Source organism: Buteo buteo, chromosome 23 (genome assembly GCF_964188355.1).
Source record: "Buteo buteo chromosome 23, bButBut1.hap1.1, whole genome shotgun sequence".
Taxonomy (NCBI): domain Eukaryota; kingdom Metazoa; phylum Chordata; class Aves; order Accipitriformes; family Accipitridae; genus Buteo; species Buteo buteo.
Window position 1 is genome coordinate 4,864,050 of NC_134193.1, and position 243,793 is coordinate 5,107,842.

The 243,793-nt window shown below is 47.5% G+C and overlaps 8 protein-coding genes across 20 annotated transcripts in view; 4 read left to right on the forward strand and 4 right to left on the reverse strand.

Annotated features, from left to right (window-relative positions):
* PACSIN1 (protein kinase C and casein kinase substrate in neurons 1) overlaps positions 1 to 2,019 on the forward strand; it is a 3,452-nt gene extending 1,433 nt beyond the window's left edge. Inside the window, exons 5-9 of the mRNA XM_075054850.1 lie at positions 217 to 392; positions 717 to 837; positions 921 to 1,045; positions 1,361 to 1,554; positions 1,910 to 2,019. Coding sequence (XP_074910951.1) covers positions 217 to 392; positions 717 to 837; positions 921 to 1,045; positions 1,361 to 1,554; positions 1,910 to 2,019 — 726 coding nt within the window. The remainder of the gene's footprint in view (positions 1 to 216; positions 393 to 716; positions 838 to 920; positions 1,046 to 1,360; positions 1,555 to 1,909) is intronic.
* Positions 2,020 to 5,955: 3,936 nt separating this feature from the next.
* Positions 5,956 to 9,382, reverse strand: SPDEF (SAM pointed domain containing ETS transcription factor). 2 transcript variants are annotated; one of them, XM_075054989.1, is made up of 5 exons: positions 8,935 to 9,382; positions 7,737 to 7,934; positions 7,585 to 7,632; positions 6,985 to 7,125; positions 5,956 to 6,888 (listed from the first exon to the last, which is right to left on the reverse strand). In XM_075054989.1, exons 1-5 carry the CDS (start codon positions 9,380 to 9,382, stop codon positions 6,710 to 6,712), a joined length of 1,014 nt encoding a protein of 337 aa, XP_074911090.1. In that variant the 3' UTR covers positions 5,956 to 6,709. The 2 variants fall into 2 exon arrangements, with proteins under 2 accessions (XP_074911090.1, XP_074911091.1); XM_075054990.1 differs by having other exon boundaries at positions 6,985 to 7,122; positions 7,576 to 7,632.
* A 24,905-nt stretch (positions 9,383 to 34,287) lies between these two features.
* Positions 34,288 to 65,219, reverse strand: ILRUN (inflammation and lipid regulator with UBA-like and NBR1-like domains). 2 transcript variants are annotated; one of them, XM_075055379.1, is made up of 5 exons: positions 64,916 to 65,212; positions 50,053 to 50,207; positions 46,150 to 46,347; positions 43,388 to 43,716; positions 34,288 to 34,582 (listed from the first exon to the last, which is right to left on the reverse strand). In XM_075055379.1, exons 1-5 carry the CDS (start codon positions 65,071 to 65,073, stop codon positions 34,547 to 34,549), a joined length of 876 nt encoding a protein of 291 aa, XP_074911480.1. In that variant the 5' UTR covers positions 65,074 to 65,212; the 3' UTR covers positions 34,288 to 34,546. The 2 variants fall into 2 exon arrangements, with proteins under 2 accessions (XP_074911480.1, XP_074911479.1); XM_075055378.1 differs by lacking the exon at positions 34,288 to 34,582 and adding an exon at positions 37,923 to 38,161 and having other exon boundaries at positions 64,916 to 65,219.
* A 789-nt stretch (positions 65,220 to 66,008) lies between these two features.
* On the forward strand, positions 66,009 to 71,677 carry SNRPC (small nuclear ribonucleoprotein polypeptide C). Of its 2 annotated transcripts, none has more exons than XM_075055194.1 (6): positions 66,009 to 66,213; positions 66,586 to 66,628; positions 67,620 to 67,728; positions 69,128 to 69,220; positions 69,861 to 69,965; positions 71,279 to 71,677. In XM_075055194.1, the coding sequence occupies exons 1-6, from the start codon at positions 66,206 to 66,208 to the stop codon at positions 71,401 to 71,403; spliced, it is 483 nt and encodes a 160-aa protein (XP_074911295.1). In that variant the 5' UTR covers positions 66,009 to 66,205; the 3' UTR covers positions 71,404 to 71,677. The 2 variants fall into 2 exon arrangements, with proteins under 2 accessions (XP_074911295.1, XP_074911296.1); XM_075055195.1 differs by having other exon boundaries at positions 66,021 to 66,213; positions 69,131 to 69,220.
* A 2,175-nt stretch (positions 71,678 to 73,852) lies between these two features.
* BLTP3A (bridge-like lipid transfer protein family member 3A) lies at positions 73,853 to 109,362 on the forward strand. The gene is made up of 21 exons (XM_075055928.1): positions 73,853 to 73,974; positions 87,813 to 87,975; positions 89,590 to 89,628; positions 90,094 to 90,185; positions 90,397 to 90,586; positions 91,033 to 91,173; positions 91,730 to 91,900; positions 93,045 to 93,222; positions 94,244 to 94,330; positions 94,932 to 95,096; positions 95,602 to 95,744; positions 96,514 to 96,655; positions 97,177 to 97,370; positions 98,102 to 99,651; positions 99,898 to 100,094; positions 100,621 to 100,772; positions 100,881 to 101,028; positions 101,918 to 102,189; positions 103,064 to 103,172; positions 103,757 to 103,872; positions 105,300 to 109,362. Exons 1-21 carry the CDS (start codon positions 73,931 to 73,933, stop codon positions 105,423 to 105,425), a joined length of 4,419 nt encoding a protein of 1,472 aa, XP_074912029.1. The 5' UTR covers positions 73,853 to 73,930; the 3' UTR covers positions 105,426 to 109,362.
* A 293-nt stretch (positions 109,363 to 109,655) lies between these two features.
* TAF11 (TATA-box binding protein associated factor 11) lies at positions 109,656 to 112,803 on the reverse strand. The gene is made up of 5 exons (XM_075055929.1): positions 112,565 to 112,803; positions 112,330 to 112,469; positions 111,898 to 111,985; positions 111,307 to 111,403; positions 109,656 to 110,150 (listed from the first exon to the last, which is right to left on the reverse strand). The coding sequence occupies exons 1-5, from the start codon at positions 112,775 to 112,777 to the stop codon at positions 110,020 to 110,022; spliced, it is 669 nt and encodes a 222-aa protein (XP_074912030.1). The 5' UTR covers positions 112,778 to 112,803; the 3' UTR covers positions 109,656 to 110,019.
* A 2,246-nt stretch (positions 112,804 to 115,049) lies between these two features.
* ANKS1A (ankyrin repeat and sterile alpha motif domain containing 1A) lies at positions 115,050 to 227,227 on the forward strand. 10 transcript variants are annotated; one of them, XR_012654102.1, is made up of 26 exons: positions 115,050 to 115,277; positions 143,667 to 143,747; positions 144,555 to 144,711; positions 146,625 to 146,687; positions 152,489 to 152,785; positions 153,461 to 153,536; positions 153,829 to 153,930; positions 155,233 to 155,328; positions 155,437 to 155,633; positions 157,528 to 157,620; positions 161,481 to 161,598; positions 168,688 to 169,259; positions 186,995 to 187,061; positions 195,775 to 195,881; positions 211,646 to 211,744; positions 212,145 to 212,297; positions 212,467 to 212,574; positions 215,336 to 215,500; positions 215,880 to 216,005; positions 216,218 to 216,289; positions 216,734 to 216,820; positions 217,190 to 217,327; positions 218,045 to 218,215; positions 219,486 to 219,583; positions 219,690 to 219,816; positions 222,686 to 225,799. XR_012654102.1 is itself a non-coding variant. In XM_075055236.1 (25 exons), the coding sequence occupies exons 1-25, from the start codon at positions 115,069 to 115,071 to the stop codon at positions 227,066 to 227,068; spliced, it is 3,459 nt and encodes a 1,152-aa protein (XP_074911337.1). In that variant the 5' UTR covers positions 115,050 to 115,068; the 3' UTR covers positions 227,069 to 227,227. The 10 variants fall into 10 exon arrangements, 9 of the variants coding, with proteins under 9 accessions (XP_074911337.1, XP_074911336.1, XP_074911339.1 ...); XM_075055236.1 differs by lacking the exons at positions 219,690 to 219,816; positions 222,686 to 225,799 and adding an exon at positions 227,062 to 227,227; XM_075055235.1 differs by having other exon boundaries at positions 219,690 to 225,799.
* On the reverse strand, positions 225,795 to 233,992 carry TCP11 (t-complex 11). The gene is made up of 9 exons (XM_075055244.1): positions 233,836 to 233,992; positions 233,303 to 233,435; positions 232,476 to 232,596; positions 231,524 to 231,744; positions 231,006 to 231,142; positions 230,087 to 230,307; positions 229,591 to 229,775; positions 228,965 to 229,128; positions 225,795 to 227,358 (listed from the first exon to the last, which is right to left on the reverse strand). Exons 1-9 carry the CDS (start codon positions 233,936 to 233,938, stop codon positions 227,120 to 227,122), a joined length of 1,524 nt encoding a protein of 507 aa, XP_074911345.1. The 5' UTR covers positions 233,939 to 233,992; the 3' UTR covers positions 225,795 to 227,119.
* Positions 233,993 to 243,793: the final 9,801 nt, after the last annotated feature.

Here is a 243,793-nt window from a genome sequence, read left to right on the forward strand (position 1 = left end):
TTGCAGGCAGTGCTGAGGAGTGTGAGCAGGGCAGAGATTTACCCCTTTTACTGGGGCAAAATCTCTCTGGCAACCAGACTGGTTTCACCCATAGAGGCTCTTGCCTCAGCCTGGGCTCCCCAGCATGGTGACCCACAAACCATAACCTCTCAGCACCCACAAAGGGCCTCTGAGGTGCTCGAGGTATAACCAAGGTACCCTCCTGCACCTTCACAGACTCAGGAGAAGTACGAGAAGGTGCTGGACGAGCTGAACAAGTGCACCCCGCAGTACATCGAGAGCATGGAGCAGGTCTTTGAGCAGTGCCAGCAGTTTGAGGAGAAGAGGCTCAGCTTCCTCAAGGAAGTGCTCCTGGACATCAAGAGGCACCTGAACCTGGCCGAGAGCAGCAGGTAGGTGCCTCCTGCGCTGGCCGGGCAGAAAGTACCTATGCAAGGTCTCCTCGTGCTGCCTGGAAAGCAAACCAAGCCCTGGAGGGACCGAGTGCTTCCAGGACAACCCATCCCCTGCAATACGAGGCAGAGGGGTTTCTGGCCAACGTGATGGTCACTAAGAGGTACCAGAGCGGCCCGAGGGCTGTGCGGGAGTCTGGTGTCCCCCAGTGCCTTGTAGGAGGTGACACGACCTAGGCATGTCCCCATCCCACCCCGTCCCTGGGGCACCCCCCTGGGGTCCACCCCCGCCTGCAGCACCCTGACCCACGTCTCTCCTCGCAGCTACGCCAACGTCTACCGAGAGCTGGAGCAGACCATCCGCCTCTCAGATGCGCAGGAGGATCTCCGGTGGTTCCGCAGCACCAGTGGCCCCGGGATGCCCATGAACTGGCCCCAGTTCGAGGTGAGGCTGGGCATCCCAGTTGGGGTGCAGGCAGCCAAGCAGGGCAGCCGGGCGCTCAGGCGCCGGTTGTTCTGTGCTTGCAGGAGTGGAACCCAGACTTGACGCACACGATAACGCGGAAGGAGAAGCAGAAGAAGGGCGAGGGAGTGACCCTCACCAACGCCAGCAGCACGGGCGAGACGGGGGCACCGGCGGGCGAGCGTGGGAGGTGAGGGCCAGCGGGGAGGGGAGGTGCCGTGGGAAAGGCACGGCGTTTGCCCGTGCAAACATTGCCAGTGCTGTGGGGACACGCAAGGGGACGCGGGATGTCCTCGGTGACAGCCGCCACTCTTCTCTGTCCTCCCTCCGTGACTTGTTGGATATGTCATTAGCTGGGGGTCCTGCTCACTGCAGCCCCCAGTCCCCTGTAACCTCGGGGAAGCTGCAGCATCCTCCCAGACGCCGGCAGCACACGGTGCCTGCCCACCCCCCCATCCCCCTGCCCGCTCTGACGGCCCCTCTCCCCCTTTCTCCCCCACCCCAGTGTGAGCAGCCACGACCGTGGGCAGACCTACAGCGCCGAGTGGTCCGATGACGAAGGCAGCAACTCCTTCAACACCAGCGAGGCCAACGGCGGCACCAACCCCTTCGACGAGGAGTCGGCGGGGAAGGGCGTGCGGGTGCGGGCTCTGTATGATTACGACGGGCAGGAGCAGGATGAGCTCAGCTTCAAAGCAGGTACGGTCCATCACTGGTGCCAGGTCGGCTGGGGCTCGTCTGCCGGAGCTGCGGGTCCCCCACATTTTGGTGTGAAATCCCTCAAATAATTTCTGAGTTATCCCAGCCCTTCAAAAAGTTGAGCTGGCAGAAAGGGGAAGGCACAAGCTGAGCCCAGACCCAGCTGGGACCAGAGAGATGGTGGGACAGGGCACACGAGGTCTCATGGGTCACCCCTTGCCTTTCTACCCTACAAACCGGCATGCTCAGGATCAGTTCTAGAAAACCCCAGCAGCTCCAGCCAGGGGAGAAACAGGGTGGCAGAAGAAGCTCCAACAGCTGCAATGATATCTCCCCTTTCTGCCTTCCTCTCCAGGTGATGAACTAACCAAACTTGGTGAAGAAGACGAGCAAGGATGGTGCAAAGGGCGCTTGGACAACGGGCAGCTAGGTCTCTACCCCGCCAACTACGTGGAGGCAATCTAAGTCTTGTGGTGTGCTCCTCGTCGCCGTCAGCAGATAAATCCACCCTCCGCTGTCTCCATCTCTCCACCAGCCAACCAGCCATTTTGCCGTCTGGTCCTTCACTCCTCACAGTTAGAGATTCAGACATATTTTCCGACCAAGCTTTTATTTTTTTAAGAGTTGTCTCTGAAGAGTATTTTGCATAGTCGCTTTCTTCTTCTTCTAAGATAACGTGAAGCGAAAGATGACGTTGTCCGTTCGTCTACGTTAGTTGATTTTTTTTCCGAGCGAAAAGCTGATACCTCAAGATCTTAAAGCCCAACCAGTGAGAGCTCCTGATTGGTTGGTTTTTAAAGATACTGAAATCATGAGCCGCCTTCTGATTGGCTGGAACTGTTCCAAAATGCACGGCGCTGAAGCTCCTGGGACCAATCAAATTCACCCCCCAAAAAGCGAGAGGAATTGGAGTCTGACTCCATTTTTTTTTGGTGTTTCCGCATTGTTCTCCCCGGTTCATCCTCCCTCCCCGAAGGAAGGAGATGAACGTCCCCTCCTGCCCCGCAGCCACCTGGCCCCATCCGTGGGCATGTCCCTGCTCACGGGCAGGGCTGGTGGCAGATTGATGCCCAGGCAAGGTGGGACCAGCCCTACCATGGAGCTCCTCAGCTTCCTCCTCCTCCTCCTCACGACCGGGCTGTCAACATGTCTGGCGTGGGTGGAGGTTCCCGAGCCGATGGTCCTCATGCACTACAGGGAGCAGCATCGCCCTTGCAGTTATCCAGCGCACACCAGATCCAGGGTGAGATGGCCCTAAAATGCTGTTCGGAGAAGGACCCACCCCAGCCCGATGCTGCTGGAAGCACCTTCACGCCCAGCCTGGGGTAGCGGGGACCAGTTTGGATGCTGCTGGGGACGGTCCCCATCCAACTCCCTTCCTGAAGAGAGGCAGGAGCAGAGCAGGGGAGGGGGATAAGCAACTTCCAGCCTCGCACGTTGCCGGCAGGAGCTGCAGCCAGCCGGAGGATGAGGAGGGCTCGGTGCAAGCAGCAGACCCCAGCCTGGGTAGCAAAGCAGCTGCCTGGCAAAGACGGCGAAGAACAAGTTGCACCAAAGCAGGGGAACAGCCACAGGTTTTGCTCTCTGCGTTTCCCCAAGGGGCTCTACCCTTCCTGCATTTGGGGTCTGCAGCCAGCCACAGCGTGGACAGGACCCCCTCAGCACCCATGGGTGCTGTCACCCAACGTGGTGACCCCAACCCCTCTGCCCCGGGCACATTTGCCATCCCAAGCTCTTCCCTACAGGTCATCTCTCATTTTTTTCCATACCATCACCCTCAGCAGCATCGATGCCATCATCTTCCTGCACGCTCGTCCCGCTTGTCTCCTGCTCCCTCCGTGGGTTCGTGAATTTTTTGGCCCCAGGGCTCAAGTGTTCTCGCGGAGGCAGGAGATGCACCATGTGCCGGGCACGGTGGGCGAGTAGCACCCGGCCCCGCATCCCCTGCCAAGTACGCAAACAGGAAAAAAACCACAAAAAAGTCAGAAAAAACCCAACCAACCACCTGTCTCAGCAATGCACCCTGGTTTTTTGTACATTGATTGTGTAATTTAAGAAGTATATATATAATATATATATATATATCGTGATTGTATTACCGTGGATACAACAACAAAAAGCAGCAAGCGAAAATAACTGAGCTCTGTAAGCGTCCTTCGGGTCTGGGTCCTCGTTTGCCTCTGTGCGCCGGTCTCACCCCCCCGTGGAGGTGGCTGTTGGGGTTACGGACCCCCCTGCCCAGGGCGGGTGCTTGAGTCCCCCAACACCCTGGGGAGCCACAGTCGCAGCCGTTGCACCCCCAAAGTAGGGACGCCTCTACTCTGAGACTTTGGGGTGCAGTGGGATGGGGGGCTCGGCTGCATTGCTGGGGTCCTGGGGGACAAAGGGGCTGTGGGAGGAGGGGAGCAGCCACTGACTTTGGGGACCCCCGTGCCAACCTGCCAGGCAAAGCCTTGTGAAGCCCATGGGGGGATTCAAGATAAAGCAGTTTTGGGGGCCATTCCCAGTGCCAGCAAAAGCAGCAGCCCCCAACCCAGTGCTCCCCAGTACCCTGGGCAGGGGCAGATGGGGAAATCCCAATGGGGCGAGTTGATGCTGGCAGAGGGAATAGAGCCCCCCAGGCTGCCTACGAACCTTAAAACCTTAGGAAAACCAACACGCAGGTCACTCACCCATCTCCCCAGAGAGCTGGGGAAGCCCCAGGACAGGGCAGTGGCCGAGGGGTACGGGGCAGAGGGAATGGGACCCTCTGGGGCATGGGGGGGCACTCTCTGGGCTCCTGATGGAGAGGGGGCAGAGAAAAGGGATTTATTTCCCCTTATTTAAGCGCTGGAGCTGCAAGGGGTTTGGGGAGAAACCCTGGCTGTGAGTCCCATGGCACTGGCTGCCCGTCCTGCTGCGGTGGGCATCTGCTGGGTCAGGTCCCCTCGTCCCTGGGGACACAGTGTCCCTGGGTGCCCCCTCCCCAGCTGGCAGGAGCTTTCCTCGCCATTTAACCCCCTTCCTGCCCGCCTTCCCTGCAGGGACATGCCACCACCTGCCTTCACCCACCTTACCAAAGGACCTGTGAGAGGGACACAGGATTTGGGGCACCAGCATCCCCAGCCCATCCTCCTGGTGCTCCCCGCGCTGGCTGCGGGAGCAGTGGTCGCACACAGGAAAACAGAAGACACATTTTGCTTTTTTTTTTCCCACATGGTTTTTTTTTTCCCCTTTTCCAGAGGCCAAGGCAGTTTTCCTCCTTCCCCTGCTCCTCTCCTCCCTGCAGCCACCCTCCAGCTGGGATGCTTGCAAGGCTGGCCGAAGTGCATCTGCTCCTCTGCCATGTAAACAGTATGAAACAGGCAGAACAAAAAGAAAAAGGCAGGAGCCATCACAGGCAGCTATTTTAAGTTAAAAACAGAAGACCAAGAACCAGGTGGTTTTTTCCTTTTAAACTCCCACAAAGCATCTCGTGGGTACACGGGCCCGTCTACCCTCATCATTTGAACCTAAACCACAACTTGCCACCAGCAAAAACCAAAAAGCAAATAAACAAATACAAAAATTATAATATAAAAGATCAACATTGCCAGGTAACTTAGACTCTTGTGAAATGTGCAGTTTAAGCAATCCCCAGTTTTCCATCCCCGTCTGGGCTCGGCGGGTTGTGTTTTGGATTTACGGTCCAGAGGGAAATGGCAAAGCTGCCATCTCCCTTTTCCCAAACTCAGGAATCAGGCAGTCCAAATAAAATCCAAATCAAGGGAAGAGCCCTGTGCCAGGGCCAAGGACCTGGGGGCTTCAGGGGGCTCTGGGTGTCCCTGTGCCCAAGGGTGGGGGACCCCCCACTCCTGCCGGGATGCCCCAGCGCGCACAGCCCCACGCCCACATTTTCCAGCTGCTCCCTTTGCAAAACACCCGTTTTCAGCCCCGAATCGCTGTGGAGGGGAGAAGCCAAGCATATCCCAGAGCGGGAAGCGGGGATGGGGATGCTCTTATCCCAAGGGAATGCCCGTGGTACCCAGGGCACAGTTACCCCGCACCCAGCTCCCATGGCAGGCAGCATCCCTGGGTGCTGCGGTGCTGCTGGTGCCAGGCGGCTCCCGCATGGGTCGGGTCAGCGCGGACCCAGCCAAGGGCAGCTGCGGGTGCCCTTGTCCCTGCGGGTGCCATTGTCCCTATGGGTGCCATTGTCCCCGCTCATGCCCGGGCTTTGTCCTCCCTGAACAATGGCCGGGGTGAAGCCACCCACAGCCAGCACCCAGGAGGGAGGGGAGGAAGGAGGGACGAGCCTAGCCGCCACCCCCCCTAAAATTCAGGCAGCCTCTTTCTTTGCAGCTGAGGGTTGAGGTGCAGCAAAAGGCAGAGCCCCCCCACCACGCTGCCCCCCACCCCGAACGGGGCTGAGGGCCAGGAGCTGCTTGTTGGGGTAAATCCAGGGCAGCCCCGCTGCAGGGCATAGGGTCACTCCTGATGGGTGCTGGTCCCACAGCCGGGCTGGTGGTGGCATGGGGACAGGATCTGGGTGGAGGGGAGTGTGGCCCCGGTGGAGTCATGTCCCCCCCCCCAAAGCAGCCCTGGGGCATGATGCCATGGGGGTGTTGAGGTCTCCTGCTGGGACGTGCCCTTGGCCCCCGTGTCCTGATGATGCCCTGGGGCTGTGGGGTGGGAGGACAACGTGCCGGGGGGGCAAGAGACCTGGGGGATGGGACTTCTGTGTCCCCCAGCTCCTCCCCTGGGTGACCCCAGCCACTCTCCCACCTTCAATCCCTGCTAAAGGGCACTGAGGTTGCGGGGAGCCCCGCGACAGCCAGTTTCATCTGCCTTTATCTCACCCCGATCAACCCCACGTCTCCTCCGCTGGCCCCAAATTCCATGCCCACCTTCCCCTGGAAGCGCTCGCAGGAGATGAGGGCTCTGCACGGTCCTTGCCCCGCACCAGGGCATGTTGGTGGCGGTCCCTTAGCTGGGGGCTCATCCCTCCCCTCCAAGGCTTGGGGTTGAGGGAGGGGGTCCCCCGGTCCGTTGCCAGCAGGTCCTGGGTGGGGTGAGCCTCTCGGCACCCCAGCCGCCGTCCTTAGCGCTGGAAGATGGTTTCTGTGGTTGGGAGGCAGTGGGAGGTGGTGAAGGTCCCCTGCCCCTGCCAGGGCTCAGCCTGTCCCACCGCCACCGCTCAGACCGGGTGGACGAACTGGTAGACGAGGCGCTGGGAGATGTCGGGTTTGCGGATGATGCCTTTCTTGTAATACTGCCGGATGGAGCGGCTCAGCTTGTCGTAGTTCATGGCCGGGCGGTTCTTCCGAATGCCCCACAAACGGGCCACTTGTGCCGAGTCCTCGATCTTGAAGATGCCTGAGAGGGGACCGGGGCACGGGGGGGGTTACCGCCTCGCCTGCCCCCCCCCAGCACCCACCCCGGGACCGCAGGAGCACCCACCCACCCACCTACCTTTCTCCTTGTTGAGCCAGCGGATGAAGCGACCGTAGTTGTGGGGTTTCAGCAGCAGCTCTTTGAGGAATTGCCAAAGGTGGATGGGTTGGCCGGCGCAGGACGAGTCCACCTCGCTGTCCGCCCAGCTGGCATCGCCTCCTGTCACGGGAAGGGATGGGGATGGGTGGGGTGGGGTGGGGAGAGACCTCTCTGCTTTGCACCGCTCCGGGGAGAGCCGCACGAATTCTCATCCGGGAAATCCCGGCTCGATGCCTGTGGGTCTCTGGAACTCAGCCCAGGCACTGGCAGTGCTGCTTTCTCCTCCTCATCTGGGAGCAGGGAAAACAGCTCGGTCCTGCCCTTGTGCAGCCCCACGGGGATGCATGGGCTGCGGGATGGGGCCGGAGAGGGTCTTGCGGCCATTTCCCCTTTGCTGCACCTCGCAGAGAGCCCAGGGGCTGCTCCGGGGCAGAGGGAGTGCAACCATACGGATGCCGCTGCATCAGCCGCTCCAATGCACCAGATAATTGCAATTAAGCAGGGAGCCACCTCTCAAATACCCTGGACCTGTCTGAGGCAGAAGCAAGGCCAATGGAGCTGAGCCCGTGCAAAACTCACCGCAGTATCTCATATCTCCTGGGGCAGCTTTTTCCTTCATCCAGGCGGCTGGAAGGGAGGAGCAGGCGGTCAGAGGGGCATCTCCCGCTGTACAGCATCACCCACCCTCCCCAGCACCCTCCCTCCCGGTCCCCAACAGATTTCCAGACTACCAGACTTCCAGATGTCGAGGTGGGCGTGCAGGATGTCGCCGCCGGCAGGTGAGCGCTGGCAGAACTGCTCCTCAGACATGGCACACAGGTCCTTTCCCGACAGCTCCTGGAAGGACTTCCCGATCTGCGGCAGCCGGTACTGGTGCTCCGTCCACAGGATCCACTTCTGCACGTTGCCGGGGCTCCAGTCCGCTGGGTCTGGAGGCAGAGGGTGAGCGTGGCCGGCGACAGCCCAGGCAAAGCCCGGGAAAACTCATCTCACCCCACAGCAGCCCCGGGAACTGACCCCTCCTGCGCTGCTGCAGCATCACCCGCCAGCGTGGGAGCACCTAGCCTGCCCTGGTCCCCGGGGACAAGATGTCCCCTTGCCACCTCCTTCGCTTTGGGAAGCCTCATCCAGCCTTTCGGAGCCCTGCTTGCTCCCTGCACCATCCCAGGTGACACCAATGCTTTAAGGGAGCGGGTGGCAGAGCCTGCATAAACCGAAGCGCATCCCGAGGCTGCTTGTGTCACGGCAGCGATGCCCCGAGGAGAATACCCCAGCGATGCCCAGTGGCAGCAATACCCCGGGGAACTCAATCCTGGGCTGTCCTGCTCCCCTTGCACCCAACTCCATGCCCAGTTTGGGTAATGGCAGCTGGCTCCAGGCTGTCCCCAACCCTACACGCTCATCTGCCCAGTCCTAAAGTCCCAGGAAAACAGGATAGAGAAAAGGATAATCAAAGTCCTGCTGTCTGCTCTTTGCTACCGCACACCTTCCCCAAAATGCATGCAAGGCTGAAAGGCACCTCGATAACGCTGCCCTGGGAGGGAAAGGGACCCCCAGCTCAGGGCAGGGGATGGGCTCAGCGTCGGGGTCGCTGTGTCCCTGCACCTCTCTGGCCCTGTGGCACTGGCTGGGTCACACTGGCACCCCACATCCAGCACCGGGCTCTGCGTAAAGCTCTGCTGACCCCTGCCTCAGCTGAACTCCAAGCCGGCGAGGCCAGAGCGGTATTTTGCTGGCATCCCTGGGCATTAGCAAACAGCGATGCCCGGGGGAGCCAGGCAGCAGCCGTGCTCCCCCAGCACCTGATCGCAAACCCCCGAGCTGCCGCATGGCTTTAGTCCCCTCACCGGCACATCCTTCCCTCGCTGCACCCCGCGGCGGAGCTGACCCTGCCCGCAGCCCCCCGGGGAGGGCTGTGGGAGCACCCACCTGCGGTGATGTTGAGGAGCTTGCAGGCCGTCTCGATGTCCTTCAGCACTTCGCCCACCACCATGCTCTGTACCTGCTCCAGCGAGTGCTCCTCCAGGTGCAAGCTGGCCTGCAGGTCCCCCTCGGCCCCCAGCCCCAAACCCTGGCTATCGATGATGGGACATTGCTCCGGCTCCTTCTGTGCCTCCCCTCGCCCCTCCTGGGCACCGCTTTGGGATGGTTCCCCCATGCCCTTGGTGGCCCAGGCGATGTCCTCCGAGTAGAGCATGTCGAAGTAGTGCAGGCAAAAAGCAGGCAGGGGCTGCTCAGGGGTGGCGGGGGGGCTGGGGCTATCCAGGCAGCCCCAGCTCCGGGTGTCGGGGTCCTGGGGGGGGGGCAGCAGGGTAGCGTCCGGCTGGGCGAGGCGGCTGTGGGGCAGAGCGGTCAGCCCGGGACTGGCGCTGCCCATCCCTCCGCTCAGCGCCGGCTCCAAACCTGCCGGGAGAAGAGAGGAGGAGATGCTCACCCCAGCACCGATTCCTGCCTTCCCGCCCAGCAGCCAGGCACAAAGGGAGGAACTAAGCCTGTTAGAGGGGAAAAAAACCTCCAAAGAGACCCACAGTGCCCTATGAGCACCCGGATGAATGCAGGCTCGGGGTCAGCCATGGGGCTGGGGGGGGGCTGTCCTGATTTTGGGAGGACCAGCCACAGTAGCCGGCAGGGAGAAGGAGCCTGGGGGGCAAGCAGGTCCCGACCACCGTGGGCTTTTAGGGTCTTCCCACGAATTGCGCACCAGGTTGGCAACAGTTCAGTCCCAGCTGGTGCTGAACGCCCTTGCGGGAAGCAGCGGGGCACGCTGGAGGGGCTCCAAGGCACCTGCACTGGGCAGCCCGTGGGCACCAAAAGATGCCTAAACCACACGGGCACATTTCTGTGCGTGGAAAACATCACCTGCTGCTTTCACCCGAGGATGCCCCAGCACAACAGCACCCAAACCTGGCTCGCCCAGGTCAGGGACTGAGCCCAGCACCACAGTACCCAGCGCTTGGCCACTGCTGCCAACCCTCGGATGAGAACTTTCCTTTTACTCTCTTGCAAGAAAAACTACCTAAAATCAGCCCGTCCCCATCTGTCTACAGTATGCGGGGCGTCCTGGAGGCCGTGGAAAAGAGGATGAGCCTGCTGAATTTCCATGGCAACACCAGGGAACGGCTCCATCCGTGGAGAAACCTCCCCAAGAGCCATCCTGAGGCTTTGGGAAGAGAAAGTCCCTGCCAGGGGAGAGGCTGGTGATGGGCACGACCAGGGCACTGCCAAGCTCCTTGCTTGCCTTCAGCCTTGCTTTTTACAAGAAGAAAAAAACCAACCCACCCCAAATTGGTGATTTAAAAGCAGAAAAAGTAGCAGCTTTTGCAACGGAGCCTGCAATAAAAAAGGAGCGTGCAAAGCCCGAACCAACCCCAAACCCCGCTAAGGAAACCGGGCAGCCCCCGAAGGGGAACGGGAGACAGTGGTCAGGGAAAGAGGGTGCCCTGTTTGCTCTAAATCCCAGCTGGGAGGAAAAAAAGGTTTAAAAAATGAAAGAGGAAAAGACACTATCGGGTTCCTCTGGGCAGAATGAATCCCTCGAGCATTGGGAGCCGAGCAGCCGGCTGCTCGGCGTAGGAGGGACACTAGCGACTGAGCACCCAGGACGGTGTGTTACCATCCCCGCAGCTCTGCCGTGCCAAATGCTGCTCGGCTCCACGCTGCTGGCCCCAGCTCTGCTCCCGGAGGCGTGGTGGGTCATTAAACTTCATTAATAGCCACGCACCGCAGCCCCGTTAACCAGAGTGGTACCGATGGGCAGCACTTGCCATGTCCTGCTCTCAGGGATGAGTTAATGCAGTCGCTGAGTATTTTAATGCCCTCAGAAGTATGGTTTCTGAAACTCTGCATTACCTGCACCATGAGGAAGCTCTGCCCATCATTTCACCCTTGGAAAAGACCAAAAAGCTTGGAAAAACACCATGGAGGAACCATGGCCACCTTAACAGCACCCATGCCACCCTGACCCCACGGGGACTCAGGGAAGGGATGCGGGTTCAGGAGCCGAAGCCCCCACCCCTGAGGGGTTTTGGTGGCACCGCAGCGAGGAAGAGGAGGGAGAAGGGGTGCCCTCACCACTGAGCTGCCCCCACCACCCAAACAGTTTCCCTGAGAGATGGTGCCGGCTTCCAAACCTCTCCTTGATTTGCTCTGGATTAAAAGAAGAGCTTTAGGAGATCAGCCCTAAATCCAGCCTCACGCTGCTCCCGGCACAAAAGGGAAGCGGTAACAGCTTGTGCAGCTCCAGCCCGCTGCACAGTGCCGGCCGCAGGGGTTTTCTGGGGAGGGGATGGGGGTCTCATCCCCAATGGCTCCGGGGCCGTGGTACATCCTCTGCCCATCCCACCTCCGCCGGGCTTCACTCCCGCAGCCATAAACTGGACACATGGAGGGCTGTGGAGCCATCCCTGGGCACACGATAGGATGGATGGCCCCATCCCTATCCCCATCCCGTCCCCCTCCTCCCAGCTGGGACCAGAAGGGCCCGATCCCTTGGGCAAGTGGCCCCAAAAGCCAGAGCAATCACCCGCCAACCGGTGCTGTACTCTCAGGGCGGGGGCCTTTGTTTGACTTTCTCCCGCTTTGGCACGCAGGCGGCCGGGCTGGGTGGGGACCTGTTTGCTCTAAGAAGCTGCTTTGGGCAGCTGTTTCCCTCTTCTCTCCCTTTTCTGCATTTCCCTGGAAAAGAAGAGCTGGAGAGGCAGCCCCGGGTGCATGAGATGTTCACAGGGAGCACTGACGTACATGGCACTCCAAAAACCTTTATGTTCCCCACCCAAGCTAAACAAGGCTGCACTGGTAATTGCATCAGCCCTGGCAAACGCTCCCTGGCTTGTGCACGCTGCTGGCGGTGAGCACAGTCCCGGTGCCTTGGGCTTTGCACCGGAGCTCACCTGCGGCAAACCCACACCAACACAGCCTCGTGCTCATCCCACCGCTCCAGGCAAGAGGAGAAGCAGTCGGGGAATCGGCTCTTGCAACACTTGAAACAGCTGCCACCGAGTTATAAAAGCCCAGCAGACCCCCGAGGTTTTGCCTCCGTGGGCGCAGAGGGGCCAAGACGTGGTGCCAGGGGCTCAGCAGCCCGTGGGGAGGCTCCGAGTGACAGCGGTGCCGTCCCTGGGGTGCCAGGCAGAGTGGGGTGCTGCCTGCAGGACACCCGTCCCAGCACCGGCATCCTCACTGAGCCCTCCCCACGCACGGGTGCTGCCTGCAACCCCGACACGGGCAGGCAAGGCTCCGGCACAGAGGAGCAGATCCCAAACCAGGATGAAGCCGTCAAGTCCCCCAAGTGTTTCTCCGTGCCCACAATAAAGCTCTGCCACTGGGGCACAGCCAGGAGGTACCTGCCACCCCTGAGCCCAGAAGGAGGAGTGACCCTCCATTGCTCCCCGCTGTTACCCACGGATATGGAGGGGACCCCCCCAACCAGCTGGGATGGGCATAAGGTGCCCCTGCTCCTTGCTCTCACCGGCACCCCGGGGATGCTGCAGAAAAGGGCTGAGCTACCGGCACGAGGGCTCGTTCCCCACAGCAGCATGGAGCGGGGCGAGGAGGAAAAGGCAGCGGCTGCCACCGAAGGGCACCGCAACAGCCCGGCCCCAAACGGTTCCAACAGCGGCTGAGAAAATGAACCCACACATTCCCTTTGAGCAAAAAAGTCTGGGGCGGTGGGGCTGGGACAGGGCTCCCTGTGCTCCCCAAGGCATGGGGCCAGCGGCAAGCCCCCGGTTTTGGGTGGTGCTGGGTCACGGCTCAGCTCCACAGGGTTGCAGGGACTCAGCCCCATCCGGAGCCTGGGGAAGCAGCGGATGGTGCAGCCGAGGAGGATGAGGATGGGGACAAGGACCTCCCGTATCGCCCCGAGCTTTACTGGCAAACGCAACCCACTATTGCTTGGGGTAGCAACATAGTCACCAGTGCCGGCTGGAGAGCTGGGATCAGCCCTTGGGAGCAAGAAGAAAAAAAAAAAAGAAGAAATCCACCCAACCACCACCCTCAAACAATAGGTCCGTTAATTAAAATTAAATCTGCGGTTAAACAGGTTGTGCTGGAGCATGGCTCAGGAAGCCCTGTGGGACCAGTGGAGGTTGGCCCGCTGCGGGAGGAGGTGCTGCCCACGGCACCCAGGATATCTCCCAAGTCCCTGGGTGCTTCTAAAAGCCCTTCCTGGGGAGCCGGGCTTGGGAATGGCCAGGCCGGTGGGCCAGGACCAGGCTGCGGGGTCACCTCCAGCCCCCAGGCTGAGGATGGGGACAGGGACAGGGACAGGGATGGGGATGCGCTGTGCTGTCTGGGGAGGAGCTGGAGGCGTGCAGGATCCAGAGCTGTCCCAGACCGCCCGGAGCATCCCCACGGACAGCGGGATTTGTCTTTAACCGATCCTTTCAGCTTCACCCACCCCATGTGCCTCAGCAAGGCAGGACCCCAGGGGTGGTTGAGAATGGGGACTCCACAGACCCAGAAATCTCTTTGCCCGATCGCCCATCTGAGGCTGCGACCTGGGTGTTTTTTCCTGTTTTCTAGTCTGACTCAGCACCTCTTGCCCCAGCCACCTCCCTGGGCTCAGCTCTCCACCTCGGTCCCCAAGGAGGGGCCAGCCCATGGCACGATGCACACCCGGAGGTCAACCGCACCGGGGCACAGAGAGCCGATGGAGCCTGCTGGCTCTGCCGGACGGCCGCTGGCCAGGAGGAGAAACAAGCCATTTTATGGGGCCCAGATTAAGCAGGTGAAGGGACCTGGGGTCCCTGCATGAGCCAGGGCTGCAGCAGACACCCAGGTGCTCAGAGGCTGCAGGCAATTTGGGGTCCTGCCAGCATGTCCAACACCCCCCGCCAGCCTCACCTTGCTGGCCATGCCATGTCCCTCCCAGCTGCCAAAACCTGCCTGCCTGTGCCACACACCCCTTTTATCGAGGGAGGGAGGGAGGAGGGATTGGCCAAAATCTCCCTGCAGCCATGGTAGGGGCTTGGGATGACACTCGGGGGGCTGGGGATGTGACAACCCGGGGGTCTGGCTCTGGTACCTGCATGGTGATGGGGTTGGGGGGTTAGGGTTAGGGTTAGGGTTAGGGTTAGGCAAGCCCAGGGCTCACGTTGGATGTACGCCCAGGAGGGATGAACCCATCCCAGGGGTCCTGGACCCCCGGCTCCCACCCCCCAGCCTTCTCCAACACCACCGAGGTCCCTCCGGCTCCTCCTGCCATTACCTGCATGGGTGCTGGCGCGGGGACCAAGCGTCCCCACGGGTCCCCACGCCCCAGGTCAGGCTGCCCTCTCCGTCGGCGCAGGGAAGCGAACAGCAGCGGGGGGGACGGGGACGGGCACAACCCACCAGTGGCCTGAGTGAAGCCCCGGTGCTCGGTGTCCCCCAGGTGAGCAGCAGAGCTTGGTGTTCCCCGTGCATGGCCAGGGAGCCCCTATTTATAGCAGCACCTTCCTCCCCCGCGAGCTCCCTGCCCATGAGAAAGCCCGTATTGTGGGGGATTTGGCAGCCAAGCGACGTTTGTGTTTCACTAACCGAGCAGAACCATAAAAATCAAACCTAGAGCCAATGTGCCTCTAGCACTGACAAAAAAAAAAACAACCTAGCAGAAAAGCAGAGCAGCACTGAGACAGTGCAGGTCTGGTAAAGGGGTTCAAAATGCTCTATAGAGACACCCCTGAGCTGGCAGCTCCTCGACAGCTGCCCAGGACCTGGGATGCTCTGTAAAGGGCCCCGGCTGCTTATCGGTCACAAAATGCCCCAAAGCACATCGTCCCCTGCTGCTCACCAGGCACAGGGGGTTGTGAGACCCTCCGTGTCCCTGCTGGTACCGGGTGGGTTCACAAGGAGCCGTCCCCAGGAGCCCTGGCTCCCTTCCCACCCTCCTTGCCCGAGCAGGAAGGGGTTGCGAAGACACAAAGTTGGCAAATCCCATTTTATTTTGGGTGACATCATCCCGAGAAGTGCCAGGACCCTTGCGCCGGGGGACAACCTGTCCCTGTTTAGCACCCGGAGGTGCAAGGAGCCGTGGGACGGGATGCTCACATGGGAGGGCATCGTGTCTGCCCCGAATCGGCGCTGAAAGGGCTATAGGAGCCCCAGGAGGGAGGGAAGGTGGGTGCCGGTGGGTGTTGGTGGTGGAGCGTCGGGCAGCCGGGGAGGGTCGCGGCAGCAGCGTGGGGCTTACCTCGAGGGTGCGTGGGTGGCTCAGAAACCACATGGGTCCCAGCGTAGGGTGGGAAGAGCCATCCCCGTGGTGCTCGGCACGGCGGCCAGGGTGGGCATGGCCCGAAGCGGGGTGCCCCGGCACCGGCAGGGAGGGTGGTCAGCGGCACCCTGCCCGGCTCAACGCCGGCCCGGCGGCGGCAGGGCGGCCGGGCTGAGCCGCATCAGCTCTCGGCGGGCACCGGCAGGATGGGGACAGGGATGGGGACAGGGACGGGGACAGGGATGAGGATGGGGAACCCCGAGCGGCTCCGAGGGTGGCTGGAGGGATGAAGCCAGCCGGCGGCTGCGCCGAGGTATGCGAGGGGAAGCCGGCAGCCGGTGCAAGGCGCTCAGCGAATGCCTCCTTTGCCCATTATATCTAATTCCTTCCTTATTTACCTGAACAAACAAGCTGGCTGCTTACCTCAGCTGGAGGTGTTTGAATAGCCCAAGCCGGGGTTAACCCTTGACGGGTGCGTCAAGGCACCGGGCTCAGACCCAACTGGGCCCTGGGAGGGGAGTGGGACAAATCCGGGCACCGTTAACCCCTTCCCACCCTCATCTGGGACACCCACCCAAGAGACGGGGACACCGCAGGGGGCGAGACCGAAGGCTCCTCTTGGAGCCAGACCATGCAGCACAGAGACCTGTTGGATGCATGAGAGTCCCCGGCCAGACCCTGCAGCACGACATCGCTGCCCCAGTGCTGGCCGGGCCGTTTTGGGGCCAGGAGCATCCCCAACCGATAGCCCAGGAGCATCCCCTACGCAAGTGCTGCGGCCATGAGGGGTTTGCGATGGAGACCGCGAGCGAGGATGCTCAGGGTCGTCGGGGACAAACGGAGCCCCTCACACCAACCAAACCGTCCCTCACGCCAGGGATACGGCACTGTCACCTCCCCGAGGGTCTGCATTGCTGCTGCCTGCGGGCAGGATGGGGCACCGGGGGCACGGCAGGAACGTGCAGCGCTCTGGGCCTGGGTTGTCTCCACCGGCATAAGCAGGAAAAAGCTGTTTTGACCGAAGTAGACACCGACTTGGTATTTACTGTCTTTTTTTAACACATGAAGAACGCAGGGCAGTTCAGGCGGTTCTCCCACGCACGTAGTGTTCCTGAAACCAAACTCCCCCGTGCCCTAAAAAACTCACGTCAGACAAAACCCTGGCCACAAACACCCGCGGTGCAACCCGGGTCGGACCCACGTCACCGTGGCCGTCACACCTGGGCTTTGCATCCCCAGCCCATGGAAAGCGCCACGGCAGAGCCAGCATCCCTCGGCCACCCTGACCCCAGGGCCAGCGCACAGCGGTGGTGCGGCACAGCCGATAAGCCATCCCTCGGAACTGTTTGCCGGGAGGAAAACAAAACCCCATAGGAAGGCAACCCCTGCGTTACAGCTTCCCCAGCCTGCCCGGCGCGTTGGCAAAGGGCTTCGTCTTGTTATCGCCAGCGCCAGGAGTTTCTGCCTCCCTTGCGAAATGCCTCAATGTTATCTTATCGGCGGGGAAAATGCTCCCCACAGATTAGGGCTCCTGCCGTCTGAGGGGAGCTTTTCTCCCCCATTTTGGTAAACATGGCCAGGCCCGGATCACGCAGCGGCGGGTGGGGGGAGACGTGGGCTGGGGAGGACACGGGGGGGGCGAGCGGCTGCGGTGGGGAAGCCACCAGCCCCTGGCCGGGCTTTGCTGTGGGGTGGGCACACGGGATGGGGATGTGGCACAGCCAGGAGGGGGGTCCTGACCACCCAGTGCCTCCCCCCCAGTGCTGCCAGCTCATGGCAGCCACAGCACAGCCCCCGGCACCGCTCGGAGCATCTCCTCTCTGCTTCGGGCAAGGCATCACGTGCATGACCCAGCACTGCTGCCCCACAGCAGCAGGCCTGATCCTGCACCCCTCTAAGCCCATTGCAAAGCTCCAGAGAGCTGCAGCAGGTCAGGCTGCCAGGGTGCAGCCCCCACCCCGGCTCGCTCTTGCCTGTTTTTAACCTACAATGCCGGGTCCTGGCCAGAGCCACCGTGGGAAGCCGGGAGCAGCGGGCACTGTGCCGGGGTTCTGCCCGGCTCAGGGGCTGGTGCACAGCACCCAAACCTGCTCCCGTGTCCCACCTCAGCATCCCCCCATGGGAACCAGGAGCATCCCAGCACAGCCCCAGAGCAGAGGCTGTAGCCCTCCAAGCACAGACACCTTTATCATAGCACAGAAATGCAGACGTAGCAACTGCGGAAACTTAAGATACAGAGTAAAACCATGCATGAGCTCTACACCCGTGCACACACAAGCCGTGCTGGGAAATCACTGCGGCCATCCCGCACCTTCCTGCGGCAGCTCCACGCTGCTGCCCCGCGACCGGGCTGCCGGCTCGGGGGAAAGTTTGCCGAGCATGTTATGGTTTGCACAGGTTGTGCAAGCTGGATTTGCACCTTCTCGCTGTGACATCACCTGCGGGTCTCCCTGGTTTATTAGGTTTAATTACTACTTGTTACCAAAGCAAACATCAAAACAGTGCACCCGAAGGAGCGAGGAACAAAGTGGAGGAAAGCGCGATCGGGGACACCGGGCGAGGGCAGGATGGCACCAGGCAGAGGGGATGTGCTGGCAGTGCCCAGTGCTGGGTCCCTGCTCCAGAGCATCCCAGACGCGGGTCATCCCGGTCTGTCTGGAAACCTGTCGCCCAACTCACATCTGGGTCTGAAAAAACTTTCCCTGCTCCTCTTATCGGTAGCACCGGAGATTTCGATAAGCAAAAGAGATTAAAGGGAAAAACATTTGCTTTGCTGTGCTCGGGGAGAGCTGGCCAGCTGGGCAGCAAGACGCAGAGCTGTGAAAACAGGCAAAAGGCCCCAGAATGAGATCTCTGCTTTCCTCCCCAAAGCAGGTTTGGTGGCTGTAGCCGCCCAGCGTCACCAGCCATGCCGTGTTCTCGCTGCCGCCTTTCGCAATCCACGGACACAGCTCTGCTTGCATATGCAAACCAGGAAAAGAGGTTGCAACACCTGAGGAACAACAAAAAAGGGGAAATAAAGTCTGGCTTTTCTGCCCCATGTGCGCAGTTTTTAATGCTTTTTCCTTGTCCTCCCTGTCAACCCATCGGCTCCAATTCCAGTGCCTTTTGCCACAGCTGAAACTTCAAGGCTTGGGAACGCGGCCGGAGGGGAGGGATGGAGAAACGACTCATGAATCAGCCTGGAAGAATCTCTCTGCCGACCTGCCTGCAGCTAATCTCTGGCTCCATCACAAGAATAATAGATAAGCAGCCATATAATATATAATAAAACTATTGAAAGTACTTGATGTCATTGAAAAAACCACAGAGGCCATTGAGCCCGACTTGTCCCCGAGCTGAGCGATGTTTCCTGGTCTCCCGCAGCAGCGAGGTTTCCTCTGCTTCAGCTCCTGTGCAGCGTTTGGGGACAGCGGTGGTCCCCATGCAGAGCAAACCCGCAAGCTTGGGTCCCTCTGAGAGGCCTCATCCTGCATCCCGTGTCTGTGCCTTTGGGCGATGCTCAGAGAGGAGATGAATCCCCGGTCCCAGGCTGCAGGACGAGCTCTCTCAGGCTTTTCCGAGAGAGGAAACTGGAAATGGTTGAAATGCCTTTAATGCAGCCCCTGGCTCAGTCCTGCTCTGCAGGTGCAAACCCACAGGAGCCACGTCTGCAGTGATCAGCACCTCAGCCCACACCAGCCCCAAATCTGGAGGGTGTTTGTGTCCTGAGATGCACGCCATGGCTCCAGGCCGGCAGCGTGACGAGGAGGGATGCTCCCAGGCTGCCACCGCACCGAGCATCCTTTGGGCTTCCACCTCCCTAGCACCCTGGTACCCAGAGGGGCTCTGGGTGCAGGGGGATGCTCCCAATGCTGGGCTGAGACCAAGGCAGAAACCAGCCTCCAAATTAACCAGTAACCATCAGGAAAAGCAGCAGGACGTAAGGAATCCCTGCTGAGGGCGAGGGACAGCCCTGAGATCCTGGGGCTGAAGCCACCACAGGAGGAAGGTTCCAGCGGAAGCGGTGGCTGCTCACTCCCCTCCTGCCGCCTGTAATCTTAATTGCTCTTCGCTGGCTGTTTGCTAACAGCAATTCGTTTCCTCCCAGCCTGCACTGAGAGGGTTTATCGCCTTCATTCATGTGTTATTTCAAGCTAACGCATGTATGGAAGGTCAGAGCCTGAAGTGCTCCCTGCGATCCTAGAAAGAGTCTCGATGGCAGGAGCGGAGCAGGGAGAAGCAGGCAGAGGGCCTGGGAGCCAGCAGGCTGCAGACACGTCTCGCCCACTGCCTGCGAGCTCCTCTTTCCCCAAAAAGGGCAGCAGGCTTAGCAGAAGGTGGGGATACCGGCCATGTTTTCCATCCCAGCTCCTGTCTGCTTTGCAGTCCCAACTCAGTGCCCACTCAGGGAGAGATCCCCTTGCTTCTGCACAGCTCACCGGTTGAACTGCCTGCCCCGCTCTCCAGAAAGATGCTCCGGGCAGGCTGTTTTTTGCAGATGAGCTTTAGAGACGCTCTGGTGAGAGGTGCTGGTGCAAAGCAGCATCGTCTGGTCACAGTTCCTGCAGCCAGCACGTCTGCACAGCGTCCTCGTGCCACCAAAACAGCAGGAAGCACAACGTCGGCATCCAGCTGAGCTGTTGCTCATGTTGCCCTGGGATTCCTCCCAAAACCAGCCTGCAAGGGGTACGAACAACTGCCACCACGGGGAGATGGAGCGAGGTGCCGGCTCAGGCACCCGCCGGGACTGGCTGCTCCTGGTGTCCGGCTGCAAAGCGGGGCCGAGCACACCCTCCCCAGCTGGGGGTGAGCCAAGGTTTCCTTTACCCTTGGAGGGGACCTGGGAGGGGAAAAGGGCTTTGCAGCAAAGCTGCAACCCCCAGGTTAGCCAAAGGGCCAGAGAGTGCAAGAGAAATAGCTCACAGGTGCATATGGAGAGGCCAGCATGCTTTTTATTTGTGCAATGACCCTGTGCGGATCTACCAGGGAGTATCTTCAGAGCTCTTGAACCACTAAGATTGCTCCCAAGCAAAGACCAACTGAATCTCCTTAAATTCCTCCTCACCCCAGTCAAATACACCCATTTCCCGAGCAGCCCCAGGTCCGAGCAGGGCCGCTCCTCTTTATTACCTCCCCAGGTCACCTTTGCCGGGCTTCCCCATCTCCCAGATGCTGCCATAAACCCTATTTATGGGGAATGTGCGTGTGCTCGAGGCAAACAGCCACGGTTATTGCTGCTGGCACCTGCCTGCGTGGCCCACCCTGATAAAAGAGCCGGGGCTCCCGGCCGCTGCTCCGGTGCTCGGTCCCTGCTGCACGAGGCAGCTCCCGGCGTTGCAGGAGAGTTAATAGCCCCACAACCCAAACGGTGTCACCGGCATTTCAGGGCAGCCCTTGAGGACGCCAGTGGGGGGGTATTGGAGAACCCAGCTCCATCCAGGGGTGCAGGGGTGGGTGTCTGCTCTGCATTGGTGGCACGGGAAGCCCCAGAGCCATCCCTTGGCTGAGCACGGAGGTGTCGGTGCTCGCCCGGCCCCAGGCAAAGGTTCCTTCGCACCCCGAGGCGGCTGGAGGTGCTGAGGTTTGGCTCTGGGGTGCCATGACCCCGCTTCTTCACTCCGGCCATGCCCGGGAGGGGAGGACAAGCAGGTGGGGGATGAAGACACCAGGGTGATGCCAGCACGACCCTGGCCTCCCACCCTGAGCCCAGCCCCCGGACCACCACCTCCCCACCCAAACACACCACCCTGCCTGCTCCCAGCACCCTTCCCACACCGCTGCCTTCCCCATTCCCCCCTCCAAGCACCCCATGGGGACGGTTCTTCCATGCCAGGCTGCCAGCGCAAGCCTGGGGTGACACAGGCAGGGAGGTTGCAGGGTGCCCGGCCGGGCTGGGAGCAGCGGGATCCACCGGCATGTTTGCTGTTCCCTGCTCAAAGCCCTGCTCTTTTCTTCCTCCGGTCACATTAAACTCCTGCTTTTGTCTCTCAGGATTAAAAGCCTGGAAGTGGCTGCGGGTCACCCCGCGGTGCCAGGAAGAGAGGGCTCAGGGTAGTGTGGGTGCGCCCAGCTCGGCAGCAGGGTGAAGCCTGGCAGAGGGAAGATGAGGAAAGGTCACGGCCCCCCCCTACACTGTCACTGATGATTTGGGGTGCAGAGGCAGGGAAATCCACCTAGGGGGATGTCTCCTGGTCTGGGCTCTCTATGCACTGGCCCTGCAGCTGCTGCATCAGCATGCAAGCCCCAAATCCCATCCGGGATAAGAGAATCCGCCCAAAATAACCCCCCATAAGTGCCATACCCCCATTTCCTCAGTGTCACCCGTTCATCCCACTGGCGTGGCTGGGTGGCGGGGCCAGCACCCCCTCCCCGTGCCGTGGGCTCGGGGCTGTTTGGTGGCGGCGGTTCCCAGGCACACACAGGCAGCCAGGTGAGACGGACGGGGCCCCGTGCCAGCAGACGGGATGTTGTCTTTTCACACAGCACCGGTGCGGGGCCAAGCAGCAGCGAAACCCTTGGCGGCTTTGTTTCCCACACTGGTTGCCATTAAGAAATGCAAATTCATTCTTCTGCTGCTGCTGCTGTTTCTCCCCGCATGCAAAACGATCCTCGGGCATAACGGCCCCATGGAGCGGCAGCCCCAGAGAGCGTGGGAGCTGCTGGGGCAGGGAAACACCTCCCGGGTGGGAGCAAGCAGCACGAGCAGCTCCAATGGTCTCAAAGCCAAGGAGGGCAAGGGCAGTACGCAATGCCCCGGAGAGCAGGAGAGGCTCTTGGCTGCGGTTTCTCCTTCGGTCCTGCGCTATCCGTCCCAGGAGAGCCTGCAGAAGGTTTTGCCCCAGGAGGGAAATCCCTAAAAATAACCCTAAAACCCACACTCAGCCCTGTCTCATCTCAAAGTAGGAGCTGGCGGGATGGAGAAGGGAAGGCAGGGGGTCAGCAGGGACCAGAGCCACCCGCCCGCTCCTGTCACTCTTGGGCAGCTTTTGCCCTTTGGGGTCAGAAAGCCTCAACCCCACTGAGCCTGGTTTGAAGCTCCCAGGGGCGCAGAGGGGACGACGACTCCTCTGTGCCCCCCACATACAGGGGGCAGGGACCCCACGAGGGATAAGGCTGCTCCATGTCCCACAGCATCGCATGGAGCCGTGGGTCTGGGGCGAAGGTACCGCACTCCCCATCACCCGGTGGAGACAGGTTTTTACGTTTTTATGTGCAGGGCTGGAGGAAGGCTGGGGATGAAGACAGCACTGAGCTGTGGCAGAGCGAGCTGTGACTCAGCAGTGAGTCACCCGGCTTCGAAGGAAACGTGTCCTTCCCAGTGAGCATCGCCCAGGTCAGGCACCCTCGTCCTGGGGGTTCAGCAAGGAGCCAGGACCTGGGGGCTAAGGGAGGCAAAAAAGGGGTGCAGGAGTGCAGCAGGACCCCAAACGAGGTCCCGTGCTTGGGGACAAGGAGTGGCAGCAGTGGGTCTTGCCTTCACCCCCTCCCCAGGCACTGGGCTGACTTCAAAGCTTGGAATAATCTGCTTTTTCTTGGCAAACACAAATTCCTGGGGGCAGTTCATGGGCATTCTCGACCTCGTCAGCCTCCTCAACACCATGACGAGCCTCAGTTCCTGGAGCCTGGCTTGGGGAGAATGAAACTGTGATTGATAGTGGAAGATGGACAGGGGAGGCACAGAGCTCTCGGCAGACCCGGGCCATCGGCACACACCAAAGCCCCATCGGAGACAGACAGCATTCCTCCGTGGCATCCCTGGTTTCACAGGGATGGTTTCACAGGATGGGATATTAAAGCAGAAAGCGATTAATGCTCTGCAAGGGAGCAGAGAGCTGGAGCCAGGCTCCAGCCCCGGTGCAGGACGTGACCCGAAAGGGCTCCGCTCTCCCCTTGAAGGGCTGCCCCAGCCCCAAGCCTGGCTCTCCCCATGCCGGTGCTGGCTCAGGGCACCGGCAGAGCGAGGATGTCGCTTCTCTCCGCAGTGGTGGATTTTGAGGGCAGCAAAATGTTTGTTCTGTCAACACATGCCTAATCCCCAACCAAAAGCTGATGAAAAAAAGCCATGGTGGAGGAAGGATGGGAATAAGCTGCCCTTTGAAACAGCCCTGGTGGTGACAGCCGTGGCCCTGAAGGGAGGGATGGCATCTCTGGGGCGTGTGGTGCCGGTGCAGCTGGGGAGATGAGGGGAATGGGGATCCCCCACCGGCACCCTGGTCCCTGTGGGTGCCCTGCTGCCCCAGCACCCTGCAATGGGGCAAGGCAGGGGGAACGGCTCTCCCCATTAGAGTAGGCATTAGAGCAGCTGCAGCCTGGCCCTGCCACAAATCAATGCACCTTCTTAAACCCGAGCAGGACCCTGAGCACCACGTAGGAGGTGCAGGAAACACACCCTTGCTCTGAAGCGATTGCCTGGCATCAGCAGCAAGTGAAGGCTTCTTTCTCCCTTTAACCAACCTGAAGCCAGCGCGTGCAGGCAACAGACTGCAGCGTCCATGCAGCAAACCTCCCGCCTGGGACTTCCCTGTCCCATGTCCCCGCTGACCCAACACTTAGCTGTGACACCATGAGCCCATCATGAACAGGCTCACCTGAGGATTGGCATTTCCAGGTGACCCATCAAACCTTTTTCCTGGTGGGATGAAACAAAACTTTGCCATGGCAAGGCTTGTTTCCAGGTTGGCTGGGGCTGCAGGCTGAGCAAGCAGCACCTTCACCTCGCTTCCCACCTTGGGGCAGCTTCTCCAGCCCAGCCCAGCCCAGTCCGGCCACCAACCCTGGCCAGCACCAGCCATGAGATCCAGCCCCTGCAGGGACCCGCTCCCAGCACTCGATGGCATCAGCCCTGCACCCTTCACCCACACAAAAAAAATAAAAAAAAAAAAAAAAAAAGAAGTACTTTTAGCAGTTTCCATTTGTTTGCTCTTTAAATAATTGTTTCCTTATCGCTATTTATTTAGATCCTTTTAAAATTCTGACAAACCTGCTTCTCAGGCACTGTCACCCGCTTCCTCCCAGCTTGCTCCCTGCGGGCAAGGCAGAGCAGCCAGGCTCGTCCCGGGAGGAGGGTCCCCTGCTCGGGGAGGTACGTGCGGAGCCTCGAGCCCCCGCTCACCCCCTCCTTTCCAAGATGGGCAAACGGGGATGCTCCAAAGCTGTGGTTTGGAGAGCTCGTCCTCCTCTCCCCATCCCACCACGGACCACAGCAGCAGACACAGATGCTTTGGGGCTGCTGCTAGGTCCTGCCAAGCTTGGGAGAACAGCAGGGGCGATGCTAGCAAGGGGGTCGGGAAGGAAGATGACATTACACATTCACTGCCCACCACGGAGAGGTCTGAGTCACTGCACGAGGTGTTCACCAGGGACCAGAGGGAGCAAGGATGAGCCCAGCACTGCCCAAGGCCCCTTCTTCCACCCAACCTCCGCTTGCTGCCTGTGGTGCCCCGGGACGGGTAAAGCAACGGGTGCTTGCCCAGGTAGCCAGAAAGGCAGCGGCAGCAGCGGGCCACAATTGCGCAACTCTCCCCGCAAAGTGCAGCCAAGCACCACTCTCGGCTATTAACAGCATGAATTAGAGCAACACCCAGAGCTGCTGGAGGTGAGGGTGGGACGGGTTCAAGTGTCCCACAAGCATGGACAGGGGACATCCTTGCAGCCCCCCTGGCGAGAGAGACCCTCTCTGCTGTCAGACTCGGGAGTGTTGGTCCACGGGCAGCTCTCACTGTCACCTACCCAAGAGGTTCAACGTCCTGCCAGGCTCGGCTGGGGCATGAGGGGCTTGTCCCCAGGGTCACCTCCCGGGGTCCCATCCAACACCACCCTGGGGTTTTGGGCTTCGCCACCACAGGTTCACGTCACAGCCCAGCCTGCAGCTGTCAGAATTAATTGAGGAAACCCAGCCATGGTAAACAACGAGGAGGGAAAACAGGGTAGATTAGATAACAAGGAATGTGGGGTTCTTGCTGTATTTTTGCCCTGGATGGCAAGCCTCGCCTGCTCGCTCCGGCACAGACCCTGCCAAGCCTGGGCTGTTCCTCACCAGCAGTGCAGGGAGGTCAGCTCCAGGAGAGACAGAAATCCACCTTCTGCAGGATGGCTTTCCTAAAAAAGGGTCTGGCTTACCCCAGACCCGAGGTTTGGGTCTCCCGTCCCTCCTTCCCGCAGAGCCCTGGGGCAGGCAGCAAGGGCAGAGCACGGTCCCCCACTCCCCATCGCTGCCGGAGGAGACACCGGGGTAGGTGGGAACGACCGCTACGAGGGGACACGGGGGGACAGGACCTGCTGCTTCGTCCTGGTGGAGAGAGAGGCAGGGCGGGGTCCTAGCCAGCAGAATTACTGTCCCCACCGCACTGAAACAGGCACAGAGTCGCAACAAAGGGGAAACTCTCAGCCCTTCTTGGCTGGCTGCATCCGAGCCTCCCCATCAGAGCAACATTTGGCTCCAGGTTGTGTTACCCAGACCCTCTTTGTTCCCCAGCACCACATCACCCTCCAAACTTGGACACAACAGGGACCCACTGGCATTCAGACACCTTCCTCATCCCCACTGAGGGGACGTCTCTGCCTTCAGGGCATCTCAGCCCTGTGGAGGTCCTGCCTGTGCTGTCCCTGCCCAACACACGCTCCTGCCCCGCTCAGCAGCATCACCCCAGCCCCAGAGTGGCAGTGACAGGCTGGGTGACAACATGCCACCCCACTGCCTAATGGGACCGGTGCGGACCACACAACCCATGCACCCAGAAACGTGCAACCCCCTCCCCAGCCCGGCACTGCGCTCCGTGCAGAATGGCAGCCGCTCTCCAAGTGCGTGGGGACACGGCTCACGCCTGGCCGGCCACTGTCACCAGCAGGTCCCAAAGCCTGGAAAAGCCACGTCCAGCAGCTCTGGAGGGTTTTGCAAACGAGGAACAACCTCAGCTCCCTCTGGTGGCATCTGCTTCAGGCCAGGCCCTTCCCCAGCAAACTCTGGTTATAAATAACATTTCCAAGCGCCTTCCTGCAGCTCTCCCTGCCCGCAGGACGTGGTGCCAACCACCCAGCCCAAAGCTGCTCCCCAACTCCTGCCACACACCACAACCAAGCACAAGCAGCCTGGTAAGCAGAAGGACACACAGCCCATCTGTCCAGCCTGCTCAGGCTATTTATTCCTGTCTCACAGGTGAGGAAAACTGCTTGGCGAGGGTCAGCTGAGGCAGCAGGGATGAGCCACAGTCCAGGGGAGCAAAGAGAAGAAGCCCATGAGCTCTTTCTGGGATTAAATGAGTCCTGTGGGACAGTGGATGGTCCCACAGCTGGATGGGGACTCGGGACCTCCTGCCTCAGCCTCTCTCACCTATAAAACGCAGCGAGCGCTGACCTCGCTGGGAACAGACCCGGGAACGAAGCGGCCCAACCTCCCGGCCAGGCATCTTTCACCGGCTGCAGGGTAAAGCATCCCCAGCCATCACCATCCCACCGGCAACGCACGTCATCGCCCGTGCTTTAGTGGGGCGGAGGGGAAAGCGCACGGGCACGACGCTCAGCCCCTACAACGGCCACGCTCCAGAGCAGCAGCTGGGAAGCAGGAGCCTTGTTTTTAAGTCAATAAAGGGAGATTGCTATGGAGACACCGCAGCCGCCAGCGTGAGTGGCTCTACAAGAGATCCTATATGGCCTCCCCCATCCATGCACCTGCTCTCTTCTCGGCCGTCCAAATTTGGGGTTTGCTTGGAGTTTATGAACACTTTAACAGTGTTTTCAACAGCTGCCTGCAAGAGATCGGTGGCTCTGGAGAGTTTTACTGTGCCTTAGGAGGTGCATCAGCATCACTCAGCTCATTCCTGCAGGCGCGCAGCTCTCCCAGGACAGCATGCACACCTTAAGCAGCATTTGGAGTCAGCCAAGCAAGCTAGCACAGAGCTGAGCCCTGCCAGCAAGCGGGAAAGCTCTTGAGAAGGTTTTTATCCTTGTTTGTAGAGATTCTTAATGAATTCCCATGAACAGCCAATCTAGCACAGCCCCAGAGATGAAGAGCTGGCACTTGACTGCTGGAAAAAAAACACACCACTTGGTGGAGGGGAATAATTACACCCCATCTCCAGCCTCAGGCTTGTTCAAACACCCTTAACTTGAATGGTAACACACCTCAGCTGGGAGAAGAGCCCAAGCAGCCCATGGGAGTTTCTGGGAAGCTGGTTATATAACTGGTTTTATACAGAAGGTGTTCAAACATACAGCCCTGACTGGCAAGAGTCAGGACTGCTGCCTCCGGGAAACTCGTGAAGTGTAAAAGCCAAGAAGTGAGCTTTTCCTCTGTCTGGAGGATACTCTGTCCAGCTCAACCCCTCCACCCATCGCCCTTTTCCCAACACCATCCCCATGGCAGATGAAGCCATGATTTCTACAGCATCACCAGCTCACAGCACGGCCGAGTTGCTTTACAGGATGCTGCACCAGTTACTCTGTTTGTAAATAGGTGAAAAATGTACTTTTTTTCCGCCCACTCGAGCCCTTTAAGTTATTGTGAGGGTAATACTTCTGCGGGGAAGACATAATCAAAATAAGGAAATACTACAAGTGAGACAGCTCTTAAGCCAGCCCTGCTCCACGCTGCTCTGCCGAGCTGAGCCCACAGCATTCGGTGGGGCAAACAAAGCTGGTCCTTACCTGCGCGTGCCATCTGCTTCCTCGCTTGGTCTCTGCTGCGTGCTTTTACTACTCGGCTGTTTTATGAATGGGATAGGAAACATTTGAGATTAGATTTCCTTAAAAGATTTCTGTTTAACTGGGTATTTTCCAACTAACAAACAGGCGGAGCACACAAACAACAGACTACAGGTTATAGAAAGCTTCCAGAGAAAGCCTATACTAAAAGTTATTCCTGACCCCATGTACATATACGCAGATCTCGTATTCCTTCCCCACGGACTCCCTCATATCATCGCCTTTGCCGGCATGGCCTGGTTTCCCACTTGACCTGTTAATATTTCACTGCACATCCCCAAAGGCTTTGCAGAGAAGCAAGAGCAGAGGGAAGAGGTGAAGTGAGCACAAATCCCTCCCTTAGCATCTTACTGTGCACTGCAGGCTGCGTGCACATGATTTAATGGACATAGCAGGTAGGAGGCGGGGGGGAGGGGAGGGGGAAGTAAGAAAAATCACAAAAACCTGCCCTTTTCTTCTCTGCTGCAGTTACAGCTGCTGCTCCTGGAAGGCAGGGCGCTTGCTGGAGCCCTCGAGCCCATGCCTGCAGGTACAAGGACATGCAGCGATGCTCTGGAGGTTTTGGAGCACATCCTGCACTTTGCTCTGCGGTCAGCCAGGCGAGCAGGGCACCCTCCAGCCAGAGGCGTTGGCAAAGAGGAGCACGGGCACGCAGTGAGGTCCGGGGAACGGTGCTGTTCGGTCCTGGGCACCACTCAGTGCCGAGCACGCCTTCCTCGCTGTAATTCATCGCACACAGCCCATACAGCAGAGAACATCCTCCTGCCTACTGCAGAATCGCTTCAGGGACCAAAAAAAGCTGCTTAAAACCAGAATTATTTTTATAACTTTTAATGGACAATGACCTGGTTCCCCTAAAAAAAATAAATAAGCAGAAAAAGCAAACCCAGTTAGTTCATAGGTGACTGCGGCAGCCGTTTGACTTGGCCTCCTGCCTTGCCACGCTGCACCGCACCCAGCCTCGGCGCAGGGATCACAGTGGTAGGATGATCTCCGTTACAGCAATCCCTCGAGTTATTTGCCTGCTCAGGAGATAGTATTAGAAGGTGTGATGGTATTGTCCTGTACTGGCAAACTTCGACAGGTTGCAACCCTAAAGACAAACAGATTCTTTCAAGCAAATAACTAGTCAATGAAAAGTTGGGCAGAGAGAAGGGGAGGCAATCCTAACCTACCCAAACAGATCGGTCTTAAAGCCACCCATGAGCATCAAGAGCTCAAGGGGTGCATTCTTTTCAAGGCACAAAATAAATACCCGTAGGCACAGGTAGCAGGATGTCTGTTCCCAGTAAGGCTTTCAGTCAAGCTTAAACAGCACATGAAAGCTCCAGTCATTTATTCAAATGTTAAAAGGCAAACCCAGCGCACACATATTCAGGCTTCTTGCAAGGATTAGTAACAAAGTCACATGTAAGCAAAAGAATGGCTTCAGCTAAGCTGCTCTACAATATAGTTTATATAGGCAAACGTTTGGGCTGGGTGCCCTGAGTGATAAGGCCTTACTTGGGAAATAGGATCAGCCCGAGATGACCATGCAAGTGCCCACCAAAGCAGAGACCTTCACATGCCCCCATCCTGGCATACAGGAACACTAGATATTCCCTTAGTGATTGTAAGGCAAGAAAAGAAAACAAAGAAAGTTCCTTCATTCAAAATTCCTCTCCTGCCTCGCCAAGAGACCCATGAAACAGCAGGTCTGATCTGTCGCTGTTTGAAGTCAGAAGCATCGCTGCATGCTGCGCCGAGGCTCTGAGTAACGTGCCAGGATGTAAATAAGCCACGCAAGGAGCATGTAAGGACCCGGCTGTGGCTGCAGCATTGCTTTGTGCTGGTGACCCCTGGATGAAGATCGTTAATTTTCCACTCCTCCTCGCACCTGCACCCAGACCTCTCGGTGCCACCTCCCCTCCTGCTTCAGCCCTGATTAGAGCTGGAAGGTGCCGGCAGCACTGTGCTGAGCTGGTGCTTACCTCCATCCCCTCCATCCCCCAGCTGGGGCACCGGCACGGTGCTGAGCCCCAGCCATCCCCTCGCGCGCACCAGCTGAGGACTGGTGCAGGCAGGAGACATGGCATTATTGTGGAGAAGGGACATCCTGTGTAACGAGGGACATCCACTGCCGACATCAGTGAACAGGTATAATCACATGTGGTAATGGTCCATACCAGCACCATGCACCCATTGCAGCCCCGGTGGGAATACTCCAGAAAGAGGTGCTGTGGTGAGCCCGCTCCCTTCTTCACAGCCTGTCCTCCCCCATCACCCTTCACACAAAAAAATTTGTATGGGCCTCTCGGCCATCCTTGTACCTATCTGCCTGGACTGGAAAGGTTGTTTGATAAACTCAGTATGCACTAAATTAATTTCAGTTTGTTTTTAAAGTGATTTGGGGTGAAGACAGGGCTAGAACTGCGGTTAAGGATACTATTCCTTAGTGTCTGGAAACACCCTGGAGATGGAAGCAAGCTGGGTACATTTAACTACAAGATGACAGATTCAGAAGTTTTTGCAGCTTCAATAAAACTCTCAACAGCTACAGAACATTTTTTTTTCTGTGTTAATTTAATCATACAAATATTCATTTATACATTAAGGAAAAAGCTTCCTTTATTTTTACCCCCAATGTGCTATCATAGGACTTCTCCCAGACTCAATGAGGCAACACACCATCCTGTTCTACACATGCACTCCCCCTGGAGAGAATAGACAGGCTGCAGAACCACCCACGCACTCACACACGAAAAAAAATTAAACACACAACAGAAACCCAGACGTGGGACAGCGTGCATTTCCTAACCCTGCAGACTCCAGCTGCTCTCAATGCCCATGTGCTCTCTGACTGCAACGGCTTTGCCCCTTGGTCGGGGAGCTGCATCTTCCAAACCTCGGAGGGGTCTGAATCCAACACTCCTGAGATATGGGCAGCAGATTCCAGCTCTCCCCACCCCCTCATGTGGCATTGCCAGTTTTGGGGAAGCCCTAGGGATGTCGTGCTGCAGTTTGCCTAGGCTGACAGAGGGTGCCTGGGCTGCCATTGCTCAAGTTGTATTAGTGATATGGTTCCACATCCTAAGTGGCTCACTTGACGCAGGGATCCATTTTAGAGACTGTCAGAGATGTTCTGCATTATCTTTTTTCTTCTGGAGGGATGGGGGGGTAAGGAAGACCTCTCTTTCCCTCCTTCTCAGGACTTCAGGACAGACTGGAGCCAGTTGCAGCCTCTCTGTCACTGCATCCTCCTGTACCACTGGGTAGCAGCCCCATCCCTCCCCCAGTCAGGAACACCAGCCTCACTGGGGTAACAGCCTCTTTACTGGTTCACCAGTCTCAACCCAGTATGGATTTCCTGCCATTTCTAACAGGCCTGAGTTCTACATGCATAACTCAGGTGGATTGGGTTATCCGAGCCACCGCACACACTTCAGGCTCACCAAAGTATTTGGCATTCAGCACTTTTGAAAAATCAGGCCATTTGTTTCATGAATCTGATGTTAAGACTCCATGACTTTGAATGCATCAGTCCTACAGACACCAATACAATCACAGTGCCCTGAAGTCACCTGGAAAAAGCTTTGCTGAATACATCTCAAATCCCCCTATTTAAAAGCTGGAAACCTGACAGCAAGAGCAATTTGAGGGCTGGCTGCACCGCTAAGCTCCAAGGAACCAGAGGAGATAAAACCACCTCTGGCCTCAGTGAAACAGTTTTTACTCAAGGAAAAACCCAGAGGTAGAGCAACCACTAATTTAAACATGCTTCCACTATCACAGCCAGGGTTACAACCCCAAGCCTCAAAGCATCAGAGCACTGTACGATCGTTTGCAGAGAGATCATTCCTGCAGACAAGAGCGCTCACGCTCAGCTACCTGGGGAAGAACGGTGATGTGAGCAGCAAGAGGTTGCAGATTTCAGCAGCAACTCGGATCTGGACCTGCCTTTCTTCACACCCTGGAGTAAGTGACCCTTGTCACAAGGACACCATGGACTGAAAAGACTCAAGAGGAGAGAGAATTCAAGTCTGTGCAGAACAAGTATGCCTTCTGAGTCGGAAAGCACATGACTACTTGGGGTGCATGCAAGGTTTTGGGGTTTTTTTTTGTTTGGTTTTTTTTGTGGTTTTTTTCAAAGAGAGGAAAATTCAGTCTTAGGAGGAGCACAAGAACACAAATGTGGTGGCCATTATATAAGGGAGGAGCGCATGTGGCTGACAGCAGAAGCAAGCCAGCATGGGGGTATCCGACTTCAAGGGTCTCCCCGATGCCTCAGCTGACACAAGGCAAAGGTTGCAGCACCAGCTATAACATACGGACTCAGATCGTAATTTCCGCCACCCTTCCATTCATAGCTGATAAAAGGAGCTAATAAAGATAAGGAATCACCTTGTCACTTGGACAAACAGCAGTCTCCAGTGTTTTTGATACCTTCAGAAGGGAAGCAGCAGTATTTCAAGAGGTGTGATGGTCGGGTACATGTTCATGCCTTCAGACCTTGTCGCTCAAGCCACCTGCTTGGAAAGGAGGGAGCGAAGAAAGAATCTACTTGCCTACACTACACTACAGTGATGCAAATCATTCCCTAGACTGAATGCTAAGAGGAGATAACCAATCCAAGGCAAAATGATGTTACAGGACAAGAGCCAAACACTAGAGCTGCACTGAGCACCACTTTCCACAGGTTCACTCTGGTTCTTAAGTCACCCAGCTCTAGAAAGCTGCTGAGACAGACCCAGGTGCTCACCAAAATGCAAGTGCAAATGGTAAGCAGTCCAAAGCCTGCAGTGCCTCTTCTATGCAGATAATTTCTTACGTCATACTTGTTTCTCCCAGCAAACAGATTTTTGAAGGGAGAGTTCAGGTAACAGTAACCTTTAACAGCTGAACCTCTGAAATACGAACAAAATTTATCGCCCAATTCTTCCTCTGATGGATACAAGGAACTCCTACTGTCCTCCTGAAGATCTATCTGTATGCACTAAGATAAGACAGTCTTGGTAGCTGCAACAAAAATGAATCCCGCATTCAAAACCAACCAAGAAAATACAACTAGTCAAGAGCAATCAGTGTAAAGCCACGCACCATGCAACAAGCCCGTGCTCTGCTCTGACAAGAACAAGAGCCTTCACTGCAAAGATCTGGAAGAAGGTTGTGGGAGCTTTGAGTATTACTGTATCTTTGGCAGATGGCTGTTCCAGCCTTGTTCACGTTTCCAAGTAAAATGGTGTCCCCTCACCTCGCCACCTGGCTCCCCTTCAGCAGGATCTGTGGTGACACAGCACTTAGAAATCCACCGCAGCACTCGAGGCCGTTCTCCCTCCTCTCACACTGGACTTCCCAATCCATAATTGGGGGAAAATACATTGGAGGAACAGCAGAGCAACCTGAATCTCTAGACAAGCGATTCCCCCCTCTAATACCAAGCCCTGGAGAGCCCATTTAGAAGTAGGAGCCTCGATGAAGCTACAAGCCAGGACTATAAAGGCGAATGAATACAAGGCGACAGAGTGGAATCCAGCTGATGATGCTAACTCTTGCTCTGCATTCAAAAATGCAATTAGCCTCTAAGCTAATACTTTATCATAGGAGAAATGAATGCAAACTTATACTCTATGAGAGATAGGAGATTCAAAATTAAAAGCACATGACTTTTGTAAAGCTTTGCAACTACTACCAAGTGAATTATAGCTACAGAAAAAAAAAGTTTCCTCTTGGCACAAGACTGATACACTTGCTTGGTTGCTCTAGGCACAGCTACTGTACATCAAGAGTTAACAAAAAGGTACTTTAAAATGCTAATCACATAGGACAGCTCTGGAACTTTAATAAATCCATTTCTTATTAATATGGGTGTGTATTTGTGTGTACTTCATGTACAAGGGGAAGGGAAATGAGCCCTCCATGATATCCTAGAAGTCCCAGAGTCCTTCTCTCCAACTTTGATACTGAGACCTGGTCTTCAGCATGGTTTCCAATGACATGCAGGACAACTGACAGCAACACCCAAACCAAAAGGGAAAAAAAAAAAAAAGAAGATTAAAAAGTTGGTAACTAGAACAGCAGATGATATTAAAAATGCAGAGCTGGGTACAGACCCAACCTGTCATTAAAAAATGTCCAACAAAAAGAAGTCACTGCACAAACCCCAGAAGATGCTAAGCAAATTCCCATTCGGTAGCAAGCAAAACACGACAGTTCCATAAAAATGCACGCTGTCCCTTATTTAAAAAAAAAAAAAAAGAACAAGAAACAAACAGAAATTAAACATTTGCTCAAACTACAACCGCTCTGTAGGCAAAATATTTTTTTTAAAGATGGCTTTTTCATTTTCAGTTTTTAAACTTCTTTTTAAGCTACCTAATTATGTGCCAGAATAATTTCTAAAAAAAAAAAAAAAAACCCATGGTGTTGGTATATTTTCTTTCTCATAGCATTTAACAACACTCCTGAAATCCAGCATTCACACATGCATACTTAGATTTTGTATTTTCCTCCAGAAACAGCTAGTCTTAAGTTACTGGGCTTTTGTTTTTTCTTCTTTATCCAGAACACGGAGGCAGAGAAGTGGGGGTCCATGTTGTGTCTGTCTGCCACATGAATCCCCCTCCCTCCCCCCAAAAGTCAGTTCTTTGTTAAATTCTCCTCTTGTCGATACCCGTTTTGTGTTTTTGTGTTTTAAGACTGTCCGAAGGGATAAGGACCGTGGAAACCCTGAAAGAAAGTTGGAGACATAAACAATTTCAATAGGCAAGAAAAAAAATTGATCAGTGTACACCTACAAATACTGACCATGCCATCCCAGTACTTCTAAACCAAATGCAACCCTCTACCCACCAATGTGACCAGTGTCGTCCAGCCTCATGAAACACTCCTAAAACGCAGGTTTCAGTGCTTGTAGCTGGTTTCCCCAGAGATGTCAGATGCTATCCACTTACCTCTTCAGGTGTTATTTAGGCCAGGTAATAGCCAGGTGTTACTGGGCCACAAAGTAACTTGTATTTTCTACACCAGAACAAAAATCCCCTACAGATGCTATAATACCTGCGAGGCCAAGCAACTGCAGTTTCACAAGTCTATTCTAAAGATTACAGCAAACAGTTAGTAAGATGCTGTAATCGGTAGAAGAGTCTATTTAAGAAAAAAAAAATTTTTTTCAAGATTTTCCATGTTCCCACAACTACCACTTTTGCTCTAAGATAACAATGTACATTTTGCTCAAGTGAAAATCAATGCCAACATTTAACAAAAAAAAAATTTAAAAAAATCAAAATGCTTACTACAGAATCCATTTCCCTCTTTTACATCCTGAAGTGAGTCACCTAAATGACAGATCTAGTAACAGGTCTCAAATTAACAGGAACTCCTTTCTGTAATTTCTATTGTTCAAATCAGCTATCCAGGGTTTCATCAGGAAGCAAAAGGAAGTGACCAACAGGCAGGCAAGAGATCTCCCAAGTCACAGGGATATAAAGTTTGTCATAACGATGAAGGTACAAACCACACACAAAATCCTTCTGTAAAATCCAGACACATACTCAGGTTAGAAGTGAGATGAGGAAGAAAAGCTCATTATATTTAATTCTCAAAGTTGGAAGACCATTATGCAAATGCTTTTTTTAAACAGAGTCCAGCTTGTTTCCAGTATGCTGATGAGTAAGACAGCTGAGAGCCCAATTTGCACAAAGCCATTCTCGGTCTTTAAGTGAAGCTCTGACTTCAGTTTTCACCATTTTGCCTTTAACAGGGCAAATCTCAAAGGAAACACTGTTTCCTGCATTTTCTCCTACAACTCTATAACAACCTCACTGCATGAGCCACAGAGCCATGAAACAATGAGTCTTTAACATGACTCATATAAAGTAAGTAACAATTTCATTAGCTTAAGCCCAGTTACAAAAACCCAAGTTCAAGAGCTCTGTTTTACACCTATGTTAAAAAGGAAGTGCTCCAAGAAGCCTGTAATCTCACCACAGCTGGTGAGAAAAAGTTAATTCTTTAGGATATATTAGGTGGCAAAATACAAGACAATGGTAAAATGAAGCATCTATCAGCAGCTCTCAAAATTCAACCAAGAGAGGAAGATTAGCAGACAATTAAAGAGGACATCTCATGAACTGCATGGGAAGCATGGAAGACTGGAAACTTGCTGTTTGCAGACAGAAATACATGCGAGTGATGGAAAAACAAACACACTTCTACCCTAGGAATATGCTGCACTCCCAGTTTGTAAAGCAAGCTTTTCAAAAGATAACACCCAGCAGATTCCAGCACAATAGTTCACCTCAGAAAGGAAAAGCTCCCAGCAAAATCAAGAGACTGACATATTCAACATTTCCAAAAAATACAGTCACTGAAACAGGGGGAAAGGGAAGAGCAGAAGAGAAACATTAAAATAATGTGAATAGGTGCACAAAAAACCTCCAAAGGACACAGAAGGAAAACGATGTTATAAGCAACATCCTAAGCAGTCTCACCTCAAAGGGGTTAAGCTCTTGTACTTCTTGCTCTACAAACAAAAACCAGGATTTGTTGCTGATTACCTGTACAGACACATTTGCCAGAATTTGCTTCATCTTTTAGTTACCTGCACATAAGGCTTTGTTTGCAGATACTGACTGGCAAGCACTCACAAGCCTCATGAGAGTGGTTTAAACATCAACTGCTCCCAGCTGCCTGCTCCCTCTGCCGGGGGCTACCGACTGCACATACCATAAACAGTTGTACCGTTTATGTATTTTACAGTTTACGTCACAGGCAAAACCTCACTGATTTAATTTGTGCATGCCATAAGCCAAGACATCTGTATCACCCCATGACATAAAAGAATTAACACAGTTAATCAGTACACAGTCCAGAGTCTTCAGCTTAAGTCAGACATGAGAACAGTCCATTAGTCTTTCTGTATGCAGAGAGAGACCCCATGAAGAGGCTATCAACCTTGTTTTCAGGGAAACCCTCTGGATCTTCAGATACTGTTTTCTGTAGCATCCAGTTTAAAGCTACACAATTGTGCTAATCATGTCAATTAAAAGCAGAATTTTGTTCACCTTCAGAGTGTCAGATTACTAAGTATATACAGCTTTGTACTGCTTGCTACACTGCACTTAACAGGCTGACATCACTAGATGAGCTTCTCTCATGAGCAATTCCATGAACAGTCCCAGAATCTGTGACCAAGGTTAGCTTCTCCTGATGCAATGAATTTCACCAAGAAGAAAAAGCCCAAAATCTTTGCTTTTGGGATTGCCACTCTTCACTGCAGTTCACTTACCCGTGAGATTTATTAGTGTACGTGAGAACTTACAAAATTAAAACACACCTCTTTCTTTTCTTTAAGATCAAGTGTAGAGTTGGTTTGACATCAGACCCTGAGCAAGAAACTCTTACTCCCCTTTGTGAAATGAGAACACCTTCTTTCTTCTTCCTCAGTAACTAACATGCAAGCTCTCTGCAGAGCAGTTGTTTCTCATTACATTTATTCAACATGCACAGTGTAATAGTGTCTTGATACCTGAAAACTTCAGTTACTGCTGCAATCCAAATAGCAAACTCCATTATGTGACATTTTCAGGAATAATTATCCCTTGTATGCAATATTTTACATCATAAACATGCAAAAATAATTCTGCATACAATGGCAGTTTTCCCGAGTTATTTCAACTGAAGAATTATTCATGCTATTTTTGGTGAATTCCCTTCTATTCTCAAAATGAGATGACTGTCTTCATGAAAAGCTCAGCTGCAGCTTTGCAGATTTACTTTCAGTTCTTCCAGTATCTTCCACAGAAGTAATTGCTAACTTGCTAGTGAAAGCATACTGGCAATTTATACAGATAAGTATGTGAGAACAGCGGACCGTGTTTTTTCAAGAAAAGACTCTACACGAAACTTACTGGTAGAAATTATCATTTGACCGCTGTATCTAGAAGGGAATTGAGACGTTTTGGAAAGTTAAAGGCCTTTGTAAATACTGAGCTCTTTAAATGAAGGCACCTGTGCTAGAAATAAAATAAAGATTAAGTTAATCTTTCATAAACCATCACAACACAGGCTTTCAAATAGCTATCTTTATTTCACCTTTGTGACTGAGTCAAGATCAATAAAAGGTACACTTCAAGAGAGACAGGAGTTTCTGATGCACGGCTGCAAAGCAATACAGGAGTCTCCCAGTGTACACTGACAGTAGCATCAGACAACACTACAAGTCCCCGTTTTCTCGTCACCTCCTGGGCCGCTCCTAGTCAGTGCTTCTCCAAACTACGCAGAGTTCTCTTGACTAACTTACGTAAACTGAACACAAACAGAAGAACAAAGTATTGAGCACTTTTTTTTTATTATTTTTTTTTTTTATTCCATGCATGCTGTGCAAACATGGCGTGGCAGTTAAGACCACCAGGAAGTTAAGAATCTTCTCACAGTGCAGCCACTCGTAGGGCTGGTTTAGATGCACATAGCTGATGAAGTACATGAGGGCTCAAGTACATGATTAAGTTACCATGCAACAACTTAGCTCTTGTAACTTAATCAATGGCGTGCTTTTAGTCTGCAGAGATAAAACAACAGGGAAACTGTTGGCCTGCAATGGAGCAAAGTTAAGCTAAAATCAGATTATCTCACATTTCCCACAGTCCAAAAGCACATGGACTGTTGGTTTTCATGGATGAGCTAACATGCAGCATCCAAACACATTAGTCTTTCACCAGATAAGCAAACCAGCTCATGCAACATCAGTTTAGCCTGCAGATGCTATGCAGCAGAGTGGCTGTCAAAGAGTAGCTATGGTAGTTTTGAGTTCAATGTTCTCCCACTTTGTTCTAAATGAATTTAACTATGTGGTAACTAGCCCAATTTGAAGCCCAGATACCAAGATGGAAGGAGCTTCTCTTCTACATGGAAGCAAACATTTCTGGGGCATCTTCCTTACCCACAAATATAGTTTGGTAACCAAATACTTTCCAGTGGAAAAATTTCTGTCTAGAGTTTAGAGGTACTCAAAAAATATGCAAATTGGAGTGCCCTGGTTTGGAAGAAGCACGCATCTAGAAGCAGCAGCAACTTTTAAACTCAGAGAGGGGAAGCCAGTTAAAGGCTCTAAGGATAGAGAGAGGTTTGGTTTCCCCGTACATATAGAAAGCTGTCAAGTAGCATGGATCAGAGTTCAGCTCCACACAGAATGAAGTAAGATGGTGAGCAAAAATACAGCAGGAAAAAAGGTGTTAAGATTTTAATTTTGTGAACTCCAAATATGCTCATATTTCAATGGGCTTTTAAGAGTAGCACAAGTAACAAACAGAACAGGTTAATACCAGACAAGCTGTAGAACGCCCTTTGCTATGGCGGTAACTATGCAAATTGTTCTGTACGGGCAAATATTTGCAGAATCAGAACTTCTACATGCAGTTTTCTGTATTACACAGAAAGCAGCAATTCCTCAATTCATATGGGCAACAGATTTGGATATATATATGTATATTTTATATATATAGGTGACAAGTACAATCTGAATGTCAGTATATGGCTATCCACTTCAGATCTTTTTAGACATTTAAACCTGTACGTTTCTTTCCTTAGTTAAGAAATTTAACTCTAATTCCCCAGGCACTGTATGACTGCATCTTGAGCTTTTAATGTAAAAGACTGTCACAAGAAAGCAGCAGTGACCTCGACAGTGTTGCTATGAGACAGGAGCGAGTAAATAGAAGGAAGCTATATTAGCCTCATCTCTCTCGAGAATACAGAGAGAAAGCGATTGCCAAAGAGGAGAATAAAATACCCATGCATGGGTATATCTGGACTCTAATACAGCTCATCCCTATCCTGAGATAAGCATCCTATCCTGCACTTAAGCACATCTTTAATTCTAAGAACATGCAAAAACTCCACTGGGAATAGATATAACAACATGCTTAAAGCAATGCCCTGAACACAGACCCTGATCTACAACCTTCCAGCAGTTTATTTGATTAGGTGAGCAGGGTGGACCCAGGGAAGGCGTACACTACAGCAGCAATAAAGATCACACTCAGTTTGTTTCAACCATACCACAGGTTTGATCTTATCTGCTTATAGGGAATTCAGTGTCTTGTTTTGGTTTTTTGCTAGGAAAGTTTGCTTCACTGAGCAGAGCATCCAAACCATGTACTCTATGCTGCTGTATAAAAGCATTTTGAATGTTTCCACATGTGAAACTGATAGACTTGTCTAATCCAGCAGCAGATGGCACGTCAGTGTCACTGAGATCCTGACTCCAATGGGGAATTTTAGAGGACAAGTCACACCTGCTCAGTTGCACCAGAGGGAGAACTAATACAGACAAGGTCTGGCAACTTCTAGTATGTTTTACAGCTGCAGATGCCAGAAACTGCTAGCTTTATCTCAAAGATTTCATAGTCTCATCCAAGTGCATGACTGGGGTTCTCCACAATCTCTTGGCAGAGAGGAAGCCTCCACAGTAATCTGAGAAATATTTAAGCGCTTATATTACTTCTAAATACAGGACATAGGCCCTTCTGAACACCTTAATTAGACCTTACCCATCCCCTTTGCTGTGTCTCACCATATGGTGTGTCAAACATGACTAGGGATTTACTCCATTCTCTGGGTACATGAAAGCAGACAAAATTATTAGAGGTCCTGCCCAAGATAAATAAAATCCAGGAATCCTAAGTGCAACTGCATAACCAACCCACAGTACTCTTTTGTCTGCTCCTAGAACTTGAAATAAAGCCTTTCACATCAATATTGAATCACAAGACAACAGCTTGACATGTAATAGTTTTCTTTCCCCCTCTCAAGCAGCAGAGTACAGGTCAAGTCCCCAGGGAAGTGGGGAAGATGGGCCAGATATAGCTTTTCCTAACAGGTACTGGAACACCATCTGCTGATCGGGTGGTTTAATACTTCTGACATCACCTCCAGTAAGACCTTTTCCACTTAATCTGAGCCCCAGCTGGGGATACTGCTTACACATCTTCTTTTCCAGAAGGATTTCCAGATTGCAGGAAGAAAGCATGCAATAGCGCTAGACCTACACCAGGGAAGGTGAGCATGTTCACCTGGCGATTTTAAACAAGACCAAGTATCTAGGATGTCAAACCTACTCAGATTTGTTCACTATAGAAACAGTATTGTACCAATGTGAATATTCAGTCTGTGGCAGAACGCCTGCTGCCCTAGATGGGAAGGGCAAGGCTGGAACAGGACTCTGATCTTCAGACCTACCTTAATAACAGCTTCCAAAGGAAAAGCTAACTTGTTTTTTTGTTAATGTCACAAATAGAAACACTGTAGTAGAGACAAAAACCCCTCAAAACCCAATGAACTTTCGCATACCCCACCCCATCTCCAAAAAGGACCATAATGTTATCCCTTCTGAAGCAAGCAAGAAACAAGATTTCTGCTTTTATCTCGCATAATCTACCTCAAATCCACCAAGAATCTTCTGTAAATACAAAAAGAAACAAAAAACCCAAAACAAAACAAAACAAAAAACGGGGGGGCAGGGAAGGCCACCTACCCTGCATCTGAGGTTAGATTATAATGGCTTATATCTCATAAGAGTACTGATCGTGAACTTTGGGTTACTAGCTAAACCAGCTTACTTAAATTTAGTGAAATCCTCTCTGGTAGTGCTTCACTCTCCTTTTTGGCTTTTCTCTTCCACAGCATAGTTGACCTTTGCTATGTCCTCTGCACCTCCAACAGGTATCAGTTTCTTACACCTATGTTCTTAGAAAAGACAAAGCATCTACTCCTCAGCCAAGAGAGTCTGTTGGTATGCTTTACCTCCCGGTGCCCACACCACTCTCCTCTCACTGGGAAGGGTAAGGATATATACCACTGGGAGAGACCTAGCGAAAACTGAAGGCCACGTTACTGCCAAAACCCCACATCCAGAAATTCAACACAGGAACTTTCTCAGAAGTGCATATATTAGCAGTTCCACATCTATCCACCTGCAAGTGCAAATCAACTACAAAGCAATTGCCAAGCTCTGCACTCAGAAAATAGGCAAGGGAAAAAAAAGCCACCTCCAGCCTAAAGCTGACCACCAAAAGTGGAACTGAATTTTCCCACCTAAATTAAACCTAGTATTTTAGCTATGAAAGGCTTAGGTAAGTCCACTATCTCACCAAAGCTGTACTTGATAAACGATTTTTTTATTTTCCATCTATTGATACACAGAGCTGTTACCAATCTTTGCTGGGATACATACAACAGACAGCTGCAGAGTGGCACTCCCCACCTGAAGCACCTGAGAGAAAGTTTATGCAGAGAAGCTATATCAGTATATAGACAGCCTCTGCAGTCAGACAATGGCCTGTCTTGTCTCTTCAGGGAATACCACTATCCACCAAACAACCACTAAAAGGCAGTGACTTTCAGTCACTGCTAATTCAGGTTGTATTTGAACTGATAGGTGAAAGGCTTTATTTTTCAATCATTTTGTAAGCCATCCATTTCACTTTTAGTGAGTGAGAATCTTGAAGCAGGAGCCAATACAGCTTATAGCAATTTATGTTTGGGGTGCCAAACACAAAAAAGGTTGTTGGTAGTCTGTCAAACAGTTAATCCCGTGCATGCCATCAGTAAAAAAAATGCATAGCCCTGGTGCAAAGTAGGTCACTAAAATATGATCCACTGGTAGAGGACAGGCAGTTCATCCAGTTAGGAACTAAAGTGCTGTAGGTGAACTAACATTAGGGCTTTATTAAGTCATTCAGCAACCAAGTGTTATTGTCCTACACAGCCTGCTTAAAGTACAGTAAAGCATTTTTAAAAGATTTTAAAAATCAAACTAGTTTGACATACGACAGTACACACCTACACATACTGGCTGCATTAACAGGTGGATTCTGAATTGTAAATAATCCTGCAATTCATTTTTCACACACAAGCAAATAAAAACAGTCAAAATATCACTCAGACTCATATAGCATCCACCAAGCAAGCTTTTGAGAGAGAATTTAAAGTAAAGATAATTTAAAAGTCACCTACAATTATAAACAAGACAAGGACACAGACAGGAATAGTCATTTGATTGACTGTTCCTGACAGGTAGCTTCTGGGATCAAAATGTTGAGCTCTGTAGTCTCCCCACACCAGCTAAAAAGAAGTTATCTGGTTAATCTTAGGCTTTGGGGGTGTGGTTATTTTGTACATAATTTTGAAAAGAGAAAACTCAGGAGCACATCTAGAGAGATATTTTGACTTATTTGCACACGCAACTGGAGCAGGCTCCAGCCACTAATAGTTACAGCACCCAGACAAGATTATATAAATTTTAAGAAGGACTTGAAGCAAAAACAAAAAGGTGGATCTGGTAGAGTCTATCAGAGGCAAAAATATTTTAATATAACATGAGGAGTTGGCAGAGTCAGACAGTCAAATTCAAAACCTTCCTTAGCAGGTCTGGCAGAAGCAGAAGGGAAGGGCTTTGCAGTTTGTAACGAAGAACTATTACATACATCACAGTCTCATCACCTACCCATTCTCCTGTTCTCCCAGGGCACCTACCTTACTGTATGTCACTACCGACAAGTTGTTCGAGTGACTGCTGGGGGAGAGATTTACAGAGTTTTGTGACAGTCCATTCTGATCTTGTTCGATTTGGTCAGGAGCAGGCCCCCATGTGTTTTTGCTGATTGTGCCTAGCTCGGAACCCCCAGGGTCTTTTAGGTTGTTTTCATCTGGTTGCCTGTTCTTCTGTGGAGAGGCGAATGGGTTAAAGTTTCCTTCTACCTTGCGATGTGGTTGCGTGTTGAACTCTGTTTCAAAGGATGACAGCTGCTGTGTTACACCTAGAAGTCCTCCAACTTCCACACTGAGGATCACCCAGATGACATCTGTTGAAAAAGAAAGACACTCGGGTTGTCACTAGATGAAGTTTATGAAGAAGGGGGCAGAAGGAAAAAAACAGAACATGAATTCTATCCTTTACAACAGCAAGAAAAAAGACTTATTGTTTAAAATACATTTTTATGAAGCATCAGTAGTACTGGTTAAACCCTAATTTAGTGTCCAATCTTTCAAGAAAACCAGGCAAGTTCTACTCCTACTGAACTTACATGAACCAGCTAAGAACACACAAAAAACAAACTGACATGACAACTTGAAGCTCCATGCTTCAGATAACCAACAGGATGCACTGAATAAAATAAAACCTTAAATGACTTTATCTAAAGCTACGCAGCAAGACTGACATGAAAGCCAGAAGATATCACTGCCAATCTTCTACTCTGACAGTAAAGAAAAGGCAATGTTTTTTGTTTAGCTTTGAAAGGCTTGATTATTAAAATAAAACAACAAAAGGGTGACTTAGAAGGTAATTATGTTTATGACAATTCACTGCAAAATATCTCCATTCCAGTTCCAAAACACTCAGAGTAGGTGGATAAGATACCCAGGCCTGGCAGACTATTACACTAATTCGCAAACTATTGGTTAGAATAAGAAACATATTTACAGTTCTTTCTTAATGCGTGTCTGTCTCTTGTACATAGATAACATTGTTATTTTACTTACCATTTCATTTACACGTCATGCAAACATTCTGGTCTATTTACATAAATACATTTCTTGGTACATAGCCAAATTCAGTTTTATTGTCTTTTTTTTTTTTCCCCACCTCTCCATTAAATGTGCTCCAGTTTTGTTTTGCTGCACGGAGAGTGAGAATTAAAAAGAACAGCAACAATACCTTATCTCATCTCAGCAGATCTAATAACAGCACCTCATGTCACATGTAATTGTTTCCAGGTTTTCTGCAGTCAAGTGCTAACCTACAAGGGGCTCTTTCGTGCTACCACTGGTGGCCTGGGGGAAGAGACAGCAGGTACTTTTGCTGTTCGGTTTTACCACCATGGCTTCTCAAGCAGCATTAATTCACTGAAGCTCTGCTTCCAGTCCCTCCCCGGGTTTAACAGGGCTGGGCTCATTAGTTTGCATTTTACGACCCAATCAAAGACAGTGGGATTTTACCTTACAAAACTACGACTTGCTTAAGGACCCTCAGCACCCTGCCAGGGCTGTAACCCCCTTACAAATACCATTAAGGCTCCACAACAGCCCACCCCGACGCCCACCCGCTGCCCGCTGACCCCTCCCGCGGCCGGGCCGCGCCGCCCGCAGGCGGAGCGGCACCGCGGCGCCCCCTGCTGCCCGGCCGCGGTGCAACGCTCGGCCCGGCCGCTCGCCCCGGTGGCCCCGGTGCTACCAAAGCCGTGCCGGGATGAAAAACCACCGGGCGACAGCCCCGGCCACTTGCCAGGCCCTCACACAGCTGTTGGGCCTAACCTCCGGGGGACAGCTAGCATAAAAGCCATTAATTAAATCGCAGGGGAAGGGCACCTTTGACTCGAAGCTCGGTAGCCAAAGGGATTTTAATTTGTAGGTCAAAAATGTGCAACTTCAGGAGGTTTAGGAAGATCTTAAACTGTCGGCAGCTGGGAAAACCTCGGCTTTAGAAACACACAGGCCTGTGGCAGGCAGTGCAACCTGAACAGGCCTTTCAGCCTGTGCAGAGAAATTTATCCCCCTTCTTCAGGGACAAGCTACATCCACTTGCAACACCAGAGTCATACGTTTACTGACAATTCTGCCAAAAACCCTGTACTTCTTTCTGAGCAAAGAGTTATTTTTGATTGCGAGTGCTAACATCTCTCACTCAAACCCGTGTAACTTGGGATACTCCCAACTGCCAAAACAGACACAAAGATGTTCACAGTATAAACTAAAGCTGGCTAAAAATGACAAAGTCTCCAAATGAATGAAGATGTCGGTGGCTCAGGCTGAGGCACCAGGCAAAATATCAGAAAGTGATTTTTAAACACAGAAAAATGGTTCACAGTAGATGCACCAAATTACTGTATTAAAACCTGGGCCTTAACTTCTCAGATGAGGTTTTCACCACTTAAATAGATTTTATGCTCGTATGCAGTTCACGATGTTCAGAGCTGGAAAACTGGGAAAGAATCCCGACAAGGACCAACTGGGAAAGAGTCTCCAGGAGAACTGTGGAAGTCCCTTTGTTTTTCAGAGCTTTGTGTAATCTGCAATTTGTTCCAGTGTTTAGAAAACAGTTCTGTGCTGACCAAGACAACAAAGCAGCTCACTTGATGTTTTCTCTGTTTTCTATATTTAGTCTCAGAGCTGGCAGACCTCTACCTTCACCATGTGGTTATCAGGAGAGGATCTGCAAGGGGCCAGGAGTGTCCATTTTGTCTGCAGTGGGAACACCATGAAGAAGAGCCTGAAGTTCCGGAAAAGGGATCACTCACCTCCGTAATAGAGTCCCGTGGCGGTGCACATTCGCCACTGTCCCTGATACATTCCTGCTGTGCTGGGGCTGCACATCTGAACGCTGACGTCTGCAATCTCCTGGGGCTCCAGGGACCTGACCATCACCATGTTTACGTGGCCAAATTGGTCTCCCCCGACATACTTCAGACAAACCCCCGGGGGCCACGCCTCTGTCCCTGGGATTAAACAGAAGAAAGAATTACTGACAGTGCACCAGGAAAAGCTTTGTGTCTGTTTGTGTAAGACTGGATGAAACATGCTTATTAAAACAGTTGTGCAATTGTTGAACAGTCAAAGGAATACCAAGATACACATAACACAGCCAGCAATGGATGCTGAAGAAGAATACAGTTTTCAGACAAGGCTTAACTGGTCCATTCTGAGACCAGCAGGACAATTTGTATTTCTGTTTGAATAATCTCTAGGTCTTCTTTGCACAGAAAAATTCGCAAAGTCACAGTGTAACAGCTTCAAAAGCTTCAAAAAACCCCCAACATAACTGACACGCACATATATTTTACCAATGATAGACAAAGATGAGGTCAGACCTAGGGGTGGTTGTTACCCCCCCCCCCTTCTTTCTGCCTCCTTACATGCAGCTCCTGAGCCTTGCGACATCAAAATACATGTTATTAACACAAAGAGCTAGAAACATTTTCTTTCAGGGTTTCATTCTTTTTTAGGCCTGTTAGCAGTCTCAAGAGGAACTAATAGTTTGAACTATAATTGAAGAGCTAGTACTATTTTCTAAATGCATTTATTTCCCTTCTTGCACCAACCCTTCTCTCAGCCTTGTGCAAAGGTAGAAAAGATTGTGAACATGGGATTTATTTGTGGAGATCAATGTTTAGACTGCAGATACTGGGACTGACTGCATGACCTGGCAGTCTGTAGAGATACAGAAAACAGTTACTGCATGCAAGCACAGCCATCTTCGCCAAAGATAACAAGTACTGGGACTGACAAAAAGAAAAGTGCTTCTGAGACTTGTGAAAAATCAGCTTAGAGTAATTTTCTTCTGCTTCTTTCCCAATAATGTGACATGACTAAGCCAATGACTTTAAGAATACCTCCTGCTTGGTTAAGGACGATGGAAACAGCCAAGGAAAGCCTGAACCACCAAGAAGCTTGGAACCACTCTATATTTGGTCTGAGATGAGAATGGTGGATGCTGATCTGACCTTAGGTTAAGGTTACCCCAAAGAGCACCCTTTGCAACAGCTTGTCTTCTGATTTAATCCCTATGGATACTTCAGTGAAGACGTGGCAGGGACTGGTTTTCTAGTCTAGTCCTTATTTCTGGAATTCACAATCTAGCAGGGAAAGCATGACGTGAGCAGGTAAAGTGGGATATTCAGAGTGGGGGATGTATCACTACAGTTGGAAACAGTGCTGAGATAGGGAGGTCTCTGAAAGAGGAGCTGAGTGACTAGCTGACCTCAGACTATGGCATGTGGGAGTTGAGTATGAAGTCTCATCTGAAAAGGTTGGCAGCCGAGCAACATGGTTTAGTTTAAATAATTTATGTGATTTTTATCGGTTTTAATGGCTTTAGGCTTGCAAGGTGCCTAGAACACTGCAACTGATAAGCCCCATAAAATGAAATGATGATTATGTCATTCTATTTCAGTACACTCATCTCTCAGGAGATGGTAAATTGTAGTAACTGTCCTGCAGAGCCAGCAGCAGCTGGGGGTAGAGTGGGAAGAGGAAATAAGTCTGTTAAATCCTGCTGCTCTTTCAGCAATGGTTCTACTATACAAACTGGTCTTTTGGCAGAGAAGCCAAGCGCCGTCCTGGAAGGTATCAGAGCAGGGTATTAGTTTTTAATAACACATATGAAAACCTGACTGAACCTAGGTTACTGCTTGCCTGCTTAAAACTGACAATCTCTCAGAGCTCTGCTTGTCATACTCGTCAGACACTAAATGCTTCAATGACACATGCCTCAGGTATTTCGTGTTCTAGAACTGAAGTCATTTAATCAAGGGTTCCTGTAGAGCTGTTAAAAACCTTGGCTTTGCTTCAGTTATCTACTTAACAAGCAGATATTATCTGGAAACACTATAGTCCTTTGATATTATACCTTAATTAAACCATAAAATGGTTTTAAAATGCTACGGTCCTCCTTAAACTGCACAGTCATAACACTGTATGTGAAGTTGCATTTAACTAAAACATGCCTCAACAGCATGGTCTTAACAAGATCTGGCCTCCAGCACCACTGTCAGAGTACAGATGTACATTTTAAGAAGTGAGATTTTAACCCACACAGAAGCCAAAACAAATGTTGGCCTTGCCAGGAACTCATAAGTCAAGATTAACTCCCTTTCCTCATTTTAGAAGGCCCATGGATTTCAGAAGGTCAAACATTCCAAGAACAATGAAACATTGCTTGAACTATGGTGTTAAATTAAGGTTGAATTTGCATGCAGGAAAGAGTACATCAGAGGAACAAGAGAGGAAGGAGTCTGAAAGGAGCAAGATAGGGGTGTAGTCATAATACATGCAAATTAAGATACTAACAGTGGAGAAACAAGACGTGTCAAACTTATTACATTTGTAAGACCTGTATTTGAGACGGTTATAAAAAAATTGCCAGTCAATTTTTCACATTACTGGAGTTTAAGCAAGCTATACCTGTCACCTTTCCATTGAACTAAGTCAAACAAATGTAGGCAGAAAAAGTAAACTGAAATAATTAAGACCTTTCTCTAGAATACAGTCTCTATAAATTAGTGCTCTTAAACACCCCCCCCCTTCTCACCTCTCATGTCCTGATGAAATACTCCCAGATTTTTAGTATGGGTTTAGTCTCTGTTATACTTTGATATTCAGCACAAATCTGTACAGCACTCGAGTACTGCAGTTATCTACAAGTAGGAATACTAACACAGCTGAATTTTACTCATGATGATTCATGATATTATACCTTGTTGTGCCATCATTCTTCACAAAAGTGCAAGCAGGTCAATTAAATTCAGACACACAGCTTAAACATTCATGCAACATCCTGTCATTGCAACACTTGAAGACAAGGTATTCCACTTTACATCCATGGATCCTATTTTTCTCTCTGACTACATCCCAACAGATCAGGCTCTGAGAATGTATTTTGCCTAATCTCACTTCCTGGATTCCAGTCACTGTTTTGACTTATTTCATACTGGAATGTTGTCTCTCCAGCCTTGCATCCTCTCAGCACACAAAAAAGCAATTCTGTCAGAAGTGTATTAAAAAGTAAAGGGTACCTGCCACTTACCCTTGCATCGCTACCTGTTCTCAGATCATTGCATCACTGCCTCCACAGAGAACACAGTTGTATAGAAAGCTGAATGACCAAATGACAGGGATGGCCAGAGAAATGGTGTAATGAAGGGTAGTGGTAATATACAGGCTGGTCATGAGCTAAAAGGCTTTGAGATTAAAAGCAACCTCTTCGTTGACTTAAAAATGTATTCCATTTGTTTGCATCAAATTATCAGAAACATGACTAGCTAAGGATTCTTAATCTATTTTCACATCTAATTACTGCCATTAAAAAAAAAAACACAAAAAAACCAAACAAACAAAAACCCCAAACCAACTTGTACTTCAATTTCTTTTATCTAGAAGTTTCCTAGAGTTTTTGTTTGTGTGATGGCATGAGGAACAAGACTGGTGAACTGAGCTGTCCATCTTGCCACAAAATGTTTGTGCCAACGTAAGAAGGGGGAACATGCATAGGTTGGCAGCCTACCTCCTTCAGTAGCAGGGTGGCTCTATTCCAAGTTAAGCGCACAGGAACCTCCTGCCTTAAGCCAGCATCTCTTCCATGTAGATCTGCCATCCTATCGCATAATACACGCTACGTGGACTTTGCTACAGTCTAAAAGTCTTACCTGTGTTTTGTATCCTCCATGTTTTTGTAAACTGCGTATCAGGAGGGATGGACTCTCCTTCACCTATGGTGACATCTTCAACAAAGGACATGGAGGGTACATTGATATTTGGACTCTCAAAATCATAGTAGGCTCCAATGGCGGCTTGTAGATTCCTAGAAAGCAAAAAAGCAGATTACAACCTGAAGTACAGGTGGGTCGGGTCCTTTTCACAGGTTTACGTATGTCATCCTAAACACTTAAGCAAAAATATTAGCCAGTTTATTAGCTCTGCTGCTTATGTTTTTTTAAAGCTTTCATCTCTATCACACATGGATTCTCCAAGATAACAGAGCTCAAAATACAGCATTTTACTCACCAGGGACACTATTTTAGACCACTTTTCTACTCTGCTTCTTATTTTCACTAGAAATCTTGGAACTTAGAAGTCTTGGAGACCTCTACCACATTAGCTCTTTATGAAATTTGCAGAAAAGTTCAAGAGATACTGAGGGAAGTGCTATGCAGCAGCATGTAAACAACAGGGCAGTTTATTTGTACCAGCCTTGTTTCCTGAGCTAATTTCTAAAGGACTGAACCTCTCTGTTTCATTTTGGCACAAAAGGTCCAAAAGGAGCACGAGATGAACAAAACACGAAGAACATTCTTGTGATAACTCTTGGGGCCAAAGGACATCAGTAGCTACAGATAACAACTCAAGCCTTGCTGCTTTTGAAACATATGGTCATGCATGAACCACGAGTACTCCAAGACTATTTATTAATCATTAAAGTGCCTGCTCAGCTCTGGATAGTCACAACTCAAAGGAACTTATAAACCATCTGAGTCAAAAGTTCTTACTGAATAAAGAAAGGACAGTGGAAGTCTGCGATATATTAAGGATGTTCAGAAAGCCACAAATGCTATTGATTCCTGAGTCACAGCGTAGCTGAAACTCATATGATAATTAATTTGAAAAGAGGAACAGTCAAACAGGAAGAGGATTCGTGAGTCTTAGCTCCCGTTCCACGATATACTATTAACTTATTATATAAGCGTTTGGCAAGTCATGTAATTCTTCTGTTTACGCATGTCTGTGAGGTTGTGGCCCTAATTTACATGTTGTGAGTAGGTGCTGTGAAAATGGAGATGAGTAAAATCTCACCAAATGCAATGGGCATAACAACTACCTTCATGATTACAAAAATCTGTGTTGCTTATTTGAGCAGGATAGAAAAAAATCCCAAAACCTTCAAGAACTGGGAACCACCACCTAAAACAAAGCCATGCAGAAGGCTAGTCAGAAGCTGTGCTATATGGGTACAGCGATAAACTGAGGGTTTGTATTGTGTGGTGGAGTGTCATGTGTCTAAACCAAAGCCAGAAAGCCAAGGTGAAAGCAAGAGAAACATTTGCAGCATGACCCTGAGAAAGAGCAAACATAGGGCTTTTTGGACTGCTTGCCAGCTGGAAAGAGGCTCGAAACGGTGAGCAAAGAAACTGCCTCCTGTTCAATTCCTACAGCATTCAAGGGGGGGAAAAAAAAAAAACCCTAACAAAAAAACAGACATTCTGGATAAAATCAGAACTGCATGGGAGAAGTATCACTGCTTTCTCCTCACAAAAAACATAGGAGACCCCAAGCGTAGTAGCTAATAGCACTGGAGCTTGGGTCAGAGGGGGTAATAGCAGTATTAGGCAGATCTGCGAGCCACCCGCAATGGGGGCGGGTGGGAGAGGACCTAAACAACAGATGTATCAGTTTGGTAATCCATCACGAATGACAGAAGATAATCACGCTGTGTTAACCGCAGGAGTTACTGACATTCTGCTAAGTCTCCCAGCGAACAGCCAAAGTGTTAGGAGGCACTGGAGGAATCTTCTGCACAACACAGCCACAGTGATCGATTGGCAAATTCAGCAAACTGAGCCTTGCAGTGAGACCTTTCGCCATCAACACGGAATGCACTTTGATACGAAGGGGAGACAGAAGAGCTACCGTGTAAGATTTCCATGTTTAGAACAATGAATTTCAGACCAGAAACCATTATTCAGCTTGAGGCATTTTCTACTTAGGAGTGTCAGGGCTATATTTAATACAGCCAGCTCAGTCAAATGCTACAGGAAGGGTGCATGTCACATTAGCCAATAAATAGAGACAAATGCTCAGTTTTACGTCACCAACCGCCTGTTGCTTATACACTGCACAAGATTTACATAACTCACAACAGGGCTGTGCCAAGAGACTCCTGTTCGCTCAACCAGCTAACACAATGATCTAGAGTTTAGTTTTCACTAGGATTTCTTCCTGTATTACAGCAATCCAAGGCAAAAGATATTCTAAGAGCTACAAAAGACAGCAATACAGCTCCTTCTCTTCCTAATCCACTACTACATAAATACATGTTCAGATATACTCACAACTGTGAGTTATGATTCTGGAATCAGTAGTAATGACCTTTTATTGACATTGAGAGGAAAAATTAAAAGTTCCAAAGGGAAGATTTCTACTGTAATTCTTCGTAAGGCAGCCTGCACTGTTTTTTGTTTGCTTGGCTGTAAATAAGCTTCAAAAGGTAGTGGGCTATTTGTGCACATAGGCCCTCTGCCAACCCTCTTCCACTCCCTGTGTCATATTTCATTGCTTGCTTTGCCATTGGGAAACAACTCCAGTCCTCTGCAGCATTTAGTTAAAAACTAACTAAAGGGGAACACATGCTGAAAAACAGATTTGCCACCCTTTTGTGATCAGATATGCACAAACCCACCTTCCCGCTCCCACCATTTTGATCAATGTGCAGCAGGTTTTGTTTGGGGTGAGCCCTTTTGCATGTTTGGCTACATCTTGGCCTTCCCACTAGAAAATTAAAAAGAAGCTTCCAGAAACTAAAGAGAAATTGAAAGTGGTAAGAGCCAAAGTCAGGATGACAAAGCAAATCTGACTTAAGTTCTTTGACACAGACAACCAACCCTAAGAGATAGCCACTGAGAGGCTGTACGGCACCACTCTGCTACAAGAGATACCCACAGCGCTCACATTTTAGTCATGTTCTCTGCTTACACAACCAGCAAAGCCAGCGACGTATCACTGCTGAGCTTTGTTTCCACTCTTTCCAAGAGACAGCACTCCCCCTCCTTTGCTGCCCCCCCAAAACCCCCAAGTATCAGTTTGAATGCAGTACTTTGCTTGGGGAAAATGAGTGCCATCTGCAGAGGCCAACTATTAGCAACCTGATTATTTGCAGGTTTTTGAGACGAAGGAGTACATTCTGCTGCTCTGCCTTTCTACTATAGGGACAACATTAGTGGAGTTTACAAGCAAATGCAAGCATTAATGAGAGAGATGGCTTCAAGGTCAAACACACTCAAGGCCCTGAAGTTTGACTCTTTTTTTTTTTTATATATATATATAAAAAATTTTTTTTCTAGGTCTTCACTCTTGTGCCCCAGCTGTAATTGCATTGCATAAACTGCACATAGTTCAGGGACAGGAATGAAGACTTAGACCGCTGAGAGGAAGGGGTTATCATCTAAAGACTTCTGCTTACACATCCATGCCTGCTTTATTTTACTCCTCCTAGGTGTGCCTTGCACCACGCTACCCCTTTGCTCTCTGCCATATGAGATAAATTACTACTATAAACCAAACAACTTTGAAACGAAGATGAGCATGCCAAATCCAGCCAGTGTAATTTACATGACTGATCCCTCATAATTACAGGGATGGCCATACATCTCTTTCTTAACATAGGCCTTCAGGTGTCAGGCCCTCCTTAGCTTTCCTAAATTAAGCAATTTTACCATTTTTAGAGCAGTCCTGGACTGCAATAGTTTGTAGCTCCGCCATAGTTACTGAGCAGGTCTGACAGGATTTAGGCTCAAACTCCTGAAAAAAGCCTGCAATCAGAAGTCACCCCAGCGATGAGGTGAGTCTACTTAAAATCAACATAGTGCTCAATTTTAGTCCTAAGAGCAAGATTCTGGAAAGAGGGAGGGTAGAAGGCAGCAAATAAAGGTTATAGCTCCACATTATCAACCAAATCCATTCTAATTATCAGTATCCCACTCCTTCCGCTCCAAGGGCACCCATGACTCTTATGTGTCAAGTGCTTTTCCAACAAAATACTACCCGCAGAACCAGAGAAAATGTTCGTTTTCAGATCAATTCTTTTGCTCTGCTGCTTTGTTTCAAGCCTCAGGAGCTAAATTACAATAGTGAAGTTAAAATCTTCTCTGCTAATAGCTCTGGAGATGTCCCTTAACAACTCTTAAGTGTTTGCAAAGAGGTGGTTTATCTTGAGCCATTCCTTCCCTTTCCCATTTTCTTCCAGACAGCCTTTTGTTATGTTAAACCAATATATTTAGAGAGTAATTACTCCCAATTAACTAGGTCACCACGCAGTATTCAAAAATAAAAGAAACTCTTCCAAATCAATTCACAAACTAGAGGCCTCCTAACAAAAAGCAATATACAGGTAATTAGAAATATTTTGTTATTAATTGAATCAGATCCTTCTTTTAGCAGAATGAAGAAACCAAAGCACTGAGGCTTACTCACTGCAGCCTTATGCAAAGCAGGGCACACGCATAATACCTAATCCTTCACTTACCAATAAAACGTATGATTCTTTCAATACACAGAAGTTAAGCATCTTGGGAAGGAAAGCAACACAAACAGGTCGTCCTAACAGACGAGACAAGAGACATTAGAGTCCTGGCAAACAGATATTCTCAAAACAGGTAAAGTGAATTGGAAGAATCGTCCACCATCCAGCAGCTGTAACCTTCCCACACACCGCTCCCACCAGCCATCGTGCATGGCGGACACAAGGAATGGTATTGTGGTTTTGTTTTCAATCCATCAGCTTAAAGATCTGAACTCGAAAAAAAATCACTTATGTGCAGGTTGTCTAATGTATGTGGTGACACATAAGAATTCCACTCCAAAAAAACATTTACAGTAGAAAGCAACAACTTAAAAAATAAAATTTTAACTACAAATGTTATTGGAACCTGTAAGTTTTCATTTATTGTCAAATTCTTTTATGAAAGATCCAAATATTTTTTTTCTTTTTAAAGAAAGATAGATTGGGGGGGTGGTATAAAAATTCAAATAAAATCACAGCTTAAGCTCAAAATCCAGCATGCAAATTTTGTTGTTACTAGCTCCTGCCCATTCCTACAGCCACACCACCTATCACCAGCTAATGGGTGAAAGTTTCTAGTGCTCTGATTCTCCTGAGCTGTCAGAAAAAGCAAAGGCTAGAGTTCTCAGGGCAATACCAAGTTAGCCTTCAATTCAGAATTTCACACAGGATGTAGCCCTTAGATCATACACAGACAGTAAGTAGAGGACATTTATTAAGTCAAGTAGAAAGCACTTTGACAAATGGACTCGGTCACTTTGCTGTACAGAGCAACTGTAATAAAGTGAATGCCAAGTTACATTTCTCTCCCTCTGTGGAAGGAAGGAAAAGCCAGGCAAGTGCCCAAGCTGTAATATATGTTCGTTGTATGTCCTCAGCACTCACATATGGTGCAGTATTTTGTCATGAGAAAAGCAACATGGGTATTATTCTCCTGGAAACATGGAATGCAAAAACTGAGCAGCGATATAAAAGTACAATAAAATCTCAAGAACATAATATATTAGGTAGAACACCTTGTACTCTTTCCGTAACTGAATTCTCAACCTTTACAGACCTTTTTCTTGTTTTCCAAATGCAGTATGTAACCAGGCACTGTAATACCCCATAAGGTGTTAAAAACAGAAAGAAATGTGCAAAAGAAATAGTGCAGCAGATGGATAATTTCTCACTCCTAAATAATGGAACATCTCTACATGATACAGGTGGGAGAGACTAAAAATGTATATGGAGGACATCCAAATGAGGCAATCCTAAGTCCACTCTTTTTGTCTCTTAGTCTCTAGAATCTTATTTGGATTTTATTTGCCCCAGCTACTGGGGAATTGGACTGATAACACTACGGGCTAGGACATCTCAAACAGCTATCCTATTGCTCCTGACATACGAGATGCCTCACTCAAAGCCTTAGAGAAAACTGAAGGGGGTAGGGGGAAGAGATATGCTCATTACGCCACAGGGAAGCACTTTTACCTGGAGTTTTCAGTTCAAACATTTTCAATAGGGATGACACATGGCAATTAAGTGGAAAGTCTCAAGATGTTTTGAAGGACTGGAATTTTAATCAGCAAATAGCTTTCAGTAGACTTAATTTCAGAAATCAAAATTTACGTATCAGTTATCTTCATTCTTAACCTCTCTTACACTAAACCATGAGGCTGGGGAGCTACCTTAAAAGATGTTAGATGATCCAAAAGGACCACTGAGGGAAGCTGAACTTACACAGCTGAAGGAGCGGGAAAAAAAGAGCTGGCTAATTCGAAGCTTATGTATTTTCTCACATGAAGCCGCAGGAAAACATTTCATTGTCTTAGCTGAAAACAGCCAGTTCCAAATACAAGTGGGATGTTCCAGGAAGAAGACAGAAACCTGTGGTGACTAGAAGCAATACTGGGCTCTCTGCAGGGGCAGCACAAGGAAAGAAACCGAAGCGCTACAGAAGAGGCACACCATTTTCAGTGCACCCCAAACCACCAAAGGAAATCACTTTCCTTTAGCAGGCTTTTACATGCATACAAAGACATGCACATCGGCAGTTTAACCATTATTGTGGTGCCTGCGCTTGGCTGAGCACTGTACCTTGCCAAACAACGGCAAGTGGTCTCAATGACAGAATCAATACTACGATGCTGCTATAAGCACAACCCCACACAGCCATCCCCAGCAGCTGAACCCTCCTAAAGCAGGTGGTCAGGAGCTTTAACTGTAGGGTAAAATATTTTGAGAATGTCACAGCAGGAGCTGCTCTCTACTTGCTGCCATTGAAAACAGGCAACAGCTCTTCCCAGTGGAAAGTAATCAAGAGCTGCCAGTAGGCAAAAGATTCTGTAACTGCTAATTCCTCAGTATAAACTATGTCACCAATCTATAATTGTCTGCATTAAAGTGAAGGGGGATTAAGCTACAGAAACTGTCTGAGAACAAGTTCAGGCATGTAAGGCAGTCCAGCTGGACTAAAATTATATTGTACCCAATTCCTTCTGCTACAGTTGTCTGCTTACATTTCCATTTCACATGCGCCCAATTTTTAAATGTTTTGTAACTTGGAGAAAAGCACAATTATAGTATGTTCCATAGTTAAAAATACAATATATTTAAAGTCTAGATTTCATTCAAAATAATCAGGTCAAAATTTGAGTTATTCTGGAGAGGAGGTGTGTGTTTGGTTTTTTTAATGCACTAGATAAAAGCTGTCCAAGAAAATATTTTTAATTAATTCTATAATTTTGTTATTTTTAGTAGCTTCAGAGGACAGTTGTGGACACCAGAGATGCAACAGTCTACAATAGTTCACATGTACTAAGACGACATCCACTACGCTTTAAGTTAGCCGCAACAGAATAAACAGTTTACAAACTATTTTCTGCTCCCCAGCCATAGGGGCATGAATGACCCTATGGGCACACTGCTTAGCAGCAGCCACAGCTCAGAGATTGCCAGTCTGTTCTGACATTTTGGCGACAGTACATCAAGAACCACAAGCCCTGTTTCTATGGTGTCTTTTCTGCCTGTAAGGACAGCAGTTCATCAGTTGTTTCAGAGTAAGAATGCCATCAAGTTTAAATCCTCATCTTCCCTCTTCCCTACTACTTAACTTTATCAAAACGCAAACGATGTTTTAAACCAAGTGCTTTACTCTTCTCACTGGATTCAGTTCAAATGGTCACCACCTACAAATATTGATCGGACTAGAGTCGCATTAAGACCTAGATTACTTAAAAAACTTCCTACGTACCAAGACACATAAAGAACACAAGACTCTCTTGTTTTTATCAGCTGATACAGGGAGAAGCAAAGTAATATGACTTCCCACCCGCCGCTATCCCTTCCCTAATAGATGCCTGGATGAGTACTGAACAAACCCAAGAAGTTTCCAGGGAAGGAGGAGGAGGACTGAGTTGAAAGATCAGGTCTCAGGTTTCCTGCCTCCTCCAGACACGAGGATTCCCCCCACTGCCCTCTCAAAAGGAATGCAGTATCAAAACTAAGCTTGAGATTTACACAGAGCAGTGGGGAAGTTTTCCTCAGATTTATCTGAATGTAGATTAGCAAATGTAAAATCATAGCAGTCCCACAGACTGAGACAAAGAGCAGACAAAACGTGCACAGCAGGGACCCCTGAACTCTTCTTAAGTAAAGCACACACCACAACTCCCCACTCGCAATGGCATAATAATCTCTATGGCAAATCCAACAGTGCCAATATGAACATGAAAGAGGGGTTTATATTCATTAGTTCAGGGAAAGAGAAAATCCCACCGTGTGTTGTTTTATCCTACCTTCCCTTTGACTTCTCACATGTGGAGAAAAAGAGGAAAACTCAGTAAATGTAGCAAGACAGAACATATACTGAAAATCAGAGTTCTCTGGTAGCAGTTGATCAGTTTACTGGACATCAACAAAAATGTTGCCTTCAAACAGCTGAGGAAACCAAATTAATTTGTTTATACTTCAGTCAGGATTTCCAAATAAAAACTAGAGAAGAGATCTTGATATAAGACCAGATAAGAACAGACTTTTTCCCCACAACAAACGTACAACAACAACAAAAAAATCTAACCACCATATTAGGTCTATAATCAGAAGTATTTGATCAGTAATAGGAGAGATGCATACTTGCATCTAGAGAATGATATAAAACTAGTGCTTTCATCTAAGAGATCAACTAAATTCTTGCAGGGTTGCTGGTGTTTAAGTAAGGGTTGGAATAAAAATGCAGGTATTTTAATGGCAGCAGTTTGTTGCAGTGAACCCGTCTATACCAGACCAATCACATAGAGCCACACTATAATCGGTAAAATTGGCTTTTGATATAACCACACAATCAAAAGCTTCATGGCACAGCTAAGGCCCCACATTCCACCTCAATATTCATATTCTGACAGGCAATGCCTCAAATCTTTATGGCTGCACAGTCTGACTTTGCATGTCCTTACATTTGCCTTCTGTATATGCTTTTTCCATAGATCTTTGAAACATAGCACACAACTATTTGAAGACTGGAAAAATACCATACCGTAGGATGACTAGGTATATCATCCAACAAACAACAAACTCTTTAAATACAGTAAGTGCAGGAAAGCCAAGGACATTGAGATGAAGAGCCTGCCTGCACGCCAGTGCTATCCTTCAGCCAACACGTGGTAACCTGTCTGTGTCCAAGCTGAGAAGGAGCATTTCAAACCTGAGTGTTGCCTGACACAGACTTGGAAAGCTTCTTTAAAAAAGCAGTCCAAAAATATGTTAACTGAGGACATCTACAAGCTTTTTTTTTTTTTTAACGGCAGTTCTGCAAACACCTGCAAGGTTAAAAATCATGATAGACCAGGAGTACTAGTGTTACCCTTTGTGGGAAATGCAACATGTATGAATGAATCCTGTTGATTTGAGTCTGTTATGTTAAATTCTGTATGTCCTGATGTCTTACCTGAATACGCTTCAAGTATTTCTCTGAATAGTACCTATACTCCAGCACTAATATCAAGTGTAAATAAATATGCTTTCATCCACAGATCCAAGTTTTACTTAAAGTAGCATCGTGTCATCTTTGCTAGAAAGCAAAAATTAAACACTTACACAAAGTCAGTGTAAAAGCAATTAAAAAAACCTATTAGCTAAAACATGTCTTTAGACTCTCAATCAAGTACATCCCCTTCTGGGTAATATAGGTGGTTCATTTGATATAAAGAATTCAAACAGCCCACCCACAGGGATAAAACTGTGCACTTATAAGGCAATTTTAATTTTGTTAAAAGTAAAAATTCTGTCTGTTCTCCAAGACCAATAAAACACTTGCAAAAAAAAAAGTTAGATACATTTTCCTTGCTATGCTCGAAAATTTCAGATTTCTGATGTAAAAATTGGTATCACCACTAGCTAATCCCTACCTCACCTTGGCTCCCCTCACTCACACATACAGAAACGCCCTACATCTTACACAATACAGAAAGGTTTTTACAGCAGATATCTGTAGTCTTTTCAGAGATAAACTTATAAATATTTTCATGCAAAATGTCATCTTTAGAGTACTAGGTAAATCATGATACAGCCACAAATTCTTCTAAGCATATGAAAAAAACTGAGGACCTCCAGAAGAGATCTGACTACCTTACAAATAAAGACGTTAAAAAGACCTTTTTCACCAGAAAGCTAGATCAAAAAAGGCTAGCGTTAGCAACAATAAAACTTTTCCCCACACACACAATGGAAGGCATCATTATCTGACACATTTCAATTAAATATCACACCTACTACACTAATAAAAATTCAGCTTTCTAAACAAAAGCTAAAAAGAGAACATAAAGAAATATTACATGTAAATTACTGAAATATACATACATTAAGTCTTCCAAATTAGGAATCCCTTCACAGCCAACTGTGTTGAAATATGGATTTTTAAATCCAGCACCACTAGCTACTTCAAATCAAATTAATTCACTTTCTCACAGAATCGAAGAAGTTCCAAGCCTTACACTCCAGCCTCTCACCCTCAAAGTTGGTATACTGTCCAATTAAAAAAAATAATTCTTCTTCCTCATCACTATACAATTTCCATAGCAGCTTTGGAGGAATCTAATGACTTTCATGAAATTGGCCTTAAGTGAGTGTCAACAAAAAATAAAATGCATGTTCTGTGCAAAGTTTCCACTGCTTTTACATTTACGCTAATCCATATTGCTGGAAACCAGTCAGGGCTAGGCTGACACTTATGAAGTTTTGTTTTGCAAGTGCTTTCAAAAAGTCCAACCTGCCCTGGTACCATCTATCCTGTTCTTGTGTGAGGAAGGCTGTGAGTAGGTATTTCGGCACAGACTCATTCAGCATCAACTGTCTGACCTAAACAATCCCCATTTTTAAAACGTTAGCACAAAGGGTTTTCAGGAGTTTCTTATGTAGGTAGACTGAGTCCAGACAAGTTCAGACATGTTCCTGGCCATACTATCACATAACACTGAAGAGTTGTAGTCAACACCTGGAACTTAACTTTACCACAAAAATCACTCCTCACAGCCCCCTCCCTCAAACCTGCGGTGCTGGATGTGCTTCAGTGTGCAGGCAGCCGGGCTTCTGCATTGCATAACATCTGGAGGGGGGAAGGGAGCAGTGAGAGTTAAGCATGCCATTTAATGGAGGGTGGATTTTTATCCTAGATGCAATGGCAGCAAAATGCCCTCCCAACTACACTGCCTGGGTTTTCCTCCCAAGGAAGAAACCTTTTGGTGCCAAAACATCTTTTGGAGAAGTTCACTTTTGGCTCTAGGCCAAAAGCGAAAGCTCAACCTCTCACTCTAAAGCCTCACAACTTCTAATGAAAAATTAAATAAATAGTAAAACAGACAATGCGTGCTGCCATTAAAGAATGTACAGCCAGGACTCTCAGCAAGGGCAAAGTTGGATTTATGGAGCAGAAAGCTAAGAAGTTAGAACAGCCCACAAACAGAACTCAATGCGTAATTAAAAAAAGGCAGAACTCTAGGAAAGCGTTTAATAAATAACAGGGGAAAAGACAACTCACCAAAGTGTTTAACCTGTATTTCTTGAAGATCAAGGAACAGTCTCAGAAACTTAGGATGCATATGTTCTACCTGAAGCATTTTTGCAATATTGTTAATAAAACCAGCTGGCAGTTTCTTAGTACTGCCCCAAGTCTGCCAGAACTTTGAAAGCACATCGAGCAATTCCAGGTAAACTGGAGAAATGGACAGACTTTTAAAGGCTATTTACAAGTATCTATATTGCTCCACAATCAACCTCTAATTTTTTTCCCCATATTGGCTGAACAAGCTATTTTAAAATAATCCCTCTATTTCAGCAGAACTGCGAAGTCACTTTAAATATGTTAAATACAATTACTAATGATTCTATTGGGAATATTCTTTCAAAACACATTACAGCTCAGATTATTTGCTGCACAATACATGAAAGACATACAACAGGGAATTCACTTCAGGTCTGGAGACTACACAATTATCACCAAAGAGCAGCTTGCTACACTTGTGAAAAAAGTTCTAGTGAAAATTATTTACATCTTTGTTAAGTAACCTATACATGGGCATCACTAAAAAGAACCCAGTCTACCAAGTGAGTGCACTTCTCTCACCCCTGCTGTGAGCTCCCTCAACCATTTCCTGCAGATAAGCATTAATCCTGGTGCAGAATGAGAGGGAAGGAATCATCACTGCAGAAAAGTGCCATACCTTTAACAAAAGGAAAAGCGACTTGACAGTCTCATTGAGACAAATTATTTGCAGGACAGACTTGTGATAGAAGATTCTGACCTGAATTCTAGGCCACAAAAAACAAACCTAGTAGGCCACTGCCTAACATCAGCTGGGGCAGTGTGGATTACACAGGGTCCTTCAACATGACAAAGGAAAGGTGTTTCCAGAAAAGGAAAATGTGTCTCGATTGCAGTTTTTTATAATGACCGAGAGCAGGGTTAGTATATTCAGGCCAATAACCCGAAGGCCATACTAAGAAGAGGTGGGAGCTGGAGAATGGGACAGAAACACAGCGCCAGAACTGCAAACTGCACAAAACCAGGCACAACAAATGATACCGCAGGTCAGGAAAGCAGCGCCCTGGCAAGAACACACGAGAAAAATGAGCAGCACCTGTCAGCATACCTAACTCAACTCCCTGCTGTTGAAAGGTTAAACTCTCACAGGCTTTAAGCCCACTAAGAGTAATCACACTACAGCCTGTACTTATTTTCATCTACTCTTGTATACATTACACCAACTTAACAGATTTCCTTTTTACACGCCCCCATCCGTCTACATGGCTGATCAACTAATACTTCAAAAAAAATTTTGAAAACTTCTGTTTTCAGAACCAAGCTAGCCACTGGAATTGTGAAATGAAAGCTATTTTCAGCACATAAGATTTTCTTCAACTGTGATTAAAAGTTTTGGGTTTTTTTTAAAAAGCCATTGGTTCTAAGATTGTATTTGAGATACTGTTACTTCAAAAAGAAATCAAATACTCCTGGAAAAGAAAGAGCTTCTTCAACACAAACCAGGAATACTATGATTATACATAGTATCTTCATGAGTAACCTTCAGGTTCAGCTCTGCTAAGCTTTCTGCTCTCCCAAGGAACATCACAGGAAAAAAAAACAAAACAAACCAACAGCATTACGCTGCTGTGTCAGTAGTTTTATTCATATTATCAACACACGGATAAAGTGGGAAAGCATCTTCTGCCGTGAACCACTTCTCCAAAGCAAACTTCTGAACTCCTCGAGAGAAACCTTCTTTTGAATCGTATCAGCTTACAAAGCCCATGGTGTATTATTTGCTATTCCCTTACTCCCTCTGCAGATGCAGATTTGCCAATATAATTCAATATAGAGCTGTAGAAGGAGTGAAGGATGGAAGGAAAAAGGTGACAAAGTTGTCTTATTACTGTTTATTAGTTCAGCAATTCCGTGCAAGTTTTTTCCTAACTGTTGATATCAAGACCTTCACTTGGATTTCAAGTTTCAAACCTGAGGTTTCTGGATTTGGTGTTATACCCCTAAGAAAAAAACAGTAACTCCAGCTTAGCTAAGTAATCTCTGTTAGCAATATCTGAAACAGAAAACACTTTGCTCTCCTGCATCCATCACAGTGAAGAGATGCAAACCTAACAAGAGGCTCACTTTTTGGTTAGTGCTCCACACAACAGCAAAGCTGTTTGAGATGGCTTAAAAGATGCGAGTGGTAATAAAGAGTCAAACCTCACAATTCAGACAGCAGCAATTTCACAACATTCTTTCGCAGTCACTGGGCTCACTGCACCACTAACACTCCTGGTTTCTGTTTTTCACCATTATATTGCTTATTTCCCACGTTTTTCTCGAGCTGCAGCTTCCCTGGTAACCTGTACCTGCTTTTTTTCTAGGGCAGACACAGGGAGCCTTTGTAAAGCCAACACATACACCAAAAGCCAGAGTATTTAGAGAGACACCCCTAGTTTGCAAGCAGGTGCTAAGTTTTTGCCAAACACCTGGGTAACTTTCACACGGAGACCTCGGCAGCTTTAACACTTCCACAGCGCCTTTCCACCACAATTTCCCCTCTTTCGGAAGCCTGCTTTGGGGTCCAGGGCACCGTAATCCATCCCTGACTTCTGCTCATCCTCCGGGCTCCGCAGAGAAAGCGCCCTTTAAGAGCTCCTGGGTCCGCTGGATCACATGCCCCTCTTCCTATCAATTAGTCACTCTTTAACAGCTTTGCAGCCCTTTGACCGACGAGCTCCTCGAACTGGCAAAATCACAACCCCAAGCTGGAGACGGGAGGCGAACCCGAGTGCCTCCTCAGCCCCGTCCCGCTCCTCTCCTCCTCCGCGCTGCCATGATAGCTCCCGCTCCCTCCCCACACACACACACGAACACACCACCCCCCCGCCGGTTCGCCCCGCCATCGCCGACCCCGGAGAAGGGGAGGGGAAAGGGGGGGCCCGACACAAACACCGTCTCACCCCGGCGGGGCCCCGCGGGCGGCGGGACGGGCCTGCCGTCCCCTGAGGCGGATCGGGGCGGCGGGGAGGGGGGGGAGTAAGGCCGCCGGCCCGGCTCGGTGCGCGGCCCCCTCAGCGCCGGCGGCCTCCCGAGGTTCCCCTCAAGCGCTCGGCCTCCGCGGGGCGGGCGGGCGGCCTCCCGCCCTTCCCCTCAGCCGCCCCAGGGCCGGCGGCCTCTCGCCGCGTCCCGTCCCCCCCCCTCAGTACCGGCGGCCGCCCCCCCCGGTCCCCCGCACCAGTTGGTCATGTCGAGGAAGAAGGCGCAGCCGGCGGGGCTGAGCTGGAAGCCGAGGAGCCGCTGGAACTCGCCGATCAGCACGTCCTTGTCGGTGGTGCCCAGGCAGCTGAACTTCTGCATCAGCTCCGCGTCCAGGTCCACGTCCATGCCCTCCATGGCGCTCTGCGGTCCCCGCCGCCCCGGGGGCCGCCCCGCTGCCGCCGCCGCCGCCTCAGCGCCGCATGGGGGCGAGGGGGGGAGCGCGGGCACGGCGGGGGGGTGGGGGGGCGAAAAGGGGGGGGGAGGGGAGGGGGCGCGGGCGACGCCAGGCGCTGGCGGCACCGCGCAAGCGCCGCTCCGCCTCGCGCGAGGGGCACGCGGCCCTATGACGCCACGGCGCCTGGCGCGGTGGCGTCACCCCACGCGCGGCGTGGGAGAAGGGAGGAAGGGGAGGGTGTGGGCGGAGCGTCGGCGGCCCCGGTGCGCCCTCGGCGGGAAGGAGAGGCGCAAGGGCGAGGGGGGCGGGGGCGCGTATGCAAAGGAGTGTTTTGCATAGGCGGGAGGGCGGGGCCGGGGGCCGGTGCGTCACGGGGCGTGCGTTTGTGTGTAAATTTGCATAGCCCCCCAGCCGCGCGCTTCCATATATGGAGGCGGCGCGGGCGGCGAGCGCGCGTGTTTATGTATGCAAATTACCCGCGGGCGGGCTCTGTGACGTCACGTGGCGCTATGCAAACTGAGGCGGCGCAAGGCCTGATGGGGCGGGGCAGGGCGGGGGTGCTGGGGGCCTCGCTGAGTGGAGCCAGTGTCCGTGTGGGTCTCCCCCGCGTCCAAAAATGACGCTTCTCCTGTAATTTTGAGCCCCGGAGCGGGGGGAGAGAAGCTAACACGACACCTGTGATACGTTTACATCTTTTAACTTCAATAAACTCTCGCTGGTTTTTAACGCAAAGCAGCTGTGTTATGTGAATGTTTTGCCCCAGCAAACACCGCCACTGCCGGCCGCGAGCCCCGGGTGTTTGTGTGTCGTGATCACGGTGCCCAGTTCTGACGTAATTTGTAAGGGGATAAACTGGGGTGACTGGACAAGTGACTAAGGCGGGCGGCGGAGGCCCCGCCTGTGAGGCGGGAAAAGCGAAGCCCGCCCCGCCGCCTCTTTTGTCCCTCGCGGGCCGCCGTGGGAGCGCGGAGCCCGCCCTGTGCCGCCGTCGCCGTCGTTCTACGGAAGCCGCCGGAGGTCAAGCGGTGGAAGGCGTCGCTACGGGAGTGCGTCACTTCCTGGCGGCGCCGGTAGCGGGGCGCGGGGAGCACCATGCCCAAGTGAGCGCGGCTTCGGCGGGCTCCGGCGCTGATGAGGGGGCGGCTGCGGGAGGCAGGGCCTGGGACCGGGATGGGGGGTGAACCGGAGCGAGGGGCCGCCCGGGCCCGGCGGGGAGGGGGCCCGTTGGTCCCCGGGCAGGGGTCGGTGACACCCCCCACGGCGGCCCGGCGGGCGGTTCGTGTCTGTTCAGGCCTCGGGAAGCGTGGAAAGAGGAGAGGAGGGGGTGCGGGGCCGGCGGGGGGTGCTGGCAGGCCGAGCCCCGGGTGCCCGGTTCGGGCAGAGCCCGTGGAGCCGCCGTGAGGGGTTGTGTTGTGTTGTAACGCTCAGAGCGCAAAGTGGTTTCTTAATAACAAAGAGTTTTCCCTCCTAAGGTTTTATTGCGATTATTGTGACACGTACCTCACCCACGACTCGGTAAGTCTCAAATCTTCTGCATTAATTTCTCTGTTGTATCAAGAGCATTAAAATAAAACTTATGTAGGTGTCCTGGTTTTGGCCGTGATAGAGTTAACTTTCTTTCTGGTAGCTGGTATATCGTTGTGCTTTGGGTTTGGTATGAGAGGAATGTTGATAACACACTGACGTTTTCAGTTGTGGTTAAGCAGTGGTTATACTAAATCAAGGACTTTTCAGCTTCTCATGCCCAGCCAGCAAGAAGGCTGGAGGGGCACAAGAAGCCGGGAGGGGACACAGCCAGGACAGCTGGACCCAACTGGCCAAAAGGCTATTCCATACCATGGGATGTCATGCTCAGTATATAAACTGGGGGGGTTGGCCTGGGGGGATCACTGCTCGGGAACTAACTGGGCATCGATTTCCTCAGCAAGTGGTGAGCAATTGCATTGTGCATCACTTGTTTTTTATATTCCAATCCTTTGAGTAGTATTATTATCATTATTATTTTCTTCCTTTCAGTTCTATTAAACTGTTCTTATCTCAACCCACAAGTTTTACTTTTTTTTCCTGATTCTCTCCCCCATCCCACTGGGTGGGGAGAAGTGAACGAGTGGCTACGTGGTGCTTAGTTGCTGGTGGAGGTTAAACCACGACAATAGGCTAAAACCAGGTTATTTGAAATATTATGGTGTCCTACTTGTCCCCTCCTACTTCTTTGCAAAAAAGAACGAGAACATCTAGTGTCACTGGCATTCAACAGTCAAGGGCAGCCAACACTCATGGCTGCCTACGACTGTTGCGGTGAGTTGGTGGTAGACAGCTGGCTGGGTGTTATGGCAACCTCTTTTACTGAAATTGGAGTCTCAACACTTATAGTTTATATGTAAAGGTTTTACACGTCACCCATCCTGATTTAAATTGCATGCATTTAAAATTATACAGGAGTTCCCAGTAAACTTTGGTTTTATGTGATGTTATGTAAGCTTTGGGTTTATGTCATCTTTTTCAGCCTTCCGTGAGAAAAACCCACTGCAGTGGCCGAAAACACAAAGAGAATGTGAAAGACTACTATCAAAAATGGATGGAGGAACAAGCTCAGAGCCTGATTGATAAAACAAGTAAGGCTAATCCTTCTGTGACCCTGGATTGCTCTCCCGTTACTTCCCCTGTCTTTCCTCTAGTTGCTTTTCTTCCATTCTTCCATGTTGAGTCTTCCTCGCTTCCCTGGTGAGTCTTTGCTCTGTGAATCATGAGCAAAAACTTCACTTAGAATGTGAATCTTGAGCTCATCAGAGCATGGGCTTCCACGTAAGAGACCAAGGGCTCTGCCTGAGGGGTTGTTGCAAGCAGACATTTACTGCTTTGCTGTGATTGAGAAGGTTGTAGATACCAGCGCCTTTACTACTGATAGTAATGTCATACAAGGTCACATAATGCATTTTTGCTTTTTGGTAGTAGCACACTTACATAAAGAGCATGAATAAGATAGGAAAATGGACATTAAAAGGTATGGATTTTTGCATTTTTTAAAAAATGCGGTAGTTGCCCTCAATTCTCTAGGGATATTGGTTTGTTTTTTTTTTTTCTCTCGCTGTTAAAGGCTTGAATAAAGTGTGAAGTGTTTCCTCTGTCATTTATAGGGTTCTTTTCCTCTCGCTTGTCCTCTGAATAGTGGTGCTTTTCTCTCTGAAAAGAAATACGAATGCCAGATTAACTTTATGGCAACTTTCTTTAGATCACAGAATCATAGAATATCTCAAGTTGGAAGGGACCCATAAGGATCATCGAGGCCAACTCCCTGCTCCTTGCAGGACTACCTAAAACTAAACTATATGACCAAGAGCGTCGTCCAGACCCTTCTTGAACGCTGACAGGCTTGGTCCTGTGACCACTTCCCTGGGGAGTCTGTTCCAGGGACCGACCACCCTCTCAGTGATGAGCCTTTTCCCAACGTCCAGTTTGGACTTCCCCTGATGCAGCTTCGTTCCATTTCCTTGTGTCCATTTTCCTCGTGGATGCTTCCGACTTTCACATCTTTTGCCTTCCTTCCAGTCGATTCCAGTCTTTTGAATTTCTTCTCTTCCCTTTCACATAAAATGTTTTTCATGCTTTTTGTTGCCTACCTAAGTCATTGCCTTATTACCATTTTCAAGATAGCATGTCTTTACCTAATGATCCCAGGTGAAAGTTGCAGCTGCAAATCACGTGATGTATTTTTTTTCTGCCATCCGCCTTCCTGTTAGGTGTGTGAAATTCATCAAGGAGCTCTTTAGTCTCGGCTGGAGTAATTACTATAATAATTGTCTTCAAGAATATTAGGTGCTTCTGCCATGACAAGCAGCATAAACCAGGGATATGTTCCAGAGTTAGAACAACTGAGCACGCAGCATGACGTGAAGTATGCTCTGACCGCGTGGCATGAGAAGGAAGATTGATGCAGGAGCTTCCTCAGCCTAGTAACTGGTTTTTCTCCTGGGATTCTTTCTTTCCTTTTTTTTTTTCTTTTCCCCCCCAATGTAGCGGCTGCATTTCAGCAAGGGAAAATCCCACCTACACCGTTCTCGGCACCACCTCCCGCAGGAGCCATGATACCACCTCCTCCCAGCATCCGTAAGTCTGAACTGGACAGTTTTTGACTGGGATGGCAGCCCTCTTGAGCTGTGTTGCATGTTTCCTGGACTTGTAAAGAAAAGTCCTTTTAGCTTGAAATCAAACTGAGACATTTTGAGCTTGTGAATACCAAAATGTAAAAGAATGCTTTGTAAGAGTGTTTCAGCAACCGTCTTAATCTTTAGTTTGTCTTATTTTAGTAATGCTGAGCACATTAATAGAAATGTGTGCCTTCTCATTACTTGGTAGGTGCCTTATTGATAGCTTCATTAAAACTTCCATCATGGGGTTTGGTTTGGGTTTGGTTTTTTAAATAGAGTAGGATTGATAACCTTCTTTTACACTTCAGCTGGCAAACAGCTGAGATCCCTTTCTGCTTAGAGTCCTGCTGTTGCAAGTGGTAGTCATCTGCATTAGGATTGCAAAGGTGGAAATAATAGCTAGCATATTGTTCCTCCAGTTTGCTTTTTGGCACCTGAAGTCAGAGTTGAAACTGAAAATGAAGACAGGCAGTTGTAAAATAATCTAAGGCACCTTTGTTACTAAAATTTCCTATGAAGTTTAATAGCTATTTTGCATTGCATGTTGTTGATGAATGTGAAAGCAGCCAGATGTGTAACCAATCTGTATATGTGTTCAGCTGGCCCCCCGCGGCCTGGCATGATGCCGGCCCCTCACATGGGTGGACCGCCAATGATGCCAATGATGGGCCCACCCCCACCAGGGATGATGCCGGTTGGACCCGGTAAGTCTGGAAATAGGTAAATCTCTGGAACTGCAGTACTGCGTGGTCTGTTTTGCAGGATGTTTGAGTTATGTTTTCTGTCTCGCTGGGCAATAGAGAGTTGTCAAAGGATCTCAGCATAAAATGTGAAGCAGCTGCAGTACTTGGATGGTAGCTGTGGTGAGGCACTCTAGTTTATAGCTCTCATCACTTCAGACATCACATTAGATGCAGTGTGGATGGACAGCCCCAAGTGTAAAGCTGTGGAAGTATTTCAGTTTGCATATACTATGTATGCACTTCCTGATCCATTATCCTCTGCGTGGTGAGACATAAAACAGTCTTAGAACTGCTAATTAAAGTTCCTTTACTACTTGTTGAGAGTTACTAGTCCCCCTGTACAACTGAAATTAGTGCTCTGGTAGATTGTAGCTTTCCTACCTCTAGTCTTAGCAGTACGATCTATAATTGTTTAGGAATTCTGTGTTTGTAGTGCTTATGTGTTTGCACAAGGGGTACATTTCAGCACTAAATGAATTTTATTGTTTAAAATGTCTCAAGATAATGTGTTCTAGAGAAACCATATGCCTTAAGAAGTTTTTTTTCAGAACTGTAAAGGCAAACTGAAATGTCTTTGATCCATTTCACTTTTGAGCTTACTGGCATTTGAAGAATTCTCAGAAGACGCCTTATTGAAGCAGTTACTGGAACAAATCTAAAGGAATACACACAGGCGCACTAAAAGTAGTAAAGTGTCCTTGCAATTATTGTCTTGCTGGTAGAAACTGTTCTTTAAGTGTTTTTTAAAGGCACAAAATATGTGCATAATCTCTGATACTAAGCAGCATAGTGGCTGCCTGAAAATAAATTGAGAAGTTGAATGGAAACCATTATTTCAGTGCTTTTTTAGTAGAGCACCTGCTTTTCTTTGGTAATGCTGTTACCCAGCTGCAAGAAGTACACCAGTCTTTTTTTGGGTTTGGGGTTTGGTTTTTTTTTGAACACACTGGAGGATTTTGCAGCACTTTTTTCCAAATGAACTTTCCAATTCAGTAATTAACTAGTGTCTCTTTTGAGTGGTTGAAAATAATTTATCGGTGAATATTGTCAGAAGTGAGCATATAACCCAGGAACTTGGTTCTTTCTCTACTAATTCCTAACATCCTTCAGGGGAACGTAATGCATCTCGGCCAGCTTCCAGATCAAAGCTTACACACTTGTAAAATGGAAGTTCCCTGGAGGGTGGGGGAGAGAACCTGCATGCTGTATTGCTGTGACTCCGTGGTTGCTATTCCCGAGAGCTCTTCTCGAACTTCCCCTCTTTCCCCTTGTAGCTCCAGGGATGAGGCCACCAATGGGAGGACACATGCCGATGATGCCGGGGCCCCCGATGATGAGACCACCCTCCAGACCCATGATGGTGCCAACCAGGCCAGGAATGACCCGTCCAGACAGATAAAGGTGGAAATGGAGCTGCCTGTTCTTTTTCATATTACGATCTTCCATATGATAAAATACCATAGACCTATGTCCCTAGGATTTTGTATTAAAACAGTGTGCAGAGGAAATCTGCTGTTACTTCAGATTGCAGACGGTTTGACCTAGATGCACACTGGACTGATGCTTTTGTACCTGGTCTGGTTTTTTTGGTGTTTTTTTTTTGTTTGTTTCACCCCCCCATTGAATTGTAAAACACAACAATAAAACATTGATGCTGGTTTACATATGGAGAATCTGAATCTTACTCTGTGTGTGGTTTTTCTGCCTGGCAGAAAGAGGCATCAGTTTTCTTTGTTCCCTCTCTACCTGTCTTGCATGGATTTTTTTCAGTTGTTTTTTTTTTTTCTCCTTAGTCTGTAGGTAGTCTCTCTTTTTCATGTCATACCCCTCGAGAGATGTATTACTATCTGCATTTTGAATTCTTGTTTCAAAACAAGTTTTCGTGTTTCTAATTAAAAACCCCCTGAAAGTGACATCAGAAAAGACTGCAGGGAAATCTCTGACTGGGGAGACCGCACCATTAAGTGACTTTACTAGCACAAAATAGGATGAATTTAATAAAATGTTGATTCTCCACGGAGGGAAGCAAAGAGATGCTGTTAAAAGTCTACTTCTTACAGTAATTGTTTTGATGCTACTAAACATATTTCTGCTTTTCTATTGGTACCAGCGCGTTTGGACACATTTAATTACATTACTGGAGTTGAGTCAGTAGTTATTAATGCTCGGTTCTCTTAGCATAAAGGGATGTGTTGTTGAAGACATATCCCAGGCCCTTTAGTTTATTAAAAGGATTTTGCTTTTGATGAGCTGTATGTAATGCAGGTGCACAATTCCAATTGAATTAAAAGAATTCATTCTGTTTGTGTAACTGGCTGCTCTGTGCATGTCGGGTGACATCCATTTCAGTCTGCAGAACTGTCCAACTCATTCTAGACATGGTGCATCTAATACAAAAGTGTGGGAGTGATTTACATCTTACGAGAAAGTGTTTGGGTACCAGAACTTTTCCAAGTTGCACTCTGCTATGGGACAGGACAGTCCAATCATCTAGAGGAGATTATATGTTTAGGAGTTTGTGTGCTTTCAACAATCTGCAAAGAATGTGGTGTAGCTGAGACATCAAATATTTAATAGCTTGATATTTAATAGCAGTGTTCAACAAACGTTGAGATGAGGTAAAAGTTAGAGAATGTTTCTATAATAAACCATACTGGGGTAGACGCCTGCTGCCCACAGCACTCGGGCTGGACCAGCACCGAAGTGCAGGGGTCCTGCTGCTCTCCCGAGCTTCCTGGTCTGACAGCGAAGGGATCGTACTGCAGCTTCATCTCCCGCGTCAGACACCGCATAGATTGTGACGAGCTGAAATGATTGTACCAATGCATATCTCAGAAGGTGAATGTCTCTCTGTGATCAATAATCTGAGTGTTTTTCAGCTTTACGTTGAAGCCGGATTGCTGTTAGAGCAAACATACAACACTCATCTTCATCAATGCATATTGTTGACTTTCTCCTGGGGAAAACAGTAGGCAGGAATTAGCGATGGTCAGCATTGGGCTTTGACAAAGGTTCAAGGCTTGTATGCCACTTGAGTCCTCCCCCTGCCTATCATCAGATTAAAACAGAATGTACTCAGTAAAGTAGAAAGCACGTGGTTTTTCTTGTAGTGGAGCTGTTAGAGGCGTGACGAATGGGCGTAAGGCTCCGGGGGCTAGGTCTCTGCCTGCAGAACAGCATGACCGTTTATGCGGGTGCTCCCTTTGCTGCACCCAGCCTGGAAAGCAAAACGCTCCCTTGTAAGCCAAGCTGAAATCTCACGCGGCATCTGAAATAGTCTAACTCATTGTCATCCACCAAAGAATGACAATGCAAGCAAACTAAGTAGCACAGAAACTGCTCGAAACAAAGATTGATGGTTTTTTTTTCCTTCTGAGCTGGTTACATTGTTTTACGTTGAACATTTTATTTTTGTAGCGTGAGCGCCTCTTTTACAAAAACTTAGTTTTGGCTGACCCGCGATGCTCTCCGGAAGGGAGCTATCCAAAGCAGAGGTGTGAAACTCAGCTGCTTCTGTGTCTTGCGGATTTTCCCCCGCAGCTCCAACATTTTAACAGAGGTAAAAGCACGTAATTAAAACCGCTGGCACCCTCACTCACAGGCTTCCCCGGAGCACCGCGGGGGGAGGCACGATTTGGGCTCCAGCCCTGCCCGGGGGCAGGGCGGGTTGTGTGTCCCGGGGGTGTGTGTCCGTGTCCCGGTGCGTGTGCGTGTCCCGTGGGTCCGCCGGCTCCGCGCACACGCGTGGAGCGCGGCTGCGGCGCTGGCGGGTGCCGCTAGGGGGCGCGGCGCGGCGGGAGGCGGCGGCGGCGGCGCGCGGGGGCCGGCGGGAGGCGGCGGGGGCGGGGCGGGGCGGGGCGGGAGGCGGTGGCGGCGCCGGGATGGGGTCCCGCCGCCCGCGGCCCTGAGCCCCGCCGCCCCGCGGCATGGCCGGCATCATCAAGAAGCAGATCCTGAAGCACCTCTCCCGGTAAAGGCACCCGGTCCTTCCTCCTCCTCCTGTTCCTCTTCCTCCCGGGGACGGAGGGGGAGGATGCCGGTGAGGGAGGGCCCGGGCCTGAGGCGCGGCGATGGCTGAGGACCCGGGCCCCGGCCCCGAGGGGCTGCTGTGGGGCTTGGGGACCGCACGGCCCGGCTGGCAGCCCCGCTGGGGAGCTGCCGGGGGGAGGGGGGGCGCGGAGCGGTTTTGGGGCCCCGAGGGGGTCTGAGGCCCGGGGGGGCTGTGGGGCCCGGGGGGGTGTCTGAGGGCCCGGGGAGCTGGTGGCCCGGGGACGAGCGAGCCCAGCCCGCCGTGAGCAGGCCCCGCCGCCCTCCCCTCAGGGCCGCGTCCTGCGGGGGTCCGGCCCCTCAGAGCCCCGGTTCGGTGCCCCCGGTGTGCGGGAGCCGTGGCGGAGGTTTCCAGCCCGGCCCGGCTCCTACCGTTGCCGGTCTTGCCTCGGTACCGGCGGTGCGGGGAAACGGCCGGGCCGGGTGTGCGTGTCCCTGGGGGGCTGCGTTCGCTGACCGGACCCGCCGGGGTGGACAGCTGTAGGCCGGGGCTGCTGCCAACAGCAGCTCCTGTTCGGCTGGGAGCGGGTGAGGGTCAATAAAAGTTGGGGAGAGGAGAATATGAACGGCAAAAGGTTCCGAGGGTGAGAAGGAGTGCTGTAATAGCTGATACAGGTAGCGCACGCTCAGGCACTTGGTTGTCATTTTCGCTGATGTTTTGTCCTTTTCAGTGAAGTTCATTAAAGGTGCGAAAAGGTGTGTTGAGGGAGACCGTCAGCTGGAGCTTGGTGTGTAAGACTGCGAGTCAGTAAATACAGCTTCAGATGTGGCTCTGCCGGTAACTTGGGGGTTGACCTTGGGGAAATGGCGGTGCCTCTGTTTCCTTGCCGTTTGAAAGAAAAGAGCCGCGTGAGAGCTAGCGGTTCTTGTGTTATCTCATGGCCACGGGCACATCATCCCTCTGCACTCCTGAAAGGGTAGAATAATATGAAATATAAAGGTGGTGTGTCTCTGAGGATACTGGTGAAGGCACAGCATTGCACGTTGCTTTTCTTCTCTGTGCTTTATGAGCTGCAGATGTTCAAGTCCTTTCTGTTTTTACTGGTGGAGAAGCTCAGATAGAAAATGAAGGGCTTGAAGTGACTTGTGTGGGCTTACATGGTGTCAGTGCTGGAACAGGGAGTTAAGACCTGTGAATCTTGGCTCTCTGGGGCTGGTAGTAAATCCTGAGAGTTTCTGGAACCTCAGAAGAATCCCTGCAAACTTTAAGCGAGCAGTCTCCTCAATAAAGTGTCTGTCTGCGGCAGTTCTGAGTCACTAGTTGCTCAGTACTCCAGCTTTCTAGGCACTGTACCAAAAAGGAGTGTAATAGAGCCTGCTGCTTGATCTGTTCAGTGCGCTAATTTAAATGAATTTCTGCTAGACCTGACATCACAAATCTCCGAGCTTTCTGTCTCATTCCACCTCAAAGCGGCATGTTGTACTCGTTATGGATTCAGTCGCCTTGTCAGGAGGCACTGAAGTATTTATAACAAGGAGAGGTGGATGAGAGCAGTTATTAATGGAGGCTGAAATAGAGCTGGGCTTTATTCCTAGGTACCACTCCTCCTAGAATGAAAGAGTGCATGTGTTGTTCCTATGGATAATTCTCTTTAGATAAATACACTTTTCTTGCTGGTGCTTTTACTTAATTTTGCTTTTTGGTCTTCTTTACCACCTTGCACTGTTACAACATGTTCCTGCCCAAAGTGCCCCCTTTTTTCCCCTCTCATCAGGTTGGTTGTTAGTGTTCACCTGTGTCTCCTTTGTGCAGTTCCCAGGAGAACAGGGAATCACGAAAAATTCTGCAGCTCTACCTGTTTTCCTACTAGCTGGACTTACTCTGTCGTTCAGGGTCGTTGGTCTGATCCTGCCCCTCTCTTGCATAAGTATTGTGGCCGTTTCGCAGAAATGCATTTTGAATACAGTTTAATGTATAAAAAAGATGATGTTTTTCCATTGCGGTTTTGTTTCCTCCAAATACCTCCGCTTCACACTCCCTTTGGGTCTTTCTTTCAGCTATGCTCATTTGCCTGGAAGATTTTTGCTACTGAATTGTTAATCTGCCTTTATTTTCTGCTTTCAATTTGCATATGAAATAATTCCTTGTTCCTCTTGTTAGGTCTTCTGCATGGGGTGTGGTTTTTGTTCCTTTTCTATCTGGAAATTTGCAAGGAACGGTCATGAGAGACAGCAAGATCAGGGAAATAGGAAAGAGTTATTTCACACCAACTGTTCAGATTAAATGAATCACATGCCTAATAGGATGACAGTGGTCACTTGCGGTGATCTGTAAAGCTGGGCTTTGCCGTCGGTGTCAGAGCTGAGTTATGAATGTGTTTTAGAAGGCTTAGCCTGTGTTGTGCTTTAGCAGCTTAAATTCCTAGAGCAGAAGAGCCTAAAAACTTGCAGTGCTTTCACCATCTGTGCTTTTCACTCTTTTGTCCTATATTTAGCTTGGAAAAGAAAACAGATTAGGTGGTTTCACTTTTTGCTGCTTCTACACTGGCACATGGCTGCAGTACTGGGGTGGCAGATTCTGCAGGAGAATGTTTATAACCGAGCATCAAACTGTTACAGCTGGGACAAAAGCTTCTCCCTACAAGCTGTCTGAAGCATCAGCTGCTTGCTGTGTGTTTGAACTTGAATCTGGTTTGAACTCCTCCAAGGCTGTCCAACAAGAGCAGTATTTGGTTGTGTTTACCAGCCTGAAATTATTCATGCAAGTACATCTATTGCTTTAAAATAAAAACAGTGATTTGCCTTTACGTCTTTCTGGTTTTGTTTGAAAGTACCCTCTTTTTATTGTGGTTTTCTTTTTTTTGTTTTGTTGTTGTTGTTAAATAGTGCTCAGTGCAGATGTAGTACATACTTGATCTCGGAGTACTATAAAGGTAGTATTTATCCCCATGTGGTAAAAAGGAAAACCGAGGCAAGCCAAACTGCCCAGACTTACTTAATATAACACATGAGGGTTTGAGTTCTCAGCACTGCAGTGGAAACCCTTATCAAAATTATTTTTATTTAATTTCATTAGAAAGCTTTTATCCACTGCTGAATCTGACAACTGCTTTGTGAAATTTTCTTCTATTACACATGTTAAAACATGTGAGCTTGTGGAGTAATGGGCCCTAATAGACCATCAAATTGCACGTGTTACGTGGTTTCCCAAGGAAATGCAGTATGTAATCCTTCTGTTTGGAAGAAAAGAATAAAAGTTAGGTGGAGAAAATAATCAGGTAATAGCTTTGCTTGCCCCAGTTCCAAAGAGCCGATGTGAAAGAGCCGCTGAGTCAGAAGCCTCTGAAAGAAACAGAAGCTGGTGTCAGCAGAGGAGGTGGGGTGGGGTTCTGGGAGCAGGTTTGAATGCAGGGGAAGGAGACCACAAGTGTATTTGGCTTTGACAGGAGTCCTGGAGAACTGCAGCTGAGGAGGAACTTTAGGAATCTCTGAAAGTAGGGTGAGAAGGAAGCAGAGGAGAAATGAGAGAGAAGAGTTGGCTAAGGTAACACCAGCACTACCGCTGAGAAAATACAGAGGAAAACCAGCACAGGAAACGAGACCTGTTTGCAGAGGGAAGAGCGCGGTGCTTGAGGAACCAGTCCAGGCAGCTGGCCCAGTTGATAAGATGTGTGTGACAGAACTATAGCGGATACTGGGCTGGTGGCTTTGTCTTTGCTAGAGCCATGCTTGTAAGCAGGGCCTGACGCATGCAGAGGCCCTTCATTCCTGCATTTCCGAAGTACTAGAGTGCCGCTGGGGCTTTCATTCGGTTTTATTCCCAGTCTATTGCATGGGATTACCAGACACATAGGATCTCAGGTGCTGTTGCCTGTGTTAGTTGGGATAGTATCTGCAAGGCGCTATGTTGCTGTGGAGCAAGACTGGGAATTGTGGAAGGGATTAGGATGGTGTTTGTAGCAAGGTTTTCAGTGTTGTCTTATACTTTGCTTTGCTTTCGTTGGTTGGTTTGCTTCCTCCTTTCCTGGGTTTTGGAGGTTGCTGAATGATGGGCAACGTTTTGGACAGTACAACCTTTCCAATGGAGGCTGAAACCAAAGTATCTTTGGAAGGTGCAAGGCTGCGCAGCGAGGTTTATTGATCATGCCATCATTTGTCACTTTCTTCTATATCCCGATGTCATACAGAGGAAGATGAGGCATGGCGGAAGTTGGCAGAACTGTCTTTCATAGCACAGTATTGGAGCCACCTTTTAGATAAATAAGATAAGCCTTAGAAACAGAATTTTTAAAAATCCTAGAAAACAAAACAATTGAATAGCATGTGCAGGATGTAATACTTTGGTGCTTGTAGATGCAAGTCAAGGACACAGCCAGAAGAAATGGCATCATGTAACTCCTCATAAATTGTACTGTACCTTAGCAGTGCCTTTCTTCTCAGTTCCCAGTGGTTTAGGCCATATATCCCTTTTTCCAGATGAGATTGCCTCGTCTCCTCCCCTCTTTCATTTGCAATTGCATCTAGTCCTTGCAACAGATAAAACCACTGCTAGGAGATAAGTGGAAATATCAGGAAAGCCTGTAGTGTATCTTTAGTTTCTTCTAGATCAATTTAGCTGTTAGGAACACGTGGGTGTTGCAGAGTGCCCTGAGCTAGGAACACATAGGCTTCTGTGGGCTGTCGTTTCATAACTTGGATGTAAGAACCTCAGAATCTTCCTGGCCCTAAGAATGCATTTGGTATTACCCCTTCCAGGCAGTTGTGCTACTTCTGTGCCACATGCAAAGAATTCAGAGCTGGCTCCAAGACCCAGAGCTGCTCTCTGCCACGTGAGCCCTGCCTGTTCTGTAGCATTACTGGATTAGCTCTTCAGTTAGTCTTGGAGCGGTTTGTGCCTCCATGCTCAAAAGTATGTGATCTCCTTGTCTGTCCTCTATCTGCCTCCACCATCAAAGACATGCTTTCAGGCTAAGACAGGACAAAGAAAGGCCATTGTAGCTGGTGGTTATCCTACTGTTTGGTGGTACTAGACTCTCTGAGCTCAGGATGGCAGAAGTGAGATGTGTTGTCCTGAGGGGACCCATCCTTCTCCTCAGAAAAGATGGGGACAAGAGGCAGAAGCTGTGGTTCTTCAGCCAAGAAAATGGGATTCAGCCTCTGCCATTCAGGAATTGTTGAGATGGGCTCTGTGGCTTGCATGGGCAGAAGGTCAGATTGTGTTACAAGACATGCATCATTTGCCCAACACAGAGGGGTGGGGAATTCCCCAAGTCCAATGAGCGCTTTTTTTCTCCCCTCAATGCTTAGCTTTCTTGGCTAAATGCTGCAATCTGGAAATCACAAGAAAATACAGCCCGAATTCTCTGGCCTGTTTGCTTCTCACTTGTCCTGAAGTGTTTTGCAGCATCGCTGCGTGCTCAAACGCTGAGATGCAGCTGTGCCTTTGCAGTGACAGCCAAAATGATGGCACATTCAGTGAGTAAAAAGTGTTGGAAACCCTCTGATTTAGAAGGATCTGCCTTCACTATAAGGTGTGTGCTTACCACCTAACCCTTCAGGTTTCTCCCAGTTTCCTGACCTTGATTCTAAATTAACTGGAAGAAATTTAACGAGTGCGGTGGGTAGGGAGGAAAGTGGGGAAATTACATCTGGGCCTGATGAAGCTACAGAATCATGGAGTGATTTAGGCAGAAGGGACCTCTGGAGAACCTTTGCCTGGGACAGAGTCTCTTTGCTAGAATTGAGACCAACATTGCAATTTTGGCTTTAGCTGTTTTAATATCCTCCTTCAGTGATCAGGGAAACTTCTACTGCTGAAGATGATAATTTGCCTAAAATAGCTGTTGCAGCTATGGGAAATACATGAAACCACAAAGTTGCTAGCAGTTAAAAATTGATGATAAAAAAGCCATTACTTTTCCATCTGCAAAGCATTCTGTTCCTGATTTTCAGTGCATTCTGTTCAGCCAGGTAATAGTTTCTTTGGTACCCAAGTGCCACAAAGCACACAAGTTGGAATCCAAAGCTCATAAAACAAAACTGGTAGCCAAAGCCCAGAATAAACCCCCTCTGCAGCCAGCACTGGGACAAACAATGGCAGAGAATAGCAGAGGAGGAATGCGGTTTTGTTCTCACGCCTGCAAGGGGCTTGCATGCATTTTGGCATGGCTGAAGGGCACTTGAGCAACACAGGTATGTTATAGAGAGCAGGCAACTCAGGTGTGGATAACCTCCCTGAATTTTTTAAGTTCTACATCTTGGTCTTCATGTAGCTGAGAGCAGCAGGACACGTCTCAAAAGGTGGGAGGGTTTGGGGACAGATGGGAGATGCCTGCAGCTCACCTGCCGCGGGGCTGTGTTGGGTAGAGCGTGCAGTTGGGTCTGGAGGGCAGTCGGCAGTGTGGTGCTTCGTGTGGCTATGGGGAAGTTGCTTAATCATCGGGTGTCATCGTTTCCCCAGTGGTTAAGTAGAGATAATTCTAACGAGCCAGTTTGTACATTGCTCTGAAAATAGCCCTGGGAGCACTGGCAAATAGAAGCAGTTTTGGGAATGGGCTGGAAACAGTTCGTAGCAAGAAGCTCTGAAGCCAATTTATAAGAAAGAAGCTTTGTCAAGTCTCCTTCCCAGCAGTGACTGCTCTTTTGCAGGCCATCAGGCAGAGCTCCCAAGGTATCCAGCATTGAACCATCAGTAATAAGTTTGTCTCTTAAGTTCTTACATGCTGTGTCTAGCAAAGCATTTAAGGCTGGATGCAAACCCTTTAATGTAATTTGGAAATTTCTTGTTTTCCTAGTACATTTTGCTGGCTTTTTTACTTTCTAAAATTTTAATATTGAGGAATTCTTGATGGAAAAATGGAATCCCAGGCTATTATGGAATAAAGTAATAAACAGCTACCACTTCTTTGCTCAAGACTGGGTGGGAAAAGAGAGTGTGCGCATAACAGGATGTGGCATTGTCCTTTCACAGAGAGTAATCTCTAAAATCAGGATTGCTATGCTACAGTTTACCAGAAGAACCAAATTGTCATTTTTATGAAGCATGTGTCAGCTGCTGGATGCAAGGTTTTTTTCAACCACTTCAGCTCAGCTTGAGAGAGAAGTGTGTGCCATTTCTGGAATGCTAAATAGACTCTTATTGCAGCAAAAATAAGTTGCACTTCAGTAGCTCAGGAGGAAAATGTGCCTGGATATATCCTCGCATCAGCTGTTAGGTTTTGCAGAGCCTTGTGCTGGCCACATGGAACCTCTCCACACACCACTACTCTTCAGACTAAGTGATGGGTCAGGAAAAGGGGCTGTTAAACTTGACTCTTCTCTGCTTGTCTTACTTCTCTGAGACTCCTTGAGCTCTTACCTCCTCTGCAGCTGCTCAGTTGAGTCTGAATTATATAATAACCTGTTATTTTCTGCAGGTTGGAAACAAAAATGCAGGTTGGATTGCAGGGCGAATAATTTCTTAAAATTTAAGAAGTGAGGCTTTGACTAGTGCGTTTATTTATATGTTTCTTCCTAGTTTTCTTTTGTGTGTTATTATTTGCTTGAGGTTTAGTATTGGGAAATTCCCTGGCAGCTGACGAGGGTTTGCATTCCAGATTTCGGAGCATGGGGCAGCTGGCATTTAAACTTTACTGAGCTTCCAGCTGATGAGCCAAAAATAGTAAAACAGTTCCTCAGTGAGGTGGAGTTCAACCCCTGCCAAAACCCCAGTCTCTTTTCCTTTCAGATTGGTTTATGATTTGCTTTGCAGGTCTCCTAGTACCAAATTGGTTGACAGTTGGTGTGGTGGAAGAAGCACACCTAGACTGGAGGTCTGCAGTTTTCCAGTATTCAGAATGCTTAAGAGTCACTTCTGTTTGGGACAAGAAAGTGTCCTCAGGGGTCTGAGTACATGGGGAGGCAGACTTCAGGGAGGATTGAGCTGACATTCGTGCTTTGTGTAACAGTTCAGTCTTGTTCCTGATCTGTTCGGAAATGTGGATTTTTCCTCTGCAAGTTTAACTTTGAATTGAATTTCTAAGTCTTTTTACTTCAGCCATGTTGTATTGTAGTAGATAACTTGGAGCCAAGACAATTGATTACTTGGAGATGGTCTGTGGCCCATGTGAAACTGTGTTTGGCTTTGGGTAGTTGAATGGTCCAGCCTTTTCTTCAATGTAGCTGAAGCTTGGAAAAACAGAAAGCTGATAATTTAAAGCCAGCAGTGGTATGTGTATACAGGCACATTGATACACTTAAATCTACCCTGATAAGGAGCCTACCAGTATAGTGCTAAAGGCTGTTACAGGGTTACATGGTAACATGTACAGAGTTTGTTGTGTAACTTAAGTAGGGTGAAGTCATTAGGCTTATTGCATTGGGACCTCTTTGTCCGCAAAGGAAAATATTATTGACTACCAGTATATCTAGGGCACACCAGTACTGTACGCAGCGTAGCTGGAGTTACGGAGATGATTTTCAGTAATAAGATGTGGTGCTTTCCATCTTCTAAACAATTGGTTAGTTTGGTATTGATCAGATTCCATTCAATTCTAAATGGCTTTATACTAAGTTGGTATGATACCAACTAGATTAGTAATAGATGCCATCTAATACTGTGCATAAATTGGTCTCGTCTTCTGCTAATTCAGTATGTTTCTCTTCCTTGTCTGCATCTCTGAATCTCTCAATCTTGAGTAGTACTATGCATGCTTACCAGACAGATTGTTCCACAGTTATACCAAAAGCTTGTGTAAGTAAAATGGCTTTTCTTCCTGAAAGGGCTTTTACTTCTTCTTCCTATCTGTCTTTGAGGTGGCTGTTTTCTCCCTTTTTACAGAAGTTTTGATCACTTGCCCAGTTTTATTTCCTCCAAAATTATTTTTCAGTTCATTCTCAGACACATGTCTTGCAGTTAAAGCTTCTGCTGCTGTCTTCCTTGAAAGTTTTTCTGTATTTGGAAGTCACTGACCTTTTCTTTTATTAGTCATGAACCCTTTTTTCCAAGTAAAAATGCTCTTTGGCTGCTGAGATAAGAAGGTTTAATCTGAGGGGAAATGGCCTACCATGGGGATTTTTGGATTGTAGAAGACCTTCCCAAGGAAGATGGAAAACCCATTAAATGGTCTGTCCAAAACCTAACCAGACAAGACTCTGGGAAAGATTTTGGTTAAGGAGCAAATCTGCATTGGCCAGAATATAGGGTTTTTTCCATGTCTAATTTCTGTCCTTCTGCTATAGTTGCTTAGATTACCTATATGTATTACAAATTAAGGCAGAAAATCTTCCTCTCTTCCCTTGCTGTTACCCTTATGAAGGCAAGAACCTTGTCTGCAGCAATTTCCCTGGAGCCATTGATATTGCTTGTCTGTTTTCAGATTGCAGCTGAGAAGTTACCCCCCTTCCTGGCTGACTTGTGTTTTGAGTATTTTTCCATCTGCTGTCTGCAACTGTGGCTAGTACTGCAAGCCATACACTTACTTGCTTCTGCCAATAGATGATGCTTGTCATTAAGTAAAATCAAGGTCACTGGTGTACTGCTAATTAGTTCTCACATATAATAACCATAGTAACAACGATATTAATAGAAATAAATGTGTTTAGCTGTAGGTAGTGGTTACATACAATAGATGATGATTACTGAATAACTGCAGGAGAAGAAGCTGAGACAGAAAATCTAGTTTGAGTATATGAAGCTGCTGACGAGAGGGTTCCTGTACCACGTGGCAGCAAGGTAATGGGAGAGATGGATCTGAAGAGAAGTTTTATGATTTCAGACGTCTTCTCCTGACATTATCTGTCTATGTATTTGCTCAGTTGGAGACAGTGTGGCCAGACAGCTACAAATGTGAACATAAATTTATTATTTATGATTATAGCCTGGCTTTGGGCCAGCAATCAGATTTGGCCAAACTCCCTCTTGCAATCAATGAGTTTGTGGCCTCTGGATACGCAAGCTGATGAATCGGGCAGTCGTTCTTTTAGTAGTAACATCAGGTTTTGATACATATTCAAGCTGATGATTGAGCAAATAGACTGACACTCCTATGCCTTCCCCATCTAAAACCTGAAATGAAGCTTCAGAGTCAATCAAATCATGGTCTTGGAAACTGCCCAAGAAAGCTGAGGGTTTCTGTGAAGAACTACAGTCTTTAGGCCAAATCCCAAGAAGGTGTTGAGGTTTAAATCATCTGGGTGTTGTTAGCCTCTTAGGATGAGAGCATCAGTCTATGAAATTAGGGTAGCGCTGTTAATGACTGCATTTGTCTGCTTCTTGTGAACGTTGATTGAGAGCCCTAACACTCGTGTCATCTCAAGTGGAAAGAAATGGTGGGAAACAGACTGTAGGGAAAACTCTTCTCCGCACGCCACTGGACTAAGAGGTTTGACCTAGCAGGACTTGCCTAGCTGTAGCTGTTAATAAGCTTCCCATTGCCTTGATTGTGCATGCAGCAAGACCTTTTTAGTCACTTGAAGACTTTCTGTGGATGCTGGTGGCTGTGATGGTCCATTTGGCTATTGTGCAGCAGATCAGCTTCTGCCTGGCAGACACTTTCAGAGACAAATGTTGCTCACGGTATTGTTAGTGTGGATGCATGCGTGCTCATGTAAGTGTACACAGATGCAAAAAGCCCTTGTGACTCTGCAATGACAATTCCATAGAAGATAGAAAAAGGTTTTCTGGTTTGACTTTTGTCATGGTAATCCTGGCAAGCTCAAAAGGAGTGCTGTCCTTTGAGTTTACTGGCTTAACGCTATGTGACTTCTGTTAGAGTTGCAAAAAAAAAAAAAAAAAAGTGCAAATATCCCACACTGTCAGTTTTCCTAATAGCTGCCATTTTCATTCACTTTTCTCTAAGCCAGCAATCCATGCTGCCAAAAATGTTACTGTTGAAGAGTATGAATGGAGCAAGTCTGCCAACAAACATCTAAAATTGTCTGCTCTCACTGCTTTTTCCTTCCCCTGGCAGTGACCAAAGCAGTTCCTTTCAAGAAGTAATGAAGATTTGGCATCTATGAGCTCCCAAGTTCACAGGCACACTTCATCTGTTTTCCTCTTGTAAGCCCCATCTAACATGCATTACATGTATGAAAGTGTCTTAAATGTGAAGGTTATTCCTTTTGATGATCTCCGATTCCTTTACAGGAGGAGCAGATGAGAGCAGGAGACTTGGTAATAGGCATACCTTCAGGAATTTTGACTGTGTGGTTTAAAAGAGAGATTTGCTTCAGTTTTAGATTTTTGTTTACTAAACTTGCAGCTTCTGTTGTCCCATCATCGGTGGGGTCCATAACCTCTCCTTGGGGAGTGGGATGGCACATTTTGGTGCATCTAGAATGCCTCATGAAAAGGATTCTTCTGTAGAGTCTGGTAGTACTCATGGTGGTTTTCTTTCCTGCTCAGCAGGATCTCTGCAGCCTTTCCCTGTAGATGATTACAAATAGTTATTTGTTTTTAGCTAGATCATGTTTCATACCACTCTCTCCACCAGTGTCCTGTTTCACAGCTTTAGTGCCCTTTCACTATGTTACTCTTCTTTTGATACACATGCACACTAAATAAAAGTAGTGCCTTGGTTTAGACATGTCCTTATATTTTTCTTCTGCATTACCAGCTGAAAGCAGCTTCCTCATCTAAGCATGCTTAGCCTGGGATGAGGATTTGAGACACCAGGGTTTTGATCCTTGCTTTACAAGTGTGAGAAAGCTGGTCTGCGCCTCAGCCTCTCCCCACCTGTAAGCTGATCACTACCGATAGCAGCCTGTGAGCTTAATAGTGCCAAGTGCTTTTTATTACCTACCTGTTCGGGTTGTATTTGTTTTATTCTTAGTATCCAATCCCAAGTGGACGTGATTACAACAGCTTTCAACAGAGCTGGTTCTCTAATGCAAGATGAGGATGCTTCTGTATTGCCCCTGGAGGTATTTGGTCTAATTTTCAGCAGTGTCTGAGATTGTGGGTGCTCACAACAGGACTCCAAGCACAAATCTTGCAGATGCTCAGCATATCCCTGCATCTCCCTGTCAGTGGAGCAGCCGCTGTAGCACACTCTGGAATATGTTATTCCTTTGTACAGATGCTGGGAAGCAGTGTTGAACTTGGCCGCCTTCCTGGGTGTGTTTAAACAAGAGGGCCTGCAGTTAAAGGGAGTAACAAGTTTTAAGTGAACGTGTCAGGCTGAGATGCTGGCAGGTGTGTTATAACTTGGTCTTTAATCAGCTGTCAGTGTGTACCTTCGGCTCAGGGGAGGGAGGTGACAGCATGACACAATAAATGTCTGACTCAGGCTTCTGTGGCAGCAGAAGACTCTACTGTGGCAGGGGGATCAAGGTAAAAAGCAGTGGTAGGCAAACTCACAGCTGTTTGTGCCACCCTCCTTTTCCAGGAGTTGCTGCATCAGTAACATAGGGTTGACGTCAGTGGCTCTTCGCCATCCGTCAGACTTTCTCCTAACAAAACCTTTGCTTCGCAAAGGCACTTTTGACCCAGGAAGCCCTGAGTTGACTGACCAGCAGCTGCTCTGGTGCCTCAGCCAGTTTTGTGCTATACCTCGTGCTCCGACGGTGGCCACATCAGCTGCCATCCCCACAGTGTTGCTCTGGTTCCTCCTCCCCTTCCCTCTTTTAGTGATGACTTTGTTCAAGATGCCCTTTGTGCCTTTCACAGAGAAGTAGCTCACGCTGCTGGTGCAGGGAAAGGAGAGAGAATGGCAGCGTGTGACTAACTGTGAACCTAATCCTGCTTACGCTGACAATAGGGTCTTTCTTTCTCTTCGGCTTTCTGGACCACTGTACAGAATTAGAATTAGCATTAGTATGGAGGAATGTGTGGAATAAGCCCTGGCTTCAGTAGTGGGCAGGTTGTTTGGGAGGAAGTCTTCAACTTTGAATCCTGTGACTGCAGAGCGCAAGCTGCCTTGCTCCCTTGGTGGCAGCCCCTTCTGCACAGAAGGGTTGTTTGATGGAGACAGCCGTCCCGGAGAGGTGTTGCTGACACACATACAGCCTCTGTGGTCTAGTGCCCTCTAAACTAGCTCTTCTGGTTCCTTAGGGGCCACAGTGGTTTTAAGGAAGTCAGATGTTTTCAGATATACACCAGAATACACTGCTCTTGAGCAGTCCTGCTGAAATTGTTTCATCCATTGCATTTAAATCTCAGGCACATGAGGGATCTGAAGATACTAGGCTGCATACAAGGGAGGTGGAAACTACAGAAGCCCTTGGAAGGAGGAATTGTAACCAGAGAGAGCAGCAGCTGCTGGTTGCCAAAAGGAGAGGAGGACGGGAGCTTGGGCTGGTCACTAGGGAGGGAACTTAGGCTGCATGCTTGGACCTGCTGACCAAAGAGCAGGCTGGATTGCGAGACTGGTGTTTAAAGAGACAGTCATAAAACTAATCTATTAATGATCTTTTACTTTCCTGTGTCAAAAACTTCAAGAAGAATCTAGATAATTAAACTTTTTACTGCTGATATGGCACTTCTGGGGGGAATTAAATTGCTGACCTGTTGCAATTTGGCTTTGGTTTTCTTTGATTTTTGTCCTAGGGCAATTTTGCTGGTTTCCAGGTTCCCAGTGCTTTAGAAGGAATTTTCAGTTTCTCAAAATTGAATTTGACTTAAAATGAAAACCAAGCAAACAAAAAAGTACTTCAAATGTCAGAGCGTAAAGACATTTTTTTTTTCTGGAGCAACCAACATACCCTGGGTTTAAAAATGTCAGAAAGGGTTTAACAAAACAGAAAGTAGATTCTTATACTTAAAATAGCTCTTTTAAATGCTCCTCTAGTCTCCACAGCTTTGCTGGGGGTTGTTTTTAGAGTCTCCTCTTTCTTCTCTTGTAGGTTTACTAAGAATCTCTCTCCAGACAAAATCAACCTGAGCACGCTGAAAGGGCAGGGGCAGCTGACCAACCTGGAGCTGGATGAAGAGGTGCTGCAGAATGTGCTGGAGCTGCCCACCTGGCTTGCCATCACTCGGGTCTACTGTAACAAGGCATCTATCAGGGTGAGCAGAGGAGGCTGCGCTTGCGTCCCCAGACGCAGTTGAGGCCTTCCATTGGCAGCTTCTGTTTGTCACTTGGGAATTTCTGATGAAGAATCATGATGGGATTTGCCATCCCTGTGCTTTAGGTGTGATATTTGCTGATTGAATGCTATGAGATAGCCACAGCAGGTTTCACCAAAGGCTGCCTTTGCCAAGCACTCTGCTCCTGATGGTGGCTGGCAGCAGCTGGTAGAGGATGCTGAGAGAAGCATAGGAGAAGTGTGCTGTGGTCTTTCCTCGCCTTCAGGTGACTTGTCAAGCCAGCAGTGTGGTGTTTGTATTTAATAGCCATTGATGAATTTCCAGGAATTTGCCCAGATTCTTTCCGGACCCACTTATTTAACATCCAGAGTGTGCTATGGCAAAGAATTTCACAGCTTAACTACATCTGCTTTTGCTTCTATCAATCCTGTGTATGTTAGTTTTAGTTGATACCCTCCTGGTACTGTTATTGGAAGAAATAGTGAACAATTGTTCCCTGTTCATCACTTCCATGTCACTTAGGATTTTACAGACCTCTCTGGTCATTCCCTCCCATTTCCCTGCTATTTTGATAGCGGAGGAGTTATTCTGTGTCTTCCCTCATCCCCACTGAGTTTTTTTTTAATGCTAAAGAAGTAACATAGACCTCCAACAAGAATAGGAAGCAGAGAGAAATGGCGTGCCATTCTCTGAAAGCGTAATTGTGCTGTGAGGTATTGTAAAAATAAATTGAACTTAAGTCTTATTTGTTGAAAATGCAATTTGTAAGAAATGCGTGATTAGTGCATGTGAAAAGCTGCACTCTCTGCACTCAGCCTTTATGCCCACAGTTATCCATTTACATACATAATCGCTGAAATTGTGCATGCACTTGCACTTTTGCACACTGAACTCTTTTACAAATTCTTCTTCCTTGTGCTTTTTAGAGCAAAAAATTGATTTTTTTCAGTTCATATGAAATGCCCGATTGTTTAATCTCAGTTGGTACTAACCATAGTTGCATTAAATGAATGCAAAAGTTTTTAGTATATCAAAAAGACTTGCTATAAAAGAAATATGGTTCTACTCTGCCAAATGACAATAAGATGAGCCTGTCTTGCTCATCTGATCCACTCTGTTTTTAGAGTCGGATCTGCTTAATTTAGTAACAAACATTTGTTCTCCCTCCTACAAGAACTGCAGATAAGTGTTGCTGTAAGAAAATAAAATGGATCTTTTTGGTTTGTGCACAGTTTTTTAAAGAGTTACCTGACTTCCAGTAACAGCAGCAATTAACTATAAACTCTTTAAGGACAAGAACATTCCCCATAAAGGAATATGAAAAATGAGAATTTGACCTGCAGAATATCTATTACTTGTGATGATGTGTGAGATCCAAAAGCGAAGTTGGATTTATAGGTCTGGTGGCTGGAATGTCTTTTCACTTGTCTCTGTGAGCCTGTTCGACCTGGATTTGGTAAGATAGGATGGATTGTCACTGTGGTTGTTTCTCAGAGAAATGGGGCTCAAACTTTGGGCTCAGATGGTTTCCTGCAATTTTGCAAACTTTCCAATATGAAGATAACTCTTGTAACCTCAACTTTATTGTTTCAGATCCAGTGGACAAAGCTGAAAACACACCCTATCTGCCTGGTAATGTTTCTTCTCTTGTTCATTCCTTTTCTTCCTCAGTCTTTTTAATCTCTCCTACTTGAGAAAAATTCTGTAAAGGGAAACTGAAGTGCATACTCAAATTTTCATTTGACCTAAATCCTCTAGGCCCTTAGCACATGGGGGAAGGGGAGTTCTGAGAATAGTCCTGTTGGGCGATGAGTGACCTCCCATGAGACCCACATGGAGCTGGGCTGAGCTCTTGGTGAAGTCCAGGGCAACCTTGTGCCTGGTTGTTGTTGTTTGTTTTCCCCTCCACTTCTGAGGATTTGGATTACCCAATATTCCTGGCACTGATGGTATGGGAGCTTTAATACATGAGACTCTTGGAGAGTCAGGAGACTCCAGAGCTTGGTTATCCCTGCCCTAGAGTCTCAAATCTAAGGCTGGCAGACTGACTTTGAGTCTCGGTCTTGTATTTATCGCTCCCATGTTCTGTCTTTACAGTACCTGGATAAAGTGGAAGTAGAGATGCGAACATGTGAAGAGCCTCGGCCACCCAACGGACAGTCTCCCATTGCTCTTGCTGCAGGTCAGAGGTCAGTCCCTGAGCCCTGTGGTTTCTTTCTGACATGCTACTGGGGTATAGGTGGCTGTTGTTCTCTATGGTTAACCATTGGCCTCTCTGTACTCAGGTTTAAGTGGTTCTAATATTGCTTATAAACCTTGGGGTCTTTCTCTGTGTAGCCCTACCTCTGCTGGGCCTCTTGTGGTAACAGGTGATGACTTTGAGGGATCTTCTCTTTGCAGTGAATATGGCTTTGCTGAAAAGGTCGTGGAGGGGATGTTTATTGTTGTCAATTCCATCACCATCAAGATTCACTCCAAGGCCTTTCATGCTTCTTTTGAGCTATGGCAGCTTCAAGGCTACAGTGTCAACCCAAACTGGCAACAGAGTGACTTGCGACTCACCCGCATTACTGATCCACAGAGAGGAGAGGTAAGGAGTTGTCTTACGTTACCTGTCATAATGTGCACAGAAGAGTGGCACTCATGCTACCCCAGTCCTCTAGGGTAATCAGGCTGTTGTCTGAATTCTTGTACAGTGATGGTAGGGAACCTCCGTGAGCTTCCCTACTGTTTGCTGGAACAGGGTGGCTGAGAGCTGACTTGTGTTCAGAGCTTTCTCTGAGCTCCTCTGAGAGAATGAAACTGGAGAAGCTCTGAATGCCCTTGTGGTTTGGCTGGTTTTAAACTTGGTGTGAGAGAGGGGGTCAGATGTTACCTGGGGCAGGATTTTGTTTTTGTACTGGGATCAGTACAAAAAGAAAAGTGCATTGAATGACTTTCTGTGGCCTTGTTTCATTCCACATCTTTAAGCATTTAGTTTAATCCTTGAAGTTGTTGAAAATCTCAACAGTTTCCTATTTTTCTCCTTCTTGGTAGGTTTTGACGTTCAAAGAGCTCACCTGGCAGACACTTCGGATAGAAGCAGATGCCACTGACAATGGCGATCAGGATCCTGTTACTACTCCTCTGAGACTTATTACCAACCAGGGGAGGATCCAGATCTCTCTCAAGAGAAGGGTGAGAGTTTCCTCCATACTTTGCAGGATGCAGTCTCGCTGCCTGGTGCAGTATGATGCATATTTCTTCCCACGTTCCTCAGCAACCGTTCTTTTCCTTCACAAATGTTGAACCCAAGCTGCTATATCACTCTGTGTTGTCTATTGGAGACAGCTGTGTTCTTACCAAATGTCAAAGCAGTTTATTTCCCAGGGGAGGTTAACATGTATGGAGCAAGTTTTTAAATCTGTTGGAACATCCAAAGGAGAGCTGTCATCTCTTTAGTGGGAGATTAATGCCTGGTAACCTTATTTTTAGCTGTCAATGGAAATGTGATGATAAAAAAAACCAACCAAAACTAAACCTTTTTTTTTTTTTTTTTTCTGTAAACTAGCAAGCAATTTGTAGTTTTGACTACTTTCCTCTCAGAGGAGGTACTGTGGACATCCACCAGATAAGTTAACTTCTCAGTTTCAGAGCAGCATCTCTTGTTTCTGCTACCGCTTCTGTGTACTATGAGGAATGTATGTATGTGGTTGCAATTGTTAAAGTCCCTGACTCCTCCTTGCTGTTTCAGACCAAAGATTGCAATGTGATGGCATCTAAGCTGATGTTTCTCCTTGATGACCTGCTCTGGGTGCTCACAGACTCTCAGCTGAAAGCAATGATGAAATATGCAGAGTCTCTGAGTGAAGCCATGGAGAAGTCTGCCCAGCAGAGGAAAAGCTTGGCACCAGAGTCTGTACAGGTGAGTGAGTCGTGATTTGGATGTTGGTCTGCCAGGAAAAAGGAAAAGTCAAGGTGAAAGAGACTGCTTCTGTTTGTGTGGCATCTCACCCTTGCTCACAGAGCATCTCCTTGACAGGATCTGGTAGGCTTACCTGGTGTCAGGTCAGCATTGCGTCGATTGTGGGCTATTGTTGGGTAATGACATGACCAAAGGAGTTGGATTCATTGCCAATAAGTATTAGAAAACGTTCATACATAGTTACAGGCTAGATTCTGTCTGATGGCAGGGAAAAAGTGGTGTTAAGTTGCATGGCTTTCCAAATTTGGCTGGCACATGGAAAGTTGCAGAGGGTCCCACAAGGATTTGGTTTGGGAATAAGCAATAAATATGTTCTAGAAATAATCTTTTCTGCCTCTGAATGACAATCTGTGTAAGCCTGGGGAAGGGACTCTGGTTTAATAAATTATGACATAAAACCATAGCGAGCTGTGATGCCCAAGGGAAAACATTGGCATCCAATTTCACTGTTGTTTTGGGGGTTCTTTTTTTCTTCCTAATACTCTGGAGAGAGCTCTTGATTTTTGCAATTGTTCTTTGGTTTGCATATAGCTTAACAGTGTATGAAAACCTTAGAACAACTGCTTCTGCCAGTAACCTTCAACTTCCCTTACCACTTTCTTTGTTTTGAAAATACTGTGCTGAGTAATTCTTTGATGCATGTCACAGAGTAAATACGTGAGGGCAGAGGACAAAAGATGTTTTCTGGGACAAGGATGAGGGTAGAGGAATATTGCTGCTGGTGGTGGAAGCTCTGGGGAAGGAGGGTTATGCACGTAGTGCAGTGAGATTACATAGAAGGGGGAGTCAGGGATACTTAGCCCTTTTTGTCCAGGAGTCTTAAAGCGTATTTCAAGGTAAGTGACTGGTAGCTTGATGTAGAGGAGGCAGAACCACACACAAAGAGTTTTGCTCATGAGAACATAGGAAAGAATCCAGACTTCTGGACTCCCAATTAAATTTCTATAAGTTGGTGCCTTGCAGGCTTGGAAGATTGCATGAGTTGTTTTTAATTGTATTATAACATCTCTTTTTTTTTTTCTTTTCTTTTGATTTTTCTTTCTTTTTTCTATTAGTTCTTACTGAGCTTGTCTCTCTCTAATAGATCACACCGCCTGCTCCAAGTACTCAGCAGTCCTGGTCTCAGCCATTCGGAGTCAGCCCGAATGCAAGTAGCATTGGTCAATACTTTGATAAGTATGATATGAAAGAGTCATCGTACCACCTCCTCATCTCACACTTGGATCTGCATATCTGCGATGACAGCCACACTCGAGAGTCAGGTAACTGAGAGTAGCATCAGGAGGACACTGCAGGAGGAAAACATTAATCAAGTCATCAATTTTCTGTCTTGAAGGAGGATTTTCCTCTTGAAAAAAAGTATCTTTCATGTTACTGTTTCCCAGTGAGGCAACAGGCAGTTGTTCAGGCTGATGGAGAGATCAGTTCTGTCTGTCTGAACTAGGTATTGGAAAAATCTTTCTTGGCTCCATGGGACAAACATGGGGAAGTCCATCAGTGGTCGTGGTTGCCAGTGACCTGGTTGAAGTGGTAGAGGATATGCTCTAGGAACAATCTGGTATTGAGCAATGGGAATAAAGCATGATCACTCCACGTGTGAGAAAATGTTTTGACAGCATTCAGGACATTGACAGTAGCATAGCTACAAGGATTCTTTGCCACCTTGGACAGAACATTCCCCTGCCTACCATGTTCTTTTCAAGCAAGGTTGTGATAACTAGTATCTGTTTTACTTCTAGCTCCCCTCTACTGAGATATACTTCTAAGTACTTTTTTCTCTTTTGAGGCAAATGTCCCCCCTGCTCTGTAGAGCCATCTCTGATCCAAGTTGTTCTGTTTGTTTTTACACATCTACCCTTTAAAAAAAAAAAAATTCTCCTACCCACGTCCATCACTATTCCAGATATTTTTTTAATTGGTCTGTGTATCACTGTCTCTTGAGCTGCTGTTATCAACATCTTAGTGTTGGAAACACAAGCGCTGGTTGTTGTAGCGGGAAGTGTAATTGATAGGGCCCTGGGAAGCAATGAGATCTCGCATTTTGGTATTTGAGATTCTAGGTCTGGTTCTTACGATATAAGCTGTTGTCCTGTTACATTCAGTTACGTTCCTTTTCCTTGCCTAGGTCATTTTGATACAGCTTTCTAAAAGATGGTACCCTAATACTGGCCACAGTGACAATCAATCAGTGGTGGCAATCAAAGCAATGTTGTTCTGAATTCTCCTGGATCAGGACTTGGATTGCAGAGCCGATCATGGTTTTCTTTGTTCTGTTTTCCACAGGTGCTTTGAAGCATGGGATGCTGGGAGGTGCCATGCAGCTGACCTTCAGGAGGATGGCTTTTGACTATTATCCTTTCCACAGGGCAGGTAGGGGATCATGCAGCCTCCCAGCTTGAGCAGGGGGATAAAAAAGAATTTGAAGAACAGTGATGCTATATGGTTTCAGGCAGGACTGGAAGAGAAGCTACACAAAGGACTTGGGACTTAAATCCTCATGGGCAGGGTTAATCTGACTTATCTGCCGGTGGATGACTGACAAGTTGCTGGCAAAGTACAAAGAAAGAAATAAATTGTGGTCTGTTGTAAAGACGTAAAGTTGAAACTTCGGATTCCTTTTCAGTTGCTTAAGCTCTGGATCTGGTTCTTACATGTGCCTAATCAATTTGGAAGGGTTATAGGATGTATCCAAGGAGAAAATCTGTTTGTGGTCCACTGAAGAATCAAGGAAAAGTGACATTGGCGTTTTTCCCAACACTTGAATTTGGAACACTTGCTGGTAGGACAAGCTCTGTTGTGTGAAAGCCTGCACTTGTTTCACAAGCACTTGGTATGCTGCATACTGCATATTCCAGATCTGATATCAATAAAGAGGAATGCTGTACAGATTTGCATACATTTGAGGGGCACAGGAGGGTTGTGTGTATCCAGGAACCTCATTTTTAAAGCCAGGGTGTTTGCTTTCGTGCAGGAGATGCCTGCAAGCATTGGGTGAGGTACAGTGAAGCAATGGAAACACGGGGACAGTGGGCAAAGAAGTTGGTCAGTGAATTTCAAAGCAAGATCGAGAAGCTTTATGAAGAAATGGACCCTGCATTTGCCAGGACTCCACTTTCCCCCTTCAGAAGGAAACCAGGTAATGGTATTTGATAAAACTCGTACTAAAGCAGGAGATGATAACAATTTTGCTCCATCCAGCAACATCTCTAGTTACCTTTCCCCAATTTAGCAGGCTGATTTCTTGGTGCAGAAATCATAGCACACTAAAAATGATAAATATAATGGCAAAGGAAAGTGGCTATCATACTGAAATAACACTGCAACAAGAACGGACAGACTGCAGTGGTCACTTTCCTAGCTTATTTATTGAGTTGCTCTGTAAGTGAGTGTATAAGGAGTAAATTAAATACTTAAAGCCTGCCTGAAGAATGTGTTCTCTTGCTACAGCGCAGACTCATCTTTCACAGTGGTCTTCCTTCAAAAGTCCTAAGTTTGTTTTCCTGCCTAGCTCTGCCCATCTGTTCCTAATTTGGTGGCTTTTAATTCTCCTCTGTAAGCACATAAGTGTTGGTATTGATGGTTAAGTTTGCTGCAAAGGAGATGAGTAAAACCCTGCTGGTTCTGCTTTTCCATCCCCACAGATACTTCTTTGAGTCCTCATAAAAGTCCCTTAGAGAAAGGCCGTGTACCTCCCACAAGTTTGCCGCGACTCCGGCACCCTCCCTGGAACCGGCTTCGATCCAGCTGTATGGTAGTTCGAGTGGATGACTTGGATGTTCACCAGGTAGGGATTTGAGCAGTGTCTGGAGATGTTCATGTCGTTTTTAAAAAAGAAATTTAATCTGATATGATTGAAATAAATCATGCAAATACTATGTCATCCAAGACAACCAAAACTCTGGCCAGAGAACCCAAATGCCATTGTTATGTTGCATGTAAAACTTACAAACCAAGTATGAACTGCTGATAATTTTCATGTTCAGAGGAAATTGCATGCATAACCACAGAGTTTCTGCACTCCGTGTCTGTTCACATCTAAACTTCCATCAAGTGTTAGGCAGGCCCAGGGTAAAAGATTTCATGCATTTGAGAAGTTAGTGAGGATATGGATTTTTGGCAGAGAAGGAATAAGTCTTATGTCATGCTTTCTGACCCAGGACAGAAAGCATCACTAGACTGGATGAGGCCCTACATCCATATACCCTGTAACCATTGCAAGAGCATAGTTGGTACCAGATACTATGATGAACTCACCAGTATGCTGTTAATCTTGAAGAAAGCTATAACAGATTTCAGTTCTGTTTATTCACATTGCCTAATTCTGATTGTCATGGCTCTTACTAGCAGTGACAGGAGACATAAAGAACTAAATTTCCTCAAAGGAGAGGAGTTGGCAATATTAGCAGGTAGAAAAAAGTTTTATTTTTACTTGAAAGCACAGTATGTTTGATATGTAAATGAGATGGATTGAATATGGGAGACTGCAGGGTTACTGGGACACTTTGTTTTGCCAAATCTGAATTCTGCACAACTGCATGCCATTGTGTTTACAGGTTTCTACAGCTGGTCAACAAAGTAAGAAACCCTCCACCTTGCTTTCATGTAGTAGAAAATTGTTCAAACTTCCCGATCAGGTCTCTGCAATCCATATTGAATTCACAGAGTATTACTTCCCAGACAATCAGGACTTTCCAGGTAATACACCAAGGTTAGCACCTTCTTTCATAAGTTTCTTAAAGAATCAATCAACTCTTAATTCTTTAGGTGTGTTAACCCTGTTACTATTCTCTGGGTGTCCATTTTTGTTTAGTTTTCTGATGTTTGCCTTTCTAATTTTTTTTTTCCTGTGGGAAAGTGGGATAGAGTTTGCCTGGTGCAAAATGTGGAGGCAAAGTTGTGCTTGCAAAGTAACGTATCCAGGAATGTATTGAAGGAGCTAATATCTACCCAGCTCTTGGAGTTCTGCCCTATTGATTAGCAGTGGAGTCGGACTGTAGGGTGCTTTGGGTGCTCTGCAGTTGGCTTGATGTGAGACCTGGAACACCTTGTTTCTCTGGTGCACCACAGCTTCTCCCTTTCATCAAGAGATCCGTCTTCCAGTGGGTGTTGAAGCCCTCTGCATTGGCATTGTCAGTGCAGGTTATACACTGAGCTGCAGACCACCTGGAGTGCCTTTTCTACTATTATTAATCTGTCTCGATTCTGTTTCATTCTAGTTCCATGCCCAAACCTGTATGTACAGCTGAATGGCCTGATGCTTACGCTGGATACAGCAAGCGTGCTCTGGATAAACCTCTTCTGTCTGGATCTTTATCGCAGCTTGGAGCAGTTCAAAGCTATCTACAAGCTGGAGGACTCGGGCAAGCATGACGAGCATGTCGATGTTCGACTGGATGGCTTCCAACTGAAGGTACTATTCATTTTCTTCCTTTCCCAGTCTTCAGTGTTCCTTTCCTCCCTCTCTGTTGTGGAAGGAACATGAGACCAAGACATAGCTGGAATCCAGAATGAGAAAACAAAACCTCTGCCTTTCTCTAGCTTTCTTCTGTCCACCACTTGTGTTAGTTTTGTTTTGATCTATGGGCAGCAAAACAGGTGCTTGAGTTCTAGTCCTGAATAGGCAGGCAAGTCAGTATTTATGAAAACAGTTTCAAGGAGAAATTGATGGTTCAAGTAGTCAAAAGTTGTTTTCTGGCCTTTGGAAACCCCTATGACTCTCATAGCATTCCCAGTGGGTCTGCTGCACTGATGTCCTATAGTGTTTGTCATTGACTACCTTTGTTAGCAGTCTGTGAGGAGGCTTAAAGGTCTGAAAGTATAATAGGTCCTTGCAGAGAAAGATCAAAGTGGATGTTGTATGTTGAGCTGCTGCATAGTGATGGATGGCGAAAGAACCTAAAATAAAACTCAGTTCAAATTCGCTCGTGTCTGATTCCTCTTCCCTGGTTTCTAAATTTTATTTAATTTTTCAGATAGGGATAAATTGAGGGTCTAGTCCAGCTCTTGGGATTTTAGTAGAGACCAAGACTTCTCAATTGTTTATATATTCCACAGCTGACCTTCCATGTAAATGGCCAGGATAAGCCTCTGTTAATTTCCCTTTTCACCACTTTACTTGTAATGTCTTTCTCCTCTGTGTAGCTTAACATCCCTGTGGAGAAGAAAGTCACTGACCATCAAGATCGTCCACAGAGACTCTGCATTTGCACATCGGAGATGACTGCCACCAACACCCGCCACGCTCCCTTCTGCAGCTGTCAGGACCTCCAGAGCCTCTTCCGTAAATTTGCTGGTTCAGAATTCTTCCACTCCAGCTACACCAAGTTCCCAAGGTCTCAGGACAATTTCAGCCTCCTCCACACCCTTTTCTTGCGCCATGCATATGAGGTGGATGACAGGCCTCAGAAGCATCCAGGCTTTCCCCAGCTACTACACAAAACCTCTGCCTCTGAAGATCTATGGTCTGTGAATTTCACTGACCTTTGCCTGGACTTCGAGGGGGCTGAAAGCTCAAAGGGCAGAGCCCTTAACTTTATTGACCCTTTTCCCCTTTCCATTTGGGCCTGCCTTCCCAAGAGATGGGGGCAAGCTCAGATATCCAAGCGACAGGAATTGGCAGCTGCCGAGTTGAAAATCAAGCCTTCTGCCAGCTTTAGCAATCACTCCAAGAATGAGAACCTTTCCAGAGAACATGGGGTTTGTCAAAGATCAAAGACTGACCAGGATCTGAAGAACATCTACAAGGTCCCAGAAACAATGGATGTCTTGGGAGAATCTGACTGTGAAATTGATGATGGAGTAGATAATAGAGAGGTAGAAGCCTCTGCTGATATCCATCTGCTTGTGTCCTCATCTGTTCATGTCAAAGTTCGGCTCAACCACTACCAATACTTGGTGCTGCTCCGGATGAAAGAAGTGCTGCAAACGCTACAGGAGCAGTTGGCCCAAGATACCCAGGAAGTGACTGGGTCTCCTTTAGATCCCATGTCTGCTTGTGTAGGAGTTATGTTCCATAGTGCCGAAGTGGCCCTACTCATGAACCGCGCACCAGGGTCTGTCTTGGAACCCAGATCCCTTGACTCGGACACAACAAGCCTGATCGAGTCTGAACTCTCACCTTCAGACAGCAAGGAGGGGCTGGCGGCTGAAGAGAAGGAGCTGAAATCAGACACCAGTTCAGAGAAAGGAATATGCAGTACCTCAGAGGTCCCAGAGGACAGTGGGATTGAAAATACCAGTACCAGTGTAACCAGTGTACAGCTGGAGAGACTCCCAAGATCTGCAAGTGATGGAGCTCTGAGTACAGCTCCGCACAGTAAGAGTGTAGAGGAGAAAGTTTTGATAGAGGAAGCACATGAAGCTGTGGAAGCCCTGGTTGCAGAAAGACCAGCAGAGAGCAGAAGCCATCCTCAGAGCCCTCCTGCCCTCCCTTCTAGCCCAACCTCAGACACACAGCCCTTGGGGAGAGGACATGTCACTCTCAATGGCCAGGCAGAACTCATCCCTTTGAAGAACATAGAGGTGGAGCTGTCTAGTGCACTGCATATCACAAAGGATGCCACAAAAGAAGCTCTGCACGTGACTATGGACCTCACCAAAGAAGCCATGTCTATAACAAAAGATGCTCTGAGCCTGAGCCGGGAGAAGATGACCTCCACCATGCAGAAAATGCTTTCTCTCCCCCCAGCCAAGTGAGTGGGCCATCCTCCTGTGCTTCACAATAGCAGCAGCAAGGCTGCAGGGAAGGGGGGAAATGCAGGCTGACTGCTCCCTTTCTTTCCATATCATTTGGATTAGAGATAGGTTAGATCTTCATCTCTTGGGGTTGGTCTAAGTACACTGAAGTCTGACTTGCAAGTGTTCAGAGTCCAGCCCAGTATCTGTATAATCTGGAGGCTAAGCTGTTTACCTTTATCGCTTTTTTTTTTTTCCGGTAGGGATTCTGTGCCCAAAGCAGAAGAGGGAGCAGTGACTCCAGGCGGGGGTGGCAGCAGCCGAATGCGTTTCTTCTCCATGAAGAGGACAGCATCCCAACATTCCTTTGACACCACATCTGTGGATGGGAGCGGCCCCGAGGATGGGCTGTCTGTGGACAGCGATGGCAGTGATGGCTTTGTGATGCTCACAGACTCTGGTAACAAGCGCTTGGCTTTTCCCTCTCCCCAACTCTTATTCACACAAACGAACAATTTTCTGCCATGGGTAACTGAGTTGCTGTGTTTGTATGGAATTCACTTGTGCCACTCCTTCTTTTTGAAGGTCATGAGTAGTTCACCCACAATGGCTCTTTCTGCTTTTATAGGTGCCTTTTCTTTGAGATGAGGAGTATAAATGAGTGGGGAGGGTGACCCCTGCACATCACAGTGGTGTTCTAAGGCATTTGGCCATCCTAGAGCAAGGACTGTAAATGTGGGCAGGTGGGTGGATGGTACCTAGCATTTAGGAATGGTTTAGTAAGGGCTGGTTGGAAGTAGGGTACGCTGAGCATTTCATTGGACGTCTTTCACTTCACCTCTATTGCTTAAATTCATCTGAGGAGCTGGAGAGAGTTCCCTAGAGGATGGTATAGGCTGATAGGGAATGAGGTTCAGGCAGATACTGAGATCGAGACCTAAACCAGAAGAAGAAATAGGATCAAGTTGTTGTTCTTTCCATTTCAGAACCCAGCCTGGACCCTCTTCCTTCAGGGCATCTTCCTCAGGTCCACAATGACACAGGCAGTAGAGCAAGCCTGATGGCAGAGGATGAGGGTGGAGTGTCTCCTGAAATAAACAGCTCGACTTCGCAGAGTGAAGACCCCAGCCTTCAGCTGGTCAGAGTTCTGTTCCTTTTCACTGTAATATTGTGTCTAAGTGAATCTGGAAGTGAACCCTGTGGTTGTGTTTGTTTTAATAAGTGAACTTGTTACCTGCTGGTTTAGGTGTCTGTCCTCGTGTTGAAGATGAACGAGGTGAACTGTGGAATAGAGGCACGAGGTGATGATTTGTCTGTTGCTTTACAAGTAATGAACGTGGTTCCTGAGCAACTGAACAACGTCGGAATGTGGCAGTATCTCCGTGGCTATCTGGGTAAGTCACTGCTCTTGGAGCCTGCTGCTTTTATAGCTGCACTTTTATAAATGGCTTTTTATACCAGCCACCCTCAAGGAATATTGCATTTTAACTGGTACTTCAGTGTTAATGTTTACTGTATTTAGGATTGAACCTGACTTGTGTGTGAGGGAATGTGAATGCTAAGAATCTTTCTGTCAGTGGTTCAAATCTGGTATTTGAAAGATGTTTCCACAGTGCCTACACAGTCAAGCTGTATGGTGCCTAGTAATCATTGACTGGGATTTTTTTAATTGCTGTTAGGATGCATAAAATTAATTAAAAGAGTGAATAAAACTATCTAGGGAAACCCTGAAGTTACTCCTGCCCTGAGAATAATGCTTCTGGGCTAGGGTACTTTCCCAGGGATAAATTTGAATTAAAGAAAAAAGTAAAAACCAAACCAAAACCAACCGAAAAAACCCCACAAACCAACCCAGCTCCAAAAAAACCCGAAACCAAAAGCAACTACAACCCAAAACTTGAAGTGAAAGCATGAGCAGTTCTTGGGACTGTTGATCCTTCCCTTAACAGTACTACCTATGGCCACGAGGGGGCAAAGGGGAATACAAGATAGGTAGTATTGAGAACAGTGGAAAGATGATCAGCTCTGGAGAGCGGAGGGGTGAGTTTGGTGGGGGATGCGTCTGGGAGCTTAAACGGTCTAGTTCTGGTGTTAGTTCCTGTGATGCGGACTGTTGGCCGTTTGAAATTTGGATTCATTTCCTGTGAAGGATGATTTCAGACTGCTGTCATTGTGAACTTGACTCCATTTGGCATCTGACAGCAAAGGGTTTTCAAGATGCTTACTTTGATTTTATACCTTATTACTGATGCCATCTTCTGCAATGAGATCTTTCTGCCATAGCTCTAGGAGATCCAGGTGTAGAGAAGCCTTCAGTCCCTGAAGCTAATAAGACCCAGCCAGAAGTGTGCTTACGTCTTGAAGTAGGACCTAATGCTGCTGTGCATTCACCACTCGCTGTTCAGAATGGCTTCCTTCATATGCTGGTCCACAGTTACACAGCAGAGTTCTTCATGTCCTTCCTTACCAACCTTGGCCCCTTTCTTGAGGATGAAATAATTCCAGAGGTGATCCCCATGGAGATAGAAGTTGTGGATACCAAAATCACATTGAAGGTGAGTGTATGGGGAACCAGAGATTTCCCCCAGGATGGTTGTCTGGGCAGAGCTCACTCGCAAGATTCTGCTTGGGAAAGGATGCTGTGGAATTGCTATGGACTTCTGTAGAGGTCCTGTTTTCCTGATACTGTTTTATTTTGCTTCTAAAAAATGCCTTAGGGATGAACAAGTAACATGATGGAATTGTTGAGTGATCAGACTCTGGAGAAATGGGAGCCTGACATTCAGATTCTTTCCCCAGCTTTGTTGATGACCTGTTCTGCAGACTCAAGGGAAAGAATTAAATACCTCTTTCTCCAAGTGCTTCTGTGAAATGGGGAATATTTAACCTTTTCTGTAAACATTTAGCAAATTACAGATGAAAAACATTATGTAAGAGCTGGTTGATGTTAAGGAGGGGGGTACTGACAGAAGTTCTTGATTAAACCTTTTTGAAAACAATGCTTTGGCTCCACTGACAAACAGGAACCTGTGTTGCTGCACAGCAGCATGAAAATCTCCAGACTAAGGGATATTGGCTTTTTTTGGTTAAGGAATATTGGCTAGGGGTTTGGGTCAGGCATTTGTAGGATGATAACTCTGAGAGCAGCCTTCAGGGTGATGGTAATAGGCCTCCCCTCAATCTTTATTACGGTTATGACAGAACTTGGTTCTGATCTGTGGGAGTGCTTTCTACACAGATTAAGACTCACATGCAGCCTTGCATATATAAAGCTAGGCTTTTCCATATGGTGGGTGACCTTGGTGAGTTCTGGCAGTGCTGCCAATCAGTAATGCTACTCCTGTGAAGGCTGGGGGGAAGGGGAATCCTTTGCAGAGTTGCCAGAGCTCTCACAGCAGTTAATCTTTTCTCTGCTTTGTTTTTTTCCAGGATGACAGCCCCCGGGTATATCCTACCTCCCCCGGCCCTGTTCCTATCACCTTGGGAGTAGATCACGTAATTGTGAAGCGCAGAGATGATGGGGTGTTCTATCTAACAGGTCAGCAACATCAGGAAACTTGTTTTATTCTCCCCTGGCACTCCCCAGGCTGTGCTGGAGGTAGAGTGCTCTGCTGTGCCTGGTGCTGGAGGAGACTGGAATTGAAACGTGATGGTTGCTGCTGGGAAGGGTGGGCTCTGGTGTGTGAGCAGTCCCTACTTCTGTTCTCTGCAGTTACTTCTACCGTATAGTCTTCTGTCTTCGGTGCAAGCATCCAGGTCCTTTGGCTGCTCTGCCGTGTTAATCTCTGGATGTGTGCATTTGTGCCTCTCTGGTTCTTGCTGCTTTTGTTGTTTTGTTTGGACAGCAAATTTGATACCTCAGGCAGAACAGGTTAATACCTAAAACAATGAACTGGCAGTCTGAATTCATGCCTGATGTTTGCTTGAGCTCACACAGTCAGGACAGAGTACTGCTCTTCCCTTGCTTTAGTTTCTCCATTTTAAAATGGGAATGAGATTATTTTTTTCCCCTCTTTAAAAAGGGAAGAGAAAAAAAGGAAAAAAGTTAAAGTTATTCTTTTTGTCCTGAGAAGGCTGTTGTATAAATGTCCACACCTGAATGTTTTCCATGCTTCTTTCCAGCTCCGCAAGGGAAGGGCTCACCGAAACAGGAAAAACCTGTGTCAGTTCTTCAGGAACAGAAGGCCCCAGTGGAGTGTGTCTTGGCAGCCCCAGCAGCAGGAACACATGGGCTGCAGGTGAGTCACTGCTGCCTGTTGCTGTCTGGACACCTAGATAGCTGGCAGTAGGCTGGAAAATTAAGTCTTTTGTCTTCGTGTGTTTGCAGTTACTGGTAGGTGTGGTGTGTTGCAGATAGGGAGTGCACACAAAAAGCAGCCTGTAGCTGCTTTTACAGGCATTCTGAGAAGTAAGGATACTTTGCCCAGCATAAACTCTCTTGTTCCCTTTCAGAAATCTGGGTTTGGTGGTGGTTTTTTTCCCTGATTGCTCCATCTTCCTACTGTGTCCAGTTCTGTGTTAGAAAAACAGAAATTGGGAGGTTCCCACAAAGAGAGAGATGTTTTATCAGAGCAGAGTAAGTCTTACAGCCAGGGAGTTTCAGGTTGCTTAAAGCTGCTATTCAGTTTGAACTTTCTTTCCATTTTGATCCATAAGTCTGGAATTCAGGTGACTGGTTTATTTTGAAATATGTAGTGTTCTCTAATTATACTTCCTGTTTGATGCCAGGTCTACTTGATAAATTGATCACTTGCTATGGAAGAATACATAAGGGAGCAATGTGGCTGACTAGGTACAGAACTGGGCTGGGACTCTGGATTCTGTTCATTAGTTGGTGACACGTCACTTCATTTCTCATCCTTCTCTTTTCCATTTAGTGCAGAGACTTTCCCTTCTTCCCATTCATAGCATCTTGTGAAACAGGGCCCTGACCAGAACTGGAGCATATAAGCATCACAGTAGCTTAGCTTCAGTTTATTTTCTGATGTTAATAGGATGAACTTAAGAGGAACAAATGCAAAGGCTAAATTCTTTGGTAAAAATATTTCTGAGAGCCCAAGGAAAAAAACTGCCCTGTGCCGTGAAACTGCAGTGGGATCTCACTGGCATTGTTTGAGGACAGAATTAACTTTGATCATGGAGACAAGAAATAGGAATGCCAGGCATCTGCTTGTTCCAGCTATCATCTTAATTTTAACAAATCTTTATAGGTCTATCAGGACCCCTTGTAAAAGAGGGATGCAGCTTGGAGACCAATTTTTTTTTTTCTTTCCTGCTTTCTTTGTATAATCATCGGCAAGCCAGAATCAGCTAGCCGCTTTGCAGGGAAAAAAAAACCCTTGCCCACTGCAAGTTCTGTCCCTATGCCTAGAAATGTCAAGGGAATGTCTTGGGAGAAAATAGCTGTTACCCATCACTGGCAGTGTGAGCTGACTCTAATGACAGGTACAGAAGTCAGCAGGCATCAGTTGGCAAGGACTTACTCCTGCAAATCAAAGTGGGTCACGTTGTCAGTGAGCTTTGTGTGGTTGTGTCATGTAGTGTAATTAATCTCAAAAGCTCCTGCTTTGGTTTTCTTCTTTGAGCAGATTGGTGTAGTCAGATGTGCCCTGCTGCTTACCTTTGGAAACCCCTGGTTTGTTTTTTCTCTCTTTGTCTCTTATAGTTAAAGGAAGTGCCAGAGTTGCAAAGGGAGCTTCAGACCATGAAAATAGCCCTTGCAGAAGCCAACATGGACAAGGCTCGCCTTCTGCAGGAAATTAGGAAATACAATCCCCTCTTCCAGCTTTGACAGTGAAGGCACAGGCTGCAGCTGCTCAGGAGGAGTGGAGACCACCACCAGCACTAAGGCGGCTAGTTTGATTATATTGCTGCTAAACGGGTCAACCTCCTGGAGACTGATTGCCTCAAAGAATGGAAACCAACTGTGATTGCAAAATGAGCTTGAAAGAGGGGGAAAGGAAGGAAGGCCTGGCTGAGCAACAGGGAAGGAACAAGGAGGAGTTATCTGTTTGCAGCCACATTCCTCTGTCCTGGCAGTATGGTGCTGCCTCTGTCACTGAACCAGGGCAGTGGTCAGCCTACAAACAAAAGGTCAGAAGTTGAGGGGGACACCCCCATGTCCCTTCATCCATGGGTGGTAGTGACAGTGTGCTTTCAGCCTTCACCTTTCACGGTAACATCTGGGGATGGTCTATGTTGGGGTTTCTGCTTCTTTCCACCTTCCTTGTTGCGTTCTTGCCCAGTCATGCATGCCAAAGAACACAGAAAAAGAAGAGTAGTTACTTCACCACATCAGGAGTGGCAGAGAATAGGTATGGCAGAAAACATTGCTCAGAGCTCTGATGTGAAAGCATGTGTACTATCGCATGACAAACAAACATTGGAGGTTGGTGGGTGTGGGAGATGCAGAAGGGATTTTCCCCTCCCTCAAGAACAGGGTCAGGATAGTAAAGAAATTCCTTCAGACTCCTTTTTCCACCAATAATTTATTGTGTCAAGACAGAATTGGTAGTGTATTAGACTTAGTCTAGTTTATTCTTACTTAATCCTGCAATGTTTGGCTTTATTGATGCAGAAACACAAAGGCATTAATTTATTCCATTACAAAGCACTGTTTAAACTTTGTTAAATTTACTGTCAAAGAACAGGGGTGAAGGAAGTTGGTTAAAGTCACAGGGTGAGATGACCTGTGCATTTTCTTTGGGATGCACACTGTGCTCAAACCATTGTATGCCAGAGTTTCACCGGTGAAGAGAGGGAGGGCAGTACTGGCCACCCAAGGAAAAAGCTGTCTGTTCCTACACGGTCGTGGTTTTTTTTTTATTGGGACTAAGCTCTTGCACGGTCTTAACAGGGACGTTGGTATGTGGATCAGGAAAAGAGTGCTGACCAGGCCCCCTTGGGTGGAGGCTGACACTATTAACTGCTCACTGTGGGGTGGAGGTGAAACAGTAGCTGCTGGGTTGAGCATAGTTTGTATTCTCACCTTTTCTGAAGCTGGTTCCCTCAAGAGGAAGAAGTCTCTGTGGTCAGTGACTGACTTAATTTATAAAGAAATAGCATCTACAAGTGTGGAGGGAAAAAAGAAAATCCTGGTAAAATAAGAAGTAAACACTAATTTTAAGAAGTAAAAAAGGAAACATCATTTATGAACTGCAAGAATCAAATTCACTCTGGAAGACAAACTGGAAGGTGGTTTCTTTGCTCTACTAGTCTGGGTAATACACAGTCGATGTGCTGAAGAGAGAAGCTGCTGTAAGGGACAGTTCTGAAGGGAGAAGCTGTTCCAGCAGAGAAGTTGCTCTGATAGAGAAGGGTGTGACTTTCAGCCCCCTCTGTGTTACGAATGAACACCTGTTCCCTCCCCGTCATACATAGCATCTTTACTGTGTGCAGAGTTTGTTGGATTTTTATCTTATTTCAAACTTTGATTTGGATTTTTCCAGATGCATTTGGTATTTGTGTAAATGTACCATTTCTGATGCACAGGCTTCTTAGTGCATGTAAAACAGGTAGCGATTGCCACACACAAAGTGCTAGGAAAAGTGACAGATTATATGCGATGCTCTTTTATTATCAGCTGAAAACTTCACTTGTCTATAAAGGTTAGGTAACTCTTACTGTGTTTCTTAGCTGAACACACTCCCCAAAATGTTAATGGATTTTTTCTGGTTTTTTTCTATGTAAGCACTACTCCACTGAAATTAGTTTAGCTAAAGTAATACAAGATTTTAATCCTGCTCACTATGCAAGGAGCAGCCTCTGATTTACAAGCCATGATGAGTTGAGGCCTGGAAACTACACAAAAGAAAGTAATTAAGTTGCGAGTTAAGTTTGTTTTTCCTACTGTGCTCCTATATACTTGTCCCTTTGCCCAGGTCTAGAGCTGTCGAACACCTCCCCTTAACAGACACTCCTGAGATCATTTTAGTTCTTCTTTAGCTCTAGGGGAAATGGGGACATATTTACAGTGTTAGGCCGGAAGTGGAGGCACTGCTGTCTGTGGTTTGCAGGGAGCCAAGAGTGAATTCCTTGTGGTTGTTAGCTTTCACTTTGAAAAAAGAAGGTATGCAAGAGACGGACGGTGATTAAAACAACTGTCACTTTTAAGATCATCATCTTAATTCTGTGTTTGACTCTATTAGACTGAAGGTAGCTTTGAATAACATTTATTGGAATTAGTCCTTGTACACTAGGTTTGAACAGACAGCCTTGGGGCAGGCTGTACTTCCCGAGTCCAGTATTTCTGCCAAGATCTGACTGACCAGTGCCTACAACCAGGTATGACAGAGGCAGCGAGAGCCTGACCTTCCTTCTAGAACCTCTGGAAGCAGGCAGCCACAAATGAATTAAAAGGAGTACTTGCCTTTGGCAGAAGCATGGGAGCTAAGCTGCAGGTTTCACGCTCACCACCCACTTAGCCTGGGCTAGCTCTGATGGTTGGATGCTGTGACTTCTGCCAGTTGTTCTCCTTTCTCCATGGGAGAGGATTACTCCTCCTCATTCCTGTTAGACAACCTGGCTGTTTTCTCTGGAGCACATTCTGTGACCCATCTGCTGCTCGACACAGCCTTGACAGGACAGATTTGTGGTGCTGCCTGTGATGGAAAATGTACTAGAGCAGCCTGTCAGGCCTGTTCTTGAGAGGAAAATGCACTTTAACTTTTTAAGCGTCAGTGGGCATTTCCTTCACCAATACTGCCTCGTGCATAGAAGAATTCAGAAGTAAAAGCAGGGGTTCTGAAGTGCAAGTTACCTTCTGTAGTAAGTAGGACTCTTGCTATGAGCAGCTCTCATGGCAAGAGAGAAAGGAGGTAACAAAGCATCTACATTATCTAGGCTTGCTGTGAAACAAACCTATATGCGAACAGCTCACTGTAAGTACCATTACTAACTGCACAAAGTCTACACAAGCAAAAGTTGAACTTTGCTTTGTCAAACCTTTGTGCTTCTGTGCTTGCTCCCTCTTCCTGTGTGAAGCAAGAAATACAAGAATGCTTGCCTTAGGTGGAATGCAATGGTATTCTTTTTATTCACTAATTGCTTGAAAATGGGAGGTTTCTTTCTTCGCTTTCAAATTTTCATTACTTTTTGTTTGAGTATGTGTCCAGCTTCATGTACAGCCAGCCTGGGAAATGAGTAAGGTGTAAAGGGTTTTCTCAGAGGTGGTGCCTACTTGCTGTGTTACACAATTCCTTACTGTTCCCTCCCACATGTGCAGACTGAACAGAGCTGGGGCCAGGTTGTTTACAGCAAATTTCTTACTCCAGCCACTTAAGTCAACTGGTTTTGTTTAAGAATTAAAGCACTTCCATTGTTTGTTTTGAAGTACCAGGAAAAAGTACTGTAAAACAAAATCCATGTCCTTTCTATGAGGCATATGCGTGGGAGGACAAAAACTCCCCTATCTCCACTGATGATGATTAGCAAAGTTTACGTTTTAGAGCCTTTTATTTAAGGACTCTTTCTGTTTTATGATGAGAACCATCTTAATCCTTTGTGTAACTACAACACCATCACCCTAGGAAGAGCACACGGCCTCAGCATCTTTTATGTTTAGTTAGAAGTGTGCTCACAGGGGACTACTGTATGTACAGGTGGGTAATGTGCAAGTCTGAACTTGAATTTGAGTTTTAGGCAGTATTGGAACTTTGTTGCAGTATATTTCCACTCATGCATTTATTGGTTCTATGAACCATGAAAAGAAATTAAACTTGTTAACCTCCTTACAGGCTCATGCTTTTTTTTTTTTCCTCCTCTCCTTCCCTCCCCCTTCACTTTCCTAATTGCACTGTTTTCTAGACAGCTCCATCAACCTGGCTTTGGGAAGAACAGCTGAGTGATGACTTCAGAAGCATCAGCTTTCAGCATGCCTTCCCTGGCTTATGCTAATGGAACAATACCTGCCTGAGGCAAGGCAAAGCTTTAGGAACATGTCAGGGTTGGTTGAGACAGATCCCCCTACGTTGAATCACACAAACACCATTACACAATTAGTATTTCCCAGCAAGACTAAGAATACCATAACAAGTTTAATGTACAATAAAAAGACACACTTCTGTACAGAGACACCACTACATCTGTGCCAGCAGAAAGTATGACCCTGGTGGGTGAATACACTGAAGACCTTGAGCGTTCTTATCCCTGCTCTGTTGAAGCAGAGGGAGCCCAAGCCTCCAGGTCAGGGATTTGGCTCCTGCCCATTTCTGCACCACGCTCAGATGAATGCCAGACTCCAGCAGTGATGGCAGGAAGCCTGCCTGCAGTCACTTAAGTCTACAAACAATGCTCCCGAAGGAGCTTCAGTCTTGTAGCTCTGCTGTAGCTGTTGTGAGGTTCACAACCGGGAACTTGTTTTAACTTCTGTCTTCTCTTGGGACATTTCAGTGGAAGATGATCTTTTTATACTTGGAGTTGGGGATCTGTCCTCGTGACTTAAGCCTCCTGACCGCCTCTCGCATGTGTTTGGGCTGCAGAGGTGGCAGCTCTCCCCACTTCTCACAGACATCCAGTGCTAAACAATACAAATGAAAGAGTTCACAGGGCAGGGCACCTAAGCTTAGCCAGTCTCTTACTGTTGAAGCTTTATTTTAAAGGCAACAGGTAACACTTTTGTTTAGGGTTTACAGCTCGCATTTTGTTAATACACGAGAATGAAACTGCTTTGTGTGCATCTCCCAGACAACTCCCAGACAAAAAGTCAGTCCTAGGGTCATCAATACTGGACCAGAATAAACTGCTTTTTAAACCACTCAGCTACTATGGACTATGCTGGTTTGAGCCACATGAGAACTTATGATCTTAAACTGCCTGCCCTAAAGCCAGCCCTAGGCTAGGTGGGTGTTCTGAGGTGGTAGCACACAGCAGTGACAAAAAGGTACAGCCTACAGCGGACGTACAGGCCAGTTTCTTTTCTATCATTTACAGTAAGTATTATTCACACCTCCTGCCAAGGACCTGAAGCAATTAACAACATGAAACAATTAATGACAGCAGTGAAGCTGCTTACCCAAACCACCTCAGGCAAGACACAGCACTGCAGAGACAGCAGCAAAACTGCATCACCCCAGTAACGGTGATCCCCGCACATATAGGCCATGTTTTGTGCGGCAAGTCTATACGAACTGGTTGGCATCAAAACCAGTAGCACTTCCTCCTCCAGCCCAAGCAGAGCAGGGGCACAGCTGGGCCAGCCTCCCACCCCCTGTCCCAAAGAGATTGCTGCTCATCCCATAAAGGAAGAATCTTACTATTTAAGAGGCTTAAATAAGTCATTTCCCTCTGGACTGAGTTTGTCCATGGCAGTACTAACAAAAGACCCTTACTGCCCTCTTGCAGCCTGCGCACAGGCCGACTTACAGAGCAAGAATGTGTAAGTGATCCTCTTTAGAGAGGATAAAACAGGAGGTCGGTGGTCACCAACCTCTGCTGACTCATGGGCAGCGGTACTGATGGGATCAGAGGGGACTATAGGCAACACCACACTTCACCCGTCTCTTGACTTAGCTCTCAGCTGTAGCCGCCTGCTACTGCTGGAAGGTCCAAGCGCCCCATGGGACAGCAAGACTAGGAGCCCAGAGCATCCAGTCTTGTTCCACATCCTTCTGCTCTGCTGTAAGCAATGAGTTTGGCCTGTATTCTTAACTTTTTACTCAACATTTGCCACTCACCTTCTTCCACCACCTCCCCAACGAAGACCTTGGAAATGCCAGACATGGCGATAACCACGTTCTGAGAGACAGAGGTGCCGGTGATGGACTGGATCAGCTGGACAAGCAGAGAAGGACAGTCAGCTGAGCGAAGTACACACAGCAGCGGTCAAACATTTTAACTCACATTTAGTGCTTTGAGCCTGTCAAATACCAACCAAGGGCTACTGAAATGCACAGAACAGCAGTAACTGAGCCTTAGAAGTAGGTCCTACAGCTTTGGGCACAAGCTGGCTGTCAAGGTTTTAGCTTACCCTCATTCAGCTGCAGACTCTGTACCAGCAATTACATTTCCCTTACGGCCCCCCAGACCACCGTTATTTAAGACAGGCTCCTATTTAAACTGCGTAAGCCACACGAGGCCACTGAGGTAGACTATAATGGGATAACCTGATCTGAAGACAATGGTCTCAGCCACAGGGGCCGAGATGCAGCTGGAGGAGAGCACACTGCAGAGTCAGGCCCAGATACAACCACAGCCAGGCTTAGTAAGGCTCAGCCTGCTTACTCTGCTCAGACTCCATCTGTGGTGAAGCATTATTGAAGTCGTACCCGTTTAATAGCAGCTTTGGGGAAAGCAGACCGGCGATACATCTCGTAACGGTTCAGCTGTTCTTCAGAAAAGGAAGAGACCAGTATTCTGGGGTGGAAAGAATTGATCATTTACAGCAAAAGTAAAAACAAATGTCTTAAGCTCTTCAGGCCGCTGCAACAGTCCTGCAAAGCCCTTCTACCATTCCCAGCCTCCTGCAGTGCAAAACCGAGCCGTGAAGGGAAAAGCGGTGCCAAGTGGCCCCAGTGGTGCCAAGGTTTATAACACAAAGTGGCTGGGCCCGTTCGGGAGTGGGAGGATCTGGGACGGAGCTGCGAACATCGTCAACCGCGGGCTCACAAACAGATTCAACGATTATTGCCGTTTCCGGCGGCAAACCCTCCCGAGCACCAGCCTCCCCAGGTACTGCTGCCCGGCGCCCCGGCACTCACTGCATCTTCTGGATCTCGTCCTCGTCCACTTTGTGCTTCTTCTCCTTCCTCTCCTTCAGTTCCAGCTTCACCTTCTTGGCCGCGGACGGCTGCAAGCTGGGGTCCTCCCCGTCCACCGCCTCCCCCTCCGCGCTCCTCACCTGGGCGAGAGCGCAGGGCTCAACTCGGCGGCCCCACACCCCGGCCGGGCCCCGCTCCCCCCCCTCGCAGCCGGCCCAGCCCGGTCCGGCCTCACCTCCCCGGCCGGCGCCTCCGCCTTGGGCTCGCCGCCCCCGCCGGCATCTCCCGCCTCGCCCTCGCCCGCCACCTCCGCGGCCACCGGCTCCTCCTCCCCCGCCGCCGCCGCCGCTCCATCCCCCGAGGGGGACGAGGCCGCGGGCGGCGGCTCCTGATCGGCGGCGGCGGCGGCCCCGAGCTCCTCCCGGCCCGCTTCGCCGGGATCCGCCATCGCCTCACGTAGCGACGTCGCCTCCTGATGACGCAGCGCTACGGCTGCCGCGAAGGGACGCGCCTCGCCGGCGGCGGGGCGGGGCTTGTCGCCAGGGCAACGGGCCTGCGGCTGCGGGTGAGGCGGGGGGCACTGGGGGGACTGGGAGGGACTGGTGTGGGAAGGGCTGGGGGGATTGGGGAAACTGGGGTGGGAACGGCTGAGGGAACTGGGGGTACCGGGGTGGGAAGGACAGGGGAAACTAGGGGGACTGGGGGAACTGGGGTGGGAAGGGCTGAGGGAACTGGGGGAACTGGGGGGGACTGGAGTGACCGGGGTGCGAAGGGCTGGGGGGACTAGGGGGGCTGGGGGAACTGGGGGAACTGGGGGGGACTGGGGTGACCGGGGTGCAAAGGGCTGGGGGGACTAGGGGGACTGGGGGAACTGGGGTAGGGGGCACTGGGGGAACTGGGATGGGAAGGGCTGGGGCCACTGAGGGAACGGGGGGGGACTGGGGTGGGAAGGGCCGGGGGAGCTGGGGTGTTGGGCACTGGGGGAACTTGGGTGGGAAGGGCTGGGGGCACTGGAGGAACTGGGGTGGGAAGGGCTGGGGGAACTGGGGGAACTGGGGTGGCAAGGGCTGGGGGAACTGGGGTGGCAAGGGCTGGGGGAACTGGGGTAGCAAGGGCTGGGGGGACTGGGGTAGGGGGCACTGCAGGAACTGGGGTGGGAAGTGCTGGTGGCGGTGCAGGGGGACGTGGGTGGCCAGGGGTGAGGGGAGATCTGTGGTGAGCGGGGGGGGGAGGGAGGGCCCTGTGAGAAGCTGGGCTGGCAGCTGCAGCAGGGAAGGAGACTGAGGGCCGGGTGGGTCCCCTTCGGCTGTGGGGGTATTTTGTATAGAAAACAGAGAAAAAACTGAATATTAAAAAGGAGATGCGTTGCAGTGGGGCAGGTCGGGAGTCCACAGCTCAGTCCCTGGGCCCAGATTGAAGTAACCAACAAGCCAGACCTCCTCGAGGTATCACTGCAGGCTTCCCGCTGGTTCTGTGTCTTGGAAGCAGGGGTCAGTTTGGACAGGCTGACATGCGCTCCATCTTCTCCAATGTTTCCTTCTAACAGGGCCCTGCTCCAGCAGCAGGGAGCGAGGCTCAGGCTGGGGCACAGTGTGGGGAAGCCCTGGTGCCCACCTCCCCTCGTCCACCCCAGCCCCTCCTCAGCCTCTGGATCCTCACCCCACTGCTTTGTTTCTTTGTGGGATAATGTTAACATAGGCCTGCGGGATTCATTCTGGCACGCAAAGTCCTGGAGTGCCTTTGGCAAAAGGTGTTAAATATGTGAAATTTCCAGCCATGCCTTTACACATTCTCTTCCTCTGTGCAGTTCGGTGGCCCCAAGCCCCCTGGCAGGAAGGTAATGCTGCATGTGGAGGCCCAAACAAACGGTCCATGGCGTGAGGCTGGTGGTGCTTTAGATGGATGGCGAGGCCCCTGCGTGTCACCTTCTCAGTGTGTGGCACAACACGGGATCGGGACGAGCTCCCTTCACCTCCTTCAAGCACAAACCACCCCGTATCGGGCTTCCCTGAACAGGGGGATCGAAAACTGCCTGAGTCAACCTGCGCAAATCCCCTTTGAGGGAGAGAGCAGCTGTCTGCAGGGCTGATACAGTTAATATTATGTTCAAACGAACCATCTGGCCGCATTTGAATTATTTTTTATGCTAGCTTATAGCGTTATACAGTAGATAACTGCTTCTAACCATTTCACTTCCCGGTGTAGACTGATTCTCGGCGTGCAATGCAAAACACCGTGTTTCCCCGAAGACTTCCCTGTGGGAAAATAGCTGCGAAATTACCTGTGAATATTCATCCTCCCAATAAAGCCGAGGAGGAAAAAAACTAGCAGAGATATTCCTCCTTTATATACATTCCTCCTTTATATGCATCATGCTGTATATACACCCCTGAGCTAACCCCCGTGCATGTTTTACACCCAGCTCTTCCAGCGTATTAGAAATCTGGGAGATGGAATTTGACCAAAACCCGCTCCTTTCCCCCTGCAGCACGTGCTCGAATCCCACTTTTATATTACTCACGCGTTCAAAGGAATAAAAATTAAATAAAACGAGCCAAAAAATGAGGCGGAGTAAAGGGTTAATTGAAAGAGGAACACAGCTGGTGGGGCGGGGGCCTCCCCGCAGGCTCCGCCCCCCCCGCGGACCCCGCCTCCTCAGGCCCCGCCCCGGAAGGCCACTCGGGGGGGCGTGGCTTGGCGGGAGGCGGTGGCGGCGGGCGGCGGCGGCCGGGCCGGGCCATGGGGAAGGAGCAGGAGCTGCTGGAGGCCGCCCGTACCGGGAACCTGCCCGCCGTGGAGAAGCTGTTATCGGGGAAACGCCTCAGCTCCGGCTTCGGTGGCTCCGGGGGGGGAGGAGGAGGCGGAGGAGGCGGCTCCGGGGGGGGAGGCGGCGGCGGAGGAGGCAGCGGGAGCGGCGGTGTGGGGCACCCGCTGTCCAGTCTCCTCAGGTGAGCGCGGCCTGAGGGTGTGGGGTTGTGGGAGTGGGGCTCCGGGCTGGGGAGGGGCTGTAGGGCCGGGGAGGAGGAGGGAGGGGGTGTGGGGAGGGGGCTGTGGGCCTGTTGGGTGAGGGGGAGGCTGCATGGGCTTGGGGGGCTGGTGGGTTGTGGGGCAGGAGGGGCGTATATAGGGTGGGCGGACAGAGAAGGCTGGAGGGCTATGAGGCAGGAGGTGGGGAAGGTAGGGAGAATGTGGTTGGATCCCAGGAGGTGCGGTCTGTGGGGATTTAGAGTTTGGGGGGGGTGTATGGGGATGGGGTGCTGTGGTGCCATGGAGCTGCAATAAGGGTGTATGGAGTGGGGAGATTCAGGGACACAGGGTAGGGGGTGGTGCGTATGGGGCTGGGGGACCTGTAGGGCCATACAGCAGGAGATGGGGTCTGTGGGGCTTGGGGGGGCTGTAGGGCTGTTGGTGAGGTAGGAGGTGTGGGCTTTTGGGGTGTTGTAGGACTGTGGGGCGGATAGGGACACGGAGCTATGGGGGCTGGGGGTGGAGAAGGCAGGAGGTGTGGGGGTCTGTAGGGGTGTGGAGCTAGAAGGCGTGAGCTGGGTTGTGGGACAAGGGGCTAGGGATGTGGGCTGGGGGAAATGAGATAGGGGTTTTAGGGCAGGGAGGCAGCTGTAGGGGTTTGGATGCGCTCTTGGGGTGGAGCGTGTGGGTGAGAGGGCTGTGGGATAAGGGGATGTTAGAGGACTCTGGGGCTCAGCAGTGTGGGCTGGAGCCCTGGGGGACACGGATGTGGGCTGCAGCGCTGTGAGCATGGAGGGACTGAGGAGGCTAGTCCCCTGGGAGTGTGGGCTAGCGTGGGCCAAAGGAGGAGGCGCGTTGGATGGGAATTGAGGGCCAAGGGGATGGGATGAGATGTTACAGCAGACTGTGATGGATGTGGGCTCACATCCATCACACGTGTGGGGGTGAGGATGGGCTGGGAGAGCCCTGGAGGTTTGGTGCTGCCTGTGGGACCAGGGGTGTGAGAAGGCTGTGCTGGAGGGGGCTGGCGGCGGAGTCCCTCGGGCTCGCATGCTCCGAGGCGAGGAGCGGCAGGGGCCGGCAGGCTGGGAGAGGAGAGGAATCTGTCTGGAGCGGGTGCTTCCAGGGCTGGGTGCTCCCTCCCCGGTGGTGGCATGTCCCCCAGGGCTTGGACTGCTGCAGGCTGCCGGGTTGTGGATGCTGCTGGTTACTGTCGGTAGCTGCAGACTGGTGAAACTGGGAAAATGTGATGCGTTTGGAAGAGGACTCTGGGTCAGCAGAGACTGCTGACTCTGAAGCCAGGATGTGTTTAGGTTCTCACAGTGAGGATTGCTGCTGGATTAATTTACTGGGGCAGATGTGCAGCCAGGTGTTCGGCAAGGCATCCTCTCACTGCTCTGGCTCTGTGCATGCTTGGCCTTCCCCAGTAATTTTCATGGCTTGCAGGAATAGTCCTCTGCTCTGGTTCTCAAATCGGCAGTGGCTGGTGGGGTTTAGGGGTCAGACCTGCTGCACTGGGGGCTGCACAAGCAGATGGAGGGCTCAATCATTTGCTTCAGCATTTAAAGTACCATGCTATGTAATTTGTGCTGTTTTGAAGCTCTTAGACCTTTGTTATTTTTTTCTCCTCCCCTTTTTTTCGGCATCTCCCAAGGAAACCACTTGCTGGTGTGTTTCTTGAGTTGCAGCTTTTTGCCATTTCAGCTTATCTGCTGGAAATGCTGCTGTTCCTGTTCCCTGAGCAACTGGTTTATACTAGGACAGGGGGAGGAGATTTGAGTCCAGTGCTGAGTGACACTGTCACTGTGCAACCTGACTATTTAGAGGGATATGACTTGCCCATTTGTGCCCAAATTTGATCCGTTTTTCCTTCATATAACCTTACCAGAAATCTGCTGTTGCACATTGAGCTGAATGGCAGAGACCTGCTGGTGTGGAGAGCTTGTGCTTTCCTGGTGCATACATTTGCTCCTCTGAAATGTAAATCTGCTCTCGGGTCAAACTTTATTCTTCTCTTTTAATATATTAAATACTCTGAAACCTTGTTTTGAGTGGGAGATTGCTCTGACTACTTCAGGCTTGTCTACGTTAGAAGATGGATGTACTTGCAGGGTGTTTAGATAAAGTGGAGAGGGTCAGTTAAGTAAAATACACACCACGAGTGTTATCAGCCTCTTGTTCTAACAGCTCTGCCACACTTTCCGACAATGCGTGGTGATGACGGCGACCTTTTTTCCCTGGTAAGACAACTGCTTGTTATACCAGCTGATTTGTGGAGTGGGCAGGCTGTTTGACGTCTGATCAGCTAGCGTGATTTTTCACATGTAAATGTGGTTTTGTGTGTAGACACGTATCTGAAGGATGGTGAATGTCACAGCTGTCATTCGTAGCTTCTGTGTGCATTAACTTGACTGTCGTAAATGTCTGTCAGTTGACACTGTAATGATCCCTTTCTCCCAGCAAAATTCCCAATCCCTGAACCTTTTTCTCCCTGCTGCTGAGTTACAGTCAGGCTTTTTGCATGTTTATGATAATGGTTCTCATTCTGGAAGTGTGTTGGTGTTCCCAGCATGTTGGGAGTCATGGCAGTGCATTGTTAACTTGCTGTGTGAAATCTGCTGCAGCATCCCTGGATTTACAAGAGTTTGCATGCACACCCCGCGTGGATGCTCGCCCTGAACATGATCCTGTGTGGATCGTGACCTCTCTACCATGTTTGTACAAGCAGTGGCTGCAGTTTTCCTTGATCTCAGTGCTACAAATGCTGGACAGTGACCATGAGGATAGTCTGCTCTTCCCTGTAGTCACCTCTTCCAAACTGGCAGTGGGGTGGGAGTTCGGGGGGGCCATGGTGTGCGCGGTTGCAGCACTGGGAAGCAGGAGGTAGCTGGGGATTATTTGAGGGCTTGGGTACTGCAGTGAATGATGCGTGTTAGATATTGAAAATGGACTTTTAATGATTTAGAGGCTTTCTGATTGTTTCTGGTGCTCTGTCAACTTGTTGGACATTTACTTTGGGTTAAAAGACTTCATGGGAGGACACTTATGCTTATTTTATAGTGATGAGGTTTTTATGAGAAACAGCTGCTAAGTTTACCTGCAAGGAGAAGCCTGACAATTGTTTGGGGAGCAGCTGGGACAAGCTAGGTAATGTTCAAAAAATGTTGTTTTCTGTAGTGTGGGATCAATCTAAGTGATTGCTTAGCATCCTGGTGTGGCTGTGAGATGGCTCTGAGATGTACAAGCTCTGCTGAAAGGTTTTTTATAGTAGCAAACATACTCCTTCAAGTCCGCTTAGTACAGCAGCAAAACAATGGATTTGGGGGATTCAGCTTCTAAAAAAAGTAGCCAGACTGAGTTTCAAAGTGGCCTTAGTGTATCAGAGAAGAAATTTGGGCAGTTGTCTTCTGCCTGTGTGTCACCCTGTCTCTGTTGTGGTCTGTTTTCACTCTGCAAAGTGTGAAATTAACTCTTGCCCTTGGTGCCAAGCCTGATTACTGGCTTCTTTGCTCATCTGTTGAGGTGCGCAATTCCTCTGGAGCACCTTCGCTTGCGGTTTCCCTGCTTCCTGGGGGCAGGGAGGATGTTGCAATAAGTTCTCCACAGCAGGCATGGTATTTAATTATAGCTAACTTTGCCTTTCTGTACTCCTTTAAAAATAACTTCAAGGGTTTGGAAATAGGGAATATGAAATTTTGTTTTCCTGACACTTCATGGAAAGTTGAAGATTGGCAAATTAAAGGGACCTGATGCTGTGGGAGGAGGGTGGAAGGGCAGAGGTGACAGAAAAGAGTCTGCGTGGTGTCCACCCCACCAGCCCCTGCCTTCTCCAGAGTACAGCATCCGAAGGTGTGCAACACATCAAGAACAACTTTGGAATAACTTTAAAGTTGAAGGGTTTTCTCTTAGATCTTATTCCTATATCTTGATTTATTTTACTGATGATGATTAGATGCATTTTCTAAATGAAAAACAGTAAATATGGACTGGACATGTGCCCAGAGAAATTCACAATGCCAATTAAATGAAAGCATTAATGAAAGAAGTGAGTTGATGGTGAAGGCTAAGGTGCTTCAGTTGGTGGCTAGTTGTCAAGGCTCTGCAGTGCAGGAAAGCTGCTTAAACAATAGATGTCTTCAGTGCTGGTGGGTAAGGAAATCACAAAATAGGTATCTGGAGCAGGGATTTAGTTTCTTGCATGTATGATAAAGCTGTATCTGAGGGAATTTAGGTTACAAAGCTTTGTCATTGAGATTTGGAAGTATTTAGAAAAAGGGGTAGGACTGCTTTTATGCTTCCTCAGAAGGGGGTCCTGCTGGAAGCTTCTGGCAAAAATGGCCTTTTGCCTTTTATAACAGCCAAACACAGTTTATTAGTAGGACACCTGTGAAAAGCATCTCTGATACTCATGCAACTGCTTTGCAAGACCGCAGTCAGCCTGCAAGATGAGAGGGTGGCCAGAGTTGATGGGGTAGGGGTCTGGATCAGCTGTAAAGAAGACAGGTTAATTTTAGGGATGTGTGTGGTGTGGGAAACTTTACCAATGGTAGAACATGGGAATTTTTCTAATTAAGGGTTTCTTACCCCTCAGTTGTGGTGGAGAAACCTGTCCATGGTCAGTTCTATGCGTTTCATGTTTTCCCTTCCTCAAACAACTTTTGGCAGTCTTCCTCTTTTTGTGCAGTCATTTTGATTCCTGGTCCTGCTGAAGCTGCTCCCATATTTAAAGATATCTCCTGATAAGGGAGCTGCTAAGCTGTCCTCCGCCCCCTGAATCTCATTCCAAGAGCAGGGTTATAAACGCTCGGCTGCGCCAGCAAAACTCCCTTGTTCCTTCCTCCGTCTCATTTCGGGTCTCTTTGATGTCAGCATGGTATTTAGTTCCTTTTTTTTATAAGTCTTACTGCTTGGACTACCTGTTCTCAAAAGACCATCTCCCCTTCTGAAGTGTCGGGCCCAGCTTTTGCTGTGCAGTTCTGCAGTGTTTCAGACATCTCAAAAATAAAGTTTGAATTGGGTACAAAACAGGCATTTCCTGGAAGAAACGAGCACGTTTGTGGGCATGGTGCTGGAAGCTGCATTCCTACTATTACACCTGGTAAGCGTTTGTGTTTAGCTGGGGGACTGATCTGAGCTGGGACGCTAATTGTTTTGTGCCATTTTTTATGTGAACAGAGCAAATGCTGGTCCATAAAGTCATAGGAGATGCCCCTGGCAGTAAATTCTGTGGAACATGTTGTTTTATCACATAAACTTAACTGCCCACTGTGTTTATTACAATTTAAATGTGAACTTTGTCAGGGTCTGAGGCTTTCATACTTCCTGCTTACATCACTGAGCTGAGCCCTCTGGGTGTGAGACACGTGTGCAAACTCCAAACGAAATCACCAATTTCTGCAGGTAAGCAGGAAGCAAGATGTGATAGACCTTGATAAGCCAAACGAGAAGGAAATGCAAAGATAGAATTAAAGATAAGGTCTCTCCCTAGGGGGTGAATGTGCCACTGTGTGACACTAAAAATATTAGGCAGGAAAATAAACCCCAGTGGAAAGCTAATGTGAAGAAGGGGATGCAAACAGCAGGTTGAGGTAATGAGAAAGATATGGGGAGGACGAGAAGCAGTGGAGGAAAGGGAGATGGGTTTCTGGCTTTTGCCAAAGCAGATGGTGGGGCTTACAAAGAGGTGGTGGCTTGCCAGGGTTTGCGGGGAGGCTTGGCTTCGTGCTGCCGTCCATGCAGCCTACGGGATCTGATCACGTAACGTGATCGTTGGGATCCGTTCAGGGACTGGAAATCTGCTGAAAGCCAGGTCCAGGAGTCTTGGTGCAAATCGCTGCTCCTTGCTTGTACCCTGGCTGCTCCATTTTCAGAACATACCTCATAAAGCATGAGCAAAAGCATTTCTTGTAGATCAGTGAGCATCTAGAGATAAAATCATCTTAATGTAAATGCAGCTTAATGCTTATAAGCAAAAGCAAGTCCAGAAATTAGAAATGCTTTGTGAATCCATGAGGTTTCTTGGGTTTTTGGGGGCACTTCTGCACAGAGGCTGCAGAATTTGGATTATTTTTTTTTTATTGCTTTGCTGTGAAGTTAAAGGCAGGAAGGAACAAAACAATCTGTGGCCTGAAATATCAAGCTGTATTCAGTAGGTTTTGCCAATAGCAGTAAGAGATGAATTGTGTTAAAGCCAAATCTGCAGAAAAAGCTTTTTATTTTCATCTATTGATGTGAAAAGACTGGATCTTTGTTGACGAGAGGGGAAACTGAGGCTGCTGTTGAGCCCCAGATTGTATATGTAATCTTCTGTAAGTGTATCAAGGAGCAACTTCTGCTGCGAATTAGGACTTTTTGTATACATCTGTTGTGGGAAAGAATTTGGTTGTTGCTTCACAGAAGCCACAGCAAGTGGCAAGTCAATTTGCAGCAGTTATTACTGGTGAGTATTTTGTTTGGTTTAGGAAATGACATGGTGTAATGGCTGAACGCTTAAAGTAGCTTCAAATAGTCCAAATGTGGTTAGGAGTCAGAAAAATTATTTCTGTTCAAAAAAAAAAGTGGGGTTTCATATTTGTTCTTGTGTGGCTGGATGATTTAAAGAATTGATTTGTTAGTGCTACACATTCTCCTGGTGGTTTGAGAGTCTGGCTGCAACCTCTCTGCCTGCTGCGTTTCCGTTGGGAAGGGAGCAGCTGACTGGGGGAAAAGAGGAATTGCCCCATATGTAGTAAGGATAAGGCTGTTAGTGTGTCTGTCCATTCAAAGGTGTATCTTATCACATTATGTGTGGCCAGGTCTTGTGATTAAGTGGCAAGTCCTGCAGTGTGTGGCTGAGTGGCATGGAACAGCAGCCTAGGCTCCAAGGTCCAAGCTTCCAGGATTGTGTAAAGGTGCAAACAAAACATTTCCCTACCTTCCCCTTCCCCCGTAAAAAGGAAGTCACTCCTGGTGCGTTCGCATAAAACAGGGCTGTGTTAGAAATCACAACTGGGTCTTTCACTCTTCTTGGTGCTGTGATTAATAATCTCGCCCACTTTTAAATTGTCTTCTATTCCACACCCTACCGTGCAAACAGCAAAGCAGGATGGATCTCTCTTTAATTAGATACCTGAATGCTGGTATTGCTAAGAGTATTAGTGCCACAGGCGTTAGGTGTGCACCAGCTGTTTTTTGTGAATTGTTTTCTAAGCACTTTTTAAATAATTCAGGAAGGCTGCAGTTATTGGCAGTGACTCTTAAGGGTTTTATATCTGTGTGATCTTCTAATTCAGCTTTGGAACATTTTATTTGCTTGCTTTGGTCAGCATGATTCTGTGATTAGGGCTGTGTCTGGGAGGACTGGGTTTTTCTTGCTGTAAATTTGCTGTGGGACCTTGGACAAGCCACGTTAGCCATGACCTGCTTTGCTCACCGAAGCCATGGATGCTACCTGTTTTCCTCTGTCGAGGGGGACTTGGTTTTTATGTAGCACCCAGGGCTTGCTTGGAGTGCACAGGAAAATTGTTGTGTAGGTGGTTTCCCTTTCTGTGAAACTCCCTTGGGAGAGTTTTGTCCTGCTTCCTTCCAGACACGCTGCGTGCAGTCCGAGGTTTCCATGCCGTGTGTGCAGAGGGCAGCAACCTGGTGCTGCCTGGTATGGTTGGCAGAAAAGATGGTTAGAAGTTGAAGGGAGGTGCAGTGGTGCTGTGAAGGATGTGTAAGAACTGAATTAAATGGGTAAGGAGTTGGGAGAAGATGTGAATTGATTGAAGTGGTGCAGCCTTCGAGCAAAATGCTCCGAGCACAGCATGTCAGATAGGAATCTCTCTGTTAAGGCTGAGTAAAAGTGTCTTAACTGTGTAGGCAATGACTCAAAACCTTTGTGACTGATTAACATTGGGTCTATAATATAGGTGGGTGTCCAGGCTGGGGTGAATTCTTCTGGCTATTGACTTCCCATCAGTCTTTACCCACGTGCTGAGTCCTTCAGTGTCCTGGGACTTGCTCTCTTGGGAGTGCCAGTGTGTTTGTCAGACGGAGGGTGAGAACACATTAGCTTAATTTTTGCCTTGCTTCGAGAGTTTCTCAGCAGAGTGTTTTGAAGTGCCAAACAGGTTTTGGAAATATCCATATGCTCATACAGTTTACCTCAAATACTCCATGAGGGAGTTACTGTGGCCTAAGACGTGGTGTGAGGAGTGTTAAGTGGGTCAGGATGTTAGGTGAGGAGAGTGAGATGGGTCAGATTGTGTTGAGGATGCTGAGGATGTCAGAACCAAGCCAGTTATTGGCCACTGACAGATGCCAGGATTTAAGTAGTTGCAGCATCCCCATGCGTTGTGGGGGGCTGGGGACAGGAGCAGAGCTGAGGAGGCAGGGTTCCCAGGGTGTTTTTTTTCCGATTGCTAGGTTACACTCCTTCCCAGGAGCACAATTTTACAGCTCTTATGATTTGCAGGGCTCGCATAAGATTTGTGCTTTGCCCCATCACAGAAGGAACAGTGAAATGCATCTACGATGTGCAGTTTACTTATTTTTCCATGCCCTGAATGACAAGGCTGGCTCCAGAGCTGGCTGGAGTATCCTGAACAGCTGTAAGGAGCCTGAGGACTGAGAAGGTGGTTTGTTCAGGGTGCCCACAGGAGCGGTTTGAGCTAGGTACTGATGATTTGGTTAAAATGCCAGGTGCAGTCTTGAAATTTGCGTCTTGAAGACTTTAGGGCTTGCTTTATTGATGCTGGAATTAAGAGCTGCATTCAGCACATTGATGCAGGGGGATTTCTCTGTGTTTACCTTGGTGGCAGAGGGATGCTTGTGAGACTTCAGTGGACTGAGTGGATGGATGTTTGTGAGATTCTCTGCTGGCTTTTTGATCTGTATACCCCAACTTCTTATCCTACCATTAAGCTGTGTGTAGGAATTTCAGGACCAAAAACCACAGCTATGCGTGTAAACAAATATGGGATACTTGAGCAATGAGATACTGACATTTCCATAGTCTTGTTCCCCATTACTTTTGTCTGCAGTCCCAAAACTGAAGAAATGTCACTGCAGATTTGAGTACATCTAGAGTGCTGTGTTTTGGAGGCAGGAGCTACACAGAGTTCAGCTGGACACTGAATATTTAACAAACAGGTTTTGGCACTTAATAGTGAAATCTGAAGGTTACATTTAAGCTTGTCCAGCAGTTAGCTGCTGAGAGCGGTGGTCCTGTCCTCCCCCATCTTCTTTCCTTGATAGTCATTTGCGTTGTTGCGTGGCTGTGCCAGAGTGAATCACTCCAGCTGGCTGTTCTAACAGAAAACTTTTGTTTCGTGAGGCCGCACAGTTCCTAGATCCAGTAGGAGGGAAATGGCAGAAACCTGCAGGTGACGGTACAGAGGAGCAGGATCTCCCCTTCCCTTCTCTTCTGCTTGGAGAGCAGTTGTCCTGCTGCAGCTCTCTGCGTACAGTAATTTGTATCTGCATATGGACTGCCTAAATAGCATTTATTTCTGGAAGTGGAGCTGCTCAACTTTGTGACGTGGGTCCTACGCTACTCTGGCTGATTAAGGCTGTTTGGCAGAGAACTGAACTTTCTAAAGATGAATGTATGAAACAGTATTTGATATATTAGGAGCAACTGAGCCAAGAAACAGTGTTCATCCAGTGGGGTTTTTTTAATGTAATGCATTGTTCTAGTGAGATTGTAGGAAAAGCAAGCAGGATATAAAAGACATAAGTGAAAGATGTGATACAGAATAGAGGTAATGCATACAAATTACACCTGCATTCATCCCAGACCAAACAGGAAAGCCCCTCCCAGCTGCGCTTGGACAAGGATAAGAGAAGTTCCTGGAGGCTGAGCTCCTTCCATCCTAGCGCCTGGAGGGGCTGCTTCGCTGGCTCGCAGCAGCTAACGTGTTAATGCCTTGACTCCCATGTGAGCCCTTCGCCTTTCATGAGGAGCTTACCCTGAGCTGAATTCAGCCTGCGTGCAGCTCTTTGTGGGGACTCGATGAAGGTGATCCTTCTGCCCGCATAGAGAGCGCTCGACATCTGGTGGGTGCTCTGTGCTGAGGGTGGGTGAGCTTTCTGGTGGGTGCTCTGTGGAGCTTTCCCAGCATGTCCGTGGTATTCCAGGCTGTGCCATCCACTCCTCTGCTCTTTTCCGCTCCATGGATACAGCTGCATCTCAGTAATGCTATGGCAATCGTTTCAAGGTGAAGTGTCCTCTTGAAATGAAGAAGATGCCTTTGAATAAGGGTGAGGGCCATTTCCTTTTATCATTGATGCTGGGTACGAGGTCCTGACTGATGCTGAGATGGCACTGGCACTGTCCCAAAGAGCTCGCTCCGGAGTATGGCTTAGTCGTGGAAATGAGATAAACCCTATTTCACAGAAACTGGTGAAAATAAAACTGTTGAGGATTGATTTGTTTCTATAGCAACAGACTGAAGAAGCTAATACAGCTGCTCTCTGCAGAAGGGAGAAAAACATAAATTGAAATGTTAGTCCACCTGGGACTGTAGCTGTCAGCAAAAGAAAGATCTTCAATAGACTGATGAAGGGGTAAAAAGCTTAATTAAAGACGGAGGGCAGGACGATGTGAGCTGTGTTTGGAAAGAAATTGGTGCGGGAGTGTGTGAATGTGCCCTCTTTTCTGTGTACAACCTGGAGAGCCTGTATTATGTCTTCAGAGCTGTTTATATCTTATGTCCCAAAGGACTGCTTTCTGAACTTGTCTGCCACCCTGTCATGGATGGGGAGATGCCCCGCTTAAAGTAAGATGGTGCTTTAATGCCATTCAGTACCTGGGTGGTCATCATGTCAAATGCACATTTTAAAACCTGAATTTAAAATTGCTTTCTGTCCTGCAGTGAATCACCATGGCTCACTTGAGAATGTTCAAAGTTTATCAGGGAATCTCTTTATGTGAACTGGGAAATGACCTTTGAGAAGTTTGGATGAATCTCTGAGCTAAATTTTCTTGATTACCCTTTAACTCAAACTGAATATGGAGCTGGATGCTCCATAACAATGTGTGCCAGGGCAGAGTTTTCTCTAGATGTTTGTGTCCTGGAAGAAAATCCAGTAGAGCATACAGACTGCTGGATAAGGTGTTTGAGTGTAGAACTATTTTTATCTATACAGTGTGTGGATTTGTGTAGTGTTTGTGTAGTTTTTACTTTTTCTAAACCAAGAATTGTAGCAGACTAATACCTACAGTGGTGTTAAGGTGGCTGTTTTCGCCCATGGTTAGTAAAGGTGAACTTCTTAAGTGTTTGGGAGGCCCTAAGATGCCAAGTGCTGAGACCATGTGTGTGTGTACATTCTTGACTTGATGATGTATCCCACCTTGCATGGCTATTAAGTGTTTCAGATTAAAATCAGTATATACAGCTGAAACTAGCAGGATGTTAACAAAATTGCAGAAGTAGCAGCTTTTAAAACAGGAGTGTGTGTGCAAGGTTTTTACCAGGCTCTCTGAGAGAGAGCCTGTGTTATTTAGCTTAAGGAAAGTCGGAGCTTGAGTTCATGTTGTTTAGGTTTGGTAAACCCAGATTATATTAGCACTCTTCCCTTGTTATTTAAACACATGGTTTCTTTTAAAGGGAAATTAAATTTAAAAATAAACCTCCAGCTTTTTCCAGCTACAAGGAAGCGTGTGTAGTGCTGCATACTAAGGATGCAAGAACACAACCCTGTCTAAAAGTGAGTGCCATAAATATTATGTAAATACATTATCTCATTAGATTTATATCTGATCCTATTGCCTGCTGGTTTTCATACTCTTAGAGCAAACAAGGCTGAAGATGTCATAGGTGGTCTTTCAAATCTAATGCTGAAGTGGGTTGGAAATTAGGTGAAATGACTTTTGCCTCATCCTAATTAAGACACTACGAGAAATCCTTTCAAGTTTGGTATCACAAAGTAAATTGCCTGGTTTTAAAATGTAATCCGATTAAAGAAGCCTAGTGTCTGGTAAGGTTTGAAGCCTGCCCATGCAATGATACAGATGGGCTCCCCAGACCCTTCCTTACTGCTCTTAATTTCAGAAATCAGCACATTTTTTTTTTAGGAAGCAGGAACAGGATTATGATAAAGCCTTGGACTCTGGAGACTTCAAAGCTTTGCTTCCTGGTCTTGATTCTGTTGCAAGGATTGTGAAGTCCATCAGATGACTTAAATAAGGGACTATATGTCCTGTGGACTTGTTTGGGTTTTTGGGGGGTTTTTTTGCTAGTACTTTTTTCCAGTGTTTTTTCAAGGCATAGTTTCTTGCTGCACAGTGTTAAGTCTGATAAAGTGTTGGCTGTAAGAGACATTTAAATGACCTCGATTCATCCTGTGGTCCCCAGTGGATGGCTTCTGGTTGTCTTGGAGTGTCGTTAGTAACTACCTTTGCACGATTTAAAATTACTTGCGTTCCCCTTGTGACGTTGGGCTCTCTTTACAGCCTCATTTCAGCCTGGTGGAGTCTGAAGCCATATGTCTGAACTCCTATGGCTCATCTCCATTGAGTTAGAAACAGCTGAAAACACAGAGAACTTGGAGGACATGCGTAATTAGCGCTGGATTTGGCATTTCGGAAATATTTTCTTTAACCTCAACAGGAATTATTTCACAGAAAGAGTAAAACAGGATGTGTCCTTGACATTCCTTTTCACTGAAAATAAAGACCTAAAAAGAAGAGAATTGGTTAAAAAAAACCAAACTGCAGTCTTTCTGATCGTCTGACATGGAGGACGTCATTCAAGCACGGTGTTCAGTGTCTGTGCTGAGGTTAGTGTTGGAAACCACTCAGCTGCAGGGGAGCTGCTGTAAGGAGTCCAACTCTGCTTTCCTGTCAAGCCTAGAAATGAGAGCCCAAAGATGCTATAGATTGTACATACAAATTCAAAATGACTCAGAAAACAGGCGAGTTGCTGTTTCCCTTGGTCTTCTCATTCTTGCCACCATTATAGTGCCTGGAGTTTCATCCTTGCAAATGCGGCGTTTTTAACCCAAGCTACTCTCGTGAGGCTTTAATGATTTCCCGTGTCCAGAAGCGCCAGGCAGTGCAGCACAGGCTCTGCTGTATGCTTGTTGGTTGGCATCGTCTGGAACCAGTTTTTCAGATGCAAAGATAAATGGGGTGAATGTTGGCTGTTGAGGTGCGGTTAAGAAATATAAGAAATTTGAATCTTGAAGTAAAATTTTGGATGTTAAACATCGCATTTAAATTATGCGTGTATAAATATATAGTAAGCTATTTTTTTTTCTTGTGCTTTGACCTTAATTGCTTCACAATACTTGAGGTTTTGGTCTCTGACATTAACTGAGTTTGAGGTAATAAAAGATTCTGGGTTTCTCCACACCTCACTCATGCTTGACTTATGCTCTTTCTTCTAAATTCCTCAGGAAAGTTGGGTACAATTTAATGGTCTTCAGTGCTGCTCCAAGACAGCTATGCAGAGCTACTGTCTAAGAAAAGGAGCTTGTGCTTTCCATCTCAAAAGCTGTCACTGTCAGTGGTGGGTAAGCTTTTGAAGTCATCTGAAATGCCTTAGGATCCTGGTAGTTATATGGGTATAAGTTGTTACAGCTGAGATATAATTATTTGCTGGGGTAGAGTTGCAATGACCCTGAAACTGTTTGAAGTAATGGAGAGTTTTATCCCTGCATAAGTTTATGATTTAGTAGTCTGACTTGCCTATATACATTCCTCCTGTACATTAAAAATGTTAGGCTGGGAAAGGCTCTGCCACTAAAAGCAGCTCCTGGCTGGGAGAACTGTATTTAACAGAGAAAAAGCCCAGAACTGTTTTTGTATGCTTTCAGATAATTGGGCAGAAATATTTTAAGGGTTTTGGAACATATTATCTTATGTCACATATGTTCCCCAAAGAAAACGTGTTTTTTCCTGGTGAGGAAAAAAGCTGCTTGAGGCCAGCTTGTCATCCTGGGCAAAATCAAATCTGGCAGGTGGATAAAAACAGAGCTGGAAGCTTAAGGTGTACAGTGAAATGTGTGGGAAAGAGCTCTCTTTGCTGCCTGTTCCATTATTTATTCATTTTACCAGTGTTAGGGATGTCTACAGATGTCTCTGCCAGCTCTCCAAGGAGTGGTACCTGCCTTTTTGGCCTTCCCCACAGCTCTTCAGAAGCAGTTAGCAGGGGAAGGACCTTAGCATTTAATACATATCGTTTGGCTGGCTGACTTACACGCTCATATTTTTCAGCGCTAACCTTATCTCTGTTTTACAGATAGTGTAGACAAGTAATGACAACTTTTATAGGAGCTATCTCAAGATTCGGAAATAATTTACTGCCTTGACCATTCACTCTCGTGCCTGCTTTTTAACAGGCTGGATTTCACAGATGCTTGTAGAGTAAAAGGATGTCCTTTTTAATTTCCATCCTACTTTTCTTAAGCTTTCTTAAGAACTGTTGTCTTAAGTTGATGCTGTCTCCGTTTGCTTGACGCATGCCAAGCATAAGCAGGAGCTTATCACAGTGCTTTTTGAACGTGATCACTCAGGTGTGTCCTTAACGTTCCCATTCAAACCACTGTGGGGTCACTTTTCTGTTTGCCTTCTTGCCCGTACTGTCTTTGCTCTCTCCTTTCCCTGTTACTTGTTCTTTGGGCATCCAATTAAAAAGCTCATCAAGAAAGAATTTCATCTGGAGTCAGTGCAGTGGTATGTAGTTGCCTTGTTTGTGTCCCGCATTGTTGCCAGTTAATTCCTTGCTCGGCTGTGTCTTTCTTTAGCCTTCAGGGACTTCTGATTAAGCTGGAGCACTGGGATTTGATACATGCTTAAACTGAGCTGTGCGGGTGAAATGGCTTGACTGCTGATGTGGGTTGTGTTGAAGGGCAAAGTCTGCTCCAAATGCTGAAGTGGAAGCTTTGTCGTGGCTCTTAATTCTTCTTTGTTGTGGCTCTTAATTCTCCAGTCCCGTGCTCCCTTCCTTTAGGGCCTCTTCTCCCTTCCCATTGCATTTGGTCTTCAATATCAGAGCGACTAATTTCCTTTTTACTTACACTTAATGTTTCTCCCTGCTTGTCTCGATGTACTGGGATCCGTGCCCTGCAAATCTCCTGAAGGCGTGTGGGGTCTCTCCCTGCGTGTGCAGTGCCCTCTCCCTCTCTGTCTGAACAATTAAGCACTTCAATGCCAGCGTAAATTCAGAGCCCTCATGTCACTGATCTTGGCAATGTCACAAGGGAAATGGGATGTTGTGTGAGCTTCTGTCTCATTTTTTTAGTCTCCCTAAGGCAAAAGTGCACTCTAGATGCAGTTATTGGTACAAAACAATTGCATTTGCTTTTTAATTGATGTAGGGAAGGGGTGATTCAGTCTCTGAATCTTTGTTTCTCTGGCTCTACTTTACTTGGCCTATTTACCTGTTTCTCATCTATTCCAGGTCAGACACAAGCGCCACTGTTAAGTATTTTGGGCATCAGTTCTAGGCAGCAACCGGTCTGAAAAGGAAGAACCGGTTTGCTGTGGAAGTGAGCAAGCTGGCATGGTTTCATGATGATAAGGCATGAAGTGGAGATGGCCCTGCCTAGGCTGGAGGGCACAATGGCCAAATGGAGCATCTGAGCTTGGCTGTCAAGGGCCAGAGCGAGGAGAGGGCCGGTCTTTCGAGCAGTCTGTTTTACACTGAGAAATGGGGGAAAACATGGAGGTGTATTTATTTTCTCTGTATAGGGCATATCTAAGACTTAACCAGGAAGAGGGCGTCCATGTTTAAATAAAGTATCACAATTCCTATATGCTTCTAGGTGCAAGGTTCCCTGCTAGAAATCCCAAATTTCCACTGAGATGTGTATTGGATCAGATCACTATGGGTGCTGGAAAAAAAAAATAGTAACTTTGACTTGTTCTAATCCTATTTATTTCATCTGGCAATGAACACGTAGCTGTTTTGCAGAGTAGACAGCTAGCGGAGGGTGACACATTTTCTGCCATCCTGAAACACTTAATTGGTGCATCAATTCCCCCCATACAGGGGGAATGACAGGCGGTGGGAATGAAGTGCACTCTGCCAGAATTTTTTTTGCACAAGTTCCTTTTGGCAACTTTTTTACTCCAAACTCGGACCTTTTGTGTGTCTGTCAAAAGGGAACAGTGCAGATGGACATGTACAGTTCAAGACACGATGCTCTATTTCTGTTGGTTGATTGTCATGTCTCTTGGGATTCTGTAGCTTGTTAAATCATCTCACAAAAGAAAAAGGGGGAGGGAAGATACAGTGCGAGGTTGCCAGCTGTAGCCAGCTCAGCACTGCAGCATGAGCTGCTTGGTATTTTTTGATTAGGAATTTGTGGTTGCCCGGGCAGCTTGCTTCCACTTCTCTGGAAGTACTGGATGGAGGGAAGGCGAAGGGAGAATCTTGCAACTTTCTAAGGAATTGTGCTTCAGCAGAACCTGGGGGCCTGCACCATCTAGATGTGTCCTGCTAATTTTCTCTGCATCTATTTTTTTTCTTTTCTTTAAATACTGCGCTTTCTTCCACTTAGTTGCATCTTTTCCAGTACTGTGGAAACAGCAGAGCTTAGCTTCAAATGAAGAGTGAGGAATGCTTACCTTAGCAGTGCTGCTAGTTCCAGTTTGCAATTCTGTGATGTTGTCAGCTCCGGGCTGTTTTATATGACATTCATAATGCTGCTCAGTTTATTGAATTTCTGCAGGAATGTTTTGCTTCCTTTTGCTCATATTCCTCAAACCCCCATCTAGTCAGATGCAAAAGAGGAGAATGCACTGCAAAGTTAGTATTTAGTAAACCTCATTAAGAGGTTTATAAGCATTTTGCAAACGTTGTCAAATTTCTGTCCTCTCTTAGGGCTCAGTTTCTCCACCTAGAAGAAGCAAGGCAGCTTTTTCAACTTCAGTGCTTCATGTAAAATCCTACATCTGCATGTTGAGTGGTCAGGGTTTGCTCCCTGACAAATGTAGGCACTCCAGTTTGAGAATACTGTTAAGGTACTAGTGGAGACTGTATCTTACATTGTTATGTGTGTTAGAAGCTAAATGCAAACTTTTTTTTTAAACTACTCCAGTGAGCATTTTCCCTTCTCTTTCCTTCTGAAATCTCCTCATCTCTTCTGAGTCTTGTCTTCAGTTGAGCTAAGTGCCAAAGTCATCAGGCATGGTAAGTGTTTGTGAGCTGAAAATGGGAGGGACCTGTAGGTGATGCCATTTTGATGTTACCTTTCCATTTTCCCTTCTCTTCCCCTACCAACATGCTGCCTTTGGACTGTGTGTGGAGAGGAGGATGCTCCTGACACTGTATGCATCAGAAACAAAAGCTCCTGGCCACTGTCCCCTGGAGAAACTGCTTGGCTTTCCCTGTCTTGATGACTGAATTTTTTTGCACTTCTGTCAGAAAAGCATTGTTTAGATCTGGCCCCTGTAGTCAGTGCCAGCATGTAGAGCCCGTGTTGTATGTGAACTCTGCTCCATTGCATGTAATCAGCTGGAAGTGCTCCCGTAATGGGAGCAGATTGCAGAGCGAGTGTCTGTAATGCTTTTAAGAATAAAGGGCAGCATATGCACTCAAACCAGACCTGTTTTTCTCCTCTCCTGCAGCTATTTATTTTGCCTCCTGCTCAGAGGGATTCTTTGATGTAGCGTAACGTGCACGCGTGACCCATCCTTTCTGTCTCCCGTTGCATAATGCAGGAGGTGATAGAGCCCACTGTCACCCCCCACCATACATTAAGTTTAAAGAAATGCATTTCCACTGCCAGGAGCCATCTGTAAGTGTAGGGCTGCCCTCTTCCTAGTGGGTAATTTTAGCTTGGATGGATGTTTTTCTATTAGTGATGCCAGCCCTATCTTGTTCCTTTATAGTGTGAGCCTGCAAGCCCAGAGGTTAAATGTCTGGTTGTAGTTCTCGCACCAATGCGAAACAACCTCTTCCTGGAAATGAGGAGTGGGAGTTGGTAGGCTGGTTTTGAGAGAAATAGATGAGCTTACCTTTTGCTGCTTACAGTTCCTGAACAGATCCTTCATGGGGTTGCTGTCACTTTGAAAACTCATGCAGATTTCCTGCTGCCTGCTCTTAGCCAGTCGCTGCATCTGAGGAGCGAGTGGTTCTGCTCTATTCATAAAGAGAAGGAACAATTTGGCCATTAGAGAATCAGTTGCTGCATGGTATTGCTCTGGTTGAAATGCCAGCTTTTTCACAGCATGCTGTTAACCTTACCCTGGCTGAACTGTCTGTCAGTGTTGGGCAATGAGGCTAGAGCTGTTAGCAATCCTTGTTCCTAACTATTGCTTCACACTGAAATGAGCTGGCAAAGTGGAAGCACTTGAGGGGTGGGAGCTTGGGCTCTCATACCGTGCAGAGGGCCAGGCACAGTCTCTGACTGCTGCTGTGTGTCAGCCAGAAGGTCAGACTGAATCTGAGCATTTCTACCCGAATTCCTTGTCAGTCGCACTGCCTTTGCTGCTGGGTACCTTGAGAGCAAGTATCTGATTATGGACCCTGGTGCTCTGGCAGCTCTCGGGCTGGGCTGTGGTGTTGCGCAGTGTTGGCTGGGTTGTTTTCACATGTCCTGCCCTTATTAAGGTCCCCATTTTTCCCCATCCATTCTGGCATCATGTACTTGAGCTGGTGATCCTACAACTTTAAGGAAACTTTATATTGTTAAACTGTCTTAGGCTCTAATTTATCTGGTGGCATATAGGGAGGGGGGTGGGCTCTCTCCCCTTAATCTTTAACTCTAACTTGTGCCGCACACATCCAAAGTTGGCATTGCCAAATCATTGGCAAGTGCTAAAGAATAAGCCCTGAGGCTTTCAAGACAGAATGGCTTGAAGCTTCTCGTTCTGGTCCTGATGCCCTAGAGGAAAGGGAAGGTGTACTGGGAGGTGAAATGGCCAAAGGTTTGTCTTGTTGCTCAGACTTTACTGGGGGACATCAGTGTCCCCCCAGTAGCTGCTTTTTGAGTTGTGCTTACCGTCAGCTCTGTTTTGCTTGCAGGTATTAACATAACCCTTCCATGCGTATTTCATTCAGTGCAATAGGATTAAGTCTTTTAATCTGTCTGTCCTGTATACTTGGTCTCACAGTTCAGCATGCTTAGAAATATGCAAAGTACTCTACTACAAGGAGTGTGAGCCTGAAATGGGATGTTAGCCATAGCTATAAATTGTAAGTCCTGTAATTCCCACAGGTGAAAGCATGTGCCTTCATCCTTCTGGTGCATTGAAAAGACTGCCTTTGGATATTTTTTGCAGGGGGTTAGATGTGACTCAGGGCTGGAAATATCCAGGATTTCGGTGTGATGGTGGGCATTGAAGAGTCACTTGTTTGCTGGAGTTGCTTGTTTCACTTGGAGTAAAAAAAGCCCAGGAGAATTTCAGAAAAAATGCTTTTAAGACTCTCCTCCAAGTGGTTGGATGTTATTAGCAAGTTGATGTGTAGAATGTGTGTAGTAATTTGGGAGAGGTGCAGATACCAATTAAGTAGCAGCAGAACTGCCTTCTTGCTTGTGTGATGATTGAAGCGGTCTCTGGAGAGCAAAGGGAAAGGAACCAAGTGGGACGGTGGCCAAAATCCCATAATGGCCTCCGTGCAGATGGATGCTGCCGTGTATGTTTGGAGTTGAATGTCCGTGCTGGCTCCTCGAGGACTTGGTCAGTGATCACCCTGATGCTGTTGTTCTTGGTGTATGCACACAGAGGTGGTTTGTTTCCTCTGCTGTGTTTGTCAAAGACATGTTCCCACCATCACCCCTTCCAAACACATGGATTCTTCTCTCTTGGGAAACTTCAGCTCTGCGTCCCACTGTCGGAAGCTGGACGGTGTGACAGCTTCGCTCTGGAGGAAGTTATGTTTTTCTCATGTGCCAAACCTACATTTTTTGGCCAAAATTTTGAAAGGAAAGAAATCCAGATGCATGTGGGAGATCAGAAAGTCACTCTAGTAAAAACTCATCCTGAATTTTTCTTTTGTTATTCTACCATTACAGAGCTGTGCTGTGGTTTCTCCTTCCAGCCACACTCTCTTTCCTACTGGACAACTAGCTGAGATGGGAGATTTGCTCTCCTGCTCTCTTTGGTTTATGTAAATATCCATGAATTTTCATGTTTGATATGGAGATGAAATTTTAGTCACATACTCTCACTTAACTGTCCCTCCTCAAAACCTGGGTGCCAGGAAAGTTTACGTGGTAGTTTCCATTAAAATTTGCAGATGCGTAGTTAAGATTTGCTGAAGCTGTTGAGTGCTTCTTCACTGAGATCCTCATCTAAACTTGATCTAAAAATCTGTTGAAACAAAGTCCACTGGGAAGTGCGAGTTGATACTGCAGCTACTAGAAGAGATGAAAGCGTACCCTGCCATGGAGAGCTGTTCATTGTATGCAGACAGACCTATATGTGAGAATTAAAAGGAGTTTTGTGGATACAGCTGTTGAAAACACATTGCTCCCATAAAACTTGCTCGATACACAACTGCAGCTGCAAAATAAACAAATTCTCCGCTATGAATATGTCCATAAATCTGGAATTTGCTCTTGGATGAGGACACTACCTGTTCACGGAGATCTTTTTGTGCTGCAACATAATGCTTTCAGCATGCTTCCACCAAGTTTAGCTTTCAAGATTTGTTAGGTATTTGTGCAAAGAAATGCATGCACTGGGAAACTGTATTCTTTTTCATGGGCTTGAAAGGAATTTTCTGGAAAGAGCTGCCTGCAATTAGAGTGGGGAAAATCTCCTCCAGCAGGCACTGAATTCTTCTTTGCAATGTATATACTGCATGTCTTCACCTGTTCGCTCTAATTGGAAACACAATTGTTGTTCCTTGATAGATTGACTGCCTGACTCAGCTCTGTCTGGTGTAAGCCTACATTTCTGTAAGGAAAGAAGGTATGTTCCGACAATGTGGAAAAATAGAGACAGTAAGATCTCGTATTGCTGCCTTGTGAGTCTCTGAAAATAGCTTTGTTACCTCTACTGTTTAGTCCTGCTTTGCATGGGCTGACACAACATTAATCCCATAGCTGCAAGATCGAGACTTCCGCTGATTGCAAGAAGTGAGTCATCCCCACATTAACAGTGTCTGCTCTGCAGAGACGTTGGCATACTCCTCCTGTCCTGGAAGGAGCCTGGAGTTAACGTGCTTTGTCGGTTTAGGAGTGATGCTTACCAGTCTTCTGTGTCTAGGTTCAGCAGTCTACGTGGCTGCACGTTTAATGCATGTGCCCCTTAACTTTGACTTTAACCTATGCACCATGTCTCAAGTATCCAGATTTCCTGGAATGGTGCGTTCAACTCCCAGTAGGATCAATTTGTCTGCTCTGGCGGTTTTGTTCTTTTCACGTTTGAAAACTGGATGCTTTGCACAGATGTTTATGATCCCAATGTTCTTTCCTTATAGGTGTTGCTTTCCTGCTCCAGTGTGTTAATTGCCAGGAAAATTTCTGCTTTGCAGCCCAGAACTAATGGCATTTCAGTGGTGATTTTTCACATATCATAGGTGCTTTCTGGAAGGGAGAGGTATTAAAAGCAGTGTGTAAAACTATGCTGATGCCGTTGCAGCTGGGCAATGCTGTACTCTTCAGCGTGTTAATTCTTGTGCCTGAGGTCAGTGATCTCCCATTTCCTCTAATTTTAGATTTTTAAGCACAACAGTGAGGACCTGGTGAGTTCCAGCAGGAGGAAACATGGGCAGTAAGACCTCATAGCCAGTTTAATATGACGTACTCAGCACTGTACCTTTTGAGTTGTCTGTACGCGGTGTCTGTGGTCGGAGGGCTGACAGCCCTGTAAATCCAGATCTGCTTTTTAATTTACTGGTAATCATTCGAGCTATGTAATCCTTTTCCGATTCATTTTGCCATCAAGATTTATCAATGTAACTTACTGCTTGCAGTGTGAAGGATTTTTCCACACTTCTCCCGACAGCTTTGGGAATATGCTGTGCTTTAACTTCCCTCCTTCTTTCAGTGTGAAAAGCTAGTTGAGAGCTTCAGTTCTCCTGAGGTCTTGCAGGCTGTGTGATCTATGGATAGCATCCTTGCTGACAGTTGTTCTTGCGTGTGTTTTTCTCAAGTCTAGAGACACTTGAGAAGCACGTGTAGTATTAGCTCAGATCATTCAGCTTCTTCCCTTTCATTTAAGCATAAGAAGTATAGCCTTATCAGTCAAGAAGAAAATTTTGTTCTGAATTGTTGGGGGAAAAAAAAAATCAAACCCAACAACCAAACTCAAACAACAAATCCAACAAAAACAATTCGTGCCTCTCCCCTTGTGGCCTCTTGGCCCTTAATAGAGCTCTTCTACATCAGGTAGAAGGTAATTACTGTATGTGGTTGTAAAATACTTGGCAACATCACCATGCTTGAAGTGCTGAATGTGAATTACTGTATTTTATTTTTTCCAATAGAAAAATGGAGGCAGTATAATGTCATTGGGAGAATTTTATATACAGCAACTGCTTCCTGTGTAAGACTGGAATGTGAAGTGAGACTTCTGCATACGTTTAAAATGCCTGGACTCTCTGCAAAGCATTATATAATTATCCTCTATATTAAATGGCCACCCACATTTTCTACAGTATATCTGAATTTGTTTTTGTAACTGATAAGATGCTACAGCTGTAAAATGACAATGCCAGGCTCTTAAATATTGTGCTTTTAGAACTAACTCTGCTGCAGTTAGTGGAAAAATACTAACAAAGGCAGAAAGCACATTTTTTGGTCAGGTGTTCCACAATAAGCTGAAAGCAACGGTCAAAATTAAGCTCCTGTTAAGCTAGGTGCTCTACAAACTCTTTAGGCCTGAGCAGAACAGACCAGGCAGATGCATAGATTGTATGTTCCTCAGTTTGTTGGGTGGGGGACAGTCAAGTTTGAAAGGAATCTGCTGAACAGAGAAAAGGGGGATGTAAAAGGATAATAGTGCAGACAAGAATATAGGAGGAGGGCAGCCAAGGAGTTTTGGGTGGGAGCAATCATCCCAACTGACTGCTTTTTTTATAGTAAAGAAAAAAACTGGACAAAGAAGTTGAGGAGTATAGAATCCGAAGATCACCGCTTGGCTTCCTTTGCAGCCTCTCCAATAGCTGGAATCTAACCGGGTTACTCTCCAGTCTTTCCTGGAGCTTGCCAAGAGGGGCTGAGAAAGTATTGCTTGGGATCTAGCCACATTCTCCCCTGCCCCAGGAATACTCTGCTGTAATCTTCTCCAGCCTTGCATCAGCAGTTTATTTTTGGAAAGGCTATTGTATTATCTAGTGGTTGAGGCACGAAAGAAAAGGGGTCGCAGCTCTGTTGTGAGCCCTACCATGCTGTACCCCTTCCCGTCGCTGAGATGGGCATAGCGCTGCCTTTCTTGCTCTTCAGAAAAATTTAAGCATGCTTTCTAAACCTAAAGTCTTGCACAAAGCATTTGAGTTGTTTGTATTACCAGTCTATAAGCAGGAAATACCAAAAGAGGGTTGCGTTTGCATTGCAAGAATCTAGCAGTTGTATGGATATTAATAGCCGAGATGTGTGTATTGACTTGCTTGTGATGTCCTCCGGGCAATGGACTAGGAGTTAATCTGCCTCCAGCCTTAGCGGCCCTTGTGACACTTTGTCTCTAAGGCATTGAACTAAGTCTACAAACATCTGGGACCAGTTCTCAGCTACTTTAAACTTCCTTTGTGACCTTGGGCCAAGGCACTCATGTACGCTGGTTTCTCGAATCTAAAGCAGTGGTAGCACTAGTATTGTGCCTTTTGTCTTTAGTGTTGAGTACATAAATACACAGGGAGGGGGCGTAGCAGTGGCCTCTGCTATCTGCTCTGCACAGGTGAGAGTACTGGGCCCTGAAGTCTCTGGGCGCTTTTGTAATCCACCTAAGTGAGTCTATAAATCAACTCTGAAGACTCATCGTTTGACTTGAAAATAGTGACTTGTTCTTTAGGTGACTTGGCCTTTGCTCTAGCCCGATGCCTCAGATGATTTTGTGATTGAAATTACTACAGTCAGAAAGAAATAAATGGAAAAGCAAAAGGCAAAATATTGTCTTGTTTAAAGGAACTATTGGGTTTTATCGTGACCTAAAGCAATGTGCTTTATTCAGCAATTTTTACAAACAGGAAGCTTTTATTTAAAAGGCTACAGCGCTTGCTAAATCATGGAGCAAGAGAAAACCGAGTGCAAGAATTACTTTAAACAGAGCAGATTTTGTGATTTTCAGAGCTTTTCTTATGTCCTAAACGTTCAGTCTTAATTGCCTTAGATACATCAGAAACATTGTTTGAATACTACGCTGGTGCAGCAAAAGGGAAGTGAAATCTAGGTAATCATTTGAGAAGTTTGCTTTCATGACGGAGACTGCTAATATGAAAGCACACCCCCTCTTTGATCTGAAGGGGGTTTTGGGGCATTGGGGGAGAAAAGAAAGCAAACAGCAGTGGTAGTCGAATTGGCTCCAGACCTTCTCTGAGCTTTATTGGAGACTTGTATTTACAGCGTTCTCCTTCCTGTGCTGGGATCTGTTTTTCTGCTTAATCAGAAACAGCCCAAAATCACACTGTACATAGATAGTACTTGGCTTTGTACTCTGCTTCTCTCAGTACCATATTTCCATTTTACAGATGGGAAAACTGAGGTCTGGGAGTAGAGCTTTTCCCAAGGCTACATAGCATGGCAGGGAATAAAGCCCTCATGACTTCCAGAGTAGCCATCTACACCCCAGCTTGCAAGACTCGAAGAGTATGGTAATGGTCTGGCATTAGGATTTCCTGCATTTTGTTCTGTCTTGTCTATTTTTGCCAGAGGCAATGTTTATACTGCCCTGTTTTGAATTACTTCCCCTCTGCCTTGTAAAATCAGGTCAACAGGTCTGTAAGTAGGTATTTTCAAGATGAAATGATTCAGGCTTTACCACTGCATGATGTCACAGCACCATAAATAAGTGCTCATCTCTTTCTCATTTAATTTCTCATCTGCAAGCCATTGGAGGTAATATATTCTAGGTGGAGATGTGGACCCTGGCCTTGATGTGAGCATCTGTGCCTTAGCACAGCGGGAGGTTAGTGACTTGAAGGAGAAACCCCTCTGAAAGGGATTGAGCCTGCCCAGCTGCTGCAGACTCCTGATTTCCTGCAGTGATTTTTGTGTTTCCGTAAAACCTGCTTACTTGATTCTTAATGTATAATTTTTATTGTTCTCTGGGTTGTGAAATGTGCTCGCGCTGGGCTGAACCAAGACAAGTCAGACACTATTCCATATTTATTTGTCTGATAAGAGTTCCCAAAGTGGGGCTGACTGAATGGGGCTCCGTGTACCCATAAGCCTAACACCTCAAAGTCTGCTGAGTTGTTCCTGGTAACTTAAACCTCTTTAAATTTCCCTGTCTGGCCTGAAAAGACCTGACAAACACCTCACTTCAAAAGATCTAATTTTAATCCCAGAATACCCACCTTCTCCCCAAAGTGGTCTATGAGGGGGGAGGGTGTCCTAATATCTTAGAGCCTGGGCTTTGTTTCCAGTAGTTCTGCCACCATTCCCATGGATAATGCCTGAGATGTCATTCAAATCAGATGCACCAGGCACTGCAAATAGTGCTCTGAAGGAATTGCAGTGTCTTTCAGAGGTAAGATTCCCATGCTCGTGTCTTTCCAACTCCTACTTTCTGCAGACCATAATGGAGTTATTTTCCTGTGTTTAGATCTAACATGAGAAGCTTGGGATCTTATCGTAGTCTGTCACTTTAATGCTGTGTGTTGCATACATAAAAATGGGTTGAAAGATTTGGTTTCTGTTAACTTGGGAGAACTGTGTGGCCTTCCTAGCAAAGCTGGAGAGGAAAAGGAGGGAAGAGATTGATATACTTCACTGCAATCCTCACATCTAAATATAAATAGTTCTCTTCTTGGATCCTTTCAGTCTGAACTCTGGGTGATTTGACCTTTCTTTGATAAAAGCTTTCTTTATTTGCAAGAATAAAAGGGCAAGGGGGAGGAAAGGACACAGCAGATTTTTTTTTTATTTTTTTTTTTTTAAATATCTTAAAATCCTGGCAGTTGATTTCTGCAATAGCCAGCGCCTGTTGTTGAACCGGCTCCATCCTGGACTCCAACTTTTCTCCTCCTCTGAGTCCCTTGAGTGAACTTTGCATTTTACTCTAAAGCATTAAGCAGAAAATTTCTAAGAAAGTTTATGGAAGTGTGTTTTCTCACAGGGAGACCATGCTTTGATGGGGAGGGATATCCTGGGCTCCAGTCCTCACTCATGCTGCTGCCTGCACTTATCCCTTTGAGCAAGTGACTTGGTTTATGCCCATTACACCACCAACCTTGGTTTTCCTTACGTCATAACTTGAGCTGAAAGAAATATTTGTATTAAATGCTGCTGGTTTTTCGTTTGTACACGCTGTAGTTTTTTGACCTCGGCATCAAAACACAGCTCTGGTTAATATGTAAAACCACTGAACTCTCTGGCTTTGGTCCGGTTAGCAGCCTGTGCAAGGGGATGCACAGGTGCAGTATTTATAACCGCTCCAGACTACACGCAAGTCTTTCTGGCACTAGTTTTAACCATTAATTGCCACTTTAAATCCAGCAATAAATTATTTGGGCAACCACACTGCATGAGCCCACTGCCAAAAATAAATCAGAGCCTGAGAATTACTCAGGTCCCCTTCATACCTCAGGACTGTTGCAGCTGGATGGGGTAGGGCACCTCCTGGACTCAGTCTTGTTGGGTTTTGGTGTCTCGCATATCTTCTGGACGTAGTTTAAGGCATCATAGCACTTGAAATGCATTGCATGTATGTATTGGTTTGCTGTTTGCTTCTGAAGCGCAGGGTGGTGTGTGGTGGTGTGCGGGAATGCCTCTGGATAAGCCTTCTGATGCTTTGCAAATTGGATTTTGTGGCTCACTTCCCTGTCCTCTTGGATAAAGTTTCCCCTTGAGCTCCACTACAGGAGAGGCAGCTGTGTCTGTCTCAGGACTGCAAAGCCTTTTATAATGCTCTGCCGGATCAGGAGTCACTTGGAGGGGAGGGACTTTCCATTTCAGAGTGTGCTCCTGAATGCCACCTGAAACCTGCTTGAGAGTAAGCATGCTGCTTAGTTTACTTCTGAGTTTCCACTTGGTCTGCATGAGATTCCTGTTGGTTTGGTGCCTTTCCTGCTGCTTTTACACACCGTGGTATAGAGTTTTTGCTGGCTAGGAGCCCTCTAGTAATGACTGTTATTTTAGAAAACCTAGTTACTGCTCGGGCTGCCTCTGTATCATACGGTGAGTTGTAGTGATTACATGCTGGGGAGGAAATGAAATGATCAGGAAAGGCCTACTTCATAAAGAGCAACAGTTGACTTTATTTTAAACCAATTAAATTGGGGATTAGAGAGTGCTGTTAAGTTCTACCCCTAGATAAAGAAAACAATGCAGGAAAATGTACTGTATTAGCAAAAGCATGATTGTCTAGGCTTATAACAAATCCTGTATAATTCTTGAAAGTATTAAGTTTAAAGCAGGCCAGCATACAAGGAATGATGGGTTATAACGGAGAGGGCCATCTTCAGGAAAGGTGAACCATTTCAATTTGCTTATAAGAACATACTGATTCAAGTTCATATGCCCTTTCTGGGAGAGGGTGGTAGCACTTCTGACAGGTGGCAACAGAAACCAAACTCCTTTAACAGCAAGCTCAAGAGCAGTGCCAGCTTCTTACTCTTGTGTTTCTCTACTCTTTTAAATAGGACACCTTGCCAGGGTTAGAGGGAAGATTAATCCTCTACAGGGTTAATCCTTAAGTCCTTGGTGTTCGACTTTTGAACAAGGGAGGGAAGTTAATATTCTCAGAAGTGCTTGGAGACCACCTACTCTTTCATAGAGACTGCCAACAGCTGTCAGATGGAAATGATTTTTGGACAGTAAGAAGTCAGCATGGAATCACACTGGTGACCAAGAGCAGGCTCTGTATCCCACAGTCTTTGACTTACACCCCTAGTGACTCTTGCCATGGAGGGAAGAGGGTTTCCCAGAGCCATCAAAATTCTTCAGAAGGGTGTGAATTAGCAATGGGTTGATGGTTTACTGTCTCTTGTGGTTAACTTTAATAGACACATGTTCCTCTGAAGATGTTTTTTGGCAAGCACATGTATGGCTGAAAGATGTCTAGTAGCAGGAGAACGTGGGAGCTCTGATTTAAAACCAGGATGGTCTGATAAAGCATCAAGTAGTGAATCCCTGTACTGGCTGTGTGCTTTGTGACACTAACCCTTCTGCTCGACACAGTGCTGTGTGGTCTGTTCTCTGTATTACTGCTCTTAACCACAGCTGCCCAGCCACTGGTTTGCTTCCAGATAACCAGCTTGGTGTGAGAACACTGCTGAAACTTGTCCTTGCCAACTGTCCGTCTGTTTGGTGTATGCCTAAGTGTTCCCTGTACGTTTTCTGTCTTGCAGCATCTGGAGAGGGCCAAATGTGAACTGCGTTGACAGTACTGGATACACTCCACTGCACCATGCTGCTTTGAATGGTCATAAGTGAGTCATCTTATAATGCCTTTGATCATAGGGGATATAGTATGTGCTTTACAAGCTACAGTTTCTGTGTAATTCATTCACCAGTCTGATGCTGTTTCCACTGAAAATGTGGCGATGGTGCAGCACTACACCATCTTCAGGACAAGAAGTGAAGAACATCAGCGCAGTGAAGCTATAGAGGCATTGGCTGCTGCACAGTATGATCATACATCTCTTTAAAAATTTGGCGAAACATTGAGGTTTTCAACCACCCTTTTATTTATAAACAAATTGGATAAGATATAACAACATATTAAAGGTGGCTTCTCCAGTAACAGTCCTCTGCAGTCTGTCTGGTGTCCAATGTGTTGCTGTGCCTGCACCACTTAAAATTTGCTTTTGTGCATATTACATTTTTAAGTAACTGCAGTCTTCAGCATGGTAAATCTTGTATTGTTCATTGCTACTTAAGACATTGAGAAATTGAATAGTGTTAAAGTCTTTATTCATGTTCATTGTGCTGGTGCAATTCACTTTTCACCAGAGTGGCTTGTGGATGACTTCAGTCCCTATTCAGCTCTGTTAGTGTGAAGGTAACATAGATCTTTCCTGAGCTCATCTCAGCAGTTTGGGGGTTTTTTTTTTGTTTTTTTTGTTTTTTTGTTTTCCCTTGGGCAACATTTACTAGGAATGCTTTAAAATCACATTTCAAGAGGATCTCTGAAATACTCCTGTTCAGATTAACTTTTTGTAAAATACTTACTGCAGAATGTAAGCTGTGAAACAAGGACTGAATATCTTATGGACTCAAGTTTCCTTTTCTTGCAGGGATGTTGTGGAAGTTCTGCTGAGGAACGATGCACTAACCAATGTAGCAGACTGTAAAGGCTGTTACCCTCTTCACCTGGCAGCTTGGAAAGGGGATGCAGACATCGTGAAGCTCCTCATCCACCAGGGACCTTCGCATACGAAAGTGAATGAGCAGGTCTGCGTATTTTTCTCTAAAATATTGTTGAATTGCTTCCCTTGGATGGAGGGAGATTAATTCAGCTGACTCCTGACCCTTCCCAAACTAGTAGTAATTGTTATAAAGTCCTGTTTGCTAATGGGATAAGAAGGGCACTGCCTAAAGCAAATATCTCCAGTATTCTGAGTTAGTGGTTGAATGAGTAAGGTATATATGTTTATATAGAGATAATGAGAATCACTCCACATCTAGGAAGTGGTCTCCTGCTTTCATACTGGGCTTCTAAAACTAACCCATAGTTTTTCCTTTCAGTTGCTGGATAGTTGAAGGTTTCTAGTTCTGTCACAGGATATATTGGCTCCCTTCTTTGGGAACTAATCAAAGCAGCTTTGTTTAGTCTTTGTTTGGCCATGCTCTCTTAGCTACTCTCCTGGCTTGTCTCTAGCACTTGCTCCAGTTAACTAATTTGTAAGTTGTAAGATAACTTTAACTCTACTTGCCCCCAGATAAATCCCTAGCTTAATCGTAAAGAATTATTTTCTCAATCAGGCAAGAAAAATTTCTGGTGGATTTCTTCCCTTTGTCAAGCTGATAGTTTTTGGTAATGCAGAGGGGTTGATTTGTACAAGACAGCTATTCTGTACAGCGGCTGCTGTCTCCACTTTGGAGGGCTGGCTCCCATGTAACTTCTCTGTGGAGGTCAGCAGGTATCTTACAATTCCAGTGAACTTCTGAAATGCTACTGCTGGAAGACCCAAATATTTCTTTTGTCTAAGAGTTTTGGATAAGGGAACTGGTTTTCTGAGTGAGGCCAGCTGAGCAGTGTTACTGAACCACTTATGGCTGAGTGCTTGGGCAGACATGCAGTAACAGATCCAAATCAGATGGTTATAGCTACAATAGCCCTTGATTGTCTTGTCCCTAAGGCTGGAATATCTGATGTCCCTGTGAATCAACTCCTGAACCACTCAGGTTTTCATCCAGGAGGAGAGGAATACACCAGAATATGTTTGTCTGCCTTAGTACCACAAGGCTAAAAATGTGTATTCCTTGAAGTTAATTCACAAGTAGGTCAGATACTCATGGCTCAAGCTTAGCAAAATCTGTCAAAAGTCAAGATGAGCAGCTGGGAACTGTGAGTTTCTGCTGTTTAAGTTTGATCTGTGCATACTTTTCAGAAGCTGGGGAGCAAACTCCCTTTGGAATCAGGTTTAGGAGTCCTAATCCTGCTTCCAGCCATACTTTGTGGGGACCACAGCGTCATGCTTAAGTTTTCTATTCCTCTGTATCAGATGGCTAACTTCACGCATCAGGCTGCTCCAAGGCTAAATGGTTGCTTCTAAAGCATCATGAAATGAGATATATGGTGGTAATGCTATTCACTACCACTCCTCAATTGAGCAGAAATAACTGAGTGTGTGTTTTAATGTCTTTATTGATAGTTTTCCAGTTTGAGGCTGTGGTTAATGTCTTCAGGCACAGCTGCAGGCATTCAGTCTGTTTAAATAGATTTGAGAACTGTGGTTAGCTGTTTACAATCAATCTGATAAGAATTGACTGAGGGCCCTGAGTGTAAACTGTTCTGCTCCGAGTAGGACAGGTATAGGGGAAACCTTTGCAAAAGATTAAAAGCTTAGTGTAATCCTTCCAGGTAAGGTTTCATTAACGTCTGTTTAGTAGGAGCCTTTTTAAATGAGAAAAGTCAGCCGAATAGCCTGTGCTGCTTGTGTTTGGAGTCTTGTAAATGAAATGCACAGTGGTTCAAGTTACAGGAATCGGCAGCTGGAATGGCTTCTGCTGTTAATAGCTTTGACTGGAACAAGATGCTGTGTTCTATCATTTCCACCCCTTGGGAGTCACCCATTGCTTTGTTGCTATATCTCACCCATTTCATTATCACATTTTTTTCTTTTTCCTCTTCCTTTTTGTAGAATGCTCTTGAGATCAAAGAACTCAAAAAGTACGGCCCCTTTGACCCATATATCAATGCCAAGGTGTGTACTTTGCTGTCAGCATTTCACTGCATCATTACTCCAAGCTGCACTCGCGTGCTTCCAGGTGCAATGTCATCCAGTTGCAATAATACCTGTTCAGTTTGCAGCTGCTTGGGGAAAATTAAAATGCAACCATTTATTTACTGTGGGTTTCTTTCTTCAAAGCAGTTATAGAAACATAATTTAAGGGAAGCTTTTCCTTACTTTCCTGGGGGCTCCTTCATTGCTTAGCCTTGTAGGACTCACGGTGATGGTCAGTTTGCTTGATTTGGCTGGATGACTTCCGAAAGGTAATGTTACTTCAATTAAAACGCTTTAGGTTTTGTTTCATATGCTAATGTTGCTGATAAATGCAAAGAGAAGGATTTTTTGTTTCCTGCTTAAACGTGGATGCATTTTCTCTGTGGGCTGTTTGGAGTGAATTTTCACGCCTTTTCTCCTACAAAATGCATAATGCTGTATTTTGTCATTTGAATGGACAGTTAATTCTTTTGGTGGTGGTGGAGAGAAGGGAAGGCAGTAATGTTCATGCCTCCCTTCTCAAGTCCTTCATGTCCTGCTTATTGCATCAGTTCTCTTTTTGGATGTTAAGTCTGTTGTGTCGTCTGACCTTTCAGCCCTAGTCTTCTGTTCCTGTTTTCTTGCCTATTTTGCTCCTCTCTTACTTTTAGTTGTTGAGCTACAAAAAGGCATGACTTCAGCACTTACGATGCACTGAGGCTGAGCGATTGAGGAAGCAGATAAGAAAGTTCCTGGTGGTGTTTTCTCAGATGCCATTTTTCATTTTAATTTATAGTGGAGCTGCAGGCCAATGATGGCATAATAGTCTGCTGATTTATCATGAGATACTTCTGCTGTAAGCCACCATGCCATGGTTGCTTCCAGCCAATTATTTTGGATCCAGCCATCCATGGCAGATTTCTGTGTCTCAAAGTTTAGTTACAACTTCCACTCTGCTTGATCTGCAGTACCTTAAAAACACACATTCAAAGTTCCTGAGCTTGCTAACTGCTGGGAATTATGTTTGTTTTTGCAGACTTCTATTTCAGGAAATACTCTAGTGCATACCTCTTTAAGCACAAATATATTTAGATGAAACTCATCCATATTGGTGATTTTTACAAAAATCCAGATGGGAATTTTACAACAACAAATGTATTCTGTAGAAACATCATAGTTGAGCAGTTCTGTTGCCTGAACGGGGCTTTCTAAAACATTGTCAATAACAAACTAAAATCTTATGCATGCCAGCATTAAAATGTTGAATGAAGAAGGAATATAAAGATGAAATATACAGTGAGCTCACTTTCTTGGGAGTTTTTGTTTACAAGGTATTCTAATTTGGATTTTATATTTTTTGACAAGCGCTTTATTTTAAAATGTCAGTTCAGTTTTCAGGATGGCTGTAGTGCTCCTGAGAACAAGGCTAGTGTTTTTGAAATCTTTGCCTTGGTTTTAAGGAGAGAGATAAGATTTATACACAGTCTGTTAGGTTCATCACAAGTTCTGACCAGCTTTCCACCAGTTTCTGACCAGGTTTGACAAAGAGCATGTGGAATCATACCTGTCATGCAAACCTTGATGTTTTCTCAATAGCCTGGCTGCAGGTGGGAGAACCACAAAAAGTCCAGGTGCAAAGTGTAAAAGTCCTTGCTTAGTTGGTGCTTTCCAGCTTCTCAGCTCCCATGCAGGATGGGATGTCATACAGAAATGATTGAAGTGAGATGTTTCATCTTTCCAAACATTTTGACTTATTCAGAAGGGCGGGAAAGCATTTATATAAGGCTGGACTACATTTAATATCCTGTGGAGGAACAGAAGAAAGCCAGAAGCTTTTTGCTCTCCCTAAAAATTAAAGAAATAGTTAACAGCTTCTTTTTATGCCCCTTCCTTTTCAACATCTTTTGTTCACTACAAGGTTCCTGCAGTATGTCTGCTACAGGCCTGACAGACTTCTGAAAAGCAAATGATAGAAGCAAAGTTAAGAGATGGAGTAGCAACTTTGCTTCAGTAACTCCTGCTATCTTGAATTTGGTTCTTTACTTTGTATGAAGCAACCAACCAGTTGAGCAGAGCTGAAGTAGAAAAAGCTGTAACAGCTCAGGATTGTGCACTGCACAAACTACCTTTGTCTTTTTTAATTGGAAGCAAATGAATCATGCAGATTGGGTTTAAAGTGCTATAAATCTAAATGGGCTGCTGAGAAAAGTGGAAGCCTACCATCTGGAGTCTGCAAATGAAACCGGGCAATGAACCCACCCGCCGAGCTCCCGAAAGCTTGTTGGACGTATGGGGATAATTTTTTTTCTGAAATGTGTTTGGCATTGTTGGGCACCTGTAGGAATGAAGGAGGCCTGTTCATCCTTACTCTGCTCCTGGCAGTGCCGTGTGGGATACCGATGAAAATCGTGTGCTGCAAAAGGAGGGAAGGAGATGGTGCAACTGACTGGGCAGCTCCAGCCAGCTCTTCTGGCCTGCTTTGTGCCTGAGATTGTGATGTGCCTTGGCTGTCACCTCCTGGTGAAGTTTGGATTTTGCTTAATGGTTTTTTTCCTCTTTCATTTCGGCCTGCCTTTATCTGAAACTTTGTAGAGTGCATGCCAGTGGGACTTCCCTGTTCTGTGCGTTAGGATCAGATGTGTCACTGGAGCAGCAAAATAGCAGGTTTTTAATAGGGCAAGGCTCCATTAGCACACTGACAAAAGTCCTACAAAGGAATCTTAAAAATAGGTTGGATGGAACCAAAGGGTCAAGTAGCCTCTTTCCCCAGCCCTGAGGCAGGATCAGGTCTACCTAAACCATTTCTGACCAGTGTTTGTCTAGCAGCTTCTCAAAAACCTCGGAGAGGGACAGCTCTGTAGCCTCCCTTGGCAGTTTATTCAACCATTCAAATCTTTGCAGGTTAGAAACTTTCCCTTATTTAAACCAAGTCTCCCTTTCTTCAATCAAAGCCCTCTTATGGTGTCTTAGGAACAGGCGTGCAGGCAGATAAACTTTAAGGAGCTGTAGCTTCTCCATTTTAGCATCTGATGAGGAGCATAAGGGCTGTGGTATCTAGTTACCAGGGCTTGAAAACTTTGATGGAGCTCATGTTAAAGCAGAGGCATTTCTGCTTGTGTTCCCATTTTGTGGTCTGTAGGCAGGCATCATATGAGCCCAGCTTCTCACTCCCAACTGTGAATTGGGGGGGATGCTAGGATTCCTGCAAGAATGCAGCCCCTGGGCCCTGTTGAGTGTTCTATTTTTCTAAGAAGTTTTGAAATTTGAACCCATATGCCTTCTGGCTGCTGGAAAGGAATTTTCTTTTTCCATCTCCAATAAATATGTATGCCTGAGCACTCATGCTCATTGTTCAGGCTCCACTCTGGTTTGTGCTTGGAGAGGCGATGCAGGGAAGGGAGGCAAACTCCCTTGCCTGGAACGGCTCTAGTATTTCTGGCTGCTCAAAACTCTCCCAAAATGGAGGCAATAAAGACTTATGCAATCACAGCAGTTTCCAGTACGCAGTCTGTGATGGGGAAAGACTTGCTGCAAAGATTCAGGGGAGTTTACCACCTGGTGATCTCTGTTGCAGAAGGAAAGTCTGGGGATTTCACCCCGAGCGTCAGAGCCCTGACCTGCTTAAGGAAAATTGGACTAAATTGCAATGAAGATGGGGGAAAGTCTCCAACAATTATGTTATTAAAGGATGTTGTGTTCCCATTTCTGAGCCGTCAGGCAGGTGTTTGGAGTTGCTGTGTGCCTTTAAAGCACCCTTGAAATATACGGTCTCTATGCCAGGGAGGGATTGAGAGGGGTACAGTCCTAGCAGTGGAAATCCCTGGTAACCAGGGCTAGTGTGGCATGAGCAGTGCATACCCCTCATGGCTCTTTGGCAGAAGATACCTGCTGCTCTAGGGGGACTGGGGTTATCTACTCTTTCCGCAAAAATTGCTAGCGAGCCTCTCATTGCTCTGGGGCAGGTTGAGGGCCTTGGTCCAGCTGTGTCGTGGGCTCGCTGATACCTGAGTTCCCTTCCTTGTCAAATAAGAATAATGGGATTTGCCAACCTTTTAAATGCCTTGAGACCAGCAGCTTAAGCTGATTGATAAGTGTGATCTCTGTAGTTCTCTATTTTCTCCACTTCTCACTCCGTATGTATATTTTATGTGCAGACTTCTTTATTCTACAGTAACTTCTGTCCACTTGTATGTGCCTTGCTTCACCATGGCTGCCTCTGCCACTCCAAGTATAGAGCCTATTGTCTGGCTTTGAACTTCTGTGCTAACAGTGATGCCATGCTTTCCTTACCTTCTTAAATACCTCACTTCTGCATGTGGCTGTCACTGCTTCCTGCCTCCTTAGTCTTTGCTTTTATACAATTTGCAGCTGCAGAGAGCCTCTCCAGAACAACTTGCTTCCCTTATGCTTTTCACATGGCTGAAAAAGATGCAAATACCGGATAAAAACAAGTGGGAGTTTGCATGCATGACTCCTGTAATCCTCAGAATGACTTAACACGTTAATAAGATTAAAGTACTTGTACAACAGAGCAAGTTCTGCAGTGTGGTTATGAAACGGTGCAAAATACTGATTGCTCCTACAAGCTGGTATCCAAAAAAGTGCATGTGTTCTCAAAGCAAAAAGGAAGGTATTTTGATCAAATTCAGTTTCTAAAGTAGTACTTCTAGCTCTATTGAGACAAGTACGTTCTCTGAGTATTTTTAATGGGAACTGTTCTTAAAATGATGCATTCAACCACGATTCTTTCAGCTAAAGTTGAAGTGTGTAACAGTTTGTATTAAAGTTTTTATGGGTCAAATTGTTAGATAAGTATTTGTTTCTGAAGTCCTTAAACCGAAATCCCTCTGCGTATAACACACAGTAGTAAAACCAGAAACTTGAGCTGAATTTGATTTGAGAAAAGGCTCTCCTAAATCTGGCAAAGTTCCTATTTTGCACCTGCAAGTGAAATGTGTTAGGTTGCTTGTCTTTCAGTGCTTTATACTGCTGATTTTTAACCTGACAGATGCTGCATTCATTAATTGGATCTGGCTTTTACTGGGGAGGTGTTCTCTTGTTGCTTGGACATCTCTTCCTTCAGTTGACCTGAGACCTTGGCTTGTTAGTGGAATGATCTAATTGCACTGCTTTCTAATTCACAAACTGCATGTAACTTAATGCACCCTTTCTCTAAACGGCCAGCTTGCAAGCTTCAGAATTGCAAAGATGGAATGGTTGTTATAATCAGGATAAGTAGGATTTGAAACAATTGAAGTTTAAATCTGAAATGATGACAATTAAGCCACAGCAGATAGAATTAATGCTGCAGTTTGCGTATCATATATTGCAGCCTTTTATTTTTGTGGCACCTCAAAGTGTGGGATGCTGCGAACAAGTAAGACTGCCTTCCCCAAGTGCTAGCAGAATTAATGGGAATCCAGATACAGCTCGACAACCCCTTAAACCTTAGCATGGTCCCTTGATTTTGACCTCAGTGTTTTGAAAGCAAGCTATTCCATATATAGCACCTATTTCCCGTAGAGCAGATTTCCCATATCTGAGTAAAGCTTATTGTTCTGAATGTTTTTGAAGCTTTTACTGGGTGGGTCGGTTGATGAGTTCATGAGGGGATGTCTGTGCCTGGTAAATGGCTAGTGAGATGATGAAAACATTGCTCCAGGCTCTGTTTCAAACTGGGCTCTCTGCTTCCCGACTGCTTTTTTGTCTTGTTTTTGCATTTAAACTTCAACGGTTTGAGCGAGGCATGGAGTGGCTGTGTCCTCCCCGGTTCTGACACGCTGGCGTTTGTGACCCTGCAGAACAACGACAACGAGACGGCGCTGCACTGTGCCGCGCAGTACGGCCACACAGAGGTGGTGAAGGTCCTTCTGGAGGAGCTGACCGACCCCACCATGCGCAATAACAAGTTTGAGACTCCGCTGGACCTGGCCGCGCTCTATGGGAGGCTGGAAGTCGTGAAGATGCTCTTGAACGCTCACCCCAATCTTTTAAGCTGCAACACTAAGAAACACACTCCCCTGCACTTGGCAGCTAGGAATGGTCACAAAACTGTAGTCCATGTCCTCCTGGATGCTGGCATGGATAGCAACTACCAGGTATCTAGTGTGTCTGTGTCTGAAGGGCTGGTCTGATTGCTGGGGGATGCAGAACCCCTGTAGTCATGATAACGGAGAGCTCCACCTAACTCTCCTCCCAGAGGGATCGTTTATGAAAGATGAGTGATAGCTTTGTTTTTCTCTGGGCTGTTTGTTCAGCTCTTGGTTGCTCTGAGAAGCTGCTCAGAGGGATTCTGGTGCTGTGCATGCTTTGCTCCTGCTTGTTAGTTGGACAAAGAGCCCCAGACACATAGGAAGGGAGAAAAAAAACCCCTTTCACCTAAGCTGTTCTGCCCTGCAATACTGTGAGCTCTTGATAGCGATGGAGGCAAGCTGTCTCTTCCTATCAAGCCACTTGTGACTATGCTGTTTTCACAGCAATAGCTTGTATGTGGTGGTCTTGTCTTTCCTTTTCAGAACATGACCTCTTGCTAAGCTGTGGAAAGTCCTTTCTCGGTCTCTAACCTGGGCCCGCATGTCTCTCTGAAGAGACCATCCCCGTTTTCCATTCTCAGCATTGTAATAATATTGATAGTCTATCCTCAGTTGTAGTTACTGTTGCCTAGACTTTGTATATGATGCCATATATTTATTGCTTCTGTAACCTTCTAAAACATGCCTCCTTCACCATTCCCCACTGTCTAGCTTCATGCTATTTTTCCATTTAATTTGCAGACTGAAAAAGGCAGTGCTTTGCACGAAGCTGCTTTGTTTGGCAAGACAGATGTGGTACAAATATTGCTGGCTGCAGGTGAGAGAATGATCCTCTTTTGAAGCAATAACATGGTGATCCCTTCACCCAGAACTTGAGGAAGCACCTTTATAGTGGCAGCACGTTTCTCCAACCAGCTATCAAAAGTTCTTGGAGAGAGTTACAGGAGAGGTTACGTTTTGGTGTTTGGCTTTAGGTCTGTCTCTAGAGCATTTTTTAGCTCCCCCCCAGCGACGATCACAAATGTAAGATCTGACTTGATGAAAGACATGAATTTGCACATAGTTAGAAAATATTCTTGCTTTTGCCTTCTCTACATCTATTGCCATAGGTATTGATGTGAACATAAAGGATAACAGAGGCCTGACAGCTCTGGATATTGTGAGGGAACTTCCTTCTCAGAAAAGCCAACACATAGCAGCTCTTATTGAAGGTAAGTAGTGTGGCTCTGTGTGGGAGGGAGGGAAAGGTTTGGGGTGCTAATTGTGCCAGTGCAAGTACAGGGTTTTGTTCTCTAGTCCTGGAAAGTGCTGAAAGCAAAGCAGCTTCAGGTCAGGTCCCTCATTGCAAATCTTACAGGTGTTGGAAGGAATGATGCTTAAATGCTTGGGTGAACTGTCTCCAGACCAAATGTTTGTAGGGGAGCTTCTGGCAGAGCATTTAGGGGGATTAGCTCCTTTGCTTAAGGAGTGTGGCATGACTTTTACATTTCAAATGGGCTTAATTGAGCTTTGTTTAACTCACTTTAGAAGTTAATTAAAATTAAGGATAGCCTAAATCTGCTTGCAGAATGCAAAGTAATAGCTTTAGAAATGGTTTTGGATTAGCTATCCTTTATGTGTCTGCGTAGGCAAATAGTCATCCACAGATCTTACATCCTACTCCTCACTTCATTGTGAAGCTTGGGCATGGATTTTGCAGATGAGATTTACAGAAAAGGCCTTGATTACTTGTGGTTTATAAAGAAGCTTGGCCCATTGTGTCTGTCCAAGTTAGGGAATGAAATGTGGCATCTTAGCTAAATTCATACCTTGTAATTATGCTGTCTCAATTTCCTCTCAGCTGTGGGGAGAAAGATCAGAAGCATATGGAACTGGTGTGCATTATTCATGCTTAGCATTTGAGAGCTTTACAGGTTCAAAGCACTTTGCAGACTTTTAATTAAGCTTTGCCTGTGAGGCTGGTAGGTATTATCTCTATTCTGAAATTGAAGACAAAGATGGGCTTTAAAACTGAAGTTCTTGCAGGTAAATGCTGTCGGTTTGCTCCTGTGAGCAAGGTAGCTGCATGAAATGTTCCTGTCTGACTTTATTGATGTAAGCTTAGTGTTTCTGGCTTTGCCTGTGGTTAGGGGACCACAGCTAGAATTGGTTTCTCTGTCTTGTGACTCCAGAAGACCAGACTACATCTCTGTTTAGTGATGTAGCCTGTGTCTGCAACACAAAGTAATCTGCTCCATGACGTTGTGTCCGCACAGGAGCTTTGCAGCTTTCTGATTAAAGACTCTGTAAAAGTTCAAAGAACCATCCTTAACCTTGTGCATGTGATTAAAGAGGCCGCCTGCTTCTATTTTGGGATCTGAGCTGCAAGATTTAATAATGTACTTTGGTTATTTTTTGGAGACTTAATAAGCTGACAGTTGGCCTTCCATCCACAAGGGAGGAAGTACCATATGCTGAAGTGAACGTAAAACTAGATTGACATAAACTGACCCTGGTGCCCCACCTCATTGCAGATTACACAATTGGGAAGAAAAGTGCCAAAGCTGCAGAGAAGACTGTTCAAGCACCACTTGTTCCAGCCACTGATCCTGTGTGCCGGATATCTCAGGGTAGGCTTCCATGCAACACAGCGGCCACTAGCACTCTTCTTCCTGCAAGCGCTGACTTTCCAAGAGCAGAATCTGAGTGATGTACTTATGTCTCTCTCCCTCCCACAGGTGATGTGGAGAAAGCAGTGACAGAACTGATCATAGATTTTGATGTGAACCCAGAAGAGGAGAGCCCATATGAAGCTTTATATAACGCAACGTCCTGCCACTCCCTGGACAGCCTTGCCAGTGGGAGATCTTCAGATCGAGAGTCTGTGAATAAGGAAGTGGAATCAACTGCTCTCAAAGCAGCAGGAGTCAGGCCTGTATGTAGCTATGTGTGTTCATCTCTGCTTGCCTTAGAAGGATAGGTAACTTACCTCCATTTTCATGATTTTGCAGCAGGCTGCCAGTCCCCCAACTTAAGGAAATCTTTAAACCCATCCCTGACACTGATTAGAGCAGACAGGTTCCTCTCCTTTTTCACTAGCCTGTTCACATAACCTCTGTGGCGTGCCCACAGGTAACCAGTTCTACATGCCTGATTTTCACCTAGTGTTGTATCCTTCTGTTTTTTCTGGCAGTTGAATACTGGTGCCTGTGTTTTGGTTGTCAGGACATTGCAGTTAGCTGAAGGGCTAACTTATTGTCTAGAAGAAAGCTTTGGAAACTCTTGTGTGGAGCATTTTTCTCATCTCTCTTGTTCTCTGCTTTGCCCAAGAGAAGGCGCTCAAAAAATTATCTTTAAGAATATCTTGTGGGAAACTAGTTGACAGCGGAAACATTTTTTTGGTGTATTACTTGCAGAGATCTGTAGAGGGTACTCAAGGCTTTTCAAGGCAATGCAAAGCTCCTGGAACTGTCTCCAAAGAAGTCTTCCTCACCTTCTGTTAGTTGCATCTGCTGCCCCCTTAGCAATCGGTGACAATGCTGCTATGGGGCAGATGGGATGCTGGCCTTGCAGCATGCTGTGTCAGCTTCAGGGTTTGTTTTCTGGTCGGTTTTACAAAGCCTGCTCCATGGATGTATTTTTGGACAAAAGGCAAAGCAGCAACGAACAATTAAACTGCTGGTGGTACTGTAACTGTGCTTTCTCTCTCTGCAAAGAGCTTCATCCTTTTTCCTGTACTATTAGCAAATGTAGTAGAAATGAGACAAAAGCTTTAGAAGACTGACATTTCAGCCAGATCTCTTTTTTAGGGTATGCAGTACAAGATGCACTATCCTGTTATTAGCTAGATCTTGGTGGCTTATATCCATCTACATACAGTCCTGTATTGATAGTGTCTGTGAAATAAGCTCAGCTCTATCACAAATAAGAAAAGATGAGAGGCTGAACTGCAGTGAAAAGGGAGAAGAAAGAGGGATGTGCTCCAGCAGCTTGCTGGAGTTTCTCCCAAATCTTGCTTGCGTGGGTTTGGTGTTTTTTTTTGGTTTGGGTTTTGGGTTGGGGTTTTTTTTGAGTGAAGGGTTCACCTCTGCTGTCTTTCCCTTTGCCATTAGATGGGGCTGTTGCAGGGCAGGAGTTGACTTAGAGCTGTGTTCAGCTCTGCGTCGAGGCAGGGCAGCGCAGCTCATCCTGCCCGCGGGCAGTCTTGGGGTATTTGAGGAATGCAGTGCAGCATTGTCTCTTGATCTCTAGGGTTTTGCACTATAAAATGTGCCTCTGGAATCACTTATGTTACTGTTTCATTAAGACACAAGCGATGTGTCTTCCCTTTCTACCCATTAATGTGAGTTCATTGCTGACCTTCACTGTGAAATGCTGTGCCATTGAGATTACCAGTCTGGGTCTGAATGAACTGGTTTAAGTAATAAAGGAATAAACCTGTGTACACAGCACCTTCCACCTGAGCAATTTTATTCTCCTGAAAGCATAGTTGGTGCTCACGTGCATCTGAGCTGGCCGTGTGCAGTGTTACCGCTGCGGAGCAGGAGTGGGTGGTCTGTGTTATCAATAGCAGTCCATCCACAGGACTGCAGTACGGGAATCTGCAGAAAGGGTGCTCTGCCCGAATAGGTTCCTGCTGGAGAGGAGGAGGAAAGGCAGCAACCATTGCCAAGCTCTGTGCTGTTAGGACTGAACTTCTCCTCCAGCCAGATTAGTTTGAGGAGGTCCTTACCATGCTGCATTCACAGCAGTGTGGACGTAGTGTTGGTGGAGGCAGAAGGGGACATGCTTTAACACAATGCAGTTGACGGTGGTTTTCTAAACCACAGAGAGAACGTCCGCCCCCGCCTGCCAAGCCACCGCCTGATGAAGAGGAGGAGCAGCATGTGGAGAAGAAGATAGGCCACGGTGCTTCCTGTGAGGTATGTGGGACTTCATCTGGGGTGTTTTATAGCAGTGTGGTTTAAAGATCGGTTTTAATAATTTGGGAGGAGCCAATTATGAGATTAGCTCCCTTGGAAGTCAGGTTGTGAATATGAAGTACTCTTTCACTCCAGCATTGCTGCTGTCACTTGCCATGGGAACTTCCTTTGTGCAGTTCTTCCAGGGCACCTCTGTGTTGACCTTCAGCCTTACTTTCCTATTCTTGGCTGAGAATTCCCTTAGGAAGAGATTTTTCTGAATCACGTTGCGATGTGGACTGTTGCCCACTTGTAATGATCCCACCAAATGCATCTTCACTTGAGACTGAAACCCAGAGGGCCGTCGCCTCCTGCTTCCTCTGAGCTTCCAGCTGTGGAGGAGATGCGTGGGCTTTTGGGTCCCACTGACGTGAACAGGGATCGGGGGCTTGAATTCAGCTGAGAATCTGGCCCAGCATATGTTAAAGCTGTCTTCTGCAGAGGTCAATGCATGTGAGCTGCTTTTTTGATGAAACTAAAGCTCTCCTATTCTGCATTGTTGCTCCTGGGCTTCCTATTGCTCATTTTTATTTACCTGCCTGTGAACCTCAGATGTGAGGGCTCTCCAGGAGACCCATCTTATGGGGGTGTGTGAAACCACAAATCTGTCTTGGCAACTTCTGCTGACACACAGGAAAATCTTCAAAGCAAAAACAAATCTTGTGGACTGCCTTGCTTTTCCACATGCAGTAGGTTGTATGTAAACCAAGTAGAGTGTGTGCTGCCTCTAGCTGTCGGAACAGACTCCAGTTCACCAGACGCTTTGCTTTGAATGTGTTGATCTGCTGAAGTTCCTACAAGGCATAAATGTGATCTGTTTTCTGCAGTATGTCAAATCTACATGAGACATGAGTAAACATTATTTGCTTTAATAGAACTGACTTTATAGAGAGAGTAGAGCTCCAAAGAGTGCATAAACAGTAAAATTGAAATGTGAAATTGTGGACTGATCTCTCCGCTGCTGTTAAAATGGCTTTGCTGTGTGTGATAACCAGTCCCATGGCTGGCTCTGGGCAGAGGAGAGTTGGGTAGCAGGTCACGGTGTAATTGGAAAGCAGAACTTGTTTATGATGATAAACATGAGGGAGGGAAACGTGTTGACTGCTCCTACTGAGTTATCTTGCCATATTTAATTATAAAACACCTGCTGTGTTGTCCTGCCATTAACGGCTTTGGAAACATGATCCATTAAAGGAAATCTTGCTGGCAAATAGACTTGTACACCAAGTGATTCGCTGGGGAGATCTTGATTTGCAACCGATTTCATCGATATAACTTACAGGCAGTGTGTGGTTCTACCTGGAAATGACCTTCTAGATGTATTAAGGCAGTTTTGGGCCCGATTCTTTTTCTTTGCTTGCTACTTCCAGGGTGCTCTGCTTTTCTGATTCTTGCCCATTATTTATCATCTCAGTACGTGTTCTCTCTGGGTTGGGCACGCGTGAACAGGAATACACTTAAGGAATGCTGTAAACGTCTCGGAGCAGCATCCTGATCTGCCATCCTCCAGACCTCCTCTCACATTAGAGCCAGGACAGTTAGTCATTGAATATCCTGGGGTTGGGCCAAACTCTGGTTTCAAAAGTAGTCTTTTTATTCCATTGCCAAGATGGGGCTATCAGTCAAAACAGATGTGCATAAACAAGAAACTTAACTTTCATCATGGAAAAACATTAGTACAAACAGGCAAAAGCACTGATTGTTTTGAGGTGCTTGACTCCCTTCTTTCACTATCTGCAGAAACCTTCTGGGTTTGTAGCTGACTAAGAGTCTTGCGTTGTCAAATTAAACTTCAATTTCATTTGTTTACTACTCATCTCCGAAAAGGAAGTGCAGATAAAAGACGAGGCGCCATGATTGTTCTGCAGTTCTGGTGAGGGAGGATGCTGTGGATTAAGCACGCTTTAAAGAGCATGCTCATTAATAACAACATGTTATTTTTGGGCTTTGCTAATAGTGAATATTTATACATGCTAACCAACATGTATAAATAAATGAAATATTAATTGGAAGAAAGTTTTGTTTGATTTTGTTATTCCTGGTTGCAGAGCCTACAGAGCAAGCATGGTTCTCCAGCAAACAGTTGTCTTCATTTTCAGGTTCAAGTTCACTCAAACTCTATTTAAAGCTTGGAGGGATGAGAGACAGGGAACTTAAAGTGTAACCAGGCCTATAAATGCATGCCCAAAAGTTTACAAAGCAAAAGCTAGGAATTGTGTGCTGCTAGGGAACTACTGCCTTTGTGTTCAGTGCATTTGAAAGAGGACAGCACAATAATCGTCATCTGCAGGAGTCTTAGGAGTATACTAAAGCCTGGCTTGATGTCCAGGCTACAACTGTTATGACAGGCTGCTGCTGCGCGGTATTTTTCCAAGATCTCTGGCGAAAGCCTGTTACCTACTGTTATGGTCTGATGTTTTTGTGCCACCATCTGGTCAGAGGTTTTTTTCCTTAATTTGTTCATTATGAGCTCCTTCACCTGAAAAGGAGCAGGTCTGCCTGACAGCTCATGCTTGAAGCAGGTAGAATAAATACTTTCTTTGCTGGACATGGCCCATTTCCTCCCATTGAGAAAGTTGATTTAAAAGCCAGCTGGGCTTATGCAGAAACAGTACACGGATGTAGGAGTCCTGTCTGTGCTGTTGACTCCTGGGTGTCTTTCCAAGACTCCCTAAGCTTCCAGAGGTCCTGGCTAGATTGCAGTCGGGTAGGTACCTATTTGCCCTTGAAGCAACTCTGATGCTTTCAGTTTGGGGAAGAAATTCGAGGTGGTGCTTAGTCTGCTGTCTAGACAGCAGCAGTTCCAGGAGTCTGTGAGCAGTATGAGAGCCCTCCTTGGGGGGATGTTTTGTTCAGACCTGTTCTTCCCTGTCTAGGCAGCAGGTAGGGATCACTTGTTTTCTGGCTTGGGTTTGACCCCAACACAGTTGGCTGGGTTGCAGTAGGCACACATGGCTCCTGGGATAGGGTTGCATCAACCAGCCAGGGTCTGGCCAGGAGATGGTGCTGAAAGGCAGCTGACCATGCAGGCAGGGTGCCTTGAAGCCCAGTTTAGCCCCTGGGATGGCACACGTGGCTTTCAAAGGGTGTTGAATGCCTGTCATCCTTGGCGTTGAGGTAGACCAACATGTGCAAGTCTGCAGCAAGACTCATTTGGATCCTGCATCGAGACCCCATCCCTGCACATGGATGGTGGCTTTCCAGAGCAGCTTGCTGGAGGGTCTGCCAATATTACAAACAAGCTCTAATCAGAGGCTTTTGGGGATTTAAATGAGCACAATCGCTGCTGCACATCCTGAGGTTAAACTGAGTTTATACAGTGTTGCCTGAGGGCTCTTTAGTCCTAAATAAGCTGTGCATCCTGAGGTTAAAAATGCTAGATCTGAGACTTCTGAGAAGGTGGCAGGGATTTGGGCTTTTTTTTTTTTTTTTTTTTTGCCATGTCCTAATAGGGCCAGCAACTAAATAGTGAATGACGATGCAAATTCCAATAGCAACAGTAAGTCTGAGTTGGGATGAACAGGAATAACGGTCTCAGCTCTTTTCCCCCCTCCAGGCTGTCTGCAGACCTTGCGCAGTGAATCAGTTGGTCAGTGCTAGAAAGCTGTCAGCAACCTTAAATACTAGAAAATAAAAGGGGTTTGGGTGGGCTTTTTGAGGCAGGGGGGAAGGGCATATTACAGTTTGGATCATACTCCACAGTGAAGGTGTTGCCTCTGCCAATTCCTTGCTTAAACTATGGCATAAAGAGGCCTTGTGCCTTATTGCTGGGATAAATAGCATTGCTTTGTGGAGCACTGCATTATGCTCTTTTTCATTAGGCCTCTGTTGCACGAGGAAAGAGCAGGGGAAGTGGAGCTGAGGAAGAGGAACACCCTTACGAGCTGTTGCTTACAGCAGAAACTAAAAAGCCAGTTGCCGTGGATAGGAAAACAAAAGGTAAGTGACCATCCAAAAAGCAGAGCTGTTTGCTTAGATGCATTTAAGGAAAATATAGAGGGCAAAGAGTAACTGGAACAATTAAACTTTGTTGGGTGGGGCAGCTGGGGTCTGGATGGCAATTGTTTTGTTTCCTGGTAATCTTCACTTTTATAAAGGGGAGATCTAAACATTCCTGTGTAAAATGTACGTGGAGGAAGGGCAACTCTGCTATTTTGAGAACTAAGAGATTGCGAGGACCTACTCTGTTACCTTAGAAAATAAGCAAATCTTGTGCACAGTCAAGTAAATGCAGAGGGGTGGAAGGCTGTGCCATGTTGTTACAAGTGAGATGAACCAATGCAAGCATTTAAATGAGCCGTATTCTCCATCCAGCTGAATTTGAAGACCTGCTGGCGTTGCATGTTTATATCAGCAGATGATTGGCCCTGCTATCCTGGTCTTAAAATCAACATCCCGCTGTGTATTAAAGCTAATTCGAGATGTAAACTAACAAAGGAGGAAAACAAATGTGTAGAGCAAGTCCCTTTCTAGAACTGACTGAAAATCCACTATATAGCCAGGTTAAGTATCGAACTAGTCCCTCTTCTCCCAGAGGGACTTTTGTGCTTTACAAAGGATCTGGGAACACCTTGTCTCTTGTGTTTGGCTGTTGCTGGGCTTTTTGGCTTTCCTTCAACAACAACAACAAAAGATCTGTTTAGAGGAAAACCATCTCTTGCTTTATTCAAAAGTCCTGAGCAGGAATTTAGAAGGATTTAGTTTGGACTCTAAACCTGGAAACCATCTCACTTTGAGGATGAACAGAGGATAATGAGGACTTCATGTGATGCCTCATTGACTGCCCTGTAAGACCTGCAGCTTTTTTTTTTTTTTCCTTCTTCCAGCATGATAGCTTTCATGCCTTGAGTCCTGCTGCACTCCTAGCTTGTATAGGGTGGCACAAGAGGTCATTGTTTTCCCACCAGCATTTGCCAAAGCCACTTGCTGCCGGAGGCAAAGTTAGGATGCTTTTCAGGTTGGTGCTTTGTGGTCTCGGCCAGGAATAGTCCTTGGGCGACAGCCATTGAACCAGAAGCTTTCAGGCTATCTTTTCAGTGTGCAGCTATTGCTGGTTATTCAAGTGCAAGCTATTCCTGACTGCTTTGCTTCTTTCTCTGGCTACCGTGTCTAGGCTTGGTTAATACGAGTGAAGGTGTGTCGTAATTATGTGTCGGATTAAAATAAAATCTCAAAGTAATGCATCTGCTTGTTCTTGATGCAAATCTCTTCCCCTGAACGCCTGAAGACGTCAGTACTGCAGACCATCTAAGCCCCATTTCATGGAGAGGTTGCAGGAAGCATCTTTAGCGTATTAAGGATCCAGAGCAGAGAGTCCTGTCTTTTAATGTAACAGCTAGAAAGATAATATCTGTGACTTCAGGGTTTGCAGTCTCTGGAAAGTGTTACTGTGTTTGTTACAAACTAGGGCTTTTTCCACTGTTGTAATGGGAGAAATCCAAGGCTGCAGTTGAGTTTTCTTATCTTCCAGGGCTTGTCTGCTTTTTTAAATGCAATTAGCACTATGACTAATGCAGTGGAGGCTTCGATCTGGTGGAGGTGAAGAGCTGCTCCCGGGGGGAAGGGGCCCGGCCAATGTATTTCTCATCTCTTGCATTTCTTAAGCTTGTCAGAGCCATCTCCCGTTGCTCTTTGTGGTGGACCTGGAGAAAGGGACATGATTGTTTACCCCCCTTCTCTAGAGGGTACCAGCTGTTTTCCAAAACATCTCAGTGTGATCCCTGTGGCACAACTGCAGTGTGGCAGTGTCCCCAGCTGGCAGCTCTCCCTACGCTGCAGGAGCAGCTGAGCTTTGACAGGGCCCCATGTCATCTTTCACCTGCTGCTTGTCCTCTTGGGGACTTCAGGCTTCTCAACCCCAGTAAGAAATGAGGCGCTGACTATTTTTCTCTTTTGTCTTTAGCACGATTTTTCTGTTTTGTGTTGTTTGTCCTTGCTTTCTGTCACAGCATTACAGGTTGCTTCTTTCTGCACGTGAGTTGCATAACGGCTCTGGAAGGGTGGTTCAGCTTTGAGATCTGCTTTATTTCACTGGGAACAATAGGAAATGTTTCTGGTTTCTGCAGTAGTTGGGGTCAGATGCCAGAAGGGCATGTGGAAGCAGACGTAGCTAAGTATGAAATGCGATGTATATCCTGATGGGAGGGGGAGAAGATGCATTTAGGGAGTAGCATAGTCATTTTGGCAAAAAGTTAAACAAGGGCTGAGTGAGGGACTGAAGCCTTAATTGGGGTGTTGGACAATTTTTCCGCCTCTGGATCAGAAGGGTCCTGGAGCATCAAAGGCAGCAGCTCAATCCCAAGACAAGGACCAGGCTGAAGCATGGCTTTGAATTGCTGCTTGGACCTTGAGCTGAGAAACTGCGCTTCTAGTTGTTACTTGATGAGTTCTGGAGGAGCCTTTGGTCAGAAGAGAAGGACTTTGATTCTTGCAGGCTCTTGAGAAAGACTTTCAGGGCAGTAGAAAGGCTGGATTTCAGGCATGCTGTTTTTAATGGTGCCTTTCATATGTGATAGCCGCCTTTGTTCCTCTTGCTGCAAGTTGTCTTGTATCCAGTGACTAGATGAATGTGGTATTATCCGCCTGGCTTTGGTTGCCTTTTGTGTATGTTACAGCACTTTGCTGTCACATGCTGGAGCACTAGGAAAAGTTGGCCTAATGTTTTGGGCAGAGTATCAGAAGCTGTTTGAGCCAAATGCTTTCCCATCCCCTTTGGTAAGGAAACTACGTGCAATCGCATGCATGAAGTCAGGGCATTCAGACGTTGAACAGGACTTGTAAATAGGCCAAGAGTGCCAAACCGTGTGTGGACTGACCAGGAGGAGACTGTTCAACTCCTGTTGTGTTCAGAGAGACCTGGTGGAGGATGAATGCAGAAAATACTTCTGAGTTTTGATGTCTGTCTTGCTTCTCAGGAGAGTCATCCACAAGTGCTGTCAGCAGTAACCAGCTGCAGGTAGGACTGACTTGGTTCCTTCTGATAGTTATTAAAAACTGATATTTGTTAAGGTTCTGCTGTGCTGCTTCCATAGGGAGCCCAGCTTGAATCATAGAATAGTTTGGGTTGGAAGGGACCTTTAAAAGTCATCTAGTCCAACCCCCCTGCAATGAGCAGGGACATCATTGAAGTCCCTACTTTGCCCTACCTCCTGCTAGAGGTTTTCTTTATGGTTATACTGGTTCAACCAGATGTATGACGGTGCTCTAAACCAGAGATCTGAAATGAGCCAATGATAAAAGACAAAACATGCTGCAGAGAGATTTAAAGAAAATATCTTTTCAGAGAGCCAGAGTATGAATGCAGAAATGGTGGGATGGGTATCGCTATAGGGAATCTATGGGGACACATGGCTATTGCAAACAAAGGTTGGAAGGGACAGAAACCTCTTGGTTTGCCGTGAGATGAATGATAGTGTAGGACCACAGCCTACATGCCCTCACTTGGTTTTATCATGCCTAGAGGACAGACCCCTTTCCTATGTCTCAGGTCCAAGACTGCATTTCTGTTGTCATGATGTATTTAGAAGCTTCTGCGCAGAGTCATGTTAGTGATCTCTAAGCAACTAGAACAGTGTTTTATTGCCCTTTCTTAAAAGGGGAATAGGGAGGGAGTACAAAAGAGCACAAGTTCAGGTAGCTTTTGGAGGATAAACTCTGCCCAAAATGACTGAGCTTGATGAGACTAATACAGGAGCCTATTGTACACATCTGTGTAAATGAGCCTTTGTTTCAGTTTTACTGCAGTTGAAGGTATTTTTGCACCTCTAAGGTAGCACCTTAAAGGCCAGATTCCTTCTCTGGCCTTCTATGCCACAGGAGGTAGATTTGCATGCTCCTCACTTGACAAATTTTGGCATCATGTAGCATGGGGAGCCTTTTCTATATGAAAATTAGAGACTAGCATATGCCCTTGCTAGTTTTAAGGTTAGGGAGCTTGAGCAAAAAGCAGCTGCAATAACAGCTTCATTCTCCTAATCCAGGGGCATGAAACAAATCCTGCTGATGATATATAGGGAAAGAAATTTGATCGAGGCAGGGCGGTTGCAGCTTAGTGTTATGAGTTTAGGGAAGTGCTTTGTATCTGGAATCATCAGGCTGCTGGCAGGGAAGCTCTTAATTGAATCCTCCCTGGGAAGCAGACCATCTGTACCCAGAAAGGGGTTCCCATTCCCATTAGGTGTTGGAAGTTCCTCCTGTCAGTGAAACCTGCAGCAGGCGTTGGCTGAAGAAGTCAGGACCAGTCAGATGTCTGTGCTTGGATGTAAAATGAGCTAAGGGAGTTGGACAGAAGAGCCTGTCTTAAGGATGACTCTCTTTCTGAGTTAAAAGGTGTAACTTGAGGAGAATGCTTTCAAATCCCTTGAAGTGCAGCAGATGGATAGAACTGGGGTATCTCTGTTTTTCTAGCGCTTAAATATTATTTTCCCCTTCTCCAAATTCACTACACCCTTGAAAAATGAGTCCTGTTCATCTTTTTGACATGAGAAAAGTGATGAGCACATCAGCTGAATCATGTCAGTAACCTATCCCAAAAAGGTACACCTTCCCGAGATGGCCAGTGGTTGTTCTGGCCTCTCTGCTAGCCATCGTGAGGCACCTTTTAAGTTGAAACCCCCAAAGGATACCTTGAATCCCTGTGGAACTCTCTGTGTTCCTGCCTTGTGCACCTGTGATAAAAAGGAGTGAGATTGCTCTTGCCTGCCTATGTTTGTTCTTCTGTCTGCAGCTTTTGGCACACGCCTGTGTTACATGCTCTGAAATGTCTCCTTCAAGGTGTTCCTCCCATCTTCTGAGCAAGTGCTGTTGCCCTTGTTTCATCCCTTCCTTCATACCTTCTTTCCCTGGCAGCTGCCTCATATTTTGAAGTCCTTCATTGGCTCGAGGATGAATGGGCGGCTGTGGTTTCTGTTCAACAGGAGCCCTTTTGTGAGTCTCTGGAGCTGGATTTGGAGCACTTTGTTCGGGCTGGACCCAAGTATTCCAGCACGTGGCATAAACTTTCACTAGCCGCCTCTCTGCCTTCAGCAGAAATGTCAGTAAAGGTTAAGCTGGGGCATGGAAGAAATTATTTCCAAGGAAGGACAGAGGTTAAGAAGAAAGGCTGTTGATTTTGCATAAGTTTTTCCCTTCCCATCAGGTTAATGTGACTGTCCTATCAATGCTGTGTCCCTCTTACCAGGTCAGTAGCTTTTTCTTAATACCAGTCTGTCCTATGAACGCAGCATGTCTGATCTCTTCTAAGGTTTCTCTCCAGTATTACAGCTTCATAACTTTATGCAAAGTAACTGAACATAGTCTGGTCTGGAGATCTTCTGATGGGGTGCTGCTGTTGGCACTCCCCGGCCAGCGTTAGGAATGATGCTGGTGACACCACCTGCCTGCAGGGGATGTGCCTCCCCTTGGCAACTTCAGTTGCAGAACTTGTGGTGTATGTGCCCGTGCAAGATAATCAACAACTACTTCATTGTCCTGGAATCTTTAACTCACAGGATCCAGAATGAAATAAGCCCTTGCATCACTTGATCCCAGCGAGAAGCGAGATCCGCCGGCGCGCTGCCCTGGCAATTAACCTCCGTTCAGGCTTTTGCTGTTCCTGACTCAGCTGCCAACTGAGCAAGCTGCTTTTAGCATTTCTGTGGAGTAAACAAATGCCTGTGAGAGGGACTAGCTACGCTCATCAAACACAGGGCGCGTGAGACCCCAGGATCTGAAGCGGCTTGCAAAGACAAATGACTAATTCAGTCCTTTCCTGCCTCATTTCTGGTGTGAGGACAGACCACAAAACCAGACGGGTGTTAGTGTTTGAAAATGACCTGGTCAAGCTTAGTGCTGGAAAGGATGCTCGAGGGGAAGGAGTTGATCTCACTGTTGTTGCCAATAGCCTGCTTTTAATTAAAGATAAGTAAAATTCATTAGTGTATTTTGCCTCACTGAAATGAGGATTCCTTTGCCTTGGCTTCCGAGAGCTGCTGTCTTGCAAAGCAAGCAATTTCCTCTTCACATCTAAACATCCTCCTCTTATTTCAGAGCCACTTTATCAGGGTGCTCTGCTTTATTGTTCCTTTGCAGCGTCATTTTTTGGACCTCAGACTGAAGAGTGTTTCTTCAGCACTAAATGAAAGTGGTTAAAATTTGCAAGCAATTATGGGGAGGTATAGGAATCCTTGGTAAACAAAAGTTATACTACTTAGCTTTACAAAGTTTTGCTTTGCAGTTCAAATGCGCATTCAGATGTGGCCAAGGTGAGTACATATATGTCTGTGGACATGCTTGGCAATTGGGATCAGTCAATTATTCATGATTTATGCAGGTCCCTGGTACCTGATATTAAAGATGTTGGTGCAGGAATAGCTGAGTAACAGTGTCATATTTCTGGGACAGCCGGTACTCCACACAGCTCGCTGCGTTAGTAGATCAGACCATTCTGTGTTCAGTGGTTCACTTGCAAGAGAGAGACTTTTTTGATCAAGTTTTTTATTGCGTAAACTGTTTATTTCTCTCCCCTGAGTAAGGAGGAGAGGTTAAACTTGGAAACCACTAGGGAGGAAAGCAGTGGTTTTTTTGGGGAGCGGATTTTGGAACTCGCAGGTTGATTACAGTCCAGAAGTTTTCCCACCCTGCAGCTCGTGCCAAGAGCAGGGAGCGCTGCTCTAAATAACGCTTTGGCCTTTATGGAAATGTATCAGATGTTCCAGGAGCCTGTGTCTCTGCTTCTCCTACCTCACTTGCTCTCTCTGCAGGGTATAGTTAGCACTTCTCTTAGCCTTATATAGCAAGGCCTGATAGTTAGTGTTAACAGGAATAAAACAACAAGGAGAGCTGCCAGATTGCATAAATCAGGCCAGTGTTTGGAATTTCATAAATGCCATGACTTTGGGTACAAGTTGAGCATGCAGAACAATACTGAACTGTTCTCTCTTTATCTCTCCCTCCCTTGCTGAGGGAGGGCAGGGGGAGAGCTGGAATTTTGCTGCTTCTTCCATGTTTTTAATTTCCTGCCCCCCCCCTCCTATTTTCATCCCCTTGAAGACCACAGGAGGAGCAGTGGCAGCCGCAGCCAGGACTCTGCCGACGGCCAGGACATCCAGGTTCCAGAGCAGTTTTCAGGGTTGCTCCATGGTTCCTCCCCGATCTGTGAGATAAGCGAGGACCCTTTCAGGCTCGTTTCCTCCACGGAGAAAGGAGGCACGGAAGCTACAAGCCACCCACCTGCTATGCAGCTGGAGGATGCTGACTTACCTGCCCCTGGATCAGTACGGACCAGCTCTCCGGACCAAAACCAGAAAGTGGTCTACGCAACCGTCCAGCACGCACACGTCAACCGGGCGGATCCTGAAACTGTAGTCACGCCCCACGTGCTACAGCACCCCGGCGGTGCTGAGGAAGAGGGGGACAGAGCTGTGGGCAGAGCCCACCCGGGGAGCAAGCCCAAAGCCGAGCTCAAACTCAGCCGCAGCTTGTCTAAATCGGACTCTGATCTTCTGACCTGCTCTCCGACAGAGGACGATGCCATGGGGAGCCGGAGTGAATCGCTCTCGAACTGCAGCACTGGGAAGAAGAGGCTGGAGAAGTCCCCGTCCTTTGCTTCGGAGTGGGATGAGGTAAGGCTGACCTTGCTTAAGAGTTTCTGTGCCAGGAACGAATGTGAACAGCATGAGCTCCTCTCTACCACACTGGCCTTCAGAGGGGGTCCTGGGTGGTTTTCGTTACTTTTACTAACTCTCATTGCATTAACAGGCATATGCTCACGTGTAAGTCTTTAAGGTGTTAAAATGCCAAAAGATAGGCTTAACTGGTGTGGGGGAGAAGCGGAATTGCAAGAAGTGAGGGGCTTGTCAAAGTTTAAGTTGCTCAAATACAGGGCTCGATTTCGTTTAGGCAAGACAGACGTTTTTACATCCCCAGAATGAGGGAGAGTTGATAACAGTGCTCCTCACAAATCTTTACGTTGACCTCCTCTTTCCAATTCTTCCCCTGTGGACCCTCCCCGCATCTGGAGGAGATGTTTTGTTTCTGGGTCCCTGCTGCTGGGGGGGTAAGCAGTCTCCTGGGTTTATGGGGATGGAAGGAAGAAAGTAATTTGACTGTGCTGTGTGTATTTAATAGCTCCCGCTTTCCTCTTCACATATTTATTTCAGAGGCTTGTTAGAAGTTACTTTATTGTAGTGCAGGAGGCCCATGGATAGTTAAATATTTCATGCTCAGAAAGTTGGCCCTAGTGAACCACTCAGGCGAGATTAAGTGTCCCTCTGAAATTCAGCACCGCAGCATTACTGAAACATTCTTTGGAGATGATTCTCTGCTGGTATAGCAGCAGCGCTGCAGAAGCGATAAGCTCAGATGAACTATTCTTTGTACACTGAAAGGAAATAAAACCCCTGGCATGGTGCTGGGGGTGTGGAGCTGTGTGTGCTGGGTGTGTAAACTCGTGGGACGCTTGTGCCGCTGCTCACCTGTGCTCTGTGCACTGACTGATGCTCAGCTGCCTCTCTGATCCTGACTCAGAGATAAAATCATCTTTTGTGGAAGAGGGAGGTATTCAAAAATGCTAAAAGCAAATTGGGAATCCCTCCTCAGTACGAGTCCATCCTTCAGTTCATACTCTCACTCCCTCTCACTCCCTGCAGTGTTTCAGCGTTGCCAAATATATCTGTTTTCCCTCTGTAGCTGTTTCGGTTGTAGAGGCTTTGCTGTTAATTACCTGGGTCAGTTGTACCATGGCTGTTAGTGAAAGATTCTGCAGCAGAAGGCTTATTTGAAAGGAGTGGATAATTTTCACTGTGCTTTTCATGCCTAACTGAACTGTCCATAGCAAATGTTGAAAGGGAGAAGAAGCCTCTGGCTTTACAGTGCCGCACAACTTTACTAGTAGCAGAGGTCAAGTGTTAGTGTGCCTGTGCTTCCTCTGCTCAGAGAAATGAACCCACAGATCGGCTTCCCTGCTTGTAAACAAAAAGCATTGTTTCCACCCAGTGTCAGCCTAACAAGCCACAAGAGGAAAATCTGCTTTTCCTTCCCGTTACGTTTAGGTGAGGAAAGCAGAAAAAGAATGTGAAAAAATCACATCTGTCTACAATGGGGCAGGTCTAACTTAAAAAAATTTGTACTACCAAAACCGGATGGTTTTATTTGTCTTCCTGGTTTCTGGTGTAATTTAAACATTTTGGTTTTTTGACTTGCTTTAATCTGGTAGTAGCATCCTGTGGCTAGAGCACTGATTTGCCTTGGGGTCTCATGGCTGTCACAGACCAGCTTGAATGATTCTAGGCAAAGGTTTCTCCTCTCTGCCTCCGTTTCCCCATCTGTGAGATGGCAATAGCCTCCTTTTGCAGAATGTTTTTGTTCCCACTGAAATCTTCTCATAAGAAGGGGGACAAGCCAGCAGCTGGTGATTCACTGCCTTTAGCTTGAATTGCTCTTTAATTTCCAGAGACTGTGTAGAGAGGCATGTGGGGTCTCATTCTGACTCCTGGTGCAACAGTTGCACTCTTTGATGCTGTTGGCAGGAGGGGCACAGTTCACGGGGTAGAGCAATTTTCTATAGAAGCAGCATAAAATGGAGTTGCTGATAGTCAGTAGTTTATATGGTCAGGCTGGTTCTTGCTATAAAATATCCTGAAGCAAACTCCTACAATTGTGAAGAAATGGTAAAGATGCACCTGTGGGGAAGGTTTGGGTTTTTTTTGCAGTGATTTGTATGTGCAGAAAGGGGCTGATCTATCTGGTCATAATGGCAACAATGAGATTTAAACATAAATGTAGTGCTGTTGTTGGAGGTTTAATTAGTTCCTGAATGGGATAATGCAGCTGCTCTGAATTAGATGCAACTTGCTGCCTCTGAATTTACCAGGCTAATATAAAACCTTATTGAGCTGCCCCTGTTAGCAATGATTTGGCTCTTCCTCTGTGTTGAGGGGAAACAATGGCAGATTTATGTGCATTATTCTGTTAATTTTAATAGTCTTTATGCAGGCAACTGAGGAGGAAAGTGATCCATGTGCAGCTCTATGCAACACGCAGCTGTAGCAAACAAGCCGAGGATTTTGCCCAGTGGCCTCGCCAGCAGTAGGTGTGTCTGTTCAGGGTGCCGGGGACTTGGGGAGGGACCTGTTTATGTCTGTGGACAGATGGGATCCGTGGCAGAGGCTAAGCTAGCATCGCGCTGGGCCATGGGTGACTGTGCTCAGCTAGTCTCGCTGACCGGGGACAGCAGGAAAATCCGCTGCTTGGAGGCGAAGGGTCACGTCCCTTCCCCAGCCAAGCGCTGCCAATGCCCTTTGTTGGAAGTGGAAGGTGGTGCCGGCTTTGCCAAAAGGGTGGGATGGGGAAGAAATGATTCACTTGGCAAAGCTCGTCCTTGTTCCCAGTTGCAGCTCCCCTGCTCCAAGGACCTGGCCCGAATAACAGATGCCGACAGTGTTGCTTTGTGCTCTGTGCTGCAAAGGAGTTTGTTCAGCTTGTGTCCCGTCTGCCTCCTCACCCACCGGCTCTTTCATGGGAGCGTGAATGCACGCGTGATGTCCCCCTCAGCTGCTGTTGGATATAAACTCCTTGCAAGCAAGCCAGAGAAATTCTTAAAGCAAACAGCAATGTATTGCCCAGGGAGAAGGGTGAGGAGCGAAAATGTTCGATCCTCTGCATGAGTGGGAAGCAAGCTGGGGAGAGGAAGCATGCAAGGGGGTAGAGTTCCTGGTCAGCATAAATATTAGAATCCTTCCGAACTTGGCTGAGGGCTAAAGTGATAAATTTGTTTTTCATAATCGGCTCATAAATATTTAGCAGATCGGAGATGAGCACGTGGCAGTCGCAGCTCACTATCAATTTTATATGGAAGAATAAACTGCTTGCGCTCCTGAAGGAGGAGGGGGGCTCTCGGCGCCCGTCTCGGCTGCCAGCCCTCTTTCCGGGGCGGATTAACTCGCATCTGCTCTGCCTTCCTCCTCCACAGAGCAGCTCCAGCCCTGCACATCTGCCCGTGTTCATGCACGAGCCCTGCCATAGGCAGGCGAACCTTGCATCGTGCAAAGTGGTACTGGAGTCCCTTGGATTTTGTTCAGCAAACCCTCCCACCCGCAGGGTGTGATCCAGGAGGGGCTGAACTGATTTCTCTCTTGATAAGCTCTTTCAGATCCCTTTGAATGAAAGGCGACATATATGTGTCTAATATGAGTAGTAAGCTGTTTAACAAAGGCTAAGGGGTATGCAACAACTTTGCTTTATTCTGAGCCCATGCCATCTGCTCTTAGCCAGATTGAGGTGCTAGGAGCAGGAATCGTTCCTTCTCCCCCTGCCCCAGCTTCTGTTGTGGTTTTTTTTTTTCCAGGTCCTTTTATCCATTTGATAGATCAGCGTGTCTGTGCTAAAGAAGAGAGCCTGACCAAGATGAAGTAAAACTTTATCACAATCATTCACTGAGCTGCCGCAGCTCCGCTGGTGAAGGAGCTTCCTGACAGGGAGAGTAATTAGCGGGGATGTAATCTCCTGGGGGAAGTGGCAGAGGAAAGATGGCTGGGCTTGAGGATGTTGTAAAATAGGCCTCTAAAAACTGCGCCGACTTGAGAAGAAGTTGGGCTGTGACAAACGCTTTCTGTCCCTTAGATGCTGTCAGGTTGGTAGAAGCGATGCACAGGTATTTGGAAGTCACGTCCTGTGCAGCCTCGCTTCTCACAGGACCAAGCAAGGTGAAGTGAAAATGCCTAAATGCAAATAGCAGATAAATGGGCTCTGTTTGTAGAGGAGAAAGAGGAGGGGAGACATTTGGCTTCGGCAAAATGCAGACGTGTTGGGTAGTACCTTGGCTTCAGGAATTTAGGTTCAGTGCCTTTATAAAAGGTTTCTGATGCGCTGCTGCTTCTGCAGTTATCTCCGTTGTTCATTTCTGCTTTGTACCCTGTGCTCCTGCCTTTACAGCCAAGTCACCCTGCTCCTGGGGTTGGGTTTTGGGGTTGGTTGGTTTTTTTTTTGTTTTTTTTTTTGAGGATTGCAGGGTGCTTGTTCTTGATACATGTATGATCCAGGAGAAGCATCTGTGCAATCTGGTGTCACCAGCCTGTGTCTGCATCCACACTCTGAGCAGAGACATGTGGAGTTGAGGCACGGTGCTGTTTGAGTTAGCTGCTCTTCTGGGTTGTAGGTGTCGGTAAGAAAAATGATCTATTAAGTGTTCAGGAGCAAAGAATGAGGCAGGTTACTGAGAATTAGCCTCAGACCTGGCTCCTGACATCCCTTAATCCTCTACTTCCAGCTGTCTGCTATCAAGTAAGTGGGTCTGATGCTGAATTTGTAATGAATGCTGGGCTCAGAAGTTCCAGCATCAATTTCACAAAATGAGGTAGTTGCTTTGTGTTCTATCTTTAGCTCTTTTAGGATGAGATTAAACCTCCTTCAAAAGAAACTTAGGGAACTGAATAAAAAAATGCATTTTACTTTAGCTTTTTTTAGAAAAAAGGAGATGCACAGTCCACTACTTTGATGCATTTTTTTCCCCCAAGTGAATTCACTGAAGAATGAATGAATATTCTGTAGCTAATTATGGCACTGGACAACCATCATCTCCTATGAATAATTGCAGTGGTGCTCCATGTTTTGCTATCGCAGCAGAAGGAATTCTTTCCCATTTGCAGTAACTGTGGATGTGGTGGTTCACCTGTTGCTGACCCATTTGGGAGGTCTTAATGTCCCATAAGGATGGATGCCAGGAGAAAATGGCACAGCTCTTGTGCTTTCCATCACAGGTTTTGAAGAGCTGGGGAGCAAGTTCTTAGAGGTTGTGGCTGCTATGGGGTGCCTTCAAATACTTGAGCTCCATTAACCTTGTCAGGACTGCTTGGGTGCTTAAGTACCTAGTGAAATTAGTGCCTTAATTACAGGCTTACGGTTGAGGATTAAGAACACTTGCATTGAAATGTGAAACTTTCAGGAAGGCTCTTGATGCAAAACCTGCCACTGCCTTAAAAGGATACCCAGAAGTTGAAATTCAGAGCTGCGAGCTGGTGTTGAAAGAAAATGCAAATATTTCCCTTGTTATTCAGGGGGAGAGCTGCTATTTTTGTGCCTGGTGAAACTGCATCTTGTAATAAAGCTCAGTGGTTTTTGTTCTGACAAGCTGATGCAGCTTACCTGCTGGGTAACGGCTCCTGTATGGCCCAAGCTGTAGATCAAAATACTGGTGTTTCGAGTGAGAAACACAGTTGAGAAAACAGTATGTTCAGCTTCTCCATATTCATACCACCTGCAGCATCCAGGCTGGCCATCACATCTCTGGCTCGCATGGTCCAAGGACATCCCTGCTGTGTGGGTCACAAGGCTCCTTCCTTGCTTGCCAGCAGCCTGTGCCTCCTAAAATGTTTAATTTATTCTTTTGGTTCAGATGTTTAAATCTTAGCACTTCTCTTGCCCTGGGTTTGGCTTGTGGGACCAGGCAGAGCCTGTTTTCAAAGCGAGGTGTGCTTGGCATGCTTTTCGGCCGATGTCCCTTGCCTAGAGCTGGTCCTCATTTCTAAGCTCTCATTCCAGTTTTCCCTTTGCCTGTTTGAAATGTTTTCTAACTTGTTTTTTGTTTAGGGGAAAAGCAGTCATGTCAGTATTTTTGTTCTGATTCCTGCTATTCTCAACAAGCATGTCCATCAGGATCTTAATCAACTTAATTATTGGGCTGATTATTCTATTATCTCCAGATCCCAATGTTTCCTCTTGTTTTTCCTGTGCTAAGGTCAGGAATTCTTACATCATCCTTCATGTCAAATCTCTTTTCCCTTTGCCCCCAATGGCGAGATTTCCTCCCTTCTGATTAACTTTTTGAAGTGAAAGCTATTGTGTTTCCACGGTACAGGTTTGCTTTGTATCTATTGCAAATGGCCAGCCTGTTAAAATTATAAGCCGGTACTGAACTAAGCCAATCCAAGACAAATGAAGACAATTTACCAGTTTTATAGGTAAAATTGGTTGGTGTTCTGGTCTGAAAGGCAAGCATAAAGACCAAGCATACTTTATTCCTATCTTTAGCAGCAAGATTTAGACATAACAAGAATTATATTTGCCAGCTCTTTGGATTGTATCAATTCATCTGGAAATAGATAGGTATCCAGGGTGGCTCACCCTAAGGCAGGTTTGCAAAATACTGTGAGACATTGCAGCTTATCAGCTACCCTGTGCATGGAAGAAGCCTTCCATCCACACATTCAAAAGGATTTGTGAAAATGCCCTCAACGCAGATCTAAATGCACAATGACTTCTTTCTCCTCTTATTTATAGGTCACCAGTTACAGGCTGAACATGGATCTAAATTAGCCTGTGTGTATCCAGTGCATTAGAATAATATAACAATTTCAGTCCACTGCTGCTATGTGTTTCTGCTAACTTTTCAAGTGTATTAACTCAGTATTTCTGAATCAGAAGCTTTTGATTCTTCTATGTAAATCATTCGTGCTCTGACGGATATTTTGGTTATGTAACTATCTTGTGATCGTTAGCATTTTCAGGACTTTTTCAGGAACAGAAATGTCCGGCCTCAGTGTCCTTGCTAAATTCAGTGTTTCATTATGTTTGCTTCCACTTTATGTTGCATCTTCCAGCACTTCAGAAGCTTTTATTTTTAAAAAAGTGTTTCTGTAGCTCTATCTCAAGTCTCCATGTGGTCTTTACCATGCTGTATTGCATCCTGCAAGCTGGAGACAACCTTTGCACCAAGAGCCTAACATCATTTTTGGCTTTGAGCGTTAGGATGCAAGAGTGTGAAAACATAGCTCTGAAGACAGTGAGTTGATTAAATATTCTTAAGGGGGTTTTCCCTTTTTTTATTGTGAGTTCAAAATAACTAGAGTCCAGCTATTTCACTGTTATGAGCAGACGCATTGTCGCATTTTGGCCATCTTTCTTGTCATGTTAACGTTGAATTTTACTGGGTGTTTGTCAAAAAACATTGGTATTTGGAGGGCTCTGAAACTGCAGATCCACCACACACTGGTTGTGAAATACAAATTTATACCGTAAGGTCCTTTCCTTTTGGTATGTGTTCAGATTTGTAATTTGGGGATTTGTACAAAAACACAGACTGGAGAGTGGTATGAAGCAACAGTCCCTGATACCCATCCAAATGAGTTTCTCAGAGACCATATTAAGTCAGAAAATATGTGCGCCTTTATCACTAATGGACAGTTGCAGAATGTCTTGAAATAAATAACGAATTTAGTGAGTCCTCGCGTTGTGTGTGGAAAGCACATGCTGCTGGAGGAGGATATAGCATGGGAACTCTGAAGTTCAAGTGTTGAAATGTGCCTCAAACAACTGTCTTTTGTAGTTTAGGTTTAAATTAATAAATTGAGCATTATATTTTCCAGGCCTTTGGTATTTGTTATGCTGAGTTCATAACACAAGCTGGTATCTTTTGTATACACAGAATATATTGAGCGATGAAATATGAGGCTTCTGCTCTATGGGATGGTGATGTTGAGAACATAAGCTGAAGCATCAAACTAAACCAGAAGTGGTTTATGTGTCACCAGTCTAGAAATGAGATTCATGGCCCAGACCCATATTTTCCAGGACTACACTTGCACTAAGGAGCCAGCAGGTATTGTCCTGGATCCTTCTCCTGCTCTTAATATTTGCAACTCCATCCCTTTCAGAGATGCTGGTGGGGGCTGCAATCCAGCCATCCCTCTGCTCGGAGGATGTATGCCAGCTGGGTCTGAGCAGCCTTGCTTCCACCTTCAGGGATGCAATATCAGTTAGTAAGATCAGGTATCCATTAACCAAAGACTTTTCTGGGGAAAATGCCTTAGATGACTTGTGTCTTGCATCAGCAGGACAAACAAGGGAGCAGGCAGGACCTAACCGCTTGTTAAAGCAGCACCTGCTATATTGTTTCCCATATGAACGTCTGCACGCAGCATCTTCTCGGCTTGCCCGCTGCCTGCGAGCACCCTAATCACAGTGGTATTTTGAGCCTGTGTCGTGTTGGCTTTTAGAAAAGATGCCTGCCTTTCTGTTGGCTTTGGCCCCTCTATTGTTATCTGTGCTATTGTCACATCAAACCTCAATTATTGTGAATCTGCAAACTGCTTGGAAGCTGCAGCGAGTTCAGCGTGCGACCCTGGGCGCTTGCTGTGCTTCGCTTTACGGGGCTGCGGTCTGGAAGAGCAGCAAGTGCTTAGAGATGCAGCTAATAGATGTGAAGCAGCATGTCAAATGTAGTGGACTTCATTTCGGTGCGGCTGCTGGAGAAAGCTGTGTGAGGTGTCTTTTCATCATGTGTTTTCTAAACTTGAAATGAGAAGCAGAAGCAGGAGGAGTTGGGCCAGTGCGATTACCACGGCACCGAGAAGCCTGGAAAATGTAGAAGTATCAGCTAAGGGGCATTATTGCCATTTACGGGACTCGTAGTGTAAATTGGGTATTAATTTTGAGGTGCTCAAAAGGCTAGCTAAAGTTGTTTTTTTTATTCAGTCCGTTGCTCTTGTGCAGGGTGTTGGTATTCGGCACCGTTGGGCAACTGTCACTTGAGTCACTTGGTCGTGCTGACCTCTTCCATCCCCTCCGGACCATATACCACATCTCTTGAGAGATGATTTCATAACTTAGCAATTAAAAAAGAAAATCCTAAATCTTGATTAAATAGCTCTGCTTTCTTTTTCCTCCCAGCAACCCTGAAATAACTTGCTCTTGTTTACTAGAAAATCTATAAAACAGCTGGAAACAGCTAGCAGCATCTCATGTTCAGCTAGAGTCACCTCGTAACTGTCTGACACAAGCTTTCAACCATGATATTGAAGGTTGGGTGTCAGGCTTTGTGTGCAGGAGGGATTGTCTTTTTCAGGCAACTGTACAGCTCATGGGTGATCTTACCATTGCTGTATTTGGGGTTTGTTGCTGTGGTATTGGTACAAAACGGAAGCATCAGATGAGGGTGTTCTGTGCTTCCACAGCATTGTCCATTGACCTAATGCACCCTTATTTTTCTCCCCTGTTTTTTAGAGCTAACCCATTAGGCTGTAATGAGGCTGGTCGCTTTGTCATTGGGGGTGTTTGTTGTACTCAAAGGGGTTTTTAAACTGCAGAAGCAGCTTGTCTGAGTTTTTTTTTAATAATTTTTAAACCAGATCTGCCCCATCCCTCAGTTGTAGAAGCTTAGAAATAATGAAGTCTTAACCCTTGACACTTACTTGGAATTGCAGAAATTTAAAATACTGATAACCTTTAAAGCCAACTTTGTAAGTAGCTTTCAAGAATAAAATATGCTGCTGGAGCTGCTATCTTGTCTGCCGAGCTCTAGCCCCAGGCGAGTTTGTACAGTAGGTTATGAACCCCTTAATAATAAGGATTTATAATGGGAATCCTGATATATTCTTAATTATGCTTATGCTGCAGGGTGTCATTATAATGTGCTAATACCATACATATGGTAGATAGTGTGCCATTTGTTTCTCTGTGTTTTTATTTAATTATAGACTTTCATCTGAATAACTTTATTGCTCAGTGTTTCTGTTTCTTTGATGCATGTGCAGGCATGCCATAGCTTATCTTCCTTGTGACCAGGCTTCTGGACTGGTGATTTTTAAGCTGCCAATTTGGGAAGGGGCCACAGAGGAAGCAGAAGGCATTGACCCCACACAGATTTTTCCTTGTGATGTGCAGAGCTCAGAAAGAGATGAGCAGCGGTGCATGGTACCAGAAATTGTATCATAAGGGAAGGTAAGCCCAGGAAGCACCAGGCAGGAGAGGTTTTAAGGAGAAGCCCTGTTACACTGTCCCCTAACGCTCTTGGTGGTGGCACAAGCTGACAGTCCCCCTGTTGCAGAGGTGGGGATGCTGCTGTCACCTTTGGGTGAACTGCCGAACCACAGAAAGCAGCTCAAGGAAGAAAAAAGTAATTTTCTGCTAGTTTGGTCCCAGAGGCAACATGCTGTAGTTACGTGTGTGTGCATATATGTATGTGCACATGCACAGACACACCTTCAACTCTAAATCATCTCTAGATGATAACATGTAGGTCCCTATTCAAGCTGCCCAGATATCAGGGGCTGATGCACCAGTGAGGAGCCTGTGAAGAGCAGTAGAATAAAGCAACCTGTTATGTCTCGTTCTGTTCATACCTGATTTAACAAGTCTGAAGTTGTTATAGTGATTTAAGGGGAAAACGCTTCATTGGAGTTTTTCTTCAGTGCCCCTGAGTTAACTCCAAAAGCTGTTTTCCCAGGATAAAAGCATCAAAGGGGCTCTCCTTTTTCTATCAAGGCATAACTGGACTTTAATGGTAACATTTGGCTTCTCAGAAATAAGCTCCCTGCAAAGGAGCGTGTGTTTGTGTGTGCGTGAGGGAGGTGTTGGAAAGAGGGCGCTGCGTGGAAAGGTTGGACGACATAGCCTGGTGTCTTGGGCACACTCCCAACCTCCCAGTTAACATACACAAATCAACCCTCCTGGTCGGCTGCCTTAATTTCGAAGCAAGGAAGGATGCCTTTACTCTAAACAGAGTTGTTTTGTGGGGCTCAGAGCCTTGGTTGGGGATGTGGGGTGTTACACCTGCAGAGCTGCAGAACAGCAATGCAGATCATTGTCCGAAGCAGCTGGATCCTCTGACCACCTATTGTTCTCGGAGGGGATGGAGAGAGGGGGAAACCCTGCTTATAAACTGTCTGGGGTAGGATAGCTGCAGCTCTTGGCAATATCTGGCTATCCAAATGCTCGCATGCACGTGTGTATATATTTTTTTTTTTTTTTCTTCTCCCAGGACAACCTTGCTGTGTCCTTGGGAGTCACTGATGCTGCATGCAGAGACTGAGAACAACAAAACTTCTGCATTTATATTGATGGCAAATGTAAGGGCTTTTCAGCTGTAGGTGAGGTTTTACTAAGCCTCTTCCAGAAAGCTCGAATAGCATAAAGATGCCCCCGAACCTGGGTGAGTGTCACACTAATGGAGTGCTGCTCAATTTTGTGCTTTCTGAATGAAGCTTCCTTTCCCTGCATGCAAATGAGTTGCTGCAGACAGCTTGTATTCTGTGAAGCTGTCTTTTATTTTGGTGATAAAAGACCCCGGGACTTGTTTAATCGTCCTCTGTCTCTCTCAATGGACTTGCTGGCTCCAAACTTCAGTGTTGGCTCCGGGGAGGGAAAAACTGGAGAGATTAATATGGACACCACGGCTTCACGTCCATCAGGGCAGGGGAGTGGAAACGAAGCGCGTCAGCGCTGGCTGCAGAGCGGTGCCTCTGCGGGACCGTGCGTGCCCTCCGGAGAGAAGGCTCCTGCTGGCTTCGGTGCCCTGTACCTGGCACCACTGTCTTCAGAGAAGATACGGGACCTGTCCAGCTCTGGGTCTCCTGCTGGTCATGCAGGGTGGTATCAGAGGAAAGGAGATATTTTGCGTCCTGCTCATGTAGAAAGCCGTTAGATGCTTCTGCCATGAGCGCTGTGAGGTGGGGAGTTACTTTGCAGGACTCTGGTGTTGAAATGTCCTCTGTCTTGCCAGCAGAACAAGCCTCAGCATCCAGTGTGTCCTCCAAGCTGGCTTGGCTTTTACGGGCCTTCTACAAACAAATACCTTTTTCTCCACTAATCAGAACTCAGTTGCTCGGGGTAGTTTGTTTTAAGATAAAGTTCTGTTTTGGAGTAAATTGCCAGTTGCTATGTTTTCATGGCTGCCTGCCTGCCTGCGTGGAAGAGCTTGCCACTTCCCCAGTCCTGGGATGACTCTCAGCCGCACCCAGCTCCTTTTTTCAGGGTATTTTTATTTTTCGGCAAAACATAGGCGAATGTGAAAATAAATCAGTGTGCTTCAATCCTGGTAACTGCTCTGCAACTCCTTCCTATTGTATCCCTTGTTTTGGGGTTTACTGAAGGGCACTACCCCATCCTTGCAGCCTTTCCTTGTCCCAAAGTATTTCAGCTCTGCAGTAGTTTGTTGCTTTCCCTGGTAGGGTTTTAGGGCTTATTGGCCAAAATACCTTTATAGCATGGAGCCAGCTACCCTTCTAGATGAGGAATAGATATGATTGTATTAATTTAGGAGGCAAAAGCACTTTGCGGGTTTATTTTGGTAGGTGTAAAAAACCGAACAAACAATAAAAAAAATCCCACCCCACCCTAAACCCACCCCACAACCTGTTCAGAGACGGATGCTTGGTGCTTCAGTGGAAAAAAACAGGTTAAGCCAAAACAAATCGGAACTGAGTGTTCAGGCTACAACTAAGTCTGAACTGCAGCGCTATATTTAAACATGGTATTTTTGTATTTTAATAATTAACCACTGGGAAAGAACAGCCTAAAAAACTGTAGTGTAGGCTATTTTCAAGGTATCTTCTCTTCCAGCCCCATCTTGGTGCCGTAGAGTGCAGTTGAGGACTGGTTGTGGAGGACAGGGATGCTTTAAAGCGTTCATTCCCTCTTTAGGTTTGTGTCCTTCCCCTGTATTCTTATCTTTGCAACCTCTTAGCAGTTAAATCAAGATGATCAGCAATAAACCGGTGTTTGAGTTGGTGTGTGGCTTGGGAGGGTGTTTTCTTTTCATGGAGAGCTGAGGGCGTGAAGCAGGATTTTTCTTTGCATTAATTGTAATACAGTTTTGACTGTGCATAACAGTGACCGCCTCCAGATCAAACCGATGTTTAGCAAAGGATGGGTTGTGAAAGGTAATCCTTTGCCATGTGATTATTTCATTACCATTCAGTTTTATATAGCACAAGGCAATTCCCTGTTTTTGAGGAAAAGTTCGTGGGTGTTTTAGTGCTGAAGAAGCACCTGCAAGTCCTCCCTGCTGTGTTTTGAGTGCAGAGCTGTCAGTGCTGGGGTCTGAACCTGAAAAGCACCATGTCCGTCTTGTATTAGGGGAGGGCAGCGCAATGGAAACAAGTGAACTTGGCCTGGCATTCAGAGTTAATTTGCAATTTGAATCTAGCTGTGGAAAAGGGGTGCAGGGAAGGAAGCAAATTTTTCACGGTGTCAGACCATGGCGACCTGCCCTGCGCAGGGGAACTCATCCAGGCTGTTGAGAGCAGAGTGGGTTGTGATCTGGATTCACTTTGTCCTCTTGTCTGCAGCTTTTGAGCACCTGTTACCTCCATTTGTAGGGCAGAAGTTGTTTTCTGAAAACTCTGTATCTACTTTTAGAGGAAGTGGAAAGATGGGGAGAGTCCTTTTATCCTGCACCATCCTCTCCAGGGCTATAGTACTGCAGTAGGCATTGCTTCTTCCCAGTGAGAAACGCAGCAGAGGACCTGACCTTTCCTAAAATCAAGTTAAAACTTTCTCTTGTCCTTCATCCTGCATTGTGAAAGAGCAAAACTGCAAGTGGGTAAGGGTGGAAGAGGGCATCCATGCATGGAGTGCAGTGGGGGAGGGCAAAACGCTGGCTCTACCGCTGCAAAAGTGCTGGGAAATAAATGGGATTTTTTTGTAATGAGCATCTGATGGGAGGGAGCTTACCTGGCTCTGGCCAAATAGCGTTCAGAGTCATAGCTCTGACCAAAGAGGGGCTACAAATGTGGGGTTTGAATCGGTCACGGAAACATGCTCTTGTGCTCTTTGCCTTTCCCAGCAGCGCCGGCAGCAGTCCCCACACGTCTTCAGAGCTGGGTCCCGGCACAGCGTAAGAGATCTGCAAAGCGCTTTGCCTCTGTTGCTGGGAGACAGTCGGAGGGAGCTGGGGCTGCTTGAACAAACATGCTTTTCTCCTCGCCTCCTCTCTTCCCTCTCTCCCCACCTTTTTTTTTTTTTATCTTTATTTTTTCTTCCTGTTGGTGACTGGTTATAGGAAAAGCTTGGCTGGAACCAAGTGATTCTTGCTCCAAATGATCCCATGAGACTAAAGAACTTCACAGGCTTCCAGATCCGCTGAAGTAAACATCTTTCAGATAAAGATCCCAGACAGTAGGTACAAGAGCGGCTCCAGCTTAGAAATATACCTTGTAATGAAGCTAATTGACATAAATCTTCAAAGCTTAATGCCCTTAAACTTCTGGAGCTTGAACTGAATTGACCCCAAGACCCAAATTCTGCAGCGAGCCCTCAGGGTTGTGGCAGCATCCCAGAAATCCTGCCACAGCTCGGGTTCTGTGCCTGCCTATGGAAGTGAATAAAACAGTCAGTACCAAAGCCGTTGGTCTTATTTGGAAATGAGGCTTGTTTTGCACCATCCCTGTATTTCCCTCCAGTCTTGCATGGCCTTTATGTACTGATGATACATAAGGGCACCATGAAATTTCAAGGCTTTGCTGGGGAGCATTTGCTGCTTCAGAGGAGCAAAAGCAGATAAAGCAGGTGGTTCTTGCGGAAATGGTGACTGGCAAAAATGTGCATTGAGAGACCTAGGTTACCTCTAGGTTCCAGTCAGTAACCTCTGCTGAGAAATATGAGGAGATTTCATGACTTTTCAGTAATTTCACATTGTCTACAGGCTTGAGCAGAAGCTGTTGCATTGCTCACGTGTCCCTCACGCTCCATCACAACTAATGAGAAATGGAAAAGTTCTTTAAAACAGCCTGTGGAGAGGAGTGGGGCTGATGGACTGAAAGTGATTGCCACAAACATCTCTGACAGAGGGAGACAGTGCCTTTTAAAAGTCATAACTGGGGTAGAAGAAAAACTCAGCATCACAAGGCAGAGTTTAAATTCATTTTTTTCCTCTCAACTGGTTCCAGTTTAGCTGATCCCACACTTCTGTTGCTGATACTGCAGAGCTGCTGATTTACACAACAGCCTTAGGTTAGCTGACAAAAACCCCCAACTTTTTCTTGCAGTTCTCAAAGCTATATTTCTGGGGCTTCCTTATTCAGCCACAGTGAGTCTAAATGGTAAGATCAGATGACATGATGACTAGCTGTGTAATTTTTATCTGAAGTAACAGCTAGTGATGCGAGCAGTTGCAAAATGAACCACCCTGTCTCTGTTTGATTTTTGTCATTTAAGGGCTGCCTCTGTCCATTTGGAATCGGGATATTTTTGCCTTTTACATGGCCTCATCCTTTTTCAGTGCATCCTTTTAAACTTGAGTTAAAACTCAAAATCCCATTTCTTGTACAGCTAGTTTGCAGTTTTTGTTTAAGCTTCTGAATGACTTGTCTTCTGTAAGTAAAACCTTTCATGTTCCAGGCTATCATATCAATTCTCCTTTGTCATTTTTACCCTCCTATGAAACCAAGGGATCTGATCGCTCATCCTGTCACCTTGTTAGCGACTGTTAACCCTTGTGTCAGTGTTTGATGGCATCTGGCCTTTGTCCGAGACCCGCATGGCTCCAGCAGCCCGATGGAGAGCCCGGTGTTGGGGTCAGGTATCTCCCAGCTGTTTTAGCAAAGGTCACGTTTGAGTTCTGGTTGTGTCCCGGGGCAGAAGACCGGTGAACGTTTTTGCCACATGTACGGCAGGGCAGCGTGCTGATGGTAGGACCTGTGCATCCAGCGACTTCAAAACCCTTCCTTTAACCGAAATCTCTTTTTAGAACATACTTTATTCAGAATTCAACCATGTACGGAAGAAAAGAAATTTTTTTTTTTCCAGGCTGGTCTTCAAAGCTCCCAGTAAGCTCGCATTAACGATATTTCAAGCCCTGTAGAAGTGGTTGTTTCATGGTTTTCTAGGGACAGAGGATCCACATCCTTTAATGACTTCTCTATAGATCGCATGAATGCCTTCTCCCTGGTGAGATTTAATGCTACAAGTGCACTGCCTGTCTCCTCCCCACAAACAGGAAGGACTTTATTGGAGATCTGACTTGGCAGGAGCCTTTTAAGACTTTTTTTTGTTGTTGTTTCACCAAAAAAAACCTCCTTGATAGTGGAGCTCAGCTTCAAGCTGCCATCGATTTTGAATGGAAGTCAAACTCCCAGCCCCTCACAGTGTTTCCAGGAGCCCTGATCGCCGGCCGGGCAGTTTTGGGAACTCATGCAGCTGCACCAAGCAAAGCATCATGCTGGGATGCAGGCAGTGCTAAGGCAGCTGGGGGATGAGGTCCAGGAAAACTTGGACTCCTTCCCCAAATCTATCCTTAAAAGACCAGGAAAAAAAAGAAGTTGTGTAAGAGTTGAAGTTTATTCCCCCCCCCCTCTGTTGCCGGTAGATATATTGGCTTTGCATTCAGCAGCAACTGCTCTGAAGTGCCTTGCAGGAATATTTTCTTGGGATATTTCTGTTCAGGAATCAATCACTGGGGGCTCTGGTTTTTTGGTTTTTTGGTTTTTGTTTTTTTTTTTTTTTTTTTTAATAATTTTCTGCTTGGTTATAGATTGAAGACTGGGGTAAGCAACCAGACCTGAGCCTCTTAAGTGTCTCATTGCTCTTTGGAAAATAATGGGCTTTACTGCTTTAGATTATGGAAAATTCTGAACTGACTAACTGAGGTGTAATTTGTTAGGTCTTTCATCTTAACAGAATTAACCTAGTAATTGTCACTGTTGGTTTTCCCTCTGCAGCATTGCATTAGAAAGCCTTGATTTACAAATTCTGCTCAAGAATTGTTTTTGAAAAGTTTCTATTCTCATTTAAGTATCCTGTAGGTTGTATGAAAATTGCAACTTGCATTAATTTTTTTTTATTTTTTTTTTTTTGTGGCAAATGCAGTCATTTAAATGCAACTCTTAAGTGGACTTGAAGACACCGTCTCGGGCAGTAGTTTTTACCTTTTTTTCTTAATTGCATGAGGTTTGCCTTGAGCTATTGACTGTGAATTGCTTCAATCAGGGGATGGAACTGTCTTTAGCTCCCTCTCCTGGGTAGTTAAGGCATTTGCCCCGTGATGTTGCTGCTTTTGCAAACTTGATCTATTTTCAAACTCTTTCTAAGCATCTCTGCTCTCAGTGGCAGTGGTGAGGAGCACAGCGTACGTACATGCAGAGGATTGGGAAATGTGATGGTGTAAAAAAACCAAACCAAATCAAAAATACCCAACCAAACCCAGACTGAGGTGAAGCCAAGTTTACTTGCTGCATGCTGTGAAAGAGTTAGTGAACTGCATTTCTCAGGCTTTGCTGCTGGTGAAGGTGGGGCTGCATGTTTATACAGGGTGAGCTGAGGAGTTTGGGGTTCCTTTCCTTCTCCCTGATTTTGTGCTCCAGAGGGATGGTTTTGTTGGAGCTGTTTATTTTCAGGCACTAACAAGTTGTGGAAGGGAAAAGGCTCTGTGGAGTCCCAACCTCTCTGCATCCCTTCTGAGTCATCCATCCTTACGAAGACTTTTCCAGGCAAGGTGTTAAGGGTACCTTTTCTGGGTCAAGAGGTATCTTAACATCCTTTCCTGGATTTCTTCAGCAGTCACATGGCAGGTGAAATCCCAGGGCTGCCTTTAACTTTTCCTGAGGCTTTATGAATAATGTAGCATGTGCTTTTTTTTTTTTATTTTCAGATTGAGAAAATCATGAGTTCCATCGGTGAAGGCATTGACTTTTCTCAGGAGCAGCAGAGGATCTCAGGTAGCGTACCCAGCTTGTGTGTGTCTGTCTTGGTTGTGCTCTGTACAAAAAGAAGGTGCTGGCTCCTGCATGCAGCTCTTTTTAACCTGCTTTGGCTCCCAGAAGGGAGAGGAAGGCTCTGGCACAGAAGGAGCAGACCTCAGCTTCCCAGTATAATGCTCAATACTGCTACCAGCAGTCTTAATTCAATACTCCCCTAGGTAGATTCATTTAATTTTATATAATGCAGCTGTCCTTGCCTCCCAGCAGGCTTTTGGGGGAAATGGGCTGGGTGAAGGGCATTGCAGCTGGTACCCCCAGCCTGTTGGAAAGGGGAGGGACTCTGATTAATACTCAGCCAGTGACAGCAGTGTGTGTGTGTGAGTGTAGGGGGTTTTGTTTCTTGTTGAAACTGCCTGTTTATAAATTTTTGGGGCTTAGTATTACTGCTTAGGATGTGGTAAATTTTGAGGTGATATTTTGCATCTTTGAATAGCTTTAAACAAAGGCTTATTGCTGAGAATTGTGAAGTTTTTATTAGTGGTTTTTGATAACTGAAGTGACTCCTTATAGTCCTTCCCTTTAGGTGGACATGAGAGTTGCTGGCTTGTGTGAGTGGTCTGGGATGCTTCTTGTGCTCTTCTGCAAGCTCGCGGCAGTAAAATCAGCTCTGGAGTGGCTGGCTCATTGTCCCTGCTCACACAGCCTAATAACTACTGTGTTCTGATACTTAAAACTTCACAACTAGTTTTTGCTCAATGTGTAGGAGGAAGATCAGGTTTTCTGCACTTACAAAAAAAAAAAAAAATCTAATTTGCAGCTGAAAGATGGTGTAAGGACTCCAGCTGGTGTCCTAGGGATAGAAAGTTCTACTGATCCTGGCTCCTACAATTACTGTTGTTCTTGACGTAGTCTCTAAGAAAGTCGAACTGATTGCTTACAGTTCTCTCCTGCCTTTCAGAATATGTTTGTCTCAAGTTTCTGTTCTCTGGTGGATAGCAACAAAATTTTCTTTAAGCAGTCAGTCTGAAATAGAGCTGCTGCATATTTGTCTTCTGGCTGGTCTCACAACCCCCACAACAATCTTGCTTTTGTTTTAAATACATAATGCAGTAGCAAGATGCTCTTTTTTCTGGTTTTTTTCGTTATGTAAGTGTGGGTCTGTCCCTTTGGAAATGAGCAGAACCTCTCTATAGCTCTCCACATTCTAGTATTTTGTTCTTTAAGGCTCACAAAATCCTTTCAACCCTGGGAGGATAGGATGGGAATTTTGTATTTAGAGTTGTACATCAGAGTGACTATAGCCAAGACACCAAATATCCATGTAACGTCCACGGGAATTCACTCATCCCAGCTGCATGTTCACTGCTGAGCATGTTTGGAAATAAAGCCACTCTGTGGGCATGCTTGGGACGGTTTTCCTCTGGGTAAGACGGCAGCTGATGGGGAAGAGCGGGCTCGGAGCAGGCTGCCGCTGAGGCACGAGGAGGTTCAGTGTACGTTGGGTTGTGTCAGAAGGTGTCCCTTGGAGGCTGTTGGTATTTCACAGATTAAGGAACATTTGCTGGGGGCTCAGGTAGTCTTAGCTGGAGTTTAGTCTGGTTGCAATAGAATAAGATGTAAAGAACAGCTTTTGCCACCCAGTCTCTGAAAAAAACTGTCCGGAGTAGCTGGAGTGTTGCGGTGATTTTCCAGGAAAGCTACCATTTTTGCTGGAATATTTTAACATTTCTTCTCCAACTTTCTGCCTGTAAAACCCTAAATGCCCTATTGTTGCTCCAAATCAGATAAAACTAATCACAGGGTTTTTTTCTATATATTTCACCTACATACTTCTGTGACCTTGAAGTATGTAGTTTTATTAATTTTATAATAAAACTTTATAAATAGTGTGTGAGATGATTTAGTTGTGCATTTTGTCTTTGCTTTTTCTAATTTCCATAAAACAAGGTGAAGAAGGAATCGTAGAGTCATTTAGTACATTGATTTTCCTCAAACAGAGCAACGTCCTCCTCCAGCCATGTTTGCAACTATTATAACTCTTATCTCCACAATGCAGCATCAGAGCGATGGGAGACAATCCTAGGTTAAAACACTCATTTCCATAAATGTTATAAGTGGAGGCGGCTGGGGTGTGGGGAATAGCGAACCTTGCGCCGAGTTTGTGTTTGGGATCCAGACTGGAGCAGCAGGGAGAACGAAGTCTCAGTTGAAAATCTTCCTCCATTGCTCCTGCAGTGACCTCATTGCATGCCTTGGCACTGCACATCAAACAGGATCGTTTTGCCATTTTACCAGCTTTTTTCCTATACTTTTTGTGCCTTCTTTTGAGGACAGTAGATGTGAAGGGGAGGTGGAACTAACAGAGGAAGGACGCTTTGATATCAGTGCAAATGTCCCTAGACGTGTCTCCATACTGTTCGCAGAGCGGGGAAATATCCTACCCCTTTCCCCTTTCTTAGCTGACTATCTCAACGCTTCCACATTTCCAAGCTGCTCAGGAGGTTTCTTTTAATTCTTTTCTTCCCGGGATGCAGCTTCACTCTGGAAACCAGCAGTTTAAGGAACCTGTCCTCTCCGCTGCTGCAGGCAGAGCCATAGGTCCGCGGGAGCGTCGTCTCCCATATGGAGCCGAGTCCATGGCCTTCAAAGGAGGAGATAATTGTTTGGCTTTAATGGTGCCTTTTGAAACGGAGCTGTTTGTAGTGAGACACAGCGTACAGAGCTTGATTAAATGGATGCCGATGAACTCTGCTGTCTGGGGACTGAAGGTGCCTAAATGTCATGTACCGCCCAAGGGTTTTAGAAAATCTACATCTTGCAAATGTTGTCGTAGGAGATGCTTTGTGATGGTAAGACCAGTTCAGCTGTGGCAGTGCTGTCCTTTGGGATGCTTCCTGGCTGACCAAGTGCCACCATCCCAATAGCCGGGAACGGTCCTGCCTGTTCGGGGACATGACCTTCTCCCAATGCCTCTTGGATTTCTCTGGGGGGAGAATTGTCCTCCCTGGCTACTTCTGTTAGGGCAGTGGCTGCGCTGAGAGCAGGACTGGGGTGATGCCAGTTGCGAGTCAGCACCAGTGTCATGATGGATGTGCCCTTTGGATGTGGTTAATCTGCCACATGCCTCGACTTAGGTGATGCTGGGCTTTTTGTGAGCACACCTGTAGGTATCGATATCCACTAAACAAGGCTGCTTGCAGGACACGTGCTTCTCCCCTATGCTTTAAGCATGAGTTCCCTTCTCTGCCTTTAAATCAGGAACAAAAACAAAAGCAGAACTCGAGAGCTTTTTTGCCTTTACTGCAGCGTGATGGAGGATGCTGGAGAGCTGCCACTGCGAGGAATTCTGTCCTTTTAAATCCTTCACCTCCAAACTGCTGCATCTGAACTGCTCCGGGTGGGCAGTGTCTCCTCTTGATGAGATGCTAATATGTATCTGCACACGCAGCTCACGCTTGCCATAATAAAGCTTATCTCATATCCATTTGTCACTTGGGTTTTTGCTTTGGTGAGGAGGAATCCACCGTGCATTCCCAGCGGGAGTTTAACCTGTGCCCACTGTAGATACTATGGTACTGATTAACGCTTATGTTTTCTAGGGTCAAATGGCTTTGCAGAAGGATGCAAAACAGTGTGTGGTTTTTGGTCTAATGCAATGGCAACTGTTTAGCATCCTGCTTTATGACAAGCCCTCCCCTCCCTGAGCTGGTCCGTAGCTGTAGCAGCGTGTGTGATGGATCGATATCGTTAGTGAAGAGGTCTAACATGGAGGGGAGAGGAGGAGCCAGCACTTCAGCAAAAGCTGCCATTGTGCAGGGACTTTTCAGCAAAATGGACACCCGTCTCTGGAAGCAGGCGGACCCAGGAGCTGCCTTGTCCTTAAGCCGGGTGTTTTCCTGCAGGCTGTGCTGTGTTATGCTCGGTTTGGGATCCCTCATACACAGATCAGCTGCTGTACATATTCCCTGTTTCTCCTTCCTTTCCTGTGAGCACAGCTAGCCAGAGAGCGGGCAGTGCTTTGCCAGCCCCTTGCTGTGAAGATGAAGGGTGCCCTGGGGTGCGTGCACCCTTACATTTTTGTTTTCTAGCAGCATTTAGCTTTTGCTCTTCAGGGCTTTGTTAGGGCTGTTTTAACTCTTCAGATCATATCACAAATGTGCAGGGAGCTGCAGGGAACTTTCCAAATGCTCTCTTATCCCCAAAAATGGGTGGGCTTTGAGAATATTGGGGCTCCTGACTAGTTTGGTGTCTGGAATCGCTAATTTGCCTAGAAACATAAAATGCCTTGGTTAGCAGTTACTGCAGAGATAAGTATGTTTGGAGTCTGTTTATACAAGCAGTTATTACATACAATTGACTCGGGTCTAGGGAAAACAGGGACCCTGGGAGTCACGCTGGAACAAGCTCAGGCCCTGAGACGCTTGGTTTCAGGTCCCTGCCATGCCCCAGACTTCCCATACAAATTTGGGCAAATAGCTGGTTCCTGTATCGTAAAGCTTTCCTCCATAAAACAGGGTGACTTCAGTGTCTTGTCATGGTGTTATGGACGAGCACATTAAACTTCTGAGGCCCCTGGATGATAAGATAATTAGATGCATCCTGGCATCTTTATAGAATTTGGAGCTAGAATCTATTTCTTGGCCAACAAGTTCGACCCTCCGATTTCCTGGTAGAGCTTGTAAGAAAATCTTCCGAATGTATTTCCTGAGGGTGGAGTGGTATAGGCGAGAGGAAAGAAGTCTATCACTGATCCGTGTCGGTAAGTGCTTTTCAGAGGTTGGGGAATCGAGGAACACCATCTCTTAAAGGATTCTGGATTCCACCTAACCTTTGCCATAAAGGGGGTTTTGGCCTGGGAACAGACATTTGTGTTCAGTCTGTGTGTCTCTGCATGTGTGTTTTGCAGTCACACATTTATTTAGCTCCAGCAACCCACTTCTGATCATCTCTTCCTTCCAGATGTGAGTCAGAGGGCTAGGGGAGTACAGGTCTCGCAGCAGAAACTCAACCCCACTGTACTGCAGCGTCTCATCTCACTGCTGGCTTTGAACAAGAAACCTGTGTGTTGCTCGCTGGGTTACGGTGATTTGTCTGGCAGTGTTTCTCTCCCCCAAAATACAGGAGATGAGTGGTCTCTGCTCAATAAATCAGCTTGATGCAGGCAGGAGGCATGCTGCACTGGACAGGGAATGCATTTGGGGCTTGGTGAGTTAACTCTGCAGTTGACTTGGGATGTGAGGAATGTGCTTGGTGTTTTACTTGACATGAGAGTGAGAAATTTGTTAGCAATCTGCATTTGGCTAATTGATCTTAGTTCCGGTAAAGTTGGATGCTGGCTGTATTTCTTGCATCTGATAGCACTAATGACTACATTCTCCTTGCCTATCCATCTTGCCTAATGCACTGCCTGAGTTTATAGCCCCCACTCAATGGATTTAAGGACTTCCAGCTGATGATCATCCCCAGTTGTAGCCATAACTGCCTGACTTGGTTCTCTTGCATGCTTGCTTTGTGCGTGGACAGTGGTTTCATCAACACTTGTTTGGAGTTGTGGTTTTTTCTTCCAGGTGAAGCTTGGTCTTGTGTCTTCAGGCCACACCAGGTCACGTTAAACTGTTATCAGTTTCCATGAGCAAACAGGGTGATGCTTTTTGTCCGGCACGGCCCGCGTACTTGTTTTGTCCTCCAAACAGACTCAAACCTTGCACTAAAGGTCTTTATTAAAACAATTAACTTACAAAAGGACCTTTCTGGGCCCTCATAGTCTTCTCCCTTTCCTGTTTTCTTGGAAGCATGCTGTGTTACTTGAAAAATGTCTTGCAAGAGGAACTGAACGGCTTGGCTTGCTTTCTTTGCAACTTTTAGATACTCTAACTGCACTCTATTGACTGTTTCCCCCTCTGCCATCTGGAGACCTTTTAAAGGTAGGATTCCTAAAATGTGGAGCGTAAGGAGAAGGATGGAGCTGAGAATTAGGAGTTTGTTTCAATTAGAAGTTGTGATCGGGCTCTTGCTGGGGGGCACAGTGACTGGGATTCGATTGTTCTTGTGTCATCCTTGTAACATGCAAACATTGAGTGTATTTTGGTCTTCTTTGTTTTCAGACAAGGATGTTTTGGGCATCTGTTATCTTCTTTTTCTTTTTAAAGTAAACCCCTCCATTCCCTTCCCTCCAAATACCTACCCCCCGCTCCCCTTCATTTTGTCTTGACTTGAAGTGGATTTAAAAACAGAAAACCTGCACTTGGTGTCACTGTGGGTTTCCCCTTTAAAAGCAGGAATACATTTACGAGTGTACAAAAGGCTGAGTAGAGTAAATAATTTTTTTAAACGAAATTCAGGAGCTCAGAGGAAGGAACTGCTGTGGTTTCATTCCCCCGCCAATACCCTGACTGCCTCCAGAAATGCTGTAGTAGGCAGCAAACAGTTCCCTCACCTCTCTTTCGACAAATTAAATATGAACCAGCCACAAATCACTTAGAACTGTCAAAGCAGACCTGTAACATCATTTTTTGAAACCCAAGCTGTGTAGTCCATCATTGAGTAAATATTGAGAAGTCAGTAATTTCCACTGGAGAGTTATAAAGCTGCTGTCTCCCTCCCCTCTCCTGCAGCTTCTGCTGCGAAGGCTGCTCACTGCTTCTACAGTGGATGGAAAAGCTGGGAGGGGTAAGAGGATGAAGAGAAGGGAGGGACAGGCAATGCGAGAGCAGGAGACAGGACTGAGAGTGGAACGGCAAGCGTGGAGCTCGCTGCCTTCAGACAAAGCACGCCGCTGCAGCGCTCTGCAAGGACGCACAATTGCTCGGTGAGGGGACACGGCTGCCTGGCTGCTGGCGGACCAGCGAGGATCGACGGGAGGGAAGGATGGAGACCCTGGGCGAGCGGGAGTTTGTTGCATAAATTCCAGGTTTAGATGCTGCTCTTCTGCACAGGCTGTGTTAGGGGAGGGAGACGGAAACCTTTTGTGATCTCTGCGTTTCTCGTGCTGCAGTGTGCACTAGAGAGACTGGCCAGCTCTCTCGAACTCGCCGAGCGCGGCTCGCCTGGCAGAGGAGCTCTTCTGTGGACCAGAGCAGCAGGATCCCTTACCCCAAGAATTTCCAGATAACACCGTGAGCTCTGCGTTGTGCAGCCATTGCAGCGGGCGGGGGTGGGAAGGATGGCTTGGAAGGTACCAAGCAGCTTCAGCTGACCTGAAGGTTCAAAGAAAGCAAACTTGCTTTTCCTGATCATCTTTTTATTTGCATATACCCTTGAAACAGATGTGCTAAGAAGCCTGCAAAATTCTGCCTGTCTTGCATAGCAAATTTCCTGATGAAAAGGAGATCTCTGAACTTTTTTTGTCATATCTAAGGTCTCAAGCTTTTTTAGAGGAGAGTAACAAGTCACTGGACTCTCTTCCCAGGGGTGAGGGAAGGGAGAGCTTGCCTGCACAGCTTCCGTAGGGTGTTGGGAAGAATCTCTCTTATCAGAGGCTGAGAGGAGGTGCCAGGGCATGTCTTGGACTTGAGCTGCTGCAGGAAGAGGAGAGAGTGTGCTTGCATTTGGTTTCTTCTTGTTTTGACTTGGTTTAGAAGCAAGGAACTAAAATGCCTCCTCCTCCAGAGCTGCTCCCTGTGTGAATGAGGGGCTCGGATGCAGCAGCTGCACTTAGCTGAAGAAAATGAAGGAAGGGCAAATACAAGCGTGCACCAAACACCTAGCAGGACTGAATGTATTGGGTGAAAACCGTACTGATTCCTTGGTCTCTCTCGCTGTCACCCAGTGCAGCAGTGTAGTTAGACTCTCCGGTGCAGCCAGTCTGGTCCGAGCAGCGTGCTGAAATGCCATGCATCCGGATAGGTGGTAAAATGACAGTGCCAGGACTCTCAGACTCATGCTCGGTGTCTCTCGCTCCTCTGCTCCTCTTAACACAATAACGGCGAGAAAAAACCCTTACCATGGTTTGCCTCTTTCAGGACTGCTTGGGGAAAAAAAGTATAAGCCCTTCTTTTCTTCTGCTGCAGTTTGTGTGCTTTCTTTGTCTTGCATGTCTTCCTGTGGACAGCTGCTCTAGCCTGGCTTCTGCTGCTTTTCTGAAAGTCCGTCGTGTCTGTTTTGTGTCTCAGCTGCATGAAGATGTATTTTCTCCCTAGCTGCTTTGTGCCTCCAATGCGCCTGGCCCTCTCCGCTGGCCCGCTGAGCAGGGTAGTGCGTCCGAAGTTGCATGGATGAGAGGACCTGCACAGCTCTGTGCGTTTGTGAGCGGCTCTGCTCCATTCCCTCGCACCTACGACTGGCTGGGAATGCCTTGGGTGAAAGTTTGCTGCCCTCCTCCCGCCCCCTTCAGATGAGCCAAGGAGTGGATCCGCATCCCTGTGGGGTTGGGCTTCATATGTTTGCCTGGCAAGAAACTCGCCTGAGCCCTGAAAGCAGTGCATGTGATGTCATGGTCCCAGGAGTGCTTCTAAACAGTTTGCCCGGGCAAGGTGTTTCTTTTTCTGAGTGTTAACTGGGATACAAATTGAACCCGGAGCCCGCAGAGGCACTGGAAGCTTGTTGTCCATGGTCTGTGCACACAAGAGGAATTGTCTGCCAGCTGATTTGTTGTACTCTGAGCATAATTTTTTGAGTTTCTTTATGGTAATGACTATGATGTGGCAATGCCATCTGTCTTCCTCAGAGTGCCGCTGCTACCGCCTTAACGGTTTTTCCCTTTTCAAGCGTCTGCCGATTCCTCTCTCGTCAGGTTCGCGGATGCTGGAGCAGAGTGTCGGGGAGTGGCTGGAGTCCATTGGCCTGCAGCAATATGAGAGTAAGCTGCTTTTGAACGGCTTTGATGATGTCCGCTTCCTGGTAAGTTGCTGGGTGGGACCCACAGGCTCTAACAAATGTGTTGGCCAAACCTTTACTTGTTATCGACATCCCGTGTCCGCTGCGGAGCACATCTGGGTTCTGCAGCGCAGCAGAACAGTCTTGGGGATGTGTAGAAGGTTAGGCAAAGGGAAGAAATGAGGGTTGTGTTGGGTCAGGGTCATTCACCTTCACATTTAATGTGGGTATTATAGTTTTTTCACTATACATTTGATATAAAATTTTATTTACTCTGCCCCCTAAATCTTTACTATCCAATTTACTCCAGAAATGGGAACTGAAATTTGTTAGTGTTTTGAAGAAATCACTGAGCAGTCTGTGTTCTGGACTATGAAGGAGATGGTAGACCTCTTGTTGGAAGTATACTTACTCTAAACATGCAGGCAGGATGTTAATGAGCTGTACCTAATTGCACTGACACCGTTGGCTCTGAAACCTAATGATGATAATCATTAGGTAATGCTTAATGTTGAGGGGTTTTTTTAATAACCAACATCTAGAAACTTAAAGCTGCATGGTGTAAAAAAATCTGAGAATTCATATGGAATGATGAACTGCAAAGATGGAAAATCTTGGTGCTGCAGGAGGGTTCTTCCTGCATGTCTTAAATGCTTTTTGAGTATGGACTCCAAGTTTTGCAAATAAAGAATTTCTAAAACTGGATGTAAAACTTTGGAGAAGCCATTCAGGCTAATGTAATATCCTGCATTGGAAAGGGAGTGAGGGCATCTCTTTGGTACTGTGGATGGTACAGAGAGGTGAGACGCAGGAGGATGTGTGCTTGACAGCTGTGTTGTGAGCTGGGTGAGGGGGTTTCCGAAAACACGGCAACCATCCGACAGTGGTGAGGGGACGTGCGGGGCAGCTGGAGAAAGAAGGGAAGACTGGATAGGGCATGGATGGAGGTGCAAGAAAGCGCGCATCTGAGCAGTGTCAGTAGCGGTACTTAAAGGCAGGATGTAATTATGCTTTTAAAAAACAACCTGACCAACAGGATAAATGTCCCTCTGAATGTTGTGGGATCTCCAAGCACCCCGTAAGCTGAATACTGTGGCAGCATCCAGCCATACCTCCTGGCCTCCAGGGCAAGCAGCTTATCCCCTTGTCTCCCCTTAGCCTGGCAGGGCCAACGCTCCCCCAGAGAGCTGGATTTTACTGTGGTTTATGCACCTTCAGTAGAGGAACTGTCGGTGACAGACGATGGTCTTGCCACGCACCCTTCTACCTCTGCCGTATCCTGTTCCTACGGCTGTGTGTGGCACCTCCCCTCTTCCCTGGGAAGGATTTGGGGTGAGCTGCCCCCCGTGCAAGCCCCAGGCACCTTTGCCGGGCTCCAGCACCACCTGCAGCCGTGCAGGGCCAGGGCCAGCTCCTGTCGTGGCTCCCCGAACCCACCCCAGCCCTTCCTGGGGCTCTCCGGCCCCCGCAGTGTCCCACCCAGCTGGTCCCAACCCTCTGGTGGACCCTTGGCCACTGGGACCCCTCTGTGCTTCAGGCAGGTGCGTTCGGCTCCGCGTGAGGTTTCAGCGTCCCCGCATGCTGGGGCAGCCTGCTGAAACTTCTGGGATGCTCTGGGAGATGGTACAAGGAATTTAAATGAAATATACCCCATAGATCCCTGCTTGGGATCCTCTGCTGATGGGTCTTGACCTTTGTGGTATTAGTGGGCAGCTCTCACTCCAGCAGTTAGCAGATAAAAACGCCTTTACTCTGGCCCTGCCTGACAAGTGTGATGATAGACCTTGCTCGGCACGGAAGGAAATTAACTTTCCACTTGTCCCCAGAGAGGTAGGAGCTGAAGGCTCAGAAGCAGGGATTTTTATTGACTATGCTTATTTGCAATAAATAGCAACACTTAGTTGCGAACTGTCTGATGCAGAATTTTGCCATTTATAAGGTGAAAAAAAAAGGTTCCTTGTATATGTCTCAGTATGTGATTTTTATGGTGTATGTGGTAGGAATTGCTTTTTAATATTGTTCACGGCTGGATGTTTTTCTTCCCTATCCAATGCTGGGTAACTGCTCCCAGTGTAGGAGATCAGCTTCTGCTGGTTTCAGGGAATGGGCTGCTCTCCTTGCTCATTCTTCTCAAATTTAAAAGGTGAAATAATTTAACAAAGAATTCCTGCAAGCCCTGGCGGATTTCCATTTTGCTGCTTATCCCTTTTACTAGGAAGTTGACTCTGGCACCCATGCCAAGACTGGCTTTAAATCCTTTCATCCAAGTCCTGGGAACTTCAAGCTAATACAGTCAGCCCAGTATGAAAGTTTAATTATTAAGAATCTTTTCCTCTGTGGCATTGCTTGCCTTCAGCTTCTGATGTTGTTGGAGTAAAACCTTCAGATATAGGACAAATGAGGAACAAGTAGTTAATTTGTTTTGAGTAGTGATTTTGATGTTCTTAGATGAATTATTAAAATTGTTGTAAACACTGAAGCTGGCTAGTGCAGTGAGTACTGAAAGGACCTGGTTTCTTGGCTCCTGGCATGGCAGGCTGTCCATTCCTTTTCTTTTTTTTACATAACAATTTCTTTATTAACTGCCACTTCCAATCGCTAACGAAGAATATTTCAAACTAAGTGGCATTATTTTCCTAGAGTTAAACAGTTTCTGTGAAAGGATTAGTCCTTATTAGGGCCTCATTATGTTAAATATTTCAAGGTCCAAAGAATGCTGGGTAATGGTTTGCAAATTGCCAGATGGGCTATGAGGCTAATTAAGTTTTAGTCACAAAAATTAAGAAGTTGGAGTCTTTTGATACGGAAACATTTCCCGTGTAAGATTTCACATTGCATTACTCCCTGCATATAGCGCTGCGGGGTTTTTTCAGTACGCCGAGGATGCTCCCTTTGCTGCCTGAGTCCACAGATGCCCATTTGTGAGCGAACAAGCGGCTCGTACGTTGGGTAGACAAGAAAAACATTGCAAGAGCAAACTGTTAGATGCGTAGTGATAGTACAGCTGTAAAACAGGGGCAGCGTCCTAGAAGAAGAGCTCTTTAATATGCTTATGAAGAATACTCAGCCTGCAGTAGATAGTAACTTAAAGCAGGATTAAGAAAACGGTCTAACAAAGAGCATATCCTGTAACCGCAGTGGGGACTGGGTGAAATCCGGTGTTTGCTGGCACAGCGGCATTTGGTGCTGTTCTTAAGAGAAATAGATGTTTCAAATATACTGTCTACCCAGTAGGTAGTACAGAATTAGTAAGAGACAAAAACTGGGGGGTGCAGAAGCTTGTCTGGTGCTTTTTAGCACTTTGTAGCCCATGCTTCAGCCAGTTCTGGTTTCAGGGATTCCTAATTTCCTGTGTTTTTTTCAGTTGGCTCTTGTGTTAATTTGCACCCTGCATTACCAAAGCCCTTGTGCCCCCAGATAAGGGAAATGATTCATGAACGCACAGTATGGTAAAGTGATTTTGAAAAGTGCTCTGTAAATATATTGGGCTTCTTAATTAGATGTTAATCTAGGAAGGCAGAAACATGCATTGTTTCCAAGAATAATAATTCCATTATTTTCAGAAATCCAGAGATTTATTATTAGGTGATTAGCTGTGCTCTCTGGACGTGCGACCGGTCGTCTTGCTGATGATAGCTCTGTGCAAGCTGCATCTCCAGCAGCACCGAGGAGAACGGGTGAGTGGGAAGGAGGCAATAATCCTGCTCCCTCTCTCGGGGTCTGCTTGTACGCTTTAACAGGCAGCATTGACAGCTGAAAGAGACTTTGGAGACCTGCAGTTTTCACAGGTTTACATTGAAGAGGCAGGGTTGGAGATGTAAACCGTAATGTGAGCCATGAACATTTTACAGGTTTTCCTATAAAAAGGGAAGTTAGAAGTGTATTTTAGCAGATAGCTAGGGTGGGCTGTGAATGTTGAGCAGAGGCTTCTCTGCTCTTGAGAATTCCAGCTCTGCATCTGGGACAAGGTTTTAGTAACTTATAGCTGGAGGCCTCGTGCTTCAGCAGGACCCCTTGCCCACAAGCTTGCAAGATCAGCACTTTAGTTGTCAGCAAACTAAAAATTTCTGTTGCAGTTCAGGTCTGCTTCAGTAAGAGAGTGATGACCGCAGTCAGGACTGACCCTCCTCATGTGTACGTGTCTTTACCAGTGCTGTTTCTCTTTTGGGGGAATTCAGGACAAATAATAGAGTATCACTTGTAGTACCAGTTGGTTCTGAGTGGTGTCAGACAGGGCTTGTTCGGAATATTCTCACTTTTGGAACTTGCAGAGATTTTTGAGGGCTTGTGAATTGGTTATCAGGAAAGAACAAGTCAGCGCAACCGTGGTAAGAAGGGAATCACAGGTGTTAATGCATAAATGCAATGACTGTCATCCTGCCTGGACACAGCTACTAGGCATTTTAGAGACTGGAGCTGGGATGGGACGCTGCAGACAGGCTGAGTTTGCAGCACGGGCCTCACTGGTGTGTTACTTTCTTCCGGCACTGAAAGCAGAGTTTCTTTATCAGTGTTTCTGTGATGTAAAATTCTTTTTAAATCTGCAGAACAAAACAAAATGCTGCAGCATTTGATATGGCACGCAAGAGCATCTTGGTGACGCTGACCGGTTTCACAGTCAAATGCAAAAACAAGAACATTTATGACTAGTTCAGATCTTGATCAAGTATTGACTTCAGTCAAGGGTGGATATTGCTAACACAAGTCAGCAGGATTATTTAAACATCAGTTTGACGTGACATTAAGGCTTACTTGCTGGTGTATGCGTTTCTAGGAAGGGACTGAAGTCAGATTGTGTGTAATCTTTTGGCTTGGTTGAGGGAAGAAATAGGCTATAAAAGATGGATTTAGGTAGCTTAGTTTTCTAAAAGACTGAGTTCTCTTTCCAAATACTAACATCTGCATATTGGGCTACATTTCTGTGTCAGGAGAAATTCTTATATTCCCTTTAAGTTGCCCATTGCTTTGTTGTGTTTATGGGCGATGTTAGGAAAGCGACTTTCCCTGTTTTTCTTGCTGTTACCCTCCAGCATGAGCCCCACAGTCCAAGAGAGCAGCTTCTTTCGCTCGCCCTCTCCATTGCCACTGAGTGACCTTCACTGCCAGCACTGCTGGCTCGGGGCAATTGGACTATGACACTCAGCTTCTGCTTTTAATATGGGGCTTTAATTTGAAAAGCAGTCTGTTCAGCCAGCCGGGGATTAAAAAAAGCTAAAATGGAGATGGTGCTTCAAATTCTCCTTCTCTGCTTCGCAGCCTACTGGAATTCTTTCATTAGAGGGGAAAGGTTTATTTGTGCAATGGGTAAACATAACCGAATTGAAGCTGCTAGCTGAGTATTACTGGCATTGGCTGTGCTGTCCTTGACTTAGCAAAAATGCAGCTCTGCAAGTAGAATAAAATCCTCAGCAGAATTGCATGCCAAATGTTAACAGTACTAATGAACCAAGAATACCCCACCACCCAAGAGAAGCCAGCCCTGCTACCTCCCACGTGGAGGAATGCAGCCCTTGGGTGTGCATGGAGTTTCAGGAGACCCATTGCCTCGCCCTTCGCTAGAGGAGGAAAAGAAAAGGTCAGATCACAAAACCGTAGCAATGAGTGAGCAGTGCCATTCAGAAAAATGTGCTATAAATCGACTTAATTGTCCTTGACCGGTAATGAGCCGGGGGAGCTGTAAGAGTAGGAAAATGTCGCAAGAATATGGACCGAGAGGGATTCTCCTGCTCCTAGAGCTTGGTCCCGTCATGTCTCCTGCAATCACCAGTGCATCTGCAGCAGATGCCACCTTCAGGAGGTCCACAGGAAACTGGTTTTGCACCGTGAGATGCACAGTGCATCCCAGTGCCCCGCGGCAAACATGGGAATGACCTGGGGGCAAAGGCCAGGCCAGACTCTGCTGTTCTGGGAAAAGAAGGGACGTTGCCAGTGTAATAAGAAGGAATTGCAGTAATTAATGGTGGAATTCCCCCACAGAAGTAGGGAAGGAAATGCCATTACCTGCACCCTCACTACAGTATTTTGTGATCCCACAGACCCCATAAACGTGTCTGAGATGCTTGCAAAAGCTTTTGCCTTCCCTTGGAGGGCTGAATGTTTGCTGCTACCCCAGACAACTTTTCAGGCTGACATCTGAGAAGGGCAAACCTCATATGCTCTGGCAATTGTACCATTATTCTGTAGCTGAACTTTTTATTCAGTCCAAAGATATTTTGATTCACAAATGAGCAGGTAAAACAGAACATAAACCATTTTTTATTGCTTTTTTTTATTGTTCAAGCCTGGATTCCCATGGAGTGTGTGGAAAGCAGCTAATGCTGATTCAATGAGACAGCGTCAGAAACGGAAATCTGTTCTACTTGTGTAGTGCCGTGGGCTCCTCTGGGTTTTTTTATTTATTTTTTTTTATAACTGGGGAGAAGTGGTAGAAAAATGATGGCATTGGAAGAACGGGGTGTCCACAAATAATTTAGAGTACTGACATTAATTTGATTAAATGTAATTCAGTGCCATGTTAGATTAGCCTGTAGTGGTCTTCGTTATAAAAGAGCCTTTCTCTTCTCTGTGTGTCTGTGTGCAAGCAAATGGTTGATAAAAATGTAGAGCGGAGGCATTGGCTTGGTGTGTGAGCAGAGCTGAAGTGCAGCTCGGTGAGTGTCTGCCAGGCTGGGTCCGAGGACAACCCTCCCAGCTGCCAAGGGACGGGATGCGCACGGAGCTGGGTCTCCTTCGCCCTGCAAATCCCCAGGTTTTGGGTGCTGGCCGATATCTGCATGATCTTCATTTTTACCTGATACCTGCCCTGCTGGAGCATGGGGCATCTCCTGGTGTCCTCAGTGAATTGTAGCTCTGCTTTGCATGATCCACTTTGTAACTACCCAGCCTGGCTCGCAGATGTTGGTCCCCTGGGCAGCCGCCAGGCTTTTAGCATGCTCTGAGAATGTGTGTGCCCCAGAGCTTTTCTCTATTTTCATATAAAACTTGTCATTTTTTAGTAGTCATCTGGGGAAAACTTAACTGACATATTCCAGTAGTGTTTTGCACCCAGTAACGGTCTATGAAGAACGGTGACCTATCGGAGATCCCCCAGAAAAGGTTTTACTGCTTCTACGCTTGGTGAAACAAAGAGAAAACTTGGCACGATTGGAGCTGTTGGAGAATACTTTAGTATAGACCCAAGTAATCATCCATGTATAGATTGTGCCTGGGCAGGTAGGCTTGGTTCCAAGCTGAAGCAAGCTCTGTTCATCCAGGCAGAAGCTCTTGAGTGGTTGGTTCTGGGCTTGGTCTTCCCAAAGCCTGTGCTGCAAAGCTCTGCCCTGCAGCAGCGTTCGGTGACTGAGCTTGTAAATTGGTGTGTGTTGAGCCACTGCGGGTGGAAGTAAATGCTGCTAGTACCTAGACGTGCTGGCAATCTACCCTTTAACGATTGCTCATCAGATTTGGGGATCTCTTTGGCCTGGTTCACGCCGGCTGGCAGATTTATTACTGAAATGGCTTTCATTTATTTTTATGACACAGGCAGGGAGTACATCAGCCAGGTTACATGATATTGTCTGCTGTTTATCACTGCTGCCAGCCTCATGGAAATGCATTTCTTCCTTGGTCCCCAGACTGATTTTGATGCCCTGGATGAACACCCTGTAAGAGTGGAATTGGACCCTTGTGTGAGGGTTTCTGCCAAGCGTCTGAGTGGGAATCGATTCATACAATGAAACGAAATTTTTTTGACAGCTCTCCAGTGGGTTTCAGATGCTACTTGGGTGGTTCACAAGGACTGTGCTTTGTCCACAATGGTATGGTTCTTTGGGTTTTCTCTGGAAGGGAATGGTGAGAGCAGAGATGCAATGATCGGGGGTTTGAGAGCGCATTTCGGGTGCTCACCCGTGGCTCTGACGGGGGTAACATGGCAGAGCTGCGCTGAAGCTCCCCAGGTGATGGAAGTGGACTTCACAGAAAGCAGCAAGTTCGGAGTGGATTTTGAGGAGCAAAGTGGGTGGACCAGAACTGGCAATTTAGAAGATACTTACATTTGATTCATTAGTAGCTCCAGGCCCAATAAACATTAAAAAAGCCATTAAAGTAGCAGTTAATTTTTTTTTCTCTCAATAAAATTGCCTGAACTTGACAACCATGACCGATTCCCTCCGTTGCCATTGTCACGCTGCCAGTCTGCATGGGGAAGAAAATTAAACAAAAATGAAGTGGCTGTGTGCTAATCTAGGATTTATTGTAGGTTTTTGTATATGAACCCTTTCCACAGTCAATGCTCTGTGAAGAGCTAGGGCTTCGTTGTCATGCCCTTAGCTAAACAAATACTTCTTTTCCCCTAGTTTCTACTGAACTATCTCAAACTGCAGGTACCATTAAGGGAGGGCACAAAACCCTGTGGATCATGAGGCCAATTACAAGTACATATTTGTGTGACCTAGTGCTGCTCCCCCGGCTTTGAAATTGGGGTGTGCAGGTCCCAGCTTTGGGGTCATCAGCTTACTCTGAGATAAATAAGCCACTAGTGCAGGTTTGTCGGAGGGGCTGAGCAGCCGGGGATGGCTGACAGAGCTGTAGGTATTCAGCATTGCCTGTAATCAAGGCTCTATTTTGGGAGGTTTTAGCGCTTTTTTTTGTCTGTAAAAGGGGGTGATGCTCTGTGCTATCACCAGGGGTCTCAGGTGAAAAGCCCCCAAGCACAAATCATGCAGATATACAGACGGAACGCAAGCTTGTTTCTAGGACAAGCTTATAAATTAGTCCATTAACGAGACATTAGCTGCGCTTGTCCTGTTGAACAAGATATATTAGCGGGGCTTTTTACTTCAAGTGCAGATTCATACAGCCCCTTTTGCAGTAAGGGGGTCGAGGCTGGCCAGGCTCTGCAGTGGGAGCAGGGCTCAGCTGGTGACTCCCAGCACCCTGCTCGGATGGGTTTGAACACACAGCTCGGAGGGGCTGGATGAGGCCAAATGTGCAACCTCTAAGCCCTGCAGGGAAGGAAGGCGCTTCGTCATTAACTAATAGATTTGGGAACAGGGAGCTCATTGCTGGCTGCGGTGGCTTTGCCAGCTCCCAGATATACCTTCACTATAGCTCATCTTTCCGAATTTTGCTGCCTTCCCTTATCCTCGGGCTGCTGGCTGAGGCTGCAGGGCTGTGAAGCCCAGTGGTGTTTTACAAGTCTGGCAGCAGGAGCACCCAGGAGCTCAGGCAGAGCCACGCAGGGCTCACCAAATCGCCTTGCTGGGCATGTAATTGAGCCACTATCTTCTGGACTGCAAACCCTGAACTGCTTGCTTGCATTAAGTTCCTGAAAGCTGCAGCTGGCCGGTACCAAGATGACCAAAATGAGGTTTCTGGATCCTTTTTTTCACCTGCAAAGGAGAAATTGAAGTGGTGTTGAGGCTAAGGAAGGTGCAACCTCTGTTTTCAGGACTTGCTGTGCATTATCTCTGTTTAGGCTGGGTCTGTGGTGAGCTGGATGCATCTCCATCTCCCCCATCCAGGCTTTTGGTTGCCAAAAGTAAAGCAATAGCAGTGGCAGCAAAATCCTTGACAAGATGCAATTGTCTTGAATGTACTGAGAGGAAAAAAGAAAGAGCTTTGTATGCATTTATGTAAGAAAAAAATGGATGCTTTGGCTCATGCAGCTGAAGGCACTCTGCTATAGATGTTTTCAGAAGCCTTTGTAGTCTGGAAAAGCTGTGTTTGGGTTTTGCATCTGTTGCTTTTAATAGCAAACACATTCTGGTCCCAGTCTTCCCTGCAGTCCGTCGCCTGTCTAATACAGGGTTTAGTAACAGAGGCAGCACTTGTGTTAGCGTGAGCTTAGTGAGACAGTCGGGATTCATTAAACTGCATTGCTGGCTGGATAAGACTGCGCGTCCTATATGAAACTTTCTTTGCCTCAGGGCCTTTCCTTAGCTGGAAAGAGAGAATGGACCAAAGCCAGGCTCTGTGCAAGAAGCAGCATCTGAAAATTGGGTAGTTAAGTGCCTGCAGAGTGCCCTGCTGGAGGAGGATTGCTGGCAGATTTCAGCAGCTCTGATTTTGGCATGCTTGCCTTCGGGGTCACCTAACTAGCAGGAGGGGACGCTACCTTCCTACAGTGTAACCTCTGACTGTGCTTTTTTTTTTTTCCTTTTAATGAGAAACCTGGAGCCTTGCAGGCTGTTTAATTACAGTGCAAGATGTGAAGCATGACTAAAGCAGACCCTTTCTCTAAAAGCTTGTGTTTCTGCAGGCAGGTCGGCTGCACCAGCATCTTTTGGGGCTCCCTGGGGCAGCCCAGACAAGGATGCGGGTCACTAGCAGATCTATGCCCTCCTTTGGGGCAATGCGGAGGGCAGAAATGGGGTGCAGAGGTGCCCCTCTTGGTCGTGCGTATTTGTGCCTTTCCATGGAGGGAGCTCTGTTCAGCTCTGAGGAAGCTGCAGGCCAGGTTGGGGGATGAAAGCTCCTCCGGACTGTCTGGCAGCAAGTCTCTGCCAGTTTGGACCCAGGGAGTGGGATTCACCTTGCCCAATTTCAGATGTCTGCAGCTGGGCTGATCGTTCAGGCTCTTTGGATTGCCAGTGGGAGCGGAGGAGAAGACTCATCTGGGTGATGCATTTCACCCCGATGTATATGCACTTGCACTGGAGAAATACTCCTTCCTTGACCAAACACACGTGTGTGCAGCTGAAGCTTAGGGGGGAGATTGTGCTCCTCAGTCCCTTGCAAAGAAAATTTCAGCCTCTGCTTCCTGGTGGATTTTTTTAAGGGATCATCCCAGCTCTTCTGGGAATAAAAAAATCACCAAAGATTTTTCTACCAAGACTAACGTGTGCGCTGTACTAAAATCTGGATTAACGCAAGGTTGCGTGTTCTAGGAACAAACCACCTGCAGTGCAGGAAATGGTGAGAGCTAGTTCCCGATGGAAGCGAGGAGAAAACGGTGAGGTGTTGGGATGAACGGGGCTTTCGGATGTCCCCTGCTCCCCCAGCATGGGTGAAAGCAAGAGCTCTGGCCCGGGTGCAGCCCTGAGCTGCGCTTGCTCCGCAGCCCCACAGCTGGGAGAAATGCACAAGGTAAAAAGCACTTGTCACAACGAATAAAGTCTGAAATACGTCTTTGGAAGTATATTTGATTCTAATTGGCATTTCTGAGGCTGCTGCTGGAGGATCCTAGAGGACTGGGCTGAGAGCAGAGCGAGTCCCTGGGAGCTTTCCTCTGCCCTGCCTTGGACATCTGCTGAAATCGTCCTCAGAGGACCCGGAGAGGGGCTGACCGCGAGCCTGGGGTCAGGCTGCCAGGACTGCTCTGCAGCCTCCAGCGGGGCACTTGGGAGATGGCATCTTTTGACCTGGTTGCTGACCTGTGTCAGCACCAAAGGGGACCTTTATTTAGAAAAAAGCAACAAAAAAAAACAAGAAAAAAAAAAACAAAAATGAGCAAACAAAAACCTCTATTGGGATATTGTTTAAAAATCAAAACCGAACTCCCCCAAAAAAACCCTCACAAATCCTCATAGCATTTTTTCTGAAATTTTGCGGCCCTGCATCAAGGCAATCTGCCTTTTGAGCAGCCCTTTGTAACGAAGAAGCTTTGTTTCCTCTCGGTGATGAATGCCTTGTTCCCTTTTTCTCCGTGAGCTGCTGGGTGTGGACATCTGCGGTCCCCTCCTCAATACAGCAAAGACATGGCTCTTGCCTGGTTCGGGGACAGACCTAAGACCCTTCATCAGCCCAGTGCCCGGCATGAGCCAGTGGTGCGGAGGTCGGGAAGGATGGGGCTGGCGGTGAGAAGCGAGTGAGATGTGCTGGGAGAGGCGGGGAAGGACGAAAGCTGCAGCAGACCCCAGCTGGGTCTCCGTGGCTGGGAACCCTGCTTGCTTAGGGGGCTTTTTATGCTAAGTCATCAGTTGGTGATTGAGCAGAGAGGTGGTTTTGCAAGCACAGGAGCCGGAGCAGAGAGCAGGGCTCTAACCAAACCTGTGGCAATTGATGCGCCGGAGGAGCGTGGCTCGGAGGCAGGTGGCGGCGGTGGCCCAGGCGGACCATTTCTGCCCCTTGGCTTTTGTCTGAACGGCATGTTAAATGCAAACAGGTTTAAAGTCTGGTTTAAACAGCTCATCTGTTCCACTGGCAAAGGTTAAAAGATCTCCAGTGTGTTTGCATTTAATTATCTATTTTAGTGGCAGATTATTTTTTTCATAGGAGATGAAATCCGGATGGGTTTAAAGGACATTTCTCTAAGCGGAGGCTCATGCACAATAGACTGTAATGATTTATTTGGAGCTGCTATGCTTTGTCTATCCTTGTTAAGTACCCTGAGAATATGGGCTGACACTGAGGGAATTTAATGTGACACATAAAAATAAGGAGTGTTCGCGAAAGCTGCGGGCTTTACAGTATTTAACTAGCTTGTATCCTTGCTACACAGCAAGCAATTTTCCTTGAATTTGAGATGCCAAAAGTGGGAGAACACCTATTGCCTTTCTTTGGGCCTGTAACTGGCCATGTCAGCGTAGAACAGGCATCCTGGGAGAGCGTGAGCTGACAGCCCTGTGCTGCTAGTTTGGGAGCATGGCTGTGCTAGGCAGGCATTGCTGTGCTAAAGTGTATTAGCACCAAAAAGGCTCAACATTGGAAAATAAGCATGAGTAAAAATGTAAATAGGATCAGCAAGCTTGTTTAATTTTCATACGTGAAAATTACACATCACCATTGTCACAGCTCATTTGGCTGCAAACGATTCTTGCTGTCCTGGTTGGTGCGTGAAGGGTTTGCTGTGAGCCGTGCCCTTGCTAGCATCCTCCTTGAGCCCACGCGCCTGCTGCAGCTCTGGCACCCAGCTCCTTACAGAGGAATTGAGCAGCAGAGCACCAAGATGGGCAGGTTGGGGGAGCAGAGCAGGCCGAGGTGTTGGGAACTGCAGGTTTTGGGGATGTTAACCTGCTGCAGGGACTTCGGTGTGTCAGTCCCTTCCTCTGCTTCTTTTTGCCTCCCCCAAGCAGAGCAGTAATGCTTTGCTCTTCAGGCTTATAGGAAAAATCCCATCATTTGCTCTAGCCATCTTCTGTCCATTTAAAAAAGCCCTTTAAAAGACATCTCCCTTTAGGAGATGAATTCCTCGCACATATGCGGCCTCCCAAGGACCTTCTGGCAGCCCCTGTAGCAGAACTGTCACATGCAAAAGCACTTGTGCCAGGTAAGGTGCATGTCAGGGGAGTTAAGCTACCTTTAATCCTTTCCCTCTTCCCCTGAGCTGAGTACACAATCTTCTGCTGTTACAGGAATGCATGTTAAATGTGGCTTTTTGGCTTAAAATTTGTGAGCAAGAAAGGGGAGGGATGTTTTCATTTTTTTTGTGTGATGCTGCTGCTAACAAGCCAGAGTGATCACTGCCTCTGTCAGTGGCAGCCTCTCCACTTCACTCACGTAGGGCGTTTGCTCTCGATGCAGTGGAGCCTGCTGCTGCTTTTGCACCAAATGGGCACCCTTGGAGCCTTTAACTGACAAAAAGCCTTTTTTTTTTTTTTTTTTAATTATGCAATTGAGGGGTGCACAGACCAGTTTATGTGACATAGTTACATCCTTGCATAGAGCTTTGCGTGTAGCGTTACCACTCAGGTGAGACCCAGGGGCTTCACATGGCCTTGCTAGCAGGATGTGGGGTGCAATCCAAGAAAGGCAAGGCAGGTATCAGTGTGGACCCGTGCCCCTGCAGAGCTGCTGCCCACCCACGGTGCCATCTCAAGCAGTGGCAGTCGCTCTTTCCAGCTGGCAGTGACTCTGCAGACCAGCGCTGTAGCCTGCTGCTATAAACTGACCTTTTGGAAAACAGGGAGCAAACCACCCTAATCGGCTGCAGGGTCTTTAGTCCCGGCTCTTTCTGCTTTTTTAAAGAACTCTGAGACAAATGCTTTCGTACTGCAGCTGTCTGCTCCAGATCTGCAGTCTCGGTCCCCCCATGGCCTGCCAGGAATTGAGGGCGTCGGGCATCCCTGCCTGCCAAGGGAGGACGGAGGCAGAGGAGCCTCGGTGCTGTGGGTGCTGGCGGTCACAGAGTGTCTACAGTGCCCTGCGTCCCTGCCACACGCTGCTTTAACTTGCCACTGTCATTTGCTAAATTATTGTTTCTCTGCAGTTTGGCCTCTGAGGGCAGCTCTCCCAGCGACTTGGGCATCTCTTACCTGTAGCGTTAATTTTGTCTTTCTCTGAACACTTATCTCTGCGGTGAGGGGAAGAGCAGCTCTCGGGGGCAAAGAGCCGTGTGGCATCCTACCCAGCGGTTATCACACCAGGCCATGGAAGTGGTGGGAGCGATGCTGCCTGGGCTTGGTGCTGTCGTAGGCCAGGCACAAACCAAGCAAGTCGGGAGCAACGCGGATGCTGGCATTGCCGGGAGTGAGCCGGCCGGTGTTTGGCTGCAGGACTGGTATCTGGCTCCATGAAATGCACCCGGTGACTCTCATAAAGCCATCACCAAAGGGAAGCTCTCCCTGTGGGCTGCCCTGGCTGCTAATAGGCCTGTGTGCTTGTCCAGGAGCATGTGAGAGTGGAAGGGGCAGTGGGAAGGGCTGTTCCTCCTTTTCTGCCCTTGCAGGAGGCAGCGTTGTCCCTGTGGGGTCACGCTCAGGTGGGTCGGCTGCTCAGAGAGCAGCTCACCGCTTTCACGTTTGGCTGTTGTATTTAAAGCAGGTAGTACTTAAGAAAACATAAGTGCTGAAATACTGCAGAAAGTGTGGAGCAGGAAGGAATATAAAATATTTGCTGCCCTTTGAAGAGGATACTTGGCCGTCTTCCCCTTGTCTTTCCCTCCTGAAGTCCTGGCCGTTCAGCCCGCTGTTCCCGCAGCCTGCATGCCCCTGCAGCAGCATATTGCCCAACAGCCAATTTTAATTAGGTTTCTCTTATAAAACCAAAATGTGGAACAGCGAAGCGCTGTCAGCTCAGACCTTCAGCTGTGACTCTCCTGAGAGCAGAGGGAGGCAGGTCCAGGGAGGGGGGGGATCCGGGCTCGAGCCGAAGCCCTCGGTCAAACAGCAGCGTGGCTCTTCCAGCCACAGGGAGATGTGCTTGGGCTTCCCGCTGAGCTCTCCCCAGGTACGAGGGGCAGGGAAGCAGGTTGTGATGGAGGCTCTTAAGAGAGGGGTAAAGTCAGTGTGCTCTGCATGTGTCCACTCGTGCTCTGCAGGGGGAAGGGTGGGCAGCAAATGGGCTTTAACAGAGCGGTGTGCGGCGATTGGAACACCTCTGCCGGAGTCGGGTGGGCTGCCTCCTTGCCCGGGGGACGGAGGATAAATGTGACCTTCGCCAGGTTGCCTGCTCTCCCGGAAAGAAATTCAGATTTCTCTGTGGCTGTGGAGGGAAGCTGAGCAGAGCCGAGTGCCCCTTCTCAGGCACCACACATGGAGGGGGGCTGAGCTTTACCTGGGCGTTGTTACGCAGAGCTTAGAGCATCTGTGCATCAAGCAGGAAGGTTGCTGTAAGCGATGGCCTGAAATCTAACAGCTGGAAGAGGATGCTGCAGAGCGGGCTGTGGGAGGGAGGGAATGGCAGCGCTCTGCCCCACCGATGCGATGTGTGCCGCAGCCCCTTTCGTGTCAGCCCTCTCTGTATCCGGGGTTGGTACGTGGGGCAAAGCTGTCCTCCTTGGGAGCCTTCCTCCTCCTCCTCCTCCTCCTGCTGTGGGGCCGTGCTGGGAGGTGAGGTCAGGCGGGTGCTGTAACGTGCACGATCTCTGCTCCCACACCTGATGTGGCTTCTGTTGCCCTCTGCTCCCATGTCGCTCCTTCCTGTCCCCACAGGGCTGTAATGTCATGGAAGACCAGGACCTTCGGGACATCGGGATCAGCGATCCGCAGCACCGTCGGAAGCTCCTCCAGGCTGCTCGCTCCCTCCCAAAGGTCAGCACCAACACCCGTCATGTAAAGTAGGGACAGGGCGTTGACCAGCTCAGCTCTAAAAGCAGAGAAGACAAAAGCCAGTCCCTGTGACTCTAGCCACATCCTTGTGACCCAAAGAGGGATCACAGGGGCTGAGGGAAGGGTTTTGGGAATAGCAGGGAGGAGGAGTATGTTGGTCCACCAGGCTATGTGGATGGGATGACACTGTGCTGGGGAGAGGGTGGCTGTCCTTCCTGCCAGTATTGATCCTACATGCATTCCCTGTTTATACAGTGATTTTTTTTTACCTTAAAGCTGCTAGTGGACATGATACTGGCCTTTAAATTGATTTTAACTGATGCTGTATGCCTTGGGATCCCAGCCCCCTGGGGCTTTTAACCCCTTTCTTGTGCTTTTACAGTTGAAACCCCTGGGCTGTGATGGGAACAGCCAGCCTTCAGTTCCCGCATGGCTTGACTCTTTGGGGCTGCAGGATTACATTCAGTCCTTCCTCTCGAGTGGCTACAGCTCTATTGACACTGTGAAAAACCTTTGGGAGCTTGAAATAGTAAATGTGAGTATTGCCTTTCTCTTGCCACAGTAGTGACATCCTGCCCATGTTCCCTCTGGGGCTGTGACTTGCAGGGAGTCATGTTAAATGGGAACAGCACTGCTCAAAGAGGGGAAGCTTTGCTTCATGCTGAGGGCAGGAAAGGCTACAATGACTGTGATCTCTCCTGCAGGTGTTGAAAGTGAATCTGCTCGGCCATCGGAAGAGGATCATCGCCTCCCTGGCAGACAGACCGTATGAGGAGCCACCGGCAAAGCCGCCGCGGTTCTCGCAGCTGAGAGTGAGTCACTGTTTGTGTTCCCTGCCTGGGTGATATGTCTGTGTGGAGCGTGCTCGGCAGTGGCCAGGGTGCTTTCTTCTGCCCTGGCTCTCCTTCACTTTCCTCCCTTTCTTTCAAAGAGCTAAACCCGGGTCTGTCAGGAATAATTGTCCCCGTTCTGATTAGTAGCTATCACCTCTGGGGGACTCAGATCTGTAGAGGATGTTTACTGAGAAGCTCAGGTCCTGGATGGGTATCCAGGCTCAGAGAAGGAGGCACGTTCAGCCTTACTTTGCTGCTTTCATGCAGGGGATGTTCTGCCTAGCAAAATCAATAAAAAAGGGGGAAAAAAAAACCCTTACAATGTCAATATTTAAGTTAAAACTCCTTTGAAGGTAAGTATTGAGAGTAGTAAGCATAGAGAGTGATCTTTGAAAATTGCATTGCTCTTTAAAAGGAGAGGGTAAAACCTAAATGGCTTGTTTCTTATTAAAACAAATCGATTTGACCTGGAAGCTTGGGTTACTCCTGGTTCTCAGATACCTGGTGGTTTGAGAAGAAAGTTCTTGAAGCATTGAGGCAACTGCACATCTGGCTGTGCGGAGGAGGGAGTGTTTTGTGTTAAATAGTTCCCATGGATGCACCTTGGCTGCTGCCGGAGATGGTGCAGAGCCCAATACTCCCACTCTGAGCATCATCAAGCAGAACTTGGGAAACGTAACAGCCAGGCTGGCTCTGACTTGGCCAGAGCACCTGGAGCACTTGGGCAGAGTAAAAACAAATTACACATTTGATGTTGTGCTGTACAAATTCTGCTATGGCTGGGCCCCTCACCAGCAAACATCACCATTTGTTTGGACAGACATGCTCTAGCTGAAGTGTCGGACAAGTTTACCAACTCTTAGCTTTCTTCTTTGCGGGTCAAACTCCCTCTTCCATGTGCAAAACAAAGCTGAAGTGTGCGAACAAGTCAGTGCTGGAAGAAATCTTAACGTGGCCATTTGTATCCATTCAGCTTTTCACCTTATCAATTTCAGTGACCCAAAGGGCAAATACTCGCACAGGCATGGCCCTGCTATTGAAATAAGCATGAGAAGATAATATTCAGCCCTTGCAGGTCAAATTCTGGATGGCTGCCCCATGGGAAATGTCAGGCAGCTCTTTCGGATCAGGTGCCTCCATGCAAGGTGGGTGCCTGCACTGAATGGGTAGCAGGGCACTACTCCTGCCTCTGTGCTCTGCATGAAGGGGAATACTGAGCTGACTTTCTTCCCCTTGTTTCCTGGCCAGATTCAAGGCCGACTTCCTGCAGGCAGGAGTGTGACATGGCTCAGCTGGTGAGATGGGATGCAGCTGGGACCTGGTATTTTGATTGTGCCGGTTGGGAGTCAGATCTGTCTCCCTAGGCCGGCTGGGCTTCTCTAGAGCTCTTGCTCTCGCTGCCAAATAGCACTCAACGTGATTTGCAGAGGTTGATTTTTTGCTGCGGGAGTGGGAGCCTTTGGATGTCAGGCCCTTCGTTATCGGGGTTGGCTGGGAGGGGAGCTGTCACGTTCGCCGTTCTTCCTGAAAACTGACATTTGAGAGCTGAGTTTGGCAAAACCCATTGAACTTGGAGCTAACCTGTGAGCTCGGGAGTGGGGCGGCATGCCACAGAGGGCAAGTGTCTCGTGCTGCTTCTTCCCAGTGTTTGCAGATCAGCTTCCTGGAGCAGGAATTGGGAGTGATTGGAGTTTCCCCATCCCAAACATCTGGTCCTTGCCCTGCTGCAGAGCTCTTCCCTTTTGCCTTGGATTCCCAAGGCTTTTCAACCAAAACAGTCTTATCTGAAGCAAGTTGGGCTCCTGTGCCCTGCTTTGCTCACACTGGATTTTTTAGGAACTGGGGTTCGGGTGCAAAAAGAGAAGGTTCACACTGGTACTGTACTTGAAGAGCGTGCTCAGGAGCCGGGAGGGGGCCATGTACAAACCCCACACCTTTCCCCTGCTGCTCAACCACCCCCGTTTCAGACAACAAAAACCTGGACGGGCAGCAGCCAGCTGAGGATCTGCACTTCTCTGAAATGTCCTCTTGAGATCGATGAGACTAAAGGCGGGATTGTTGGTGGGGGGGAGAGGAGTCCTTTGGTGCGGCATCAACTGATTGATATGCTGGACGGGGAGGCTGTGTAAGAGAATGGGCCATTTGCAGCATTTCCTGGTGCTACAGCTGGTGCGATCCAGCGCCTGGCTCCGGCGTGGGGAGCGGAAGGACGTCAATGGCAAATTAAGCAAGTCCGTTGAATAGGACTAATGCGTGTTGCAGCTGTGAGCTTCCCGCATTGTCTGCTGGGCCGCTTGGCACGTACAGGCAGTGAATCTTGCCTGCAGTAAGAGCCAGGCTGTCAGGCATCTGGGCTGATCTCTTGCTGGGCTCCCAGGGCTTTTCTCCTGGGGTGGCTGATCATCAGTGGCTTTGAGTGCTTTGCTTAGTGCTTTAGTGGGGTCTGCTCCTCTATAAACACCCTGCCCGCAGCTCAGCATGTCTCCTGCCCTCCTGGGATGAGCTCACAGGGGGCAGAGGCATGCTCGGCAGAAAGGGCTGTATACCTGCCTGAAACCATCCTGGAGCAAATCAGGGGTATCGTGCAGAAAATAAATGGTGTGATTGATGATGCTGAGGCAGAGGCCCATTAACTCTGCTCGTTGCACCTTTTGTGTTGGACACTGTAAAGGGGAGCGAGGGGTGGGCACGTCTGCAGCACAGGCTGACCAGGACGGTTCGTGGTGTCTGCTTGTTTCAGTGCCAGGACTTGATGTCCCAGACATCGTCGCCCCTGAGCCAGAACGACTCCTGCACGGGCAGATCTGCCGATCTCCTGCTGCCCTCCGGGGACACTGGGAAGAGGCAACATGACCGTGGCACCGAGGTTGCTCCCTACTCCAGAGCTGAGCGCTACAAAGCACAGGTCAGTGGGTGCTTCTGTGTGTCCTGGGGGCCCCGCTGCACAGCTTAGTGCAGGCTCCCCCCTCTCTGGAGCCAGCGAGGAGTTAGGGCGATGCATGGAGAGACAGGGAGCTGGTCAGGCGCAGCTTTGCACGCTGTTGCTGGCTCAAGCATTAGAGCCAGCAGCTCATTTATGCCTCAGTCTCACCTTGAAAGTGGGTGACTCGCAATTCCATGAGTGCTGGCACCTTCACCCGCAGCATGCTGCCTCCTCCCAGCCCCTGTGGGGTTTTGGCCATTGCGAACCTCAATTCTGTCAACCCGAAGAACCCTCCTGGGATCCGTGTTTTAATCCATATTGGCCCTGTTGTGGCGTCACATCCATGTTTCTTCCCTTCCAGGAGGACCGTCGGGAGTCAAAGCTGACCCTGCGCCCCCCCAGCCTGGCTGCCCCATACGCCCCAGTCCAAAACTGGCAGCACCAGCCAGAGAAGCTCATCTTCGAGTCCTGCGGGTACGAGGCCAATGTAAGTGGCTTTTGGCTTGTGGGGGTGGCAAGGACGAGGAGGCTCTGGGGTCAGGTTGTTGTGTGTGGGGTTGTCAACGCTTCCTGCTCTTCCCTGGGTGACCTGTCCCTCGCCAGCCATGGCTGCTGGCCACTCACGGGGCCATGGCATTGCCTTGGGTTTGCCAGGGTTTCCTGCGTGAAGCCTTTACCATCTCTCCCTCTTCCAAACAGTACTTGGGCTCCATGTTGATCAAAGACCTTCGAGGGACAGAGTCTACGCAGGATGCCTGTGCCAAGATGAGGGTATGGAAGCCACAGGGACAGGGGGGGTTTGCCCACAGCCTGTGGTGGATGATGTGGAGAAGGGAATGGGGAGGTCTTAGTGAAGCTGTGGTTAGCCAAACCCTGCAGGCTGCCGTTGTGCAGAGCAAGGGCCCAGGCTACTTAACAGGCTGTGCCACTGTCGCTGGTGAACTGCCCCTCTCCAGCGTTTTTCCCCATAGTTGGAAGGTCTGTGCAGTGAGAGAATGGGCGTTCTCCCTGGGAAAGGGGTGCTGGGTTTGCTTCAGGTCCCCATTCCTTCCCCTCTGCTTCCACCAAGAGCAGGCTTTCCTCCTCCTGGTCCAAGACCCCCAAAGCCTGCCGTTGCGGGGCAGTGGCCTGGAGGTCTCTGGGGTGGGCTGGGGCAGTGGTGAAGGAGGGAGCATTTATTCACAACTAGTCACTTGAATGTTCTTGTTTCTGAAGAAATCCACAGAGCACATGAAGAAGATCCCGACCATAATACTGTCCATCACGTACAAGGGGGTGAAGTTCATCGATGCCTCTAACAAGGTGAGCTTCAGATGCCTCGAAGTTGGTGTCCGGAGGGACAAGACCTGCAGTCCCACCTGCCTGGGGGGCTGCAAGTTACAGTTAGTGGCTACAGAAGCCGCTGAGGAGCTGCTAGGGCTATGGGAGAGCACCAAGGTGGTGATGGTTACCTGAATGCCAAAGGCTTGGCAGTCTGGCTGCTTGTGGACCGTGTTGCCATTTATTCCTACCATGGGAGGGAGCTAGGACTGGTCTGGCTGGGAGACTCCTCCTCCCTGCCAGTACCTGTTTCGCTCCCTGCCCCCAGTACATGCTTGCCACAACCACCATTTGCTGGGTGTATTTGCCATCCCCAGAAGGGTGACGGGTGCTTGTGGTTGACCCCGGCAGAATGTCATTGCTGAGCACGAGATCCGGAACATCTCCTGCGCTGCTCAGGACCCCGAGGATCTCTGCACGTTCGCCTACATCACCAAGGACCTGCAGACCAGCCACCACTACTGCCATGTCTTCAGCACCGTGGATGTGGTGAGTGGGTTATCACATCTTGTCTCACAGCACGCTGTAGTCCTTTGCAGTCCACTTGTTTCATTGTTCAGCTTTATTGGCGAGTCATAGACCAGGATCTGGTCTGTTCTAGGACTCTCTTACCAGTTTCTACCATAAAATATTCCTTTCAGAGTCCTGGCTCAAAATGCTCTTACTTTGGAGCTCTGTCGACAAAGAGAATATTTGTCTGGCTTCATTACTGCAGTCTCCAGTGCTGAATAAAGCAGGGCAGGAGTTTTTCCCTCCTGGGGAATATGCTGTGAACAAAACCCTAATACACTCAATTATGTTGAGTGTAATAGGCTGATTTAACAGCCTTTTAATTCACCGAGAGTGGAAGCATAACTTGCTTTTATTCTTGGGCAGAATCAGCTGTACAAGATGTTTTGGCTTTTTCTCTTTACAATGCAAAACGCTGCTAAACCGCGATGCTTGCGGGGCTGTAGCAGGCTCGCAGGTGGTCCCACCAGCCGAGGCTATGCAAGCGTGGAGGCAGCTCACTGCCAGCTCCCCCGCAGGGCAGGAGCTCAGCGGCTTTGCCAGGGATACGGCAGGATGCGACCTGCTAACGGAAAGGTGGTGGGCTCTGCCGAGGTCTGCATCTCCAGAACAAGCTGTTGAGCGCATGGACTCTGCACAGGGCAAGGTAGCTTGTATGCACCTAATGACTTTGTGTTTTCTGTGTTCTCTCCGAAGAACCTGACTTACGAGATCATCCTTACGTTGGGGCAGGCATTTGAGGTTGCCTACCAGCTGGCCCTTCAAGCCCAGAGAGCAAAGCCTCTGGGTGCTGGAGCAGGAGAAATGATTGAAACAAAATCTTCCAAACCGGTGCCTAAACCGCGAGCCGGCATGAGGAAATCTGCAGTACGTATGCGCGAGCCGGGTGCGATCTGCATGGTCTGAGCTGGGATTTCTCTTGGGCACCACATGCTTAAACCTCCCCCTTGGTGGTGGGGGGAGCCCAGATGCAGACAAGGTGCCTGTAGCTGATATTGTAGTGTCCGTGGCTCTGCTGGCAGTCCTGCTGCAGGGTTAGGCCTTCCCCTGGTAGGATGAGGGCAAGCAGAAGTGGAAATAGCCCGGGTGGGATGGGGCTTAAGTGCCCTGCTGGGTCCAGCACAGCTTCCACGTGCAAACCCTGCAGAGCCGCAGTAAGATCTGTAGGTTACCTGCGGTTTGCAGTACAGGAGTGCCCCTGTAGCCAAAACCAGCCAAGACTGGAGCTGCTGAGGAGCAGGGACTGCTGCATAAGCCATTGCCTTCCTTTAATGTCTCCTTTTGTCTGTGTTCTGCTTGCTCCCCCCGCTCAGGTGCCGCTCCCTCCCGACACTCGCTGTTGTTACTGTCACACCTGTACAACACACCGCCCCTCCTACCTGCCGCTGCAGTCTGTTAGTCCCGGAGCTAAGGTCTTTACCCTTCTTCCTGCCATCTTCCATTACGAACTGACTCGGGCTGCCCCAGCTGCCACCGGCCCGCCTGCCTCCCCGCTTCCCGCGTCTCCTGCTGTGGTCCCGTGTCCTGCCTCGCTGCTGTCTTCCCTCCCCGCTCGTTCCAGGGCCGTGCCATGGGCTCAGATGAACCCCAGGGATAAACGCTCATGTCCGCCCCCGCTGATGTAGAGTGGCAGCTCTCAACTAACCGCGTTGCTCTTTCTGGTGTTGTTAACCTTCCTGTAGGATCCTGATTTAGGAGGACAAGATGAAAGAGCCATGCTTGGTCAGGAGAGTAAATCACGTGGGAGCTCACCTGCCAGGAGCTGTCTCCCTCTCTCTTCCTCTGCCTCTTTTTTTGTTTTTTGGTTGTTTTTTTTTTTTATAGTGCCATCTTTATAGCGCTCAATTTTTCATGCTTGTTTGTGAGATGAAGCGAAGCTGTCGCTAATGGTAATAGGGGCTTGCAGGCCTAACGCAGGAAGTCATCTCAGGGTGCTGGGTTGAGACTGACGTGGCTAGACATGTTCTGGCTGTGAAGGACTCGAATGCCTCCCCAGCGAGAGCTGCTTCCCTGCACATGTGCACGTTTTTGGGATGGGCGTTAGGCAGAGCAGCAGTGTCTCCGTGCTTTGAATCCCCACTTGTTCTATCCTGGAAGCATGGGTGACTAACATGCCCTTTCTCTCCTTATTTTCTAGCTGGAGCCCCCTGAAGTGGACCAAGATTCCCAGTCTCATGCCAGTGTCTCCTGGGTCGTGGACCCCAAACAGGACTCCAAGCGGACCCTCAGCACTAAGTATGAGACCACTATCTTCTAAAGCAAACACACCCCGTGTCCACCTAGTCTAACCGTGCCTTTGCGATCTGATCTGTCTGCTGTTCTAAACTCCCTCTTCCTCCAGCTGCTCGCACTGAGCCCCGCGTAGGCACTACGTCAAAGGCAGCAGCACTTAGGAGACTGTAGACTTAAACGGCTTTTGTACCTGATCACTACTGAACACTGTGAATTCTCCTTACTCGGAAACAAGGGTAACACGCTGTTAGATATCTGTGAGGTGGGAGGTGCAGAGGGATGCAGGCTGGGGGGAATCAGAGATGTGGATCCAGGAAGCCGCCTGCCGTTTTCACGTCTTTCCCCTCGCTCTGGCACTGTGAATCCCTGGGGGAACGTGACACTCCCCAGGCCTTTTTTTCTATTTCACCTTCTTATCCTTGGACTGATGGAGACCTCTTGTCTCTGCAGTGCACGCACTCCCTCCTCCTAGATCCTCTTCTTCCCGACTGAGCCACGGCTGTGTACTGTTCCAGTGAACTCACCCCTCTTCTTACCTGCCATTCGAATCGACACTAACCACTGTGATGCTGTCTGCAAATAACACACATTCACTAGATTTCCTCACGGGGACCCTTGCCCACAATCTCTCCCCTCAAAGCCTGGAGCAGAAAACCTGCTCCGACAGGAGCACCGGTTTGGGCCGGGTGTGATCGTTCCCACTGTGAGCTCTGTCCCCTCTCAGAGACAAGGTGCGGTTTTAGTTGCATGCATTTCAGTCCCTTGTAGGATTCCCCCCCCCCCCCATAGTCCTTCTGTTTACACTCACCAGACTTCTCGTGAGCTTTGGGTGTAGTTCTCACTTGGCAGATTGTAAAGAGGTTAAGCTTTTAAAGGCACATGTTGTTAGCCCCGTGTTGGGAAGGAAAGGTTTTTGAGAGGGGCTGGTTACTGCGCTGTTAGAGGTCTGATAAAGCAGACGGAGCTCTGCTGTGTTCAGCAGGCTTACCGCAGTTGTACTTTTTTTGCTGAAGGGAGAAATGTGATTGAAATCAGTCTGCTGCCGATCCCAAAGCTTGTTTTCAGTCTACAAACCATTGCGTGATGAGGGCTATAGGGATCTTGAAACATCTGTCGCTTTCCATCCTTGAGAGTGAGGATTTCACTGAGAGATGGCCCTGCAATGGGCACCTCTGCCTTTTCTGGCTGTTTCTCAAATGCGCATGTTTTTCCTCTGGGAAAATGTCCCCATTTCTGTGTATCTCAGTAGAAGCAGCTTTTAACTCCAGAGTATGACTGGGAATCGTTTGCGTGAGACCGCAGGGCACTTGGCACAGGTTGGAGCAGAGCTGGGACAGGTCTAGGAATGCCGTACGGCAGTTCACAACCCAGTGAAAGCCCCTATGAGTCGGCCATGGCCCTACCCCTGGTTCCTTCGCTTGCGTTTGCAAAGCTCACTGAGATGAAACTGAGGAGGATCTGATGAATAACAGCACTGGGAGGCAGGACTCCTGCCCTGGTGCTGCTTCTCCCTGACTTGCTGTGCGTCCCAGCGACTTCGCCTCTCTTTACCTCAGTTTCCCCGTATACAGGATGGGGACGTACTCACCTACCTCTCGGGGGTGTAAGGCTCGCTCTGTTTGCAGAGCAGTTTTAAGACCCTTTAGTGAAAGGCACTGCGACTTCCACACCGTGGCAGCAAACCCCTGATGCTCAGCCTCGCTCTCCTGACAGATGAAGTACTTAACTCGCCCAAACGGCCTAATAGCAAAGCTGCATCTTGGACCCCGACCAGCTCCTCGCAGGCAGCGGCTGTCGCACCTTTCCCAGGGAGAGGGCTGAGCAGATGGAGCAGCGGGAGAGGGGGCTGCAGCCGTGCGGTAGTTGGGCTGCACAAAACTCACTGATGTGCACCTTGAGGTGAATGTGAACTCACCGTGGGTTTTGCATCTTGGCAAAATCCCCTCGCAGCCCAGTTTTGGAGAGGTGGTTGTGACGGTGGGTCTGTTAGAGAGCTGCGAAGGAAGGTGGACGGCAGCTACCCACTCACCTCTGTGTGACGTGTCTGGGTGGACATCTTAGACATAAATGGGGAAGAGGGTGCCTTCGGATCTCTGGTGAAGCTCCATTTCCAAAACAGGTTTTAGGATTTACCCTGAATCTCCTTTCGTGATCACCAGTTGGCATCACTGGGGAGAGGTCAGAACAGCAGCCCTGGCTTATTTGCACCTGGTATTTAGGGGCTGGAAGAAGCTTGTCCGAGTTTTGCTGGGGCTTTAGAGCTGTTGCCTCAAAGCTTCTGTTCCCCCAGACTTGTGGTGAAATCTGATGTTTCAAAATCTTTATTCAGCCCTTTCTCAGGAATGAGTTTCATCTCCCAAGTCACATGTGGCGTGATGGCACTGAGCGGCAAACTGACTTCAAAATAAGGGCCAGGCTGGTAAGAACCCAAGTGAGAGGACTGAAAGGATTGTGTTAAAGCAAAAAAAAAAAAAAAAACCAAACAAAAAAAACCCCGGACGTTCAGTCTAGTACATGTATTTCATATGCCATGGAGCCTTTTAACATAGAGCCAGCGCTCTGCCTACTCTGCCTAAAGAAGGGCTGCAGTGCCATCCTGCCAGGCAAAGCGTTGTGGACAGCAGAATATTACTGTGTCTGAGGTGCTCCAAGAGGTTGGGTTTGGGTTTGATCAGCATCTTTCCAAGCTGTAAGAGTGCCCTGAGGGTTTCTATATCCTTCAAAGAGAAACTGAATTAACAGTAGCAGTGGTAGTGCAGTTTCTGTGTGTAAGTATTCACGGTGCAGTTGCCCACACGTACGCCTGACTTTTAGAGGGTCTGAGCTCATGCATCTCCCCCTGCTTTCAGCTTGGCAGAGTAGATTCTTCAGGACCTCCTATAAAACCGGGTCACTAGAGCATGTGCCTTTCTAAGGGTGACCGTCCAAACCCAGCTGGGATCACAGGCAGCCCTACCTAAACTACAGAGCTTCCGCTGTGTGTCCATAACCCTCACGGTTGTGTCTCATCTCCTGGCCGTATGCCTCATCTTTCCCAGCACTTGTTTTTGTATGACTCGGAAATCATTCATTCCATTATCTTCCTTTCTGTTTGCCTCTGAAAAGCTGATCTCCGGGCAGCTGTCTCCTACCACGGAAATGTAGTAACGGGGCAGAGACCTAAGAAGCAGTGGCCTGCTGACACGAAGATCATCTCCATCTGGCACTGGTGTCTGCCTCGGAGTGGGTGCATGGCTGCTCAGTGAGGGCTCCCAAAGCAGAGGGGGGAAAGGGATCCCAGCCACCAGCTGAGAAAAGCAGCTCTCTCCATTTCTAGCAAAGGAAAGTTGAGACTTCCGAGGCTGAGAGCGATGTCACCTTTTCTAGTTTGAGACAAACGTCTTTCGACCCGTTTCTTTTTAAACGTGCAAAATGATACAGAGCAAATCCAGTTCATGGTTTAAATGTAGCACTGCGTTTTTTTGGTAAGGAAAAAAAAATATATATCCTTATTTACTGAGAATCCACGCAGTCCGCAAGGAGTACAATAGAAAGTCTTAGCAGTGGGAGTGGTGTGTGCATCTCTTAACGGTACTTAAATTTGCTTCAATTCTGGGTGAACAGTAGAGAACGCCAAATTCTTGGAAATAACTTCCTCCAGTGTGAGAAGCCTTGCAGGGTAAGTCTGCATCCTTCGTTTTCAAAGCTACTCCACGCTTTTATAGCAAATGGAAATAACTTAAGGAAAAGAGTCTGCAAAGGATCTTTCACCCCAGAGTGGTTGTGGCCAAGTATTACCGATGGTACAAAGCTTGCTTCCCTGACAGAGAACTGTTGCATTGCAATACTTGACATTTCTATGGCAAGGACACAATTTCTTCCCATTTAGGCACTGACTACCTGGAGACGACTCCCTTCTCCAGCCTCTTGTGCACCTGTCTTGTTTTTAAACGCAGTTATGCCCTGAAGGGTTGGGGGTTTTTTTTAAGTATATTCAATTGTGATTTAGCACTTTTTTGATACTAGCTCATTATTTAATTAGTGCGACAGTTTCAGAAGATGAACAAATAAGGAGTTAAATTTTGGGCATTACACTGAAACAGTCCATACCTGAGGATAAATCGTATCAACCTGAGGATGGCTTGGCCCCGTCTAAGTCGGATATCCCCAAATACCACCATCTCGAAGGTGCTGTGTGCTTACTTTTCTTGCAGATTACCAGAGTGTTTAACAGTAGTTTTGGCTGTGACTGATGTGTTTTCACAGTACTGTTCCCCTCAAGGGAGAGATGTTAAAATGGTTGTGATTTTAATTCTTCAGATGCAAAAATGTAGCGCAGCACGTTTGTTATTATCTCGACAGGCATTGTAATGGTTGGGGATGTGGTACCCTGCTGCTTTACTAGAATGATATGCCCAAATAATTCCTGTTTAACTCCAGTTGCTGCTGTATGTCAGGATTTCATTTAGTCTCTCTAGCCAGTAAGGCTGGGAGAGAAGTGAACCGTAATCCCAAGGGCATAGACCTGTAAATGATTAGGAGGGGGAAGTGGAGATATTTTTTTTTTAAGTTGATGAATTTAGAAAACCTAACATTCCTTGTTCTGCATATGTTGCAATTCATACTGGTGTAAGTGTAAATATTTGGTGTGTTGGCAACAAGTCTTTTTGGAGAGATTGCAAATTGAACCTCTGCTTGGGAGGAGGGACACCTTTCTTTTTGATGCAATGAGCTTTTTGAAGGTTGGCTTGGAGGTGATGTGGTGATGAAGACTCCAATCTTCAGGGGACTGGGCTTGGTGACCCTGGTGGTCCTTTCCAGTCCTGCGTGTAAACCTATGGTTGTCTTTAGTGATCCAACAGTTCTTTAGCCAGATACTCTCTTTCTCACTTCATAGGCAAAGCAGTTGTTTTGGCAGTGCATCTCCCCTTTTATTTTGATGGATTTTCTCAAGGTACTTGCGTGCTGGAGCCTGATCCCGGACCGTGCCCATCGCTGACTCCCAGTAATCTGTTAGCCCATCCATTGCACAGTATTGTGGCTTTTCCTCTCTACAGGGTTTTGTGGTAGCTGGAGGAAAGTCCTCTAAATTTCTGGTGCTGAATATGACTTTGAATCAAAACACATCTGCTGTATTACCTGCCTGGGAAAAGGCGGTGCTGCCCTGGGCCTTGTTCCCCTTTTTAAGGACAGATTGTATTTTACAGACTTCGGTTTGTGCATGGCATGAGTCCAGGCAAAGAACTCAAGATAGGTAAACTAAGATGCAGAGTAGTCTTTTTTTTATATAGGAGGGGATGATTATTTTTTTTCCAGAATTTAAGCTGCTTTATCCTTTTTAATTTTGTATTTACAAAAAAAAAAAAAAAAAAGCTAATCTTAGCAGTTCAGCTGTCTTTGAACTTGCTTTGGGATTGTTCTTTTTAGAAGAAATGATGCAACTTTTGCAGGGTACATGCCTGTCCCCCTCCCAGGGAGGAGATACAGCACCTTCCAGGATGTACCTCCAGTGAGAATTTTGTACCTTCCTGAGGCTGCTGAGACACAGACCAGATGCCAAATAGTCCCTCCGAACCCCTCCAGTTCTGGGTGCAGCTGAAGTGGAGTCAATGGCTTTAACGCTCCTTCCGCCCCACTTCAGAAGTTTCTAGCAGCAGACTTTCCCCTGGCTTTCTTCTGCTCACATCATTTCTGTGCAATCAGATCTTTTAGAGCAAGCACAGTGTTTGCAGCACTGTCTTGTTGCAAAAAGTCTCCCTTTTATGTCTCATATTGGCATTACTTACTGCTTTTTTTTTTTTTCTCCCCCAGAAGAAAGTAACTGTGCTGCTCTTGCAAAGTCCATCTAGCTCAAAAATTTTTCTTACCCATGGAAGAATAACCTGAGATTCCCTAACAGGGCAGAGAACAGTCAAGTTCAGTTTGCAATGTAGACATTTTTGCTAATTGTGATGTACGGCAGTGGGACTGATTTGTAATACAAATGTTATTTAATCTGTCTGTATTTTGATACTTGAATTTCCTTTTATTTCCTGTATATACAATTGTTAATCTGTTCAAATTTGTCTGAATTTTAAACATCTTGTGGTACCAAACATAACCAATCTGTGCAACAACATAGACTGACCTCACTACAACAAGGCGAGATTGTAAATATTCCTGGGCTTCCAGCAGTCGTTTTGTTGTTTTCATAATTGTACAACTTAGAACAGACTGAATTAATAAACAAACTTAGACACACATTTGTCCCGTTGTCGCTGTGACCTCAGTGTTACATCGAAGCCTCCTGCTCATCTGTGTTAAAGCAATGCTGTTCTCGTCCTCATCTAACAGACCTGACCTGCAAAGGTTAAGAGAAAAGGGGTGAGAAAAGGGCGGGAGCTGGGGGGTGTTGAATTAGCTCAGTCGAGCACTGCACCTGCTTTGTAAATCCAAGGAACAAGAAAACATCAGAGGGTTGCGCAGAGATGACGTGCTGCAGTTGTGGAAGCAGGGCACAGGATGCCGATAAAGCTGGGAGCAGTCCCGCTGCAGTTCTTCGGTAGCGGAATCAGGGGTTTGTGCTGTCCCGAGGCGTGTAGAAGGGAGAGCACTCGCTGCTGAGTAGTCATTTTGGTTGAAGATGCTGCTCTTGCAGTTAGTCATAACGACCGCAAATATTGAATATTATGATTTTGTGACAAACTAATTTATGCATAAAACCACAGCCACATGTCTAAAGGTAGACCTACCTATAGCACGATGGTCTCCAACTGCTTTGTGTATGCTCTCCACATGATGGTGAGAAAAGCTCATTTTTAGCCCCGTTAATGTACCTCTGCAAGGATTGTTCCGTTGGGGACTGTCAGAACCTTAATTTACTCATGATTAATACTAAAATCGCTTTTCTGCAGCACGGCAGCAACTGATTCATGTAACAACTGTAAGAGTTTGGGCAGCCACTGTATATAGTATTTACCCAGCAAAGATTTTTGGCTTTCCAAGAAGTAGGACGTTTTCATTATGTAAAATTAGAGCAAGAAATCCAGACACTTAAATACAGGTTAAAGATCAGGTTTTCATGTCAGGTAAAGTATGTCTGATGTAAAATACTAAATACACTGGGGATTGCTAAACTTATACCATATGTTCCATTTCTAATAATTCAGTAAGTCAGGTTTTCAAGCTAACATTGAAATATATTGAGCCGTTTTAATGATTTTAAATACCATGTGGCTTTATCAAATGCAAACAGCGTCCCTGGGCTGTGACTAACGTTTCAGCAAAGTAGGTTACAGGCCCATGGCAGAATTAACGCCTTGAATTAAAAAAAGCCTAAGCTTCACTGCAGTTTTATAAGCTCCACATCCCATTGCCTTCCCCACCAAATCATGGCAGTTTTGGGGGGGGGGGAAAAAGCCACTACCTTTTGTAGTTGAGAGGTTTATTCAGATACTGACATGCAAAGAGTCACTTCCCAGTAGCAATGCTGGCCTCGGTGGATTTGTCTGATTGATTTTTAGAAGCTGATGCATGATATGAGAAACTGTTCCACCCCTGCCTGGTATGTGGTGAAGATGATCAGAAAGAATCCATCCCTGTGTCCGAGTCTGGTTCTGCGTCTGGAAGAAGCACCTTCTTGAGAATTCCTGAGTAGTAAGGTGCAAACAGCTGCCTGTTGTGCTGGATCACGCTTCCAAACCTGTGCCCAACTTCCAACAGCTCTTCCTGAATGGTATCAAGGCCCTTTGGGAAATCTTTTTGAGAATTCAGTCCATCAGGGGAAATGAAAAGGCTGAGGAAGGAATGAATCCGCTGCTCTGTAGGGAGCAAAAGTATGAAAACAAAAAAATAAATCAACAATCAACCTTGCACAGAAAGCTAGTTTTGAGACAAAGCCTTCCTCACACAGTCAAGAGCAGATCTGAAGACAGCCACGTCATGGCAGGATGCTGTGGACAAGTGATGCTCTGGATGGATTCAGGGACACAGTGGATAACTAGTCCTCTTCCAAACACTATGCAGATGAAACAGTACCCAGCACAGGAACCAAGGTGAAACTGTGACACAAGGAGAGCACCCAAGTATCAGGTGTACTTGCCTTGTTCTCACTTTGTCCTGGGTAGCTGCTTCTAATGATGGCTATTGCTGAGGTATTGGGCTGAAGGACTTAAGAGTGGTCAAATCTAATGTTAGAGTGGAGCAGGTCAACAGTAAAGATTTTTTTTCACCCACTCTTGAGAGTTTTTGTACTGCCTTGAAGTGTCAAGCATCTTAGAAGCATAATGGAATACAGAGCTTGAGAGCCCAGGATTTATCTTGCCTGCCACAGCAGCATTTTGAAATTGAAAGCATTCAGGAAGACTCTCTGAGGAACACAGAGCTGAGATTCGACTACCCGGCTGCTTCAGATGTTCTTGCACTTGAAGTGAGTATGTGGAAAATGTTGATAGTGGCCAAGAGTGCAGGCAAGACACAGGTTCGATTTTTAGACACAGAGCGGGGGAAGGCTGTCTAGTTCTGCAGCTTCTAATGCCACACCATCAGTGAGTCACTGCCATCACACACTGCCCAGCCTGTAGTTTATTGAGGTTTGGTTTAGGCTGTTAATTCAGCCTTCTGAATTGCATCAAAACAAAATAGCCTGTTCTGACATGGAAAGAATAAACCCAAATAAACAGTGTGGTGGAGTCTGCACAGGCTGGGAAAGATACTTAACTAGATGAAGCAGTGGGCAGGAAGAGCCTCACCTTATTTTCATAGCTGATACAAGCTAGTCTTCCATGTGGAAATAATCCTTCCTGTAGCGTACCCGCTGCCTGTGGCACTGCAATCTGATGCGGAGTTAGCGTTCAGAGTACTAATAAAAGGTCAAAACAACCAGCTCTTACCCAAACCATTTGAATAAATATTTTGATGGAGCAGCATTGTTGGGCAGCTGGTTAGCTGAATACCAAGCAATGCACTGCCTAGGGATAAATATTATTTAAAGATCTAAGCATGGTGCTTTACTATAGCCAGTGATTAAGCTCTCACTCTACATCCTAGCCTGAAGATTGCAACACTACCTAGGAACAGACCTTGCACTTGGGCCTGGTTAGTTTTTAGCAAGGATGGGAGGCTTTAAGAGATTTTTCAAAGCAATTGCTGTTTGCAAGTGTTTCACAGTTAAATAGGAAAATCAAGGCAGTTTTGAAACCTAGCTTCCCGACCCTCCTCTCCTGTGCAGACTAGGTGAAGCGGCCAGGCACTGAACTTGGCTCCCACCCTCAAGCAGTAGTTCTGCTCAATGCAGGGAGTTTGTTTTGCTAGTACCAATCCTAGACCTATCCTGCATCCTCCAGCATCATTAGCCTCAACCTAAGTTGTGGCCTACGAGTGCAAAGTGGCTTCAAGGTCCAGTTAGAGATAAGCTCAGAGACTCACCAATGACGTGCCGGACTGCATTGCCCTTGTCCGCGATGCTTTTTATCTGGCCTTTCAGGGAAGCACACTTGTCAGTGGTGAAAGCAGGGTAACCCAGCTGTGAGAGAGTCCTGCTGACTTCCTGGAGCACTTGGTCGCCAACATCTTCTAAAGCTTCTTCACACCTAAATCATACAAAAGTACATGCGCTCTGGCCACAACTCGCATTGGTTTGGGAAGGGCTCTTGCAGGCACAGAGCAAGGAGGGAAGTCTCCCCACGTGCCCGTGGAATGTCACCACAGCCAGCTAGCATAGGACAGGCAACGTTAAGCCAGAGCTCTGTGAACTAAGCTTCCCTTCCTGGCTTTTTGGCAAGCAGTAGGCTGCCCTGCAGCTAACTCATGAAACAGTGATCAGCACTACTAAGTATCCCATCTAATCAAGAAGGGACTATTGCTCTAGAGAGTTAACTCCCAGCCAAAAATGCTGGCCAGCTTCCCCCACTCCTTGCAGTAGACCTAGCTGCTATTTGGATCTCAGATCCTCTTCCACTCCTGGGAGAGATTCCTGCTGCTCATCCCACAACCAACCAGTGCCTGCATACTCAGTCTTCTCCTTCTGGAAAAGAAAACTCAAAGTAACCCACCTGGTACAAGACAGCCCTTCCAAGAGGACCTTTGTTACCCGTTTCAGCCTAGCTACAATCCCAGGTGAGCCACATAAGGTGCTTCCACACATGCCACTGGTCACTAGCAGGACTGCAGCTATGATGGTAAGCTGATTCACCTGCGCTTGTACTTCCTGCAGTCGGGCCTGATCCATCAACAGTGTCTGTGAACAGAAACCAAAGCAGCCTGAGGGCATAGAAACAGCAGCTGTGACAGCTCAGCAGATCTCAAGCCATGGAGCAGGGCTGTAACATCCCCATGAAGCCGAGTGGAAGGCAGCTGCCTGGCAGCAGGGAGGTTTAGGTTTGTGAAAAATCCCAATTTGTTTCACATAGGGAAAAAACACATGCAGTGACTCATAGTGTAGAGAGGACAGGGACTCTGGCCAGTTCTTTCTATAGAAGATGCAGAACCAGTACACTTGTTCATTTTGTATATCTTTATGAAAAAGCTGTGTCCAAGCACATCTCCTACCTCAGGGTATTCCTTTTGCCCAGGCTCCCAGCAGAGCAGATTCATGTATCCTCGATTTAGCACGGACCCAAGACTTGGCACAGTTGTGCTACTGCTGGCTGCCCCTGGCAAGTGTGTGGCAGCTGAGCCACTGACTGTGGGGTGGGGTGGCGGCTGCGAAGAGGATGCGGACACTTCTGCTGCTGCTTTACACAGCCACTCTCTTGTGTGATCCAGGCTATCTGCAATGGGGTAACAAAAATGGATGTTTCCAAGAACAGACTGGTCAGGCTAAGTCAGTAAGAAGCTGTTATGCTATACTGCAGGCTGAAGGGGATGTGCGTTTGGAAGGCGAAGGCATTGTGCTGGCTCCTGGAACGGTGAGGAATGGCTTACACCATCACTAACACACAGTATCAAGGTCCTGTTGCCAGGGCACAGGGTTAGGCTGCTGAGACTGGTATCCAGAGAATGTTACGTTGTATAGGGGATTTCAGTCTCCAAGAAGCACCTTTAATGGAGTCTGATGAAGGGGAGAGGCAGCCAGAGAGAAATCCTCTACAGCCTAGCAAAAAAGAGATGTCTACATCAAATGCAGGCTTTCCTCTTTAAATATGCCTCCTAACAACATTTGGCTCGTTCCTCTGAGGACCTCAAAACACTTTAAACTTGTGAGAACTTACAGTTCATCATGAGAGAGCTATTAGCTCTGTCTTATGCATGCAAAAACTGAAGCACACTAACTTCTTTTCTGCAAGGTATGTCAGTGAAGAGCCTTGAGGAAGGGACCCAGGAGAAGTCCAGCTTTTAGAGGCATTTCTCTCATCTGTTACTGAGCACAGGATGAAAGCATCAGCTTTGGCATACTTGGGTTCCCTTTTAGTGCTTTAATAGCTCCTGTAGGAGTAGCAGTTCTCCTCTCCCTTCCCCACTGACTTACTAGGCAGCTTATCCAAGAGTTGCTGGAATTTCTTCTGTTCATACTGGACAATGTGGTCTTGCAAGTGGGTGCGGAGGCTCTGGATGGTAAAATTCAGCATATCCATTTTCATCAGGCCCAACACCCGGAAAATCTCCCTGGGATGAGACACAGTGAACTGAAGGTTTAATGCTGCAGTAAATGCTGTATTTGGTTCCATTTTAAAATGCTGAGAAAGGGGAGTTCAGATCCTCTGATGTGATTCCATTTTCTCACAAAAGGTTGTTTAGTCTAATTGGAGAGGTCCCTAAAAATTACTAGATCCACCAGATTTACTTCACTAAAGACTCTTCCACCATCTAAATTGCAGCTGGGCAACAGGAATATGTCTACACTGAAAAACAATAAGGAAGTTGTAGCCCAGAACGCACAAAAGGGTCCTTGGGCCATAATCCAAGGCAGTTACCTCTTATCACAGTGTTTTATTGTTGAAGGTTTTGCCAGTCTGTGTAGACCAAGGCAGAGTCAGTATCACCCACCTGAGAAGTTGAGTTGGGTCTGTGAGGCTTTGCAACCCTTGTACTTCCTCATCTCGAATGGGCGCGCACAGCCTTGCCATTGTGCCAAGGACGTACGTGGTGAGACTGTGGATGTCCAGAGCGCCATGCTCAGCCTCCTGTCTAATCAACTCCATGTCCAAGGCCTCTTCAATCTGGCTTCGGAGTTGGTTGTGCCATGGCAGCAGCAATGATAGCAGGGCCTGCCCAAAGAAGCAGCAGTCTCTTTTTGTTCCAGGAACTCGACAGTTCTCCAGAGTCGCTCAGCAGCAATCGAGGCTGGCCTTGTATTGAGGCTAACTAGTCAGTACGCAAATTCTGGGGCACACAAGCGCTTTAAGGGAACGCTCAACTCTAATGACTCACTTCAGGATGTCTGGCTGCTGTTTCAAATCTTGCAAAACCTCCTTTGCTGTCATGCATGAAAGAAGGGAGTTATCTGTCTGGAGTCTAATGGGAAGGCATAGACTGAAAAAGCAAACTATACACGGCTTCACGCCCTGCTAAGAACATACATCTTTTAGTGCTAAACCATGTTCTTATTCACTACATTGTACACTTACATAGTAGATACAGCTCCTCATATACCTAAAGAGATGTCTTTGTATAGAGAACTGCAGTTTTTGTTTGGCAGACCCTGCACCAGGAATGGCCTGTGGCTATTACTATAACCAACAGTTCAAACAAAAGCTTTCCATCCTTTTGGTAGATTATGTGTTTTAAAGATCCAGGACCAGAGAATGAGTTTTCTTCTCAGACAGGTTTTAGAAGGTGCAGTTGTGTCATTTGTGTCTCCCTATAAACTACAGGGAGCCTATTTTCTCCTCCCTCTTACGCATGTTCACATAGGAATATTGGATGTAAGGGGCGAGGTAATGATTCAGAGAAGACTAATTCTAAGGTAACTATCTTCTTTGGTTCAGGAACAACTCACCTCTTTTATCTCCTGCAGCAGCTGGATTGCCCAAGTGTAGTCTGGGGGACTAGCAGAGAGCTGTTCCTCCAGGTTGTCCCAGAAGGCTTTGTGCAAGGTCTCCTTCACTCTGTTTTCCAGGCTAAGAAAGAAGAGAGGAAGGGAGGGGTTTTCTGTTAACATCAGACAAAACACAACCTCTTGGCTTTCACTGTGGTTCAGGTCTTTCGACATGTTGTTCTGTTGGTCTTTATTCCCATCTGGCAGCAATGCACCTCACCTTTCTCCAGCTCATGGAAATCTCTCTCAACCTAAATTTCCTATTCTTCTAAAGTGGAACTCCTTCCTTTTAACCCTGTTCATAAAATGCAGCACTTACCCTGCCTTAACTGAGGGGTAAAAAGAACATAGTATTTTTCAAGGAAACTCTCCAAGCCCTCAGAGAAGATCAACAGAATGTTTTTCTAGCTAGTGCTTGTTTTTGCAAAGTCACTTAAACAGATCTTCAGCTAAAACATAGGCACCTCAGAGATCTCCACTGAAAAGTCTGCTTTGTTCATGCTGAAGTCACAGTTTACGCAGCTGAAGCCTCTAAATCTTTCAATATTAGGAGTCATATCTGACACTCATTGTATTTAAGAACTTCTTAGTAAATCATGGAGCAATGAATAAATAAAACAAGCTTCAACTTTTTTTTTTATTTCAGGAGCTATCTTGTTTTCTTGTTACTTCTGCAGTCAGATGCAAACCCACCTCTTTTCCACATTCTCGCGTTTTCTGTAATGTGACAGAGAGAAGCCAAGTCTGAACACACATATATATATATATATATACACACACACACACACCTGTCTGGGGAGAAGCTGGCCGCTTGCAGTTTGAAGTCACTGTTGAGCACAATTTCATGCACAATGGTCAGTTTGGAAATGTCATCGGTTATTTCCTGTAGCTTGTTCATGGAGAGAACTTGTGGAGGGATGGCTGTAGAAAAGCAGAATAAAAGTGAGTAAGGAAAGGAACGCTAACCACAGTCTTGTGAGAGAAGAGGATTTAAAACATTACTGAACAACTTTTAAGTGACAAAGTGAAAACGCGCAGATTTCTTTGTCGACAATACACCTCACTTTCTGTACGTGCAAAGGGACCCTCCTCCTCCTCAACGTCCCCCCCCGCCCAGCGGCGGCCGAAGCCCCGCGGGCCGGTCCCACGGAGCGCGGCTGACACCTAGTGACGAATTAAATATCCAAATCTTAACATTTAACTCCGTTTGAATATCGGCAGCAGGGCTGTGGGAGAAGCCCCGAGGCCCCCACGTACGATGGCCCCCGGCAGGTCACCGCTTCCCCGCTCCGACCCCCCCCCCGCCCCGCCTTCTCCGTACCGGGTGACGGTCCGGAGGCCGGCAGCTTCTCGCCGCCGGACCCACCGTCCTCCCGCGGGGGCTGCTTGTCGCCGGACCGGGCCCGGGGCCGAGGATTGGGCATGGCGGTGCTCCCGCGGGGCGGCCGGGCCCGGGCCGGCGTCTGTCCCCTCACAGAACCGCCGTTAGCCCCGCGGCGCGTGCCGGCCCCGGCCCGCCACACCTTCAAACGGGGCCGAGCCACGGCGCGGCGGGCTGGGGTGGGGGGAAACCGAGCCCGCTGCCGTTGCTTCGGGGGGCGTCCCGCAGCCACCCTTAGGGCGGCTGCGCCTTGCCAGCGCCAGAGAGCCCCGGCGTTCCTCGGGGCGCCGCGCAGAGCCGCCGCCACCCGGGCGCGGCCTCGTTGAAGGAGCCCGGCGGGTGGAGCACCCCTGCACGCTGGCGCCGATGGGCCGCCCCGCAACGGGAACGGCCGCAACGCCGGGGTCCTGTGTCCCCCTCCCTCGCGAATGGAACGCGCCCGGTGCCGTGCCGAGGCGGCGCGGCGGGGCTCTCCCATCGGAGGCGAGGGGGGACGCCGGGTGCGAGGAGAGGGGCGGCAGCCGGGCGAGGCGTCGCTGTGAGGTGTTTCCAGGCGCGGCCGGGGGCGTCGAGGCCGGTCGCCTTTCCCTCTGAGGAAGGGGCTTGCCCGCCATCCCGGGATCTGTCTCTTGGGCGTCTCAGGAAGCCTGGCCTTCCCTACCTGTCCCCTGCCCTTGTAATGCGTTTTACAGGCGGGAGCTGCGAAGGATTTGGGAGACCGTGGTACGCTGAGCGAGGAGGCCGGAGCCGAACAACAGGCGGTCGCTGTACCCGGCTGCCCTTGTTGCCTGGGGAATGGCAGAAGCTCCTCTGTGTCCTGCTGTCCGGGGATCGTTTTCATACCTGAAGCCTGCGAGGGGCTGTGGCTCAGTGCCTGTCAACTGCTGGAGTGTTAAACTCAGACCTGTCAGAGGAAATGAAGTGAAAAAGACGACTCTGCAGAGCTGGAGAGGCTCCAGAGAGTGCTGCTGGGTTTGCAGCAGCCACAGCATCCTTCCTCCTCACTTTATTCATCTGGTTTTGTCCATTTTTCTTTCTGGTGGGCCCAGAAAGCAATGGCTGACTCCAGCCACCTACTCATTTGCTATAACCTCCCCTTGACTTCACTGGGATCAAGATTAAACCTTCTGTGGGGCAAAACACCCAGCCTGGGATGAGGTGCCTTATGTGCTAATAAACAATTTGCCTTTCTTCTCCCTCCCAGCATTTATTTCCCTTCTTAATTTATTTCCCAAGCATCCAATAACACCCACCAGCTGACACCTGTGCAGTCAGGGGCTGGAGCTGGGAGGTTATGGAGCACCATGGGGCAGGCGATGGGACGTCTCAGGGTCTCGCCTTCCCCCCAGCTCCACACGGGTGGTGACGGGTGCTCAGCCCCACATGTGCAAGGGACAGGCATGAGAGCCGGCCCGTTCAGGAGCTGGGGCCTTGATCTGCCCCTCGTAAAACAGTCCTGGCACAGCTCTGTCCTCTAAAGTCTGCGAAATGCTTAAGATGTCTGGGTGTTGTGGCTGGAGAAATGCAGAGGATGAAAGGCACAGGGCTGGCATGCCATGTGGGGACAGACAACCCCGTTACCACCCCTAATTAGTTACAGTTTCACAGCTGGGCTCTCTTCGCCTGCTGCCCTTGCAAAGGAAAATATCTCAGGTGGGTTTAAAGGTGGCTGGAGCTGCCACCATTGCCCTGGGTTTGCAGTAAGCTAGGAGTGAAATTAATGCAGCCCAGCTGATTAATTGTAACCGGTTTAGCTGTCACAAATGATTGCATGCTGGGGTGGTAGCCATAGCCTGAAACCATGTCTGTCCTGTCTGCAGCACAAGGTGGTGTTGGAGTGATCTCCTTAAACTGTTGGTGATTTCCTCAAGCCCCCAGGGAGCTGTAAAAATCATCCCATCAAACAACAATAAGGGAAAACTGCTTGGCTTGGGCGGCACTGCAGCTACATCAGACGGCGACTGGCCCTTGACTTGGGGGGAGACGCTGTAGAGAAATGAGCTGGGAAAACCATCTGCCCCGAAGTGCAGACAGCTCTTTCCTCTCACCTGAAGCACCCCAAGGCCCATCCGGCACATGGGGTTTGCCAGGTCACCCGGACCCGGGGGGAATTCATCTCCTCCCAAATAGAGGGGTGTGCAGGCAGGTGAACACAGTTTTTGGTTGGTTGGGGTTTTTTTAGTTTAACTTTTTGCAAGAGAGAACACACACCTCAGTGCAGCAGGCCGACCATGGGGAGAAGCAGGGCTGTCTGCTCACCATGCGCAAGCTGACAATTACTGTGTGAAACTTTCCAAAAATACGATGTGCGATGCCTCGAAGAGGCAACTGGAGCAGCTCTTGGTGGCTCCTGCATGGAAAACTCAACACCAGGAGAAGGCGATGGGGCTCCGTGCATGCGATGCAAAGGTCACGTTTGAACTTGCAGGAGCATCCATGCGGTGGGTTCATCCCAAAGAGCTCCTGCACCCACAAATAGGGGCACAAAGAGGCTTTGTGGGGTTGGTTGCTCTGCTCAAAGCTGCAGAAAGGGGCAGGCGGGTGCCTTGTGGGCAGAAAAGCAACTGGTCATGAGAAATAAAACCAGTAAAGCCCATCATGGGACTAGTCTGGCCCAAATCCTGTTCAGGAGTTCCCCCTGGTGCTCACCATTCCGCTTTGTGCAATGCCAGACCCAGCTTCTGCCCCTTTCTGGTCCTTAGCTTCATGTGATGAAGCTGAGGGTGCGGAAATAGCATTTATAGAGAATAAAACAGCACAGCACTTGAGGTGTCTTCAATTTGCTCTTGTCACTTTCTGTTTCAGAGCAGGGCCCACTGCTCCCAGCCTATAAATCCTGATCCCAGAGGAGGCAATTGTATGTATTTAAATATATATGCATTGCCCTGCATTCATTTCCTTTCCCAAGTGACTGGTGACATGAAGAATTGTAATAGCAGAATGTATTTTTAATGCATTTCCTGCAGGTTTCTGCAAGGGAATCCAATTCCTGGGTGGCTATAACTTGCAGAAGACCTCAGGAGCACTAGTAATAGGCAGGGTGGGTTTTTTTAATCTACTGTTTTAATGAGCTCCATCCATCTCTCTGATTAGATTAATCTCATTTATTTTAGCCAAGCCATCTAGCTGAAATCCCAACAGAGGAAATTGGGATTTTGAGTCTTTCAGGGTGAGTGCTTGAGTGTCAGGCAGCAAACTCCATAGGGACATTTCCAATTTGCCCTTTTATCACCTCGGAAATTTGTAACCCTGATGATCACGTCGGAAAGGGACCATCCGAGCTGCGAACCTGTTTGCATCACTGACAGCATCAGTGATGTGCCATGGAGAGCCCACACGTCTCTCCTCTGCCCTGTTTCAAGCAACTCCCCTAGGAAAGCAAAGCCAGCCCAGCAGGAAGGGCTCAGCTTTCCAAAAAAGCTCCTATTTTCCCCGCAGGAGCAGAGAGAACTCCATGGCTGGAGCATCTTCACCAGTGGAACGGCTGTGCTTTTGCAAACCCACCGGCACAACCCTGCCAGGCACAGCAAGGCGGCAGCGGGTGGGAAGGGCCTGCTTGTTCAAACAGAAATACCTTCGGCAGCAGCCACAGCCGATGGAAGGGGAAATGGATTTTTTGTTTAAAAGATGGCGTTGTTTTTTCAGGCCTGACGACTGTGAAAGTCCCCATTTAAAGGAGTCGAACCGGCAGTGAAATTGGTCACTGTTTGCACTCCCACGCGCCGACGGAGGCAGCTGAAAGCAAACTTCCTGGTGTATCCTGATCCAAATCACCTGGGAGAGAAGCTTAGCGAGCACAGTGCACCGAGCTGTGAGCAGCTGCCCAGCCACGGAAGGCTTTCTTTGCAAAAAAGCAAACCCTGTCCCAACAGGAGAGGCAAAGCCCAGTTGGTGTTACAGCCCCCCACTTCCAAAAAATGAGGGAATTTGAAGCCTACAAGGTACAGCTTCGGCTTTGTTAGAAATTCTCCTTCTAGGAGGAAGGCAATCAGGGTGGAGGGCAGAAAGTGTTAGCAGGTGTTTTGGGAGGGTGTGTAGGGGAGAGCTGGGGAAGCCAGGAGTTTTCCTCTGCCCCATCAGCCAGGAAAGCTGTTTTTGCAGGAGCGCCTGGGGCACCAGACAAGGTCAGGATTGTTTCTGTGCTGGATGCTGGTGCAAATATGTGGGCAGGCAGCTGGATGCTGAGGAGCTCACAGCTTCCCTGCAGGCAAATGAAGTGTTGTTGTCTGTCTTGTCTAGGTGAGAGGATGTCTTGGTGTTGGGTCTGCTGTAGCCCCTGAGTTTGGTTTGGGAGTCCTTTGGAGAGGCGAGTGTCTGCTGTGGTGATGGCTCTGGTGTGGGTGTGCAAGGTGTGTATATGCCTGTAACACACCACATGCTTCACCAGCGATTACAGCATCTATTAATTCCCTCCTCCTAAGCTGGTGTGTGACCTTTTCCATGAGACATCCCATATGCATGAGCTGGCTGTTGCCACCTCAGTCACAGCACACGTGTCCGAGCTGTGGCGACTGGCCACTTCGAGCAAACCCTCACCCGTCCTGCCCAGCCTCCTGTGGCCAGAACCCAATCTTGGGGCATTTCAGACTGATCTCATCATCCGCGTACTTAGGGGATGGGTTGGTGCTGGGTAAACTGAGGCTTGCAGGGGTTTGGCTCGTGGTCACGTAGGCAGCCTGGCTGGAGCCCAGCCGTCGTGGCCAGGAGACGTGCATGGAGCCGGAGCATGGAGATGCTCCTCATGCTGTCTTGCCCCGTTGGACACCCCCAGACCCAGAATCAGTTTTGGGCTCCATGTGCAAATCGCTGGTATGCTGCCGGCTCTGGGTAATCTTCGTATTTGCTGACTTTACTTAATTATCACTCGGTGGAGAGCTCAGCTCTGGCGAAGCTGCTGTATGGGGAGGCCCAAACCACACACAGCGCTTGGGGAGGGATTTTGATCAAAAAAAAAAAAGTTCAAAGGTGTTTTTGGCTTAATGCGGTTTATCTAAATTGCTTTATGTTCGTTAATCTGGATTAACACAAATGCTCTTGGAACGGCTGGCTGGGGAAGGGTTTGCTCAGCTATTCCAACAAGGACAGACTTTTCCAAAAGTGAAAAGTTTGAGCTGGAAAAAAAAAAAAAGCACCAGGTCCTGTCTGGCGTTGAGTACATGCGAGCCCTGCGAACAGAGCAAGGCTGTTTTTATCCCTGCTGCCCAAGTCCAAGGGGTCCCTTCGAGGGTCGTCCTCGACACCCGCGTACCCTAATGACTGATCAGCTTCCCCTGCTGCCAGTGGAGGATTAATCCCTCCCGTTCTCTCTGGGACGATGTGAACCCCTTTTTCAGCTGGCGTGCCAAAGCAGTTGGCACGATTAGCTAGTGAACTTCAAGGTAAATTGGAGGTCAAGCTCAGATTTGAAGGTGGTGGTGGGTGCCAGCGTGACCCAGGGAGCCATGTGATGTGGGCGACATCCTGGAAAAGCAGGTGATCTCCCCGTCCTCTCCTTTCCCTGGGCCTGGGATTAGGAGAGATTTTACAGCTGGGTGGCCGGCTTCATGTTAAGATTCAGTTTGCAATGGCTCAGCCCCCCGGCCACTTTTCAGGAAGGACCTTTTAGGTCGTTTATGGCCATTTTGCATGTCAGCAGGGCAGTTCATGCCTGCCAGAGACCTGTCCCTGGAAGGGATCACTCCTTTGCATCCGTAAGGACTTCCCACCTTGAACAGGCAGAGAAACACCCAGTGTGGAAACTGGGACTCATGGAAGAAGATCGCAAAGCCCAGCACTTTGGAGAGGGTTGTCTCATGCTTGTGCATTCACCTGGGATCTGGGTGTACTGTCTTACCCTGCAAAAGGCTTCTCGTGCAGCCTCAGGCAGGTCCTTACACCTTGGAGCTTGGTTCCTCCCATGCAATGGGGAGAGCAACCCTATCCACCAGCTGCCTGTGATCAAGGATGCTCAGGTGCCATGGGGAGGGGGCCAGAGACCCACTGGGGACCAATGGATCAGCTCCACGAAGGACCCGACTCCAGCTCTCGCCAGCCACAAGCGGCAGCAGGCAAGTGAAGCGCTCCTGCCGAGCTGAAATGGAAGTTGTAAGCGGGACCTGGGCGCTGCCCAAAAAACAGGGGACTCCCTCCTCCCCCTGCCCCAGTGCAAACAGCAGATTAACAATTTATTTGACGTGTTGCGGCTGGTTAGCTTCTTCGCCCGCTCCCCTGATCAGAGGGAATAAATGTTGCAGTGTGCAATAATGTTCATTTCAGGTGAGGGTAAATATAGAAAGGAAAACCTGCTGAGAGCAAGCCATTTATTTCTGCGTTTGGAAGCCTCTGCTCATAAACAGTCAGTCATACCCATTTGGAAAATCCCAGCGTGGTTTTCTTGGCCATCCTAGAAGAACGTTTACTTTCCTGTAGGTTAAGAAGTTCGTTTTAAATTAAAAAAAATAATAATGGCATCTCACTTCCAGCTGCCCTCGGGTGTTTAGGGCTTGTTGACACACTAAGACCGCTCTGTTCTCGTGCGAAACTGGTCTGGTGCAGGATCACGGAGGAGATCCTGCAGGGCATTCCTGGCTGGCGGTGCTGGGGGAACCTTGTTCTTTGGGTTCCCCTTGTTCCCCTGCTTGTGCTGTGCTTGGGATTTTGTCAGACCTTTTAGCCATGTGCGAGGTTAAAACACCCAGCTTTTGGGGGTGCCAGTGAGCAAGGTTGCAGCGAGGCGGTTGGGGGCATCTCGAGAGCCCTGTGGCTCGGGACCCGTGCTCAGGAGACTGGGGCAGAGGGATGAACCCGCCGCACTGAGCTCACGCTGGACCAGAAAACCTCTGAGGGTTTTTGGGAGAGCGTGCCAAAGACAACAGGACGGTGCGGACTGCAGGAGCATCCATCAAACAAGCCAACAGCCAGGGTAAGCCCATGCCCTGCTGCTGCTGCAGCATAGGAGAGATGCCCCAAAACAGCATCGTAGGAGGGGGCTGAGGCAGGTGGGGGACCCCCATCTCGGCCAGGCTCTGTGTCCCTCCTCTATCCCAAAAGTGGCACCGAGGAACTGTGAGGGAGAGAGTGAAGCGGCCAGCTTCAATTGGATGGCTGCCCTGGGTTGGCTCTCCGTGGCTGGCACCGGCTGAGCAGGAGCCAGCTCCCGCCTCTGAAGTTTTCTGCAGTCAATAAGGGTCTCTCCGTGTTTTCCAACAGGCTTTGGATTTGGCTCGGGTTTGCCTTGGTTTCCGAAGGCAAGAGGCAGTTAAGTCTCTTGGAAGAATGAATTAATTAGCAAATGCCTTTGGTCAGGTCAGTGCCCTTGAGTAGTGTGCTTCATGCTTTAAAGCAATGCCTCTGCACCCAGGTAAGCCGCTCTGAAAGGCTTATATTACCCTTAGTATTTTAAGAGCTATACATACATCATCCCGGAGGAACCCTTTTTGAAAAAAAAAAAAGAGAGAAAAAAGCCTCCCCCAAAACGCGGTGTTGACTCTAATGGTGGCATTTGTGTAAGCAACAAAATATTGACGCAGTTGGCTGGGGTCTGGCTGGGGCTTCTGGAAATAAACTGCTGCCTTGTTAAATTGTAGATGGAAATGCAAGTGGGAAAATGACTGACATCTTACACAAGGCGGGCAAATAAAATCGCTGCTTTACTACAGTGTGAAAAAACTCAGGAATTAATAGGTCTCCTTCTGCTCGGGGGTGTTGGATTTATCCCCGAGTAAGATTCATAAACTATTTTAAGGAGAGAAGTGCTACTTTTAAACACACGTCTGGGTCCTGGAGTTAAAGTGGTGTCACTGGTGCCGAGTTAACCCTTGCCTTCTCACGGCGTGCTGGCCCCAGGATCAACGGCAGGCAGAGCAGGCAGCCCTGTTCTTGGCAGATAGCACTCTCACCGAATATATAGACATATCAACACCTGATAAATGCTTTGAGTTTATTTTTGAAGTGTATTAAGTATGATGTGTTCCAACAGCTTATGTCAGAAATGTGTTTCAGGCCTCAGCCTGAACTCTGAGCTTGATTTTACCTGTGTGGGACATAAAGTGTATTTAAAATAAAACACCTGCTCCAAAGCTATGACTGGGATGAACTTGAAGCAGATGCACAGAGCACTGCTGAATCCATCTGGGGTGTGATCCAGCACACCCCAAAAGACTCCTTTTGACTTCAGTAGCTGTAAGAGCTATTATCAGGGTATCTTCTATGGGAAATACGATTAAAAGCTTTAAAGAGTGATATATCACTTTCCTTTCTACCCAAAGCCCTTTCCTTCTCCACCCACATCCTGACAAACTGCCAGTTGACGTACACATGCTCGTGGAAAAGCAGGATGAGATAAAAGCCGTACGGAGTGTGCAGCAAGTCTGCCGGCGGCGCAGGGTCCAACTCATCAGCAGCAATGACACCGGTGTAATTATACGTGCTCCAGTATGATTTCCCAGTAATTATTCTGGAATAAAAGCCTGCCTATTTCTGTAAGAACTTATGTCACTTGGAAAGCTGTTATAAATTCAGCTGGAAAAAGGGACCCTTATTCTGGGATAAGTGTGGTTAGTGGTTAGCTGGGAACGGGGCTATTCCTGGCGCTGCCATCGACCTTCCCGATGACGCCGGGTAAGTCATCTCACCTCAGCGTGTGTCACCTTCTCCTGCTGCAAACTGGGAATTACAAACAAGGGTTTTCTCCGCACGCAACGTTTTGGGAAGCTCTGCGACACTGGAAAAAAGGTGTCACAGGGTGACAGGCAGTCATTTAGTGGGACTCGGTGCTTTTTTACCCACCTTGGAGGCATCTTGATAAAATTGTAGGTTGGGGAAATGAGTGATGTAGCCGGGAGCTGGAGAAGGGGACTGGCTGAGTTGCTCAAGCCTGGGCCGTTGGCGTATTACTGGGAATACAGTGTTTTCCTCTCAGTTTTTAAAAATAGTCTATTCTGTTCCAAGTTGTAGACCACACCCCTCGCTAGGGCATCAAAATGTCTCAGCTGCTGTTTTCTCGAGCCAGCTCCTTCCAGCGTGCAGTGCTGGGGTACGGTAGCAGCATTGATCACCCCAACTGCCGGGTGCTCTGGATGCAGCAAAGAGCTCTGGTCCTGCCCTGGACTGGCAATATTGTGTCTCTGGTCCTCATGGACGAAAGGGAAAGGGAAATCTCCTGATTCACAGCATTGTGGCCTCTTCTTCCTCCAGTATCCTTGCCTGATTCAATAGCTTCTTCTGCAAGCCCTAAGGTCCTTTACGGGAGTTTTGCTTCTGCCTGTTACTTCTCAGCAACTTCTTGTGCAGTCTCAGAAACCCCTTTTGGCTCCAACATCATGCAAATATGCACGGTCATTGCTGAAGATGTGGCTCGTTCGTAGCATATGGCATTAAATTCATGCTAGAGATGGGGAGGTCTAGTTTCAAAGTTTTTTTTCACTTGCACAGATAGTGCAGGATGGCTCACAAGCCAGAATTTGTCCGCTTTGACGAAGTGGGCGCTGCCCACGGAGCAGATGGACCAACATGCTGATGCCAAGAGGTGAAGGGAGAGACTGCCCCGGCGCGTTCCCGCGACCTCCGTCCCTGCGCGAGCACCGGAGCAGGGCTCACTCCCACTCCAAATTGGGCTCGAGCCAAGGAGGCAGAGGGGAAAAAGCTTTTTACAGCCCATTAGTGCTCCCCAGAGCCGTTCAGCCCTTCTCGTAATGAAAGTGGTGGAAGCGACAAAAACATTACGGCTGGTCTGCAGAAGATGCTGGTCTGCAGAAGATGCCAGCCTGCCTCCCGGCTCCATGTCCCTTCCCAGTGGCTTTGCCGGAGCCGCTGACCCTCCCGGCAGCCCCGGCTGCTGGAATTCCCTCTGGGAACGCAATAACAAGCTGGCGAGGGCTGGTCCCCCATCCGTCCGGAGCTCTCCCGGCAAAATGTACAT

Excerpts from the sequence above, each read along its gene's own strand:
- SPDEF (XM_075054990.1), bottom strand. The coding sequence starts at position 9,382 with ATGGGCAGCGCCAGTCCCGGGCTGACCGCTCTGCCCCACAGCCGCCTC. Across the intron at positions 7,633-7,736 it reads CCTCGACATCTGGAAGTCTG|CCGCCTGGATGAAGGAAAAA; the intron begins GTAGTCTGGAAA and ends CCTCCCTTCCAG. Across the intron at positions 7,123-7,575 it reads GAGATACTGCGGTGAGTTTT|GCGATGCCAGCTGGGCGGAC; the intron begins GCACGGGCTCAG and ends CCGTGACAGGAG.
- ILRUN (XM_075055379.1), bottom strand. The coding sequence starts at position 65,073 with ATGGAGGGCATGGACGTGGACCTGGACGCGGAGCTGATGCAGAAGTTC. Across the intron at positions 43,717-46,149 it reads CACGGGACTCTATTACGGAG|ATGTCATCTGGGTGATCCTC; the intron begins GTGAGTGATCCC and ends CTTTTTCAACAG. Across the intron at positions 34,583-43,387 it reads CGGTAGTGACATACAGTAAG|GGTTTCCACGGTCCTTATCC; the intron begins GTAGGTGCCCTG and ends ACTTTCTTTCAG.
- SNRPC (XM_075055194.1), top strand. Across the intron at positions 66,629-67,619 it reads CGTACCTCACCCACGACTCG|CCTTCCGTGAGAAAAACCCA; the intron begins GTAAGTCTCAAA and ends CATCTTTTTCAG. Across the intron at positions 69,221-69,860 it reads ACCACCTCCTCCCAGCATCC|CTGGCCCCCCGCGGCCTGGC; the intron begins GTAAGTCTGAAC and ends ATATGTGTTCAG.
- BLTP3A (XM_075055928.1), top strand. The coding sequence starts at position 73,931 with ATGGCCGGCATCATCAAGAAGCAGATCCTGAAGCACCTCTCCCG. Across the intron at positions 97,371-98,101 it reads TGGATGGCTTCCAACTGAAG|CTTAACATCCCTGTGGAGAA; the intron begins GTACTATTCATT and ends TCCTCTGTGTAG. Across the intron at positions 103,873-105,299 it reads CAGGAACACATGGGCTGCAG|TTAAAGGAAGTGCCAGAGTT; the intron begins GTGAGTCACTGC and ends TGTCTCTTATAG.
- TAF11 (XM_075055929.1), bottom strand. The coding sequence starts at position 112,777 with ATGGCGGATCCCGGCGAAGCGGGCCGGGAGGAGCTCGGGGCCGCCGCC. Across the intron at positions 111,986-112,329 it reads GACGAGATCCAGAAGATGCA|AATACTGGTCTCTTCCTTTT; the intron begins GTGAGTGCCGGG and ends TTTCCACCCCAG. Across the intron at positions 110,151-111,306 it reads TGGGGAGGTGGTGGAAGAAG|CACTGGATGTCTGTGAGAAG; the intron begins GTGAGTGGCAAA and ends TGTATTGTTTAG.
- ANKS1A (XM_075055234.1), top strand. The coding sequence starts at position 115,069 with ATGGGGAAGGAGCAGGAGCTGCTGGAGGCCGCCCGTACCGGGAACCTG. Across the intron at positions 153,537-153,828 it reads ACAAATATTGCTGGCTGCAG|GTATTGATGTGAACATAAAG; the intron begins GTGAGAGAATGA and ends CTATTGCCATAG. Across the intron at positions 187,062-195,774 it reads GGAGCAGCAGAGGATCTCAG|GTTCGCGGATGCTGGAGCAG; the intron begins GTAGCGTACCCA and ends CTCTCTCGTCAG.
- TCP11 (XM_075055244.1), bottom strand. The coding sequence starts at position 233,938 with ATGCCCAATCCTCGGCCCCGGGCCCGGTCCGGCGACAAGCAGCCCCCG. Across the intron at positions 232,597-233,302 it reads GCCAGCTTCTCCCCAGACAG|CCTGGAAAACAGAGTGAAGG; the intron begins GTGTGTGTGTGT and ends CTTCTTTCTTAG. Across the intron at positions 229,776-230,086 it reads GGCAAAAGGAATACCCTGAG|ACACTGTTGATGGATCAGGC; the intron begins GTAGGAGATGTG and ends TTCTGTTCACAG.